The sequence below is a fragment of the Carcharodon carcharias genome, chromosome 8 (genome assembly GCF_017639515.1).
Source record: "Carcharodon carcharias isolate sCarCar2 chromosome 8, sCarCar2.pri, whole genome shotgun sequence".
In the NCBI taxonomy this organism is placed as follows: Eukaryota; Metazoa; Chordata; class Chondrichthyes; order Lamniformes; family Lamnidae; genus Carcharodon; species Carcharodon carcharias.
This window is the reverse complement of record NC_054474.1, coordinates 163,507,715-163,711,977: the sequence shown is the minus strand read 5'-3', so window position 1 is coordinate 163,711,977 and position 204,263 is coordinate 163,507,715. Positions and strand designations below refer to the sequence as shown.

The 204,263-nt window shown below is 43.3% G+C and overlaps 1 protein-coding gene across 4 annotated transcripts; it reads right to left on the bottom strand.

Moving 5' to 3' along the window:
• Positions 1-59,147: 59,147 nt before the first annotated feature.
• si:dkey-34e4.1 (carboxyl-terminal PDZ ligand of neuronal nitric oxide synthase protein) lies at positions 59,148-204,020 on the bottom strand. 4 transcript variants are annotated; one of them, XR_005943689.1, is made up of 12 exons: positions 202,973-204,020; positions 202,305-202,376; positions 109,589-109,681; positions 107,376-107,434; positions 103,582-103,690; positions 100,864-101,005; positions 100,153-100,292; positions 86,607-86,768; positions 76,585-76,750; positions 73,669-74,017; positions 60,972-65,877; positions 59,148-59,900 (listed from the first exon to the last, which is right to left on the bottom strand). XR_005943689.1 is itself a non-coding variant. In XM_041192794.1 (11 exons), exons 1-11 carry the CDS (start codon positions 203,075-203,077, stop codon positions 65,289-65,291), a joined length of 1,986 nt encoding a protein of 661 aa, XP_041048728.1. In that variant the 5' UTR covers positions 203,078-204,020; the 3' UTR covers positions 59,148-65,288. The 4 variants fall into 4 exon arrangements, 2 of the variants coding, with proteins under 2 accessions (XP_041048728.1, XP_041048729.1); XR_005943690.1 differs by having other exon boundaries at positions 59,148-61,128; positions 64,737-65,877; XM_041192794.1 differs by having other exon boundaries at positions 59,148-65,877.
• Between the last annotated feature and the right edge of the window lie 243 nt (positions 204,021-204,263).

Sequence of the window (204,263 nt, the reverse complement as noted above, 5' to 3'; positions counted from 1 at the left end):
AGATGGTGGACAGACTTTGGGGAGTCAGGAAGTGAGTTACTCATTGCAGAATTCCTAGCCTCTGACCTGCTCTTGTAGCCACAGTATTTATATAGCTAGTCCAGTTCAGTTTCTGGTCAATGGTAACCCCCTGGATGTTGATAGTGGGGGAAATCACCAAGGCTCCTTCGATAGCACCTTCCAAACCCACGACCACTACCATCTAGAAGGACCATGGCAGCAGATAGATGGGAATACCACCATCTGGAAGTTCGCCTCCAAGTCACTCACCATCCTGACTTGGAAATATATCAATGTCCCTTCACAGTCACTGGGTTAAAATCCTGGAACTCCCTTTCTAACAGCACTGTGGGTGTACCTACACCACATGGACTGCAATGGTTCAAGAAGGCAGCTCACCACCACCTTCTCAAGGGCATCTAGGGATCGGCAATAAATGCTGGCCCAGCCAGTGATGCCCACATCCCATGAATGAATAAAAAAACATTTCTATGAAATAGTGCCATGGTGTATTTTATGTCCACCTGAGAGGCAAGACAGGGCCTTGGTTTAATGTCTCAAATGAAAGGCAGCATCTCCAACAGTGCAGCAGTCCCTCAGTGTCAGCCTTGAATTTTGTGCCTAAGTCTTGGAGTAGCACTTGAGCCCAAGACTTTAAAGTCAGCCTGCACTTCTTAAAGAGGAGGTGCACTCTGGCTGGATCAGTTAGTTGAATGAGTCTGAGCAGCAGGAGAGTGAATTCTGTCGCAGAATGAGAGAGAGTATGGGCTAGCTTAGAGTTGCATTGGATGCATTGGTGGAGGTGGCGCAATGGAGGAGAGCAATCCTCTGTCCACAGAGATGTAGGAGGTCCCCATGTCAAACTGTGCAAAGGCATTGGGAACAGACAGCTGTGGTGTCCAACGCTAACAGGTCAAGCCTCGAGGACCTGGAGGCACCCAATTATTTTGTAGACTACTGTGTAAGGAAATCTTGCCTCATTTTGAACAATTTATGAAAAGCACAATCAGTTTCATAGAGTAGGATTTTGTTGGGAGGATGAGCACTAACAGGAAAATGCTGCTGAAAGCATTACCAGAAGCAAGAATTATTTGACCTCCCTGTGCAGGGCTGATGTATTGGCCAGTGATAAATATTGTTCACATATCTAATCCAGTCAGCTTCTAGCTAAAGCTGATACTGGCTGTGTTTACAGAACGAGCTGCCAAATACAGCTTAACATTCAACAGAATAGGGCTCCACAATTATAATAGAAGTTAGAGGTCTCTTGCAAACAACATATTCTCCTCTGTCTGTGGTTTTTACTTGTTTTATTTAGGGGTTTTCATCTCATTTATCTTTTATGTTGTTTTTTTTATGTTTTAATTACACAATGCTTGGAGCAGGAGTCCATTGATGCATTAGGAGTCTCAATATGGTTGTACTTTTACTGGGGCAAGTCAATCCTGTGTGACAGATTTGGTAATTACTGCCTGTTCCAATCAAATCTGCAGCAATCCACGTATTGAGTGAGTTGGCAGCTTGGTTCACTGCCTAGACTTAAAAGAGGTATACCTCTCCCTGAGGGCAGGTATCTGTGCCAAAGTACTAAAACAGAAGGTGGTCCTGGCAGGGCAAGTAGCCGGAAAGTTATCAGGGATCTGTTTGGGTGAGCTGCAGAGTTTTAGCTGGTAATACTCCAGGAGTTCGCCTACTTGGAATCTTTGCCCTTGCCAACCTGATCTAATTCTCTCGCTTTAGTTGAGTGGGTGTGTTCCTATGAGATGACAACGTGCAATCTACAGCAGGCAAACACAAGCTCTATTCATGTTGACTTTTAAGTAGTTTGACTTGGAGTTTCCTAAACACAGTGATGGATTTCCACCAACTGAAGTAACATTAGTCTGGTTTCTCCATCTAGGAAGTGGTTTGAGTATCAGGAGAGATGGGGATTGGAGGTTTGGGGGTAGGGGTGGGGTTTACATTTATACCAAGTGAATCTCCTGGAATAATGTTCAAACTGCTTATATTTCTCCAGTCCCAGCCAGTCACTGGCATCAGTTGTTTGGGTTGGCATGTGTTCTATCTGTGTTTAAGTAACATGCTTGCTGTGGGGAGGACGGTGCTCTAGCATAATGGGGACCAGACTGCCTCATATTAACATAAAATGGGCCTAGGAAATGTCCTCCCAGCTATGGTCCCTCCAGTGCATAGTCTTTATCTACAAGTGATCTGTAACTCTGGTTTGTATTAGTAACGGCCATCTCCTATTGTACTGTATTGTATTGTACTGGGGTCATTGGTGAGTGGAGTCTCTGTGGTGGAAATAGGTCCCAAGATGGCATGCTATCAGTCAACCTTCTGTGGCGAGCCTGGCCATCTTATATCCAAGCTTATCAGGTTCACAGTTAAGGATTAACCAGTTAATGTTGTTCACTAATGGATCCCCAAAGAGGATCAAGACCTATTTCCTGTGACTAGGATTCTTCCCACTTGCCTGTGGGTAATCCTAGCTGAACACGCAGCTGTAAATTCTCTATATTTGTAAATGGCACCATTTATCCAGTCCTGTTCAGGCAGTATTCCTGCACACATTGGAGGTCTCCAAGCCCTGGATCTGATAATACTTGCCTAAACATTTGAGATTGAGGAAAGTAGGATGTGTGCATATTGATGTGGAAACTGAAATGTTACAGTTGTAGGTGTCTCACTGGTTTGGCTTGGAGACTCTTAAACATGCTGATGTTTTACTTCCTTAATGGTGCACATGAGGATTATTTTCTTAATGGCAAAGTTATAAATTGTGGAGGTGCAGAGCTCAGTTCCCACTCACTGAGATCTGGCACTTACTGGCACTGCTATTGGGAGGCATGGATTAAATGCCAGATGTCTTCTCATAGAAAGAGAGGAGACAGCAGCACTGGATCACTTCCCAACAGGGGCCCTAGACCACGCATAGTGGAGGACCTCCAAGTAGATTGCCCAACTACACTTTTGGCTGCAGGAGGTGCCAAACACAACTCAATCATGAAAGAGAGACAAATAAAAAGGGCAGAGGAATTGGAGACATTGAATCTTTTTTTTTACTGAAAGCAAGCTTCAAATGACCAAGTCTAAACCATACATTCAGCAGCAGGTAACATTAATTTATTGATTTCAGATGATACAATTATTAGGGTCTTTTGCTAATAACACAGTACAGCGTGGATATTGACAAAGAGAAATGCCAACTCACATTAAACAGAATCAGATCAATCCTGTCATTCTGCAGTCTATGAGTTCTTCATGATTTAGATACTTATAACAATGAAAAACTACTTGAAGTAAAGGAGCAGGGGAAATTTAGAAATAACGCGAGAACTGAATCATTCTTTTTTTTAATAATTCATGGGATGTGTGTGTCTCTGGATAGGCTAGCATTTATTGCTCATCTCTAATTGCTCTTGAAAAGGTGGTGGTGAGCTGCCTTCTTGAACCACTGCAGTCCATGTGGTCTTGGTACACCCACAGTGCTGTTAGGAAGGGAGCTCCAAGATTTTGACCCAGCCATAGCGAAGGAACAGCGATATATTTCCAAGTCAGTGGCTTGGAGGAGAACTTCCAGGTGGTGGTGTTCCCATCCGTCAGCTGCCTTTGCTCTTCCAAATGGTAGTGATTGTGCATTTGGAAGGTGCTGTCTAAGGTGCTGTCTGAGGAGCCTTGGTGAGTTCCTGCAGTGCATCTTGTAGATGATACACACTGCTGCCAATGTGTGTTAGTGGTGGAGGGAGTAAATGTTTGTGGATGGGGTGCTAAGTAAATGGGCTGCTTTGTTCTGGATGGCATCAAGCTTCTTGAGTGTTGCTGGACCTGCATCATTCAGGCAAGTGGGGAGTATTCCATCACACTCCTGACTTGTGCTTTGTTAATGTTGGACAGGCTTTGGGGAGTCACTCGTCGCAGAATTCCTAGCCTCTGACCTGCTATTGTAGCCATGGCATTTATATGGCTAGTCCAGTTCAGTTTCTGGTCAATGGTAACCCCCTGGATGTTGATTCTGGGGGCATTTAGTGAATGTCAAAGGGGTTCTCTCTTGTTGGAGATGGTCACTGTCTGGCACTTGTGTGGTATGAACGTTTCTTGCCACTTGTCAGCCCAAGCCTGCAGATTGTCCAGGTCTTGCTGCATTTGGACATGGACTGCTTCAGTATCTGAGGAGTCGCAAATGGTGCTGAACATTGTGCAATCATCAGCAAGCATCTCCACTTCTGACCTGACAATGGAAGGAAGGTAATTGATCAAGCAGCTGAAGATGGTTGGGCCGAGGACACTACCCTGAAGAATTCCTGCAGTGATGTCCTGGAGCTGACATGAATGACCTCCAACAACCACAACTATCTTCCATTGTGCTAGGTATGACTCCAACCAGTGGAGAGTTTTCCCCCTGATTCCCATTGATTCCAGTTTTGCTGGGATCCTTGATGCCACACTCAGTCAAATGCTGTCTTGATGTCAAGGGCAGTCACTCTCACCTCACCTCGGGAGTTCAGCTCTTTTGTCCATGTTTGAACTAAATCTGTAATGAAGTCAGAAGCTGAGTGATCCTGTTGGAATCCAAACTGAGCATCAGTGAGCAGGTTATCTCTAAGTAAGATAAAAGCAAAAAACTGCGGATGCTGGAAGTCCAAAACAAAAACAAAAGTACCTGGAAAAACTCAGCAGGTCTGACAACATCTGCGGAGAGGAACACAGTTAACGTTTCAAGTCCGTATGACTCTTCTCTAAGTAAGTGCCACTTAATAGCACTGTCGATAACTCATTCCATCACTTTGTTGATGATCGAGTGTAGACTGATGGGGCGGTAATTGGCCAGGTTGGATTTGTCCTGCCCTTTGTGTATAGGACATTCCTGGGCAATTTTCCACATTGCCATGTAGATGCCAGTGTTGTAGCTGTACTGGAAATGCTTCAGCCTTATCTTTTGCACTGATGTGCTGGGCTCCCCCATCATCGGGGTTGGGAATACCTGTGGAGCCTCCTCCTCCTCCTTCACTGAGCTGCTTAATTGTCCACCACCATTCACAACTGGATGTGACAGGACTGCAGAGCTTAGATCTGATCCATTGGTTGTGGGATCACTTAGCTCTGTCTTTCGCATGCTGCGTACTCTGTTTGGCATGCAAGTAGTCCTGAGTTGTAGTTTCATAATGTTGGATGAGAAGAGTCAGTGTTGAGTAATGGAATAATTTAAGGGCAGAGAAACAATCCAGGGTCTAATGCAATATCGCTCACTCCTTCTGTTGATGACACACCTCAAGACTACTTATGTCTTAGGTTAGATTTGAAAATAATTCTGATAGTTTACTTCAGCCCATCTATTGAATAACATATCTTCAGTATCAAGCCTAGGTTACTATGGGGATCCAATGGTGTTGGAAACAAGACAGAATAAACAAAACTTGAACCTTTGTGAGCAACACATACATCTGTTCCACAGGCAAATGTTGATGTGAAGGAAAAGATCATATCTGAAACAGAATTCAAAAGCAGGAGAGCTTGGATGGGAACATATATTTCCCCAAGTTGGTTTGAAGCAACTCTATCTTCATGAACACAAAGTGTAAGTGGGTCATTTTTTTTCAGACTTCCAGCCTGAAGGCGCAAAATCAATGACCAGAAGCGGTAAATCTGTTTCTATCTCTACATGTGCTGCCCGATCTGATGAGTGTTTCCACCCTTTTTTATTTTTATTTCAGGTTTCCAACACCCACAGTAATTTCTTTGTAACCAAGCTCATGAAGTGGCAGAGGAATATTTCCTTAATGGTACAAATTAGGAAATGTTGAAGAATGAAGGGATTGGGTTATCCGGGTACACAACTCACTTAGACCGAACGGTACAGGTTCAGTACATAATCAAAAAGGCTAATGGATGTTGGCCTATATCTCCAAGAGGGCTGGAATACAAAGAGATACAAATTGCCATTTGGTAGTTAAGAACTTGAGTATTCCTGAAAAAAGACATTTTGTCAAAGCTTTTCATCTTGCACTCATCAGGACAATCACAAGAAAACCAATGTCAGGGGAAGCAACAACTTTATACCTTATAAGAAGAGAGTGCTGATTGGTTGGAAAGTGGACTCTGATTGATAGAGGCATTGCCATGGAGAATGAACCAGTTAATGGTGACTGACAGTTAATTGCCAAGCATTGTTTAAAATTTAAATCAAGCAGTTTGACTCTGATTGGTCAAGGCAATGCCCTGAGGAATGAGCCAGCAAATGGCTGTCACTTATTTTGTTTAGCTGAAACAGGCGCAATGTGGGTACATATTTTTTCTGAGTGCAAATGTGATTCTATAATTGGACAACAGTTGCAAAATAATCCTCAGTGTGATAAAAAGTACGCTGATAACCAATTTAAGATGGTCAGTCAGGCTCACAGTGTGGTGCATTTGCTTGTACTGGAAGATACATATATTAATACACAGGGCCCTGTTCTTTGCAGACAGAAAGAACATGTACATAAATCATATCTGCTTCAGTTAAACAAAATAAGTGACAGACATCTGCTGGTTCTTTGACCAATCAGAGTCAAGCTCCCGGTTTAAATTTCAAACAATGCTTGGCAGTTAACTTTCAGTCACTATTAACTGGTGCATTCTCCACAGCAACACCTCTACCAATCAGAGTCTGCTTGCCAATCAATCAGCACTTTCTTCTCACATGGTACAAAGTTGTGAGTGCAAGACAAAAAACTTCAACAAAATGCCTTTTGTCAGCAATACTAAAAAAGAGAAAGTTATACTTCAATGTGCAGAGTTGTAGTCAGTTTTGGGCACCTCTTCGCAGGAAACATCTTGGAGGGGCATAGCACAAATTCACCAAAATGATATAATTTAACCTTTTAAACCATCGTGAGTTCAGGTTAAAGTAATTCAGCTCGTATTCCATTAAGTTCAGAAAGTTGACAGATGGTCTCATTGGGGTCTTTAAAAAGATAAGGGAATTTGATGGGGGCAGATAGATACAGAGAAACTATTTGTTCTGACCTGGGAATCCAAAAGGAGAGACCACAAACCTAAATTTAGAACTGGGCTGTACAGGAGTGACATCAGGAAGAACTTTCTCACAAAAAGGGTGGCGGAAATGTTCTCTCACCAAAAGACTGGATATTGGGTCAAGCAGAAATTTTCAAAACTGAAGTCAACAGTTAAGGGAAGGGTGTCAAGGGATATGGATCAAAGGTGATAAATGCAGTTAAGGTACAAGCTAACTATCATCTGAATGAATAGCAGGACAGGTTCCAAGAACAGAATGGCCTACTCCTGATCCTAAAGTGTGGAATAATTAATGCATTAGATAGTAGAGCTGGAAACCTGTCAGCTTCATAACGGTGAATGTGAAGAACAAACCAATAATGACTAAAAATTGAATTATTTTACAGGCATTTCAAAAGAATGTACACGATCTAACAGCGTGTCAATGGCAGCATCAATAGCTACAGGGAAACCCTTCAGTTTGCCTTAAGTTCCAAACAAGATAGCTCTGGGTACAGTGCCCAGTATTCTGGCTTGTAACTGATTCTTACCTTGTAACAATTCTAGTTGGATGAAAAAAATTCACTTTTATAGTTAAAATCAGCCAAGGGAATGGAAATAATCAGATGTGACATTGCAACAGAGTTAACAAGCCTTTCCCAAGATCACAAGATAATTATGGGTGAGGAAGACCATTGGGCCCATATTAATCAATCTATCTAATAGCATCCTACAGTTTCTCTATTGCCACGTCTAGCTGTTCCTGAATTGATCCACCTCTGCCAATCTGCATTGCCACATCTAGTTGTTTTTTAATTGATTCACCTCTGCCACCCTGCTTGGCAATCTATACTGAGTATTGATCAGTGTCTGTGAGAAGAAGCTCTTCCTGTTGTCAGTCCTAAAGTGTCAGTTGTGGCTCACTGGTAACACACTTGCCTCTGAATCATAGAGTGTGGTTTCATGTCCTGTTCCATACAATCCAGACTGGTACTCCAGTGCAGTAGTGAAGGAGTGCTACACTGTCGGAGGCTGATTCTCAGGTGAGACGTTAACCTGAGGTCCTGTCTACCCTCTCAGGTAAAGCATCCCATGGCACTATTTTGAAGAAGGGCAGGGGAGTTCTTTCCCGCTATCCTGGGCAATAACTATCCCTCAATCAACACTATTGAAAAAACGGATTATCTGGTCATTATCACATTATCACTTGTTTGTGAGGGCTTTGTATGTATAAAGTAGCTGCCCTGTTTTCTACATTACATCTGCAACTGCTCTTCAAAAGTACTTAATTAGCTGTAAAGTGCTTTGAGATATCTTGAGGTTGTAAAAGGCTCCATATAAATGCATTTTTTCTAAGCTACTTTTTACTAATTAGCCTCTGTCCTGTTATCTTGCTCCTACAATCTAGTATTCCACAGTTACATTTTCCCATAATATTTACTGTCTTATATATCATTCATCTTCCTCATCCATAATTATCTTGTGATCTTGGGCCATTTTAATTCTAAAAGTGAGTCTTTTTCATCTAAGCAGAATTGTTACGAGGTAAGAATCAGTCACAAGCCAGAATGCTGGGCACTGTACCCAGATCTATCTTATATATCTCCATAAGATTGCCTCTCAAATGGCTTCTTTGGATGCTGAAAAGCCCATGTCTTCCCCATAACTCAATCCCCAACACTAGGGACAGGCTTTAGGGAGATGGTGGCAAAGAGGTAATGTCACCAGACTAGTAATTCAGAGGCCCAAGTTAATACTCTGCAGACATGGGTTCAAATCCCACTACAGCAGCTGGTGAAATTGAAATTCAATTAATAAATTTGGAATTAAAAATCTAGTCATGGTAATAGCGACCAGAAAACAATGCCAATAATTGTAATAAACCCATCTGGCTCACTAATGCCCTTTAGGGAAGGCAATCAGCCCATGCTTATATGTGACTCCAGACTCACAGAAATGTGGTTAATTCTTAAATGCCCTCTGAAATCGCAGTTGTATCACAGTGTTATGAAGCCTACAAAATAGGAATTAAACTGGATGGGTCACTTCACATTGACCTAAGTACCAGAAATGACAACAGCAAACCCAGCCCTGTTGCCCCTGCAAAGTCCTTCTTACCAACATCGGGCGGGGTGGGTTAGCCAAAGTCAGGAGAGCTGTCCCACAGACTCATCGGGCAACAGCCTGCAATAGTCATACTCACAGATTCGTACTCTACAGACAATGTTTCAGACATCACCATCACAAGAGGTGGCAGCACAGTGGTATACAGCAAGAGGGAGTGCCCCTGGGAGTTCTCAACATCAGTTTCATGGCATCAGGTTAAACCTGGACCCTCCTGCTGATTACCATGTACTGCCCTCCCCCTCAGTTCATGAATCAGTGCTCCTCCATGTTGAACACCACGTGGAGGAAGCACTGAGGGTGGCAGGTGTGCAGAATGTACTCTGGGTGGAGGACTTCAATGTCCATCACCAAGAGTAGCTCAGTAACACCACAGCTGACCAAGTCCTAAAGGGCATAGCTGCTAGACTGGATCTGCAGCAGGTGGTGAGGGAACCAACAAGAGGGGAAAACCTACTTGATATCATCCTCACCAATCCACCTGTCTATGAGGGCACTGATAGGTGTGACCGCTGCACAGCCCTTTGGAGACAAAGTCCCATCTTCACATTGACGATACCCTCCATTGTGTTGTGTGGCATTACCACCGTGCTAAATGGGATAGATTTCGAACAGATCTAGCGACTCTAAACTGGGCAACCATGAGGTGCTGTGGGCCATCAGCAGCAGCAGAATTGGTTACAACCACAATCTGTAACCTCATGACCTGGCATATCCCCCACTCTACCATTACCATCAAGCCAGGGGATCAACCCTGGTTCAATGAAGAGTGCAGGTGGGCATGCCAGAAGCAGCACCAGGCATTCCTAAATATTAGGTGTTAACCTGGTGAACAACACAGGGCTACTTGCTTGTCAAACAGTGAAAGCAGCTGGCAATAGACAGAGCTAAGCGATCCCAAAACCAAAGGATCAGATCTAAGATCTGCAGTCCGGTCATATCCAGTTGTGAATGGTGGTGGACAATTTAACAACTCACTCGAAGAGGAGGGTCCACAAATATCCTCATCCTCACTCATGGGGGAGCCCACACATCAGTATGAAAGACAAGGCTGTAGCATTTGCAACAATCTTCAGCCAATTCAGTGCTGAATTGATGATCATCTCAGAGGCAACAAGGACCTCTGGAGGTCCCCAACATCACAGATGCCAGTCTTCAGTCAATTCAATTCATTCCATGTGATTTCAAGAAATGCAGAAGGCACCGGATAGTGCAAAGGATTTGGGCCCTGACAATATTCCAGCAATAGTACTGAAGACTTGGGCTCCAGAACTAGCTGCACCCTTATCCAAGCTGTTCCAGTACAGCTATAATATTGGCATCCACCAGGCAATGTGGAAAATTGTGCAGGTATGTCCTGTCCACAAAAACCAGGACAAACCCAATCTGGCCAATTCCCGCCCCATCAGTCCACCCTCGATCATCAGCAAAGTGGTGGAAGGTGTTGGCAACAGTGATCTCAAGCTGCACTTACTCAGCAATAACCTGGCCACTGATGCTCAGTTTGGGTTCTGCCAGGGCCACGACTCCTCAGATACTGCAGCAGTCTGTGTCCAAATGCAACAAGACCTGGACAGCATTCAGACTTGGGGTGATAAGTGGCAAGTAACATTTGCGCTACACAAGGTGCCAGGCAATGACCATTTCCAACAAGAGAGAATCCAACCATTTCCACTTGACATTCAATTGCACTAACATTGCTGAATCCCCACTATCAACATCCTGGGGATTACCGTTGATCAGAAACTGAACTGGTAAATACTGTGGCTACAAGAGCAGATCAGAGGCTGGTAATTCTGTGGAGAGTAACTCACCTGCTAACTCCTGAAAGCGTGTCTACGAGGCAAAATGTCACGAGTGTGATGGAATACTCTCCACTTGCCTGGATGAGTGCAGCTCCCACAACACTCAAGAAGCTTGATGCCATCCAGGACAAAGCAGCCCACTTGATTGGCATTCCAACCACCACCTTCAACATCGACTCCCTCCATCGCCGGCACACAGTGGCAGCAGTGTGTAACATCCACATGATGGACTGCAGCAACTCACTAAGACTCCTTAGACAGCACCTTCCAAACCTCTACCACCTAAAGGACGAGGGCAACAGATGGATGGAAACACCACTACCTGCAAGTCACTCACCATCTTGACTTGGAACTATATCACTGTTCCTTCACTGTCGCTGGGTTGGAATCCTGGAACTCCCTCCCTAACAGCACTGTGGGTGTACCTACACCACATGGACTGCAGTGGTTCAAGAAGGTAGCTCACCACCACCTTCTCAAGGGCATTTAGGGATGGGCAATAAATGCTGGCCTAGCCAGCGATGCCCATGTCCTGTGATATAATAAGATAGATGTTTCTTCTTTGCAATATTTGAATGTCTCCTTTGTGTCTCTGACTATAACTGGATACAGTATACAAGGTGCTGTAAGGAAAAGGTTATTCAGGCTGTCCTGAAGTCTGGTAAGGTTATACTGCTATAATAAAATAAAAGCAAAACACTGCGGATGCTGGAAATCCGAAACAAAAACAAAAATAGCTGGAAAAGCTCAGCAGGTCTGACTGCATCTGTGGAGAGGAACACAGTTAACGTTTCGAGTCTGAATGGTTATACTGCTGTTGGTTTCTCTTTTTATTGTGATAATAGTAAACTTTGCCTTTGCCTGTTATGTTGGAAGTATATGTCAATTTAGATGCACTGACTACCCATCTCTTGAATTAACTAAACCAAACTGTTGAATTAAGACTTACTCTGAAACAATGATAAGTTTGCTCATTTCAGTAAACCGAATTAAAAGTAATTCCAGTGCAATTTTGATGCATCTACTTCAGGGAACTTTAATCAGTTGGTAAGAAGTCCTGTAGAAGGGAACATCTCCAACTACATCATACTTTTTGGAGGCAAGAACTTGGTGTGGAATGCACAACTTCAGATTTACAATTAGAGGTTTCACTTGGTAAAATAACAATTTCCTGTAACAAGAATGAAACTATCAATAAGTCAACTAAGTTGGGGACTCCTACTGTGTTCTACCACAATGTCTCACAGATCTTCCCAGAATCAGAGTTCTGGGCTAAACACAGCCTATTGCTGGCGATTTGTCTGTTTTGGATTCTTATGTCAAGGGACTTTCATTTCATTTATATTAAAATTGTTGATTTTACTTTGGTCATCTCTGTTTTGCAGGCTTTCTTACCTTCATAACTAGTTTTACCAACAATGCCCATCTTTATTTCCTTCCCTTCTGATAACACTTATCTCTGAAACATGGTCATCCTGACTGAGATTGTGTTAGTCCCATCACACTTTTGTCATAAAGAAAGCACTTCAGACACATCTCATGGCCTCCATGTTACTTTTGTTCCTTTTTAAATCTTACCCTTCCCATTCACCACACTTTACCTGGCCCTCTAAGGTTTTGGGATATCTGGGACAATGGCACTCTTCAAGAGGCAAACTATTTTTCCGGTGTGATTATCTAAATTCTGACTCAGATAGTTTCCAGTGGAGCACATTCTCCATTATATCCAATGCTGCTAATGATCCTTGTTTAGCATCTATCTACCACAATGTTTAAACATTCTTGCACGAATTGAAGTTGTGTTGCAGGAGCAAACTAATCTCTCGAAGGTAAGTGGGAATGAAAGTGATGGAAGTGATACTTGTCAATATCTTACTAATGACATTGTTGAGGTTTAATAGCATTACATTGTTAAACAGGCGATGGGTATTTCTGCACCTGCTCTTAAGAACTTACCTTGCCCGGCCTTTTCTGGCCCAGATGCTGACAGCTTTCCCCAGTGAGTTTGACACGACCCATGACCCATGGCCTAAAATGGTGTCAGAGTTCAAATGTCATCATCAGCCTCCAATTCTTCATCATTTCTGAGGTCCCCACCTGCCTTCCAACAATTATCTCACGCGCCTCCCAAAAACAGGGAATTAAATTGGGAGTGAGTGGATGGGGAGGTAAGTATCCTGTCCACATTTTAACACTCCATATGCGCCATTCTCATCAGGTTATGATTGGGCCCTATGCCTTATTCAGTACTTTTTGTAAATTTTTTGCCTCTGTCCCTGTGATCACAAGTACTATACTGCAGGATGTGATGCATTCATTGTCATTGTGTCCTTGAAGGCTACCTTCATGGGTGGTGCTGGGCAAAAGGTAAATCAAGAAAATAACAGAACCGCACAAAGTTGAATATAAAATATCTCAATAATAACCATTAATAATACAAAACCTATAGTCGATAAGGCCTAAGGTCGCTGTAGGGTCATGTTTTTCAGCATCAGTATTGCACAGGATAAAATGAGAAGCAGAGGGGGATTTAAAAAAAGTTTTTGGCCTTTAACTTGTATTCTGGAAGTTCTTAAGAGAACTCTTAAGGGAAAACTTGTTAAAAACAAATAATTCCAGTCATGAGAAAACATCAGAATCACACTGTTAATCTCAGGGATAGAATAATAGAGAACAGTTATTGTCAACTGTATGCAAAGCGTTCTGTTAGCTGATCTGTATGCTAATACACGCTCAGGATACGTTTATAGGGCCAGATAAGCAAGAAAGCGTGTGCAGAAAATAACAAATTAGTACTCCTGGGTGTCTGAATTCTTTATAATGTCCGTGAGGAATAACTTAGTCACATTTCCTACTCTGAAATAATAGGAACTTACATTATTAAATGTTCTTTTGTTCTTACTGTTATTTGGTAATAAGATTGGTTCTCAAATACAACACACGCGGAGTACATTTTTACATAAGTTTGCATAATGGAGTAAAAGCCATGATAAATACACATGCCTCGATCCTAACCAATTGTTAAAACTCTGAATAGATGCTTTATGGCATTTTTAATGTTTAGAAATCCACATTAAACACCAAAAACACCTTGAACCTTTGTTATTAAACTCTGATAATTTGATGATAGGCTCAAGCAGGGGTTTGAACACATTATTATTTCCTGGTAGGGAAAAAAATACAGTCTGACATATAAGAAAAGTCAGAATTACATCTTTATTTCTCTTCTCCTTTCCCTCTATTTTCCTCAGGTAAGGGCACCAAGGGAGATGGAGCTAAAGTGGGTAAATGGGATTGAGGCACATACCAGCCAAGATCTAACTGATTGAGAAGGCCTGTTCCTAATATTCCCTTGAGCTTCCCTCCTCTCTATCCTAAAATAATTGAATTTTCCGAGATCAAAATTTCCCAAACATTCCCTTGCCCCTCCTTAAGAAATATATTGCCTGAGAAGCGCCTCCTTTAACATGTGACATTGTTCAATCTAAAATCTCTTTCTGCCCTAACATGCCAACTTCCATTGAGAACCAGTTTTATTCCTCCTCACAATAACTCGTGATCTCACGCTTGTGGCGTAGCTCCATTCACCTGAACATGGTCAGGAAACAGGACAATGGTCAAGACATGAGCTTCAATAACACAAGCCTTCAAGCATCCAGTGCTTTCCACTTTAGATATACCTGCCTGGTTCCACTACCAGCCCGATTGCTGACAGGTTCCCAGTATAACATCTCCACCACACCATTGCAGGGGCAACTAGAACCCAATGGTCAACACGTTAATCATGCTTTTCTAACCCGTCTTTGAAACTTTTCGTTGCTGGTTCCCCTCTAGATTGCATTCCTCTTCCTCCAATTGTTTGCAGCCTTTACCTTTCAAAAAATAGTCTTTCTTCAATCATGTTACTAAATAGCCAAGCAGTGCTACCACATAATATGTGATGGTGAACTCCAGCAGCATTATGAGGTCAGGCATATGGTGTATGTAGGACATCTGATGGGAAGAATGCCAACAGGACATCATTTGATAAGGGAAGAGGTGTGTCTGCTGAGGGGAATAGCAAATGGAAATGTTGTAAAAACCTAGTAGTGATGTTGTTGCAACTAACCTTTGCAATCAGATGCTGAGAGGTGTTCTAGCACGTACCTACTTTGTTTCTCCTCATAAGAAAGAATCATATTTATAGAGCACTTTTCACAACCCCAGGATGTCCCAAAGCACTTTATAGCTAATGAAGTTATCACTGTTGCAATGTAGGAAACACAGCAGCCAGTTTACACACAGCTAGTCCCACAAACAGCAATGTAATCACAGCCAGATAATCTGGTTTAATGGCATTGGTGGAGGGATACAATTTAACCAGGACACCAGGACTCCTCTGCTCATCTTCAAAATAGTGCCATGGGATTTTTCATGTGAAGGTAGAGGATTTCATGTTAACCGAAAGATGGAATTGCAGACAGTGCAACACTCCCTCAGTAGAACACTGAAACGTCAACCTTGATTTTGTGCCTGGCTTTCTGGAGTGGTTCTTGAACCCACAACCTTCAGATTTCAAAAGTTCCACCTCTGAGCCACAGTTCATACTATGTTATTGAATTTACATCAGTCCCAGTAGACAAATGCTGTACATTGTGCTACTAACATTCATGCACTTCTGGCTGCCTGCAGTCTTGTTGGGCACCTTTCAACTGTGGTTTGTAAAAAAGATCCTGTGATCTACATCCCACAATGATATTTCACCCTGAAAGGTAGTTCCCTGTTTCTTGCAGATACTGTTGAGGAAATCTGGAAGCTAAGCACAAGATTACCACAGTGACAGACAATTTCTCTCCTGGAAAGCAAGCTGGAACTCAATAACTCCAGGTGCAAAAGAGTAACTTTCCAATCTCTAATCATCCGATAAATGTTATTTGACTAATGCATATGAACCGGACTCAGATTGCAAAGTCAACACAGCCCGTTTAAGGTGACACAGCCCCTTTACGGTTCATGCGACCATTTCCTGGACTTCTTGCACATTTGCCCAATAGCCAAAGGCTACACGTGTTTGGGCAGACAAGTAGGAGAATGAATTTAATACAGAGAATTGTGAGGTAATGCATTTTGGAAGAAGGTATAGGAAGAGACAATATCGACTTAGTGACACAGTTCCAGAGCATGCAGAGACAAAGGGACCTTGGGGGTTTCTGGGCATAGATCTTTGAATGTGGTATTGAGAGAGTGATTTGCAAAGCATCTTGGATCTTAGGCTTTATAAATAGAAATATTGAGCACAAAAGAAGGGAAGTTATCCTGAGCCTTTGTAAAGCTCTGGCTAGGCCACAACTGTCGTATTGCATCCAGGTATGATCACTACACTTTAGGAAGGACATGGGGGTCTGCCAAGGAACTATCATGTTTTTCCTAATATTACTGCAGAGTACTTTAAAGCAGGCTTAGGTTTGAATGTGTATGGTTGTGTGTGTGTGTGTGGCTAATTTAATTAAACTAGAGATGGTTAGACTGCAAGATTTAAATTATCAAAGGAGTTAGGTGTAAAACAGGCATTTGAAATGGAGATGAGTAAAGCTATGGTGAGGTCAGCAGGCACGGTGTGAATGGAATTTGTATTTTTAGATAAGTGCACAAGTGTTGATTTTCAAAGGGACATGGAAAATTATCACAACTGACAGGATAAGTAAGGCAAGTTTATTATGTTGATTTTTTCCAAAAGTGCTGGTCATATTGATAACATGAACGATTTTTATATTCTGGGAAAAGTAACTTCTAAAGACAAGTTGAAACAATTGGATTTACAGATCAAAAAGGGAGAAATATAATTAAAAAAGGATGGAAGGTTGTGTGGGGAGTGACTCTGTGAGATCTTGAAAGGTGACTGTGTGAGACAGACTTTGGGTAAAGCCTCTAGCCACCCTGAAGAAGTTTGCTGTTCCAGTAACCAAAGTTGTGTTAAAAGCATTTGGAATTCCAGTGGATGCTTGTGGTAATATTGTTGGAAGACTTTATAAATTTGGAATCTATTTGGCCTGTTGCCATAAAGGGGATGTGTAGTTGGGAATCTGGTTGAGTAGACATTTTGGGAACTGTTATAACTGTAATCTTGTGTATGTTTAAGCTTTTTCTTCTTTTGTTAATAATGTTTTGATTTCATCTTTAAGATCTCTAAAGGTGGCAGTGGATTCATTACTTCTGACTTGGGTGCACAAACTTCTCATAATAAATACAAATTGCAAAATCGTTGTGACAGCATGGCCAAGTTTCCCTTGTGGATTTGGTCAGCCTGGTGAATACCACCTGCCATACCATAACAGGGTCCTTGAGCAAACCTTAAGTGAGTGAAATGAAATGTTAACACTGTTTCTCCCTTCACATATGCTGCCTGACCTGCTGAGGATTTCCAGAATTTTGTATTTCTTATAAATAGAGCAATTGTGAATCTTGGGTCACAAGTTGGGCACTCAGACTAAGCCAGATGCTACTTTTGCTATGTTGGAGTCAGGTACTACAATGAAACGCCCTAAAGTTGAGAAATTTTTAAAGGGCAACAAAAAAAACTAAAAAAATAAAACCTGAAGAAATGCATACTCAAGATTGCATTGTTAAGTGATGCAAAGGACATGAAACTAGTCACTTTTCAGCAATGTTTCACATACTAATCTTCCTGATGGGTTCACTAAGACAGTGAAAATGGAAAATGTTGGGCTGGATTTTCTGGCAGGCTTGGGGCCACAACATCAACCTCATATGAGAGTCACAAGTCCACCCGTGGTGCCAGCGTACCCACTGGCACAACCTTCTAGGAGGCGTTCACCTGGTCGATTAAGGAGAGTGGAGGGATCCCGAAGCTGAAGGCCCAGGCTGGCAGCCCCAAGGGGAGAGATGGGTACCTGGGCATGGAGGTGGCCTCGTCTGTCTGCATAGACATGATCAGTTCAAGAGGCCAGAAGCCAAAAGGGCCATTGGGATGGAGGGGGATCCCCTCTGCATGCCTATTAACAGATGGGGCTGTGGCCTTGCATTCCTGTTGCTCTGTCATTAGGGCATGGAGCCTCTGGCTCTTGGCCTGCTGCTGGAAGGCCACCTTGATTGAGTCAGCAGCCTCTGCACATGTGGGGGCCTGGTCTGCATTGATAAAATACCATCACCTGCATAAAATGCCCCATAAATGAGGCTTTAATTGCACTAATCAGCTGCTTGCCTCCATGGAGTAGGCAGCTCAAGCCAATTCCCAGCCTGCCTGTGGGAAATTCACCTGAAGACAGGAATGTGCCAGCGACCCATCCTTACACAGCTCCCACCTTCCACCCCATCTCTATGGGGCCAGGAAAATTCAGTCGGTTGTCCCTTAGCTTGAAAAGCTGAGATAATAAAAAAGGTTCTTCCAAGTACTTTGACTGCTGAAACACTGGATCTTGTGGGGGCTGTGGGTATTTTATACAGAATCTTCTGTGTAATAAGGACATAAGAAACATAAGAAATAGAAGCATTTGGTCTCTTGAGCCTGCTCTGCCAGTGGCTTATCAGATGTGGCCTTAACTCTAGTTTACTGCTGCTGCCATAACCCTTGACTCCCTTGTCATTTAAAAATTTGTCTAACTCAGCCTTGAATATATTCAATGACCCAGCCTCCATTCTCACTGGAGGAGGGAATTCCAAGCACGAATGGCCTTCTGAGAGAAGAAATTCCTCCTCATTTCTATCTTAAATGGGAGAGCCCTTTTTTTGAAATGAAAACTCCTAGTTTGAGATTCCCCTATGAGGGGAAACATTCTCTCAGCTCTACGGGTGTATTGAAGACAGTATACCCATTGAAAGTTATGTAGATGATCGTTCATTTGTGAGAGGGTGTGTGCGATTGACCTTGCTGGTTTGAAACAAATGCTGGAGAGAAAGGAAATCTCTAAAATTAAATGGGTGGATGCGAGTCATCAATCGTCTGATTGCCCATGCATTTCATTTTCTAAAATAAATAAATTATTCGGACTCCTGGAGGACGGGAGTCTCACAATGTAATGCTTCATTCAGAATAAGGAGATCTTTGATTTAATTTATTCTGAAATTTTGTTTGTACATATAAACTCTTATTTTTATTTATGGAGAAGGGAATCTATTAATTGCATTTTAATTTTATTTAATTGCTGGCAGATGGTGGGCATTAACTGGGGACTCACTTGTGCCCCTATTGATTGAAACAGGATGAAACTGGAGTTGTTGGATTAGGTGGTACCTGCTTGTAATCTGTAACTATGTAAATAAATACTTATAGAAGTATGTGAAGATCGGCTCCAGTTATATCCTTCACTAACTGGTTTTCTAAAATATAACACTGATTTGTCTCCAGGAGTAGATTAAGAGAGTCCAGGTTTCAGATAATTATGTCACTCCACAGTACTTATTGGTAAAATAAAATGCAAGATATATTTGAATGAAACAAAAAAATGCATTTTGTTAGCTGATGACCTGGTGTTGTGTTGTCTCGTTCTCTCCACACTCTCCTGTAACTACAAAGATAACAAGAAGTGGTGTTGCTGCTCTGGCTGTGTAAATAACCTGATCTATAACTGTATCTAGCACAACAACAATTTATGTAGTTTGTACAGTGATTTATTGAATCTCCAAGACTACAAAACCAATTTAAAATGTTGTACACATATATTCCAGTGGTAATACGTCTGCATGGCTGATTCAAAGACAATCAATATTTTATGTTGCCTAAATGTGTCATCCATTTTCTTTTAGTTGTGTTTTTGTTATTTAACGATACCCAGGGCTTGACCCACATTTCCTAACCTTCTCACACAAAATGTAACTACTCAGAGAGACAGTGAGAGAGAGAGAAAAACAACAGCTGTTGCACTGCAAGTCAAAAATACAAAAATACATGCAAATCTGATTAGAAAAACAAAAACTAATATGAAAACATTGAACAAAACATCCCCATGACTTATGAAGCAATATCGCAGCTTGCTCAAAATAGAGGAATCTAGAGTTATTGAGAGATTACTGTCAATGTAAATAAATGCAGCTCATCTATCGACTTTAGTTTCTAAGACACTGGAACATGCTTACAGTTGCCAAATGAAAAATAAAGTGCTGCTTGAAGGATCTGCAGTCACCTGTTAAAGTATTTTTGTTTAGAGAGTGGTGAGAATGTAGAACATGTTACCACATGGAGTATTTGAGGCAAATAGCATGGATAAATTTAAGGGAAGACAGGTAGGGGACCTGAGGGAGAAAGGAGTCAAAGGATATGTTGATAGGATGAGCTGAAATAAGACAGGGGGCAGCTTGTGTGGAGCACAAATGCTCACATAGATCTACTAGGCAGTGATCTGTTTCTGTTCAGCTAAAATTCTAATTCCATGTATTTATGATGTTTACGAACACCTACATCATTATTGTAGCAAAACTCTCTCAACACAATATGAAATAATTTAAATTATTACTTGTCCCCCCGAGTTTGATATTTTGTGTTTGTTTGATATTCCATCACCATGGCGACCCACATGTATTGTTGGACATCAATGTTACCTCCAGGGTTTAGATTTGGTCAAAGGTGGTGAAGCGATGGAGAATGTTAGTGTACCAGTGCTGCCCATATGACATTGCATGTAAAGTGAGCTCATGCACCAGATCCCTACACACCGAGCACCTGATCTCAGTCCAACCTGAAGTGAGTGAACCTGAACTCCAATGAGTGATGCCTGGTAGACCAGCCTGCTGTTAACCAGAGTTCAGCTTTAAAGTCATTCCCAGTTCCCCTTAAGCCAACTTAAAAAATACATTTAACTTACTCCCCCTAACTACCAAGTAATCTGCACTTCAGGCATCACCTCAAACATATTTTGGGATGAGGATAATAGTCATTAGTAGTCATAATAGTCATAACATAACATAGTCGCATGAGAAATGAACATCAAATAATCCAATCTGAGAACTCAAGAAGTAGTGTTGAAGTTTGGAGTCAGGGTGTGAAATTTGATTCCTCCATTGCCTTTAATTGAATGGGGAGAAGTAATGTCACATATTCCATTGTGCCCTCTCAGCAATGGGAAGATTCATATTGATGGGCAGGGTAAGGAAACAATTTCTACATAGACTCAGCACAGCGGTTTATTCAACCTCTCACCCCGGTGTTCAAGGAGCTGTGATCCAGCAGTGACTGACTCCGTGAGATTTTAGTCAAACTGAGAATCATAGAAATTTACAATACAGAAGGATATCATTCAGCCCATTGTACCTATGCCAGCCGAAAAGAGCTATCCAGTCTAATTCCACTTTCCAGCACTTGATCTGTGACCTTGTGAGCTATTCCACCTTAAGTACATATCCAAGTACTTTTTAAATGATTTAAGGTTTCTGCCTCTACCCACCTTTCAGCCAGTGATTTCCAGAGCCTTGGATAAAAAATAAAGACTCCTCAATTCCCTTCTGCTCCTTCCATCAATTACTTTGAACCCATGCCCCTGGTTATTGGCCTCTTTGCTAAGGGAAATTGGTCCCTCCAATCCACTCTCTCTAAGCCCCTCATAATTTTACACACCCCAATTAAATATCCCCTTAGTCTCCTCTGGACAAAGAAAACAATCCCAGCCTATCCAATCATTCCTCATCGCTAAAATTATCTATTCCTGGCAACATCCTCATAAATCTCTTCTGTACCCTCTACTTGGCCAGCAGGGAACTCCTGGAAGTAAAATTCACGGATTGTGAAATTTATTTAAAAACAGTGAAGGATAGGGAACAAAATAAATGATTGAGAGATGCACGTTAGAAGCTGAAATGTCATAAATAAAAACGTTAAAATAATTTAAAAATCATCAAATTATCACAATGGAAAAAAATTAACATTACAAAATGTAAAATTAATTTTCCAGGGCCAGGAAGGTTGTTCAGTAGTAGCCATGACTTATTTTGTTGTTAAAAATCTAGTTACACTTTATTAACAAGACATAATCTTTTTGGGAGCATTTAACCATGATGTTGCAGCGTTCTGATCTGTACCTTGATTTGTAGCTGATTGCGATCTGAGTTCACTGCCATTACGGCTCTGAAACTGACAACAACTTCCGTACTTCTGTGTTTAACTGCACACGTGCAGACTCCAGAAATTGCTGTCGGTTTCAGCAGAGTTATGACAGCAAATGTTGACAGGACAGTTTCACCTTCAGAATCACTGCAAAATCCTGGCCGTTGCGCACACCAGTAAGATGCCACTGCCTAAGTGCGTGCATGACATAAACAGTTAAATTATAGCAGTTGAACTATTGGGAAAACAACAGTTATTCTTTTTTTTTAAAAAACACTTGACAACAGACACCCACACACCGAAGAGTTTTACAGGGCAGAACTTTGCCCTTGGCGGGTGGGCAGGCTCGACGGGGGTGGGCAGGAAGCCACCCGCGATCGGATCCACACCGCGATTTCACGCTGGTGGGGTCAATGAAAGCCCGGCCAGCCTGAAACGTGAGCGGCAGCGCTGACCGCTGCCTGTGCGGGCGTGGGTGGGTGGGGGGGGAGGGAAGTGCCAGCCGGCCGAGCGTGAACTTCGGGCAGGCGCACAAGAGAGCGCAGCATTATTTCCGTGCCTCAGGGAGATGAAGAGATATGAAAAAAGTAAAAATGTAATAAAACATGTCCCTTCATGTGACTCTGTCCCATGAGCAGACACATGATATTAATGAAAAATTAAAAATTATTTTATTTTTATTTTTATTTGCTTTTGGAAACCTCATTCTGCCCGTGGACGGGGTTTCCAAAAACATGCAAAGGCCGCTTGGCTTTTCCGTCTGCCCGGCAACCTAATGGTTGGATGGGCAGCGATAAACTTACGTTAAATGATAACTGAATGGCCTTAGCAGGCCTTTTAATTGTCGGCGGGCGCGGGCTGGAGTCGGCAGCGCGCCTGCCAACCAAACTATTGCGCGACTGCGCGTTGACGTCAGCACACTCGGCCAATGCCAACGCGCATCATTTCATGCTCGAGTGGGTCGAGCCCGCCGGCCGAGCAAAAATCTCTGCCCATAGATTCTGGACCAGCTGTTGTGGTGACAACCCATCACCCCATAATGGTCATCATTTCTTAGAGGAGTAAATGATGACGCTTGCTTCGCCCATATCAGCCACAAAGCAGTGATTTAACACAGAAAAGACCTTTTAATAACATACATCATTTAGATCCATCTATATTTAGATAATTTAGCCTACTGCTACATGGAATGTTCTGGTGGGGTTTTTAACGGGATCTTTACATTCAAGCTCTGCTGTGATAATTGAATCTTGGTTTTGTGGACGCATAGATGTCCACATTGTCAATGCCTTATTAAATACATTGTTAAGGTTTAATGGCAATTACATTGTTAAACAGGTGATAGGTATTTGTACAATAAGGATATTCCTAGTGGGCACTGCAGGGGCTGGGGTGCTTTACTGACCCCCTTAATCACATTTTAATTTGAATTTTGTAAGTTTCCTTTGAGATTTTGTTTTTTATTCATTGCAGTATCCCTTTAAGGGACGGCCTTTTTAATTTGTCCTTGATTTGTTCATTTGTTTTAATTGTTTTACTCAAAAGAGCATAAAAAGGGATAACTGGGACAATGGGGGGGGGGTGGGAATAGTGTTGACTATGAACTAAGTTAATAAACTCTCTTCAGCAAAGAAAGCAGCTGTGTCCTAGTTTTAACTTCACCAACCGGCATGGATCCAGTCAATGCACATTTCCATCTTTCTGTAACATAAGAGAAAAACATGTTTTCAAACATTTTAACAAAATGCTAATAAAATTTCCGCCGCTGGAATCTCACAAGTTCCTGATGAATTGATGCCTGATGCTGCGATTATTATTCATAATTAGCCTAAACCAGAGAGTTGAGCACTATTTGAACTTGGCATTTCAGGAAGGATCAATACCAATTCAAAACTATTTAGAAACAATATGCTTGGGATGTATATTGGTCCCTAGAGCCTGTATTATGGGATAAAATTCCTAAGCACATGAAGTTAGTTAGGGCCAGTCAACAAAGGTTTCTAATGGGCAAGTTGTGGTTGGCTAACCTCACAAAATAACACACAGGATAGATACAGGAAGTACAGTGGATGTAGCTTATAAGGATTTTCAAAAAGTATTAGCTAAGGTAACGCATGAAGAGACTGAATGCTAAGATAATGGCACTAAAAATTAAGCAGAATCTGACCACTTGGATTGAGATGTGGTCAAAAGGGGCTTACTGCTACATTTGGATTATTTAGGGAACAATATGAAATGTACTGGTGACTCCCAACTAGGTGTGTGACAAGGACTATAAAAGACTGCAGGAGATTATAGCTAGGTTAGTCTTGTTGGACAGACATGGGTGATTTTAAAGAAAGGTGAAATAATGCATTTCAAAATAAGAATGAGGAACAGAAGTACACATTGAACAGTAAGGTTTTAAATGGAGTGAAATAGCAAAGGGATTTTGATGGGAATACCAAAGAAGGTGATAGTGGACATAGATAGGACCATAAAAAAGACTAACCGAATCTTTGATTTTTGCATGTAGAGGTGTAAATCACAAAGACAAGGAGGTAATGTTAAACTGGGCGATGAGTCCTCACATCCCTGTCTGTTGCCGGTGGGTGGTTCCTTTTGATTTTCCACGCTTCACAGTACCTCCACGTCCGAGTACCGTGTAAAGCACCTGCCCAAGGCAACGTTCTGCATCATGCTGCTGGAGGTTTGTAGACCTTCTCTGTAAGCCCTCCCCACCCCCACCCCACCAACCCCTCTGACTGTCCAAACATGTGAAGAATCTAGTCATCAAGTCAAATCTCTTTATAGTTCTATAATTCAGTGCTCTAACTATATTCTGCTGTAGGCCAATTGGGGCCTATTATCTGCCCTGCAACTTGACAGATTGTGTTCATATTGTTTTCAGATCCACAGATTCTGACAGCAAGCTGGTACCACGTCTGAGAGGCTACTGGAATGAGAGGCTGGAGATTAAAGGCTAAATTCTCCGTGACCCACATCACCAGTGCAAACCTTGCACGTGAAACATTCTATTAAGCCATTCCGCTGTGTTCGAGGGTCCTCTGGTAGGGCAGGATCTCGTTAAATTTAGCCCCAAGAGTCAATGGGATATTCTTCCATGGGCATAATCACAATGGAGCCTAATCCTGCTCTCATCTGATGGCCCCAAATGAGCATGTTCCAGCAAATTAACTGGCTATTAATGAGGGGCAGGGATCCAGGCCACTTTTCACCCTTCCTCACCTTGGGATGCTGACAATGATAGATGCTCTGAATGTTTGCTCTGGGTGTGCCGGCTTGCTGGAAGTCGATGGAAATGAAAATGGACAAGGTGAACAACCGGCAACTGAATCAAATAATCTAGTTTATGCCACTGGCGAAAGTCAAAATTACCCTCAAGGTTTCGAGCATAATGGATGGGAAACTGTGGGCCATTTTGTTATAGAGTTTTGGATACAGTTCGGTAGGTCTAAAGAAGTCTGCGTTGTCATAAATAGGTCAAATGTAAGTCTTTATTGAGTCTTAGAACTGTTTACAAATATACAGTAAAGGATACAAGCAAGGAGCTGTCTCCATGCTTGCTGGTACACACAGCTCTGTCCAACATCAGATTGACCCCGGGTGCGGGTCACATGCCTCTTACATCACTGTGTGGGCAGGGCCGGACTCAGTTCCCACATTAACCCTATAAGTCCCAGGCCCTTATATTACACATTTATGCTGTATCCTGCTTTGTGTCTTTAGTTGGGAGGTAATCCTTCACTCTGGGAGCCCACAATCAGTATGAGCTGCTAATGACCTTTTTTAAAAAGGTGCCTAATGAAGAGAGTTTCAAGATAGTGGTCCTGCTGTAAGGTGGAGTGATCCTTCAATAATGCAAGATACTGCTTTTAACACCAGTAACAATCTTCAATGGAGAAAGATTGTCTTTTGGATTATTAAATATACATTTTGCAAAAAGATGGTATCTGTTCTACAATGTAAAGCAAACTGTTCAGTGAGGAATTGACAACTATAGAGCACCTCACATGGGGGGAGAATTCCATTTTTCATGGCACCTCAGCTATAATTTATCAAGACTCCCCCAGTTGAAGAATTAAATTTGTATTCCTGCGTCCTTGGTCAGTAACCTCCTTACTTGGGAATAATAGAACTAATCTGCATGTTTGCACCTAGCTCAATAAAAATAGGCAACGTTTTACAAAACTGTTCTTTGAAAGGCAAATGGCTACAAGTGCAGTTTCCAACTCCTGTTTTACATATCTTTAATCAAAGGAACCACGAAAGATTTACTATTGTGGAAAAGCAGCTGCTGATTAAATTCAGCTTTCAGTAAGCTTGATAACAATTCAACCCTATTTTTACACCCTTCAATCTTTCAGCAGCTGTGAATGACCAACAAGTAAAATCATAGCAAATTCATAGGCTCCCAATGTGCAACATCACAGTGAGACTAAAATACATCAGTCAAACAGAGACAAAAGTAAATCAGAGAGAGACTAAAACATTTAAATCGTATAGACTAAAATAAAAATGAGAGAGGGACTAAAGTATTAAATCATTGACAGACTAAAATAATAAATCATAGAGGGACCAAAATATATAAACCATAGACAGCTAGATACTCAGTGTGTAAAATCAGAAATAAAATATGTAAATCATACAGCATACACACATTGGCCCAGATTTTCCCAATGGGAGAGCTTTTCCATCATGGTGAAAATGGCAGGAGTGCCTGAAAATCGCGAATCCTGCCCCCGAACAAGGCGCTGCCCATTTTCGCAGGAACATGAATGGGGGTGGATTGCGATTTGCGCATGCACAGTTCACAGAGAGAGCTGGTCATTTAAATCATCAGCTGCCTCCACTGAAATCAAATTTTTGTATCCCAGGAGTGTGAAACCCTAAGTGTGCAGAGCAGGCCTAGTAAGAGTAGGTCTGAATTTTGTGCATTTCTTTGGATAGCCATGCTACCCCATCGGAGAGGTAAGGTACATCTTTCGATATAGTCCCGGTCCTTTAGGAGAGGTCAGGTGCCCTTTGCAGGAGGTCATGTTCCCTTTGGAATTCTTACAAGTAGGCATAAGAGTGCATAGACTCATTCACTGTCGAGCTCATTGGGGCTGTCAACAGACCTGTCAAAATCAACCTCAGAAGCAAATTTCAAGATGACCTGTCGAAAGTGTCAAGAGGAACTATCAAAAGCACCTGTTAAAGGGAGCAGTCAAATCATTTAAAAGTCTGGACTTTAAATCTTTTTAAAAATGTTTGGAGAGTTGAAAAGAGATTCTTGCTTGCTATTTCACTCTGTCTGTTGACATAAGCCTGAGGGTTTCCCTTACTGGATTATTGCTGTATGACTGATTTCACAACCATACATTATCACAGTAGGGGTACCTGACATTTCACAGTTTGATTTACAGGTACAAGTGGTTACAGACTCTTTAAGGTGGAACTATGAATTCCAATGCTTGTTGTTATAAGGGATTGTACACCATAGGGTCATGGCTAAACTCTGACATCCAATCCACTTTCTCACCCTATTCCCATAGCCCAAGGTTTCCTTAGTGACCCGACATGTATCAATCTCAAACTGGAATATACTCTTCAATTGAGCATCCTCCTTTAGTGTACAGAATTCCAAAGATTCACGATCTTCTGAATTAAATAATTTCTCCTCATTTCAGTTTGAAATGGCCAACCCCTTACCCTGAGACTATGACCTGTAGGTCTAGAATCTCTCAGCCACTATCCTGTCAAGCCCTCTCAGCATATTATCCTTTTCAATTAGACTACCTCTCATTCTTCTAAACTGCAGAGCACAGGCCTATTCTACTCAATCTCTCTTCATAGGACAGCCCTCTCCTCCCAGAAATCAATCTAATGAACTTCCATTTCTACCCCTTCCCCAACTCCAAACTGCACCCCTAAGGCCAGCAGACTGGAATCGTACACAGTACTTCAGTTGCGGACTCACTGTTGTAATTGCATTAAGACTTCCTTATTCCTGTTCTCCGAATCCCTTGCAATGAAGGCGAACACACCATGTGACTTCCTGGCTGTTTGCTGTACCTGCATGGTAAATTTCTCCATGTACCAGGATGCCCGAGTATTTCTGAAAAGCAACGTAAACCTTTAGAATAAATGATGAGAAGCTGTTTCCAGTTGCAGAAGAGTCAGTAAGCAGAGAACACAGATTTAAGATAATTGGCAAAAGAACCAGAGGTGACAGGAGGAAAAAAAGATGTACACAGCACATTATTCTAATCTGGAATGGATGGGCTCCTTAACGGCTGGTTAAATCTGATTCAGTAATAACTTCCAAGAGGGAATTGGATAAATACTTGAAGAGGAAAAATTCATAGGACTACGAGGAAGACTAGGGGAGTGGGACTAATTAGCTCTACCGAGGAGTCACTACAGGTTGATGGGCCAAATGGCCTCCTTCAGTGCTGTTTCATTCTATGATTCTATGAATTTGATAGTCTGTGAATAAAAATAATGTAGAGAGGCTGTGAGTCTATCACTAGAACACATTGTGGGATATTACTACAAAGATATATCTCATGGAATCTAGGTGGTTATAAATCTAGTTCTCCACCTTCATATATGATAGAATAAACAATGTGTCAATCCTGCTTTATGACAGTGACATATTTGATGAAGTGAAATTATAAGTCAGAAAAGACACAATGAACACTTCTGGCAATCCAAACTAGGTTGATGGCCAATAGTCAGCCTACAGTGTCCAACAATTCACTGTTTATTATGAAGTGATAAGCACACACTGTGCAGCCTGCAACTTCTACCAATTTGTGACAAGTTGAAGTTTGTCTGTGACATTTCCACAACCTAGATGACTAATGCATTCATCATTATATATTAGAGCTAATTGTTACAATTAGGGAGCCAACAAGGTCAGTGTTCTGGTGCTTTGTAATAGTTTGAAGGACTGGAGCTTAAAGGTGCAACAGCTCTGCACTGATCATTCTGACAGGCATCAGAATTATGAGAGAGCTGAAATATTGTAGGTACCAAACATGAACAACACACTCAAAGAAGAGAGGGGCCAATCCATCAACAGACCACGCAGGTAATTCCCTTATTGGGTAATAGTCATGCCACAATCTGTGTTTAAAAATGCAATGTCTGATAAAACACAAAATTAGCCACATCAATTAAACAATAGGAATCTCCCCTGACTGTGTCCCTCTAACCCAAACCAGCCCACCATTGAGTTTCAAATTCAGAATAAAAAAAGATAGAATTGGGATCTTAACTGAATCATTTCAAATGTTCCCAACAACCTGGTAAAGATAGTCCCTTTCAATGCATTAAATTTGGCTCAAGAGGGATTGGAGAAGGTTTGATGACTGACACACACCTGAACAGATATTTCGGCAAACCAGGTGTTACTGTTTATTTGACTAATAAAGAGACATTTACCTAACATTTTAAACCAGAATTAGATAAGCATAAATAGAAAAGCCTTTTAAGGTCAGGAGCTCCTGAACCAGGGAGAAGAATTAATTTTAAATGCAAGTTGTTGTTAATTGAAGCTAAGTTAATGAATTATGAATCATATTAAGGAAGCAAGGAATGGATCTCATGTAAGCAACATGCAGACACCATACACATAGCTGTTATCGTGCACTTGTCTGTGTCCAACAGGTTGCAGGTGTTGAGATTTCGTGACCAAAACAAATAGAATAAGTTGAATAGGTAATAATCCTTTTGAACTTCAGTGTTTTAACTCTGTCATTACAGGTATTTGATTGTTTTCTGCTCGTTTAGGTCTCCCAGTGTCTTGAGCCATTCTTTGGTTAAAGACCTTTCAGCCTAATGTCTCTGACAATGCTGTGCCATTGCAACAACTTGTATTTGTATAGCACCCTTAACATAGTAAAAATTCCCAAGGCATTTCACAGGAACATGATCAAACAAAATTTGACACTGAGCCACATAAGGAGATATTAGGATAGCTGACCAACAGTTTGGTCAATGAGGTAGGTCTTAAGCAGTGTCTCAAAGGAGAAAAGACAGAGATAGAGGGTTTGGGGTGGGCTTCCAGAGCTCAAGGCCTTGGCAAATGAAGGCATGACCACCAAGAAAGTCAGGAGAAGCAAAAAGGCCAGAACTGGAAGACCACAGAGATTGCAAAGGGGTGTAGGACTGGGGCAGATTGAAGAAATAGGGAGGAATTTGAAAATAAAAGGTGAGAATTCTAGGATTGTAGCATTGCTAGACCAGGAGCCAATATAGGTCAATAACCGGTTGTTAAAAGATGGATGAGCATTACCTGGGATCTTCCCATTCAATTTGGCATGACTATCATAGGGAATTAATAACTATCTCATGAATGGCATCAGTAATTACAGACCGCATTATTATAACCAGTTGTCGGGAAGAATGAAGAACATTTCTCAGAGCATCTCTACAATTTCTACATGTTTATAGACACAGTAAATACAGATTTCCTTACAAATTGTTACAAATTAGGATTTGCTGCAGATATCCACTCATGCTGAGTGGTGTCAGTTGCTCTACAACCAATTTGGTTACCTTATTTTTACAGACGTTGAAACTCACAGTCCAATATCTACGAGCACAGTGGCAGGACCCTCAAGTGCAACAGTGAATCTCAGTGTCTTTCCAAATGAAGACCAAATTAACCTGAGGTGAAAAGATGCACAGTCCAGTTCCCAAACTGCTTTATTCTACAAATACAGAAGGGGGAATAGAGAAGGGAGGCACTTGTTACAATCAGTATGATTTCTGTTTACATAGCATAGAACTTACAACACAGAAACCGGTTATTTAGTCCAACAGGTCTCTGCTGGTGTTTATGCTCCACACAAGCTTCTTCCCATCCTACTGCACCTCATCCTGTCAGCATATCATTCAGCTCCTTTCTCTTTCAAGTATTTAGCAAGCTTTCCCTTAAAAGGCATCTAAGCTATTGACCTCAACTATTCCATGTGGGAGCAAGTTCCACATTCGAATCATTCTCCGGGTAAAGGAATTTCTCTTGAATCCCTTGTTAGATTTATTAGTGGCTATCTTATATCGATGACCCCTAGTTTAGGACTCCCCCACACGTGGGAACAGTTTCTCTATGTCTGCCAACCCCGGCATAATTTTAAAGATCGCTATTAGGTTTGTTTACTATTGCCAAAATAAAGAAGGTATATAAACTAGCTTAGTAACACCTGCAGGAAGTTTCTCAGGGTATCTCCCCAATTAACCACTGTGAGTTCAGTGGAAGATCAGTGGGAATGTGACATAAATGGGGTTTTCATTAATCTTTCACCAAGGTTTTAGCAGCCAATTGGGAAGAGATTCTTCCCAAACAGCCTATTGCTGCTAGATTAGTCTACCAGAAACAGGAAAAATATCTCTCCCCAACCTATAGAGCTCTATAGAGTTTGTCAACCCAGGAACTAGACCTCTCTCTCTCTCTGGGTGAGCTAACATTGTGAATGAATTGGTTGGTGTTTGGGATCTGTGCCAATCTGCTGACAACTCTACATGAAGCTCTGGGAAATGATTCCCTTTTAGGTAGCATTTGCTCAAAACACAGATGAAAAATCACTGAATTTTACATAAGGAAAAATGGCCAGTCAACGACAAACTGGCACACACACAGATTGCATGGTTTAGTGCCAGAGTGGAGTTCAGATGCAGGAATTTAAGATGTTAGCAGATGAAAAAATGATTATTTTTATTTTGGTATTAAAAAGACCTGCAAAACATTTAATGTTAAATTAGTATATTTAACCAATTACGCCACCTTATCCCCTCACGTTCCATTCTTCCTATGCCATCCCTCTCACCCCTTCCTCTCCAACCATGCCATCCCCATTCTAGGCCTTTCCATCCTTTCCACGCCACCATTCCAATATCATCCCCTCCCTCCCACTCCTCCAATGACACCCCTCCCATGCCTTTCCGTCCCTACCGCTCCCCCCATGCCACAGCCAGCTTCTGCCATTCCATCCTGCCCAGGCTATTCCTCCCATGCCATCCCACTGCCATCCACTACTTCTCACTTCTCCTATGCCATCCTCATGCCATTCAATCCCTCACATGCCTTCCCCTCCCTCACATGCTACCCAATCCCAAGCCAATACAATGCAACTTCCCCATGTCACCCCTTCCTTTGGCATCTTCTCCCTCCCAATCCTCTCATGCCATCTCCATCATTGGAGGGAGTAGAGGAACTTCCTGATCTCAGAAAAGTCTTCTCATCAATCCTTAGAGGAGACCAGAGGGTACAATTGGCCCTTGAAAACTCAGAACTAACGATTCCCGATGACATCCAGAAGCTCCAGGCATGCGTTAAGTCCAGGAGCCCACTCTTGCTAGTAGCCAAAACTCTCACCTAAAAAGGCGGAGGAGGTAGGGAAACAGCAGGGCCATGAATCAAGAACAGACTATGGACCCTCACAGATCAACCTCTAGATTCACTGAGTGATGCAAATATGTGTCACGGTGAACTGCCTTGGAGCTTCATTCAGGAACAGCAACCTTCTGCTAAATAAACCGAAAATGAAGGATAGCCCAATGTGTGACTGTGGAGAGGCTCCAAACCATGGAGCATCTTGTAAACCAATGCTCACAAAGATCCTTCCCTGGTTCTATACTTTCTATTCCCTCCAGAGGCCGTAGAGAGGATAAGAAGTTTTAACGTCAACCATTAAATTGTTCTGCTACGCTGCCAAATGAATAAAAGAGAGTCACCCCTGCCAACCCAAAGAGTCAAATAGCACCCATTTTCTTCAATGCAGATCAATCGTTGATCCCATGAGTACCAGCATCATTTTCTGTAAGAACTTTCACATCTTGTTTCCCTCAGGGGGAGTAACAACCCTGCATGGAATCCTGTGAATATGACCCACATCAGAGTTTCCTCGTGAGGAATCTCAGCTTCAAAATGGAATCATGGTGGTGTCCTCTCTCTGATAAACAAACTTAGAGTTTGCTTTGTGGGTACTTCAGCCTAAACAGATGGAGTTGCCACAGTGCTGATTAGTTCAATTTTAACCACTAACTGATCAACTAACTTATCATATCTGCATGTTTTTGGATTAATTTTCAACCTTATGCTCTTTAAACACCAGAACTATCCTGCAGCCGCTGAATGAGAGATGGAACTGTACAAATCAACTTCTTACCTGCCCACCCACTAGCTGCCAGTAGCTGTGTCGGTGAATCCCATTTGTTGTACCCGTATTGTTATACAGTGCTGCAAATCCGTATCAGCTTCTGGCTCGATTCTGCACCAAAATGGACTTGGTGAAAGCCAGGGGGCTATCACGGTAGGTGCTCTCCTTCCTATCGCAATGGGGAGAGGCTACAGCCTGTTACTTCAGAGAAAAATCTCTGAAAACTAGGGACCATTAATATAAGATAGTCACAAATTAATCCCTTAAGAAATTCAGGAGAAACTTCTTTACCCAGAGTGGTCAAAATGTGGAACTCTACCACATGGAGCAGTTCACAGAATCAGAATCACAGTACTGTTACAGCACAGAAGGAGGCCATTTGGCACATTGTGTCTGCACCAGCTCTCTGAATGAGCAGTTCACCTAGTCCCGTTACATTGCCTTCTCCCCATGATCCTACACATTCTTCCTCATCAGATAATAATCTAATTCCCTCTAAAATGCCTCAATTGAACCTCCTTCTACCACACTCTCTAGAGAGTGTACTTCAGAGCTTAACCACTTGCTGCATAAAAAGTTTTTCCTCATGTCAATGGAGATTGCTTCTTTTTCCAATTACCTTAAATCTGCGCCCTCTCATTTTCAATCCTTCCTTCCACCAGTGGGGAGCTTGTCCGGACCCATCATAATATTGAATATCTCTATCAAATCTCCTCTCAACCTTCTCTTCTCCATGGAAAACAGTCTTAATTTCTTCAATCTATCTAGGTAACTGATCTTGAAGGGAGGTTAAACTTTACATCATGAAATGGCACCATTGTGTCAGGTAGCATACCATTTTGATGCTAAGGTGAAGCTGCGTTCCTTTATGGCTGCAAAATCTAAAGGAGATTAAGTAAACAATGCTCATTCATATGCTGGAAATGAGTAATATAGGTGTATTTAAGGGAAAGCCAGATAAGTACATGAAAAAGAAAGGAATAGAAGAATATGCTGCTTGGGTTAGATGAAATGGGGCATAGACTGAATGGGCCAATTGGTCTGTTTGAAAACAAATTTCATGGAGCATTATAAACAGACTAATGGTTGGGAGGGGGTGATGTACATAGAGATGTATTCATCTGTCACTGGGCTATAAATTGCCCATGCCCAAGACTCTTGTGAGTTATGCAGTGAATTCACTTCTGGACAAAGATATATGACTTGTACCTCTCCTCCTTTAACCTATTCCTCCTAATTTACTTCCTTTCTTTGTAGCATTTTCTCCCAGTCTCCCAGATACTTAATGATTTTGCCATATCCTAAGCTTCTTGAGCAAAAAGTGATTCACCATGTGTGCAGAGAAATCAAATACCAGACAGGAGTACTGCAAAGCAGCCTATTACTAATTCCAATTTAAAACAAGAATCGAAGGAATAAAGGCCAAACCAACACAGCTAATTACAATTTGACCAGCTCACTCCTTTCTTACATCATATTCTGCAGAATAATGTTCTGCCTAATAACAGTGTTGTGTTTTCACTTTATCTACTGGATTGGTTTGTTAGGCCAGTGACTCACTGAACCACGCTCACTCAGAAGGTGCCCGCTTTCATCCCTTGTTTGTGCTGTTCTCAGCTGGGATGACCAAAGAGGAGCTACCACTGGATTAAGCATCTCACTGACACCCCCACCCCTCTCCATCCAGGATAGAGTGGAGACAATTAACCAGTGTTCCTGTTTCTGATTGTTGCCAGTAACCTCTTCTGAAAATCCATGTATGTGCAAGTTGAGGCTCAAAACTGGGGGAGATATGAGTGGGATCAAGTTCAATTGTGATGCCCCGTACAGTTGATGGGCACATCCCCACTCAGGGCTCACCCATGAAGGATGGCCACTTGAGTTCAGCACTGCAGGGTACTATGGGTAAAAACCCCAACAGGGGGTAAACACCTTGTGGACAGGAGGAAAAGCAAGTTGATCAAAAAGGTCCAAAAATAGAAATGTCTTTGTCAAGGCTGATATCTTACTTTCACTGATGTACTTAAACGCCTAAATCAAGCATTGAATTGAAGGCTTCACGTGTCCTTTTAAGGCATGAAAGCAAAGCTTGGCAAGTTCTAAAGATTTCTTGCCTGGTACCTGTGACTCGGCCAATGAACATTAATTTGTATTTTTTTGCACTTTTGAAATTAAATTTTTGTTTCTCACGGATTTTAAGAGTTTTTTTTAATATTTGTTCACGGAATGAGGGATTCGCTGGCTGGGCTAGCATTTATTGCCATCGCTAGTTGCCCGCAAGAAGGTGGCGGTGAGCTGTCTTCTTAAACTTCTGCAGTCCATGTGGTGTAGGTACACCCATGGTGCTGTTAGGAAGGGATTTTGACCCAGCGACAGTGAATGAACAGTGATATATTTCCAAGTCAGGATGGTGAATGGCTTGGAGGGGAACTTCCAGGTGGTGGTGTTCCTATCTATCTGCTGCCCTTGTCCTTCTAGATGGTAGCGGTCATGGGTTTGGAAGGTGCTGTCGAAGGAGCCTTGGTGAATTCCTGCAGTGCATCTTGTAGATGGTACACAGTGCTGCTACTGTGCGTTGGTGGTGGAGAGAGTGAATGTTTGTGGATATGGTGCCAATCAAGTGGGTTGTTTTGTCCTGGATGGTGTCAAGCTTCTTGAGTGTTGTGGGAGCTGCACTCATCCAGGGAAGTGGAGAGTATTCCATCACACTCCTGACTTGTGCTTGTATATGGTGGACAGGCTTTAGGGAGTCTGGAGGTGAGTTACTCAACACAGGATTTCTAGCCTCTGACCTGCTCTTGTAGCCATAGTATTTATATGGCTAATCCAGTTCAGTTTCAGATCAATGGTAAGTCCCAGGATGTTGATAGTGGGGGATCCAGTGATGCTAATGCCATTGAACATCTGGGGATGATGGTTGGATTCTCTCTTGTTGGAGATGGTCATTGCCTGACACTTGTGTAGCATGAATGTTACTTGCCACTTGTCAGCTCAAGCCTGGATATTGTCCAGGTCTTGCTGCATTTGGGCACGGACTGCTTCAGTATCTGAGGAGTTATGAATGGTGCTGAACATTGTACAGTTATCAGCAAACATCCCCACTTGTGATCTTACGATGAAAGGAAAATCCTTGATGAAGCAGCTGAAGGTGGTTGGGCCAAGGACACTACCTTGAGGAATTCATGCAGTGATGTGCTGGAGCTGAGTTGATTGACCTCCAACAACCACAACCATCTTCCTTTGTGCTAGGTATGACTCCAAACAGCAGAGAGTTTTCTCCCTGATTCCCATTGACTCCAGTTTTGCTGGGGCTCCTTGTTACCACACTCTGTCACCCTCACCTCATTTTTAAGCATGCTCCTGGCATGCCCTCTTGCATTCTTCATTGTTGCAGCATCACAGTCCTATTCTCACGCAGACCTCGGAGGTAGAGTTGTCAGAACTTTAATACAGGGAAAAGTTGTTCTTTTCTGTTTCAGGCACTTCTTCCAAATCCTTTGTTAATTTTTAGGAAATCTCTATAGCAAAAAAGGGTGATCTTGAATGAGATTCATAAACAAAATCAAATTACTGACCTGTTGCTTTTTCCTATCCAGTGTACAGGATGAACCTAAAAGAGATTTTTAATTTAAAAAGGAGCATGACTTTGAGCATAAGTTGGATGTGATTTTCCAGGATTCCATTTCCGTTTTATGTCCATTTGTTGGTGCACTGAGCATGGAGTGTTAAAGCGCAGGCTGATTTCACCACTATCAGCAATGGGGGCGACTGAGTGATAACTGGGTCCATCTTCAGGAGGAGTTGAAGGGGAAATTGCTGCAATGCCCTGCCAGACAAGCTGGTGCTCTCCAGACCTGCCACAAGAGGGTTTGCAGAGTACCTGCATGGTAATATCTCTGGTACACAATGTCAGTGGATTGGGGGCTACAACTAGTTCATTTCCCTTGAATGTACACACTCCAGCCTGGTTTACTTAATCAACTTCATGTCTCCTACAATCAATAGCATGGACTCTTTCATCAGACTGAGAAATTCATCCCTGCAGTCACCGTCCCCTCATAAGAATGTAAAGAACACTTGTTTAATGAATTATGTCAGCAGAAAGGATGTTACCTTTTGCTGTGATTGGCATGGGAGTTGAATGTCACAGGACTCTGAGATTACGTGGGTTAACTTCTCCTGACAGAATGTAGCACGAGATCACAGTTTTAACACCCTGGGGTTTCAAAATCCTCTTTCTCTAGTGTGCTAATGGATGGGTTCAATTCCCTGGTCTTTTAACTTAGTTACTATTAAAAATAAAATAGCTCGGTCAGGAATGTGATGTGAATGTATTAATCAAGGTGCTAAAACTAGCATATGGTGAAAATAAACCCCCAGATGATAGATGTCAGTGCCATGTTGTAACAATCAGATCAAAGCAAAATAGTTGAACTGGCAGCATAAAGTATTGCCTATATAATGGGCCTAAGGTAAATGGAACCTGACAACCCATGGCATAAACCGAAGTTCTCTTTAATGCTCTGGTGCTGATATATCAGAGTATTGAATTTTCTGTATTTATTCAGTGGCAGAAAATACTTTATGCTAGCATATAAATATGGGTCCAAATTTTGCAATTCTAATTGTTGTAAGGATTTGTTCAGTAGGTGTCACCAAGAGGTTCAGAGGCCTGTAAGGTTAAAGAGTAGTGTTTATTGGTAACACAGAACTATTTACATATGTACAAAGTACAGCCCAGACTCTGAGCTAACTCCATGCTTACTTCTACACAGGTCTCTGCCTACTCTTAGACTGACCCAGGTCCCTTGTTATGTGACCTTTTACATCACATTGTGGCCGGTACTGTTCTCCAGTCCCATATTAACCCTTGCTATGGGAAACACCCTTGTACCATACCTTCCCCAAGTCTTTACCCAACAGTATAATCTATCTTTACATGCTACCCCTTCTCCACAGCCCCCTCAAGTCTCTGACTTTATAAATTCAGATGGTCTGGAAGCTTGACAATTCTTCCAGATTGTGTTCTCGCCACATCTGGAGGAGTGGTAGGCTCAGTTGCTTTGAGCAAGTTTTGTTTGTTTAGAGTTTGTGTCATAATATTCTATGGGCAGAATTTCGCCCTTATCGGGCAGGCTCAGCAGGGCTGGTCGGGAAGCTGACCGTCACCTGTGATCGAGACTGGAAGGTGATTTCACAATGGCGGGCCAATTAAGGCCCGCCCAGCGTGAAACGCGAGCGGCAGTGCTCAGCGCTGCCTGTGCAGGCGGGAGGGGAGGAAGGCGCATGGGGCGAGTGTGAACTTCGCCCACGCACATGAATGAGCTCTTGAAAATCTCCCTGAGGCACGGAGCTGTCAAAAAAAAAAAGTTAAAAATGTTATAAAACATGTCCCCGCTCATGTGACTGTCATATGAGCGGGGACATGTTATTAATTAAGTTTTTTCATTTTTATTTTTATTTGCTTTAGGAAACCTCATTCCTAAAAAGTGCAAAGGTCGCTTGGCCTTTTCGCCTGCCTGCCAACCGTGAGGCTGGACGGGCAGCGGAAAATTTATTTTTATTACCTTGTTGACGGCCTTCATAGGCCTTTTGAATGTCGGTGAGCGCGCTGCTGACTCCACTGCGTGCCCGCCAACCGAAATGTCATGCAACTGTGCGTTGATGTCAGGACGCTCGGCTGACGTCAGTGCGCGTCATTTTATGCTCAAGCAGGTCAGGCAGGCACCCGCCCGCCAAAGTAAAAATTTTGCCCTGTTTCTGGCACTTGGTTGCCTCATCTGCTTCACTTTTTACGCTCCTTGGAGTTGAACTTTTCTTTATCAACCACCCATCTGCTTTGCTTGGACAGCGTATGCGTGTCCCATTCCTTCCAGGGGGCGTGTTCACTCCATTCTTTCATGGGATGAACATGGGTTTTCTTTTTCCATGGAGTCTGCTGGGATTTTCCTGGAAGTTGACCTTTCAAAAATGGAACATTCGTTTTCACTTGTTTTACAATATCACCCAAATATTTGTTTATTCTCTTATTTTCCAATTCCTTTTCAATCTTATTAATCTTTTCATTCAGCTCAGCAACTACCCTGATGGGTTGTGTTGTCTTTTTTCAGAGTTATCTGTGGAATCCTTATAGAAGTTTAACAGTGTCACCTGGGTATTCTGCTCCTTTCTGAATCTTTCTTCCATGGTCACTGACTGCTCCTTAGACTCATTCAATTCACTCATTAAGTCCTCAACCTGCCTTTTGGAATTTTCCTTTCCTGCTTTTGGAGCAAACTCAAGGCTGGATTTGCTCTTCCATACTGCACATCTCATCTTTCATTTTCTTCAGATTAGATTGAAGTTCAAGAATTTAATCATCTTTGGCTGTTAGTTCCACATTCAACCAACTGTTCTGATTCATCAGCAATTCCTTCGAGCTCACATTCTGTAATTTTACTTCTGCTAGTTGTTTCCATGTTCCTTTGTGAGAACTTCTACTTTCTCATGCAACTGTTTAACCTTTTCTTGACATTCTAGGTTGTTGACTTTCATTTCAGCCAATGGTTCTCACTAGGTTTGAGGCATCCACTGCTTTTCCTTCTAGTTTCTTGATTTTCAATTTCAGATTGACATTTTCTGTCTTTTCTTTTGCTGCCTGTGCCAGAGCTTAGTCCTCATCCTTCATTCAGTTTCACCAATAGACAGGCCTGTCTCCAGTGAAGCCTTAACTTGTTTCAATCCTATAATCGTGCTAGTTGTGGCTACATTATCTGCTTGCATCCTGGAATGCCCTACCACTTTAACTTCAATCAGAGCCAGGTGGCTCAGCATTGCCACTGTTGTTGCAGTTTGGGTAATGTGTAGGCATTTTCAAAAAGATCTATTTTGAAGCCTTCTGGCTGGTTCACAGTCTTCTCTTTCTTTAGCATTAAACTTGTACCCTTAATTGTACTGATGTGGTCTGCCATCCTTGTGTGGTTTTCTTGGATATTGTCCTTTGCCCTATCATCATTTTCTTGGGGTTGTTCTATCCCTCCTTAAGCTCTGCATGCTTCACAACTTGAAGATTAAAATATTTGCCAAAGGCTTTAACTATCTAATCAAAGTTGGCTGAGGATTCATCAATGCCTTGCATTAGGATTATCTCATCGGCAATTTCACCAAACAAGTATAACAATGTATTCATTTCAACTTCCTCCAATTTCCCACTTAATCCTGATGGGCTCTAGTAACTTATAAATTTTACTCTCCATGACACCTAAGTTTGCATCTGGTTTGGCCCTTGTATCAGCCCAAATTGATCTGGTAGATCTGAAGATGGGTCATACAGACTTGAAACATTATCTCTGTCTCTCTATCCACAGATGCTATCAGACCTGCTGAGTTTTTCCAGCATTTTTTGTTTTTGTTCCAGATTTCCAGCATCCATAGTATTTGCCTTTATATTACTGATCTGGCAGAGTTGATTTATTATCTGTTGCTGCTTTTCAGCTCAGGAGAGTACAGCTTTAAATAATTTCACTTTTAAAGATGGTGCTTCAATAACTGTTTTACCAACACCTCTTTCCACACAGGTCTGGCTTCGGGGGCTCCTGCAGCGATCAAAAGGATTGATTTCTTGTAGCAAAGTTTTTCATCAAAGATTTGGGCCTCCTTAGAATATCTTTGGCCTATTTTGGGATGATTGAAAGGTGGCTTCCAGCTATGGCTGAGTTTTTATAAGTTTGTTTTACAGAGCTCAGCCATTGCGTGGTATGGTGCTGTCTCTGAACACTAGCTAGATGCAGTGATTAATGAAACAGACTGGTCTAATTGATTAATGGCCTGAAGATATTTAAAGGCTAGGTCAGCCTTGGAACTGAACTTCTTGCTCATCCTTGCTAGCTCCTTTGACTCTGCAATCGATGAAGATTCACAATTGGTCTCTACATGCTTGGGTGGAGCCCTTTCGCCGCACAGTTGATTTTTCTTCTGCCGTTCAGTCTTCATGTCTGCAATGGCAATCTCCAGCTGTATCTTTGGTTCAGGTGCACTTCAGTCAGGTCAAAATGCTGTTCCTTTAATTTTTCAGACTCTGGGGTCCTTCACCAGCTTCTCCAGTTCCGGGTTCATTCATGAGCTGCTACCATGTTGTAAGGGGTTGTTCAGTAGGTCTCACTAAGAGGTTCAGAGGCCTGTAAGGTTGAACAGTAGTGTTTATTGGTAACATATAACTATTTACATATGTACAAAGTATAGCCCAGATTATGAGCTAACTCCATGCTTGCTTCGACACAGGTCTCTGCCTACTCTCAGACTGACCCAGATCCCTTGTCATGTGTCCCTTTACATCACACTGGGGTGGTACTGTTCTCCAGTCCCACATTAACCGTTGCTATGCCAGAAACAATTAATGTTCACCATCATTACCTTGTGAAATTGACAGCAACTTTGGGCCTCTGCACCTATGATGTCAAACACATTCAAATCCACAGGCTGCTGTCAGTGCTCCTCCATAGGATACCCTGCTAAAGTCCTTGCACATGGCAATCTTTAGAAATCACTGAAATGATGAGAACTCCTGCTTTTATGCAGTAATATATGCTGCAATCCTGCAAAAAGCTATTCCTTGTTTTAACTGTGTACTAGGTTACAACCACTGAACAACCTCCTGACCCTGGAAAATTAGTTTTATATTTGTGCAATGTTAAATCTTTCCATTATGATAAAATTACCATTGATTTTTAACTTTTTTAAAATTTGTTATATTTCAAATTCTAATGCGTCATTCCAATTCACAGGTTGTTCTCTGGAAATATGTTAAAAGTGAAGGATAATCAATGCATTTTATTTCCTGGTTTGCTGTCTGTGAGAATTCTTCAATGTGACTGGTTGCTCATCCTGTTTAATGATATCACTGTGGCTGGGCGCTTGGAGATTCCCTTGACTTGGTGCCAGATTTATAGAACATCGGGAAAGGTCAATTCATGTCACAGGGATTTCTAGATCTCTGTAGGCAGCATTCTTCTAGGTCAGCTGTGAGCACCGGTGCTTAGCCATGGGCTATGAAATCCAGGCCACAAAAAGGCTCTCTTATATTGTTTTAAACAGCAACACAGAGGCCACATAGAACATAAAAATAGAGGAGGCTGGAAAGTAGCAGCGAGAATTACAATTTAATGAAAAACGGACTCCAAGGCTGTTTTCAACTCAAGATTCCCTGGGGACTGATAAAGCAAAGTTTAAAGGTTCCTTGAAATGCATTCAATATATTTAAGATAAGCAGGCAGTCTGCATCGCGGTAATAGCTTTGATTGAAAAAATTGCCTGTGCTCCTCAAAAGGGTATGACATATTAAAGAGTTGTATAACAACAAAACTACCTAATTGAGTTCTTACTATCGTACAGTGGAAAGTGGGTCTTTCAAACAACTGCTTTAATTAAAAAGGCCTGACTTGGGGCCTTTTAATAGCAAACTGCTTCACTACAGGTACCTTGGCAACCACATCTGTCTGATTTTCATGGTATAATTAAATCAGAAACAATTCCCCCCAACAATGCAGAAAGTTGTCTCTCTCTAACTGTTACATCACATGTTCATGTAGAGCCTAATTTAAAATCACTTCTAGACCGATCGATTTGGGGTCAGGCTTCCAATTCTCATGTGGCATTGTGGGTTTTAAAAATCAATTTCAGACAAGTAGAGTGACAACAATTGAGTTTTCGTATCACATGAACGAGAAGTTTCTATTGTCTATGAAATCCCATTCCTGTCTAGTCACAGTCCCCTCCAAGAGCTCAAAACTAGTATATGAACAGCACACATTGGCATATAGTTTTGGAAGCTGGATAATCCCACACAGAGTAAAGGAGCTGTCTTGCTGTGCTCGACTGGAGATGTTCTTCGACTCATGCCACGCAAGAAAAAGGGAGCCGGGTGATGCAGTCGTCAGGAGTAGTGTTTTTTTTTCACCCCTCGGACCTAAGTTAGAATCTAGGCCGGGGCCCCGTGATATGTGCTTCGTGGGTCGCAACAGGCACGTGTTCCTAGCACAGACCTGTCCACGGTTCAGCAGGGAACATTTGTCTGAGTTCAGGCTCAATGAAACATTGGGCTGGATTTTATGGCCCCGCCGTGGTGGGAATGGGCACGTAACACGCGGTGAGCCGTTCAAAAGTCCATTGACTTCGGCAAAGCCGGAAAATCCCGCTGGTGGGGAACGGGCCATAAAATTCCATCCTCATCCAGGTGAGCTATCCCAACTCTGGGAATAACTGACGTTGATAATGAAAGGCTAAAATGGCAGGTTGGTGGGGGTGTGGTGCTGGGGAATGCTGCTGCCCAACTCTCCAGCCTTGGGCCTGTGCAATAATTGGGTGACTCGGGCACCCGTTGTCCTGTGAGACAAGGGGCTGAACCATTCTCTTCCTGGCTCCACAGAAATATCACTCAGAAAATATTTCAGGGGTTATGTTTTGGAAAAGGCCAACACCAGTCCCTTTGAGCAGCTGGTTAGACCGTTTAACTCCAGGTAATATGGGCGGAGTGTGCACTGCATTGACACTGATTTCAACCTTAAATATGACACATGGGGTCAATTATATTTCAAAATGAAAGTATTAATAATCTGATAAATCTCTATATATTCAAAATTAGCCAGAACAGGGAAGAAATAGCAGAATGGTTTTGGTGCTGATATCCCAGAAATGCTGTATGCAAATTGGTAGAAAAGTGACAAGACAAAGGGCAGGGTCTTCCCCCCGTTGGGGTGTGTGTGGTGGTGGTGGTGGGAGCAGGCGCGAGTGGGCAGGTTCCCGATCGGCACCCCCAATTGGGGACGTGCCGCCATTTTACGTGGACGGGTTAATTAAGACCCGCCCAGCGAGACGTCTTCCAGGAAGCCTGTGTGGGTGGAGGGGGGATTCCCTGAGCCTGGAGTGCACTCTTTCGCGCATGCACAGATCTCCCTGAGGCAAAGTGCTGGGGTGGGGGGTGGGCACTGTAAGAGGTCTCATGGACCCTTCAGTTAGCCACCAGCAAGCCAGTCCAGGCACCTGCTGGGTTCTGGCCTCAGCAGAGGGGCCTGTCCACCACTGGGAAGATCATAGGATTACATAAGATATACAGAACAGAAACAGGCCATTTGGCCCACCTAGTCCTTGCTGGTTTTGCTCCACTCAAGCCTCCTCCCATCTTTTCTCATCAAAATCTGCCATCATAACTATCTATTCACAACACCCTCAAATGCTTGCCTAGTTTCCCCTTAAATCCATCAATACTATTTTGTCTTAACCGCCGCCAGTGGTAGTGAGTTCTACATTCTTACCTCTCTTGAGGCAAAGAAGTTCCCTATTGATCCTGGCAGCATCCCCAGTTTGGACACTTAATTATTCAGACTGACAACCTGCTGCTGCTAGTTGGTAGTTGCTGCCTCTGATGACCGACTTCCGGCAAGATCGCTCAGAGGCAGGAATCTGAGGACCACTGACCCGACGCCTTCATTTTAAATGTCCTTCCAGTCCAGCTTTCAAACCTGCCTCTGTGGAGCTGGGGATTATCTGCTCTATAATTGCAAGACAGACACTTAAAAAAGGCTTTGTCAACAGACTGTTCCAAAATATTGATCTCTGATCCTCCACACCAGTGATGGTGATTGGCCCAGTTGTGCATCTATCAAACTAGCTCCCATCCTAGGCTGACCTAGCAACTATCCCCTGCTATGCTCATATAAATGGAGCCCTTCCAACATCACACCCAATTTCCTCCCTGGAATGTATTAATGTAACGATTGTCTCAAACTGATGCGTTATCTGAGAAACACAATCCTGGCTAGATTCTTCAACTGGAATTATTTTGCATTCCCTGAATATGGATTTAATCCTTTGTGAACTGAATTTAACTTAATAGCAATATTTTAATATAAATTACATGGAATTCCTCTTAGGTCCAACAGTTAAAAATCCTTAACAAAAACAAAAACAGAATTACCTGGAAAAACTCAGCAGGTCTGGCAGCATCGGCGGAGAAGAGTTGACGTTTCGAGTCCTCATGTCGCTTCGACAGAACTTGAGTTCGATTCCAAGAAAGAGTTGAAATATAAGCTGGTTTAAGGTGTGTGTGTGGGGTGCGGAGAGAGAGAGAGAGAGAGAGAGAGAGGTGGAGTGGGGGTGTGGTTGTAGGGACAAACAAGCAGTGATAGAAGCAGATCATCAAAAGATGTCAACAACAATAATACAAAAGAACACATAGGTGTTAAAGTTAAAGTTGGTGATATTATCTAAACGAATGTGCTAATTAAGAATGGATGGTAGGGCACTCAAGGTATAGCTCCAGTGGGGGTGGGGAGAACATAAAAGATGTAATAAAAACAAAAATAAAATAAATAAATAAATAATTTCTTTTTTATAATGGAAATAGGTGGGAAAAGGAAAATCTATATAATTTATTGGAAAAAAAAGAAAAGGAAGGGGGAAACAGAAAGGGGGTGGGGATGGGGGAGGGAGCTCACGACCTAAAGTTGTTGAATTCAATATTCAGTCCGGATGGCTGTAAAGTGCCTAGTCGGAAGATGAGGTGTTGTTCCTCCAGTTTGCGTTGGGCTTCACTGGAACAATGCAGCAAGCCAAGGACAGACATGTGGGCAAGAGAGCAGGGTGGAGTGTTAAAATGGCAAGCGACAGGGAGGTTTGGGTCATTCTTGTGGACAGACCGCAGGTGTTCTGCAAAGCGGTCGCCCAGTTTACGTTTGGTCTCTCCAATGTAGAGGAGATCACATTGGGAACAACGAATGCAGTAGACTAAGTTGGGGGAAATGCAAGTGAAATGCTGCTTCACTTGAAAGGAGTGTTTGGGTCCTTGGACGGTGAGGAGAGAGGAAGTGAAGGGGCAGGTATTGCATCTTTTGCGTGGGCATGGGGTGGTGCCATAGGAGGGGGTTGAGGAGTAGGGGGTGATGGAGGAGTGGACCAGGGTGTCCCGGAGGGAGCAATCCCTACGGAATGCCGATAGCGGGGGTGAAGGGAAGATGTGTTTGGTGGTGGCATCATGCTGGAGTTGGCGGAAATGGCGGAGGATGATCCTTTGAATGCGGAGGCTGGTGGGGTGATAAGTGAGGACAAGGGGGACCCTATCATGTTTCTGGGAGGGAGGAGAAGGCGTGAGGGCGGATGCGCGGGAGATGGGCCGGACACGGTTGAGGGCCCTGTCAACGACCGTGGGTGGAAAACCTCGGTTAAGGAAGAAGGAGGACATGTCAGAGGAACTGTTTTTGAAGGTAGCATCATCGGAACAGATGCGACGGAGGCGAAGGAACTGAGAGAATGGGATGGAGTCCTTACAGGAAGCGGGGTGTGAGGAGCTGTAGTCGAGATAAAAATCCTTGGCTCCTGACAATGACTGGGTTTTTATTTTATCAGAATGCTTAAAATTCCATATTAGGAATTTCAGGATGGGGAATAAGTTCCTTCTTTCAAAGTCTTCAATGCATTTATATAGCACCTTTCCGGCCACCTCAAAGCACTTTACAGCCAATGAAGCACATTTGAAGTGTGGTCACTGTTGTCACGTAGGAAATGATGCAGCCAATTTGCACATAGCAGGCTCCTACAAACAGCGATCTGATAATGACCAGATAATTTATTTTATGTGATGCTGATTGAGGGATAAATATCAGCCAGGACACCAGGAATAACTCCCTTGTTCTTCTTCGAAATAGTGCCACATTATCTTTTACATCTAACCAAGAGCACAGACGAGACTTGGGTTTAACATCTCATCCAAAAGGCCTCTAATGGTGTAGCATTCCCTCAAAGCTGGCACTCCAGTGCAGTACTGACATTTGTACTCAAGTCATGGAATGGAACTTGAAAAGTTACATGAAAAAGACTTCTGTAATGAGGGTGGAGTACAAATTGTTGAATCTCCCTATGCATATGTCTATTTGGATAAGCTAGTCTGTATCTGACAAGAAATAAACCTTCATCTGTTCGTAAAATTTGTGCTAGAGTTTGACTGGTATGTAGTTTAGAACACAGAAATATTAATGTAAGTAAATTGCCAAGGAAAAATTATTGGAAACTCATCCTTCAGAAATGTTTATCAGCAGCAAAAAATACATTTTAAATACAAACCTTGTGCTCATATGTAGACACATAAATAGTAAATGAGAATTGAAAATTATTAGCTTGAAGCATAATTCATCATGTCCAATTTTTATTTCTGACCTGCTACCCTTTTTCTTAATTCTCGGGATGTGGGCTTTGGTGGCTGGGCCATCGGGGGAATGTGTCAAGAAGAAACAATACCAATTCTATCCTCCTTCATTTTCCATCACATAATTTGCAATTTATGTTATTATTTGCAGCCACCTACCATGATGGAGCTTATGTCCACGTGCATGGATGTTTAAGGAACACTGATGTGCGTCCGCCAACCATTTTTGCAGGCCATGGCACTCCAACCTTTCGATGATCAAGGACCACTGACCTTATAGGCTTTGGATCAGCAGGCAGTCACTTGCAGAACTATGCTGCTTGCTGCAAGGATATCCATAACCAATCTAACAGGCAGGCAGGCATGCACTTTCAGTGGGAGAGAGAAACAGGGAAAGAGAAAGAGAAAGAAAGAAAGAGAAAAAAAAGTCTTTATATAATTCTCCCTCTCTGAAATATCCTAAAGCAATTCATATGCAACAAACTACAGGAACGGTAGAATTGTGGTTATGTTACTGGACTAGATATCTAGGTGTCTGGAATAATGGGCAGAATTTTGCCCTTGGTGGACGTGTGGGCCGACCCCCGCCACTGAAATGGAGCCCGCCGCCATTTTGAGTGGGTGGGCCAATTAAGGCCCACCCAACGGCCTGCCCGACAGGAAGCACATAGCGCTTCCTGTGCGGTGGGGGTGAGGGAATCCCCAGCTGTCAAAGTGCGCTCTTTCATGCATGCATGCGAAAGAGCACACTGCTCTCTGAGACTAAGTGCTGTCTCAGGGAGATTACTGACAGTGTACAAAAGTTAAAAAATAGAGAAACAAAAATATTATTAACGTGTCCCCCTCATGTGGCAATGTCACACGAGATGGGACATGTTAATAAATAACACATTACATTTATTAAAGTTTTTAAAAGCAGACATGAAACCTCATCCCGCCAGTGGATGAGGTTTCATGTTTCTTCAGAAGCCCGCTGGGGCTTTTGGTCTGCCCTCCAGCCTTAAGGTTGGACGGGCAGGGCCTTTAATTACTTTAATTACCCTGTCAACGGCCTCAATTGGCCATTGACAGGTCGGCGGGCAGACAGCTGATTTCGCTGTCCACCCGCCTTCCTGAAAATTTAAAGGGAGTGGGGTAACGTCGAGGGTTCCTCCCGTTATCCCATGTCATTTTCCCATTGGCGAGCGGGCCCCGCCCCAAATCGCCGACGGGAAAATTCTAGCCAATGATCTGGAAGACAAGAGTTTAAATTCCAAATCATTTGGGAAATTTAAGTTCAGTTAATTAAATAAACCTTGAATAAAATGCTGGGCACAATAATGGTGACCATGTAACTACTGGATTGTTGCAAAACCCATCTGGTTCACTAATGCCCTTTAGGGGAAGAAATCTGTTGTCCTTATTTGGTCTGGCCTACATGTGACTCCAGACCTACAGCCATGTTGTTGACTCTTAAATGCCCTCTGAAATGGCCTAACATGCCACTCAGTTGTGATAAACCGCTCACCACAGAGGCCACAGCAGTTCAAAAAAGTGGATTAAAAACACGTTTGCAAGTGCAATTTTGAATAAACAATAAATTCCGAACTTGTCCAGCAACAATCACATCCCGTGAATGAATTTTTAAAAATTACCCTGAAGTGTAATCACAGTTGTGTGGATGAATGCGAAATCCATTTGGCACAGAGGAATCGGCACAGAGGAACAACCTACAGTCAGCAACGAGGTGAATGGTCACTTAAACCAACTTTTCATGGTATTGGCTGAGTGAAGAATATTGGCCAATGCACCAGGAGGATTTTCTGCTCTCCTTTGAGTTGAAATATAATCACCTACGGGCAGATGGAGCATCGATCAACATCAAATCCAAAAAGTGGAAGAGTTTATTTCATTTATAGTGCAACTTGGAACCTACATATATATTTGGAGTACAATCAATATAAAATACAGGTACCGGACCCCTTACCTGGCATCCCAAAATCTGGAAAGATCCAAAAATCAAGGTCCTGTCCTGGAAACTACAATCCCCATCAGGCATTGCTGACCATCATATCTGCATCATGGCACGTTGATCCCCTGCTCTTTGGGTCCAGGGTTAATGGCAGAAACCAGCCTCGTCTGCCTCTCATCCAGCCCGGTGGATGGCTTTAAGTTATCCTATTCCCCTACCCCTCCAACCCAGGACTCAAAATCTGGAAAATCCCTGTATCCGGTACACGTCTGGTCATGAGCTTCCTAGATACAGGGTCTGGTAGCTGTATCTGTTTATTTAAGAATTTTGTGTAAAACGTATGAAGAATTACACAAGTAAAAGGCACCTGCAGCAAAGGTGCAAACAGAAACATTTGCTATTAAAATTTCTAAATGCAAAGAATGTACAAAGTGTTAAGGAAGATACATAAAACACTGTCCACGTCATCTTCTCTTGGGCACACTGCCCAACAGAATAACGGAGTTATTTGACTGCATTTGACTGTAAAGTGGGATACAAATGCAATGTTAAGAATTAGATAAAATACCATACTGTTTGGTACTCTGATGTGTATGCAGCCTTGTTACAGAGGAAAGGTGGAACAGTTATTGCCTTTTGAATGATGTACTTCACCATACACCATTAATCATCAAAAAACATTTCATAATATCTGCTCCATTTGTCATCCCATCATGTAAGCTTTTCCTTCCCATGCTGTCTCTCATTATTTCCTTTTGACTGAATTGCTCCAATGAACATCTTTGCTAATCAAACAGTAAATAAAAATCTTTTTTAATATAGATTGAAATTGAGAAATGAACTGAAACAGTTGTGGGTAAGAATGGACAATTGTGCAATGGCCTTTCTCTCTATGGTGTGATGATGAGGCTACTCAATTCCGTGGGCTGAATTTTGCCGTTGGCGAGCAAGGGGCTGGGCCCGCTTGCCGACGCGTAAAATGACGCGGGATGATGCTGGGGGGAGCTTTAAATTTTCAGGAAGGCGGGCCCGCAGCGAAATCATTAAAACAATTAAAGGACCTGCCCGTCCAACCTTAAGATTGGTAGGTAGGCCAGGAGCCCCGGCAGGCAATAGAAAATACATGAAACCTCATCCACCGGCGGGACGAGGTTTCATGCAGGGTTTTAAACAGTTTAATAAAGTTTTAGTATAATTTATGAACATGTCCCATCTCATGTGACATTGCCTCAGGGAGATATGCGCTCTTTCGTGCGCATGCGCGAAGGAGCACACTCTTGCTTTTGGGGAATCCCCCCCCCCCCCCCACTGCCCGCACAGGAAGCGCATAACGCTTCCCGCTGGACATCATGCTGGGCGGGCCTTAATTGGCCCGCCCACGTAAAATGGCGGTGGGGCCCGCTTCTCCATTGGAAAATTCCGCCCCATGAGTTTCTAGTAAGCTAAGGTTTTATTCAAGCATATGCTGGGAGGACACAGCCTGGTTCTGCAGTGTGTCTCTCCCCAATACATTGGCTGTGTAGCATATTTATATCTTTTAGTTATCACATTTCACTATACTGCCTAATACAATCTCCAGTTATATATCTTATGAGCTGAATTATTCAAGCTACAGATGTCTGTTATCTGACTGGGAGGCTGGGAAATGCCTCAGTTCTAACGCCTCCCAGTCTGTCCTCTTATTGTCTTAACATTTCTTTACCCACTCTATGAAGGTCATTAAGTTTTATGACTTGTGATTGTTAGTTGGGTTCCCACAGTACCATACCCATCATGTGTTGGCTATATTTCCCATCATGCTTAGAAAGCACTGTCATGGCGGCACTAGTCTACTTTAAAGTTATTAATATTCATACATTTGCCTATTTTTAAGAGCTGTTAATGCACATCTTAATATTAGTTTTAATATCAGATTATTTCATTACCCCACTTCAGTATCTAATTTATTTGTCTTCATGGGATACAAGTGCAAAGCCTGGAGCTTCATGGGCTACAAATCAAATTTCAATTCATTATCCCATGAACTTGTACATCTCATTATACCGGTGCCAAGAGGTTTAGATTTTCTGATTTAGGATTTGGACGCAGAGGACTCAGTAACCCTCAATATATTGTAGGTTTTGTTTGTTAGATGCAAATTAACATATTCAGATAGATATTTGGTAAAATGCCATACATTTTTTAGTCAAGTTAGAAATTCAAGCTTCGAGTTGACATTTAAGCACTCAATAGTTTGCCACTCTGCCCAGGAAAGTGGTTATCTAAATATTATTCCCTGTGTCTTTCATCGAAATCTCATACCACTGATCTCATGCTGCCAAGAATTAAAGGAATTTTTGACAATGAGAGATTTGGACATGGCACATGATTGTCATCAGTCATTAACTGACAGTGCCAATTAATCATAAACTAGCAGTCACCTTGAACTAGCTTTCTCTTTAAACTAGCAATCGAATCCGAGGACTGGGTGGATTTTCTCCTTTGCTTCTTCAAAGATTGTTCTGTCAGTGAGACTTTCCTAGCAGAGCAGCTGGAGCAGAGTTTGGTAAGACAAGCAGTCTTGTGTCTCACTAAGGCTGCTTACCTCAGTGGTACTGTTTGACTGCGCCTTACCTCAGCTCATTTGCTGCTGAAATCCTCATTGTTACCTCTAGAATTGATCAATCCAAAGCACTCCTGGCCAGTCACCCAAAACTCTGCTGCCCATATCCTAACTTGGACCAAGTCCCATTCACCCTTCCCCACTGTGCATGCTGACTTATAATGGCTCCCTGTTAATCAACACCTCAATTTTAAAATTCATATCCTTGTTTTCAAATCCTTCAATGGCCTCTTTATCTCTGTAATCTCACTTTATCCTGTCACTGTATAAAATATCTGCTTTCATTGTTATGAATATATATCTCCAAGAATTATATGATTTTTTAATTAAAAGGATATTGAATTATTTGAACATTTTTTTGGGAACTGACCTGGGTTGTTTTTCAAAAGATTATAAGTTCACTTTGGACTGTGAGCAAACCGCCCTTTCCAAGAAATCACCTGACTTCAGCTAAGTGACCAGCAAGACACATGAGAAGATAAGAATTATTTGTTTATTTGAACTTTAATTGCTGGAGGAAAAAACAACTGTTTTCAGAGGCTGTGAGGTCCAGGTGATTTTCTGGAAACCACCTGATTGAGATGAGTTTCTGTTTTGAATTTGTTTTTTGGACTCAGTTTGGGAATAAACTGAAAAGGTTTCCCAACTCACTCTCTCCCTGCTTTGTCTGAAATTCAGGGTAGTTATTAGTATCCAGCTAGAAATCCTCAGTATGGTACAACTCATCTCTATTTGGAAAACTAAGAAGCTGAGATGACAGAGATCCCAAGGGCATTGATCTTGCTCTGTTCTCCTCCACACCAAAGCTCCTTAGCAAAGAACTTCCAGACCACGACTGTGGCAGCAATCCATTTTCACGCTCAGTAACACCAGATCAGCAGCCTCAAAACACTTTGAACTTTATCCATTTTCATAAAGTTTTCCCATTGGCCAAAAGGTATTTGTTTTTCTTAAGCACTAACCTCTGCAGAGACCCTATTTGTTTTGTCCTTTGTGTGTGTGTGTGTGTGTGTGTGTGTGTTGGGATTTAAAGGGGTATGTAGTTACACTTCTGGATTACAAATTGTATGTTAACCAGTTTTTGCACTTGCTTTTGAAAATAAATTTTGTTTCATAATAAATCAATCATTCTGAGTTTATTGAAAGAAGCCTGGTTAAAGTCTCTTTTATTCTGGTTCTAACAATAGTGAAAGTAAACAATTGGCCATTTTGGTGAATGAATAAAACATTTACACTTATGGTGTGACCTGTGGAGTAATGGGGCTTGAGAAACCACGCATTCTTCCCATCCCAGTTGTAGCATCATCCAATTATGGTCTCTTGCACATCCTGATTTTAATCATCCAATCATTGGTGCTTATTGAAGGCCTTAACCTCTGGAATTCCCTCCCTAAACCTCTCTTACCTGCTACCCCACTTTCCTCCTTTAAGGCGCTTCTTAAAACTAACCTTGTTGATCAAGCTTTTGGTCATCTGCTCTAGATATTGCCTTATGTGACTTGGTGGCAAATGTTGTTTAATAACACTCCTGTGAAGCACCTCAGGACATTGTGCTGTGCTAAAGTGTTATATAAATGAAATATAAATGTTGGCGTTGATCACATACAAGGAACCACTACAGTTAGATAACCAATAAGTATCTCAATGCATCAGTTTTCAAATCCATCTCCACACTCTTCAAAACAGTTACATTTATTCCATTATTGCTGTAGCAGTTATCACCAACCTTAGCTTGTATACAATTGTAACAGTCCAGAATCTAAATATCTTCCAGTTAGTACCAGATGTTTCAGGACTGATGAAACCAATGACGTTTAGTTATTAAGCCCATCTAGGTGTGATCCCTAGATCTACTTCAAACATTGCTGTAAGTATATATAAACACCAGTTCCCTTGCTCTGGACCTCATTAACAGTCCATCTGCCAAATTCAAAACTCTTGGCTTGTATCAGAAACAATCCATTAAGGAGATGTTTGAAGTATATTCCAAGTGGCTTACAGCAGATGGTGTTTTGATGACTTTCCCCTGTGCAAATGGTGGCAGAAGGGGGATGATTTCTAGTACCAGCTGACTTCCCATTTAACAAATCAGTACTTTATTTCGTTGAGTTATTCAAAAGAATATTTCTCAAATTTTACCATTGTAATTTTCAGTTTAGATATTACAGTAAAGGCCAGTTATGTGATAAAATTCAATGTCTTCAATGTGTGTAGGCTTCATATACAATTGAAAAAAAATGCCCTCACTACCAACTTGCTTATCTGTAATGAGAACATTAATGCTGACTCTAAAGACAGGGTGCAAAGATATATGCCCATTATGCACAGGTTTCATTGTAAGCCAAGAAGCTATTGGAAAGGGTGTCACACCACTCCTTTCTGCTAACCCACCCTCACTACCTTAAAGCACCCACCTTCCCAAGCACCCTCAGTCTAATGTATTCCAAGGCTGATCATCTCTCAGCCACATAGCACTTCCCCAATCCAATAACAATGAGATTCCTTCCTCAATCTGTCTGCCCTTTCAGGTGGATATAAAATCACATGACTCTATTTCAAAGAACAGACTTCACTAAAACATAATCTAGCCATTATCATATTGTTGTTTGTGGGAGCTTACTGTGTGCAAATTGGCTGCATCATTTCCTATGTTCCAACGGTGGCCAGACTTTAATAGTATTTCACTGGCTGTAAAATGCTTTGGAATATCTTGAGTCATGAAAGGCAAGCCCCATGGCGAGGACTGATTCCAGCCTTGCAAAACAGATTGTACCTCATTATACCATGATGTGAGAAAGGGTGCCTATTCTGACATAACTTATTACAGAAGTTAAATGTGAGAAAAAAAACATGTTACTGCTCAGGAAATGTCTTCCTCCCATTCACCAGGAACAACGTGGCTGATTCCAACACTGGGTGAAAAAGAACAGATGAAAAATGGCATGTGGTACTAAATAATCCAGTATATGATCTAGAAAATTGCAGGGTCATGTTGTGCTCAAAAAGGCAGAAATGTCATGAGAAATTTATAGGGCTTGCTGGTTTTATGTGAGCAAATTTCAACTGCTTGCCAAAGGAACATAAAATGTTAGTGCACCCTTAGAGGGAAAAAACCCCCCACAAGATTGTTCAGAAACTGATTTCTCTGCAACGTACTTACACATTATGCAGAACATGAACAGAGGGCTTTGTTTCCAGCCAACTATTGACTCAATTGTTTTTATTTAAAAAATGGTGAGTTCACCTTTGCAGTTGCTGAGCCGGTATTGGTGAAGTGGCTAATTAAATGCCAATTGCCATTCCCTCTGCTGCTGAATGGCAGCTTTATACTGCCATGTGAAAGGGACAGTTTACCCAAACCTACCCCCAATAACCCAAAGTCATTGATTTGTGCTAAATCATTGAAGTTATGCAAACAAATGAAGCAATTTAGGCAAAGTGGGAATTTAGAACTAAAAATGAATAGAAAACTGGAATTAAGTGACTGAATTAAGTGGAGCAGACTGCAAAGGAAATAGGTTTCAAATGTAGCCTGAATTAGCAGAAACAGAATTTGTGAATGAAATGCACTCTGTGGCCACTCACAGCATTGTCTTTTGGGGAATGGTGTTGGCAAAATGGTTCCCAAAATTTGCACAATCAATAATCATTGCAAAGTAACTCAAATGGGAAACCACTTTGAGACTTTAGGAGTCTCAGTAAGGCATTATACAAATACAAGTCAGTCCTTTTCTACAATCTTCAAGTGTAAATAATAGAACAACTATTAATGCAGGGAAACAGAAAACAAGAGGATAGTTGAATTACATTAGGCTCGTACTGATCACTGACAGGAAATGAAATTAAGAATGAATTATGGTTAGCGGCAATAATGGATTATAAATTAGGTTTCACAGTTCTTATTACATATCCTACTTATACCACATGTTGGGCAGGTAAATAAAAACAATAATAATTAGTTGCAACTATTAATTTTAAATGCTATTCAGAAATATATTAAGATTCCACACAGCTTGTAAAGGTGAGTCAGAGGTTTTTTCAGCGCTGTCAGTTCTCAAGCGTATCAGCTCTATTAAACACACAGATATTGGGCATGATTTCACTATTTGTGCTATGATGGATACTCTTGCACTAGAATTCAGGTCACTGTTTAATATTGTGCAGTACTGCTGTTTTGCAGATTTTAAAACAAGCTGGCAGTTATGAATGGTGTAAGGCTCAGTGGTAACATTTATGAAATAGCCAATAATGAGTATTTCATGGAACTGGAAATAGCTGAGCATTCCAAATAATCTACTGTATTTCTTTCAATCCTCTTCACTTCTCCAATTTATTATGCATGAATTGGTTAGCGCTTGGAAATTCCATTCTGGATGTGCATCATGAGCACCAAGCTATCTCCACGTCATTATATAGAACAGTTAGCAACTGATTAAAGTTCTAACTCTCCCCAACAATGTGCCTCAGCCCCAAATACAGCAATTTATACGGCATCAGTAGGATAGTTGCCCATTTATTTCGCCTGCTCTGAGTCACTTTGTATCCACACCCATTAAGAACTCAACTGAGAATGCACCCACTCAATTCTCATTAGGCGATACTTTCATTGTTTCAATTCCATAAATCTTCATATCTATTCGGAACATTCCGTTAAACTCTCACAAGTGGAGAACCTAACCATATACTGCTACTCTAACACATTGCTACAGCCAGCTAGGTCCTACTCTTACCTCAAGCCTTCTGACACATAAAATGGAGTAAATGACCCATGTATGGCAATTCCATTAATCTCCATCTGAAGTTGTGCCCGGAGATTGGGACATTACCGCTGAAAGTGCTTGCCTGCCCTGAGGTTATTGTGGTGTTTTGGGCAGTGATCAGGTTGACTGCAATGACCTCTTCCAGTTGGCCACAGTCCTTTCTTACATGGTAACCGGTGGATCATTCTGTCAATAAAGAAAAAAGTGGCCTTTAAAACTGAAACTTGTCACCACTTGACCATTGCTATTTGAATTATCTTGTTAAACCTCCCCATTTCTGAATGGAGAGCATTGCCTTTTATTTCCTCGAATTGAGTTAACCCTCCAGATCACAATAGTGGGTATAGATAAGTTTGATACCATAGTGTCACCCCCAGTACAGGCATGTCATATTATGAAATTTCAGTCAATACTTTTAAAAATTGGGACACAAACAAGCTGTTAAGATGGTTGCTGCAAATCATGTGAGTTTTGGGATTTGGAACACAGGCAGTATCAAGTCTCTGGTGAATACCTAATTAAATATGGACACAGATGAGGATAATTCACAGTCATTTGTGGAATTCACACATCTCATTGTTTAAGGGTGGGTCAACACCCAAAGACTATGGAGTTTCCAGATTGCCTGTCTACATGTTTCATGCTGGACAAAGGAAAGATGGAAACTCAGAGGCCATTATCAACTTCCCATTGTATCACAATGGCCTCTCCCATCCAAACTAGACTGGGTGGGCGTCATAAGTGTTAACCCAGCAGTCATGTGATCAAAGATAGTTTCAGGGACTGCACCCTTATTACCCCAAAACCTAGAAGATCCATCAGTCATCAGCCAGTCTAAGCACCAGACTCTGAAATTAGCTGCAATTCATCAAACAGCCAAAGTGCTTAACCTGTTCTGGTTTTGAAGTTCACCTGAGAGTCAACCTCCTACACGTTCGAGTGGAAGGAACCTTATGACCGGCTGTGAATTCTTTGCTTTACAAGACTGTCACTTCAAACTTAAATGATCAAATCCAGTCAGGAAACCATAGACCAACCATGTGGGCGGCTGGAAATTGTAAACCACTAGACTGAATTTACTGTAATCTGTAAAGGTGCACTCTCTTTATCTGTATCTAATCTTTGTGTGTGTGTGTGTGTGTCCATGAGACTGAGCGCAGGATTTTACCATCAGTGAGCGGGTGGCGGGGCCCACTGGCCAATGTGTAAAATGATGCGGGATGACATTGGGCGGAACCCCCGACGTCACCCGCCCCATTTAAATTTTCAGGAAGGCGGGGGCACAGCAAAATCAGCTGTGGGCCCGCCAACCTGTCAATGGCCAATTGAGGCTATTGACAGGATCAGTTAAGCAATTAAAGGACCTGCCCGTCCAACCTTAAGATTGGCGGGCAGGCCGGGAGCCCCGGCAGGAACTAGAAAAAACATGAAACCTCATCCACCAGCGGGATGGGGTTTCATGCAGGGTTTTAAAAATTTTAATAAAGTTGTTACGGAAATTATGAACATGTCCCAACCCTCGTGGCATTGTCACGAGGGGACATGTAAGGGAATTTTTTTTCTCTATTTTTAATATTTTTAAAAGTAGAGGCGATCTCCCTGAGGCTGCACTTAGCCTCAGGGAGATGAGTGCGCTCTTTTGTGTGCATGCTCGAAAGAGCACACTCTTGATTTTAGGGATTCCCACCCCCCCACGCACAGGGAGCGCATGGCGCTTCCGTGCAGATATCACGCTGGGCGGGCCTTAATTGGACCACCTGCGCAAAATGGCGCCGCGGCCCACCATTGGGTCAGCCCCACCTGCCCGATGAACGGAAAATTCAGCTGTGAGATGTTGCATTAATTCGAGGTAAGTGAGAATAAATGTCCTTCTTTTAAACTCACAAGAGATGTCAGCCGAATTATTGAATTGGAATACACACTCCAAGGGTAAGAAAAGACACACCTCTTTCCATACAAAACATACTGATCATGGACAGTTACGAAAGTTAATACAAACTGTCTGTGACAATAGAAGAAAGAAATACTCATTTATGTAAGCGCTTTTCATGACTATTGGGCGCCTTAAAGCGCGTTACATCTAATGAAATATTTTTAAAGTCTAGTCACTATTGTAATGTAGGAAACATGGCAGCCAAGTTGAACAGTATTGTGATAATGACCAAGCAGTGTTTTTGTGATGTTGATTGAGGGATAAATATTGGCCAGGAATAACTCTACTGATTTTCTGCGAAATAGGCCATTGGATCTTCTACATTAACCAAAGTAGGATGATGGGGCCTTGGTTTAACATCTCGTCCAGAGGGACAGCATGACTGCACAGCAGTATGAACCTTGATTTTTGTGCTCAAGCCCTAGAGTGGATCTTGAACACAGAACCTTGTGTCTTAAAGGCGAGAGTGCTACCAATTGAGTCACAGTTGACATACATACTTTTTTAGCAATGGAACTGGAATTAGCATCTGCCCCACCAATATTTTGTCTCACATTTAGCTCCATCCTGTTGTTATATAATATAGACGATAGAGTACATTGTGAAAATATCACACACATATTTTAACAAACTTTATTAGACTTTAATTTCAAATGAGTTTGAGCAGTAAGGTGCAATGCAAATTCTACAGTTCAAACTCGGTATCAATGGCAGCATTGGCTTGATCAGGAATATGGGGAAAACAATCAAAAGAAGTCATAATATTTCTTTCAGAAAATTCACATTTTTCATCCAAGTCGTTGTAATCATATTTACACAATAACAGCATTTACAAAAAAGGAATACAAAGTGTTTGAAAGAACAGCTTATTCTCTAAGTGCTTGGGTATTACTTTGCTACTACCAATGCTGAACTGCTACAAAGTTGGTTAAGATGTCAGAAATGTATGTTAGGTATATTTTCTAGATAGCATTTATTACTTATTTCTGGCAATTCTAAGGTTTCTCAGCTTTGTAATCACCAAGCAGCGGTTGATTCACGAGAACACAAGGAGTCTTCATAACAAAATCACATCTTCAACATTCATTCGCCACACCTTTCTGAAAGAGGCAGTGCCATAAAAATAAATTTATAATGTTTTATGCAGCACCTTTCTCTGTGCGGATCTTTGAAAGCAGCAATGGTTTTTGCAATTTGCCCTACAGTTTACTGAGTTCTGCCAAATGTGGTGTCCCGACCACGTTCCATTAAAAATATCCTGGTCTTATCTGGAATTTGCAATGGCCTCGACTAGTGACACTGATCCTCAATGGCCCAGATTTTGTGGTCAGCAGCGAAAGGATGATGATCGTCACATATCTCCAGACAAGTTGCCTACAAAGAATTAGCGGGCATCTAGTAACAGTACAGGTTACAAGCAAGTTGAACACCTCATGAAGTTAAATAATTCCTACAGACAGCAAAGCTGGAAATAAAAAGCAGGTTTTATCATTCACATTTTAATCGCTGTACAGAAGCAAAATGAAGATTGGGATTTACACACGCGATTAAGGCAAAACAGAAATAATAAACAACCTTATGGAAAAATATTAGTGTAAAAATAATGTAATCATTAAATATTTTACTGAGGGAATGGCACTCCAAAATTGTAAAATTAAGTTTTCAGGGCACCATTAAAAACTCAGTCACACCTCATTCAACAATGCTTAGCATTTTCAATAGTTTATACACTGAGGGTAATACGTAAAAAGTTGAAGTTCGCGTCAATTCACTGATTCCGTGTTGACTGCATCTGCAAAGGCTGTGGAGGAGCAAGGAATCATTGACAGCAGCATCTGGATTCCTGCAATTAACTGCGAATGTGCAGATGCCAGAAATTGCTGTCGTATCTGCTTGGTAACGGTTGAGCCTGCTGAGAGTTTCATCTTCATTACAACTGCAAATTCTAGGCCAAAGCTGTGTGCTTATTTGAAGGACAGTTAGGGCTGCAACAATGGGGGCCTTCGGTGAGCAGAGATATGGAGTAAACAACAGCATAGTACAAACATTACAGATGTCACAAAGTATGCTAATCACTGAAGAATCAGCATCGTACAACACAGCCATTCAGCCCAGTGAGCTTCCGCCAGCTTTTTGAAACCTATCTAATTAGTCTCATTCCCCTGTTCTTTCCCCATGGCCCTGCAGCTTTCTCACCTAGTATTTATCCAATTCCCTTCTGAAAGTTACCATTGAAGCTGCTTCCACCAACCTTCCAGGCACTGCATGGCATTTCAGAAACATCAAGATTGTCAGCAGATCTCAAGCTGGTTGCAAGGAGTACACAAACAACTCCAATCTCTAGTTTCACAAATCCACTTTAGTAAATAAAGGTATTTTAGAAATTGTACATGCACTTCTTTCATTTATAACATGCTTCCACATACTATAGTCAAGATAACTCACCCTATTATTCTGACTGCTGAGTTAATCAATTAGTTAGTTGGTCATCCTTGATTCCGCGATAACCTTGAGGCATGACAGTTTTAAACTGTACTGGACAACAACCAGGTTAACAAGAGAATTCAATGCCAGTTGCTGTTGGAGTCACCACCAGGAAGTGCTGAATGAGCAGAAAGATTCAAAACAGATGGCAGTCTTAGGGCTTGGTAAGATGCTTTCTAATTACAAAGGAGTTAGCTTCCATCAGAATCAATAAAATTTGATGTTTATTACAAGTGCATTAGAACGTACGCTTGGCAATTTAACTGTATCCAACACTCCAATCAATATTACAGTAGTTGTTTCCTTATTTGAAATTTGAAAACATTAGAAATGTCAGAAACTTAGAACTCAGTTTTTTAAGAGCTAGCAATTTGAAGTCCTTAAAATATTTTTACCTGTCGCCAGCAAATGCTAGTTACAGAAAGTCTTGTTCCAACTGTCCAAGCATCCACAGCCTTCTCAGGGCAAGAATTCCAGATTTGAATACTCCAAACTCCATAGATATTCCTTGATGGAGTATGGAGAGTGTTGCTTTTGAAAAACAGCCATCTTATGCGTATCACAGATCAATCCAATAGACAAAATGGGAACTGTGGGGAAACCTAAGTTGGGGGGGGGGGCGGTTGTTGCGATAATGAATTTTATACTGAATATTCTTCCCTACAGTGATCATATCCAGTACAGATTCCCCAGCATTGTTGTATGGATTTAATATTAGAACCTCCAGGTCTTTACTTTCTGTTGGCTGACTGAAATTGAAAGCTGTGAATGCTGTCTGGCTACATTGCAAGCAGGATGGACAGGACAATATGTCATGCTCTGTTGATAAAGATCCCACTGAGACCACTTGCTACAGTGACACAGAGGTCACAGTAATATTGAAATGGGGTCTTAGAGGTAACCAAAGTCCACTCCTCACAATTTAAAGCCATTTTTTCATTAAAATAAATCTAAGTTAATGTAAATAATACAGAATTAAAAAAAAGAGTTAGCAAAGAATTTGAATTAAGCTACTTTGGATTAAAAGTAGTCTGTACTAATTACAAATGGAAAGTATTAAAAAGATATGGCAATAGCGACCAAGTAGCTAATTCAAGAGAACCTGCACAAAGAGCCAAATGGCCTCCATCAATGCCACAGAATTGAATGAAGTACGTTTTGACTTTGTGCCATATTGTAAAAGGGGTATTAGTGAGTTGGAAGCCTGTTTGGCATCTCTCCTGAATTTTACTTCCATTGATTATTGCTCATTTTACACGATGGCAGAGTATCAAAATCTCCCCCAATGATGCTCCGTCAAGCACAAGCTCAAGCCTGCTACAAATTTCTGACAAACACTTAGAGGTGCATTAAATTTGGAAAACATCACTGTGCCTGAGCCAAACCTATCCAGCTCCAGTAAGATACAACTATCAGCAATTCAGTTGAAACAAGCCTTAACTAATCTGTATCAATGGAACTGGTAAGTTGAATCCATTGAGACCATACTTTTTTTAGCCTGTTAAAATGACTCACTTAAAAACAAAAACCTTTTTAATCGAGTGCAATGAGTAAAATACAATAATGCTTGCTTACCCTGACAACATATCTACACTACCAGTTACCCTCTACTTTATAAATAAGATTTTTTTCAAAGAAAACATGACTATCTCTATAAGATCTTTCTTCAGGGTCATGGTTGAAAATGATTTCTAGGTCGAATCAGTTCTGAGCAGGACTATTTCAACCTGTCGGGCAATCTGCAGCTTGACATGGTTATAGTAATGTGCTCCATGCCTGCCTTCATGAGATAGCTTTGTTGGAGACACATCTGCATCAGCAGCGGAGCTCAGTACAATTGGATGAGTCCGGATGTAAATCTGTGGAAAACTTCAAAGGGCTGCCTGCAACTCGTGGGCTTAAACCTTTATCTCTTCTCTCAACCATTTAAATGACATGGCCAGCAGCTGCTGGATATCAGGAGTGATCTTTCCCATTTCCACGGGACTGTTATCAATAGTTCAAATAAAGCTGCATATCAAGAGAAATAATTGGCAAGCTAGCACAACAAAGATTGAGCTGGGTCAGGGAGGAGGTGCAGATGACAACTGAAGTCGGGCACCTCTCATCAGGGTCAAGTGTCGACTGCAAGGATAGTGACCCCAATAGAACACTTTATATGTAAATTACTAGGAGTAAGTTCACAAAGCAGCCCTGTTCCAGCAGGTATGGAGGGTGTGCGGCTTAGGGAAGCCGGTGTGCTAGAATTAGGAGAAAATGCTTCAAAGGAGGAGTTTCATTTGTAAAGAAAGTCAAATGTTGCAGGCATCCTTTCTAAAATTATTTTTGTCCATTTTACAGTGCATATAATTTCCAAGTGAGTGACGATTGATCCCTGGTTGCCCTACACATCGGACAAGAGGTATGCAGTAGAGGCCAACAAGTACGGAGAGGTCACGTGGGCTTTTCCACCTGCTCTTTGCATGACTACAACAACAACATGTATTTATTGTGCCTTTAATGCAATAAAACTTGCTGGGAGCATTGTAAAACAAAATTTTGAGGCTATAGACAATTGGGGTGAGATGATGTACTCATTGTGTGGATAATGGCACTGCAATGCTGAAGTGTGTGCCGTCAGAAATTAAATGAGCTATGTCACCAACTCCTATCACCAGGGGGTGATGTAGGTACTTTTCACTGGATTGTGGGTGTTGAGGTGGTGGTGGGGAAGGGTAAGTTTGTGTTGGCACAGTGCAAAACCCTATGGTTGCCAGTAGAGCTACGGCAGTGGTAACCTGGCATAGGCACAGCCGTTTTGGACTAATTCTTGTGACTTTTGAATATCAGGCCTGATTTTAACTCTGTGCAAATAGGTAGGTTTTGAATGGCTTAAAATCAGATGCATAGTGTTTGCAGTCCTATTCTTCTCACTCAATTCTTTGTCCACTGACAAAAGTGGCAGATTTCAATGTAGAACACAGATCCCCAAGGCCCAAAGCGGACTTTACTCTCCCTTGGCAGGTTATCCACTCTCAGATTCAAAATTAGATAAAGAAAAGTGCAGGAGGAAATATTCACCATTCACATAGACCTAAAGCAGGTTGCAAGAACTCTCATGTCACTGGGGTGAATGGCCCAGTAGCAGTCGTGGGAGGAAATATGTCACTTGATGGGTGGGAGACAGAAGCAGCTCAAAAGCAATACCATTACTGACTATCCAAAGCAAGAATGATCACAAAACTTCTGATCTATTTCACAATGTAAGACATAATAGGGTTTTACTCCAGATAGACAGTGTATTCAAAGTTAGTTACATTATTGTATATAATATAAAACTGACTCAATGTAAAGATTGTGTATTGCTTTCCCAGTCAGCCATTCAGTAAATGGCAGTGCAAGAGTAGCCGTTACATCTGCTGATTTCACTACTTTGAGAAACGAAAATATCTTAGAATGTGATAACAGTCTCAGCAACAGTGTCATTTTCATTGGAAAGGCACCCTAAGAAAGTGTAGAATAAATCAGTGTCCCCTCTAAATTATGCTTTGTTCATGGCCTTTTCTTTTTAATAACTTCTTAATAGCATCCCACTAACTTTATGCATGTAAAGTGGATAATGTGAGCAGTGCCCTCTGAATTACTCAGGGGCCTCACATGCATGCAGCTTAGCAGGAACACTGAACACTGATGTCAATGGTAGTGAGGAGGTCTCCAGGTGCTTGTACAGTATATCAGAGAACTCACCATTAGAGGCTGAGGAGAATCATAATATCTTTCGAGAAATCTCCCATTTTTCCTCTCCACAGACTACAGGTGAAACTTGCAAGTTGAACAATAGTGGGATTTACAATGCTCTGAGAAAGGAAAAACATTTGTGTACAGGCACCTCGGACACGGTAACATTGTATATGATACTTAATCTCCTCTATTTCTTGATAATTACATCCCTGGAAAATCTGCTCCTAGCACATTCTCTGATGCTGTTGGAATTTATGTTGTCCGTTTACAAGGTGAACCCAAACCAACTTGGAAATGTATAGCTGGCTTGAATTTAGTCCTGACTGTTGACGGTCTCAAATAAATTTAGCAAACTCTAGTCCTCTTACTGGGCATGTGATAGACAAATCACCCTTCAGCCGACTAGTAATCATGGAAGCATTATGAAACGCTTTCCAGACCTATAGGCTCTTTTTACAGCTTGAGGTCAGTTGTTCTTGAAACACGCAAGAGTGTAATTCTGAGATCGCTGAAGATGAATATGTAATGAAAATGTTCCTGTAGCAACAAAGAACAGCTTTAGCCAGAAGTTAGCCGATTTAAGTTTTGATCCTCTGTATCCTCCATTGAGGCTCTTTGATGTTCTCTCGGATCTTCAGCATCATGGTACAACAACTCATCCTCTGAGAAGCTGATGTGCAGGCAGGTCTCATTGGCTGGTGGGGAAAAGGGTGAGTTGCTTATGGCATAGTCCAGACCATCGCAGTCACTGTCTCGGCTGCAGAGTTGGAAATCTACAAGGGGCATCGTTGTCCAAGCTTGGTTCTCGCAACTTCCAGATGTGGCGTTCACAGTTCTGTTTTTCTCACTTGACCCTTTGCCGAGGATCAAAGCGGGAGGCTTGGCTGCAAAATGGAGATCCGCAGGTGAAAACCCGGTCCTTCGCATCTCTGCAGACAGTCCAGCCTCAGGTTCAAAGTCGGACGGAGCAAAAGTGCAGGAGGAAACATCTGTAAAACGTGACGCATATGAACTCTGCAGCAGGCTGTTCATGACCACTTGCTCGATGCATGGCGAAGTTGTCTCAGTGGCTATCAGGAGCGACCTAGTCGATCGCTTCCGCATGACGGGTGGTGGCGGGTTTAATCGTGGAATGGTCTGATTAAACCTTGAACAAACAAGAAAAGAGACAGTTCAAACTTGGCTGCCTGCTCTTTCTGGTCACATTCCACTATCTCTTAAATCATTGTCTAGAAGCCACGAAACTGCAGGCAACTATCAGGTGGTTTCTTATTAAAAACAGCAATTTGAAGATAACGTTAGCTGTGCAAAAATAGTCAGCTTGCCAGATTTTATAGTCCAATTGCAATTAAATGTCTCGATAGATTATTCTGAGCGTTGTCTATAAATGGATCTTTATATTAGTGACCCTGTCTTTCAGATGAAAGCTTTTGACTGCTAGACATGATAATAGCCTGCAATTTGGCTAACTTTATGGCTTGGAGTGCAACATGAAGAGAAATGTTACAATAAAGCAAACTGCTGGATGAAGGTCACATTTCAAAGTTTACCCATTTAGGCTGAGAGGTGGAGAGCCATTTGCAATTTTAAAGAATTCTCAAATCCATTGCAATCTTAAAAAAATAGGCTTTCAATTTAACCGAGAACAATAAGAGGAGATGGAAGTAAAATACAATCTGTAAATAAATTAAATATGATTGAATTGTTTTCCTTTCAAATTTAGTACCATGCTCAGCAAAAAAGGAACATTTCATTAATGGCTAACATCTAAAGGCCAGATATTAACTCGGGGCATGTGTGCAAAGTGCGGAGGGGTAGCAGGGCCAAGTGTGAGCAGGCATTAGTGAGTTCTGGACCACTGTAACTGTTGGGCCTCAGGTGGAAGGACACCTGCACAGACCCAGTGGGAATGATGAGATGGCAGGTATTTCCTCACAAGCAGAAATCGCATGATTAAAATGGCAGCAGTTGTGAACACATCGGGAAATTTCTGACCACCATTTTAACTACACTGTTCTCCAACAGGCGGGGTTCTCATAGGCCCTCTATGTGTAATCATTGTACGTACTAAACAAAACCATGTGGGAAGAAACTGCTCTTTTGATTCCAGCACTGGAAGAGCTAGGCTTGACTCGGTAGTTTGGTAGCAAGGTTACAAACTGGTGAAGTTCTCATCACCCAGAGTGGGAAACTGTCAATTCTCAGGTCTCTGATCAGGGGTTAAATTAATCTGGGGCTTTATGATGTTGTTATAGCAATGGTAAAAGATTTGAGTCCACGGGTAGGCTTAAGCACTATTTACATTTGGATTTACCATTTGCATATCCATTGGAGTAATAACTGGGCAAAATCCGTGTAAAACGGTTGCAATCTTCTGCAGTTCATTGAAATTAGAGTGCAGCCTTCAAAAAGACAGTTCATTGTGCAGACTTCCCACAGCAAACTGGGGAAGCACTGTTTAAGGAAGGAACAGTGTTAGGGCTCACTCACTTGACTCTCACATGGCTTTACCGCAGGTCTCATCAATCTTTCTCTCATACTGTTCCAAAGGGTGAACCCCCTGGAACATTCATCCAAACAAGGCAGCTGGGTATGGCACCCAGTCATAGAAGAGCACAGAATTTTACAAACTCAGGTCTGCAAGTCTCCTGGAGCAAAACTGGCTGTGGAGTCACAAATTGCTGGGCATCCATGCCAATAATTCTAGAGGGTAGTGACAGTTGTACTGAGTACCAACTCTCACACCTATCCCAGACTATAGACAAATGCCTCAAGAAGTTCAATCACCTCATTTGGATAGGGAAAGTAACAGTCTGGAGGGGGAATACCCATCTTCAAACATCTAATTTTGAATGAGTTATCACGAGTGCACACTAAGTGTAAAAGGAGGACCTTGGAACTGCTGGAAACATTGTCCCTCATTATCATATATTTGGATTGTGGGAAGGGCTAAAAAGTATAAGGGAGCTCAGTGGATACAATTCAACAGCAGAAAACCAACAGAAAAATTCCAAAATTAACACAGAAACACAAAATTTCACAGAATTGTTACAGCACAGAAGGAGGCCATTCAGCCCATCGTGTCTGCACTGGCTCCCCAGTGCACCTAGTGTAATCTCCCCACCTTCTCCCCTAACTCTGCACATTCTCTCTTTTCAGATAACAATCCAATTACCTTTTGATAGTCTTAATTGAACCTGCCTCCACCACACTCTCAGGTAGCGCAGTCCTGAACTTAACCACTCGCTGCATGAAAAGAGTTTCTTTTCATGTTTCTATTGCTTCTTTTGCAATTACCTTAAATCTGTGCCCTCTCGTTCTCAATCCTTCAGCCAGTTTTCTTCCTATTTACTCTGTCCAGGCACTTCGTGATGTTGAATACCTCTATCAAAACACTTCTCAACCTACTCTTCTCTAAGGAAACAGTCCCAATTTCCCCAATCTATCCACACAACTAGTTCCTCATCCCTGGAACCATTTTCATGAATCTTTTCTGCACTCTCTCGAATGCCTTCACATCTTTACTAAAGTGCGGCAGCCCAGAACTGGGCGCAATGCTCCAGTTGAGACTGAACCAGTGTTTTATACAAGTTCAACATAACCTACCTGCTCTTATCATCTATGCCCCTATAAATAGAGCTTAGGATGCTTTATTAAGTGTCTCTCAGCCTGTTCTACCACCTTCAAAGACTGATGCAAATATACACCCAGATCCCACTCTCCTGCATCCCCTTTTAAATTTTACACTTTATTTTACATTGTTTCTGTGTTGTTCCTACCAAAATGAATTACTTCACACTTCTCGGCACTGAATTCACCTGTCTGATTATGCACTGGAAATGCACTAAAAACAGTGAGGAAATTCACCAAAAGGCTTTTACAGAAAGCAATTCTAGTTACATTCAACTTGAAACAATGGTGCTAGTAAATTAGGACTTTAAACTAATTAGTGGGGGGGAAGGTTCAAATGAAGGGAAGTTTAAAAAAATCAAAAAGAAACAAGAAAGCAGAGGTGCAGGGTAGTGAAGAGGTGAACGACAATCAAAGTGTGTCAAGAAAGGGCAGAAAATATAAGCAGAAGAGTGCAGCAGAAATCAGAACCAAAATGAGCAATAATGGTAAGAAGTCAAAGCTTAAGACTCTTTATCTGAATGGACACGGTATTTGTAACAAGATAGATGAGTTGACGGTACGAATAGAAATAAATGAATGTATCTTGATAGCTATTACAGAGACATGGTTGCAGGGTGACCAAGACTGGAAACTCAATATTCAAGGGTATTCGACGTTCCGGAAAAATAGGCAATAAAGAAAAGGAGGTGGGGTAGCTTTGTTAATAAAGGAAGGAATCAGTGTGGTGGTGAGCAGTGATATAGGTGCAATAGATCGTGATGTGGAATCAGTTTGGGTGGAAATAAGGAATAGCATGGGGAAGAATTCATGGGTGGGAGTCGTCTATAGGCCCCCGAAGAGTTGCCTCACTGTAGGACAAAGTGTAAATCGTGAAATAATGGGTGTGTGTAAGAAGGGCGTTACAATTGTCATGGGTGATTTCAATCTGCATATTGACTGGGCAGATCAGATTGGCAGGGGTAACTTGGAAGTCGAATTTGTAGAGTGCATCAGGGATTGTTTCTTAGAGCAATACGTTGCAGAACCTATCTGGGGACAGGCTATTTTAGATCTAGTAATGTGTAATGAGGTGGGATTAATAAGAGATGTTGTAGTTAAGGATCCTCTAGGGAGTAGCGATCACAACAAGGTGGAATTTCAAATTCAGTTTGAGGGTGAGCAACTCGGGTCTAAACCAGTATCCTCAACTTAAATAAGGGTAATTACAGAGGTATGAAGAAAGAGTTGTCTAAAGCGAGCTGGGAAAATAGACTAAGGGGAAGGTCAGTGTTTGAGCAGTGGCAGGCATTTAAGCAGATATTTCATAATGCTAAGCAAGAATGTATCCCAGTCAAAAAGGACTTGATGAGAAGGATAAATCACCCATGGTTAACCAAGGTAGTCAAAGAGAGTATCCAATCAAAAACTAAGGCATACAAAATGGTGAAACCTAGTGGTAGGCCAGAGAATTGGGATTTTTTTAGGAACCAGCAACAGATAACTAAAAAGCTAATAAAGTTAGCGTGGGACCCTTGGAAGATGCAACTGGAGAATTGGTAACGGGGAACAGGGAAATGGCAAATAATTTAAACAAATATTTTGCATCAGTCTTCACGGCGGAGGACACTATAAACATCCCAAAGGTATCAGATAAGCAAGGAGCTAATGGGAGGAAAGACCTTGTGTAACAGTATCTATCATGAGGGACAAAGTATTTGACAAACTAATGTGACTAAAGGCAGACAGGTCACCAGGACCTGATGGCCTGCATCCAAGGGTTTTAAAGGAAGTGGCTGCAGAGGCATTGGTCGAAATATTCCAGAACTCACTGGATTCCAGGAGAGTCCCAGAGGATTGGAAAGCTGCTAATATGATGCCCCTGTTCAAGAAGGAGGGAGACAAGAAGCAGGAAACTATAAGACAGTCAGCCTAACATCTGTTGTTGGGAAAATGCTAGAGTCCATTATTAAGGGTGAAATAGCAGGACATTTAGAAAAGCTTCACGCAGTCAAACAGAGTCAACATGGTTTTGTGAAAGGGAAATCATGTTTGACAAATTTGCTAGAGTTCTTTGAGGATAAACAAGCAGAGTTGATAAAGGGGAACCGGTAGATGTAGTGCATTTGGATTTCCAGAAGGCATTTGATAAGTTGCCAAATTAAAGGTTATTGCACAAGATAGGAGCTCATAGTATTGGAGGTAATGTATTAGCATGGATTGAGAAGACAGAGAGTTGGGATTAATGGGTCTTTTTCAGGATTGAAAGACATAACTAGTGGAGTGCCACAAGGATTAGTGATAGGGTCTCAATTATTTGCTATCTATATTAATGCCTTGGAGGAGGGGCCAGAGTGTAATGCATCCAAATTGCTGATAATAAAAAAGTAGGTGGGAAGGCATGTTGTGATGAGGACATAAGGAATCTACAAGGGGATATAGATAGGTTGAGTAAGTGGACAAAAACTTGGCAGATGGAGTTTAATGTAGGAAAGTGTGAGGTCATGCACCTTGGTAGGAAGAATCAAAAGGCAAACTATTATTAAAATGGAGAGAGACTCCAAAAAATACAGCACAGGGGAATCTGGATGTTCTTGCACATGAAACACAAAGTTAGCATGCAGGTGCAGCACGTAATTAAGAAGGCAAATGGAATTTTGGCATGTATTGCTAGGGCGTTGGAGTTTAAAAATAAGGAAGTCTTGTTACAACTGTATAGGGTGTTGGTGAGGCTATACCTGGAGTACTGTGTATAATTTTGGTCTCCGTATCTAAGAAAGGATATACTAGCATTGGAGGCAGTTCAAAAAAGATTCACTAGGCTGATTCCTGGGATGAAGCTGACTTATTAAGAACGGCTAAACAGGTTAGGCCTATATTCATTAGAGTTTAGAAGAATGAGGGGTAATCTTATTGAAACGTACAAGATTCTGAGGGGGTTTGACAGGGTAAATGTTGCGATGTTGTTTCCACTAGTGGGGGAATCTCAAACTAGGGGACATACTTAAAGAATAAGGGGACACTCATTTAAAACTGAGATGCGAAGGAATTTCTTCTCTCAGAGGATAATGAATGTCTAGAATTCTCTACGCCAGAGAGTTGCGGAGGCTAGATCACTGAAAGTATTTAAAGAGGAGGTAGATAGATTTTTGAAATATCGGAGAGTTGAGGGCTATGAGGACTGGCATGAAAGAGGAGTTGAGGCCTGGGGCAGATCAGCCATGATCTTATTGAATGGTGGGGCAGGCTTGAGGGGCCGAATGGCCTTTCCTGCTCCTATTTCTGATATTCTAAATGTTGGAAATGAGGCTAATACCACAGTTTGCTCAGTGAATCATGATGGATTGGAGGAGGCAAACTCCATTCCTGATGAAAAAGAGCACAATGCTTGCTAAGTATGTTCTGCTCCTGATACAAATAGTCCTACTGGAAAGTCCACGTGTGTGGACTTCAGATGCGACAAAATTGTACTTGACTGTGAGATTTCCCCCGGCCAATCAATGGAATGAACTGTCAACACATTAGACACATACAAGAGGAAACAGCCGCCTGGGAGAATCATCAGAGGAGACCAAATAGGAGACCAGTAAAAGTGGGGTGATAATTAGAGTGGGATTTTTTTTAGAGACCCCTCTGCACTCTGCTAGAGTGCTGAATGCCACCACGCAACCAAATCATCCCAAAAAAGGATGTAGTCACCCGATGATAAAACCATGTCTAAGGTTTAAGACATTCATAGATTACTAAGAACCTGAGATAGTCACCCCTTTTTACTGCACTTCCATACTGCCCATTCATTGCAGTTGAAGAGAATATTACATTGTGAGAGCTCTTCCAATGAGGCTTCTTTGAAGCCTGAATGGGCGCAGTTCATTTTTCAAGCTCATCTCATTTCCATGAAGTTGATAGATTGTATTCAGGATCACTCACAGCTCTTCATCTCGAATGCAGCTTACCAATTACCACAATTAGATCTGTGATCTGAATCCCTGCACCAGATGTCTGGTTGTCAGAACAGAAGCGCTTAACTAGCTCAGTGATGACAGCCGACAATCTCACATTCAATTTTATTATAAAGAGTTTAATTTTTTAAAAATGAAAGGAAACATGTTTTGTTAAGTGATCAAAATGGGTAAACATCACAGTGATGGCTAAATGTTGCCAAAAATACAAGCTAATTCCAATAAGGTCCTGATCAGGTCTGAAACTGCATTAAAAACAGATTTATCTAAACTCCCCAAAAGCTCTGTGCACTGTGTAGGTTATGATGGGTCCTGGTCTGTTGAGTTGCCTGATCACAGCCAAGTCAATTACAACGGATTTCAGCACCTTCAGATCAAAGGGCCAGCAGAATGTCTTTGCTTCCTGATCATTGTCTAATCACACTTATTTGTGCACATTGACTCGAGATAAAGATGGTATCAGTTTCCACTGTAATAGAACAACTCAGCAGGGTTTCATGGGAAGATTGCTGATTGGCAGCCTGTTGTCCTTCCTCCTAACTATGGAACCCTACCTCAGCAGCAGTCAGCACCTTCAACACAAGGGGGAGTAGGGGTGAAAGTCACAGTCACAGAGAGGAAAAAATGAAATGAGATCAATCTTACGAAATTTTGGGACAGAACTAAACCGCCCCCCACCCCCCAACCACCCAACAGTAGAACCAGTTCTGTCGAAGGGTCATGAGGACTCGAAACGTCAACTCTTTTCTTCTCCGCCGATGCTGCCAGACCTGCTGAGTTTTTCCAGGTAATTCTGTTTTTGTTGTAGAACCACTGGGTTGGTCTCCTGGCAGGATATCTGGTTGTGGGGGTTAATACTGTTGCAAAAGGGCTCAGATAAGGTGGAGGGGAAGAGAAAGAGAGGAAGAGAGTAAAAAAAGGAGAGGCACAGAGATTGAATAAGTGAAAAATTCAACTGATAGAATATATGCTTATTTCTTAAAATATTAGAAAGCAATCAAAAATGAGAAAAACAACAAAAATTTAGGAAACAGTGTATTTTGAGTGTGGTGCTTTCTGGTAATAAGGGTACTGTGTAAATTATTTAGTGGATTCCCTTTTACTTCTTGTTCGGTTGTGTTGAAGGCAGGATGGCAACATTAACACACAGGAATGGAAAATATTTTCCTTCTGGATTGAGAGAGTGACCACAGCCCACATTTCTCTGTGAAAAACATGGAGCAAAAGAGGTATTGAAACACCAGGGAGCCAACCTTCCACAGCCTGCTCGCTCGCTTACTCCAACTGAGGGCAGTGCAGGGTGAGGTAAGATAGTAGGGTGGTTAGGAGCATATAGTTAAACAGCGTAACAATACATTTAACTCTACCTTTCAGTCTTTGCTTCCAGGTTCAGACCTTCCAATTTAAATTCAGTGGCAATCTCTCCCCGGGCTTTTTCATTGACCTCTGAGCCTTCAATCCTTCTGCTTGTCTCTTTCTTCCCATTCATTGTCCGGTAGTTGTTGTTTTCCGGCTTTAGTTCCTGGTTCTCTTTGTCCAAATTCATGAGATTTATGAAAGATTGACTGTTAACATGGCAAGTCTGTGTGCTTGGTTCACAAGAAGCAATCTGAGCCTTTCCAGGAGTTGAGGTGGAGGGTCCGTTCATTATAAGATCATGGTGGTGAAGACTCAACAATGAAATCTGTTCTGAAATGGAACTCAAACTTGGATCAGCTTGAGATTTAAAAAAAGAGATAAAACATACTTTAGTGATTTGTAGGCTTCAACTTACTCAAGGTTACAGTCCATCTATGGTCCCTCTAACCCACTTCGGAACAAATAATCCCCATACGCAGTAATTAATTATCACCATATTTCATTGACATTGGGGGCAGTACATTCGGAATGCTCCAGGAGCTAATGGTGCTGGAAAGTGGGTTTAAAATGAGCGGCTAGTTTATTTTTCATCTTTTTCTGGCTGGCACAGGCATGATGGGCTGAATGGCCTCTTTCTACACTGTAACTTCTATGGTTCTATGGAATTTATGAAGTGATGGTTCTAATAAGAGTTTTAGACTGCACCAGGGGACAGAGGAACAACATACTGGAAGCCCCTATTCTACATCAGACACAGTGCAATGCTTATTTATAAGTATGTGGACTTTCCTATATATTTCTATATCCTATAACTATCATGAGTGGATACAGTACGACTAGTCACCTCATTCTTGGACTTCAGGCTCTTATCGCATATTAATAGCTGCTGTCTTCACCAATTGGATCATCGGGGATTAAGCAATCTACAACCTGAAGTCATGAAGTGACCGTTAATTTAAGGAAATTGGCTTCATTTGTTTGGAGGCATTTAATGCCTCGCTGCTACTGTGGTTTTGACACTCAATATGTGTCTTTAATTATATGCAAAAAAATTGGAGAATTTTAACCCTAAATAAGGGTGGGTTTGGGTCAGGCAGTGATGGAGGGGTAGTTAAAGTCTTAAAAATCAAATCCCAACACCAATGAGCCCATTTCTGGCCAAAACGGAGATAGGAAGGTGGGTGACTGACTGACCAGCTCTGAGGAGATGGGTTGGTACTTTAGGTATATTGTTATTCAGCTTTTTGAACGTAATGGTAGGGTTTCCTAAGTCTTGGGGAACCCAGCAGTTATGCTCACTCAAGGGCTGCTCACTAACTGCTTGCTGGATCCAGCATGCTTGTCCAGGTAGCCCCTGTGATCAGACATCTCTCCCTCTCCCCAACTCGAGTCTCCCCATTTGCAGGCCGCCAATTCCCCACCAACCTTCTCCACTGAAGCTCGCTCCACCCCCATACCCCAGAATCAGCAGCACCTCCTCTAAGATCAATCCCCCTGCCCCACCCCTGTATCAGTCCCTTTTCCCCAGTAAGTTCTTACCTGGTCCTATAGCTCCCACTGAGCTGCTCCCAGCCTGACTGGAAGCCAAGTCTGTTTGTCGATCAGATTGGCCTCTGGACAGGGAACCGGTGGGTGACGTCACACACATGTGCGCAGGAGAATCCCGAATTCTGGGTTCCCCTCACCTTACTGATCGTACCCAGTCACACCCCCACAGGTCAGGTAATTTCAAATCCAGGCCTAAGTCACGGTACAGAGCTGCACAATGTCACTCCACTTTGGCTCTGGCTGTGCAATCGTTATGAAGGAGCACTTCATAACGGGTGGGGCAACACAAGATCGTCCAGGAGACACAACTTGTCGCACATACGCCCTCTGAGACACAAGTGGGATCCTCAGGTTGGTTGATGGGCAGGGGTAGATACAACATACAGGTTCGACCAGCCACACACAGTCCGACATGCTGGCTTCGTGTAACACTGCACATGGAGGCACATATACCACCCCAGGTACATACTTGTGAATGCCCAGTGATGTCCTGAAGTTCAGAAGAAGCTAGACTGTTGGCTCTATAACCTGACTGACGAGTGTGAAGTTCGTATTTAATGTACCTCACTCACACTGCTTAACTTGGCACAGCATGGGCGCCAGTCAGTCTGAAGAATTCATATCACCTCCAACAGACCAGTAAGCAAGCTCCTAAATAACTTCTGAATCCAAAACCCATGCCCAGTGGCTCTGAATGCCAACTCTACATCAATGCAGAAGAACTGGATATCTAGAACTGTCCTTAATTCCAACCTGTTTGCTTTGGGATGGAAAGATTTGCACTTTTATAGAAGTTCTGATGAAGAGTCATACGGACTCGAAATGTGAACTGTGTTCCTCTCTGCAGATGCTGTCAGACCTGCTGAGTTTTTCCAGCTATTTTTGTTTTTGTTTGGGATGGACATTGAGTGACTGAAAATGATATTTGTTTAGTGAGTAAGAAACTTGCACATCCATAAACCTTTATAGAAAGTCCTTCTCTCCAGATAAGGGCTCCGTGTTACAGGGGGGTGTATTGACGAGGGAGCACACTAAAGTGCTGTGGAATATTTATTGACTTTAGGAAGGAAGATAACTTTAGAAAGTTGTGTACCAAGTCTGTGCTAAATTGAAAAAAGAGTTGACCAAGGATTCTGGTCATTATTATACAACACCACTGAAAATAAAACTTGGTCTTTGTCATATTGGTGTTTGTGGGAGTTGATGGTGAACAAAATGGCTGCGGTGTCTCCTCCATTACACTTCAAAAGAACTTAATTGGCTGTAAGGCACTTTGGGGTATTCTGAGGTCATGAAAAGCTCTATAAAAATGCAAATCTTTCTTTTTCTTTATAATAGGTCAACGTGGACTTACTATGGCTCTGGATGCTCCTTACCCGTTTGCTGTGTACACATTCTGTTCTCCAGATCCTTCAGCTGCTTGATCAATAGGGACACATGCTGCAGGAGATCCCTGTTCTGTAACATTAGCTGGTGAACACGGGCCTGGGACTCGATTCTAGCCGCAGTCTCAGCCGACAGCTGGTCTTTCAGCAGATGCACCTGACACAACAGAAGAGGCAGTCTCTGTAACTCGTGAACAAGTGGAGTTTTGTACCCAGTGAGGTGACTCTCCCATCCCACACCCTCAGCGCCACCCACGCTGATTTATGATACCATAAACAAGCACACAGCTCAGTAAATAGCTGGGGACAACTGCAGAAAGATATTTTTAGATTTCAAGCATGTGCATTCGAGTTTGGTTGAGAGTACCTTGATAGCGTCTTGTGATACAACAAAGCATCTAATCACATGGAAGCTGGATGTTCAGAGCCAAAGAAGGACAGTGGTGCATGGTAAACGTCATCAAATGTTCTTTGGGCAGAATTTTCTGCCTGCCAGGCAGGCAGGCCTGACCCAATCTCCAGCGGGCGGGGAGATGATCCTCACCAGAGAAGCGGGCCCCGCTGCCATTTTACATGGGCGGGCCAATTAAGGCCCGCCCAGCGTGACGCCCAGCGGGAAGTGCTATGAGCTCCCTGTGCGGGGCGGGGCGGGGGGGGGGGGGGGGGGGGGGGGGGGGGGGGGGGGGGTGGAGAGAGATATATTCCCCAAAAGCTAGAGTGTGCTCTTTCGCACATGCGCACAGAAGAGCGCACATCTCCCTGAGGCTAAGTGCAACCTCAGGGAGATCGCTTACACTCTGAAAAAGGATGGAAATAGAGAATAAAAAATTCCCTAATATGTCACCCTCATGTGGCAATGTCACATGAGATGGGACATGTTCATAAATTACAGCAAAACTTTATTAAACTTTTTAGAACACTGCATGAAACCTCATCCCGCCGGTGGATGAGGTTTCATGCTTTTTCTATTTGCTGCCATTGGCCATTGACAGGTCGGTGGGCCCGCAGCTGATTTTGCAGCGCCCCTGCCTTCCTGAAAATTTAAATGGGGCGGGATGATGTCGGGGGTTCCGGCCGACCTCATCCCGCGTCATTTTGCGCGTCGGCGAGCGGGCCCTGCTCCCTGCTCGCCGACGGCAAAATTCTGCCCTTTGTGTGTAATGTTGAATAGCAGTAACAAACTGTGTTTACTCTCCCAGATACTCAAGCATCAAGAAACATCGCAATTTATCCTCTATTTGGTGAGATAGCATGAATATAAATTCATTCCTGCAATTCTGCTGTTTAGTCCCAATTATGTGTCATGAATGATTTGTTGCTCATATAAATGCGAATCTGTCCTAAAACACAGTCTGCTGCTCTGTAATAGTCATTTGAACCAAGAGGTGAGACTGCGGCTTTGAATGCATGCCTGTGTGTTTGTGTTTCCATTAAAACTATGGTGGAGTTAACGCATCTGCATGATTGGCTGCTCAAGGCGCTCACACAGAAGCTGATGTTGTTATGGTGAATCAGTGATGTAATTGCTGCAGGTTTACTGAATGAATGACAGTGACCTGCCCTCTGAAAATCTCCCTGCACGCTGGTCTCTGTCTCCATCCCCATCACAACCAGGTATTTAACACAGAATCAGCTTACAAATGACACTTTCCAAATGACAAATACAAGAGAATCAGCCAAACGATATATCACAATACCCAGTATCTAGAGGAAAGATTTTACATTCGGCGTGCAGGGGACAAGCCCGACACGCGAGAACGTAAGATGACACGTGGTGACGTCAGGCGTGCGTCTCAATGTCATCGCGCTGTCTCGTGATATTTCATTTGGCGGGCATGCACCGGAGTCGGCTGTGCACCCGCCAATAATTGAAAGACCTATTAAGGCCGTTAATGTAGTAATTAACTTCAAATTTACACTACCTGTCCAACCTAACGGTTGGCGGGCAGGCAAAAAGGCTGAGCAGCCTTTACATTTTTTAGGAAACCTCATCCACGAGCGGGTTGAGGTTTCCTAAAGCCAATACTGATTACATAAAAACTTTATTTTGAAAATAAAAGCATGTCCCATCTCATGTGACACCGTCACATGAGGGGACATGTTTCATTAAATTTTTAATGTTTTTAATAACGTCTTTAAAAAAAAGCTTCAATCTCCCTGAGGCAGCTCCATGCCTCGAAGATTGAAGCGCTCTTTCTCGTGTGTGCACGAAAGAGCGCTGGACCTGACTCTCCCTCCTCCCCCTCCACCCCCACAGGTAGCTGGTGTGAAATTGCGGTGCCAAGCCGATCACGGGCGGCGTTTGGCTCTGCGACCGCCCACGCCCGCCTGACGCTTGGAAAATCCTGGCCTAGTAGTTCATTTTTAATGACCTATTCATTGCTGCTCCCTATATTCGGATACAAATGCTCAAAGCATTCAGGTGACGTTCCTCTGCTACTTAATGTTTTAAACCACACGCTTTGGCCGAAATTTTACGGCAGTGGGATTTTATGTTCCCACCGAAGCCAATGAGGTTTAGAATGTCTCGCCACATGTTACGGCCCCATCCCCGCCAAAACGGGGCGGTAAAATTCCGCCCTTTGAATGGATTAGTGTTATGATCCCAATAGAGACGGAGAATTTTTAAAAAGATACTTGAATTTCCAGTGACCAACTAGAAGGATCAAACGACAAGATTTCAAGTTTTAAGACTTTTGCTGTAACAAACAAAACAAACCACACTGACTAAACACTACATTTGTAGGCAACTCTAGACTAGCGAGAAGTTTTCCCCTTTTAACTTCTAAAATGACTGAAATTCCTCCGCCACAGTTGTACTTCACACCGTCTCTTAAGCGAACACTTATTCTCCCAGAACCAGCCCAAAGCTATTTTCCGCTGCCTATGGCATGCTTCCTTTTTTACTTTCCCAACCAGGTAACATCTAATCCCAGGACAGGCTTTCAGGATATTCTTTTCAGCCTAAGCTAGGCAAATCTTCCAGGCTCTTTTAAATCCTTACAAACTTGGTCTCTTAACCTAAATGTAAGCTCCCACCCACCTTCCATGTGGTGAATAATAAAGACAGCATTTTCTCTGATTCAGGTGCAAGACCAGCTGCCTCTTTCTCCTTACTTTCTCTGTAAGACTTTTGCAGACTGGTCAGTCTGTAAGGTTCAGGGATATCTTAAAATCCTGCAACCTGACATCACAGTGGCTTTCTATTGACTTTTCCTTCCTAAAGCCCATAGTCATTGCAACGTGAACCACATGTCTTGTATCCAGGTAGAAAAGGCTCATTAGCTATCCCCAACGCCATTCGATCCAGGAACTAAATACACACCTTAAAAGATAACTGTTTATAAAACCTGACATTTCTCACACATTCCTGTGTGACCTGGAGACTAACAGTCTACCCACAGCCAACATAGGTGCTCCTGCCATTGTCTACAAGTGTGAATATCTTGCACCTTCTTCCCAGTAAATCAACACGGGCTCCCATTTAACCTTTAACAAACAAGCCACCCAAGCTTGTTGTCGTTCCAAATCCAGAGCCGCTCACATGACTTTCTTCATTCCACCATTTTACCTTAAATTAAAGAAACAGTCCCAAAATATAACAATCTTATAAACTTCATATTTGTGACTGTTATATAAAAAGAAATTGGCAGAACAATATCAAGTGAACAGATGGAGTATTCAGTGGTACTATCACAACATAATTAAAGATTAAGATACCAGCATTATCCATGAAAGTAAAATCCATCTCAAATATTACCAACTTCAACTCCCCCCTCGATGGTTTACTGCATTGCAAACTAATCATTAACCTGGATTATTATTTCTCGCTGTTGGCAATTTTGTGAGCATTCCATTATAATGTGATCAGAACTCTCCAACTGTGCTAATTTTAAAAATGTAAAGTGAGGATTTTTGATGGATTCTTTATCACACAGCCAAAAACGTCAGCCTGCTCCACGGAGAATAGTCAGTGACTGAATAAAATGGCTCCTACTGCAGTCATCTCAAGTACTTTAGTCTATCACTGAAGGGAACGTATGACCTGGTCTCTTAGCAGATTTATGCTGGAGGGCCAAAGATGCTTTCCCCGTCTCTATTAATGGTACTATGGTGCTAGTCTCTATAAACTGTTTTTTTCTGTTTCTTCCAAGCTTTGAGAAGACCATCCAGAGTTATGTCATGTGACTCATGACATAACTCTTCAGAGCAACTCTGAAGAAGAGTCATAGAGATTCGAAACATTAACTCTGTTTCTCTCTCCACAGATGCTGTCAGGCCAGCTGAGTTTTTCCAGCATTTCCTGTTTTTATTTCAGATTTCCAGCATCCGCAGCATTTTGCTTTTATCTAAGGAAATCTGCTCCTATGTGCTCTATGTTGTTAAATGCACTGAAATGTGATCAGGGGCCAGATAAGTGAGTGAGGGAGAGATCAGTGATGAGACAGAGGAGAGAGGGAAGTGAGGGAGAGGACAGTGACCAGCAGAGAGAGGGGAGTGAGAGTAATCAGAGGGGGGAGAGTGAGGGGGAGAGCAGTGATCGGGGTGGGGCAGTGAGGGGGAGAGAGCAGTGATCAGAGGGAGGAGATTGAGAGTGAGCGGTGGGGGTGGGGTGGGGGGAGTGAGGGGGAGAAGCAGTGATCAGAGAGAGGAGAGTGAAAATGACTGGTGGGGAGTTGGTGGAGTGAGGGGGAGAACAGTGATTAGAGGTGGGGGAGAATGATAATCAGAGGGAAGAGAATGAGAGTGACCAGAGGCGGGGGTGGGGGGAGAACAGTGATCAGAGGGAGGAGAGCGAGGGGGAGAGCAGTGGTCAGAGGGAAGAGAGTGAGGGGGAGAGCAATGACCAAACAGAGTGAGAGACCCTAAGGTTATTAGGGATAAACGAACAAGCCAGAAACCTGAAACCAGATGGAAGAAGGAGATATCAGAGACAAAAAAAGTGATCAAATGCAATGAAAGAGAAAATAGGAAAAGGGAAACAATCTTTTTACCAAATACGAGACATAATAATTACATTTGTGAAGCTTCATACACAGTGGACCATATGTGTCAGTTCACAAACCTACAGGATAGATAATGAAACAAAAACAAAAATAGCTGGAAAAACTCAGCAGGTCTGACAGCATCTGCGGAGAGGAATACAGAGTTAACGTTTTGAGTCTGTATGACTCTTCATCAGAACTAAGGAAAAATAGAAATGAGGTGAAATATAAGCTGTTTGAGGGGGGTGGGACAGGTAGAGCTGGATGGAGGGCCAGTGAAAGGTGGAGATTGCCGAAGATGTCATAGACAAAAGGACAAAGAGGTGTTGACAGTGGTGATATTAGCTAAGGAATGTGCTAATGATGACATTAAGGGTAGAAAGCAGGACGAGCAAGTGACAAAAACATAGAGATAAAAACAAAAAACTGCGGATGCTGGAAATCCAAAACAAAAACAGAAATACCTGGAAAAACTCAGCAGGTCTGGCAGCATTGGCGGAGTAGAACAAAGTTGACGTTTCGAGTCCTCATGACCCTTCAACAGAACTAAGTAAAAATAGGAGAGGGGTGAAATATAAGCTGGTTTAAGGTGGGGGAAGAGAAGTGGGGGTGGCTGTAGGGGCAAGCAAGCAGTGATAGGAGAAGATAACCAAAAGATGTCACAGGCAAAAGAACAAAGAGGTGTTGAAGGTGGTGATATTATCTAAAAGGATGTGCTAATTAAGAATGGATAGCAGGGACAGGCAAGGTACAGATAGCTCTAGTGGGGGTGGGGTGAAATAAGACTAAAAGGGCATAAAAGGTATAGATTTAAAAATAATGGAAATAGGTGAGAAAAGAAAAAATCTATATAAATTATTGGAAAAAACAAAAGGGAGGGGGAAGAAACGGAAAGGGGGTGAGGATGGAGGAGGGAGTTCAAGATCTAAAGTTGTTGAACTCAATATTTAGTCCGGAAGGCTATAAAGTGCCTAGTCGGAAAATGAGGTGCTGTTCCTCCAGTTTCTGTTCTTTTACCTGTGACATCTTTTGGTTATCTGCTCTTATCATTGCTTGCTTGTCCCTACAACCAGCCCCTCACAACGCCCCCCCCCCCCAACCTTAAACCAGCTTATATTTCATCCCTCTATTTTTACTTAGTTCTGTTGAAGGGTCATGAGGACTCGAAACGGCAACTTTGTTCTTCTCAGCCGATGCTGTCAGACCTGCTGAGTTTTTCCAGGTTTTTCTGTTTTTGTTTTACGAGCAAGTGACAGATAGCCCTAGTGGAGGTGGTGTGCGGGGGGGGGAAGGGATCGAAATAGGCTAAAAGGTGGAGGTAAAACAATGGATGGAAATAAATTTAAAAATAATGGAAATAGATGGGAAAAGAAAAATATATGAAACAGACAGCATTTGACCATCAAGACAGACACTCTGGCCACCATCCCCTGCCCCCAACACAGCATCCAATTGTTTCTTCAATGAGTACAGGCTTGTTGCCTCCACAAACCTATCTGAAGTTGTTTGACCATCTGTACCACTGAAAATAGTACTTCTGGAATTGGTTCGAATAGCAAAATTATTCAAATATAACAGAACAATCCACTTTTAAAGGGAAAGGGCAAGTGAAAGCGGGTCAGTGGAAAGTAAAATTTACACATGTTTGTTACTAGATGAATTGCAGTAAATCTTTTGCTGACAACTGCAGGGTTCGAATCCTCTTATCCTGATGATCCAATGAAAGGGACACCAGAGAGGGTACAGCACACGGTCAGCCTACAGCACCATCTCATGGCAATGTTGCGCCAACACATACCTGGAAAAACTACACCGCACAACTATATCACTCACTGCACTGCCCAGATAAACATGTGCCACAATGAAGGGAGGCCAAATGTTATTAACCTTTTGGTAAACAACTTTTCTGTAAGATTTCTGTAAGGGAGTATTGATGGCGACCTTGGCAATCGATCCCAAGTCCCACAGGACCACTTCTGCACCAATAACTTGTGTGTGGAAATGAAGGATTAAAGCCAAAAAAGAGATGCTTAGAACCAGAACAGGAGGTTGTTGGAGTATTCAAACTCTGTTACGAGCAGGTTATAGCAGAACAACAATCCCTTTGTGTCTGCTTGCATCACATCTAATCTGCTTAATTGCTCTTTTAACTGTACAAGTGTATTACTTCTCATTTATAAACAGTGCACTGTGATGTATCAAAATCTTTCTCCAACCTCATGGGGAGGATTTTTCCCTCGTCGGGTGGGCTTGGCAGGGGTGGGCGGGAAGGTGACCCCCCCCACCCCCACCCCCAATCAGGGCTGGACTGCGATTTCACGCTGGCAGGCTAATTAAGGCCCGCCCAGCATGAATCACACGTGGCAGCGCTCAGTGCTGTTTGTGTTTGGTGGGGGGAGGGGAGGAGGGCAAGAGCACAAGTTTGCACTGGAAAAGCTCCCAGAGGCACAGAGCTGCCTCAGGGAGATGAACATCTTAAAACATTAACAATATTACAAAACATGTCCTCTCATGTGGCTCTGTCAAGTGATCAAGGACATGTTATTAATCGGATGTCTTAATTTTTATTTAATTTTTAATAGCTGTTGGAAACCTCATCCCTCCTGTGGATGAGATTTCCTGAAAAATGCAAAGGCTGTTTGGTCTTTTCGCCTGCCCGCCAACCGACGGGCAGAGAAAAATCTATTTCAGTTATAACTTTAATGGCCTTAATAGGCCTTTTAATTGTTGGCAGGTGCACTGCCAACTCCAGAATGCGCCCCCAGACCGTAATGTCGCGCGACTGCACAGTAACATTGGAACACTTGCCCAATGTCATTGCATGTCATTTTACGCTCGGTCGGATGAGCACCCGCCCGATGAACTAAAAATTCTGGCCCATATTTTCCTAAAATTCTGTTTTGTTTCATAAATTTCTCCTGCAGAACAAGACAGCGCAGCAATATTGGAATTTCAGCTCCAATGGACTCCAGCTAAGTTCCAAGCCCCTACCAAGCAGACAGGCTATACAAATGAATTATTTCGGAGAATACCAAAAGCCAGGGGTGCCTCGAAACTGAAACTCAATCCACAGCCTTCAACGCTAAATCATTCTTTCCTACCATTGGAAATCCCCATCTCCTTCAATCTTCAGTGCCTCCACAGGGATTGCCTTTAACACCCAAGCGTGGTGACACCTCATCACTGCTCCCTGCTTTATTTCATCTTCCCTTTTTTCTTACCAAACTTGGTGTCCAGTCTGTTGAAGGGTCATGAGGACTCGAAACGTCAACTCTTTTCTTCTCCACCGATGCTGCCAGACCTGTTGAGTTTTTCCAGGTAATTCTGTTTTTGTTTTGGTGTCCATCACCATGGGCCTCAGATGTTCAGCTTTACCACGGCTAACTAAGTGACAGCCTCCATAGTATCCTTTCATTTCTGAGATGGCTGCAAGCCCTCTTTGCTCTACCAATGTAATATGCTTGGGTTTTCAAAAGGCCTTTGACATACTCACGACTAAAGTCGTAGCATGCAGAGTCGAGACACAAGTAGCAAAATGGCTACAATCAGAAAACAGGGTAAGGATTAAAGGTATTTACTCAGACTGGCAAAAAATGGGAAGCGGTGCTCCACAGGGATTGATGCTAGGACCACTGTTATTCACCAGCTATTTAAACAATTTAGAACCTGGAGTCAGAAGTACAACTTTAAAATTTTCTGATTGCACCAGATTGGGGGTACAGTTAAGACTGCAACAAATTCCAAGACGGCACTATAAATCGACTTGCAGAATGAATGTGTAATCAGGAAATGAATTTCACAATAAGTGTGAGCGGATACATTCTGGTAAGATGAATGAGGGAAATGAGAGTCTGAATGGGGCACAGGAGGAAAGGGACTGAGGGGTAAAGATTTGCACATCATTAGCAAGGCAAGATAATAAGACAAATACAAACAAAGCACTGGGGTCCATTTCTGGAGGATTAGAATTGTAAAGTAAGAAAATTCTGTCAAACTGGTAGAGAGCCTTGGTTAGACCATACTTGTGGAGTACCTTTCAGGTCTTCATGTTATAAAAACTGGCGAAGGTACAAAAAAGATTTACAAGGATGATACCATAACAGAGTGGCTATAAATATCAGATAGACTAGACAGGATTGGGCTGTTTTCTCTCAAAAAGAGGAGGCTGAGGAGTGACCCAACAGAGGTCTTTAATACGATGAAGGGTTGACAGGGTGTCAACATGGGGGAGGGAGTGGCGGGGGGAAGGAGAGGAGTCCAAAACTAAGCAGCATAAATATAAAGTAGTCACTAATAAATCCAATAAGGAATTCAGGAGAAAATTATCTGTATGGAGAGGGGTCAGAATGCGGAATGTCGAAGTAAATAGCTTGAATGCATTTAAGCAGAAACTAGATAACTACATGTTGGAGAAAAGAATACAATGCTGTGCTGATAGATGAAGAGGGGTGGGAGGAGGGTCATATGTATCTCTGCTAACTCTGGGGTCCGTAACCATTGGCTGAAAAAGGCTCATTGACTGGGCTTTCCACTGGGTTTTGCTGAATGTAAACAGGCACCAGGGGCAAAGCCAGATACCCACCTTCAAACAGCCAGATTGAAACCTAAGTTCAGATCTGAGTGTTGGGGGGGGAATGTCACCGTGTTACTTCTTTCCTGTGAGCCACTGTGTCATTGTATCGCCATCTCACCAATCTGCTAGTGTGGCTTAGTATGAACGCTGCTGAATCTTAAATAAAGCAGCCTGGTCCGGTGACTGCACTTCACTAGTGTAAGTTCCAGTTCATGTAATAAGACACTGTCAGTCGGAAGCAGATGGTATAATGCTTTACAGAGGCCTCCGAGGATGAAGGACTGGAAGGGTACAGGAAACTAAAGGAACTGGACTGATACACACAAATAGGCTAAATAACCCTAAAAAGAGATGTGACATTCAGGCCTTGGATTGAGTTTCTTTCAAGTGCGTTGACATGAGGGTTCAGGATCTTCCCTTTGCTCCCTCCCCTGCCAGGTAGCGGAGAGACTAACCTGTGCCACAGCGACCTGAGTCTGTTGTTGCTGCTGTACGAGCTGGTGCTGGAGCAGCTGCAAGTGGTGCTGGGACGCCAGCGGGGTCGGGGAGGAGCACTGGCTGCTGGGAGGTTGTGGCAGCTGCATTGCCGAAGCCAAAAGAGCCCCATTCTTGGAATCCTAGAAAAGAAAACAGATCAAGGGCTGTTCGTTTGACACTATACATTTCAAACAAAATAAATTAAAAACAAAACTACTTCAATAAAATCCACTATGTCTACAGATATCCTCCTCTCCTCGTCTTCCTAGAGTATTTTCTCTCTGCCGTCAGGGCAACTCATCTTTCTGGGTACCCAAGAGTGTTGTCAGTGAGCTCATGCGATGCTCCATCAACACCTTCACTGCTGGTGCATTGGGCTGTGTAACATGTTTTTGCAGTTAGATTTCAGGTTTTCAGATGAAGAAATTCAACAGAGTAATCTCATGGGAAAAATGATGCATCAATGGCCCTGCCTCGACTTTGTTCCTATGTTGCAATTAAATCATTCCAGCCTAAAGAAAGCTGTCATAGGAAGTTGTTGCGATGTGAAGCGTACTGCCTGAAAGGATGATGGAGGCAGATTCACTAGGAACCTTCAAAGGGAATTGAATACACACTTGAAAAGAAGGAATTTGGTTCTTTTGAAAAAAAAACATTTTAAATATTTACCTTTTGTTGGCATCTGTGGAAGCTACTGGAGGACCCTGAGTGGGGAAACCCCGAAGCCTGGCACCTGCACCGACTGGGAGCAGGCCATCCCACTGCTAAATTGGTGTGCTTTGCCCTTGTTGTATGCCCAAAAAAAACTGGTGGAACGCATACCAATTTCCACCCCCATGAGTTAGATTCTTGGTGCACTGGCTATAAATGGGCTTGTATAATACATGCTATCACGGCCTTGATCCAATTAATTTAATTTCCTCAGGAAATGCTCTTAAGAGTTGTTCCCATGTCCCCCACAGCAATATTCCAGAATCTATGTCAAACCCTGTAGTGTACATTAGAATCCAAGGGTTCCAAATTGGACATCACTAGACCTGTTTAATGGGCACATAATGGGTACAATGTCCATACGGGTACACCACATTAAGGGAGGGGAATTTCTATACACCTAATATTGAGGGTGGGGGCATGATATGTATAGTGTAGGGTAAATTTTCTAAATCCTCACCCCCATTGAGGTAACTGGGCCCACTGTTAGCAGAGGTTTGGTACTCACAGCACTTCTGCTAACATATAGCCGCCTGCTGTAGCAATGCCAGAATATTAATGCAGCATAAGGTTCTAAGGACCTGCAATAAACTGTCAGTGAAACCACTACAGTAATAAACTGCACAGACATTATTGATCTATTAGAGTACAGAATAAGTTAATCTCTCTCTAATTAGTGTGTGATATACATGGCCTTCATGATGTCAGGCTCACTTTCTTGGATGGCTGTAGCTGCAACAAAACTCAAGAAGCTCAGCCCCAGCCAGGGGAAAGCAGTCCGCTTCACTGACCTCTCATCCACTAGTGTAATATCCCCCCTCCCCACTACTGGCATATCATAGCTGCAGAGGAACATAAGATTTCTGGAGCAGAAGTAGGCCGTTCAGTCCTTTGAGCCTACTCTGCCATTCAATGAGATAATGGCTGATCTGATTGTGGTCTCAACTCTACTTTCCTGTCTGCGCCCCGCCCATAACCCTTCACTTTCTTGTCCATCAAAAATCTGTCTAATTCTGCCTTTAATAAATTCAATGACCCAGCCACCACTGCTTTCTGGGGAACAGAATTACACAGACTAACAATCCTCTGAGAGAAAAATATTCTCCTCATCTCTATCTTAAATGGTAGACTCTTATTCCTAAACTGGTTCTAGAACCCCTGGTTCTGGTCTCTTGCACAAGTGGAAACATCATCCTAGTGTCAAAAACAAAAACAGAATGGTCATGAGGACTCGAAACGTCAACTCTTTTCTTCTCCGCCGATGCTGCCAGACCTGCTGAGTTTTTCCAGGTAATTCTGTTTTTGTTTTGGATTTCCAGCATCCGCTGTTTTTTGTTTTTATCCTAGTGTCAACCCTATCAAATCCCCTCAGGATCTTATATGTTTCAACAAGATCACCTCTCATTCTTCTCAATTCCAATGGGTATAGGCCCAAACTGCTCAACCAAAAGACATAGGCGCAGAAATTAGGCCAATCGGCCCATCAAGTCTGCTCCATCATTCAATCACGGCTGATAAGTTTCTCAACGACATTCTCCCACCTTCTCCCCGTTACCTTTGATCCCCTTACCGTCAAGAACCTATCTATCTCGGTCTTAAATACACTCAATGACCTGGCCTCCACAGCCTTCTGTGGCAATGAATTCCATAGATTCACCACTCTCTGGCTAAAGAAGTTTCTCCTCATCTCTGTTCTAAAAGGTCTTTCCTTTACTCTGAGGCTGTGCCCTCGGGTCCTAGTCTCTCCTACTAATGGAAACATCTTCCCCACGTCCACTCTATCCAGGCCTGTCAGTATTCTGTAAGTTTCAATCAGATTCCTCCCTCATCCTTCTAAACTCCATCGAGTATAGACCCAGAATCCTCAAATGTTCTCTTTATTAAGCCTTTCATTCCTGGGATCATTCTCATGAACCTCCTCTGGACCCTCTCCAGGGCCAGCATATCCTTCCTGAGATACGAGGCCCAAAATTGCTCACAATATTCTATATGTGGTCTGACCAGAGTCTTATAAAGCCTCAGCAGCACGTCCCTGCTTTTATATTCTAGTCCTCTCAAAATAAATGTCAACATTGCATTTGCCTTCCTAACTACCGACTCAACCTGCAAGGTAACCTTAAGAGAATCCTGGACTAGGACTCCCAAGTCCCTTTGCACTCCAGATTTCTGAATTCTCTCCACGTTTAGAAAATAGTCTATGCCTCTATTCTTCCTACCAAAGTGCATGACCTCACACTTCCCCACATTGTATTCCATCTGCCACTTCTTTGCCCATTCTCCTAACCTGTCCAAATCCTTCTGAAGCCTCCCCGCCTCCTCAATACTACCTGACCCTCCACCTATCTTTGTATCATCTGCAAACTTAGCCAGGATGCCCTCAGTTCCTTCATCTAGATCATTAATGTATAAAGTGAAAAGTTGTGGTCCCAACACTGACTTCTGCGGAACTCCACTAGTTACCGGCCGCCATCCTGAGAAGGACCCCCTTATCCCCACTCTCTGCCTCCTGCCAGACAGCCAATCTTTTATCCATGCTAGTACCTTGCCTCTAACACCATGGGCTCTTATCTTACTGAGCAGCCTCCTGTGCGGCACCTTGTCAAAGGCCTTCTGGAAGTCCAAGTAGAAAACATCCATTGGCTCTCCTTTGTCTAATCTACTCGTTACCTCCTCAAAGAATTCTAACAGATTTATTAGGCATGACATCCCCATGATGAAACCATGCTGACTTTGCCCGATTTTACCATGCACTTCCAAGTATTCTGAAATCTCATCCTTAATAATGGACTCTAAAGTCTTACCGACAACTGAGGTCAGGCTAATCGGCCTGTAATTTCCCGTCTTTTGCCTCACTCCCTTCTTAAACAGGGGGGTTACATTAGTGATTTTCCAGTCCTCTGGGACCCTCCCTGACTCCAGTGATTCCTGAAAGATCACCACTAATGCCCTCACTATCTCTTCAGCTATCTCCTTCAGAACTCTGGGGTGTAATCCATCTGGTCCAGGTGATTTATCCACCTTCAGACCTTTCAGTTTTCCTAGCACCTTCTCCTTGGTAATGGCCACCATACTCACCTCTGCGCCCCCCCCCCCCCCCCCCCCCCCCCCCGACTCTCTTGAACTTTGGGGATATCACTCGTGTCTTCCACTGTGAAGACTGACGCAAAGTACCTATTCAGTCCCTCTGCCATTTCATTGTTCCCCACTACTATTTCTCCAGCGTCATTTTCTAGTGGCCCAATGTCCACTTTTGCCTCTCTTTTACCCTTTATATATCTAAAAAAAAAACTCTTGCAATCTTCATAAGATAGGCCCTCGTCCCAGGAAAGAGTTGAGTGAACCTTCTCTGAACTGCTTCTAACACAAGTGTACCCTTTTTCAAATAAGGAGATCAAAACTGTGCACAGTATTCCAGATATGGTCTCACCAAAGTTTTGTACAACTAACTACAAGATGCACTGCAGTAACTCACCAGGGTTTTTTCAAGAGCACCTGCCAAACCCATTGCCTCCACCACCTAGAAAGGCAAGGACAGCAGGTACTCCATCACTTCTAAGTTCCTCTCCAATTAAATGACACATCATTCTCACTTGGAAATATGTCAGCAATCCTGCATTGTTACCAGGTCAAATTTCTGGAGCTCGTTATCCACTACCACTGTGGGAGCACCTCCACAACACAGATTGCATGGTTCAAGAAACTGGGTCACCACCAGCTTCTCAAGGCAATTAGAGATGGGCAATAAATGCTGGCTATGTCAGCGATGTCCACATTTGGGCACAAAGTTTTTAAAAGCAATTAAATAGCTAACTTGTTCAGAAAAGCCTATTCTTTACGACAGTAATTCAGGAGCAATTTCCAGCCCCACTGCCTTCTCTGTCCAAATTCCATAGACTCCAAGTCACAAACAAACACACTTTATAAATCCCAACTGCCTAGTCTTTGACTTTCCATTAAAGACAACACTTCTGAAACCATCGATCCGCTTGACTACACCTACACGTCCCTCTTTGACATCGTAATCCACAGCAGAACCTTTGCTCCTTTCATGGTTGATCTCCCCGGCATACCCCTCCATCTTCACTCTTTCAAGTGCAGGGGGTACTGATATGAGTAGCATAAAACTAGCTGAGCCATCCATCACCAGGTCTGGCTGGATCATATTAAGTGCTTGTGAGTCGTACTCTCCTCTGCTCAAAATTGATCACTGCTCCAGATTCATCTGGAAACCAAAAATAACCCCTAGATTCTTTTCCCCACTGTTACCAATATTCCCACTCCACTTCCTCCGTCTCCACTTCCAACAAGTGCAAGGAGTTCATGGATTGCTTTATCACTGAGATTGAGACCACCCATTCAGCTGTCTCTAGAGCCCATCCGTTGCCCATCAAGCCAATCTCCACCACCACCAACATCCACCAACGCACCCCACCCCCCCCAACACCACCACCACCACCACCACCACCCGCACAGCCTTAATCACCAACTTCCCTCATGCTGCATCTGAGCTTACCTAGTCCATGAGATTTAGGGATATGCTCAAGGAAGCAGGACCTATTAATCCAAAGACCAGCCAACTTAACTTCCTGGCCCCAAATATTAATTATAAATGGTTCCCACTCCTCAGGTACTGACCCCCCTTCCCTGTCATAAATACTAAAAACAAAACAAAATCAGCCCATCTCAAACCTTCCCATCCGCTCCAAAGCCTTTGAATACTTTAATGTTAACACCATATAAGGCATCATTAGCAAGGGAGGAGCAGACACAGTGTGAACATGAGAGGGGCAAGGATCAATTGAGTCTATTTCCAAGAGCTGGATGGCAGCTGAGAGTGAGACTCCATCCAGTGAAACTTCATGGAAGGCCCACCCACTCTGTGATGCGTTATATAAACACGCTGGGGGACCTGGACACAGGTGAAAGGTCAAGAACACAGCTTATAATCAGGAAACAAAAACACCAAGGAAAGAAACTGTGCACTATCCAACCAAGAACATTAACTATGGAGTAACATGACAGACCAGGGAATAACACTTCCCAGAACACCAGAAGTTAGACACAAGAACATCTGAGAATGATAATCCAATTTCACACTCCTGGAGCTGGATTCTGAGCTTGTCAAGCGTGCGTGTTGGGCAGACCTGGGGGCGACCAGGAAACAGTCTGCTGCCCGCGATCGGCCCCCAACCATGATTTCACACTGGCGGCCCAATTAAAGCCTGCCCAGCGTGAAACATGGCTTGTCACTGGTCGGGAAGGGCCGAGAGGGGGTGGGTGCCTGTCGGCTGCCAGGTCCAATGGCGAGCCGGCAGCCAGTTTAGAAATGGCCCCGGCAGCCCCCGGAAGGCTGCCACGGAAGAACACCTGTTGTGTGTCAGCAAACTCAAGTGATGGAGTCGAGTGCGGCTAGAGACCCCAGGTGGGAGGGTAGGTGAGGTAGGCAATCAGCACCCCCCCCCCACCCCTGGCTTTTTGGATGACTGCCTCGCTGTTCTCCTGGAGGAGGTGGCTCCCAGAAGGGACACCCTTGTCCCCAGAGACGGGAGGAGGGGGCCACCGCACCAAAGAGGGCATCGGAGGAGGTGGCAGTGCTGGTTAGCAACCATGATGTGATGCAGCGCACATGAGTGCAGAGCCGGAGGAGGTTCAATGACTTGCTGTGCTCAGGTAGGGTGAGTACTGTGTTGGCATGGGTCACTGTGCAGAAGTGTTAAGGTGTGGCCGTCTTCCTATGGACCTCAGGGGTGCTAGAATTTGAGTGCCATCTGTCAATGATGCTGGAGCTGACCAAGGGGGTGAGCCCTGGCTGCTTGGACTGAATGCCTTGCGGCTCGAAGGCCACGATTCGGAAGTGCCCTGCGAGCTGTTCCTCAGCTGGGGTTGGCCAGGCTGCAATGGCACTGCAGGTAGAGAGTGGACTAATCAATGTACCTCTGTCCTTTCAGGAGAAGACGAGCCATAACCAAGCAGTGAGGGCACATACAGGCGGAGGCCCGTCCAACCTGCTGCTCAGCTGGTTCGAGCAGGACACCCTCGAGTTCCACATGCAACTGGGTGTGGAGAAGCAGGGGTGCCAGATGAAAGTAAGAGCGCAGTGCACAGAGGTGAGAGTTTCGGATTGTGCAACCATTCTAGTGTAGTGTCTTCATTGATGGGAGCCTCGAACCTGGAGTCCACTTGATCTTTGGAAAACGATGGCACCGTGATGCAGATCTCCATTGTCTCACCAGGGTGCCTGGCATGCACAGTGAGAGTGTGATGACTTTAACTAATGACATGTCCTTGTTCTTTTTAGGTTTGTCAGCACGCAATCGGTCTGTGGACCCCAAAGGGACACCCCTGATGCTGGAGGGCCACCAGGCTTCACAGGTGTCACACCCACTGAAGCAGGCACCAGTGCAAATACCAGCACCCCTGTGAGCATTACGTCAGCAGCTAGAATGTTGGTGCACATTGGTGAGGGCACCACACTCGCTTGAGGTACAGGAGGAAGCAGAGAGTGCCCAGGGCACCGGCAGTTGGAGGACTGCTGGGGACCAGGACGATGCTCAGTCGAAGGCTGATGATGAATCCCTGGCATCATACATTAGGCAGCAGATGCTGGATGTCCAGTGGGATGTGCAGGAGAATCTGGTGGAGATCCATGAGGGTATGCGTGCCATGATCTCCATTATGGAGGAGTCCATGCGGAGCGTAAGCACTGCGTTGGCCCTCATGGCTGAGCGCACTGCCTCCTCCATTGAGAGAGTGGCGACTCTCATGGAGAGACAGTTCCAGGAACAAAATCAGGAGTTCCTGGGGTTGCGCTCTGACCTGAAAGCCCTCACTCAGTCACTGACCTCAGGTAGTCAGTGTCAGTGTGGGAGATGGACAAGGGACCCGATATCCCAGCTAGGTGCCCGACCATCAATGGTGAGCAGGGAGGTCCAAAGCAACCTCATGTTGGCGTACGTGCTGGTTGTCGTCTCTGTGAGTTCCTCTCAGGATGCTCTGGATGATGGCAACAGCTCCGCCGTTCCTCCACTAGTCGCATCTGATGAGGCTGTGATGTCTGGGGAGATGCCAGCTGTGGCACTGGCTGCTCCCTCCCAGACGGGGCCAGCACAGGCTCCACTGGCCAGAGGACGAACGCCAAAGTCATCAAGGCCAACAAGACAGCAGAGCCAGCGAGGAGGCTCACCAAGACGTAGCACTTGGAAATGTAAGTTAAAGGCACCATGAGCACAAGAGGGACAGTTCACGGGTGATTTTCTGTTCATTTATATTTGGTTTATCTTTACTGGTCTGGGAATGAAGACCAGAGAAGATTATGTAAATTTTTTTGGACCGTCAAAATGAGATAAATTTTGTTTTTGTCTTGGTGCAGGATGTGAGTAGCTCTAAGCTTTATTGCACAGGCACTGAGTGGACTTTGAAGTCAAAGAAAAGGGTAATTTCAGACATCCGGATGTAGGCGGCAGCCCTGGCATGTGGCTGAAGCTGATCATTGGCAGCCTAGCTGAAGAAGCATTGGATCAAGGCACCCGTGCTGTCCCTGTCTCCCTGGAGGTTACCGAGGTCTGCCTTCACGCCCTCAGTGTTCTCTTCACCATGCTCCTGTTCTGACTCACCAGTGGATTCATCCGCCTGTGGCTTCTGCAGCTGCGTCAAGACCCTCTTCTTCCAGTGGGTCCCCCCTTGCCAGTGCCAGATTGTGGAGAGCACAGCATTTCACTACTATCAGTAACACCCGCACCGGGGGGTGTTGTAGTGCACCCCCTGAACAGTCCAGGCATTGGTAGTGCATCTTGAGAAAACCTTTGGTCCTCCCTATCAGCGCCCTTGTGGCAACATGGCTCGTATGGTACCACTTCTCTGCCTGTGTTCTTGGGTGGCAGAGAGGTGTCATGAGCCATCTCTTCAACAGATAGCCCTTGTCACCCAGCAGCCATCCAGCCAGTCAGGCACTGAAGAGCCTCGGCACCTTGGAGTGTCTCAGGATATAAGCATCATGGGAGCTGCCAGGGTACCTTGTACAGATTTGCAGAATCTACATCCTGTGATCACACACTATCTGCACGTTCATGGAGTAGAATCTCTTCCTGTTGACGAAGGCACCTGGCTGACCCGCTGGCGCCTTTTGGTCACATGTGTGCAGTTGATTGCATCCTGGACGGGGGGTAACCCAGCAATCACTGCAAGGCCTCTGGCTCACTTGACCTGGCTGGTCTTGTCTATACGGTAAAGAATAAAGGTCAGTACCCGCCTGAACAGAGCTTCTGTCACCAGCTTGATGCAACTGTGGACAGCTGATTGGGACACTCCACACTGATACCCCACTGACCCCTGGAAAGAGCCGGTGGCACAGAAGTTGAGGGCCACTGTGACCTTCAGAGCCACTGACATGGGGTACCCACCCACCCAATTGGAGCTGATTTCAGGCCCAATCATCTGACAAATGGAGGTCACAATCACTCTTGAGAGGCGGAGACTCCTTCAGCATTGCGCCTCAGACATATTGAGGTAGCGGCATCGCTGTCTGTAAGCCCTGGCAGCAGGATAGTGGCATCTTCTGCGGCCTCTTCTGCCTTGAACTACCTGCTGGCCCTGCAGCCCTTGTGCCTGCGCCTCTCCTCCCAAAGGTCACTCTCCTGGAAGCTGCATTGGGACACCTGGCCTCCTCTCCCTTCTGCCCCTCTCTTCCTGCTGAGAAGAGGTGCTACCAGTGGAGACCACAATCCCCATTACCAGGACAACGGAAGGCTGTCTGATACCTGGAAGGGTCCACACAGTCTGAATACTCCAGGGTCCTGGGAGACACCAAGGATCCCTGAAATGAAGCCTGGAAATGCTAAGAATGAAGCCCCAAACAGAAATGAAGCTGCCCAGTACCAGTAAGTCACCAGCAGCAAACAATGTACCAAACTGCCCACTACTGACACTAGTAATCCTGCTCACCCGTGGATGAGGTTTTTGAAAATGTTGGCGGGTGCTTGCCCATTCTGCCTGTGCGGCAAGTGCGAAAGCACACGGGCAACAACAAATCGCCATCAATTGGGTTTTAAATGGCCTTAAGTGGCCTCTTAACTGATGGTGGGCGCGGCTCCGACACCCAATCGACCCTGCCGGCTGAAGTATTGCGCGAGTGCGCGATGAAGTCACTCGAGGTCATTGCACACTATTTTATGCCCGATCTGGTCGGGGGTGCATGCGCCCGTGAGACATAAAATTCAACCCCTGTTGGGGGTCCTTGACGTCTGACAGCACGTATTGGAAATTGTAGCACAAGCTAGAATTTCTGAGCGTGTGCCTTGGATGAAGTTGGTGCACTCCCTGGTTGGAGAGGAGGGTCAAATAATTACCCTATTGGAGAAAGAACACTTACAAATTAAAAAACTAATCAGTAAAAGAACCTACAATGACGGCCTCAATGCCTCACCAGTGACATGGACTAGGCATGTTTCAGTCACTGTACTGTACAGATGGGTGTTTGCAAGTTGATGGAGGTCCTGTACCACGTTTTGTAAATCCGTAGAGCACGCTCTCCCAACCTCTCCTGCAGAAGAATCAAATAGCCTGAGGAAAAAGGACCAAGGAAGTAATCAACAGGCTGCTGAGCTTCCTCAGTGCCAATTTATTGCCTGAGAAAATTAAGAAACTTTCTCACCCAAATGGACCTGAAGGTGCATTTATTTACCTTTGAATCCAATCTGCCCACAAAGAACAAGGGGTGTGTGTGCGCATGCACGCGCGCTACATTTTGTACCATTGCCAAAGAGGATGCGATGACCAGGGCCTGCAGCTACTACACTTGATGCTCCTTAAATCCCATTGTTTTTTCAGAAAGATTCTGCCCAATGTGTTTCCTGTGGTAAAGTATTCCTGTCATTAGAAACCAGTGCTTTGTGTGTGGGGGCATTTTATAATAAGGTAAGTAATAAAAATTCAATAATGCTATTTATAAGAACTTTCCGGATTTGCACATTAAACTTGCCACCGAAAGTTAGGGCTGGAACATAACAATGTTTTTGATGTGATAATTATTATTGCAATGCCAATCAACCTCTCTGGCCCAGAAAGGGAACAATTTAAACTGTTTAATCTCATTTTTACATGGAATCTATTGTTGTTTAGAAATTTAAAAAATGTCAAATTTAAAATGCTAACATTTTTTATTACTTTTCCTTTCTGTCATTTTGTTCCGCCTCTCTGAATCTAATCTTCCTTTCCTTCTCTTTATTCTTCTGTCTGTATCTGATTTGACATTGAATTCATTACCTTTAACTCACTTTCTTCTCTGTCCTTCCACTGCTTCATTCCAAAGCCTCAAATCTTGGACCTTGTTGTCTGCTTTGTTGCTGGAAATAGTGAGCAAAAAGGCCCAATTTCGCACAGCCATTTTTGGTACATGAAATGCATCCAAGCCATATTAGCTCTGGTAATAATCGGACCTCCCTGGTAGCGAAAATAGATGTTTAGGACCCAATTTAGGGGCCTCACTAGGATATTGGCCTGCGTTGAGCAGAGCAGGCACTGCTCACTTCTTTAGCTTCTTCTGTGGCCTAAATCATCGTTCATAACATGATCATAAATTGGGGTCCTTCTACTAGACCCACGACATGGGCCGCTGCTGGCCCATGCTCAGCCCCTTCTCCATCCCAGGACTCACCTGAGGGCCACTGCTTGCGTGACACTCAACTCAGATTAGAACTCCACCGACCAGCAAGCTGCCCAACAGGAACCTGTGGCTCACCAGAGCTCAATTTTGGATGAGTTTAGAGTCTGGCATGCCCGCTGAGCTCACTGCCCATTCCACAACCAAAAACGGGCCTGAACTAGTTTGTAAGCCAATGCATAACTCTGCCTTGAAAATGCAGATTTGTGGTACTTTGATGCTACAAAGTACAATTGAAAAATAAACAAGGGAGGCGGCGGATGGGTTCGTTCAAAGGTTAGTTGCCCATCAGGCCAAACAGCAGAGCCCTGACTTTCATCGTGCACAGTCAATCAAGGGCCCACAGACGTTGGCCTTGAATTTTTCAGTCAGTGTGCGGGGGTGAGCCCGACACACTGGCGTGTAAAATGACGTGTGCCCCAACACCATTGTGCTGTCTCGCGATGTTTCATTCGACGGGCCCGCGCCGGAGTCGGCTGCGTGCCTGCCGATAAATGATGAGCCTATTAAGGCCATTAACGAATTAATTAGTGTCATTGTTAGCGCTGCCCGTCCAACCTTAAGGCTGACGGGCAGGCGAAAAGGCCAAGCGGCCTTTACGTTTTTAGGAAACCTCGTCCACGAGCGGGATGAAGTTTCCTAAAGCTTCTAAGAATCAAATGAAAAAGTTTTCTGAAATATAAAAACACGTCCCATCTCATGTGACACGGTCACATGGGGGGACGTTTAATCATTTTCCCCCTCCATTTATTTATTTATTTCAATAACCTTCAATCTCCCTGAGGAGCACTGGTCCCAGCTCTCCTTCCTCCCCCCTCCTTCACAGGTAGCGCTGAGCCACTCGCGTCGTACACTGGACGGGCCTTAATTGGCCTACCCGCGTAAAATGGCAGCGCGGAGCCAATCGCAGGTGGCGGTCAGCTCTGCAACTGGCCCCGCCCGCTCAGGCCGACTGAACAATTCAGGCCATTGTGATTCTGGACTTCCTGTGGGCCGAATTCTATGTCCCGTGGGTGATATTTCACTCGGCGGGCACGCGCAAAAAGTCAGAATTAAGAGGACAATTAAGCCCATTAAAGGGGCAATTGTCTCCGATTTTTTTGTGGCCCGTCCAACCTTACAGTTGGCGGACAGGCGAATCAGCCGGGCGGCCTTTGCATTTCTCATCAAATCTCATCCAAGGGCGGGGTGAAATTTCTGTTATGAAATAAAATAAAAATAAATATCTGTATCAGCTATAATTTCAGCTGATTGATTGATTGTGATGCATGGACACTTTTTTGCAGCTTTTTCAACCTTTATTTTAGCGTTTTCAGGCCTGCAGCTCCCTGAGGGGCGGCCGTCTGCCTTCAGGGGCTTTCCCGCAGCGCTCGCCCGAGGCCAGGGAAAGGTCATCGCCTGCCCTCTTCCTGCCCCTTCCCCAGCAGCGCCGAGCTTTTCAGTGCGCGTTTCACGCCGACTGGCTAACCAGCGCGAAATCGCGGTCGGGGTCCGATTGCGGTCAGGGGCCTGTTTCCCAACCGCCCCCCCACCCCACCCACAGCCCCCAGGCCTGCCGATCGCGCGCACCCACCAAAGGTAAAATTCAGGCCTGTGGTTTGGAAATTCTTTTCCCTGTACTGTTGCAAATGGCTACTTTTGTTTCCCACCGCACCCCCCCACCAGCCGCAAACCCCCCAGCCCCCGCCGAACCCCCCCAAGTACAGCACAGCAATTTATTCCTTAAAGTTCCCAAACCCAGCTGACAGGAAAAGGCTGTTTCCTGATTGGTGAATTGTGAATAAGCCAGGGAACAGCCTTTTGAAGCCCTCCAGGCTCATGCACATTACAGAGACGAATGTCCAAAGCTGTTGAAATCGGGTGTACGCGTAAATGTGAAGATTGGAAATGGCAGGTTTGGGATCAAAGAAGCCTGCAGGGTACCTCTCCGACACCCTGTTATAGGATATGCATTTAAATTCATTGTATTTTTCCTTGCTTTGAGACTTTGGTGCAGAAGAGTAACACAGTCTCCAAACAGATAACACCGTTTCATTAGCTTAATTCTGTTTTAACTTTCAGTAGTATGAGCATAGAAAATACTCTCTAATTCCATAATGAATCAAAGAAGACAATAATTATATCCTAAGCAGTGTCAGCTTGCTTAATCAAAGTACCTGATAATTTCTTTCTTTATGAGTTTGTGCCGAGTTAATGATTTCCAGTTCAATCCCATCGCACGGTAACTCACTGGTGCTGTAGGATTCCACATCTTTGTCCACTGTCCCATTCTGTTCTGCTCCAGGTAACTGGTGACCTATTTAAAGAGAGTGGGAAAATTGGAGTGCTGTAGAGGCTGGAGCCAGTTATGAACACTGGATACACTTCCAGTTACAACTACTGGTGCTGAACGTGAAAAAGCTCCAGCCTGTTCAGTCTTTCCTGATAGTTATAGCCTCTCGGTTACAGGATCATCCTTGTAAATCTTTTTTTTTTGCAGCTTCTCCAGTATCTCTTTGTTCTTTTTATTATATGGAGACCAGAACAGTGCACAGTGTTCCAAGTGTGGTTTATACTGTATTTCATCAACATTTATCAGTTCTACTTTTACAGTAATGTTGAGTTCATCTGTTCTTATTCAACATCTGGAAATTACGGCTGCCAACTTTCAAGAGCATATTTCCTTTCTGCTTATCTCAGACCGATGTGACATTTCCAAATTACAGATGCTGTGCAGCACCTCCACACATCTGAAGTCAACCATTAAAATAATGAACATTATTTCTCCAACATCAAGTGAACCTGGCACCACTAGGCAGCAACACCTGCCCGCTGGACATCAAGGTACCTCCCAGAGGGGAAGGTTATGTTGGAAAGGCAAACCTTACCTCCAGCGAATTGTTCTCCTGTTGTCTTGTTGCTTGCACCATCCGCCTGCCCATCTGCATTTTGCTCAGCATGTTGTAAACTCAGCTTATGACAGACCTCAAAGGCCTGCCCCACTGTACGGACAATTCGCATTGCTTGGCTCTGGGGCAGAAAGATTGCTGAACTTTAGATACACTTGCAAATCATCGTGACAGAACAGTTGTTATGACCGATGCAGTTGGTAAAGCGGAGTTATTTTAAAATCCCCAGAGGGAAATTTTAAACAACTGTCATAACCAATAATTTTAAGTGTTATGTTTGAGATGCGACTCTAAACTCAGGAATTGGACCACTAGTTCTTGAGGTTTTACATTAAACTAAATGAAACATTTTATTAATTTATACAGGTTAAAATATATGTATACATGGCTACAAATTACTACTATCATAACTTTTAACAAATTCCCAAACTAATCTTCATTATGGCAATTGCAACCCATAGACTTTAAGCAGACACCAGGCAAAGCATAATCAACTTATGAATTCAAAATAAGGTTGTTTTCACTGTGGAGCCGTTTGGAGGTTTGCAGCTGCCTTTTCATCTTACATTGCCTCTGGTCTGCACACCCGAAAACTACTGAAGTTATACCTACCACCACTGATTGAATTCAAATTCTCATTGTCTCACTAGCCTCTTTGACTTTATCTTTAACAATGAAACGCCTTTCATAGTACTAATTTTATTAGTAATATAAACATATGGCTTGGTATCCGCTAGAACAGCGTCAAGTTTTCAGCCCACTTGAACGCTCTATTCAAAAAATGCAAATGCATGCTATCTCTCATACATATCAAAAATAATACATATCAAAGCACCCAGACTAGCTGGCTTTAATCCAATTAAGACATACCTGCAGACTACACCTCTATTTTAAAAGAAAAATATTTTCTAAAATATTATATACATTAATAGCTTCATGACACAGTGCTTTATAATATTACTAGAATACTAGCATTTACATAATATCTTATAACATATTCAAAAAATTTCAAGATCCTTGTAACACATTATTTGATGTCACTGTTGACAAACTTTATATGACCCAAACATTAACATGAGCAAATATGTTTGATTCCACTTTCCATTATTCTAATTATAAAGTGCATTTCATTGTAACAGAGCTGGGTGCAATGCTTTTTCACCATCGGCACCCAGCTTCAAAGCTAGCCTAGTTAGTGAAGTGAGTCCCGTCTGCTTGCTGCAAGGATCCTGAGTGAAAGGAATCTCCGCTCAGCAGTGGAAATGGCTGAGGTACACTGTTGTGTAAGAACAGATGGACTTGTTCATTCAACTTAAAGAAAAATGCAATAATGTGGGAACACAACTGCTTTAATTCAGAATTTCCTGTGGTTAGACAGCCTGGCACTCACTGCTGGGGTCCACACTTTGAGAAAGGCATCTCCCTGGGTTGTTTGTAGAAGGGGTGCCAATCAACTGAGCTGCTTTATCTTGGACAGTGTCCAGCTTCTTGAGTGTTGAGGGAGATGCACTCATCTAGGCAAGTGGGAAGTATTCCAACACACTCCTGACTTGTGCCTTGTAGCTGGTGGACCGACTTTGTGGAGTCAAAAAGTGAGTTACTCATCGCAGGATACTTAGCCTCTGACCCACTCTTGTAGCCGCTGTATTTATATGGCTAGTCCAGTTCAGTTTCTGGTCAATGGTAACCCCCAAGATGTTGATAGTGGGGGATTCAATTATGGTAATGCCATTGAACGTCAAGGGGCAATGGTTAGATTCTCTCCTGTTGGAGATGGTCATTGCCTGACACTTGTGTGGTGTAAATGTTACTTGCCACTTGTCAGCCCAAGCCTGGATATTGTCCAGGTCTTGCTTCATTTGCACATGGACTGCTTCAGTATCTGAGGAGTCGCGAATGGCGCTGAACATGGTGCAATCATCAGCGAACATCCCCACTACCCTGAGGAACTCCTGCAGTGATGTCATGGAGCTGAGATGACTGACCAACAAGCACAACCATATTCCTTTGTGCTAGGTATGACTCCGACCGGTGGAGAGTTTTCCCCTTGATTCCCATTGACTCCAGTTTTGCTAGGGCTCCTTGATGCCACACTTGGTCAAATGCGGCCTTGATGTAAAGGGCAGTCACTCTTATCTCACCTCGGGAGTTCAGCTTTTTTGTCCACATTTGAACCAAGGCTGTCATGAGGTTAGGAGCTGAGTGGCCCTGACAGAACCCAAACTGGGCATCAGTGAGCAGGTTATTGCTAAGCAAGTGCCGCTTGATAACACTGTTGATAACCTCCTCCATTACTGTACTGATGATGGAGAGTGGACTGGTGGGGTGGTAATTGGTCAGGTTGGATTTGTCCTGATTTTTGTGGACAGGACATACCTGGACGATTTATTAGTGATCATCTTATATTTATGGCACCAAATTTTCCACATCCACCCTTCCAAATGCTTTCTTAATTATACAGACCTCTATCACGTCGCCCCTCTGCCTTCTCTTTTCTAGAAAAAAGACCCCCAGCCGATTTAGCTTTTGCCAGCCTTCACAACCTTCAATATTGGAATCTCACTTCAGCAACAAGTTAGTGTTTTGGAGAAAGTTTTTCCTGACAAGTTCTGCTCATGAAAATGGATCTGTGTCCTGCACTGAATATAAAACACATGCACACACTGGTAACACAAAATATAAGAAAAGGGTTCCAACCTTTTTCTTTGATTTAAACACATTGCAGCGGAAGGTATTGCTGATGCCATCCCTGGCAATATAGCTGAATATCTTTAAATCCTGGGAATCATGTGAGACATAGAATATTCTAGAAACCAAGTAAGAAAAAGTTCATTAGTAATTAGTAACAACAGCATATCAGATTGATGCCAAGTAACATCACAACACATTATTGAAAAGGACAATTAAAAATACAAGGGTTTACTTGTTTCTTAACACCAGTACAGTGTAACCTGGCTCCCAGCTGCAATTAAATGCATTGGTTTTTCCCACTTTGCTGGTTTCAGCAGTTTTAGGTTCAAAAACACCACATATATGCCAACTTTAGGATTCAAGGATGCCTGTCTTCTACAGGTTTTCTTTCTCCCCCAGCTCACTTTGAAAACACTTGCTGAATGTAACGTTTGTCATGTAAGCCTTATCTTCTGAGGCAACTTTGATTGTATTCACACTTTGTGGAGTGCTGATTTATGACCCCATTAACTCCACACTGTGCACAAACAGTCCAGTTCCTCACTCACAGGATCTGGAGATTAACTTACACTGGCTCGATTCCTACCTCCTGACCAATTTGCCCCAACTTGTTGACTCTCAAGCTGCATAAACGCCTCCGTTTCTTTAAGCTACTTCTAGTGAGAACATGGTTTTATTTTATAAGCCTGAGGAGCAAGTAGAAAGAAAAACAAAATATCAAATAACTTAATCCAAACAAGTTAGGAAATGCTTCGGAACAAACTCTGAATGATATCTAAACTGTGAATGTTAGTGTTTTTTTGGAAGCACAAATACTCATTGATTTTTTTTTCCACTTTGCTTCTGTTGAAAGTATTATTTGGCTCGCAGAATCAGTCCAGCAACTGAAACCTTCCCTAGTAAACTGGAAACGGCCATAGGGCTGCTGGCAATGATTGACTTGAAATTCTCCACAAATACTAAATTCAACCAGGTGGTAAAAATGATTTCCAACTCAACAATGTGATTTCTAAACTCAGTTCTGTTGAAGGGTCATGAGGACTCGAAACGTCAACTCTTTTCTTCTCCGCCGATGCTGCCAGACCTGCTGAGTTTTTCCAGGTAATTCTGTTTTTGTTCAGGTCAACCATGATCTCATTGAATGGCAGAGCAGGCTTGAGCGGCTGTATGGCCTTCTCCTGCTCCAATTGCTTATGCTCTTGTGAGACCACAGCTCCTGATAGCTCAAGCATTCTCAAGCACAATTTAAGAAGGCAAATGGTATGCTGGCCTTCATTACAAGAGGACTTGAGTACAGGAACAAGGATGTCTTCCTGCAGCTTGGTGAAGTATTGTGTGCAGTATTAGTCTCCTTACCTAAGGAAGGATATGCTTGCCACAGAGGAAGTGCAGCGAAGGTTCACCAGACTGATTCCTAGGATGCCAGGATTGTTGTATGAGGAGAGACTGGGCCGACTAGGCCTGTATTCACTGGAGTTTAGAAGAATGGGAGGGGATCTCACTGCAACGCATAAAATTCTGACAGGGCTGCACACTGGGCAGTAGCTTAACAAAGTGCAGGATTCAGCCTGTATGATGAGCAATCTTGAAACTGAAATCTGGACCTTCTGCATTCTTGTTGTTGCCTGGTGTATGTGTTCAGGGCATGTTGGTGCTATTCTCAGACATCTGATCTGCTCCCTCTCTTTTTGTGTCTCCGTTGCTGCCTAATGCAGAATATTAGACTGGATGCAGGGATGATGTTTCCTCTGGCTGGGGAGGGGTCTAGAACTAGGGGTCACAAACTCAGGATACAGGGTAGACCATTTAGGACTGAGATGAAGAGGACCTTCTTCACTCAGAGGGTGGTGAACCTGAGGAATTCTCTACCACAGAGGGCACTGGAGGCCAAGTCACTGGATATACTTAAGAAGGAAATGGATAGATTTCTGGACTCTAATGGCATCAAGGGGTATGGGGAGAGAATGGGAGTATGGCGTTGAGATAGGGGGTCAGCCATGATCATATTAAATGGCGGAGCAGGCTCGAAGGGCTGAATTACCTACTCCTGCTTCTATTTTCTATGTATCTAAGTTTTAAAAGGACTTTAAAGAAATGCACTGTAATGTGCTCAGAATGACTGGGATCCAGTGCAGTGTAATGAGCACACAGAGTGACTGGGATCCAGTGCAGTGTAATGTGCTCACAGTGACTTGGATCCAGTGCAGTGTAATGTGCTCACAGTGACAGGGATCCAGTGCAGTGTAATGTGCTCACAGTGACTGGGATCCAGTGCACTGTAATGTGCTCACAGTGACTGGGATCCAGTGCAGTGTAATGTGCTCACAGTGACTGGGATCCATTGCAGTATAATGTGCTCACAGTGACTGGGATCCAGTGCAGTGTAATGTGCTCACAGTGACTGGGGCCCAGTGCAGTGTAATGTGCTCACAGTGACTGGGGCCCAGTGCAGTGTAATGTGCTCACAGTGACTGAGATCCAGTGCACTGTAATGTGCTCACAGTGACTGGGGCCCAGTGCACTGTAATGTGCTCACAGTGACTGGGATCCAGTGCAGTGTAATGTGCTCACAGTGACTGGGATCCAGTGCAGTGTAATGTGCTCACAGTGACTGGGATCCAGTGCAGTGTAGTGCACATACAGTGACACTCAATTCCTATCCTCTATGAAGTTGAAGGTGTTGTAAATTACTGCTGGTCTCTGGCATCTCAATATACTAGCCCCATCAGTTCAATAACAAAATCCTACATTGATAATGCACCTGTAATGTACTATCCCAAGGCATTTCACAAGAGCATTATTAGGATAGATGAGCACCTAATAATTTATAATCAGCACTGTACCTATTTTTTCTAAGATGTGCCCTATCTAGAGAAATAGACTAGTAAGAGACATTATGAGGGCAAGATTTCAAAGAAAAAGAGGAAGAAAAGGAAGAGAATATCAATGCTGAACGGCTTGAAAATTAAAGTTATTGGAAAATGAGAAGACTGGCACAGGAAAGAGAGACATCAGAAGACGAGACCTGGGTGTCCTCATACACCAGTCGTTGAAGGTAAGCATGCAGGTGCAGCAGGTGGTAAAGAAGGCAAATCGTATGTTGGCCTTCATAGCGAGAGGATTCGAGTACAGGAGCAGGGATGCTTTGCTGCAATTGTACAGGGCCTTGGTGAGACCAGGCTTGGAATATTGTGTGGAGTTTTGGTCTCCTTTTCTGAGGAAGGATGTTCTTGCTATAGAGGGAGTGCAGCAAAGGTTTACCAGACTGATTCCTGGGATGGTGGGACTGACACTTGAGGAGAGATTGAGTTGGTTAGGAATATACTCGTTGGAGTTCAGAAGAATGGGGGGGGGGGGTGGAGAGATCTCATAGAAACCTATAAAATTCTAACAGGACTAGACAGGGTGTAGGAAGGGTGTTCCCAATGGTGGGGGAGTCCAGAACCAGGGGTCACCGTCTGAGGATATGGGGTATACCATTTAGGACTGAGATGAGGAGAAATTTCTTCACTCAGATAGTGGTGAGCCTGTGGAATTCGCTACCACATAAAGTAGTTGAGGCCAAAACATTGTATGTTTTCAAGAGGGAGTTAGATATAGCTCTTGGGGTGAAAGGAATCAAAGGTTATGGGGAGAAAGCGGGAGCAGGCTGTTGAGTTGGATGATCAGCCATGATCATAAAGAATGGTGCAGCAGGCTCGAAGGGCTGAATGGCCTCCTCCTGCTCCTATTTTCTATGTTTCTATGACTATTATGAGCCAAGGACCAGCCTTGGAGCAGAGCACACATGATGACCGTACCTGTAAATAGGGTCGTGCATCACCAGCATCTTATTCGAATCCCACGTCCATTCCTTTCTCTAGAAAAAGAAGACATCTTTTAATTAAAAGTTGACCTTTATCCTATACACAAAGCACAATCCTTTATGGGGTGCAAAACTCTCACCTGAATCAATGGGTCAAGCCACCTGACCATACATTTTGTACTCTTTTAGATCAAGAGAACACACTTAGACAGTAAGTTCTTGCACTTCTGCTCCTTTGAGTGGAAAATTTTTATTAATGTACTGTAGCTTCCTGGATATAGTATGAGTAATTAGGGTTGGGCAACAAACACTGGCCTTGCCAGCGATGCCTAGATCTCATGTACAAATCAGAAAAATGGCCTTTACAACAAGCTGTGATTTCAGATGTCAGTTTTGGGATCTCTTACCCATGAGAAGGAGTTTGAATGAATTTATACTCGATATTATAAGATTATGTTGCGCTTGCAAAAGGTCACAAGGATCATGTACAGCTTCTGTGAATGCAGGTTAGATTCAGAGGAAATCTCTGTCCAAAGTGGTGTAACCTGCATATCTCGTCGGTTCAGCCAGTAAATATCCACACACATGTTGGAATAGTTTCATTCGCGTGAGTTCAGTGGGGATTAGCTGCCAGGATCCTACAATTAGGAGGGTTCAATTTTTAGCTTGAGAGGTCAATGAGGCAAGGTCAGAGATCAAGTCTTTGGCTTCCTGTCCAAACTGAGACAAGCCTTTACAGTCTGTAGAAATTGAGAGTCAAAGACAGATGCGATAGGAAAGAATTTTCTCATTGTTCAACAGAAAACTTTTGATCATATCTGGGAAGTTAGCAAGTGAATTTAATTGTGACAGTGCTGCTTATTTGCAACATTTTGAGAAATGTACAAATGATTGTAATTCATTTACAAGAGTTATTCCATTTGTTCATATGTTATGTTTAAAAACAAGAGTTTGTTTCTTTACAATTAGCCTTAGCACACTGAAATGCCTATCAGTCTGATTGCTAAGCGGGAACATGTGTCAGATTACAGTATCCAATTCTCATAGCAAGTAGCTTCACCATAATGACCACAGATCATGCTGTCACATTACTTGATGGTAATGGAAACCTCCTGATCATAGGTAACATGGAGTCTGTTTATGGGAACCAGCCATGATTCTGAACCCTGAGCGAGTATCCGATACAGCCCCAGAGTTTCCAACTCAAGGATTTCTTGTTTGCATGAATTTTTTATGTACTAACTCGCCCTTGCTAATAGTAGGATTACAAATTTTGTCCTTCCAAACTCAGGGTATATTGGGGAGTGAATATTTTATGTGGTTTAATAGTGGGTGAAGTACTGCTGCTGATAGTATTATCACTTTGATGGTAGGACTTTGAGAGTGTAAATGAAGAATCATATCGGCGCAACATGAAGTGTTTTGGCTTAGGTACAATTTTCCCTGAAGTGCATTGGTAACAACATATTTAAAAAAATGGTGTCAATAGGACTCATAGATTTAGGGTGTTTCCCCTAGGTTGTTTTGAACAACTGGAAGGCGGAGGTAGATGTCCAGGCTTTGACAAACCCTGGTTTTTGCATGACACACTGATGGTATCATTAAAACTAATTATATTGAATGGCAAGCATTTTCCCATTGTCGGGATGTGGGCATTGCTGGCAATACCAGCCTCTATTGCCCATCTCTAGCTGCTCTTGAAGAGGTAGTTATGGGCTGGCTTCTTGAGCCACTGCAGTCTGTGTAGAGAAGGTGCTCCAACAATATTATTATGTAGGGTGTTTCTGGATTTAGATCCAGCAATGACGAAGGAATGATGAAATATGTCAAGTCAGGATATAGCGTTCAGCTACCCAAGTAAATGTGGTAGCAAATGGGTCCAAGGATTCACAAAGTTCCCCTGAAAATGGTCTTCCCAGGCAGCAGTACCGGGGGAAGCAATAAATGGAACAAACCCATCAGATTAATTGTAGGTGCTGACTGACCTGCACTGCATCTTTTTCCAGGTTTTTTGTATAGTCACAGCTGGACGGGCATGATGGTTTTATATCGATGCCAGTCGTAGCACTGAACCCTGACACAGAGCTAATGGCCTTGAGAATAATGCATTGGGGATGAAGATAAAAACCAACTCAAGGAAACAGATCAAGGTCATCTGCAGCAATTAACAGTAAAGTCTCTCAGGAGAGCGCAAAGTGGTGAACTTGCCTTTTGCTTTTTCCTCAGAACGACCCTCACTCCGTCCACAGACACCACGATGCTCACCTTTTTCTTCTTAATGTTCTTGGCTTTGAACTCATACTGGGAATAAAACAGTATCAGTGTTACACCATAGCTCAACTGATGTCTACAGCTGTCAACAGCAGATAAGGATGTGAGCAGCAACAAGAGTTGTAGCAATGCACATGGGGACCTGCTCCAGAGGATCATCATTGAAGATCAGGGCTTTCAAAGGTTCCACTCAGCCTGGAATAATGGCTGCAGTCACCAGAGAAATTATTTTGTGCAGACAGCGTATCGATAATGCTGCACTGCTAAGCGCTGTGAATTGGTAATAGGAAACCTCATCCCCAGGAGCTTTACCATTTGATCCAGATGAATCCAGAGGAATGAACACTGTTATTGAATACACACACTTAATGATTTGCAAAAAACGGCTGACATTGCAGATTAATCAAGTTAGGTTTTGTTGTGGTAAGAAGCTCGGGAAGTAGATATTACATCAACCTGCGGGATCTGAAGCAGGTTACACAAGGATCAATCTGACCGCAGATACGTGACTTTCAAGCCACTTTAGGTTAGTCTGGTCACAAAAATGTTTAGATTCTGCCAAAAGGTATTCTGTGGCATACAGCTGCCTTGCTTTCCACAATGTCACCAGATTTCTGCCAGCTCTCTGGACACTGCAAGTGTAAAGCCATGAGAATTTTCTATTCTATTACTGTATCACTGACACGTTATTTCTGTACCACTGATAAATGTTTGCTCAAACAACAGTCCTAGCTTCTTCTCTGTAATTAAACTGCCAGTCAGTAGTTTGGGCAGTGTACCCAGGAGTGTGTCAGTATTTACAGTGGGTCCCTTAGATTGTGTCAGTATGTGAAGAGGGGTGGGTGCCCAGGGAGTGTGTTGGTATTTGCAGGATATCCCTGGGAGTTCCAATATTTGCTGAAGGCTCCCCCAGGACCTTGTCATTATTTTCAGGATGTTGTCACAGGAGAGTGCCCATTTGCAGTGGGTCCCTGTGACTCTGTCAGTATTTGAAAGGGGGTGGGTGGGGGGGAGGTGGTGTGTGTCCCAGGCAGTGTGTCAGCATTTGCAGGAGGTCCCTGTAAGTCCCAGGTTTCCCTGAGATGTCAAGGAGTTTCCACAGGAGTTGCATTATTTTCAAGGCATTCCCATAAGGAGGGTGTCAGTATCTGCAGTGGTGTCCACAGGAGTGCCAGTATTTGCAGGAAGTACCCTTGAGGAGTATGTGAGTTTTTGCAGGGGGTTATCAGGGTGTGTCAGTATTTACAGGGGGTTCCCGGGAGTGTGTCAGTATTTACAGGGGGTGTGTCAGTATTTACAGGGGGTTCCCAGGGGTGTGTCAGTATTTACAGGGGGTTCCCGGGGGTGTGTCAGTATTTACAGGGGGTTCCCGGGGGGGTATGTCAGCATTTACAGGGGGTTCCTGGGGGTGTGTCAGTGTTTGCAGGGAGTTCCCAGGGGTGTGTCAGTATTTACAGGGAGTTCCCAGGGGTGTGTCAGTATTTACAGGGGGTTCCCAGGGGTGTGTCAGTATTTACAGGGGGTTCCCGGGGGTGTGTCAACATTTGCAGGGAGTTCCCAGGGGTGTGTCAGTATTTACAGGGGGTTCCCAGGGGTGTGTCAGTATTTACAGGGGGTTCCCGGGGGTGTGTCAATGTTTACAGGGAGTTCCCAGGGGTGTGTCAGTATTTACAGGGGGTTCCCGGGGATGTGTCAGTATTTACAGGGGGTTCCCGGGGGCGTGTCAGTATTTACAGGGGAATCTCGAGGGTCTGTCATTATCTGCAAGGGGATCTCAGGCAAGTGTTCCTCACACAGTTACATTGGAAGTATCTGATACATTGATTGGCATGTTGTGAATAAACTGCTCTGCTGACAATGCCCAATTCTACTACGAACATACGAATTAAGAGGAGTAGGCCACTCGGCCCCTCAAGCCTGCTCCATCATTCAATAAGATCATGGCTGACCTGAATGTAACCTCAACTCCACATTCCTGCCTACCCCTGATAACCTTTCACCCCCTTGTTAATCAAGAATCAATCTAGCTCGGGCTTAAAAATATTCAAAGCCTCTGCTCGCACCGCCTTTTAACGAAGAGAGTTCCAAAGATTCACGACTATCTGAAAGAAAAAATTTCTCCTCATCTCTGCCTTAAATGAGCGACCCCTTATTTTTAAACAGTGACCCCTTGTTCTAGATTCTCCCACAAGAGGACCCGTCCTCTCCACATCCACCCTGTCAAGACCCCTCAGGATCGTAATGGTTTCAATTAAGTCACCTCTCACTCTTCTAAATTCCAGTGGATACAAGCCTAACCTGTCCAGCCTTTCCTCACAAGACAGCCCACCCATTCCTGGCATTAGTCTAGTAAATCTTCTTTGAACTGCTTCAATCACATTTGCATCTTGCCTTAAATAAGGAGGCCATTATCATACACAATACTCCAGATGTGGTCTCACCAATGCCCTGTACAACTGAAGCATAATCTCCCTGCTTTTGTAATCAATTCCCCTCACATTCTATTAGCTTTCCTAATCAACTGCTGTACCTGCATACAAGCCCTTTGTGATTCATGCACTAGGACACCCAGATCCCTCTAAATCTCAGAGCTCTGCAATCTCTCACCATTTAGATAATATGCTTCTTTTTATTCTTCCTGCCAAGATGAACAATTTCACATTTGCCCACATTATACTCCATTTGCCAGATCTTTGCCCACTCACTTAACCCATCGATGTCACTTATGTCCTCTTCACAATTTGCGTTCCTAACTATCTTTGTGCTGTCAGCAAATTTAGCAACCATTCTTTCGGTTCTTTCATCCCAGTCATTTAAATATATTGTAAAAAGTTGAAGTCCCAGCACTGATCCCTGTGGCACACCACTCGTCACATCCTCCAAACAAAAAATGACCCATTTATGCCAACTCTCTGCTGCCTGCTAGCTAGCCAAACTTCCATCCATGCCAATATGTTACCCCTTACACCATGAGCTTTTATTTTCTGCAATAACCTTTGATGTGGGATAATGGTTTGTTTCACTCAGGCCAAGCTCCAACATTTTTATGCCGGCTGGTGGCTCTCAGGTCAAGCCAGGACTGCTTAGCGTTGCAATGTTACAGTACCACATCACAGCCACTAGAGGCCCTCTGTAACCTGTGGGAAGACTCCAGTTGCTTCGGCTGCCGGAATCGCACTGCTACACTGTTCAGATCATCCAAGAGCTTTCTGTAGGTGCCAGGCCAAATTCTCGTCTGAGAGCCATCAGCAGAACGGTTTGTTATGAAAATGAGTTTACTTTGATGCTGCGGGGCCACAGGTGCAAGATGACATGTAAGAGATTTAGAACAGAGGGCAGGGGGAATCTTTTTTCATGGGAGAGTTGTGAGGCTCTGGGATTCGCTTCGAGGGTCAACATCTGAGTCAGGAACACTAGCACAGTGGTTATGCTACCTAGGCTAGGGGTCTAGAAGCCTGCATTAATAATCGGGAGACGAGTTCAAAACCCAACAGGACGGTAGGAATTTAAATTTCATTCATTAAATAAATCTGGCATAAAAAGTTAACATCAACAATGGTAATTGTGTAAGGTTGGATGGGCAGCGAAAAATAGCAGTTAATTAACGCTTTAATAGGCCTTTTAATTGCCGACTCTCACGCGCGCCCGCTGAATGAAATGTCACGCGAGCGTGCGATGATGTTGGGACGATCTGATCTATTTCACGCTTGGATGTGTCGGGTGCGCGCCTGCACGCTGGGTGGAAAATCCTGCCCCTGGAGTCAGTGGTATTTTTTGTGGAAGTTTTCAACTCATTTGACTAAGCATAATGAAAGCCCAGTGTATAGGTAACAGGCACAAGCTACATTATCACTTGAAAGGGATATAGGGTTAAATGTAGAATTCTTGGAGCAGAGAGCAGGAGAGGCACAGTCCAGGCCCAGCGTGTAGACACCTCCTCAACCTGTGAGATTATGCGCTGCTCCATCCAGTGAACAATCTTCACTGCAGCACAGATGCAGCAGAATAAATCGTTAGTGGTTTCATCACTGTTTAAACTAAAACATATTTCCTAAATTTAGTTTAATTTGATTTGAAAGGTCACTTCTTTGTCCTTGATGAATGCAACAAAGATTAAAAGGAAATTAAATGAACATTAATGCACTTTTTGGGGCGGGGATCTAGAGAAAAATGAAGACTCATGTTAAAAAGGTTGGACTTTATACAGAGGGTAATAGCCCTCAGTGATGTGATGTGTTGTCTGACTGTGAGGTAATAATGAGTCAAGAGCAGGAAGTCTGAGTAACAGTCTATTGCTGGAGAGAAAAAAAGCTGGAATGAAAATTGAATAAAAGGAATGGATTTTGTCCTGAAGTCTTTCGCATCTACAGATCCAAGTCTTTGGTGCCACGCTCACGGTTACTATGTCCTTTTTAAATGTATTTTTGATGCTCCCCAGAAGCAACAACTTTAACACAAAAAAAAAATCCCAAGTTGGGCATCAGATCCAAACAGAAGGGTTGGGGATGAACACAGGAACAGGAGTAAGCCCATTCAGCTCCTCCATTTTGTTCTACTCAATTAAGGAACCATCTTGGTTCCTTAATCCTTGATATCCTTGCCTAACAAAAATCTACGGATCTCATATTGAGAGGTGGGCAACAGTATTACTGGAGAGGTAGATTTCAGAAGATCCATGGATGTAGAGGTCTGAGGCACAAAGACCATCAAATTTGAGAGAGGATATCTGTTTGAATGGAAATGATATAACTTTAAGGATGACAGAGGAAGTTAATTTTCAGATACAATCTATTCCCAAGGCAGGAATTTGCAGAGTCTGAATGTGATGTGCAATTGGTTGACCAGTATAAATGAACTGAAAATCAATCACTGTGTTTGTACCGGGTACTACTGTGGTGCAACAGAGAACTACAAGCCAGAGGGAAAACTGTTCATTAAAGAAGGAGAGTCAGTGTGAACTAAGAAACAGTCACCTCGGCCTTGCTGGTGTCAACAGAGGCCTGACACAGGGAGAAAAAGAAGAGAGAAGCAAAGAAAATGAACATAAATTAAGAATCACCAAGGGTTATTTTTGTGCAACCCTTAAAAGGCTGGAGACACAGTTATACTGAAGGAGGCCTGGAAGTAGGTTTCCAGGAATGGTTCATAACAATGGAATCACCCAAAAAAGAGATAAAATGTCTTTCAAAATCAGGGGTGTACATCATTATGTACGCACACACATACATAAAGGGATTTTTCAGCTGTTTCAATATGTGCTTCAGTCAGTTTGATTTCCTCCTGATAATACATTTATTGTAAGCCTGCTTTTTTATCTTTTTACTTTACCAAGCAGCCGACCCTTCACCACCACCACACCCTCCACCCCATGCAGCATGCTTCATCTTGGAGGGTTAGAACACTATCACCATGCTTATCCAGGTAACGCAGAGAAGTATTTACAGCAGAAAGATGGACAATGAGGTTGGTTTTACCTCTCCTCAAGGAGCTGCATCCTGTTGAGTGGTCAGATCTACACAAACCAGGTCTATCCCCCACAGGAACAGGCAGGGTCAAGTGATGAGGAACACTGGGTCCTGGCCCAAGTTCCAACCGTTGAGGAGGCGGGTGGCTGGATGCCTGTGCTGCACAAGTTGATGATCTGATGTTCATCTCAAGTTAGTTTGCAGCAACAATTATAACCTCAAACTTTTTCACAAGTATGCTGCATGCAGCTGAGTCCAGGCTGGTAAGTGCAGCAAATTTAGACTAGAGGCAGTAAAGCCACTCATCCAGTGTTGGACATCCATAGCCTGCGTGCCCTAATTTTCAATAATAATAAGAACCGTGAAGGCGGAGTTGGGCTCTGTAACCTGAAATTGCTCGAGAAATCTGAATGCAGATCAGTGAAAGTACCTCACAGTCCAGATTCAGTTCTGAAATCTGACTTTACTCAGTCCTCATTTCCATTACAGAAACAAAACAAACCACATCTCATTCAAAAGGACAGGGAGAAGTACCATCACAATGTCTAAAGGAAAGAAACGTTGACTTGTGAAAAGTGCTTGTCTTCTATAACCTGTACAATATACATCAATAACAATGGAAAATGTACTCTGTAATTCTGAAAATATCATGGTTACTTACATTAAATTTCACACTGGTTTTCTCACTTATTCCCAGGTGGCACATTTGCACTATCATTTCATCTTCCTCTGCTTACTAACCCACAGATTTATTCAAAGTTAAGAAGGCCAAGTGCAAGACAAGGGCACCAGCTACTTGATGGCAGCTAGAAGCCACTGCCTTCTCCCTTTAAACGCCATCAAGTTATTTTCCCCTCCAAAAACTTCAGCAAGATCCATCCTGTGACAGAAGTAATGATTTTGCCAGCAGTTGATAGCATGACCAGGCTCTGGGGATGAACTGTTCACAGTTTTTAATTTCTAACAGCTCAGGCGAGTTCATTCATGTGCTTTTGGCAGCACCGTACAGAGCTCTGTCAAGGCAATTGACTGAAAGTCAACAAATTAGAATTAATAAAGTATGAAGAAACTTGCAGTTGTACGTACTTTTTTTTTTAACCTCCTCACACACTTCACAGATAATAGACTACTTTTAAAGTGTAGTCCCTGTTGTTTTGCAGGCAGCCTATTTTGCACACAGCCACGTCATACAATGAGCTGACTATTTACCTTCCCTTTGTGGGTGGGAGGGTTGGTTGAGGGATACATTTTGACCAGGCTATCTGGAAAACTGCTCTTTGAGAAGTGATGAAATAATGTCTGAAACTAGAACTGATAACACACCGCCCCAGTCTGCCAGCGGAACAGGCTCCCTTCATTATCCAGAGGTCACAACTCAAATACCGAGTTGCCCAGACTGGGGTCAAACCGCCTCAGTTTTGCAGTTTTTCCTCAGTTTTTGGACAGGCTGGATTTTCGCAGCAGTTTCTCTGCTTTGGAAAAAAAATAGACGTGTTTTTTACCCACCTCGTTATGTTAACCTGCCCGCTCATGAATGACAGACAGACAAGCAGAAGTTGTATTTGATTACGCCGGTTATTTCTTGATCCTTTAAAGTGCAACCCCGGTGTTACTTACGCTAATCACACATTGACACTAGCTCTGCAGAAATGTCAGTCCTTTCCTTCCAACTGAAGGGGGAACATCCAGGAGCACTGACTCATATAGAAAGGAGAGGGTGAGAATGCACTGGGCTCTTCAGAACTTCAGATAATTGTGACTGATAACATCAAAACTTGACCAGTCTTCATACTTCTTTTAGCTTTAAAAAGGAAAAGTACCAAAAGCAGTGTCTTCTCTCCCAGGTCTGTGTGTAACCTCCCTGGGAGAGCTCAGCATGAGCTAAATTGCCTCGCCCAATTCAGATAATGCACTGCACAGCTTAGCAACCTCCTCTAGGGATTGCTTTATCTGCCTAAAAATGTGTTGACCGGGGATAGGTGCTGACACTAAAAGGATAGAAGAAGCACTTCAAAGGGACTTTACCAGTTGTACAGTGCTCTGTTAATAGGTCCATAAGACCATAAGACATAGGAGCAGAAATTAGGCCAATCGGCCCATCAAGTCTGCTCCGCCATTCAATCATGGCTGATAAGTTTCTCAACGACATTCTCCCGCCGTCTCCCCGTAACCTTTGATCCCCTTACCATCAAGAACCTATCTATCTCGGTCTCAAATACACTCAATGACCTGGCCTCCACAGCCTTCTGTGGCAATGAATTCCATAGATTCACCACTCTCTGGCTAAAGAAGTTTCTCCTCATCTCTGTTCTAAAAGGTCTTCCCTTTACTCTGAGGCTGTGCCCTCGGGTCCTAGTCTCTCCTACTAATGGAAATATCTTCCCCATGTCCAATCTATCCAGGCCTTTCAGTATTCTGTAAGTTTCAGTCAGATCCCCCCTCATCCTTCTAAACTCCATCGAGTATAGACCCAGAGTCCTCAAACATTCCTCATATGTTAAGCCTTTCATTCCTGGGATCATTCTCGTGAACCTCCTGTGGACCCTCTCCAGGGCCAGAACATCCTTCTTGAGATACGGGGCCCAAAATTGCTCACAATATTCTAATTGTGGTCTGACCAGAGCCTTATAAAGCCTCAGCAGCACATCCCTGCTTTTATATTCTAGTCCTCTTGAAATAAATGCCAACATTGCATTTGCCTTCCTAACTACCGACTCAACCTGCAAGTTAACCTTAAGAGAATCCTGGACTAGGACTCCCAAGTCCCTTTGCACTCCAGATTTCTGAATTCTCTCCCCATTTAGAAAATAGTCTATGCCTCTATTCTTCCTACCAAAGTGCATGACCTCACACTTCCCCACGTTGTATTCCATCTGCCACTTCTTTGCCCATTCTCCTAACCTGTCCAAATCCTTCTGCAGCCTCCCCGCCTCCTCAATACTACCCGTCCCTCCACCTATCTTTGTATCATGTGCAAACTTAGCCAGGATGCCCTCAGTTCCTTCATCTAGATCAATAATGTATAAAGTGAAAAGTTGTGGTCCCAACACTGACCCCTGTGGAACTCCACTAGTCACCAGCCGCCATCCTGAGAAGGACCCCCTTATCCCCACTCTCTGCCTGCTGCCAGACAGCCAATCTTCTATCCATGCTAGTACCTTGCCTCTAACACCATGGGCTCTTATCTTACTGAGCAGCCTCCTGTGCGGCACCTTGTCAAAAGCCTTCTGGAAGTCCAAGTAGATAGCATCCATTGGCTCTTTTTGTCTAACCTACTTGTTACCTCCTCAAAGAATTCAAACAGATTTGTCAGGCTTGACATCCCCTTGATGAAACCATGCTGACTTTGCTCGATTTTACCATGCACTTCCAAGTATTCTGAAATCTCATCCTTAATCCTTAATAATGGACTCAGGTCATCTGAATCTCACCCTCTTTGGGACCTCACAACACAATTCCTGCATTAATTGCTGACACGAGAGTACTACATTCCTACATCATTGCAGATCACTGAAGTGTACTCCATTGGGATCAAATCACCTCCCCCGGTCACCTTGAGCAACTTACAGCAAGCCCACACCCAGTATGAGACCTTCACAGCCTACAATACATCCAATTGGGATTTTGGTACCTCCTCAGGGGACTGTTCTGAAGAACTACAGGTTACAGCTAAGCATTTAGATATCTCAGCTGGTTAGCACAATGAGTAGCTGAGCCATAAAGGCAACCATTATTCCAGGTTTGATCCCTGCTGTGTTTTGAGCTAGCTGCTCTACAGAGACAAGGACCCTCACCCTAGCAAGGGGTTCGTGCCTTCAGTATGCAAGGACAGAAAATTGGACAAAGATCAAAAGGCTGTAGCCACAGATGACTCGACTATCCCCTCCCCCAAACAGTCATGATCCTGGTGAAAGTGGTGTCAGGAGCTGGAAGGCAGCAGACTTCACTGAAAGTGGACACATAGGAGCTGCACAGGAGGATATAAAAACATGGTGCTTGAATGAACATATAAGGACTGCTTCGAACTGATAGCTACTAAACAAAAGAAAATTTAAATATATTAATTTAATAGCCACATTAGCAGCAGTCCAATTTATGCAACAGTCCAAGTAATCTAGGGATTAGTAACAGCATACGTTTCTCAAGCAGCGCAGATTTGGCTGGTCTTGCTAAATCCAAATTGTTTTTGTTTCTGAATTTCACATGTCACAAATAATCAAGTGACACATCACTGCAGTTTGCACCAGAGAATATATGTATATTTCCCCATAAATGGGACCTGACAACGTTGCCATTATTAACAACATGTTAATTAAACATTTAATAGAAGCAAGTGTTTTGCCTCTGTAGGGTTAGCACGCCATTTTAATCAGACTTCTAGATTTAAATAAACACAAATGCATTATATCTTAAATTGAGAAACCAAGGTGAAGGATCATGGCCCACAGTGCAAAGCATCAAGGTTAGTGGCGGAGAGATGATGAGATAGGTCAGTAATTAGGTGCCATCAGTTTGAGTTCTAAAACACGAAGACTGCAATCAGGCTGAGGAAGGCTAAGAGGAGCACAGTTTTGGGATTCTGAGAAGAAAAACTGGAGACTGGGACGATTCATTTCAAGGAGGAAGTGAGGAAGTCAAAAGTACATGCACAAGCAGGTTAACACATCTGAAGCTTGGAAGGAGCAAAAAAGATGAGAAAGAAGTTGCATTTTTCAAGCTCCTTGCATGTCCTTGTAACATTCTGTAGGGTTTCTGTTTTTTTTATATTCATTCATGAGATGTGAGCATTGCTCGAAAGGTCAGCATTTATCGCCCGTCCCTAGTTGCCCTTGAAAAGGTGGCAGTGAGCCGCCTTCTTGAACGACTGCAGTCCACGTGGTATAGGTACACCCACAGTGCTGTTAGGCGGGGGTTCCAGGATTGTGACCCAGCGACAATGAAGGAACGGTGATATAGTTCCAAGTCAGGATGATGAATGATTTGGAGGGGAACTTGCAGTTGGTGGTGTTCCCATGCGCCTGCTGTCCTTGTCCTTCCAGGCAATAGAGGTCACCAGTTTAGTAGGTGCTGTCAAAGCAACCTTGGCAAGTTGCTACAGTACATCTTTTAGATGGTACCCACTGCTGCTTTACTCCTGGTGATGAATGCCAATCGAGCAGGCTGCTTTGTCCTGAATGGTATTGAGCTTCTTGAGTGTTGCAGTAACTGTACTTATCCAGGCAAATGGAGAATATTCCATCACAATCTTGACTGGTGCCTTGTAGAAGGTGGGATATCATAGCCAATTAATTACTTCTTAAGTGCATTCATTCTTAAAATGTCGGCAAACACTGCATCCAAAATGGACATAGCAATGTCCCACAAACAGCAATGAGACAAAAGACCAGCTGATCGATTTTTGGTGGTGCTGCTTAAGGATTGAATGTTGTAAGAACACCGGGCAGAGCCTCCTGCTCTCTTTTTGAATAACGTCATGGGATTTTTACGTCCATCTAACAACCAATGTGAAAAAACAGTCCTCCCCCAGTAATGCACTGAACTGTCAACTTAGATCCTCAAGTCTCTGCAGCGAAATTTGAACCCACAACCTAGTTAAGTCCAGGGGAACACTATCTGCAGTAATATTAACAAAATAGGAAAGTATTGCAAGAGAAAAACTCTCTGCGTAAGAGGCATATTGTTTATCATATACCAGGCTTTGGCAAAGCTCCTGTCTGCAAGTTGCTGAGAGACACCACATCCTCCCAAGATACGGGAGCAACATGTGGCTCCTGAACAAACTCAGGCTTTACAGATGTTGGGTTACTGAGGGAAAGGGATCGTTTAAATTGAAAGCAGGAATCAAGTTTCTTGGACACAGTGAAGAAGAAGGCAAAGATGTCACTGCAGGGAGAATGGGGAAGGATGGAGCCACTACTTTGAACTAAATGAGAGCATCCAAAACCATCAGAAGGATTCAAAGGCTGTTCATTTCCCCAAATGAAAGCCATGCAAATGTGATGAATCAGTCATGCACAGGGCATACGGGAGTTTGTGAACACTGAAGGCATTGCAACCTGAAGGAGATTTGATGAGTATAAAGTGGAAACATTAGCCAAAGGACTAATAGAGTTAGACGATGAATGGAGGAGGTGTTGGATATGAAGGAGCAACAATGCAGATAGAGAGAGCAGAGCTTGCGTTAATGGAAAAGGATAAGCCTCTGCAGGGTCTTCCATTTATCAATCTCCCTGCAAGAAAAGTAGCTAAAAATAATTCTCCCAGTAATATCGATCAATCCAGTGATGTGTTAAACTAGTTAAACTCAGTTAATTGCTGCATTTCATGGGGGCTAAACGTGTTTTAAACAACCAGGGCATGCATTCACAGAGAATTACCATTCAAGGCTCAACAAATGTTTGCACATAAATTTATTATTTCCTCTATGGTGCTCTTTCACTCCTGGAGTAACTGATTCTTGCTGAGGCACAGTTTAATTTTGTTTTGAACTGGGTTCAAAGGCAGCCTCAGGTAACTTTAAACAACATAGCATGGACAAGTGGCCTCTGATTCAAAGGCCCACATTATCTGAAACCTTACTGAAATAATAAACATTAGACACAAATTTAATGGATTTCACACAGTTTGAGCATAGATTAGTTAACTGTAAAACTTTTCTGCTCTCTCTACACCCTTATTATGAAGAGATTTTTCTTTGTTTACTTTCTCAACACCTCCCTATCCCATCTACCGCACCAATTTCCTTGGTGAGAAGAAAGACAGGAACATTGCTGCCCTCAAATATTCACACACACAACCTCAAAACTACTCCTAGCAGCCACAATCGGGTTGTGCCTGACTGTGAGCCAATTGCCTTTTGGAGTAAGCTAGAGACTTCTATCTTCTCTCTTGCCTTCCTTCCTCCTGTAGTGACATATTAGCCAAAGCTCAGATTTACAATTTCCCCAGTAAAATGCTAGGAGCAGTTTTGAGGTTGTATGTGTGAATATTTGAGGGCAGCAATGTTCCTGTCTCCTCACCAAGGAAATTGGTGCGGTAAACGGGTGGTAGATGGGGTAGGAAGGTGCTGAGAAAGTAAACAAAGAAAAATCTCTTCATGATAAGGGTGTAGAGGAAGCAGAAACGTTTATGAGTTGGAATTAATAACAAAAAGGAACAGACTCATCAAAATAGCACAGGGTAGGCTTGAAGATGGGTCCTACCACCAAATATGCGGCAGCAGGCCTTTTCCATAGCATCACATCCAAGAGAAAGCTATGTGTAAACGTCAGTGAAGCCTTAATTGAAGCCTGGCTCGGCTGCCCAAAGCAGTTTTGCACTTGTTGCAAAAACAATAATGGTTCCGCCTCAAGTAAATCACTGTAAGAAATGGTTGTATATACCAGTCAGATTTGAAATGATCAGGTAATTCCCGTCAATCATACCTAAAATACTGTAAGTGACTGGGGTTTACTTTACACACGTCATTTTCACATTACTATCGTCCACTCACTGTACTTGCTGGAGAAATCAGCCAGGATACTTTGCTGTAGTTTCTGTTTACTGTAGCTTGTAGACTCAATTTTTAAACAGGCTCTAGACTATTTGCTGCAGTGCACTGTTTAAATAGAAACAAAGTGCTGGAAAAGACTCGGCAGGTCTGGCAACATTTGTGGAGAGAGAAACGGAATTAGTGTTTTGAGTCCAAAATGACTCTTCCTTCGGGATTATTTCTTACCCAGTTAGTGACAAGTGACATAGCAAAATAAACGGGCAAGCGGTGTTAACAACTTAGGTTTATATAGCACCTTTAACATAAAATATCCCAAGACGCTTTACAATAGTGTTAGCAAAAAAGATTTGACACCGAGCTGGCCAAAGGCTTGGTCGAAGAGGTTGGTTTTAAAGAACACCTGCAAAGAGTAAAGAGGGATAAGAGGCAGAGGGATTTACAGACGGAATTCCAAAGCTTCGAGCCTTGGCAGCTGAAGAACAGAGAAAGCTGCAGATAACCATCATTATGTTATCAGCTACATTATATTCCATAGCAGGTTGTCTGTTCTTTCCACGGACACTGCCTGATCTGCTGAGTGTTTCCAGCAATTTCTGCTTTCGTTTCTAGTGTCCAAAAGGCTTTCTGATGTTAATAGATTCTAGAACTGGTGGCACTGTAGTATCTTCAGCAACGGATTTTGGGTGTAGTCGTTCTTTCAAATGCATATAGGGAATGCCGATAGTGTGGTAAAACTGCATTTCCCAGAATGTTGCTACATATGATGTCAGTCATATGGATTTAATAAATTGGAAGTGGTTCCTATGTGATAATATATTCGCAATTGTAATTAAAGAAGGGCTTAGTCTAACCATGATAGTGCAGCAAATACACTACAGGAAAAATTGCAGTTAAGCCAATGCACTTTAAATACCTGTGCATCACTCTTAAATCATCACATCACTCAGATCACTTCAAGCACCAGTGGCAGGCTAGGTAGCAGCCCAGACTCAATTCATTTTCCAGATGACTGAAGCTAGAATTATATAACTGGGCGTTTTTCACTTTCCAAGTGAATATATTTCTAAAAGGTGCATGGTCTCATTACGCTCTGCTGAAATCCTAATGACAACATTGGATTGAATTTTCAAGGAGCTGTCTAAATAGCTTCTGGTGTACTTAACTCATCCTGTGTATGTACACTCTAAAGAAGTGAAATTATCAGCAAGGATTAAACATAACATGGAAGTCAGAGAAAGTCTTTGTGGGTTGTGTAGTCCAAATGATGAGTTTCATACTCAGCTGTATGCAACCTATAGCAAATTGGACAATGTTTTCACAAAAGAAAAGACATATAAGAGTATAAATGTTTCACTTCAACAGCTTGTTGGACCAAATGCTCCAGCTTCTACCCATAGCCAATGGCCTGGCTGAGGCCGCAACACAACTTGTGCGGAACCACTACGATGAACCTTTGTGTTTCCACCATCTTGTCACAACACACGGGATGTCCCACTCTGTCACAGCAGCACTAAATTAAGATGCTTTAAATTAATTTACTCATTTGCAATTAGTTATGTTTTACATTTTTCTTTTAGGAAAATGCCATTGTTTCGGTAGGGATTGGGAGTACTGCTGATTAGGATTGTAATTATTGGAACTGAACAAGCCACACAAGCACATTCTCTCCCTGACTATCACACAATGTTCAATGAATCCACTGCCACAACTATCACTTCCTCAATGTATGTATTTAACAAGGCTCATTGGGCCTTTTAGTGGGAAACACAGCAGTATTAGGAGGTCCACAAGCAGGGGTCTACCCTCTCAGCTAGCGAACTGTGTGCGGTGATAACTTACATTGATATAGTATCTTTAATGTAAACAAACATCTCAATGTGCTTCACAAAATATGGAGGGAAACTGATGTCAAACCAGGAAGAGAAAGATTTAGAAGTTCATCAAAAGCTTGGTCAAAAAGTTCCCATGGAAAGAGTCGAGGCAGCCGAAGACTGTCCCCAAAGCTGGGCCGAAAGGAAGAGGGGGAAATGCACAAGAACTCGGAGGGAAAGGAAAAGAGCATTCAGAAGGGGATACAAGGCTAGCGGAGACGGTAAACATAGGATGATGCAATGTCAAGGTGAGAATTCTACGCAAGAACAGGATTACATATGTACTGGGAAGCTATCAGCAGGGTGGTGTGGAAAGTGGAAAGAGAATGTTACAATAGTCAAGTCTGCAAGTGACAAGAGATTTGAGCAGCAGAGATACTGAGACTAGAGTGGATACATTGTGAAGGTAAAAGTAAGCAGTCCCATATATGGATAGGATTTGGAGTTTAAATCCAGTTCAATTCGGTATAGGTCCATTCAGCCTGGAAGAGAGAGGCAAGGATAGAGAATTTGTGGCGTGAGTACATAGTAATTGGTGCAAGTCAAAGACAAAACATTAATTGTGACATCTAGGACCTTATGTTGGCCTAGTAGTCTCATAGCATAGAAATTACTGAAGAGTGGGAAGATGTACTGGGTATTACCAGAGCACATGTGGTAGCTGATCCTGTGCCTATGAATGATGTTGCCGAGGGGCAGTGCATAGATAAGGAAGAAAATGGAGACAAGGAAAGATTTCACAAAGAATCTTTGAAGTGTCAGAACAGGGAGGGATAGTGAAGAATAGGCAGGAAATGCTGTTTTCTGATAGGTAGGAATGGACTGTTCGCATAGTGTAATGACCGGTCCCTGGGTGAGATCCACCAATTTGTTAACTTCCTGAACGGGACCCCAAATTTGTTACGCTCACGGGTGAGGAGGAATGAGCTGACTCCCTTTCTTTATTCAACCTCCTCGGCTGGTTGCAACAAGGTAAATTTAAAAGGGATCCCTTCCCTCTTGGGCTGCCATTACCCAGTCCAAATGTTTTTTTTAGAAGAAGCCAATTTAACAAGGCTCTCTTGAGTCAAAGAAAGAGTAAATTTATTAGTTACTGAAAACCTGAGAAAAATAATAAAAATGCAACACACATATGCACAGGTCAGAAATAAGAATTTAAGGGTCCAAATAAAAGTTTTAAAAAATACATATCAGTCTCTGGCTTGTCCATGAGGCATTGATGGCGATATGTTGCAGCTGTTAAGTTGGGTGATTCCGGTCGAATTAACTTGTGCGGTTTCTCAGGGGGTTTGGAGAGACTTGGTTCTGTAGCTTAGCTGAAGAAGCTGTCCTACTTGCTTTTTGATGCTTTAAGTGCCCATACATCCAGCACAGAGAGAGAGAGAGAGAGAGACAGACATCGCCTGCAACTGCAGGGATGACTTATTGTGTTGTTATTTTCACAGCACACCAGCACACTAACGCTGCTCTGCAGCTAGCTTTTTAACCCATTTTACCCTATGTATTTCTGTAAGGGAACCAAGCCACGTCTTGCATCCAGAGTCTGTTTTCTTTGATTTGATCATTTTACACGTTCTGAGATATGACTCAACAGGAAGTGGACTTTACATGCCCGCTGAGACATGGCAATCAGCCTTTTGTCTCTGTAACCACAGGAGATTAAAGTTCAGTCTTTTGCATCTTTCCTCACTCCCTTTTAAGTGTCACTGCTTGAAGAAGGCCATGACACCTTTTTGGGTGCGACATTCCATGTTCTCTCAGGACAGGCCTGTCAGTATAATCCACATAGGACTTTTCCAGAAAGTGGTCACTTTACACTATCAGTCATCTTTTGCTCAGTGTCCTTGCATGTATTTCTTTAAAAACACACACGTCTTCCTTAAAAAGTTCAATATGCCCATAAGTAATTCATGGCTGTAATCGGCTTTTCATGACAGTTGTGTCATGGAGGAGAGGTGTTGAAAAATGATGTGGTCAGCCTCATGGAATGCTGCGGAGGGCTCAAGGGAAACAGGGAAATGGAGGAAAATAGTTCATTTCTGTCACAGGCAGGGTTCAAATCTTGCTTTTATAAGTAGACTCGAAATGATGCCTAGTATGAGATACATATAAAGGTCACTCACAGGCTACCCAGAAGTGTGACTGGGCTTAAACTGTGTAAATCTTATTTACATCGGCTGCCTTTTTGGCTGGGGATAGTGCCTGGTTTCCCAAATCAATTTCACTCATTCCTTCTGTTCTGAACTGTAAATCATCTCAAAATGAGCAATTAGCCCTGAAGCCAGCATGCAGTATTATTACAGAACACACATTGGAGGCTGTAAACACAGCCATTCGTACAGTAATAATAGCTGCCTCGGCACATCAGAGGTCACCGTGGAGGGTAGTTGGAAAGCACCCTTGTGTACAATTGGTTATTTGTGTGAATTAGTTACTTATTTTCCATCTCCATCAGGAGCCTTTGGGCAGGTAACACAAAACAGTTTCAATGAGGTAGGAAGTGAATCACTCTGAGCCATCCAGACCTACAGGGCAAATAACATTGAATCCTCACCACTGTGCATCAGTGTAGACATGTTAAAACAATGCTCTGAGTTACATGCTGCAGGGCATTTTATGAGGAAGAGAAAAAAGGCCAATCATCCCAATAGCAAAAGCAACTTATAGTGAAAAAAGCTCATTCCCGAAGAAGTGAACAAAGAGACTGGGGCCTGAATTTTCTCAACGAAAGAGAGCCTCTCCATCGTTGCAAAAATGGTGGAAGAGACCAAAATGTGGAAGCTCCCCCTCCCCACCACCCACTCCCACAGCGCAAGGCACCTACCATTTTTGCGGGGGCGGGGATAGGGCCCGGTCAGGGTTTGCGTATGTTTGTTTCCCAGAGGCAGCTGCCCAAATAAACAGCAGTCATGTCCGATTTTCGTTAACTAGGAGTAGGAAACACCACAGCCAGGGTTTACAGCTTGGCAAGCGGGTGCGCCCCCCCAACACGCCCAAGCATGAAATAGCGGGCAGTGACGTGGGGCGAGCATCCTGACGTCACCGCGCACTCGCACAGTGTTTCAGTTGGTGCGCGCGTGCGGGAGTCGGCTGCGTGCCCGCCGACAATTAAGAGGCCTGTTAAGCTCATTAATTCATTCATTATAATTTTTCCTGGCCTTTGAATTTTTGCGGAATCCTCATCCACGAGCGGGATGAGGTTTCCAATGTTAATTAAAAACAAAATAAAATTTTGTAGAACTCATTTTCAACCTATGTCCCTGCTCATGTGTCAAGAGTCACATTGAAAACTAATATTTTTGACGTGAAAAATCTTCAGCTCCCTGAGGCAGCTCCGTGTCTTCAAGGAGCTTACGCTAAGCGCACCTGCGCGCATACGCTGACTTCCACGCTTGCCTCCTCCCCCCCCACAGCCCTAGTAAAGCTGAGGTCATCAGCACGCATTTCACGCGGCTGGCCGTTAATTGGCCGGCCAGCATGAAATCGCGGTCGGGGCCACAATCGCACAGGGCTGTCCCGGGACTGCTCACCGGGCCCACCCGACGAGGTAAAAATTCTGCCTAATGTCTGCAGATTAGTCCTGGTAGGAGGTGGTTTAAATTTGCAGAGTCCTTTGGAAAGGTGGGGTACCCTTTTGGATATGGTCCTTGGACGTCTCTGAGGGAGGTCAGGTGTCTTTGGGATCGTTAAAAGTGGACATGAGCATACCTAAAAAGTGCATAAGCTCACTGGAACTTTCAAGAGATGTGTCAAGACGAACTGTCAACGGCAACCGTCAAGGAAATTAAAACTCCTGCCCTTTAAATCTTCAAAAAAACTGTGTGGAGTCTTTAAAAACTCATTGCTTGCTATTTCATACTCTCTGTTGACATAAGTCTGAGCGCTAACATTACTGGATTTGTGCTGCAAGGCTGATTTCACAATCTTCCATTATCACAGTGGGATGCCATCCATTTCACAGTTTGATTGACAGCTTCAAGTGGTTAGGGATACTTTGAAGCATGACTATGAATTCCAATGCTTGTTTTTTTAAGGGATTAAGCATTTGAATGAATTGTTTGTTCTTATAAGGCAGTTGAAGGAATGTAAATGTAGTGAATGGGTTTTTATGAATAAGTGTTTTTTTCAATAAAGCAAAATCTGCAATACACTTAGAACTTTATTTTATTTAATCTCAGCAAGGCTCCTGAGGTCTGCCCATGGTGAATACTGGGTGACTTGGCACGGTAGGTCTAAGGGCAAAGGGTGGTGGCATGGGGCTATAAAGGGCCTTGAGGGTGGCTGGAGGGCATAGTTGGCAAGGAAGGTGAGGGGCCATGGGAGTTGGGTAGAATGGCATAGGTATGCACAGGGGCTTTAAAGGGCCATGGGAGTTGGGTAGAGGGACATGAGGTGGCATGGATTGCCATGGATGTGACTTGTGCGTGTTAATGGGCTGCAGGCGGGGGAGCGAGGGCTGTTTATTGTTTTAATGCTTTTTGAAAGAACTTTGATAAAGTTCTGGTGCACCAAGGCAGGCCTTCTGTCCCGCCCACTTCTGCACTTGTACCATGCCCGCTGCCCTGGGACAAAAATCCCAACTTCCGGGGCACTTTCTCCCGAGTCAGGTTTGCAAAGTCGGGAAAAGTCCTGACTCTACACTCCTGACCTGGGAGCAAAAATTCAGACATGAGTGTCTTCAGTTTTAAACACCAGACAGCAGCTACCCTGTGCTGCATAATGCATCACTGGCCAGCCCTTTAGACACACATACCAGGATTAATAAGGCAGCTGCAGCACCATGGAGCTAATAAAACTGACCTACAGCTCAAAGAGTTTGTACAAGAGCAAATAAAGAAAGTGAATGCTGGAATCATTCCTGCTGAGCTGGAACTCATTCCTGGCGTCACATTTAAGGACTTTGGAAAGTTGGCCTAGAAGGACTATGCTTGCAATCCCAGAACAATTCTTATGGAATTTCACACTCCAGCCCATAATTAAAGTTAAAGGGATGGAAAATCTCTGACCGGGGGATTTTATGAAGCCCATAAGGGTGGTAAACGTGCACTTAATTAGGTGGGAAGGGAAATTTTGATAGCCCGATGGCGCATTGAGATGCAAAGATGAACTCAGTGGCTTGTTTGCATTGTGTTGAGCATTATGCCGGCCTGTGGGAATTCCTCTTTGCAATATGATTGCATGCCATGAATACTCATTAGCATAAAGCTTTTTTTTTAAAATTCTGTCCTATCATCAAGATAAAGTCAGTGGTGCATGAGAATCTCATAACACCCGGTTCACAATAGTTTAAAGGTGGCGTGCAACAGTTGGCTTTGTGAAGCTGTGTGTAAGGTTAGTGGGTTTGTTTGTTTAGCTCTAAGGCACAAGATAGGGGAGCAGGAGAATAGGCTCTTGCATGGAGGCTCAGGGTTGGCAAGGGAGGGTCAGTGGTGAGAGGAGCTGTGGACTGTAGTCAGGGCGTGGAGGAGTGGAAGAGGGATCCACAGGAGGACAGGAGGTGAGGTTTGGTGGTAAGGAGGAGTGAAGTGGAAAGGGCCTGGTATCCTGGGAGTGATGGGGGAGGCACTCAGTCATGGTAAGAAAATGAGGGGCCTAAAAGGGCTGTGTTAGTACTGTTCAAATGTGTGTCTATTTCAGGGTGTTTGTTGGCATAGAGGGCTTTGAGTTCACCAACATTTTAATTACCCCTGCTGAGATTGCTGTCAGGCAATATCATTTACAATGCTTAAAAGGGAGGGCTAGCTGAGCCTACAAGCTCAGCCATGTCCCACAGAGCGGTGAGTACATCACCGGACACTAACATGAACGTGCAATAAAGAGTGAACGCAAAAACACAATGTTGTTTCTTCCGCAATAAAGGAAATGTCCTAACTCCCCTCTAACCATCAATGCATGTCAACTATGAGGCGTGCCACTACATTAACTCTCTGACTAAGCTAGTCTCAACAAAATACCAATAAAGTGAAAAGAACGTAATGTGAAATACATATAAGTGAAATTTAAATGTGGAAAGCACCCATGCCACCTTTCTGCTCTCAGTAAGTCTTATGTTAATGGCAATGGAGTTGGGCAGGGAAGTTGTGGGCGTGATGCAGAGCCTCCACGCTTGACCAGGAGACTTTGTCAGCTGATGGCAGGTTTCACCAATGAGAAGCTTTCCCGCTGCTAAGTTCATTTTGTTTTGCATGCACTCTGCTGACATTTAGAATTGATATAATCGCGTAGAAAAGGGCAAAAAGAAAGTGGAAGTGGCACACAGTTGTGGTTATGACATCAGGAATGGCACACTGTTGACAAAATCCCAGGTGTGGTGTAGAATATTTCCATTGAAAGGAATCTGTATTTGTCTGAGAATCTGTGGGAGTTGGATAAGATTTCCTCCAATTGCCCATTCTTAATAAACTGTAGTTGCTTTCCTTCAGAATGGACATCTGAATGCACAAGAAATCTTCTCACTACATTTACGATGTGCATAAGATATAATGATCAGAAGGGTCTCCCAGTCCTTTATCAATACCTTTATCAAGTGGAAGATCCTGTTCTATTTTTTGAAGTAACTTTTCCAGATTATTAAATATATTGACACTATGACAATATATTCCCACGGGCATGGGAGGGGGCTCAAAAGATTTCCTTTGATCACAATACCTCAGCCACATCGTAAACATATTGGGAAGATTTCTAAGGCAACCAGATGTCCAATTTGAAAGAAAACAATTTTGCTAAAACGTGGCCAGGGTTCAGGACTTTTGCTCAGGGCTGGAGAGGAACTTGCAGTGGTTATGGACCATGTAGGTACCAATAACATAGACAGGTTGAGGGAGGAGGTTCTGCATAGTCAGTATGAGGAGTTAGGCACCAAATTAAGAAGCAGAACTTCAAAGGTAATAATTTCTGGATTATTACCTGAGCCATGTGCAGATTGGCATAGGACAAATAAGACTAGAGAACTGAATGCATGGCTCAAAGACTGGTGTGAGAGGAGTAGGTTCCGGTTCATGTGGCTCTGGCACTAATATTAGGGAAAGTGCGATCTGTACCACTGGGATGATCTATACTTGGACTAAGTTGGGGCTGGTGTCCTTGTGAGCCACAATAACTAGGGAAGTAGAGAGGGTTTTAAACTGAATAGTGGGGGCAAGGGATCAAATTTGGGAAGATGTGGTAAATCAAAGAGTAGAGACAAGGCAAGAGAGGAAGGTACTAATATGGGAAATGATAAGCAGACCATGACAGGAAGGGACAGAGAGTACAAATCTAATAGTAAACCAGCAGATAAGGCTAGATGCTACAAAAATAATAAAAGAACAAAACAAAAGGTTCTGTACCTAAATGCACATAGCGTTCAAAACAAAACAGATGAACTGATAGCAGAAATAGAAATAAATAAGTACGATCTGATAGCCATTGCAGAGGCATAGCTACAGGAAGACATAGATTCGGACCTGAATATTGACGGGTATGTGACATTTAGGATGGACAGGAAGTTAGGAAAAGGTGGAGGGATGGCTCTGTTAATTAATGATGGTATTAGCACATTACAGAGGGATGACTTAAGTTAAGGAAACCAGGATGCAGGAGTGGTTTGGGGTGGGATGAGAAATGATAAAGGTAGGAAGTCACCTGTGGGAGTGGAATACAGGTCCCCTAACTGTAGCTTCACAGTAGGACAGAGTATAAGAAGAGGAGATAATGGGAGCTTATCATAAAGGTACAGCAATAATCATGAGGTACTGGAAAAATCAGATGGGCAAAGGCAGTGTAGATGAGGAGTTCATAAAATGTTTTCGGGATAGTTTCTGGGAACAGCACGTTCTGGAGTCAACCAGAGAGCAAGCTATACTAGACCTGGTATTGAGCAACGAGATAGGATTAATTGATAACCTCATAGTGAAGGCACCCCTGAGTTGCAGTAATCATAATATGATTGAATGTTACATTAATTTTGAGAGAGAAACGAGTAGACCCAAGATTAGTATTTTAAACTTAAATAAGGACAATTATGATGGCATGAAAGCGGAGCTAGCTAAAGCGAACTGGCAAATGAGGTTACGGGATATGTCAATACAGGTTCAGTGGTAGACATTTAAAGGGATATTTCAGGATACACATTCCAATGAGAAAGAAAAATCCCAAGGGAAGGGCCCACCATCTGTGGTTAACTAAAAAAGTTAAAGACAATATCAGACCTAAAGAAAAAAACATATAATTACACAAAGACGGGTGGCAGGTCAGAAGATTGGAAAGAATATAATGAAAAGCAAAGAATGACAAAAGGATTAATAAGGAGGGAAAAATTAGAATACGAGAGAAAGCTACCTAGCAATATAAAGATAGATAGTAGAGTTTCTATAGACATTTAAATAAGAGAAGAGTTATCTGGGGAAATTGATAATGGAAAGTTGGGAGTTGGCAGATGAATTAAACAGGTATTTTGCTTCAGTCTTCACTATAGACGATGCAAGTAACATCCCAGAAGTAGCTGTAAATCAGGAAATGGAAGGGAGGGAGGAACTCAGGAAAATTACAATCACCTGTGAAATGGTATTGAGCAAAGTGTTGGGGCTATGGGCTGACAAATCCCCAGGTCCGGATGGGCTTCGCCCTAAGGTCTTGAAAGAAGTAGCTAGGGGTGAGATAGTTGATACATTGGTTTTAATTTTCCATAATTCCCTGGATTCGGGGAAATTTCCATTAGATTGGAAAATAGCAAATGTAACTCCTTTATTCAAAAATGGAGGGAGACACAAAGCAGGAAACTTTCGGCCAGTTAGCCTAACATCTGTCATAGCGAAAATGTTAGAACCTATTAATAACGATGTTCTAGCATGGCATTTAGAAAAATTCAAGGCAATCAGGCAAAATCAACATGGTCTTATGAAAGGGAAATTATGTTTAGACATTTTATTGGAGTTCTTTGAAGGAGTCACGTGTGCTGTGGATAATGGGGAACCAATGGATGTACTGTACTTGGATTTCCAGAAGGAATTTGATAAAGTGCCACATCAAAGGTTATTGAGGAAGATAAAAGCTCATGGTGTAGGGGGTAACATATTGGCATGGATAGAAGATTGGCTGGCCAACAGGAAGCAGAGAGTTGGCATAAATGGGTATTTTTCTGGTTGGCAGGATTTGATGAGTGGTATGCCACAGGGGTCAGTGCTGGGGCCTCAACTATTTACAATTTACATAAATGACTTGAATGAAAGGACTGAAGGAACGGTTGCTAAATTTGCCGATGACTCAAAGATAGGTAGGAAAGTCAATTGTGATGAGGACATAAGGAGGCTACAAAATGAAGTAGATTGGTCAAGTGAATGGGCAAAGATCTGGTAAATGGAGCATAATGTGGGCAAATATGAAATTGTCCATTTTGGCAGCGGGAATAAAAAAATTACCTAAATGGTGTGAGACTGCAGAGCTCTGCGATTCAGAGGGATTTACGTCTCCTAGTGCATGAATCACAAAAGCGAGTATACAGATACAGCAGTTAATTAGGAAAGCTAATAGAATGCTATCATTTGTTGTGAGGGGAATTGATTACAAAAGTAGGGGGTTACACTTCAGTTGTATAGGTCACTGATAGACCACACCCTGAGTACTATGTACAGTACCGGTTTTCTGATTTAAGGAAAGATGTAAATGCGTTAGAAGCAGTTAAAAGAGGGTTTACTAGACTCATACCAAGAATGGGCGGGTTGTCTCATGAGGCAAGGTTGGACAGGATTGGCTTGTGTTCACTGGAGCTTAGAAGAGTAGGAGGTGACTTGATTGAAACCTTTAAGATCCTCAGGGGTCTTGACAGAGTGGATGTGGAGAAGATGTTTCCTCTAGTGGAAGAATCTAGAACTAGGGGGTCACTGTTGAAAAATAAGGGGTCGCCCATTTAAGACAGGGATGAGGAGAAATTTTTTCTCCCAGAGGGTCCTGAGTCTTTGGAACTCTCTTCCTCAAAAGGCGGTGGAAACAGAGTCTTTAAATATTTTTAAGGCAGAGCTAGACAGACTCTTGAATAACAAGAGGGCGAAAGGTTATCAGGGGTAGGCAGGAATGTGGGGTTGAGGTTACAATCAGACATGGCCTTATTGAATGGCAGAGCAGGCCCGAGGGGCCAATGGCGTACTTCTAATTCGTACGTTCGTATGAAGGAAATCTAATCCCTCCTCTACAAATTCTCAGCCAAATACAGACCCCTTTCAACACCAGAAGCTGATGTTTAGTTTCAAGAAATAATTTGGCCAAGAATCTTTGAAAGCTTTGAAGCAAGAGGGAGGTCAAGAATGTCCAAACTCCTGGAAATCTTCATCCATCCAGAACAGGCTGAATTTAAACCTGCAATTCCTGGTTTTGAGGGTCTGGGATTAGAGCTCAAAAGCTCATCCTGAAACTGTTTTCTTCTTGCCTTAGATTTGAAGTATCTCCATCAAGTGGCACACAGCACACATCTAGCTTGAAAATCTGGACCAATGCAGTCACAGGGTGCTGACTGTGGAAATGGAACTATATATTACATGGGTACAAAAACGGATGAGCTTCTAAGATGGATGAGGCTGAGGGCAGGAACTCGATGAGGCAATGGTACCTGAAATGGAAAGTGTCCCATGTCAAAGCACCACTACTGCACACCACTCACGTTGAAGAGGATAAAAATGATAAGAAAATAATTATGATTTGAATTCAAATTTATTAAAGTTCATATTGTCCAAATACAGCAAACTAAGGCAACTGATAACACAACAATTACTCCTTTAACTATCTTCTAACTACAGGTTGGACATGTATCACTGCAGGTTGCGATGTCATACTGTAGGTTGCGTGTTCATACTAAAGATCCTACAATTTGAACCTGCTCAATTACAGAGTTTGAGTAGTTATATTTGTGGATGCTGATTACTTTGCAGAAATACAGAAAAACATCATGAATATTACACAATTGCAGAGCCTAACACTAATTTGGGGGCCAGTTCGCTCAGTTGGCTGAATGGATAGCACGTCGTTCAGATTAGGATCAGCAGCGCAGGTTCGATTCCAGTTCAGGCTGAGTTAGATTTGGGATCTGCCTCCTCGCCCTACCCCTGAGTGGAAGGCAATGGCAAACCACCACTGGCAAAACTTGCCAAAAAGACATTGGCTCAGGATAAAGCATCAGTAGGCGATGAGCCAAGAACCTGCCTTTGGAGAAAGCACACATGAAGGAAGAGGGAACACCCATTTATGTTGAGCTAGAAGGATCCATTAAATTCTTTCTGTGTTTCATCTTTAATTCAGTGGCCGCCCTATTAAAATATAATTAACTGTGATCAAAGCTCTAGAGTGGATATGCTTCATTAGTGTTAATGATGTTGAGAGCAGCTGTATGATGAGACAAGTCAGAGGAGAAAATAATGCTCAAATGTTAGACTTTGTTAGACTGAAGATCACAAGTGGATTTGAACAATCAAATCTGGAGGAATCCAGTCAGTTATTGCACCCTATACTGCTCTCAGACTGCAGTTAGTGCACCATACACTGTGCTCAAACTGCAGGCAGTTACTGCACTGCACACTACGCTCAGACTGCAGACAGATACAGCTCGGCACACTGCCCTCAAGTGCAATGCAGCCCCTCTGCGGTTTGTCAGCAACAGTTTCCAGCAGCACATTTAATATTTTTCAATCGATCCTATTCATTAGATAATTTTGTAAACAATTATTGCATTCAGGCTGCATGTAATGAAACACTTGGAGTCATCCTATTAAATGAAGTAGTATCAATGGGGGCCACTCTCTCATCAAGACTTTCTTCTCCATTTGTAAACAGGGACAAGTGCAAGTGCACTTGTACATAAGACTAATTGCTCTGCTATCAGGAATGTACGTTATCAGTGAGTTATACAAAATCTGGATTTAGGGCTGCATATGAGGGCACAGGTAAAAACACTAGTCTTTTCTTGATTCATGAAGAAATAAAATGAACTTATTAAATTTATTCATCAATTTATGAATAAATTCATTTTATGTGGTGTTATTTTGATGGCATTATTCTTTTGTTGTGAGTGCAGCGACAGTCCGCCAGTCCCAACACGGGAGGATCCAATATGATCTATAACTTTGCAACACTGATCTGAAGCTTTTGCAACACTGCCAGATGCATGCTGAAGCAGTTCTGCTAAGGATGTTTCAAAACCATGAGCTGCATCCTATTCCTCTTCATCACTGGTGTTACCTGCCTGGACAAGTGCGCAGAATAACACACTCCAGCAGCTTTAACAACCTCTAACTTAAATATTTACAGAATAACACAAGCGAGATCAAATACTCCAACATGCAGCGACAGCCACTTAGATGGCATCAGGAAACAAGGTCTGGGGCAAAAAACATTGTTTAGCAGGAATTCTGTGTGAACAGCGATGTGGGCCATGCTGGATAAATAAACTAACCAGGGCTCCAGGAAACACTGAAAAAAAAATCACTGAGATACTATTTGAATATTATTCGGAGAGCGCCCTGATTGGTTGCTTCAGTTACATGACTACAGTAGCTTGTCTTTCACTGCTATCCTGTAGTATTGTGCACCTCCTCTCAAAGTTTATTTATCTGTCACATCATTTCCATGAACTGCTCAACAGTTCTACTTGGGAGCACACTGTAAGAAAGTCCTGCTTCAATTTTTTCCATTCCTCCTCTCCATATACTTGGGTCAGTTGTGGCTTGCTAATTGATTATTGCAGCAGACAATACAGTTATAACAGGCCTAGAACCACTCCTATATTTTATGAATAATAAATTCCCAGTTGCTGGGCAATGCTCAGCACAGCCACTTGAAAGTTAGTTTATGGATCAAAGGTCAGCAAAGCTCCAGTGTAGCTGTCTGGGTATGATCCAGCCAGGAAGTAACTGGTCCCGGTGCCAAGTTGTCTGTAGAAGGTTACACTTTTTCCAAGGTATCGTGCAGCCTGAAATGTCCAATAAACTGTAGGGACACCATAGCTAAGTATCAGTGGAGAACCATTCATTGTTAAATTGAAGGACTGTGTGCTGTCCTCTCAAGATATAGGGCATTATTTGGATTCCCAATGCAGAGTTGCCTGCTTAAGGATCTTGCAAGACAGGTTTTGTTCACAAGAGGAGGAGGAACAGGACTACTGATTTTCCACAGAAATAGAAACAGAAAAGGCTGGAAATACTCAGCAGAGCTTGATGAAGGGTCATCACGTCCTGAAATCTTCACTCTGTTTCCCTTCACAGATGCTGTCTGACCTGCTAAATATTTCCAGCTTTTCTGTTTTTACTTCAGATTTCCAGCATCTGCGGTATTTTACTTTTGTTTCTCCACGCATGTTGCCTTACCTGCTGAGAATTCTGAGGTTTATCTGTTTTCACTTTCAAATTTCTAAGCTCTACAGTATTTCACTTTTCATCTGGGAAGAGTGTCCTGCAGTCAGCATTGAGGTGAAGCAGTCTGGGAAGAGTGCCCTGCAGTCAGCATCGAGGTGAGGCAGTCTGGGAAGAGCGTCCTGCAGTCAGCATTGTGGTGAAGCAAAAAACAAAAAAACTGCGGATGCTGGAAATCCAAAACAAAAACAGAATTACCTGGAAAAACTCAGCAGGTCTGGCAGCATTGGCGGAGAAGAAAAGAGTTGACGTTTCGAGTCCTCATGACCCTTCGACAGAACTTGAGTTCAAGTCCAAGAAAGAGTTGAAATATAAGCTGGTTTAAGGTGTGGGGGGGGTGGGTTGGGGGGGGAAGCAAACACCAGGAGGGAAATGGAAAGCAATGAAGGTGAGCAAGGCAAAAGAGAGGTACGGAAATCTTGTCGCAGAGAAGAACAGAACTTCTTCAAGGAGGCAGGCATTTCTTGAAGAGCAGTGGCAGTCAATTAAACAGAGAGATAAAAACAAAAAAACTGCGGATTTGTTTTTATCTCTGTGTTAATTGACTGCCACTGCTCTTCAAGAAATGCCTACTTCCTTGAAGAAGTTCTGTTCTTCTCTGTGACAAGATTTCCATACCTCTCTTTTGCCTTGCTCACCTTCATTGCTTTCCATTTCCCTCCTGGTGTTTGTTTCCGCCCAACCCCCCACCCCCCCAACACCTTAAACCAGCTTATATTTCAACTCTTTCTTGGACTCAAACTCAAGTTCTGTCGAAGGGTCATGAGGACTCGAAACGTCAACTCTTTTCTTCTCCGCCGATGCTGCCAGACCTGCTGAGTTTTTCCAGGTAATTCTGTTTTTGTCGTGGTGAAGCAGTCTGGGAAGAGCGTCCTGCAGTCAGTATTGCGGTGAAGCAGTCTGGGAGGAGTGTCCTGCAGTCAGCATCGCGGTGAGGCAGTCTGGGAGGAGTGTCCTACAGTCAGCATCGCGGTGAGGCAGTCTGGGTGAGTGTCCTGCAGTCAGCATTGTGGTGAAGCAGTCTGGGAAGGGTGTCCTGCAGTCAACATCGAGGTGACGCCGTCTGGGAAGAGCATCCTGCAGTCAGTATTGCAGTGAAGCAGCCTGGGAGGATTGTCCTGCAGTCAGCATCGCGGTGAAGCAGTCTGGGAAGAGTGTCCTGCAGTCAGTATCACGGTGGAGCAGTCTGGGAGGAGTGTCCTGCAGTCAGCATCGCGGTGAGGCAGTCTGGGAGAAGTGTCCTGCAGTCAGTATCGTGGTGAAGCAGTCTGGGAGGAGTGTCATGCAGTCAGCATCGTGATGAAGCAGTCTGGGAAGGGTGTCCTGCAATCAGCATCGTGGTGAAGCAGTCTGGGAGGAGTGTCCTGCAGTCAGCATTGCGGTGAAGCAGTCTGGGAAGGGTGTCCTGCAGTCAGTATCGTGGTGAAGCAGTCTGGGAGGAGTGTCCTGCAGTCAGCATCATGGTGAAGCAGTCTGGGAAGAGTGTCCTGCAGTCAGTTATTGTTAAAAATAACTAAAGTGACATCACAAGACAGCGCGAGAGAGAGGCGGAGAGATCGGAACCAGCGCGAATGCGGGGAAGCTTCAAAAAGTCACATCAGCACAAAGATGACAGCTGATTGGTGAATAGTGGGTAAGTGTTTTTCTCTTGTTTAAAATAGATTAAGCTAAGGAAAGGTAAGGGCTCTAGTTTTTATTTGAAGTGCATAAATCATTTAACTTTTTTTTACTGTATTTAACTTAAAGTAAGGGCTTTATTTTCAACTTGAGCCATGGCAGGACAGCGTAGTCCCGTGTTCTGTACCGCCTGCAACGTGTAGGAAGTCCTAGATGCTCTTTGCGCTCTGACCGCCCATGTGTGAAGAAGTGCCACCGGCTGCAGTACTTGAGCTCCGAGTTTCAGAGCTTGAGCGGCTGCTGGAGACACTGAGGTGCGTCCGCAAGGCTGAGAGTTTCGTGGATAGCATGTTTTTAGACATGGTCACCCCACAGCTTACGGAAGTGCAGACAGAGAGGGAATGGGTGACCATGAGTCAGAAGAAAGGTGTTAGGCAGGTAGCCAGGAAATCCCCATCTCACTCGAGAACCAATTTTCTGTGTTGGAAAATGATGAGAGTGATGGTTCCTCTGAAGAGTGCAGCCACGCTCATGGCACTGTGAGTGGCTCAGTTGCACACGGGGGGAGGAAAAAGAGGGGAAGAGCAATAGTGGTAGGAGACTCAATAGTAAGGGGGACAGACAGGTATTTCTGCGGCCATATATGTGACTCCAGGATGTTGCCTCCCTGGTGCCAGGGTCAAGAATGTCATTGAATGGCTGCAGGGCATTCTAAAGGGGGAGGGCAAACAGACAGCGGTTGTGGTACATATTAGTACCAAAGACATAGGTAGAAAGAAGGATGAGGTCCTGCAAGCAAAATTTAGGAAGCTAGGAAGCAGATTAAAAAACAGGACCTCAAAGGTAGTAATCTCTGGATTACATTCAGTGCCATGCGCTAGTAAGTATAGAAGTAGGAGGTTAGTCCAGATCAATGCATCGCTGGAGAGATGGCGCAGGAGGGAGGGCTTTAGATTTCTGGGACACTGGGACCGTTTCTGGGGGCGGTGGGACCTGTACAAGGCGGATAGGTTGCACCTGAACCGGAATGGGACCAACATCACTGCGGGGAGGTTTGTTAGTGCAATTGGGGAGGGTTTAAACTAACTTGGCAGGGATTAGGATCCTGAGAGGAGGTTCAGAAGGGGGAGATGCACAGCCAAAATTAGAAGACAGAGCAAGTGAGTCTGGAAGGCATAGAAATTATAGGCCAGTTAAGGCATAAGGGAGTTTGGCAAGGTTGGATGGCATTTATATTGATGCAAGGAGTCTGACAAATAAGGCACAAGTTGAGGGCACAAATTAACACATGGAAAAATGATGTTATTGCTGTCACATAGACATGGTTGAGAGAGGGGCAGGATTGGCAGCTCAATATTCCAGGATATAGAGTCTTCAGGTGACACAGAGAAGGAGGTGAAAGAGGAGGGGGTATAACAATATTGATCAAGGAATCAATTACCGCAGTAAGGAGGGATGACATCTTAGAAGGCTCCTTTAATGAAGCCATATGGGTAGAACTGAAAAACAAAAAAGGAGCAAACACATTGCTGGGAGTGCACTAGAGGCCCCCAAACAGTCTGAGAGAAATAGAAGAGCAGGTATGTAGACAAATTTCAGAGAAGTGTAAAAATAATAGGGTAGTAATAGTGGGGGATTTCAACTTCCCCAACATTAACTGGGTTAGTCATAGTGTGATAGGTTTAGAGAGAGCAGAATTCTTAAAATGCATCCAGGAGAGCTTTTTAAGCCAGTATGTAGAAGGTCCTACAAGAGAGGGGGCGGTCCTGGACTTAATTTTAGGGAATGAAGCCGGGCAAGTGTAGAGGTATTAGTGGGGGCGCATTTTGCAGATAGTGATCATAACTCTGTTAGATTCAAGGCCGTTATTGAAAAGGACAAGGATGGGCCAGAAATCAGAGGTTTAAAGTGGGGGAAGGCCGATTTTAATGATCAGATCTGATTTGGCCAGAGTGGACTGGGAGCAGCTATTTTTAGGTAAATCTGCGTCAGAGCAGTGGGAATTATTCAAGAAGGAAATAGGGAGAGTACAGGACCAACATATTCCAGCAAAGACAAAGGTTGGGACCAACAAATCCAGGGAACCCTAAATATCGAGGTATATACAAGATTGGATAAAGAGAAAAAGATACCGCGGCAGATACTGAGGACTCAAAACAGCGGAAGCCCTAGAGGAGTATAGGATGTGTAAGGGGGAACTTAAAAAGGAAATTAGGAGAGCAAAAAGGGGGGCATGAGAAAACATTGGCAGGTAAAATAAAGGAAAATCCAAAGTTATTTTACAAGTACATTAAGAGTAAGAGGATAACTAGAGAAAAAGTCGGGCCCATTAAAGACCATAGTGGTAATTTGTGTGTGGAGCCGGAAGACGTAGGTAAGGTTCTAAATGAATACTTTGTGTCGGTGTTCACAAGTGAGAGGGACGACATGGGTAGAAGGACCGTGATATTATTAAAGAAATTAGCATTGAAAGGGAGGAGGTTCTAAGTGGTTTTGCAGGCTGAAAAGTAGATAAATCTCCAGGCCTGGATGAAATGTATCCCAAGCTATTGAGTGAGGCAAGGGAGGACATAGCAGGGGCGCTGGCAATAATTTTAAATACCTCTCTGGCCACAGGAGAGGTGCCAGAGGACTGGAAGACAGCCAATGCGGTACTGTTATTCAAGAAGGGAGGAAGGGATAAACCAGGGAAGTATAGACCAGTTAGTCTAACCTCAGTGGTGGGAAAACTATTGGAACCAATTCTGAGGGACAGAATTAATCTACATTTGGAGAGGCAGGGATTAATCAAGGACAGTCAGCATGGTTTTGTTAAAGGGTGGTCATGTCTGACCAATTTGATTGAATTTTTCAAAGAGGTGACCAGGTGGGTAAATGAGGGCAATGCATTTGTGGTCTACTTGGACTTCAGCAAGGCTTTGAAAAGGTCCCTCATGGGAGACTGATAACAAAGGTAAGAGCCCATGGGATCCAAGGCAATTTGGCAAATTGGATCCAGAATTGGCTGAGTGGCAGGAAGCAGAGGGTGATGGTTGAGGGGTGTTTTTGTGAATAGATGCCTGTGTCCAGTGGGGTTTCACAGGATCAGTGTTGAGTCCCTTGCTGTTTGTGGTATATATAAATGATTTAGACTTGAATATAGGAGGGTTGATCAGAAAGTTTGCGGACGACACGAAAATTGGTGGGGGGGTAAATAGTGAGGAGGATAGCCTTAAATTACAGGAGGATATAGATGGGCTGGTCAGATGGCAAATGGAATTTAACCTGGATAGGTGTGAGGTGATGCACTTGGGCAGGACAAACAAGGCACGGGAATACATGATGAATGGTAGGAAGGACCCTGGGAAGTACCGAGGATCAGAGGGACGTTGGTGTGCATGTCCATCGGTCCCTTAAGGTAGCGGGTCAGGTAGATAAGGTGGTTAAGAAGGCATATGGGATACTTGTCTTTATTAGCCCAGGCATTGAATATAAGAGCTGGAACTGTAATAAAATGCTGGTTAGGCCACAGTTAGAGTATTGCGTGCAGTTCTGGAATCCACATTTTAGGATGTGATTACACTAGAGAGAGTGCAGAGGAGATTTACCAGGATGTTGCCTGGGCTAGAGAGTTTTAGTTATGAGGAGAGATTGGATAGACTGGGGTTATTTTCCCTAGAGCAAAGGAGATTGAGGGGGGACATGATTGAGGTGTATGAAATTATGAGGGGCATAGATAGGGTAGACGGGAAGGAACTTTTCCCCTTGGTGGAGGGATGAATAGCCAGGGGGTATGGATTTAAGGTAAGGGGCAGGAGGTTTAGAGGGGATGTGAGGAAAAATGTTTTCACCCAGAGGGGTGGTGGGAATATGGAACTCACTGCCTGAAAGCATGTTAGAGGCAGAAACCCTCATAACATTTAATAAGTATTTGGATGTGCACTTGTGATGCCATAGCATACAAGGCTATGGGCCTAGTGCTGGAAAATGGGATTAGAATAGTTAGGTACTTGTTTGACTGGTGCAGACTCGATGGGCCAAAGGGCTTTTTTCTGTGCTGTGGGCCTCTCTGACTCTATGACAATGTGAACAACCAAAATACTTGTGGAGTAAAAACAAACTTAGGGCCTGAAATTCTTCTTTTGATGAAAAAGACAGGAGTGTGTTGGTTGTAATTAATTACCATCAAAACCTAACATGGGACTGGGTGGCTTCAAGGTGGATGGATGATTTTAGTCAATGTTTCATTACAGAGTTTTCACAGAGGAAACCAGTTTTCTGTTTTTTTTAAAAGAATTTTACCCCCTTATCAAGCCAAACAATATCCCCTTCTTGCCTTCTATATATGGTGCCATTTGACTAGAGTTTCATAAGAGCTGGTTGCTTGAAAACTCCCCAGTACAATAGAATGACAGTAGCACCAACCACAAATAATTAGGATGCTAATTGCTACTCAGGGCCTGACTAACTTCATAGCACAGAGAAAACCAGAACAGTGATACTAATTAATTGGACTAACTTAAGATTCTTTAAGGCGAGACATTACAATAACAACAATTTGCATTTATACAGCACCTTTAGTATTCAGGACATCCAGTCATAAATGGTGGTGAACAATTAAACAGCTAACAGGAGGAGGAGGCTTCATAAATATCCCCATCCTCAATGATGGAGGAGTCCAGCAGATCAGTGCAAAAGACAAGGCTGAAACGTTTGCAACCTTCTTCAGCCAGAAGTGCCGGGTGGTCCATTTCGGCCTCTTCCTGGGGTTCCCAGCATCACAGATGCCAGTCTTCAGCTAATTCGATTCATTCCAGGTGATATCAAGAAACAGCTGAAGGCACTGGATACTGCAAAGGTTATGGGCCCTGACAACATTTGGCAACAGTACTGAAGACCTGTGCTCCAAAACTTGCTGTGCCCCTAGCCAAGCTGTTCCAGTACAGCTACAAAACTGGCATCTACCCAAAATTGTGGAAAATTGCCCAGATATGTCCTGTCCACAAAAAGGACAAATCCAACCTGGTCAATTACCGCCCCATCAGTTTACTCTCGAACATCAGTAAAGTGATGGAAAGTGTCGCCGTCAGTGCTATCAAGCAGCATTTACTCAGCAATAATCTGCTCACTAACGCTCAGTTTGGGTTCCACCAGGGCCACTCAGTTCCTGTCCTCATTACAGCCATGGTCCAAACTTGGGCTAAAGAACTGAACTCGAGATGAGGTGAGGGTGAGTGCCCTTGACATCAAGGCCACATTTGACTGAGTGTGGCATCAAGGAGACCTAGCAAAACTGAAGTCAGCGAATTAGGGAGAAAACTCTCCACTGATTGGAGTCATACCTAGCACAAAGGAAGATGGTTGTGGATGTTGAATGTCAATCATCTCAGTCTCAGGACATCCCTGCAGGAGTTCACCAGGGTAGTGCCCTGGACCCAACCATCTTCACCAATTACCTTCATCTGCTTCATCAATTATCTTCCCTTCTTCATAAAGTCAGAAGAGGGGGTGTTCACTGATGATTACACAATGTTCAGCACTATTCGCGACTCCTCAGATACTGAAGCAGTCCGTGTCCATATGCAGCAAGACCTGAACAACATTCAGGTTTGGGCTGTTAAGTGGCAAGTTATATTTGTGCCACACTAGTGCTAGGCAATGACCATCTCCAACAAGAGGGAACCTAACCATATCCCCTTGCCAACTGAGCTTTCTGTTTCTGCTTGCCTCTTACAACACCCTTCCAAACAGTCAGCCTCCAGAGGTCACAGCTGTCAGTGACTGTCTCTCATTTGGCAGGATCGATGTCTGCCATATCTCACATGTAGGCGTCCTTGTAACGGAGATTTACCCAGGCGGTTGTGACCCTGTGGACAGTTCACCGTACAGAAGGTATTTGGATATACAGCCATCATTCATCCAATGAATGGGATGGGGCTGGCACTGATGTCATTGGCTCAGCAATGAGTGATGCTGATGGAATTAGCACCCTTCAGGATCACTAAGTTGACTACCTTTTCCTGTCAAAAGGTGGCAAAGATATGTCTGAGACGGAGTAGAAATAGCTCAGCCTTTTCTCCTGCCTAGCCGCACTAGCATTTCATACCAAAGAGCACTTTCAGCAGCAAATGGACAGACTCTCACACCTATGAAGAGTTTGGTTTGACATCAACATCAGGAAGACAAACGTCATGGTCCAGGAAGTTGCCACAGTGCTATCGGCAGTGGCAAAATGATGCTAAAAGCTGTTGGTAGCTCCACATATCTAGGCTCCACAATCAGTCACTTGATGCTGAAATCAACAGACATATTGCAAAAGCAGCAGCTGTTATGTCCAAGCTGAGTAAGAGAGTGTGGAACAACAGCATCCTGACTGAGAACACCAAACTGAGTCCACCAAGCCTGTGACCTCAGCGCACTTCTCTACAGTGGTGAGACTTGGACAACATTTGCAGGCAGAAGAGGTGGAATAGTTCCCACCTTCACTGCATCTGACATTGATTACTGACTAAACCCCATTTTCTTTCTTGGGCAACTTATACTTTAAACCACAGAATGAAACCTTCCTTTTTTATACTTACCACACATCACACTCTCCACAGATTCACAGTCCTTATAGCAAACAGTCCACGGTTGCTACCATCTTTCAATAGGTTCACGTTTTCCCCATTTCGCCAATTAGTAACTTTGAGTGACGGCCTCTAGGCACTTCCCTTAGTTTTTGAAGAGTTGCCTAAATCCTCTCCCGGCAGTAAAGTCTATCTCTCTAGCCATGCCAGGGCAAATCTCCTGGAGTCCTCAGGAGGCTGCGGGATGCATCTCTTTGACTAGAGACCCCCTCCCCTGTACCCCATTGTGGTAATTCGCTAAGCCAAGAAGCATCTTCTATCTGCTGACCACAGAAAAACTGCCTGTCTATGGTATTCATTGATTTGTAGTGAAATCTGTAATCTGATCTCAAAAATGGTTTCCTTTGCATCCTTCCCATGGCAACAAGAATCACACAGGCCTTGTATCTAGGTGGAATTGCTAATCAGCTATTCTTGAGGGCCCAATTCTCTTTCGCCTTGGAAACAAATGGACAGTTTACAGCAAACTGTTTACAGCCTGAGGTTCTCAATACTTTTCTGGGACTTCGAAGACTCGAAGAGCTGGATTTTCATGAAGTTGGGGAGACACCTTGGAGGGGTGAAAATGGTGACTGGGGCCCAATTCTGGAATTCCCAACCCCATTTCTGGGGTTTTCAATTTTCAGCTGTTTAAAGGTGCAGCCTGGTTTGAGTTGTGAGCCTGTACCCTGCATTCCTGACCTGGTAGGCTCCAGTGCAGGGATCGACATGTCACAATTTTCATGGAGTTGGGCCCAACTTTTCAAAGAGGTGTGGTTGAGGGCAATGGCGGGTGGATGGAGGGATATAGCTTGGCATGGAGGGCATGAGGGGCCTTGGAGGGTTGGTGGAAGGCATGAGATGGCATGGATGGAGCATGAGGAGTGTATGGGGGGTTATAAGGTGTAGAGGGCCTTACTGTTTTTATGATGACTGGGACGATGTCCCAGAGGACCCAGGTGGGACTTTAAACAGCCTGCCTCAGCACCTGACAGCCCCATGTGGCTGCCTCCAAACTTTTTCCAGGGGGCGGTGGGCCCAACTCCAGAACCCACCTACCCACTCCACTCCCTGTAACACAAGTCCTGCCTTTGCAAGCACTTTCCCCCAAGGCGGGTGCACCAAACTGGAAATTCTCCTGACTCCTACCTTGAAGATGAAAATCCAGCCCATAATTTCCATTGTTAATACACAGGCTGCTGCCATTGCCTCCAAGCGCAAATACCTTGCACCTTTTTCTCAGTAAAACAATCCAAGTCTTCCTTTGATCTCTAACAATCAGACCACCAGGTTTACTGTCAGACGGACTGCATAACAGGCCATAAGAGCCCCTTCATTTCACCCTAAATTAGAGACACAGTCCCAAAATATAATCTTATAAACCTCATCATTTTAACAATATGCTCAGTTTGATGTCTAAATGTCATGATATTAACTTGCATCAGGATGCAAGCATGCCAATGCACCAAGCCAGTTCAATGTATTTAGCAAATCACAGGAGCTGGCTGCTCTAAACATAAGACAAATAAAAACCACAAGTCTAAGCAGCCTCAGCTCAGGCTATTCATTCTCAGGATTTTTTTAAAAATTCATTCATGGGATGTGGGCTTTGCTGGCTGTGCCAGCATTTTGCCCATCCCTAGTTGCCCTTGAGAAGGCGGCGGTTTGAATTGACAGAGGCTCAATCACATTAAGCAAGATCACTTACAGGTGAGCATTGCCCTTAATACACATAATGAACTGTTTAGATCTGGTGTGTATCACAAATACAAGGGCATCCCATCGTTTAAATAACAGTTAACACACAAGTAGCCAACAAAAATGACTGAATAGCAAGTAGCCTTCAATGCTATGAGTAATAAATAAAAGCAAAGTACAACAGATACTGGAGATCTGAAATAAAAACCTGAAGTGCTGGAAAAACTCAGTGGGTGTGGCAGTATCTGTGGATTTTATGCTGTTGGACCCATACCTTTCTACCTCCCTTCAGTTCCGAAGAAGAATCATCTTAGACTTCAAACATTAGCTGTTTCCCTTTCCACAGATGCTGCCAGACCTTCAATGATATGAGCTTTGCAGAACTTACACATTTGGATGTACTGTGTGCTTTCATGAAAAGAATATCTTAACTCTACTTTTGTTTCACTTAGTACAAAAGTTTACTCAATTGCTGTACTAGGTGTGAACTTAACCTGACCGGCTTCCCATTGTACTGCATCGAAATGTGTCCCAAAATCTTTCAAATGTCTCTAATTAATGCTGGCACAAAGGTATTTGTTGACTCTAGTAACACACAATATCCTTTGTGCTAATATTTCCTAATTCACTTTACCCCATTGCCTGAGTATATTGATTTTCTGATTACATCAGTCTGTACTCCACAGATTCTAAAGCAGTTCCACATTAGTCACTGTAGCACTGTTAAAAGAGATGTAATGCATTTTAGTCTGACTGTGGGAAAGAGGGGCAAAGAGAACATTTTGCATAATTGAATGTCAAAGTTGATAAATGCTGGCTCCATTTTCCTCAACCTCACTGGATTTGCACCAACCTGGTGGCAAAATGTACATTGGTAGTGAACAGACAAAGAGGTTTGGGGCCAGAGAAGCTTTGTAAATAAACTTGAAGGAAATATAACACCGTTGCACTGAAGGCTCATTTTCCACAGCCGCAAAGAACTGGTACCAAATCAACACAGCAAACTGAAGGGACAAAGTTAATAACTCTTCAACATTTCTAATACTTTTACCATATGATGGAAGATTTCGTAAAGCAGTTCACAAACACACAGGCTTCTAAAATGGTGGCATTATTTCCTTTTAGTTTTTAGGTACGTCTCCATGTAGCCTCACATGTTCTATATTATCAATAACAATCATTTGATTTCAAGTAAATCCTTGGTTAAAGGGCCTTTAAAACAAGGAAGCTCAACATTAAATTAGAGAAACAGGGGAGCCCTCAGTCACTGGAAAGACAAGTTGGGTGAAATTCCTCTTTCAGCCAAAAGAAACAGAATGGTCACTTTTCATCATAATTCATAGCTGCTTTGGTGCTTCAGAGCACCGCCAACTGTATGTCCCCAATCTAGACTTGCTGGATTTATTAAGACCAACTGAAAAGCAAAGTTAGTCTGTCAGGAACTGGGAGCACAGATGCCTCTCTAAAAACAGCTGAACCGCTTCTCAAGAAGTCATTCAAGTCCCACAAATTAGGATTACTATTAAGCTGAGAACTGGGCATCATCATGTTTGCCATTAAAATAGGAATTTCATTCCCGACTACACAGAGGGAAAGGATTTTTTTTTTCTTTCAGATAGGCTTGTTGTACTAACTTGTCTTTTTCTGTTTTGCACCAACCCCTGTTCATCTATCACCCATGACCATTGGTGTCCATGCCTTTGGCTGCCTTGGCCCAAACATCTGGAATTCCCTCCCTAAACCTCTTAGTCTCTCTAATCTTTAAGTAGCTTCTTAAAACCTGCCTCTTGAGCAAGCTATTAGTCACAGCCTTAATAATTTTTGTGCCTCAGCATCACATTTTGTTTGATAAATATCTAGTGAAGCATCTTGGGAATTTTTAATCACATTAAAAGGCACTATTATTGTTGGTAAAGATTCACAGTTTCCTTAACAGTCTCCACTTCAAGATACTGAAAGAGATTGGGTTAAGTGTTTACAGGGCGAATATAGCCTCAACAGTTAACTCATCACTGTCCTTAATTGTTTCAACATTACATAATATTATTCTATTCACCACAGACACAATGATGGGCCTTAGATGACAGCAATTTGTGCTGAACAAATTTGTTGTGATAAAGCTGCTGTAGCATTTAAATTGGTCTTAGCTTTAGTCAGCAGTGGTTTGATGTACAGACATGACGAATGCACAAGTGTCACAAACTGTGCATCCCAGATAAATGAATATGAGCCATTAAGTAGTCCATTCTCACTTTTTAGAGCAGCTTAAGGACAGGGCTCTGAACACTCTGAACTCTCACAAGTACTATAAATGGTATGCGACAGGCTCTATTTGGGTTTGTGTGCTGTGCTGTGGGTTTTAGCAAGTAAGGGTTTGATCAGTACATTGCACTAATGAAGCCAGTCAGGTGGCTGGTGCTATTTGTACACAAGACAACTGTCAAACAGATGGATCACAAACAGGAAATCTCTTAAGAGGAAAAAAGATGATTAAAGATTAATGAATTCAGTAGATCAAAGTGAAATGCACTGAGATGACCTAGCTGGTCAATGATCGTTCTATGTGGCCTCAAAGCATGACGCACGCATGCAGACCATTGCATCCCTCCCTAGTAACTATCCACAACAATATGTTTGGCAAGGTCAGAACCCACTCCTTGAGAAAGTGTGTGAAGCAATTTACAACTCTCTTACACACACCAAATGATAATGACACGATTTGACAGCCACATTTATAAGTAAAAGAAAGATTCAACTGGATTAAACATTGTGCGTTAATGGGAAATACTGTCCTGAAACTCAATTGGAGTGGACAGCAATAGAGAATTGCTGGATAAGAATGCTTTGGGTATGAAACTGGCGTGGTAGAACGTGCAGCATTGTCATTTAAAAGGTGGCAATTCAAAAATCTGTCCCTTCATTTCAGCAATGGGTGTGAGGTAGTCACTTAATCCCAATAAAAAAAGCTCCACTCCTCCCAAATGCAATCTTTCTAGTGTTTTAATTCAGAAAAAGCAGTGATCCTCACATGTCCTTGAGGAAAGGTGAATCTCTGTTATCTGTCCAAGGTGGAAAGTAACCTGTGATTTCTTAAATCATTATGTTAGCCTTCCAAAAGGACAACAGTGGCTATCAGTGTGACCCAGTCCTCTCCGTGACTTGCTGCTTCAACTCGCTCTTTCCCACACCCTGATCTCTCCAATTTCTGCCTGACACTTGTCCAAACCCCTGAATCGGACATCCTCCTCCCCCACTCTGACTCTTCCAAACTCCTCTCAACCTCCCCACCCCATTCCAAGACCTCCAATCTATCATCATCCTGCGGGTTAACATTGACCAGAAACGGAAGTGGACCAGCCATATAAATACTGTGGCTACAAGAGGAGGTGAGAGGCTGGAAATTCTATGGTAGGTAACTCACCTCCTGACTCCCCAAAGCCTCTCCACCATCTACAAGGCACGAGACAGGAGTGTGGTGGAATACTCTCTACGTGCTTGGATGACTGCAGCTCCAACGACTGTCAAGAAACTCAACACCATCAGGACAAAGCAGCCTGCTTGATTGGCACCCCATCCACCATCTTTGACATCCACTCTCTCCACCACTGACGCTCAGTGGGAGCAGTGTGCACCATCTACAAGGTGCACTGCAGCAAGGTTCCTTCAACGGTACCTTCCAAACCATGGCCTCTACCACCTAGAAGGACAAGGGAAGCAGATCTGTGGGAACACCACCACCTGCAAGTTCCCCTCCAAGCTATACACCATCCTGACTTGGAACTATATCGCTGTTCCTTCACTGTTACTAGTTCAAAATCCTCAACCTCCCTTCCTAACAGCACTGTGGGCATACCTGCACCACTTGGACTGCAGCAGTTTAAGAAGGCAGCTCACCACCATGTTCTCCAGGGCAATTAGGGAAGGACAATGAATGGTAGCCTAGCCAGCGATGCCCACATGTCTTGAATAAACAAAAAAAAAATCACCAACCCCAGGGGGTTGCAGACTTACCGTGTCCTGTGGCCTACTCGGGAAGCCAAGACTGTCAATCGTGCTGGCTACCAGATGGGGAAGTCTGTCAATGACATCACATGTATGCTGTGGCTTTAAAACTCCACTGCATGTGGGGGAACCCTGGTTTCCAGGTTCCCTGTGCTCTATCTACCATACCCAACTTCCCAGCAGGTCAGATGAATTAAATTTCCCCCCTTTTAGGTTAGCAACTTCAGACCTCAATTACAACTCTAATTTAGGGAGCTGGGAGTGATAGGGATGTTGCAGCATGGAGTTCATTGTTGTTGGGGAGGACTTTGATGGGAAATGAATTGTAGCCTTGTCAATCCAGTCAAGAAGGCTTACCCTGTTCAACCATTGGATCTGTTCTATAGATATTTGATTATTATAATTGGACACTTTAGTGAGTTGGATATTAGAAACTATTTTGCAATAACTGTATCACCATATGCTGCCAGTAACTCTTTCCTTGAAAACTGGTGATTCACCACTCAACATACAGACTGAGAACAAGATTGTTCGCTTCGCTACAAAAATGCTGAAATTAATCTTGAGAAATCTCACTCATGATGACATGGATGACTTCAGTAGCCCTCCGCTGAAGCAACACTTCCTTCCTTCCTTCTGCTGCAAAAAGAAATAAAGGTTGGCATTTTCCAGCTCTGCCGTGGCTGGACCCATCACAGGAGATGCAGCTGCCCAACCAAACATCCACTGACTTTCGGCGGGGTCAGATGGTCCTGGTGGTGGACGGGGCTGGAAAATCCTGTGCAAAGGCTTTTATTTATATAGCATCTTTCATGATCTCAGGACACCCTGAATCACTTTACAGGCAATTAAATACTTTTGAAGTGCAGTCACTGTCAATAAAGTATTAAACTCAGCATCCAATATCTGTACAGCAAAGTCGCACAAACAGCAATGTAAGAATGACCAGCTAATTGTTTTTTTAAATGATTTTGACTGAGGGATTAAGGTTGGCCAGGACAACAGGGATAACTCCCCTGTTTTCCTTCGAAATACTGCCAAATGGTCTTTTACATTCGCTTGAGAGAATAGGCAGGCCTTGGTCTTATCCAGAAGCCGGCGCTTGCAACAGTGCAGCCTGAATTATGCTTTCAAGTCTTTGGAGTGGTGTTTGAGCCTTCTGAATCAGGTGCGAGTGTGCTACCTACTAAGCCACAGCTGACATAGCGAAATCACTGCCCCTTAAGTCTAAATCCAGTGAACTTGACTGGATAAACATTATTTGTCCTGAAGCCAAGTCTTTCTGGATACAAATCAATAATTAAATGTTAGCTAACAACACCAATCTGCATTTATATAGGGCCTTTAACAGCATAAAACATCCCATGATATTTCGCAGGAGCCTAATGAAAGATTTGACAGAGTCACATGTGGCGACATTAGGATATGTGACCTAAAGCCTGGTCAAAGAGGTTGGTTTTAAGGACCATCTTAAAGGCACCATTGGATGATTCATGGTGACAAATTATTGTGAGGAAATAATTATTAAGACCACTTAAAATGCTTGCTCTGTACTCCACTCCACTCCCACTGACTGAAGAATGAGCATTCCAGTTCTGATGAAAGAACATCGACCTGAAAGGTTAACTGTTTTTTCCACTCCACCTAATCTTTGAAGTATTGCAATGAAAGGTTTTTGTGATATGAAAGGAGGCCTGAACATGGCAGTAAAAAAAAAAGTGGAGCAAAAAAAGAAGGCTTAACCTTTCAAAAACACATGGTCAATATATTCACTGGTACAATGAGCTGGCATTAAATTAGAGACATCTGACTCCTTCTAGCAAGCTGGTGTAAAATGCACAGCGAATGACGGGGTGTTGCTGAGAGTTCAATGAAATGGAAAAAGCAACAATTTTAGTTTGGTTCAGTCCCAGTGAAGTTGGTATCACTTCACAGAAAATGTAATAAGCCTTTTCAATCCAAAGAACTGAATGGAGTTTGATTCTCCCATTTTTGAGCTGAAACATAATCGGCAGGAGAGAATAATTACTGTGCAAACCTGTAAAGGGACAAGAATGATCATCTTTCACTTCCTTATTTAATGAAAGTATAATTAAGATAGTCAATCAGTGCCAACAGGTTCAGTTTATAATTGGAAGTTCCTGCTGTCATTTGCCTTTGAGGTAGATCCATGTGTCCCTTGGAGGCTAAACAAAACCCAACAGGGGTCAGATAGTCATTTAATTATAAACAGAGTGCTGACATTCAGTTACATGCCAAGCGAATCTAACAACGGATATTCTTTTACTGTAGCAGAATGTTATGCTGCACAATATGTGGGACTTTCATTTTCTGAAGGTGTCAAATAGTCTTAGCGCAAGATATTACAAAACATTACTAAATGCAAACATTGGCCAGAATTTTACACCACGGCAGCGGTAGCCATTGCTGGGACTGTAGACAGTCGCACAATGATGTTGGTGGAACTGGATTGGAAGGTAAAGTGGGGTCTTTGACAGGCCCAGATAAGGGAGGGACCGGATTTGGGATTAACAGGGAGTACCATGGGGAGGCTGAGGGGGAGTGGCTCTGTTGGGCACAAAGTGTCCTAACATGAGGGACCCCATCTGTCAGAAGACTGCCAGGTTTTGGCACACGGTTTGAACACCTTCTGCCACTGCTAATTGACGGAAAGAAGTTCTTACGTGGCCAATAATTGGTCACTTTTGGCTAAAGGGTGGGCAGACTGCCTAATGCCTCCCTGCCACTAGTAAAGTAACAGCGGAGGCAAGTGGAGTCAGGCATGGTGCTGCTACCATGGCACACAATTTTACACTTCCCCCTCTCCCCACCATGTGCTGCTCTCGGGGGTCCATAAAAATCCACCCATTATTGCAACCGATTTCAAAAAGAGCTTCAAACCCAAGCTGTACACTGTACGAAGTGCTCAACACCCAGAAAGAATATGGATTTATTAGCATCCATTTACTGTCAAGCAAGTACACCGCACTTGGATACACTCAGCACTGGATAAGAAGACTTTCACCTTTTGGATCCAAGGTGATTATATATAGCCAAGTGATCCCAAAGTGACTTATGGAGAACCTGTCATGAGACAGGGGAGTGAGAGGGTGGAAGAGAAAGGCATTAACTTCCATTTCAATAGTCCACATTAGATTCAAATTCAGATCTAGAGGTGAAAATGTTGTTTGTTAATATGCACATGATAATGCACCCAGTCCCACTGTTTTTGCCTGGACTAACTTGCATGAAAGATGGCCACTTGGGTACAAAACCAGAGAACTGCTAGTGCTCCACGAACAGAACGTCAACTAGAGTCAGTGCTAATGGGAGAGGAGGGAAAAAGTTAAATATGTTAAGAGATGTTGTTAAAGAAGAGTGTGGGTTGAATTAAATACCTTCTTTTTTTCTAATTATTGTATGGAACAGGCAATTCACTAAGTAGAAAGTCATGAGTCTCAGGACTGCCTGTCACTCGAAACCCAACCACTTGAGGCAAATTAGCAGATCGATTCGCCAACTAATCGGCAGAGCATTCTGTGGGAATGAAAAGTCACTGACTAATTCTCCCCAGAATCTACCTCTGATCTGACAGTCACAGAGCAGTGGCAATAATATTCTTGGAGAAGTTCACAGCCAGTGAGGCAAACTTTGTTCCTTGTTTGTCTTCATCTCTGTGTTCCTTCATCAACATTTTAGGTTAGGAGACCTTAAAAGGTAAAGTCACCATGGGGGTAATGGCAAGAATTTTAACCAAGCAAAATGGGCAGATTTGGGTCATGTGGTGGATTAAAATTTTAAAAATCAGAATGCCAAACCAAACCTGTCTGCAATCCAAGGAGATGGATTGTTATTTTGAATCTGATAATCAGGCTGTGAGCCTCACTGACATTCAGCTTTTTGACTGTGATTGTTGTTGGTCAGATTTCCCCAACCCTAGGGAATGGAACTGCTACATCCAGATAATGACTTGGTGCTTCCAGGAGGTGAGTGCCTTTTACACCTACTTTCTGGATTTGCCATGTCTGCCCAGGTAATCTCTGCAATCGGGCACTCCAACCAGGACATTCCCCATGAGGCTTCTGATCTCCCACTCAACCTGAGGTGTCCTCAGCTTTCAGCCAAGCAAAAATCCAGGAACAATGCCTGTGTTCAGAAACTTAAATAAAAATAATGACTATAGATACCACAGCAAGGAAGTTAATGTTAAAAACAAAAAACTGCAGATGCTGGAAATCCAAAACAAAAACAGAATTACCTGGAAAAACTCAGCAGGTCTGGCAGCATCAGCAGAGAAGAAAAGAGTTGACGTTTCGAGTCCTCATGACCCTTCAACAGAACGGTTCTGTTGAAGGGTCATGAGGACTCGAAACGTCAACTCTTTTCTTCTTCGCTGATGCTGCCAGACCTGCTGAGTTTTTCCAAGGAAGGTAGTGTGATGGTCTCAGCCAACCGCTGCTGATTCCAATTGTACATCATGTTTAACCTTCAGGAGCTGAAGGGATTTAATCAGCATATGGCAGTTTTTCTGACAAAAAGGTTTTACAAAGTTCATATCTACTGAAGGGTATCAAAAACCTATCTTTAGACAATCCCTTAAAGTAAGTAAAACCTGGGGCTGCTTTCAGGAATGTTTTCAGCTGGGGGATGGGGGGCACGTGCCCACCCCACCAAATATTCCCCCCCCCACCCCCGAGCTCATCTCCGGATTATGCTAGGTGGATGGGCACCGAAATCGGCAGCCCGCCCACCATATTTAACTAGATAATCAAGGATCAATTGGGCTCGTTACCAAGTCAATTGACCTCAATAATACACTGCCCATGCCATAAAACGGTTGGCATGCATGGTCAAGCAAAAGCAGGCAGACCTGGTCTTTTAAAAAAAGAATTTCAGGGGATGGGAAGGAAGGGAGGGTATTACCTTTGGGGCTGCCCTTTGCAGATCAGGGGCAGCCCTTCCCAAGATAGAATCCCCCATTTCTTCCTATCTGCAAGCTGCATTAAGCCCACCACCCCCTTCCCATCCCCCTTCTTAACCTGCCCAAACCCTCCATTCCCAACACCCTGGACTTACCTGTCTCCGAGATCCATTGGGCCTTCTTCTTCTTCCTGCATGCAGCCTCGGCAACTCCCCCTAATGTGCTCTTGGTGCTGCCTGGACTGATGGAGCTGCTGGCCAATCCTATTGGCTGGCAGCTCCCGAGGGCAGGACTTGCACCCTAGTGAGGGGCTGTGCGGTGGGCTGGCGTGGAATGGGTTGGCTCCACGTCGGCTTTGCTTCCGGTGGTGGGGAGGTGGGGTGGCGGTTGTGTGTGTGTGTGGAGTCAGCTGTCTGTAAAGTTCTGCCACAGCCTAGATTGAGAGGCTAGATTAGTAATAATGATTTGAACTTCTGAACTACACATTACTGAACACAGGTGAAATAATTGGTAGTGTTATCTACAGCAATGGTACATTTACATTTCATAAAGTAAAGTGAATTTCTTGAGTTTGCTTTGGATTCTGAAAAGCTAATTTACCTCAGCTTTTCCAAACCCAATCTTTAATGTCAAGGCATTGAAATTAGCAGTAATCTTTCTGATCTCCATGTGCCATCATGGCTGCAATGCACAGGCCTTCCAGTACATTCCTGCTGCAACTCCTGCCAAGATTGTAGAAGGTGGCCCAGGAAATGGGCCATAACCTTAATGTGTTATGATTGCCCCTTCACCCACCCTCTGTCCCCCACCCAAACTCCCAAAAACAGCTGTTTGAGCTGGTGGGCACCTGCAGAGCCTGTGCATTGAAGGTGCCCTCTCCATGACTCCGCACATTCTAGCCAGCTCAACGTTGGGAGGCCATGAGTGAGTACTGTTACAGTCCCATATTTCTTGTAACAGATTGTACTGCAATGAAACCCTTGTATCTGTCAAATAAGATTGTTGTTTTGCCATTATTTCAGAATTGAAATTTGGTTTCACAGTGAAGCTTCTTATATATGTTTATAATGGGAAGCGTAAACTTCCAACTACAATTCTGTAATGTGGATCTGGGTTACAGAAGATGCCATTTATGATGAGGCCTGGGTTCTCTTCAGGCACGGAACTCCCAACTGCTGGAGGTTTTACTTCAGCCCGTTTCTGTGTGATCCAACCAGCAGTGACACTGCTTGGGTAAATGTCTGCTTCAACATCAACTTTAGCGCTACACTGAAGTGGAATCTGTTTTTGCTGAAACATTGGAGTTGTTGCAAAATATCACACTAAAATATCAGAAGGAAAAAGGGCCTCTCCACAATAATGGAAATTACATGCATGTGCAGAGGGCCAATGGGACACAATATTTTGCAACAGGAATATGAAGTGGGGACATGACAACATCTAAAAATATTAATTTAACCTGTGGTTTTTTATTAATGTAAATAACATTAGGTTTAAGTAGTACCCATGCAAGAGTACAGCTGCTGTCCACCTCAGTCACAAAACAGAACAACATAATGCTGTCAAAAACTGCTGAGAAAACAAGTTAAGCAAGTCAGAGCTTGTCGCAAATTTTTTTGGTCTGCAGTAGATATTGCCTTGGGCTCAGTGCCATCACTTGCTCTTGTATGCCAGTCTCTTATCACTGTAAATTAAATGCTGCTCCTCTATGCCTTATTCTTTTTTTCATTCTATCATGGGAACTGGGGGCAGGATCTTTTGGTCGGCGACTGGGGGGTGGGGGGGGCGCCAGGGTCCGCTTGCCAACGTGTAAAATGACGCCGGATGACGTCAGGCGGAACTCCCAAAATCACCCCACGTCATTTCCATTTTCAGGTCGGCGGGGGTGCAGCCGAATCAGCTGTGCACCCACCGACCTGTCAACCGCCTATTGAGGCCATTTAAAAAGTCATTAACATAATTAAGGGACCTGCCCATCCGACCTTAGGGTTGGTGGGCAGGCCGGGAACCCTGGCAGACTTCAGAAAAAAGCATGAAACCTCATCCACGGGTGGGATGGGGTTTCATGAGGGTTTTCAAAATATTTAATAAAGGTTTGGGTTAAAGTGATGGACAGTGTCACATGAGGGGACACGTCAGAGAAATTTTATACACATTTGTCTTAAAAGTTTTAATTCCGAGGTGATTTCCCTGAGGCAGCACTTAGCCTCAGGGAGACTGTGCACTCATGCGCGTGCATGCGTGAAAGAGTACACTCCCGGCTGAGGGAATCCTCCCCCTCACAGGGAGCGCATAGCGCTTCCTGGCAGACGTCACGCTGGGTGGGTCAACATAAAATGGCGGCGCGCCAACTTGGGGCACCAATCGGAGGCGCGCCTGCTCGCACCTGCTCCTGCACTTCCCCCCCCAATGGGGGGGAACATTTTTCCCTGGGTGTTGCTGGCAAGACCAGCATTTGTTGCCCATCCCTGATTGCCTTTGAACTGAGTGGCTTGCTTGGTCATTTCAGGGAGCAGTTAACGCTCAACCACATTGCGGCGGGTCTGGAGTCACATGTAGACCAGACCAGGTAAGGACGGCAGGTTTCCTTCCCTAAAGGACATTATTGACCAGATCAGGTTTTATTCTGTTGGTGATATAGAATGGATTTTCATTCAATATGAACAGCAAGAAATACCTTGTGCTTTGACAAAGCAAAGCCAAAGCTAATATAACTTGTAGAAAGAAACTATTAGAGAGGTGCAAAAAATATATAGTATTTATAATGGGGGACTTTAAATATCAGAATGTAGACTGGGATAACAATAGTGTGAAGGGCAGGGAGGAAATTTTTTTTTTTTTACAAAGGTATGTTTCCAGTCCAATAAGAAAGGAGGCACTGCTAGACCTAGTTCCTGGGAATAAGATGAGCTAGGTGGATCAAGTGTGAGTAGTGGAACATTTAGAAAACAGTGATCATTATATGCTAAGGTTTAGGCTGACTGTGGAAAGGGACACAGAACAATTTAGAGTAAGAATAATTAACCGGGGGAAAGCCAACTTCAATGGGGTAAGAACAGATCTGGGCCAAATAAATTGGAGTTAAAGATTGAAAGGAAATACAGTAGCTGAGCAATGGGCTACCTTCAAAGAAGAGAGAGTTCAGACACAGTCAGGATATATTCCTTTGAAAGAGAAAGGTAGGGCAAACAAATCCAGAGTCCCTGGATGACAAAAGAGATAAAATTTAAGATGAAGACAAAAAAAAGTGTGCTTAGGGAAGATGTCAGGTAGAAAACACAATTGAGAATCAGGCCAAATATAGAAGATTCTGAGAGGAGGTGAAAAAACAAGTAAGAGAAGCAAAGAAAATGTATGAAAAGAGACTGGCAGCTAACATAAAAGGGAATCCCAAAGTCTTCTATAGGCCTATAAATAGTGGGTGGTAAAAGGAGTTAGGGCTGATAAGGGACCAAAAAGAGGATTTACGCATGGGGGCAGAGAGCATTGCTGAGGTATGAAATGAATACTTTGCATCTATCTTTACCAAGAAAGAAGATGTTACCCAGGCCATGGTGAAAGAAGAGGTAATTCAGACATTGGATGGATTTAAAATTGATAAGGCTGACTGTACTTAAGTTGATAAGGTACCAGGACCAGATGAGATGCATCCAAGGATAGCGAGGGAAGTGACAGTGGAAATTATGGAGGCACTGGCCAAAATTATGGCCAGTGCCTCTATAATTTTTCAATCTATCTTAGACTCGGGGTGATGCCAGAGGACTGTAGAATTGCAAACATTACACCCTTGTTCAAAAAGGGTGTAAAGGCGAGTTCAGCAGCTACAACCAGTCAGTTTAACTTCAGTGATGAAGAAACTTCTAGAAACAATAATCCAGGACAAAATTAATAGTCACATGGACAAATGCAGGTTAACTAAGGAAGCCCAGCATGGATTTCTTAAGAGAAAATTATGTTTAACAAACTTATTAGAGTTTTTATTGAGGTAACAGAGAGAGTTGATGAAGGCAATGCTGTTGATGTGGTGTACATGGACTTCCAAATTTCATTTGATATAGTGCAACACAACAAACCTGTGAGTGAAGTTATATGCCCATGGGATAAAAGGGGCAGTAGTAACATAGATACGAAATTGATTGAGTAACAGGAAACAGCGAGTAATAGTTAATGGATTTTTTTTGGGCTGGAGTTCCCCAGGAATCAGTGTTGAGACCCTTGCTTTTCATGATAATAATGACCTAGACCTTTGCGTACAAGGCACAATTCCAAAGTCTGCAGATGATTTGAAACTTGGAAGCATTGTGAACTGTGAGGAGTATAGCGTAGAACTTCAAAAGGTCATGGACAAGTTGGTGGAATAGTGGAAGGGTGGCAGATGAAGCTTAATGTGGAAAAATATGAAATGATTCATTTTGGTAGGAAGAACATGGAGAGACAATATAAAATAAAGGTCACAATTCTAAAGAGGGTTCAGGAGCAGAGGGACCTGGGTGTATATGTGCCTAAGTCATTGAAGGTGGAAGGACAGATTGAAAGTGGTTGATAAAGTATACAGTATCCCGGGCTTTAGTAATAGGGGCATAGCATGCAAGAGCAAGGAGGTTCTGTTGAACTTGTATAAGACATTGGTCAGCCTCAGCATCCAGTCCAGCAATTTGGGAAGGATGTGAAGAAATTAACAAGAATGGTTCCAGGGATGAGGAACATCAGTTATGAAGATAGATCGGAGAAGTTAGGACTGTTTTCCTTGGGGCAGAATTTTCTGCCTGCTGGGCGGGTGGGCCCAACCCAATCTCCGGCGGCTGGGGAGCCGATCCCAGCCGGAGAAGCGGACCCCGCCACCACTTTAAGTGGGTGGGCCAATTAAGGTCTGCCCAGCGTGACACCCGGCAGGAAGCGCTATGCGCTTCCTGTGCAGGCGAGGGGATTCCCCAAAAGCAAGAGTGCGCTCTTTCGCGCATGCGCACGAAAGAGCGCACATCTCCCTGAGGCTAAGTGCTGCATCAGGGAGATTGCTGACAGTTGCAAAAACAGTAAAAATAGAAAAAAGAAAATCCTTAACATGTCCCCCTCATGGCAATGTCACATGCGAAGGGACATGTTCTTAAATTTCACTAAAACTTTATTGAACTTTTAAAATCCCTTCATGAAACCTCATCCCGCCAGTGGATGAGGTTTCATGTTTTCTCTCTTGGCCGCCGGGGCTCCTGGCCTGCCTACCAACCTTAAGGTTGGACGGGCAGGTCCTTTAATTGTTTTAATGATCTTGTCAATGGCCTCAATTGGCCATTGACAGGTCGGTGGGCACGCAGCTGATTTTGCTGCGCCCCCGCCTTCCTGAAAATTTAAATGGGGTGGGGTGACATCAGGGGTTCCACCCAACGTCATCCCGCATCATTTTGCGTTATCAGCAAGCGGGCCCCACCCCCTTCTCACTGACGGCAAAATTCAGCCCTTGGAGAAAAGATGGTTGAGGAAAGATTTGATAGAGGTATTCAAAATCATAAGGGCGGGGGGGGATTCCCCAAAAGCAAGAGTGCGCTCTTTCATGCGCACATCTCCCTGAGGCTAAGTGCTGCCTCAGGGAGATCGCTGGCAGTTGCAAAAACAGTAAAAATAGAAAAAAGGAAATCCTTAACATGTCCCCCTCGTGGCAATGTCACATGTCACAGAGATTTTTTTTTTTTATCTATTTGTTCCCGGGATGTGGGTGTTACTGGCAAGGCCAGCATTCATTGCCCATCTCTAATGGCCCTTGAGAAGGTGATGGTGAGCCACTTTCTTAAACTGCTACAGTCTATGTGATGTATGACAATGCTGTTACGAAGGGGACAGATGGATAGATAGGTAGTCAATAGGGAGAAACTGTTCCCACTAGTGAAAGGATTGAGAACGAGGGGGCACAGATTTAAAGTAATTGGCAAAAAGTGCAAAAGTGATATGAGAAAAACTTTTTCACACAGCAAGTGATGAAGGTCTGGAATGCACTGCCTGGAAATGTGATGAAGGTGGGTTCAATAGAAGTATTCAAAAAGTGGAATTAGACTGCTATCTGAAATGGAAGAATGTGCATGGTTACGGGAAGAAGGTGGGAAAGGCACTAGTACACTCTGTTGCATATTAAATGTCTAAAATAATTATTTTATCAAAATAAGTCAACATTATAAACTACAGGTAAAATTCAAACTGTATAATCAGAGGTCCATCAAGTAAAGCAGTACAGTGATGCTGTCATTTCAATTTGTACTGTACTGAAATAAGTGGTTTTAATTGTTGCACTTCTGATGCATGAAACAGGCATCAGCTCCCAGTCCTCACTTGAATCATAAAGCAAAGAATTCATTCAGCCCATCACACCTGAATAAACTATCCACTTTGCCACATTTCCCTGCACCGCCTCCATACCTTTCAAGTATTTATCCATTTTCCTTTAAAAAATCAGTATGCATTCTATTTCCCTCATTTTCTACCTGGCACCCAACATTGCAAGATCATTCCGCACCAAAAGAATTCCTCCAAACCCTCCCGTCATTTCAAAAGGTATACTATGAGAATGTTTCTGAAATGAGAGGTTATAACCAGAATATTCATTCTTAATGTTTAATCACAGCTAGAAAAAAATACATGCCAATATTAATTTACAGGAAATAATTACCCCTCCCCAAAAAGCAGGTGGGACCAGTTGAGTTGCTCGTGCAGAGTGCTGTCAATGGCATGATGGGCCAAATGGCCTCCCCTTCTGTGCTGTAGCCATTCTATGATTCTCCCCATCTGTCCGGAGGGATTGGTTTGTTATGAAGGGTCAAATGGTCTTCTCCTGTACTAAAAGTGTCTCTATTTCTACAATGGGTATGCTTTGGCTGCCCTTTATGGTTTGTCCAAATGGCCAGTCTACAAGCTCACTGGGTAAGCCTCAGCTCATCAATTCAGCCTGTTCCTCCAGCACAAAATTTCTTCACTCACCCATTGCTGTGATTCCTTTCCTATCCATCCTTGGTGGCCACTTGTCCATTTCTTACCCAGGGCTTTAAATTGCTCCAGGTATGAGGAAAAAGTCTAAAGTAAACTATGGCTAATTTAGAGTTTAGGAGTTCACTAGGCTTGTTGTTGTTAGTGTTTCACAGAGACACTAGAATCATCCAAATTAGCAAATGAATCAAACATTAGTTTGAAACGTTAACCGAACAATTTAGTGAAATCGCCAACTTACAACAATCCATCATGAATTTTGGCCAGCATGTGCTTCTCCTGAGACTCACTAGGAAACAGTTGTTTAAAAATGTCATTTTAGAATAAAGATATAATGTATTATGTAATATTAACAATATCATTTGAACCAAAATCTTCTCATCCAGAAACCTAACATAATTAGAGACTGGCACTGAATTCAAAGTGATTTGAATGATCAGTGGATGTGAAATTTGAGCTCACTTACAGCAAAACACCTGGGAAACAGCAGAAGAATGAGAATAGCAGGTGGCAGCAGCACTCTGTGCAGCACTAAAAATGCTCATGATATAGGTTTTCAACTACCCATTCAAGCCTAAAACTGGAGCTGCAGACCCAGGGACCAATGTTCATTTCCAGTGACATGACTGACAACGGCAATTGGGCAGGATCTATGATGAGCAGTCAATCCACAGCACCAGTGTTACACCTGGGCCGTATGTTTAAAATCCATTCCCATATCTCAGCCCTTTCACACACCACTGCTGACCGAGTACAGGTTTTCAATACTGCAGCAATGGTGGAACTCTGAAGGGCATTACAGTCATTTCCTTCCCCAAGGTGCTCACTATTGCAATAAGGAAAAGGGAAATGGAGTTAAAATCCCTAGAACCAATTCCATGCAGAATGGCTGGCAATAAAAATGCTAACAGTCTCAGCACCAGTCAATTGTACTCTGTGTGATGTATATGTTCACCAAATGAAGAAGAGGATGTGGAAAAAAATATAGTAAACATTAATAACAGCATTCAGCATCTGGAAATTGGCCATGATCACAAGAATTGACCATGTTCACTTCCCCCACTTTGTTTAAAGGATTTGTACCATTGAGCTGGGAACACTGAGGGGCAGCACTCAACCCGTAAATTAAATTGAAATGAGCTTGTTAAGATTTAGTTGACCACGAATTCTTTATCACTGAGTTATGAGATTGCTATTCTCTTAAAAACTAATGTTGATAATTTGGAGAGGTTTTGTAAATCTGCATCCGGTCCTCTGCACCATACCCGTCTGCGCTGTGCTCCCTCCATACTTTGCCCCTTTGTTTATTTTTGTATGGTTAGGTGATATTGATACCTTTTCTATTATGGTGACCATTCTAATTATCTTTTTGTAAAGCATTCTGAAGGGAAAACAAATATCACTTGACTTTAACTAAGGATTTGATTAGCTTTGGTGAACCAAATTATTAAGAGCTTAGCTGCTTCGCAATACACTAAGTGGTCATTCAGGTCCACGTCCTGATAACACTCACCATTTTCTGCAAGTTTAAGACTGAACCTTACATCTGAAACCAGTTCCCTTTCAAATCATACAAGCTCAGTTGCCGCCTATTCACAGATTTACTTAATATCAAGTTGCTCAACCAACTCCTCACTTTGCATCTTTAAACAGATCCAGCCAATATTAAAACCTCTGAACCGAAACCTCTTTCCAAAATCTTACAGCAGTAAATCTTAAAACCAATTTCAGAACCGGACACAGATTTACAAAACCTCTCTAAATTACCATTAGTTTTTAAGAGAATAGCAATCTCATGCCTCAATGATAAAGAATTCGTGGCCAACTAAATCTTAACAGGTTCATTTCAATCTAGTTTTAGGCTAAGGAGTGGCAGATTTAAATCAGAGATGAGGAGGAATTACTTTTCTCAAAGGGTCGTGAATCTGTGGAATTCACTACTTCAGAGTGCAGTGGATACCGGGATGCTGAATAAATTTAAGGAGGAGGTAGACATATTTTTAATTAGCAATGGGTTGAAAGGTTATGGGGAGAGGGCGGGAAATTGGAGTTGCGGCCGAAATGAGATCAGCCATGATTGTAATGAATGGCGGGGCAGGCTCGAGGGGCTGAATTGCCTACTCCTGTTCCTAGTTCTTCTGTTCTAATGTATTTTTTTGTATTTGTACACTGCAAGGTTGAACTAACTGATCACCAGTTTTTAATCCAAAAAATGGTTACAAGTAAAAGGAAATGTGCTCGCGACTACATGTTCTTCATTCCTATTTATGCTATGTTTAGCCTCCGTTTCTGCCACTTGAGATATAATTCAACAAACTTCAGTGTCAAGTGGAGTTTTCCCAAAGGCAACTGTGTTGACATCTTGCGTCTGCATCTGTGCCCATCATGGAAATCAGAGTATTTTTAGACAGAAGTGCCATAGAAAGGCCAACTGTCCTGCTGTGAAATTCCAGCAATTTGTTTTTATTTCAAATTTCTAGTATTTGTAGTTCCTTTTTACCCCATTTGTTCCCTTGTTAGGCTTCCTAAGATATTTTCTTCCAGGTTCATATAAACACCATGGTAATCGCATACAGTAAATTTATAGTGAGGCTTTCATGAATAATATGCAGCCTCCACACACAAGACCTTAATATGAAACCATGTGCTGGACACATACAATAACAATAACCATGTCCCCTCCGTACTGTGCTCCCTGTTTGTTTTTGTATAGCAGGGTAATATTGATATCTTTCCTATTTTGTTAATCATTTTAATCCTCTTCTTGTAAAGAATTCAAAATGGAAAATGAAACAATAACTATATATTATCTGACTTTAACTAAGCATTTCATTGGCTTCAGTGAACCAAATTATTAAGAGCTTAGCTGCTTCACAATGCACTAAATGAGTATTCAGGTCTATGCCCTGATAACACTCACCATTCTCTGCATGTTCAAGCTGAACCTTACACCTGAAACCTGCATTTATATAGCACCTTTAACGTAGTAAAACATTTCATGGGACTTCAGAGGACCGTTATTGAGCATCTTGTGTGGCACGAACGTTAATTGCCACTTGTCAGCCCGAGCCTGGATATTGTCCAGGTCTTGCTGCATTTGGGCATGGACTGCTTCAGTATCTGAGGAGTCGCGAATCGTGCTGAACATCGTGCAATCATCAGCGAACATCCCCACTTCTGGCCTCATTAATGAAGCAACTGAAAGTGGTTGAGCCAAGGACAATATCCTGAGGAAATCCTACATTAAGTCTTGGAGCTGGGATAACTGACCCCCAACAACCACAACCATCTTCCTTTCTGCTAGGTATGACTCCAGATCCATAGCAATGTGGTCGACTCTTAACTGCCCTCTGAAATGGCCAAGCAAGCCACTCAGTTCAAGGGCAATTAGGATGGGTAACAAATGCTGGCATTGCCAGCACATCCTGTGAATGCATAAAGAAAAAAATTACAGTACAAGAATTGTGAGCAGGATCAGAATAGAGTGGCTTATTGAATTTTGTTTACAATTGTTTTATATAACCCAAGTGAGATTGTGAAACAAATGAAAGATTGAACAGCAGAAGAGCAGCACAGCAGCTAAAGGTACAAGACTTAACTAGAGAAGAAAAAGTACTGCATATTCTGACACTGTGGCACACTTAACAAATGTTTGCTCAGGCTACACTACTCTGTAAATAAACTAGACATCTCAACAAAAATAAAAATAGCTGGAAAAACTCAGCAGGTCTGACAGCACCTGTGGATAGGAATACAGTTAACGTTTCGAGTCTGTATGACTCTGCTGATGAAGAGTCGTACGGACTCAAAACGTTAACTGCATTCCTCTCCACAAATGCTGTCAGACCTGCTGAGTTTTTCCAGCTATTTTTATTTTTGTTTCAGATTTCCAGCAACCACAGTATTTTGCTTTTATCTTAGACATCTCAACATATTGGAAATACAGAGCTCAATCCAACACTGATCTGTTCACACAGGTCATAACTACAGGCAACTGGTATTCAATTAGCATTGTGAATGGCTAGTAGACTATGGAAGACTACCTGTACTGCTTCAAAAGTAGACAGTTTTTGGAAGACTATTTTCTCCTAACTGTTGTATGTTTTGGACAATTTCAGGTCGCTTAATTCCCCACTGCTTAATATCTGAGGAAGGGTTGCTTTGGTTTTTGTATTCTGCCAGACTTAAACAATAAATATTTATCTGTATCTTTCTGGTATTTGCAACAATCCTCCTGTATTTCAAGTGGATAGTTAGCCCAAAAAATTAATGGAAAATATTCCCTTTGTCTCCACAAATGAGTCATCATTATCAAGGTCTGTCCAATCAGCATAGACATCTCAGAAGATGGGAACAAAGAACATGAGGTCATTGAATCCTAAAGTGGAACCAAGAGTAGCCACTGAGGGTGCACTACTCTGCTTACAAAATTCACAATGTATTACTAAATTACAGGACCTTTCACCTGTTGCCAGATTCCCCACAGGGCTTTCTCTGGGTTACACCACACAAAGAATTTGCAACTACCAAAGGACAAGTCAGTAATTTGAGGCACCTTTGTTGCTATCACAGAGCCCACTGGAGAAGAGCGCATGCCTGTTTGCCTTTCATTGTCCATAGGTGGAGGTCAGTTTTCAAATATATGTTGACAATAACCAGCTCCATCTGTCCACCAATACTCTCGATCCTTGACTGCTTATTTAGCATCAACTCCTAGATAAGATATAACTGCCTCCAGTTCAGCACTTGGAAGACCAAAGCCATCAATGTTTGGACCTGCCACGAGCTACAAACCTTTGCCACTGATCCATCATCTTCCCTAGCCATTCTCCCAGGCTCAATCTTGAGCTGAACTTTAAATCCTATTCCAGCCCCAGGGTTGTTTACTTCCGCTTTTCAACATTATCCACCTCTGTTCCTACTATAGCACCTCTACCACTGAAAGTTTTATACACACCTCCATCACCTCCACATTCAACTGTTCCAAATGCCAGTCACATATTCAGCAAAAAGATAAACAAAACTTGCCCTCAGTATCCTGTTTTACAACTTAATCCCTGTTGGACAGCGCAGAGCCAGTCTGCTCATGATATTAGTGCAAAGGCAGCAATCCCCCTCCAGGACACTGTCTTTGGTGTTCCAGCAAAGATTCTAATGTGACCATCCAGTTCTCTTTTGTCATAGGTGAGCTCCCACTTAACTACTGGATCCTCCTAATTACCTGGGAACAATCATTTTATTATAGATTCTATCTGATCAAATAAAAAGGAAACAAATTTATTGCATGTTGGTGTTAAGGCCTGGTCCTATGCATCATTTCTAGTGCTGTTGTCATATTCTATCCAATCACTCAGATATGCTGCATGGGTTCAATTAGTGATCAATGGCTTTTGAAGGTGAATCATATTCATAGAAACATGTTTCTGTACAAGCATTTTGTGTTGATTTCATTTAGTTATATGGTTCGGAGTGCAAAGGCTTCCAAACTTATTTTATCAGCACTGGCAGAAACACTATAATCCTGACAAATATAACATTCCTCGACAAACTAATTATTAAATTGGTTGCAGCACAACTATTTGTAAATTTAACATTTTTACCTGCACTTTATAGAAATTGTAATTCAATCAGACTTTATTTAGCAAGTTAGTTCTTCAATTTCCAGGGTTTTACTGTCTCAACACCACTTATTGACACTAGGTGAATAGTCAAATAATCAATCATTTGGAGGGCAGAATTTTAATGGCGACCCTTAAAAAATGCTTTCCAAAATTGATATTGATCTTTTCAGGATACTATAAACATCTGAGGAATATCATGGACTCTGTTGGGAGTATCAAGCAGATTTAACAAGTGTTATACAGAGTAGGATCAGGTTCTGCATATCAGCACCATCTCTCAGGCATTCCTCACAAAACCAGTCAGGCGGCTGGGGTCAAAAAGAATAGAGCTACAGTATACAGGAAAATCTGTATATTAGGGAAAACCTAACATATTTGCATCAGGTGTCCTTTTTATGCAGGTGTCCTTGCTTACATTGTATATTTATAGGTACAATGAATCAGGAGTCTTTCTAGATGGATGAACTGAAATGGGTTGAATGGCCTTCCTCATTTGTACTTGAGATCTGAGAAATCTGATTTTAAATTTATTACAGACAAGAAATGCTAGATTGAGATTTTATCAGGGATGTGCTCATACATCTTTGAGCTGTGGTTTCTGATTTTGCTTCTGTTAACACTGCTGCTACTGGTCCTGCATTGAATGAATGTTAGTGGTCACTGCTAGTGCAATGGAACAGGTCAGCCACAGAAACATTTCAGGATCCAAATGGTGAAAGTACAACATGCAAAAAGGTCAGTTAAAAGCCTTCACAACCCTTTCAGACAAAGAGTCTTGGTTTGGTTTGGTTCACAGCCTATGCTGAGTTAAACTGAATTCTGTCAGGGTGCCAACAGGGAAACTACAACTGACTTCTAATCTGGTTATCATATGAATGAAAAGGTGAAGTGACAGTTCTCATTGCTGATCACTAATTAGTGACTTCAGCTGGAAAGAGCATGTGTGTGAACATCGGATGAAAGCAAAATCAAGTTCGGCCTCAATTTTAAAACTCTCATCCCTGTTTTCAAATCTCTCCAGGGCCTTGCAAGCTCCTCCAATCCCCACAACCCTCCAGGATCTCCAAGGGCTCCTCAAATTCTGGCCTTGTGTGCATTCCCTATTTTCATCTCCAGTATTAGCAGTTATATCTTGAGCTGCCGAGGCTCTAAGCTCTGGATTTCCCTCTCTAAACCTCTCCACCTCTCTCTCCTCAGGAGGCAACTTAAAACCTAATTCTTTGACCAAATTAGATCTCTTTATGTGCCTCGGTATGACATTTTTTTCATAACCCTTCTGTTAAGTGTCTTGCGATGTTTTACTACGTTAAAGGTACTATAAAAATGCAAGTTATTGTTGTTGCACTTTACAGTTGAACTATTGACAACACACCATTCTGAAGTCACAAGTGAAGAACAGTCAGGTAACAAAGAGGAGGGAAGAAAATTAAAGGGAGCAAATTTTTAAAAAAATCTATGTTCATTACAAAGCAAGTTCCAAATATCAGCCAGCTTGTCTTCATAGTATAGATGAGCAAACATCAAACTGTAACACTTCTCCACATCTAGTTGATGATTCAAGAATGGAATTTGCAGAACAATGGGAACAGCCAGGTTACCTGATGATCGGCATCTAAACTGGGGAGTGAGGAACTTACTGAATGGTTGGGGGGGGGGGGGGAGACTGGAGAGATCTTGGCTTCATCCTTTCCCAGAGAAAAGTTACATTAAAATAAACACTTCAGAGTTCAGTAATAAAAATTGGGGAAAAGCAGGTTTAAGATCCAAGTTCTGCTGTTCAAGCAATTGTTGGATGGCATTTTAATGACTATGCTTGAAAAATCCAGTTGCAAATTAGCATTGTATCTTTTCAGATACTGTAAAGGATCTGAGGAATATCATTGGCTGTGCTGGGAGTAACCAACAGATTTCATTTTCAATAATAGCTGAGCAGGGTAGGAATCAGGCTCTGTAAAGCCATTCCTCACAAAACCAGACAGGCTGTTGGGGGCAGAGGTCAGTATGTTCCTTGAAAACAAGTAGAATGTATTCTCTTTTGCATTTCTACATGGGAGCATTATCAAAAATTAACCAAATAGAAAAGATTTTAGCTAATACTGAAGATAGACAGCCAACACATTACATACAGCAACTCTGTGGTGCAATGAGATCTGATCATTGTCATAAGATTTAGGTGTCCACATTAGCAAAGAAGAATGCCCACAGCAATCTTTGAATATATCCTGTACATAAGGATGGGTTTCTTTGCAATGCAGAGCGGAATCCTCACAAATCTCTACACATTTGCATCACTCATATAAATGTGCAAAACATCAAAAAAAGAGACAGAATTTATGGGCAGAATTTTGCCGTTGGCGAGCTGGGGGCGGGGCCTGCTCGCCGACATGGAAGATGACGCAGGATGATGTCAGGAGGAACCCCCAACGTCACCCCGCCCCATTTAAATTTTCAGGAAGGCGGGGGCACAGCAAAATCAGCTGCTGGCCCGCCGACCTGTCAATGGCCAATTGAGGCCATTGACAGGATCAATTATACAATTAAAGGACCTGCTCGTCCAACCTTAAAGCTGGCGGGCAGGCCAGGAGCCCTGGCGGCAAATAGAGAAAACATGAAACATCATCCACTGGCGGGATGAGATTTCATGTAGAGTTTTGAAAAGTTTAATAAAGTTATGTAAATTATGAACATGTCCCATCTCAGGTGACATTGTCACATGAGGAGGACATGTTAGGGAATTTTTTTTCTCTATTTTTAATCTTTTTAAAAGTGTCAGCAATCTCCCTGAGGCAGCGCTTAGCCTCAGGGAGATATGCGCTCTTTAATGCACATGCGCGAAAGAGCGCACTCTTGCTTTTGGGGAATCCCCCCCCCCCCCCCCACCGCCCGCATAGGAAGCACATAGCGCTTCCTGCCGGGCGTCACGCTGGGTGGGTCTTAATTGGCCCACCCATGTAAAACGGTGGCGGGGTCCGCTTCTCCGGCAGGGATCAGCTCCCCACCCGCTGGAGATTGGGTTGGGCCTGCCTGCCCAACAGGCAGAAAATTCTGCCCAATGTGATTTATTACTGCTCGTAATCATTATGTTTGTACGTATAGGTGTGTATGAGGGGACTAAGACCACACCCTGTATATTTTTCACAAAATAGATATAGATATCCTCATGGCTAGTTCTAAAATCTTAAAAACTGGACAAAACTTTTAAAATGGCTGAAGCTATGTCTGTCTGTGGCCCTTGAAGAAAACGAGCTACCATAGCAGTATTAAAGAAACTTGAATTTCGTTATCTCTGAAGAGACATAATGACCCTCTTGTGGGCTGCAGAGACCAAATTAAAAGAGAACTATATGAAGGCCATCTGCATTTCATAACCCAGGCTGGCCAACTGGAGTCTACTCGTCTGCTAAGACAAAGGCCCCTGCAACCTTCTTTTCAATTCTTAATGGTTGAAACATTTATTCCAGACAAGGGATCCACATCCCTGGTCAAAGACAATGTGGAGAGGAGGGAGTCATGTGACATGGACCTCTATCTTGTGTAACCAGTAATAATGCCTTGCTATACTGCAAAATCTCAATCTGCCATTTTACTACCTAATCAACAGCATCACCGAAAAGGAGCTCTGTCTAGATTGAATACCTGACCCCATATACACTGTTTCTACTGGGTCTTCTGTACCATTGTCTACAAGACTGATTCATCACGGCATGCCTATCTCATCATGTGAAGTCAACTTCACTGGAAAAGTGAATTGTACAACATCGGTTTTCAACCTGCCTACCTCCATGAAGGAATACCTCATTGGACTTTGATTCTGGATTCTGGACCCATGTGAAACAATATTCCTTTTCTCTATGGTCTCTGCACTGTAAATCTTTCTTTTTTCTATCCCACTTTTCTTGTGTGAGTGCAAAGCTGGCAACTTTGCTACCCTTCTCTCGCATCTAAGTGTGTGCAAATAAACGAACCATTTGAGTTCATGCTATCACAAGTTTGCTGTGAGCTTATTAATAGAAAATTGGGTCACACCAAAACTGAGGGGTTGGGAAATAGACCACCGCTTATAAAGGGAGAAGCAAATAAAAACACTGTTTATGGTTTAAATTAACCCCCCACCCCCTCATCTGAAACAAAGGGATGTGTGTTCTCTTACCCTCGGAGTGATTGTCTTTTTGTGTGTTTTTAAAAAATAAGGAAGGTTATCTATTATCACACACTTGCCCTGGTGCTTAAAATGTGATGTCTCACTCACTTGACTCAGCCACATTATCACACACACAAAGATTAGATACAGATAAAGGTAAAACAATACAATTACAATTTATGATTGTCTCAGTCTCTTTCATTGCAGGCCTGTAGTTTCTTAGATGCATTGATGCTTTAGTTCAAGTGAAGGTCTTGTAAAGCAGAGCATTCTCAGTAGGCTGCAAGGCTTCTTGTAGTTGAATTTCCAAGAGGTTGGTTCTCAGGTGGACTCAAAGTTGAAGCAGGTTGGAAGCAGTCATTCTCCCACTTTTAAGGTGTTGCTGTTTATTACCTTGGCTGCTTGGATTACTTGCAGCTGGTTTTATGTCTTTCTGATTGACCTCTGTCTCTGCAGAACAGTTTCTTGCTGTTATTTTAAAATCAGGCAACAAAATGGCTTCCTCACTATGTGACTTGTTAAAGTCCTTTTTTCAAAAAGGGCTGGTATGTTGATTACACATCCTGCTGCTTGACACCTTGAAATTCATACTGTCTAGTTTGGATCTAGTAGGGACCATCATATATAATGGAGGGTTGATGGAATTCATTCACATTCATCTAACGCACAGATTCAATGTTTCATTTGTCCATGGTGAAACAGAGAGGTGAGCTGGTGGAACGCTATAGCTCTTTTGTTGATGGTCCACCCTTAAACAAAGGGATGTGTGAATTCCCCAGATGGCTGTGAATGTCTGTATTTAATCAGGTATTTGCTTGAGACTCAGGACTGTCTGGAGCTTGAAATACTAAAGGTCACATGATTTGAAGCAGCCATTTTAATAATCTGTTTGTGTTCAAAATTTTAGAAGTATTGACTGAAAGTTTATAGTATACTGAAACATGACAATACCTGCATACCACCAGACATGCCTAAAATGAGGTGCCAAACTGGAGAAGCTATGATTCAGGACTACATACATGCTAAACAATGGAAACAGCATGCTATAGAGCTACAAGATGCCACAACCAACAGATCAGATCAAAGTTCTACAGTCCTGCCACATTTGGCTGTGAATGGTGGTAGACAATAAACAACTAACTGAAGGAGGCCCCATAAAAATCCCATCCATAATGATGGCAGAGCCCAGTTCCAGGGTGCAAAAGACAGGGCCGAAGAATTTGCAACCATCTTCAACCAAAATTGCTGAGTAGATGCTCCATCTCGGCTCCTCCCAATGTATCTGCCTTCATAGATGTCAAGATTTGGCCAGTCTGATTCGTTTCACATGATATCAAGAAACAGCTGAGTGCACTGGATACAGCAAAGGTTTTGGGCCTCAGCAACATAAGAATGTAAGAAATAAGAGATGAGGTAAAATTTCCCCCCCATTGGGGGGGGTTGTGCGGGGGTGGAAGCGGGCCCAGTGGGCGCCCCCGATTGGGTCCGTGCTGCCATTTTACGTGGGCAGGCCAGTTAAGGCCAGCCCAACGTGATGTGCATCCGGAAGCACTGTGCGCTCCCTGTGCAGGTGGGGAAGTGGGTTCCCTGAGTCAGGAGTGTGCTCTTTCACACAGAGGTGCCTCAGGGAGATTAGTTTTAAGTTTTACCAGTTCCATAACTGTTGAAAAAATTTTTATGACATGTCCCCTCATGAGAAACCGTCATATTAGCTGGGACATGTGCATTAATTTCAATAGAAATTTTTGAGAAAATCTAGAATCCTCCAGGAAACCTCATCCTACCCGTGGATGAGGTTCCATGAAAAATGCGAAAGCCGCCTGGTTGGATGGGCAGCTCCATTAATTATTTTAATTTTTAGTTAAATGGCCTTAACAGGTCTTTGACTGTTCTGCGGGCGCACAGCCAACTCCGGTGCGTGCCCTGCTGAACTGAAAATCTAAATGATGCGCGGTGAGGTTGGGACACATGCCCGACGTCAACCCAGGTTATTTTACACCCCGGCGAGCAGGCCCCGCCCCCCGCTCACTGAGCCGAAGATTCTACCCCAGGAGTATGTCATTCAGTTAATCAAGCCTATTCTGCCAATCAATAAAATCACGGCTGATCTTCTACCTCAGCTATATCTTCCCCTGTTCCTCGATTCCTTTAGCATCCAAACATCTGTCTATCTCTGTCTTAAATATGCTGAATGACTGAGCAGCCACTGCTCTCTGTGGTGGTGACTTCCAAAATTTCACAATCCTTTGAGTGAAGAAATTTCTCTTCATCTCGGTCCTAAATGGCCAACCTCTTACTCTGAGATTGTGACCCCTAGTTCAGGACTCGCCAACTATGGGAAGCACTTTTCCAGCATCTACCCTGGCAACCCCTTATGAATTTTATATGTTTCAATGAGCTCATTTCTCATTCTTCTAAACTCTGGGTAAAGTAGGCCTACTCATCAGAAAATCCCTTAAACATCAGAATCATTTAAGTGAATCCATGTTACATTCTGATTGTTGTTGTGAAGATCTGTGCTCCAGAAAAAGTCATGCCCCTAGCCACGCTGTTCCAGTAGTTACAACACTGACATCTACCAAACAGTGGAAAATTGCCCAGGTATATCCTGTACACAAAAATCAGGAAAGATCCATTGAGGCCAATTACCAGCTCATCAGTCTACTCTCAATCATCAGCAAGGTGATGGAAGGTGTCATCGACAGCTCTATGAAATGGCACTTACTCCCCAATAATCCGCTCACCAACACTATTTGGGTTCTGCTAGGACCACACAGCTCCGGACCTCATTACAACCTTGTAAAATTTATCATTGGAAATCAGGTGGGTTGGAGTCATATCCAGCACAAATGAAGATGGTTGTGGTTGTTGAAAGCCAATCATCTCAGCCCCAAGGCATTGCTGCAGGAGTTCCTCAGGGTAGTGTCCCAGACCCAATCAGCTTCAGCTGTTTCATCAAGGCTCCTCCAACTTAAGGTAAGAAGTGAAGATTTTCACTGATGATTGCACAGTGATCAGTACCATTCATAATTCCTCAGTTACTGAAGCAGTCAATGCCTGCTTGCAGCAGGACACAGGCAACATTCAGGCTTGAGCTGGTAAGTTGCAAGTAATGCTGGTAGTTTAAAATGCCAAGAAAAGACAGCCTCCAACAAGAGAGAGTCTAACCATCTCTCACTGACATTCAATGGCATTACCATCACTGAATCTCCCACTATCAACATCCTGATGTTACCATTGACCAAAAACTTGATTGGACCAGCCATATAAATACTGTAACCAGAAAAGCAAGTCAGAGATTTGGTGTTCTGTGGCAACTAACTCACCTCCTGACTCCCCAGAGCCTGTCCACCATTTACAAAGCTCAATTCAGGAGCGTGATGGAATACTGTCTACTTATCTGGATGAATGCAGCTCCAAAAACACTAAGGAAATTGACACTATCCAGGACAAAGCAGCCCACTTGATTGGTACCCCATCCACCACCTTAAACATTCACTCCCTCCACCACCAGTGCACAGTGGCTGCAGTGTGTATCATCTACAAAATGCACTGCAACAACTCACCAAGGCTTCTTCAACATCACTTCCAAATCCATAATTTCTGCTGATCAGAAGGAAAGGGCAGCAGACGCAAGGGAACACCACTGTCCCCAAGTTCCCCACCATCCTGACTTGAAGATTCATCTCTGTTCTTTCAACGTCACTGGGTTGAAATTCTGGAACACATTCCCTTACTGCACTGCAGGTGAACCTACACCACATGCATACCGATGGCTTAAGAAGGCAGCTCACCACCACCTTTACAAGAGCATTTAGGTATGGAGAATATATGTTACCCTTGCCAGCAATGCCCACATCCCTGGAACAAATAAAAAAGCAAAAGGCCCTTTCCGAATCCTATTGTATTGATGCTCTGCCTGTTCATTTCAGTCAACCAAATGGTACTTTCTTCTTTCTTGGTCACACACAACCCATCAATATAGGAATCAAATTACGCAAGGTGTCAGTTGCATTTCAGGGAACATCAGCGGAAAACGAGAGCTCCAATCGACTGAATACAGAATGAAGAGAATGTAAAATGATCAGACACTTTTAATGATATATTTCCCGTAACATAAGGAGCTATAACTGCCCAACTGTAATTATAATTAAAAGTCCTTCCAGAGACATGACTGCAATGGTCAAAACAGTCTTGCTCCTTGTTAAGTATCCATTATGGTATTTTAACTCAAGGTTGAGAAGTTGGAGATCAGCAATTCTTTAATAAAATAGTTTTGAAAGAGCAGATTACTCAAAGTCTCTACTCAAAATGCAGATTTAGAACATCTCTGGGAGTTTAAAAAAAATAGCAATTAGTGGAAAGTTTCCTTCTAATTAAAAGGACCAGAACCAAATCAGGACAGCCACACTCACCAGGCAGGGCTTGGATCGGCTGGGCCGATCAGACATAGCCTGAGCTGGCAACACTTAGTTAATCATCATTTTCTGTTGTGAATTATTCACAACTTTTAATTACTTGGTGTCTCAGGGAAAACATCTTGAAATAATTACTTCATTAACAGAATTAAATTAAAATGTTGCAGTTCTAAAATCAATTTGTTTAGTTTAAATTATCAGGCTCTACAATTTGGCTTAATTCTTAATTTGTATCATAGTATGAAGATTAAGCTAAGATTGTGAAAATACAATTAAAAATCCATAAATTCCAACCTTCTGCCATTCTGAATTTTTCACCCCACCATTTCAGTGCTTGTGAAATAAGTAAGTGAAGTCTTGAAATCTTTAAATGGTGAAATTAAATGATACCTCAAGTCATGACTCAGGGCAGGGGGAGGCGGTGGCAGAGTGGTATTGTCACTGGATGAGTATTCCAGAGGCTCAGGGAAGTGCTTCAGATCCCACCACGGCAGACGGTGAAACTTGAATTCAATAAAACTCGGGAATTAAAGTCTAATGATGACCATGAAACCATTGCCGAATCTTGTAAAAACCCATCTGATTTAATAATGTCCTTTAGGGAAGGAAATCAGACGTCCTTTCTGGTCTGGCTTAGATGTGACCCCAGACCTAAAGCAATGTGGCTGACTCTTAAATGCCCTCTGAACAAGGGCAATTAGGGATGAGCAATAAATGCTGGCCTAGCCAGCAACACCCACATCCCATGACTGAATTTAAAAAAAGTACCCTTCCCAGAGAAAAGCAATGGCTAAATCCCACCATTTTACAGCTGGTGATACAGACTAAATCCAGAATTTAAGATAATTCTTTCACTGATATGCAATGAATTCCCTTACTTCTTAACAGGGTTCCTCAGAGGAAGCATGGGCTCTGGGAAAAGCATACCCTGTGCTTGTGCTGATTCTTCAGGCCAGCACAGGAGTCACAGATGAGGAAGATATTCCAAAATAGGATTCGCCTCAAATTTCTAATGTTACATCTGAGGTTTAGAACAAAATACATGTAATCATATTTCTGAAGTTTACCCATAACATTGAATCACATTCTGCACCTTAAGGTGTCTGGATCTTGGAAGAAGATACACTATTGACCAAAATTAACATGGAATATGGAACAATCGAACACATTTCCCTGGTTAAACTTGAATTCTGCATTACTTTGTTTAATATGCATGTTATACACGAACCAAGAAGGAGTCTACAAACCCTTCCCACTAACAGGTGGTAAAATAACTGAATCTTTCTAGATTATAATTATTTTGCCATTTAGTATGATCCTTTCAAAAGGGACCGGATAAGAATAACCACATTTGCCAGGTAATTAAAAACAACAAATCCTTTCTGTCACATATTTTCAGCTCAGGTAAAAGAACCTTATTTTCAATTCCCAGGAAAAAACCTTTATGTCTTCCGGAAATATGTCCGCTGTTCATCTTCACCACAATGTGTGCATCAGGTTTTACACCATCCTCATTCATCATGGAGGTTAGGATCTTTTAATATTACATACGTTGGGGACTGAGGAACAAACTAAAGATAGAAAATTGAGAACCTTTCAGTTTTTTATTGGCAGAATTCAAGCACTTTCTGCCTGAACTGAATGCGTCCTTGTGTTGGAACATAGGTAATTATGTGTCACTGGTATCAAATGCTCATTGAGTGATAGCTCTGGTGAGGTCACATGTTGTGACAGCCTCTTTGGAATGCTGTCTCCCCTCCCCCCACCTTCCTCAGTAACTGGACCAACGAGGATTATTAATTTCAGGAGCAGTACATTAAGCAAAACAACACTACAATCTTTCATGCAAAACCCAGGTTTGGGGGGGGGGAGGGGGGGGGTGCAGTCCCAGGTTATTGTAAATTGCATACAATTATCATTTTAAACCAGCAGTCCCCTCCTTAGACACTAAATAGGAGCAGTTGGTGGTTGATGAAGGCACTAAAAGCATAAACAAAATTAAATGAATTTTGTATAGCCAGCAGCAGTAACTGAATTTAAAATCCAAATTCTCCCACTTCTGATTTAACTTAATTTACCTTCTAGAAATATTTAATGGAACGTCTTAATTTTAAGCAAGATTAAACATAGCCACTTAATTCTAAAAGGGGCCTGGAGCAGCACTTTCGCCCCGTTCGGGGTGGGTTGTGCGGGCACAGGTGGGCGGATTTCCGATCGGCACCCTCAGTTGTGGGGGGGGGGGTGCCACCATTTTACTTGGGTGGGTCAATTAAGGCCTGCCCAGCATGGCATCCGCCCGAAGCACTGTGCAGGCTGGGGGGGTGGAATTCCCTGAGCTGGGAGTGTGCTCTTTTGTGCATGTGCGCAAAAGAACGCATAGATCTCCCTGAGGCAAAGTGCTGCCTCAGGGAGCTCAGCTCAAGTTTGAAAATTATATTAAAGGGAGAAAAAAATATTCCTGACATCCCCTCATGAGCAGGGGGTATGTCAGTTACTTTTATTTTAAAATTTTATACACATTTTAAATCCCTCATGAAACCTCATCCCGTCCTTGGATGAGGTTCCATGTTTTTTCTGAAGGCCACCTGGGCTCTTTGCCTGCTCACCAACTTTAAGGTTGGACAGGCAGGTCCGTTAATTGATTTAATTACTTTTTTAAAGGCCTTAAGTGGCCGTTGACTGTTCGGCTCGGCTGTGCACCCGCTGAACTGAAAATCTAAATGGTGCACGGTGATGTTGGGACGCATGCCCGACGTCACCGAGCATCATTTAACATGTCGGCAAGTGGCCCCCCCCCCCCCCCCCCCCCCCCCGCCGCTTGCCAACAGGAAAATGCTGCCCCTGCTCAGTGATGGCTGCACATAATCTAGCTGTGATTCCCCCCACTGAAACGGATTAATTTTTAAACTAAATGCAATTTTCATGCAATGCGCTGTTTGTTTCATGGTGACTGTTCTTCTGTTGTATTTACTATCAAATATGCTACTTTACAAGTTACATATACAATTGTGGAGAAGGCGATGTGAATTAAATTATAAATAGCACACCGAACCTTATTAAAAACTAGACAGACAAAGCTTAGTGAACATTTTAAAAATGGATGTCAAATTGTTCAGTGTGACAACATATCAGCTCAATACGTCCTGCACATATATAGTTTTTCCTAATTATATTTTATCTTCATAAAATCCAAAGCAAAATCTCAAATGGATGAATAACAGATGCAGGAGTTGCAGTAGATCATCAACGTGATAACACACCAGGTTATTGTGGCTACATTCCAAACAGGCCAAGACTTACTGAGTGGCATAAATATTCTGCACGACAATAATGTATTCCATTAAGTGTAAGCTGTATCATTTTATTTGTGCACTGCGTAGTCTGTCGAAAATGGTATCAGTCAACAATTAAAACCTTGCCTCTGGATCATTCGTTCCACTTAACGAGCAGCATGCAACTATTCAGGATAAGGGGACCACTGACAAATATTGGCACTTTTGCCAATGCTGTCACAGGTCTGGGGACCCTCTGCTAACTTTTTTGGAAACAATGCCAGCCCAAAGGAAAACAGTATTACCATTATATAAATTTTATCAGTCAACAAATTTAAAATAAAATTATATAGAATCCTTGAGATTATGTGGGCGTAATGGCTGGCAAGTGTCAGAGGAAGGACATTAAAATAGATAAATATGTGAACCCGCCCTAACCTGCTGCAAATATCTCTCCTTCCCTTTTAACCCTGGTGGGTTTGGCAGAGCCGAGTAACACACTCTGGGGAAGCAAGTCCATCATTACAAATGTTAATGAGGCTCCATTCCTCAGGTTTTGTCAGCCATTTAAATTTGCGCTGGCCCAGCCAAGTTTCCCCAGGGCCTGGGAAACCCAAAAGCTAAAAGGCAGGTGGGGACAGACAGATACAGCTGTTAAGTTTTTCCCTGAGTACTGCTGGTGAACCAGGAGCAGCAGGTGTGCATCCCCCGGCCCCTCAAGCATATCTTCTACCCACATGGTCTGCCGACCCAGTCTGCACTATGCCCTGATGTTCCTCAACTGCAAATACATCCCCCCATTTCCTCCCTACCTCCCAGTAAACATTGGGATCAATATCCTTATGGCTTGTGGTTTGTTCAGCCCCAGACAGGCAAAACAAAAACAAATCACTACTAGCTCTTCTCAGGATTCTTTGTGGACCCCAGTTTCAAAACCTATACAATCAGCTATTTTCATACCACATATGAAGACTACATTGCACAATCATTTCTGCTTTAAAGCATATATTATGCATATAGTCTTTTTCACAGACACACGGTTCCCATATCCAACCTAGTTACACATCATTCTGTAGTGTAGATGAAACCTGTTAAATGTCTGTACCGTTTGCCAGTAAATGTTATGTCTAAATGAGAGCTACTCTTGGATGAGTTTTCTATAAACACAGATAAAAATGACAAATCTGCAAGTTTTTTGTAAACCTACTGCACAGTTAATCATCCACTCTGTAAGGCTCCCACATTTACCATAAACATGTGCAGTTGTTTTAGTTGACACATAGTTAGTTGGCCAAGAAACTGTACATTTGAATCCAAATTATACCTAGCTAAGAAATTTTTCAAACTGCAGACAGAAACACACTTGTGTAGTTCTAGAAAAAGGATACATGCTGTTGAAGCTTTTTGTCTTGCACTCATCAGGACAGTCGCAAGAATGGCAAATTTCAAAGGGAGCAACAATATGAAAAAAGGGTACTGATTGGTTGGAAACATATCTGTGCCACAAACCACTTAATCAACCATTCCACCTGTCAGTCGATAGAAAGTGGTCAAAAAAAGGTTAAGCTTTACACAATGGTGAGAAGTCCACAATATGCTGCTGTCTCCAAATGACATGTAGTAATGGGGCTGATTGGGCTCATTAACTGAGCATTGAAGCACAACTATTAGAATTGGGAAGCATATGTTGAATGGAATCTTGTATATAAACCAGCTGAATTTAGTGCTGGCAGCAGGGGTCTCACTGGCGAGTCTGAAAGTGGGGGTTGGGGGAAGAGGGGGTGCCCAAAGCCAAGACAGTGGCAATATGGTTAGAAGCTGGAGTATATTTTCTGATTGTACACTACTGGTGTGACGTGTCATTCACCAAGAGCATATACAGTATCTTGCAACTTAATTCTTAATAGTCAAGGTCCCTCCATGGAGTCTCTCCAATTTCCTTGAACAGGTATCTTTTGCTTCAGCTACCCTATTGAGTTTTTAATTATTCTTCCACGGGATGTGGGCGTCACTGGCTAGACCACCATTTATTGCCCATCCTTATTTGCTCTTGAGAAGATGGTGGTGAGCTGCCTTCTTAAACCACTGCAGTCCACGTGATATAGGTACACCCACAGTGCAGTTAAGAAGGGAATTACAGGATTTAGAGCCAGTGACAATGAGGGAAGAGCAACACAGTTCCAAGTCAGGTTGGTGTGGCACTCGGTAGGGATCTTGCAGAAGGTGGTGTTCCCATGCATCTGCTGCCTTTTTCCTTCTAGGTGGTACAGGTTGAGAGTTTGGAAGTTGTTGTCAAAGGAGCCTTGGTGAGTCTTATAGATGGTACACACTGCCACCATTCTGCGCCATTCTGTGCTGGTGAGAGTGAATGTTTAAGATGGCGCCTAGGGTGCCAATCAAGTGGGCTGCTTTGTCCTGGATGATGGCGAGCTTCTTGAGTGTTGTTGGAGCTGCATTCATCCAGGCAAGAGGCCAGTATTCCATCACACTCCTGACTTGTGCCTTGTAACAGAAAACTCGTGCAGTGTGCAGAATGTTGAATTAGACACAGCTTGTAACCTGCATGCAATCCACAAGCAACTGGATAGACACTGTCCAAAGTCATCTCACTTAGAACACTTACAAACAAAAAATTTGTCAAAATAGTCCAGGCATTCAAATTCAGATTGCAGAGCTGAATAGGTAGTATCTAACTCAGGATCCAAAACAGTCCTTTATAACATACTTCAATATAATTGTTAATTTTAATTATTCATAATTTTACAATAATAGGTAGCAAAAATTGCTGATATACAAGCTTTATGCATTAGAGAAAGGAAATTGGCTAAGAAAGAATTGCTGGGACCAGGGTCAGAGAGGATGGAGAAAGAACTTACATTTACATAACGCATTTCACATACTCAGGGCATCCCAAAGCACTTTACAGCCAATTAAGTACTTTTGAAATGTAGTCACTGTTATAATGTAGCAAATGCAGCAGCCAACATGCACAAAGCAAGGTCCCACAAACAATAATAAAATAAATAATTAGATAACCTGTTGTAATGGTGTTGGTTGAGGGATGAATGTTTGAGACCTTTGTTGCTCTTCCTCTTGGGATCCTTTACATTCAGCTGAACAAGCAGGCAGGGCTTTGATTTAATATCTTATCCAAAAGACAGCACTCCAACAATGCAGCACTCCTTCAGGGCTGTAATAATGTGCTTATCTCTGGAGTGGGGCACATGAAATAGAGCATGATGACATCAGGAGGGGTTCCTGACATCATCATGCCGCATTGTGATATTACGCTGGGCGGAATTAAAGGGCAATGCACTACAATTTTGAGACGCCCGTGCATTTTTACAACTGGCGCATGGGAAAAACAGGCAAGCGGAGATCGCACATTTTACACTTTCTACATCAAGGGGGGAGTATAAGATTCAGGCAGAATGGGGAAGTGAGGAGGTAGGAATACACATGTAATTTGAAAGTTTGGACAGTCCTGTTTCATTAGTGAAGCATCCTGCTCATTTCTTATGCAAATTAAGAGGTTTAAATCTTATACAGGCTTTTACGGACTGGCCACATCATCATAAAGATAGAACTTCTGCAAAGCAGAAGGTGAAAAATGGGCATTATCATTTCAGCTGGAGGCGCTTCCTCAGGTGAGGAGGAGAGGGTGTTATCACTCAGCAGCTGTTAAAGCTGAGTTATTTAAAAATCCCACTGGGAAAATTTAAACAACTGTCATAATGTATATTTTTAAGTGGCATGTTTGGGATGCAACTCTAAATTCAGGAATCAGACTACCAGTCCTCAAGCGGTTTTATATTAAACTAAATGAAACATTTTATTAATTTACACAAGTTCAATATATGCAAAACAAAAACAGAATTACCTGGAAAAACTCAGCAGGTCTGGCAGCATCGGCGGAGAAGAAAAGAGTTGACGTTTCGAGTCCTCATGACCCTTCGACAGAACTTGAGTTCGATAGATGATCTGCTTCTATCACTGCTTGTTTGTCGCTACAACCACACCAACCCCCTCCACCTCTCTGTCTCTCTATCTCTCCGCCCCCCACACACACACCTTAAACCAGCTTATATTTCAGCTCTTTCCTGGACTCGAACTCAAGTTCTGTCGAAGGGTCATGAGGACTCGAAACGTCAACTCTTTTCTTCTCCGCCGATGCTGCCAGACCTGCTGAGTTTTTCCAGGTAATTCTGTTTTTGTTTTGGATTTCCAGCATCCGCAGTTTTTTTGTTTTTATCTCTGTGTTCAATATATGCACATGGCTACAAATTACCACCATCTTAACTTTTAACAAGTTTCCAAGCTAATCACCATCAAGGCAACAGCAATCCATAAACTTAACCAGACACCAGGCAAAGCATTTGCACCTTACAAATTCAAAATAAGGTTCCTCTCACTTTGGTTCCTATGGAGACAGTTGTAGGCTTACAGCTACTTTGATCTTACATTGCCTCTACCCTGCACACACGAAAACTGCTTTCCGTTATTTCCAGCACAGCTCATTGAATGTAAATTCTCATTGTATCACCAGCCTCTTTGAACTCCACCTCTTCTAGCAATAAAACTCCTTTCATAGTACCAATTTTATTAGTAATATAAATATTGCTTGGTCTCTGCTAGCTAGGTGCCAGATTTCACCCCACTTCTTGAATGCTCTATTCAAAAAATGCAAATGCACTCTTACTTCTCTTACGTCTCAAAACTAGTCCACGTCAAAGCACCCAGACTAGCTGGCTTTAATCCAATTAAGACACACCCACGGACTAAACCTTTATTTCAAAAGAAAAATATTTCCCAATAATATTATATACATTAATAGCTTCATGACAGAGGGCAAGAAGGGAGAAGAGGCTAGCTGGCAACAGGCATTGTCATAGACTCTGCCCTCAAGACCAAGTAGCACAACCTGAAGGAGTTGAAGGCCAGCAAGGTTTGCAAGGAAGAAGGGGCAGGAGGAGGAACCAATACCCTACTGGAAGAATCTACAGGGTGAGACCCACCCATCTTGAGATGACCGAGGTCTGATGCCGAAGGAGGATCTGCCTCTCAAGGGAGACAGCAACTTCAATCTATGAGTTGATAGGACCTGAGATAACTTCCAACTGTATAGGTGAGCGCCCAATGCCAGTGGCGCTAAAGATGATTGTTGCCCTCAATTTTTATGCCCAAGGGTCCTTCCAGGGTTCTGTGGATGATCTGTATGATGTGTCACAATCCACAGCTGGATAAAACGTGTGACGGATACACTGTTCAGAAGGGTCAACACCTTCATACATTTCAAGACAGACAAGGATAGCCAGGCAGAACATTCAAGAGGATTTGCAACTATTGCAGGCTTCCCAAGGATTCAAGGAGCTATTGGTTGCACCCATGTGCTCATCAAGGCACCTGCAGGAGAGCCGGGGGCCTTTTGTGAATTGTAAGGGCTTCCGTTCGCTCATTGTCCAACTAGCGTGTGATCATCAGCAGCAGATCCCCCAGGTTTGTGCACGGTATCCTGGGAGTTACCATGATTCGTATATTCTCCCAAGTTCCAAGGTTTTTCATATCCCCTGTACTTTTGGATGGCTGGCTGGTGGGGCATAAAGGATATCCTCTGAAAAGGGGCTGATGACACCAATCAGGTATCCAAGAAAGCCATGGAGGAGAGGTCCAACAGAAGCCATGCCTCCACGACAGCCATAGTAGAGGCAACAACTGACCTCCTGAAAATGAGCTTCGGTTGGCTGGGCTGGTCTGGAGGATCTCTTCAACATCTTCCGGAACACGTGTCACTCACTGTGGTTGTATGCTGTGCCCTACACAAACTGGCTCTCTCTCAAGAAGGTCAGATGGAGTGTGAAGACTGTGATGTGCTTCCATAATCCGTTGAGGAAGATTTCAGCACAGACTTTAGGAAGAAACTGCTCAGCCATAGGGTCATGATGATGAACCAGAAATGAGGCAGCTTTTGGGAGCCAGGGATGCTTTGATTCAAGGGAGCTTCCCGTAAGCCTCCAAAGTCAACATTCCAAATCATTGGAAAAATGCAGTTACATTATTGCTTGGAGCTCATGAAGCCCTCCTGACACCCTCTTTCTCTTCTGCCTCCTCCTGAAATAAACTATCACGCCCAATTGCTATTTAGCTTTGAGTTGAAGGCCTCCTGTCTTACTGGCACAAAGCACAAGAAGGATATGTGGCATGAGGTTATGTTTTAATACAGTGATGTGTGACAGCAAAATAAAAATGATAAAGATCTCACCAGTGAGAGTCCTTGTGTGTTTATAGTGATTTCATGAACCACTTATGAGTGCTACATCTTGGTGCTTCTCTGTCGCTGGCAGTTGCATTGGACGCAGGCTGCTGACTCTGATGCCCCTTTGGCCTGGATAACTTTGGCAACCGTCCTCTGGTTGTCTGGGGTGAGGGCTCCCGACTTGGCGGGAGAATCCTGTACAATGGCAGGACACTCCTGTCATTGCAGTTTCCTCAGGTGCAATGGTCACTGCCAGAGGGGCAGAGGAGTTACTGCCATCATCAGGAGTGTCCCAAGAGGAGCCCCCAGTTGCACAGAGCTGCACGTCATCCACCAGCATGAGGTTTGCTTGTACCTCCCTGTTCACCATTGATGGACAAGCAGGTCACAGATTCACTGGGTGCCTCATCCACCTCTCACACTGGCAGTGCCCTGTTGAGGTCACTGCCAGTGTGTGGGCTCACAGGTCTGAACCCAACCCCAGAAAACCATGATTGAACTCCTGCCAATCTCTCTATGGAGGATTGTGTGTGTTCAGAACAAAGGGTAAACACAATGCTCATACTCCACATGGACTCCTTCATTATATGAACCATAGCACACAAACCCTCAGGAATCTCTGCCAGATCTTCATGTACATCCTGCTGAACATCCAGCATTTACCACCTAATGGATGACTTCAGAGGCTCATCATCTGCCTAGGGTTCAACATTGTCCCAGTCTCCAACATTCCTCCAATTATCAGAGGCCTGGGGACTCTATGTCTCCAACAAGCTCCTCAAGCGAATGTGACGTGCCTTCCCCACTGTGTGCAACCATCTTTGCTGGAGTGCTCAAACCCATTGAAATGCCTGTATCTGAGATGGTGCAAGATGCAGAGCATCTTGCATAGTGCATCTAATGGTTCCTCCTCCATGTTAATGGAGGATCTTTAGGATCATAAGCTGGTTTTGAAGGTGATCCCTCTGATGGAAGAAAAACAAGTGTAAGTATCCATGAGCATTAAAGATTCACAGTAGGTGAATTCTGTTGGATTCTGAAATTGTGCAGGGCGGTATACAAAGATTTCCTAATGCAAGAACAGAAAGGATTAGTGAATGTCACCTGCCAATCTTTCATCTGTTGCCCTCCATGTCTGTGACCCTCCCCGAATCTAATCTGTGTCCACACCACTTTTACCCTCCTCTGAAACGCCAGCCTCTCCGTGACCAGTGGATCTCGCTCCACGCTTGCATGCAAGCTCCGTACTCTCCTCCTCCACTGGAGTCAGCAGTGCAAGATTTGGCACTCCCCACCAATATAGCTTCAATCTAAGGCATTATGATTCCTCTTCTCCTGTGAAGACAAAAGCTCATTCATGAGCCCCCCTTCTTTATGCCAAAAGATTACATCCTCCTCCCAAGTATCACTGGTTTAAGTGCCCAGCACATTGCAGGTCTTCTCCCTTCAAGGCATGCTTGCCATCCTGTCTGGTCCCAGGCAGCCTTCTAGGGCACAGGAAGGCATGCTGACTTTACACCCGAAAGTCCCACCAAGTACAAGGCCACAAAAATATTCGTTGAAGGTGAAAAGGGGTTTCATCACTCACCTTCACAAAGTGGAGAAGGTTATTCACCCTCTTCCGGTACTGCATCCAGTTCCTTCGTACCACCCCCCGGCTGCTGATTCTGTTGCCAGCTCGGTCGAAGCCTTCTTGGTCAGATGTGGAGGACTCCTCTTGCTGTCATATGGCAGCAGTCCCTCCCGGCGATCACCCGCTGCCTGGATGAGTGCCCACAGGCAGTCATCAAAAAAGCAAGGGGCTGCTTAGCTGCGGGCATTTCCATGCCTTCTTCCATGGCTTGTAATTCCAGGTGACATTGGCCTGTTTCTTGGCCACATTCCCCCTGTCTTTCACTCTTGAATGAAAAATTTAAATTCCCAAGCCCTCAGTGCTCTGTCCCAGAAGTTCACATCACTAACAACTTATTTTTTCTACTTTTAACACCCCCCCTCCCCCTCCCCCTCCCCCCATCCATTGAGGCGCCCGCCCTGTCCCCGGCAGCACTGGCCCTCTCTGAAAGTGAGTTTTGTGCTGGCTGGCTGTTAAATGGGCAGCCAGCGTGTGATTGCTGCCGGTCACAGTCGGGAGTAGAGTTCACACCTGCTACCCGACCCACCAATTGCGCTCACACACCGAGAGAAAAATTCAGGCTGATAGATCACCTCAGAGCCAAGGCTGACAAGGGTGCTGTAATAAATGTGGAATGCAGGACTAGTTTCTTGTAAGAAACAGTAAACTTTATTTACAGTCTCCAGATCAGGCTACATACTTGTTCCAAGACCAAGGCTAAAAAGCTCCACCCCTAAGACTCCCCGCACTTAGGGCTGATTCATCTATACAGTCACATGATCCCCATAACAGTAAGAAATGGTTTAACTTATAATCATTACAGGTGCCAAGAAAATTCTCTTAAAAACTCTTGCAGACTATACTGCTTTTATTAAATATCCATAACACAAGCAGCTCTTTATTTAGCTTTTTGGAGTCATACATAGGTCTATGCAATCCTCGGTACTGATGGTGCATAGTGGCATAAACAAAGGAGCTGCTCAGGCTGTAGAAAATACAGACAGACAGTTGTTTGTCAGCAGAATGGAAGGTCTCCACTGATGCTTCCCACTGTCGTACTTCCTTGTATATACAAACTCACCACAGTAATCCTGATGCAGGATGCATGTATTGGGGACATCCAGCCTGTTACAGGGCACTTGTCATTGTTTTTCTCCTGGCTGTATTATGGTGCAAGTAAAATTCTGTGGTTCAGTGAACTAACCCTGAGCTTCAAGTCCTGGACTCTGCACAAAACATCTACACCACGCAACCTTTCCACCCAATCCCACTCCACCCCACCACAGCTGCAATGTTCTTGCACCACGGTGCCACTCTCCCTTCAATAAATTGCAGACATGGCAGCTCTAATACTATCTCCTGCCCTCACCCCCACTGCCCCTGACCTCCCATTTGCTATCCTATAATTTTTGTTTCCTTGTATGGATTATATCAACTGGCCCTGGACCAATAAACTCCTCTTCCAATTACCTTTTTTTTTAAATGTAATTCTAGCAGCACTTCAAAAAACATTTAAATAACATGAGACATTCAGCAGGAGCTGCAGCATGCAAGACTCTGTCATCCCAACTCTATACTTTTCTTAGAAAGTGATTCTGGATTGACTTTTGAATTTTCAGGAGATATATTCTGATCATCACACTATTTAAATGCTTCAGGAAATAAGGTATTGCTGAAAGATCATAGGACAGGCTTTGGGGAGTCAGGAGGTGAGTTACTTGCTGCAGGATCCCCAACCTCTGATCTGCTTCAATAGCCACATTATTTATATGGCTAATCCAGTTAAATTTCTGGTCAATGGTAACTCTATACCCCTCCACAGGATGTTGATGGTGGAGGGTTCAGCAACAGTAATGCCATCGAGTGTTATTGGGGAAGATGGTTAGATTCTCTCTTGTTAGAGATGGTCATTACCTGACACTTGTATGGCATGAATATTACTTGCCACTGATCAGGCCAAACCTGGTGTCAGTCTTGCTGCACGCAGGCACGGAGTGCTTCATTATCTGAAAAAGTTGTGAATGGAGCTGAACACTACACAATCACCAGCGAACATCCCCACTTCTGATGGAGAGTAGGTCATTGATGGGGTAGCTGAAGATGGTTGAGCCTAGCACACTACCCTGAGGAACTCCTGGAGAGATGTCCTGGAGCTGAGAAGAGTGACCTCCAACAACAATAACCATCTTCCATTGTGATGGATGACTCCAACTAGTGGAGTCCCATTCTCACTAGACCCTCACCTGTGTTGCATACATACACACTTCACTGCACAGCAATCACATTAGGAACCCTGCCAGGTTTTCCTAGCTCCCTGCCCATGATGACCGAGGCCAAATGTAAAGCTCCCACCAAGCTTCAGTTGGGATTAGCTAACTTAGATCAGACCAAAGAGTTTGTACCACTCAGTGCTCCATTGTGCACTTATCTAGAGAATGATCAATCTGTTTTAATGCCTTTAGGAACATTATTTCTCCCCTCAGAACAACCTCTCCAATGGCTCCTGTAAATAACTGTAATGTAACCAAAGGCCCATCAACAGTCATTGACATGGTTCCTACAGACAGAAATCACTGGGAACAGCTATCAAAGCAGCTAGAGAAGCCCAACTTAGCAAATGAGGCAGCCTTCATCTAGAAGGAGGGGAGAGAAATGGAGAAAAACTTCAGCAGAAAAACGGAAGAAAAAAAAATCAGCTCTGCAAATAGCAGTTCACTTACAAATCCGACTCGAGACTTTGAGCCATAAAACAAATGTGAGGCGAAACCCTTATCCTAGGTTCCTTGAACAGTCCAGCACAAATTTCAAGGTCAAAGGAGGCTCCAGGCTCAGGAGCTGAAAAACTCTGGACAGCAACACTAAATAAAATCCAAGGGACCATGGCACTTCCACTTAATGGGCAAATAATAATATTAATGGCAAACTATATATAGGGTTACTGCACCAACAGTTGTCTTGGAAAACCTTTTCACCACTTCAGGATGCCTCTGAAACTGTGACTAAAATATTCAAAGCTTGCAACTGTTGCATTTTCCCTCAATTTGCAAAACAAACGACACTTACTTAAAAAGCGGAGTTATGGAACTGTTCACTTTCTGTTTAGCCAGTTGCTGCTTCAAATTCTAATTCAGAAATTATTCAGCACAGATCAACAAATGGCAATAGGTACTACGTTTATGTATTTTCATTGACGCCCTGCCTGCACGAGCCTCTTATTTCATTGACTAAAGTCCGATACCCGACTGCAATAAATTCTTGTCAGAAAAATAAACAAGTTCTTCAGTTTAACAAAATGTTCCACTCCTGTACTTTGAAAGTACCCAGAAAGTTATTTCAGTGATATAATATACAAAGCAGCACAAACTGCATGAATCGCCAATGCCTTTAATCCTCCACCTCATTCTGGAAACTACAGTAAAAAATACTGAACCACTGATAGTTTCATTTGCAATACAAATTCAATAGGAATATCAAAGGTATAATTTTACCTTTTTTTGTCAATCATAAGGCATACGTTCTGTGCTTATATATTGTAATAAACTGATTGTGTCATATTTATATTAAAAAGCATAAGAACTATCAGCTTCTTAACAGGGTCAAAGAAAGCATTTTTGTATTTGCATATTACACTATAAGCTACACCTTTATTCATCAATGCTGCTACAATTATTTGGATATTGGTATCAACATTCTAAAGGAAATGCAATCTTGTACAGTACCCATAAGTGAAACTTTTAATTCATTATCTCAGGTTGCCTGAACAATACCACACCACAAATAATAGACCTATAAGCACTTCATCCTAGAGTTGCATAATTCACAATGCTCTCCTGACACAGCCAAGTTTTGGAAAGGCTAAATCTGAGCTACAGTAATAAACTTGACTGAAATCCTAGTAAGAAAACTACAATCCAGCTCTGCACATTATACCTTCCCCATAGTGAAATTGCATGACTACTGGAATTGGTAAGTACTAAAAACAATTGTAGATGGATTCTTAATGCTAAAATATTGGTCAGTGTAACAATTCAGATAATTGATATTTCAAACCTCAAAAACAGAAGTTAAACACAAAACAAGACTCTGCTACAATGCCAAACTACTTATGTGCAATGATCTTTTTGAAGATGTAGCTTTGCAGGCTGCCTGAATAAGAGAGATAAGCATCTTTCTGGCAAGAATATATGCTCCCATACTGGTATAGTTTCAGTATTTTACAGTAAGATTTCAGAGTTACCAAAATAGGATCAGCTTGCTAGACCAAAATAGTGAAGATGCAGCACTGCCACAGGTTGGTAAATAGGAGATTCTAATAACAATAGCAAATAACTATACTATAGTTTTCTTCAGATACTACAAGATATCTTAGACCACTTCATTACAGAGGCCAAAAACGGAAATGGATTAGAGGAATAAAGAGACAGAGCAAGAGAGAAAAAGACAAAGACAGAGAAAGTGAAGGTGTTTCAAGGCAGAGTTACAAAGGACAGAGGTATAATGACTAAAAGGGCAGCCATTAATGATAGAGCAGAGAGTGTGGAATTAGTGAATAAGCAGTATCAGAGGAATGAGCACTGTACCTTTTAAAGTGGATATACGGCTGGAGGAGATGCCTGAAACGGCAGGATAAGTGCATGAAGTGATGTGAAGGCAAATATAAGGATCTGCTGGGCTCAAAACTTACTGATCTTGACAAAGGTAGGAGTCCAGGACGTTGCGCTATGGTTTTCTGAATGAATTGTAGTTATGGACGGTGAAGGATAACAAGGAAAGTGTTAAGAGAAAATGAACCTCAAGGTGACGTAAGTACATCAGGACTTCAGCAGCAATGAGGTGAAATAATGATACTTTATGTACAGAACAAGTGTTGTTAGGGAAGTCTATCTTTTACTCAAATCAAATTTGCACACAGCTAGTTAACACAAGTTACTCTCTTGTGATCTTTAATTATAATAAAAATACTGAAAACTTAGTACTGCCAATTGCCTGCTTTTCCTGCAGTTCTTGGACTTGTTAAACAAAGTGGCTGTAGCAGTCTGCAGCAATCTTCACCAAACTTTCTTTCAGGTGGGAAGTACTCCACAGCACCACCAAGTGAGGCACTCAGATGATCTCAATTTGTTTCCTAAGCAACTGTTCTTTTAATGTGATACCAAATTGCATCAGGTTTAAAGTGTGGAATCTACTGCAGTGGCATGATCACAGACTTGTTACCTGTACCTTTAAAATGGTGGCATGCTCATTGGAGTTATCCTTTCAAAATAACCAATGACAAATGAGGTCTCAGGTGTGGATAATCACCCAAAATTTAACACACTTCAAAGTAGCAACAGGTGACAGTTCAACAACTGATTCATCTCAATACCAAGAAAGTATTAGATAAAGAACCACAATTCCTTATCTGACTTTTCAGACCACTCAGCATAACAGTTCCACAAGACTGTGTATTGTCTTCATTAAGGAGTTATGCAGCAACTAGTAGATTTTGCAACAGTTTTAGCTGATATAAATGTGGTGCAATATTTCACAATATCCAACAGTTAAGCTAACGTGGCTACCCAAGACATAAAGACAGTGGTTTTTGTTTCTTTCTTAGGATGTAGGCATTGCTGGCAATATTGCCAATCCACAATTGCTCTTGAACTGAGTGGCTTGCTAGGCCATTTCAGAGGGCAGTTAAGAGTCAACCACATTGCTGTGGGTCTGGAGACACCTGTAGACCAGGCCAGGTAAGGACAGCAGATTTCCTTCTCTAAAGGGTTTTTACAACAATTAATGTTTTCATTTGATTTGAACCCATGTCCCCTGGGCATTAGCCTGGGCCTCTGAATTACTGGTCCAATGTAATTACCACTATGCCACGGTCTCCCCCCAGCAGAGTAATCCTTTAGAGAATGTTGTTGCATTCTTGCCATCTCTCCTGCCTTCTGCTGTTACAGTTCTACATGAAATGTTGGCCTGGATTTTGCAGTAGTATCGAAGGTGAAACTGACAGCGACTTCCAGAGTCCGCACATGCGCAGTTAAACATAGGGATACTTGTCCAGAGGGTGTGCCATTAATGTCCCCTCAGACTGAGTGCCTTTGATCGAGGGACCTCACACCCCAACCCCACAAGAGGTAAGAAGCTGGCTGCATGCTCTTTAGCTGCCATGCGCACTCTTAAGTGGTCATTAATTGGTCACTTAAGGGGCTTAATTGGTGGCAGGCTGGGAAAGTCGACCATGGGCCTTCCCACCAAGAACTTAAATGTGACAGAAGTGGGAAGGCAGAGAGGTTCCAATATGCCACCATCCCGCCTAATTACATGCCCTTCCCATCTCCAAGCTCACTACCAGCAAGAGCAGAAGATTCCACCCTTAGTTTCACTGTAAAAACTTTTAGGGCAGGATTTTGAGGTCTTCGGGCGGGCAGGGTGGGCAGGCCCAGGAGCAGCTGGGGAACGGTCTGCCGCCCACAATCAGCCCCCCGACCACGACTTCACTCTGGCGGGAATGGCTGAGTGAGGGGGAGTGCCTGTTGGCCACCGGGTTCATTGGCAACCCAGCCGCAAGTTTGAAAACAGTCCGGGCAGCCCCTGGAAGGCTGCCACCGAAGAACGTCTCCTCTATGTCTTCAACGTTCAAGTTATGGAGTCCAGTGTGGCTGGATACGCCGGGCAGGAGGGCAGGTTGGGTGGGCACTCAGCCCCCCACTTTTTGGATGAGTGCCTTGCCATCCTGATGGAGGAGGTGGTTTCCAGGAGGGACATCCTTGTCCCTAGAGATGGGAGGAGGAGGCCACTGCACCTCATATAGAGGGCATGGGAGGAGGTTGCAGTGCTGGTGAGCAGCCATGACGTGGTGCGGCGCACATGGGTGCAGTGCCAGAAACAGTTCAATGACCTGCTGTGCTCAGGAAGGGCGAGTACCATGTTGGCATGGGTCAGTGTGCACAAGTGTTAAAATGTGACCATCCTCCTGTGGACCTCAGGTGCTAGAATTTGAGTGCTACCTGTCAATGATGCCGGAGCTGGCCATGGGGGTGAACCCTGGCTGCTTGGACTGAGTGCCTTGTGGCTTGAGGGCTACGACTTGGATGTGTCCTGCAAGGTGTTCCTCAGCTGGGGTTAGCCAGGCTGCAATGGCGCTGCAGGTAGAGAGTGGATTAATCAACGCTCCCCTGTCCTTTCTGGAGAAGACAAGCCATAACCAAGCAGAGGGGGCACGTATAGGCGGAGGCCCATCGAACCTGCTGCTGCTCAGCCGGTTCGAACAGGACGCCCTCAAGCTCCCCGTGCACCTGAGCTGGAAAGGCTGGGGTGCCAGACGAAGGTAAGAGCGCAGTGCACAGAGCTGAGAGTTTTGGATTGTGTAACCATTCTAGTGTAGTGTCTTCATTGATGGGAGCCTCAAACCTGGAGACCCCATTGATCATTGGAAGACGATGGAACCAAGATGCAGATCTCCATTGTCTCACCAGTGTACCTGGCATGTACAGTGATAGTGTGATGACTTTAACTAACGACATGTCCTTGTTATCCCTTTTAGTTTCGCCAGCACGCAATCTGAAGGGCCACCCCTGACAACGGAGGACCACCATGCTTCACAAGCACCTGCATCACATCTGCTCTCTGAAGTAGGCACCAACGCAGATACCAGCATCTCGGCGGGAATTAGTTTGACGGCTAAAATGTCAGTGCACAGCAGTGAGGGGACTTCACACTCTCTTGAGGTGCAACGGGGGCAGAGAGTGCCCAGGGCGCCGGCAGTCAGAGGACTGCTGGGGACCAGGATGATGCTTAGTTGAAGGCAGATGGTGAGCCTTTGGGGTCATCCATTAGGGGGTAGATGCTGGATGTCCAGCAAGATGTGCGAGAGGATCTGGTGGAGATCCATGAAGGTACACATACCATGGTCTCTGTTCTGGAGGAGTCCATGCGGAGCATGAGCACTGCGCTGACCCTCCTGGGCAACTCTCATGGAGAGGCAGCTCCAGGGACAGAATCAGGGGTTCCTGGGGTTGCGCTCGGACCTGAAAGCCCTCACACAGGCACTCACCTCAGGTAGTCAAAGTCAGTGTGGGAGATGGATGAGGCACCCAGCTAGGTGCCAGTCCATCAATCGATAAGCAGGGAGGTCCAGAGTGAGCTCACATTTCTGCACGAGCTGCTTGTCGTCTCTGTGGGCTCCTCTTAGGGCACTCTGAATGAAAGCAGCAACTCCTCCACCCCTCCACCAGTAACCGTCGCATCTGATGAGGCTGCGATGACTGGGTAGATACCAGCCGGCACTGGTCACTCCCTCCCAGGCAGGGCTAGCACAGGCTCCACTGGCCAGAGGGTGACTGTCAAGGTCATCATGGCCAACGATGTAGTAGTGTTAGCAGGCTGTCTCCAAAGATGGTGCCAGTGGCGCGGGGGGGGGGGGGGGGGGGGGGGGGGGGGGGGGCACCAAGACGTAGCACTTGGAAACGTAAGTTAAAGGCACCATGAGCACAAGAGGGACAGTTCACAAGTGATTTTCTGTTCATTTATATTTGGTTTATCTTTACTGGTCTTGGAATGAAGACCAGAGAAGGTTATGTAAATTTTTTTGGATTGTCAAAATGAGATAAATTTTGATTCTGTCGTAATGGCCTGAGTGTGCTTCACCTTTTTATTTTCTTGATGCAGGGTACGCCAGTATGTAATGCTGGACGTGAATGGCTATAAACTTTATTGCACACACACCGGGTGGACTTTGGGTTCAATTGAAAGGGTCATTTCAGGCATCCAGGATGGAGGCAGCAGCCCTGGTACTCAGTTGAAGCTGATCATTGGTAGGCTAGCTGAAGAAGCATTGGATCAAGCCATCCCTGCTGGCCCTGCCTCCCTGGAGGTTACCGAGGTCTGCCGCCATACCCTCAGCGTTCTCCTCACCGTTCTCCTCTTCTGACTCACTACTGTAGCCTCTGCAGCTGCGTCAAGATCCTCTTCTTACAGTGGGTCCTCCTTTGTTAGTGCCAGATTGTGGAGAGCACAGCATGCAACCCCTATCAGTGACACCTACTTTGGAGGTACTGCTGTGCTCCCCCTGAATGGTCCAGGCATCAGAACTGCACTTTGAGAAGGCCTATAGTCCTCTCTATCACCGCCCTTGTGGAGGCATGACTCGTATTGTAACGTTTCTCTGCCTGTTCTTGGGTGATGGAGAGGTGTCATGAGCCACCTCGCCAAGGGATAGCCCTTGTCACCCAGCAGCCATCCATCCATTCGGGCTGGAGCACCGAAGAGCCTCGGCACCTGGGAGTGTCTCAGGATATAAGCGCCATGGGAGCTGACAGGGTACCTTGCACAGACTTGCAGAATCTGCATCCTGCCCTTAAGGTTAAAGCTTGTTGAATGAGCTGTAAATGGGCTTTTGACAATGCACTAAGTTCAAAAGTGCTGCTAAACATTTTCATTGGCTCTGAAAGTGTAATTTTATATTTGCTGAATATTAAGTTTCCCTGTTATTATGATAGTCCACATATTTTTAAAGATAAGATTTTTTAAAAATTTTAAGTAACTTCTATCTTAATCTCATGTATATGTCTCAATCATTTATTTTGTTATAAGTAAACATTTTTAAATTTAATAAGAGAATTTTTCTTCCAGGCTTGTTGTGTGTGAGAATACTTCAATGTGGTTGGTTGCTCAATCTGTTTGATGACATCACCGCTATTGGACAACTCAAGATGACCTTGACTTGATGCCAGAAACAAATTTGCATCAGGATAGAACTCTGTGCCACAGAGCTCACTAGATTTTTGTGGGCAGCTTTTTCCCCCACTGAGGTTAACGGCGAGCGATATTATTTTGCCACTGACCTCAAATTCCAGCTCAATCTGTTCCCTTTCCCACATAGGACGTTACTTGTGCCCAAGAAGTATCAGTGAAACTCAGCAGACTATCTGATGGTAGGTGGCATCATGGCTGAGCCAATTCTCACTCAACATCCATATTCACTTTTACTTGGGGATGAGTTGCTAGATAATGATCAGAAGTGGGGATCCTGGCTAATTTTTCTCTCCCTAACCCTCAGATATTGAACCCAATTGTAACCTCCTTATTCTGGTTGAGATCAGTCATTCAACACAGATTGGGGAGTAAACCATGAACATTCACAGTGGCAAAATATTCTTTTTGTCTGATTGTTATTATGAGCAAATGCAGTTGTCCAATGGACAAATCTAATCTTCATAAATGTTCCCATTAACAATTAACCGCCATACACTGTACTGCTTAGAGTTAGAGTAGACAAAGCATATTAGAAAATGCATACCTATTGGGTGATGTCCTGCAATGAACACTGTTTCAGCATGTGCATGTCTAGCTGTGCAATACAAGTTGACAATACTCAGCTTCAACTCATGAGTTCATACTACTGAAGGTTTAAGTGGAGTGGAGAGAGATTACAGAAAGAAGGGCCTGGTAGATGAGAATGGGCTGTGATAGGAGATGGCACAATTTTGGCTTTAAAGTCAAGAGGAATTACTTCAATTCCTTACTAGAATACAATGCAAATATTTTTCCACTATTCAATCACACTTATTGAGTGAAGGGGAGAAAATTTGTTTGTTTCTTGGCTTTCTTGGTGCTACTGGTACCATCTGTAGTCAGCATGACAAACCTTCTTATGAAGGATCATAGACCTCTCTCCACAGGTGCTGCCAGCACTGCAGAATATGTCCAGCACTTTCTGTTTTTAATCATAGACATTATGCGTGTCACAGTGGGCAACTGTCAAACCCTCCCATAAAACATTTCTATTTTAAGGCCAGAGATGGAAATAAAGTTTGTACAAGATCCCAAACCTGCTGGTTTTATTTCTATGTTCTATTGACAAGTACTTCTCACATGAGGATTCCCCCAACAGCAGATATGCCCATATAATTTTTAAAATGTAACATTCAGCCACATATATATTACATTCTCCACAGCTATAAATGGATAGAATATACAGCAACATCTATTTAGAAAGTACCTTTAACACAGCAAAATGTCTTAAGGTGCTTTGCAGAGGGGCATCAAGCCAAAAAAGTGACAATCAGGAGGTATGACTAAAAGCTCAGTGATAGAGCTGGGTATTGAGGACTGTCTTAAAGGAGTACAGGGAAGTTGAGAACCAGAGAGGGCTAGGAAAGCAATTCCAGAGATTGGGACCTGGGCAGCTGAAAACCAGTGGTGGAGTGAAAGAAAGAAAAGCTTGCATTTATATGGTGCATTTTGTGACCACTGGACATCTCAGAACACTTTACAGCCAATTAAGTATTTTTGAGGTGTAGTCACTGTTGAAATGTAGGAAACAGAGTCACAGGATGCCGCCATCTGGCCCATCGTTTCGGCATCAGCTGTCTGAATGTGCAACTCACCTAGTACCATTCCCCAGCCTTCTCCCCATAACTCTGCACATTGTTCCTTTTTGGATAAGTCTAACTCCCAACTGAACCTGCCTCCACCACACTTTCAGGCAGTGCATTCCAGACCCTAAACACCACATATCACTTTTGCTTCTTTCACTAATTACTTGAAATCTCTTTCTCAATCCTTTCACGAGTGGGAACTGTTTCTCCCTATCTATTCTGTCCAGACTCCTCATGATTTTGAAACACAGCAGCCAATTTGCACACAACAAACTCACACAAACGGCAATGTGATAATGACCAGAAAATTTGTTTTTTACGATGTTGATTGAGGGATAAATATTGGCCAGGACACTAGGACTCCCATGCACTTCTTCGAAATAGTGCCAAAGGATCTTTTACATTCACCTGAACATCTGCAAGATGGTACCTCTGACAGAGCAGTGTTCCCTCACTACTGCACTGGAGTGTCAGCTTTGATTTTTGTGCTCAAGCCCAGATGGACTTGAACCCTGAATCTTGTGAATTAGAGGTGAAAGTGCTACCAACTGAGCCATGACTGACATCATGGGGGTAAACAAAAGGTTGGAATCAGACATTGAGAGTTTGGGAAGAGATTGTAGAGGATTACAAAGATAGCAAAGGGCACGTTCATGGAAGAGTAGACACATAAGGATGTGAAATTGAGATTTATAGATCCTATGTTGATGAACAAGAATGAAAGTGATGGGCAAGTGGGATTTCCTATTTCTCATCTACATGCTGCCCCATGGCAACATCATCCAAAAACATGTCAGTTTCCACACACCACTAGATTGACCCCTCACTGTCTCTAAATTGTCAGACTGCTTGTCTGACATACAGTAGTGGATCAGCAGAAATTTTTTCCAACTAAATATTGGGAAAACCAAAGCCAGGGTCTTTGGTCCCCATCACAAATACCAATACTCACCAACTCCATCCCTCTCCCCGTCAACTGTCTGAGGAAATTTGCATACTTGGGCATCATATCAGACTCTGGGGTGAGCTACCGACTATATATCCATGCCATCACTAAGACTGCCTATTATCACCTCCATTACATCGCCCAACTCAGCCCTTGCCTCAGCTCAACTGCTGCTGAAACCTTCAATCATGTTTCTGTTACTTGTAGACTTGACTATTCCAGTACAATCCAGGTCAGCCTCCCACATTCTACCTTCCATAAGTTTGGTCATCCAAAACTCAGCTGCCTGTGTCCTACCTCTCACCAAGTCCCATTCACCCATCACCTCCGTACATACTGACCTACCACTGGTTTCCAGTTAAGCAACAGCTTGATTATAAAATCTCACCCCTGTTTTCAAATCCTTCCATGGCCTCATTCCTCCCCATCTCCTACCCAGCCCAAGGTGGTCCCAGTTCTAATGAGGTGAGCCTGTGATGAATTTTCTGACTCCAGTCTGGTGGCTGTGGAGTACTTTATGGGGTAGGAAGTGATATGAGGGGACACTACAGGCAGTGTATTTCCAAACTAACCAGGGAGTGGAAGTAAATGTACTGATCAGGGGTATTGTTTGTAATTACTACTTAAATTGAATATATAATTGAAATAATGTTTAAGTGCATCGTACATTTAAAAAAATACATTAATCACTACAGGCCACTACAAGTATTTCACTACACCTGCTATTAAAATCTGGACTTCCCCCCGGCCACGTCCGCGTTGCTTTCTAAGGTCTTGTGAAAGGGGTGAGTATAGACGCTTTACCCCCAAGTGACCCCACACCTGCTGGCTAGCCTGTACTGTGGAGTGGATGGAGCACTCTCATTCATCTCGCACTCAGAAACCAAGAAACCACACACCAGTGCTCTGACTGTACTCACCAACCACCCCCCTCCCCCCCACCCCCACGACGAGCCCTCCCTTCCCATTATGGTGACCCTACAGCTCGGATCAGGCAGACAGAAATGCGGGGAACGATTCTCACTCACTCACCCGTATCCTTCGCATGGCCGCCACTATCTCCACACGACTGTTTGGCCTTTGTACATCCAGACTCCCGACGTACTTGAAAACAAAAAAAAAGGGGTGCATTGTATTAGTGTGCAGCTGGAAGCGATACACCGGCCAAGCTGGGCTCCGGGGAAAGAGGGAGAGAGAATTGCCTCGGGGTTGCAAGGCTGGAGGCGGCCAGTGAATTTCTTGTGTTGATCTCAAACTCTTAATTCAAATCTATCATTTCAACTGATGGAAGAAACGGCTCCTGCTCAAAAATCGGCTCTTTCACAGGCCCACGGCAAGAGGTGCCAAAAGTTCAGGACGTGTTCTGAATTCCAACGACATAATTTTGGCGTCAAATTCAATCATTAAACGATAACGCGCGTTCCCTCCGTCCCCCCGCATTTCTACAACACAATTGTTGCATAAACTACTTTTAAATCTTCAGGTTTGAACTTTTTTTTGCTTTTTGGTTGCCGCCGGGGGCACAGTGATGTAAAAGCTATTGTCAGGACCGTTTCTGAAATGTTTGGAGCGAGGAAAACCAATGATAGGATTCGCACAATTCTTCGCGCCTTTTGCATCTTGTATTTACTGCGGGGAGCAGATGAATGCTTTTATTTACACATCAAAAGTGAAAAACAAAAGTTATCGGTGGAGGTTACCTTGGCCTGGAAATGAATGCCATGCTGAAAAGCCTCCTCGTTATGCAGGGGGGTCCTGGAATCACCGACATCGTCCACCAAGTTGTATCTGCTCCTGACCGGCATTTTCGAAGGTTTCCCAGCAATCACAAAGTGCTGGTGGCGGCAACAGCAGCGTCGAGTCCAGTGAGTGCATAGCACCCGGAACACACAGAGGTTTCCAAACCAGGGCCACAGGGTCAGGGAGTGAGAAATCTCCCAGAGCGCGGGGTCAGAAAGTGAGAAATCTCCCAGAGCACAGGGTAAGGTAGTGAGAAATCTCCTAGAGCACAGGGTCAAAAAGTGAGAAATCTCCCAGAGCACAGGGTAAGGTAGTGAGAAATCTCCCAGAGCACAGGGTCAGAAAGTGAGAAATCTCCCAGAGCACAGGGTCGGAAAGTGAGAAATCTCCCAGAGCACAGGGTAAGGTAGTGAGAAATCTCCCAGAGCACAGGGTCAGAAAGTGAGAAATCTCCCAGAGCACAGGGTCAGAAAGTGAGAAATCTCCCAGAGCACAGGGTAAGGGAGTGAGAAATCTCCCAGTGTACGGTCAGAGAATGAGAAATCTCCCAACAGAGGGTCGAGTGAGAAATCTCCCAACACAGGGTCAGGGAGTGGGAAATCTCCCAGAGCTCAGGGTCAGCAAGTGAGAAATCTCCCAAAACAGGTTAGAGTGAGAAATCTCCCAGGGCACAGGGTCGGAGAGTGAGAAATCTCCCAGGGCATAGGGTCAGAGAGAAATAATAGAATACAAGGTCAGAGAAACAAATACTTCAGAGAGAGACAGCAAGTGAATAATATCTCCTGGAGTACAGGGTCAGAGTGATCGCAAAATCAGAGAAACAAGGATTCCAGAGTGTAAGACGAAAGATTTCCACAGCAGAGTTAGAAAGGAGAGAGCTATCGAGAGGACACAGTCAGAGAACGGGATCAGAAAGGAATGATTTCCTAGAGCACCATCACAAGCCAGGTACCTCCCAGGTGGAAGTTATGCAGGTTTCCAAAGCCGCACAGATATCCAGACACATTCGGAGCAACTCCCACTGCCTCCCTCAGCCTGACAACCAGTCACAGTCTCACCTGCCCACTCTCGTCTCCTATTGATCCCACCCCAACTCCGCTCTCTTCCTGAAGAAGGGAGAAAGGCGATCACCGGGGTCGGTTTAGTTCCAAAGGTTAACTTTCCTCAAAAAGCACAGATGATCTTCTGTGTCCCCTTTCCCCGGCCAGCAGCCTCTAACAACTTGTAACCAATGTGCGGTGAAAGGTGCTA

Bases quoted from the DNA above. Each gene is read 5' to 3' on its own strand.
- si:dkey-34e4.1 (XM_041192794.1), bottom strand. From the start codon at position 203,077: ATGCCGGTCAGGAGCAGATACAACTTGGTGGACGATGTCGGTGATTCC. The intron at 76,751-86,606 runs GTTAGTCTCTCC...CTGTTGTGTCAG, and splicing joins CTCAGGTCGCTGTGGCACAG to GTGCATCTGCTGAAAGACCA. The intron at 74,018-76,584 runs GTAAGGAGCATC...TTAAATCTCAAG, and splicing joins AATGTGTACACAGCAAACGG to CTGATCCAAGTTTGAGTTCC.